At 39.9% G+C, this 288,358-nt stretch overlaps 9 protein-coding genes and 1 long non-coding RNA gene across 23 annotated transcripts; 5 read left to right on the top strand and 5 right to left on the bottom strand.

The window, feature by feature from the left end:
- Positions 1–8,562: 8,562 nt before the first annotated feature.
- sap30l (sap30-like) lies at positions 8,563–20,399 on the top strand. The gene is made up of 4 exons (XM_042008805.1): positions 8,563–9,318; positions 10,668–10,790; positions 14,978–15,076; positions 19,627–20,399. The coding sequence occupies exons 1-4, from the start codon at positions 9,133–9,135 to the stop codon at positions 19,753–19,755; spliced, it is 537 nt and encodes a 178-aa protein (XP_041864739.1). The 5' UTR covers positions 8,563–9,132; the 3' UTR covers positions 19,756–20,399.
- Positions 20,400–21,729: 1,330 nt separating this feature from the next.
- Positions 21,730–24,975, bottom strand: LOC121655019 (heart- and neural crest derivatives-expressed protein 1-like). Of its 2 annotated transcripts, XR_006013065.1 has the most exons (3): positions 23,917–24,975; positions 22,310–22,781; positions 21,730–21,920 (listed from the first exon to the last, which is right to left on the bottom strand). XR_006013065.1 is itself a non-coding variant. In XM_042009448.1 (2 exons), the coding sequence occupies exons 1-2, from the start codon at positions 24,394–24,396 to the stop codon at positions 22,686–22,688; spliced, it is 576 nt and encodes a 191-aa protein (XP_041865382.1). In that variant the 5' UTR covers positions 24,397–24,975; the 3' UTR covers positions 21,730–22,685. The 2 variants fall into 2 exon arrangements, 1 of the variants encoding a protein (XP_041865382.1); XM_042009448.1 differs by having other exon boundaries at positions 21,730–22,781.
- An 86,287-nt stretch (positions 24,976–111,262) lies between these two features.
- On the top strand, positions 111,263–134,851 carry LOC121654984 (trichohyalin-like). Of its 7 annotated transcripts, none has more exons than XR_006013056.1 (6): positions 111,263–111,390; positions 111,462–111,548; positions 111,750–111,938; positions 118,416–119,530; positions 120,096–120,213; positions 120,791–121,120. XR_006013056.1 is itself a non-coding variant. In XM_042009387.1 (6 exons), the coding sequence occupies exons 2-6, from the start codon at positions 111,527–111,529 to the stop codon at positions 134,834–134,836; spliced, it is 1,467 nt and encodes a 488-aa protein (XP_041865321.1). In that variant the 5' UTR covers positions 111,263–111,390; positions 111,462–111,526; the 3' UTR covers positions 134,837–134,851. The 7 variants fall into 7 exon arrangements, 6 of the variants coding, with proteins under 6 accessions (XP_041865321.1, XP_041865322.1, XP_041865323.1 ...); XM_042009387.1 differs by lacking the exons at positions 120,096–120,213; positions 120,791–121,120 and adding exons at positions 122,863–122,995; positions 134,829–134,851; XM_042009386.1 differs by lacking the exons at positions 120,096–120,213; positions 120,791–121,120 and adding exons at positions 122,863–122,995; positions 123,068–130,762 and having other exon boundaries at positions 111,286–111,390.
- Positions 134,852–136,590: 1,739 nt separating this feature from the next.
- LOC121654988 (CD166 antigen homolog) lies at positions 136,591–156,322 on the bottom strand. Its single transcript, XM_042009396.1, has 16 exons — positions 156,108–156,322; positions 152,527–152,633; positions 150,602–150,821; positions 150,159–150,223; positions 148,975–149,062; positions 148,439–148,609; positions 147,580–147,704; positions 146,955–147,087; positions 146,242–146,354; positions 145,986–146,109; positions 144,685–144,806; positions 143,842–143,971; positions 141,296–141,322; positions 140,837–140,933; positions 140,049–140,144; positions 136,591–137,294 (listed from the first exon to the last, which is right to left on the bottom strand). The coding sequence occupies exons 1-15, from the start codon at positions 156,163–156,165 to the stop codon at positions 140,060–140,062; spliced, it is 1,665 nt and encodes a 554-aa protein (XP_041865330.1). The 5' UTR covers positions 156,166–156,322; the 3' UTR covers positions 136,591–137,294; positions 140,049–140,059.
- A 6,833-nt stretch (positions 156,323–163,155) lies between these two features.
- Positions 163,156–187,141, bottom strand: LOC121654990 (CLOCK-interacting pacemaker-like). Its single transcript, XM_042009399.1, has 4 exons — positions 186,946–187,141; positions 179,778–179,983; positions 166,608–166,741; positions 163,156–165,920 (listed from the first exon to the last, which is right to left on the bottom strand). The coding sequence occupies exons 2-4, from the start codon at positions 179,974–179,976 to the stop codon at positions 164,715–164,717; spliced, it is 1,539 nt and encodes a 512-aa protein (XP_041865333.1). The 5' UTR covers positions 179,977–179,983; positions 186,946–187,141; the 3' UTR covers positions 163,156–164,714.
- Positions 184,678–193,228, top strand: LOC121655008. Its single transcript, XR_006013061.1, has 3 exons — positions 184,678–184,689; positions 192,716–192,720; positions 193,107–193,228. It is a non-coding gene; the product is annotated as an uncharacterized LOC121655008 (long non-coding RNA).
- Positions 193,229–199,042: 5,814 nt separating this feature from the next.
- On the bottom strand, positions 199,043–216,454 carry LOC121654991 (RAC-beta serine/threonine-protein kinase-like). Of its 6 annotated transcripts, none has more exons than XM_042009403.1 (14): positions 216,353–216,454; positions 213,206–213,363; positions 212,995–213,123; positions 212,777–212,888; positions 212,544–212,694; positions 210,618–210,749; positions 210,477–210,542; positions 206,141–206,209; positions 205,919–206,041; positions 204,093–204,221; positions 203,148–203,362; positions 202,977–203,064; positions 202,035–202,137; positions 199,043–201,963 (listed from the first exon to the last, which is right to left on the bottom strand). In XM_042009403.1, exons 2-14 carry the CDS (start codon positions 213,249–213,251, stop codon positions 201,884–201,886), a joined length of 1,443 nt encoding a protein of 480 aa, XP_041865337.1. In that variant the 5' UTR covers positions 213,252–213,363; positions 216,353–216,454; the 3' UTR covers positions 199,043–201,883. The 6 variants fall into 6 exon arrangements, with proteins under 6 accessions (XP_041865337.1, XP_041865334.1, XP_041865336.1 ...); XM_042009400.1 differs by having other exon boundaries at positions 213,206–213,366; positions 216,342–216,453; XM_042009402.1 differs by having other exon boundaries at positions 213,206–213,366; positions 216,353–216,451.
- Positions 216,455–217,659: 1,205 nt separating this feature from the next.
- Positions 217,660–227,412, bottom strand: LOC121654994 (vasodilator-stimulated phosphoprotein-like). Its single transcript, XM_042009411.1, has 13 exons — positions 227,251–227,412; positions 224,463–224,637; positions 224,083–224,257; positions 223,576–223,624; positions 221,792–222,086; positions 220,986–221,083; positions 220,847–220,895; positions 220,712–220,754; positions 220,589–220,628; positions 220,416–220,505; positions 218,919–218,985; positions 218,732–218,789; positions 217,660–218,333 (listed from the first exon to the last, which is right to left on the bottom strand). The coding sequence occupies exons 1-13, from the start codon at positions 227,253–227,255 to the stop codon at positions 218,284–218,286; spliced, it is 1,194 nt and encodes a 397-aa protein (XP_041865345.1). The 5' UTR covers positions 227,256–227,412; the 3' UTR covers positions 217,660–218,283.
- A 6,649-nt stretch (positions 227,413–234,061) lies between these two features.
- smfn (small fragment nuclease) lies at positions 234,062–249,837 on the top strand. Of its 2 annotated transcripts, XM_042009424.1 has the most exons (9): positions 234,062–234,152; positions 234,894–235,003; positions 235,040–235,192; positions 237,219–237,302; positions 237,383–237,460; positions 240,534–240,645; positions 242,638–242,746; positions 244,016–244,069; positions 249,485–249,837. In XM_042009424.1, the coding sequence occupies exons 1-9, from the start codon at positions 234,092–234,094 to the stop codon at positions 249,606–249,608; spliced, it is 885 nt and encodes a 294-aa protein (XP_041865358.1). In that variant the 5' UTR covers positions 234,062–234,091; the 3' UTR covers positions 249,609–249,837. The 2 variants fall into 2 exon arrangements, with proteins under 2 accessions (XP_041865358.1, XP_041865357.1); XM_042009423.1 differs by having other exon boundaries at positions 234,894–235,192.
- Positions 249,838–251,979: 2,142 nt separating this feature from the next.
- Positions 251,980–285,486, top strand: LOC121654996 (CXADR-like membrane protein). Its single transcript, XM_042009413.1, has 7 exons — positions 251,980–252,179; positions 268,530–268,687; positions 278,343–278,541; positions 280,619–280,786; positions 281,827–281,949; positions 282,546–282,687; positions 284,684–285,486. Exons 1-7 carry the CDS (start codon positions 252,146–252,148, stop codon positions 284,997–284,999), a joined length of 1,140 nt encoding a protein of 379 aa, XP_041865347.1. The 5' UTR covers positions 251,980–252,145; the 3' UTR covers positions 285,000–285,486.
- The last annotated feature ends 2,872 nt before the right edge of the window (positions 285,487–288,358 follow it).

Below are 288,358 nucleotides of genomic sequence, written 5' to 3'. Positions count from 1 at the left end.
GAACTTTTAAATGTAAACTGAAAAGAAAATTCTTACATTTTAAAAGTATTTGGCTTTTCTTAGAAGTTCTTATGAATGTGTTTAGTTAACTTTATATTAGTAGAGCAAAAAGCATGCATATAATAAGCACGTGTTATGCTAGCAGCCGTCCTGCAGTTGCTATTTGTTCGTGTTCCAACTTCCTTTCTCTGAATTCTAAAGCCCACATTTGACAGAAAAGACTCAAGTTTAAGGTGGATTTTTCTTCCATGTAGTGCCACTTAATGTGAGTTCATGTATTAAAGTTGTTTGGTTATTCTGATGTTACTACATAAACTAGTGTGCGAAAAAATGCATAAAACAAGCATATATCATGCTAGCAGATGTTAAGCTGCTGCTAGCTTTAATGCTATGTTAAGCTAGCTTAATATAGCTCTTTTTCTTGAACTTTTAAATGTAAACTGAAAAGAAAATTCTTACATTTTAAAAGTATTTGGCTTTTCTTAGAAGTTCTTATGAATGTGTTTAGTTAACTTGATATTAGTAGAGCAAAAACCATGAATATAATAAGCATGTGTTATGCTTGCAGCCATTCAGCAGTGCTATTTGCTTGTGTTCCAACAACCTTTCTCTGAATTCTAAAGCCCACATTTGAAGCAAAACACTTAGATTCAAGAAGGATTTCAGTGTTTCCATGTAGTGCCACTTCATGTGAGTTCATGTATTAAAGTTGTTTGGTTTTTCTGACGTTTCTACATAAACTAGTGTGCGAAGAAAATGCATAAAACAAGCATATATCATGCTAGCAGATGTTAAGCTGTTGCTAGCTTTAATGCTATGTTAAGCTAGCTTAATGTAGCTCTTTTTCTTGAACTTTTAAATGTAAACTGAAAAGAAAATTCTTACATTTTAAAAGTATTTGGCTTTTCTTAGAAGTTCTTATGAATGTGTTTAGTTAACTTGATATTAGTAGAGCAAAAAGCATGAATATAATAAGCATGTGTTATGCTTGCAGCCATTCAGCAGTGCTATTTGCTTGTGTTCCAACAACCTTTCTCTGAATTCTAAAGCCCACATTTGAAGGAAAACACTTAGATTCAAGAAGGATTTCAGTGTTTCCATGTAGTGCCACTTAATTTGAGTTCATGTATTAAAGTTGTTTGGTTATTCTGACGTTACTACATAAACTAGTGTGCGAAGAAAATGCATAAAACAAGCATATATCATGCTAGCAGATGTTAAACTGTTGCTAGCTTTAATGCTATGTTAAGCTAGCTTAATGTAGCTCTTTTTCTTGAACTTTTAAATGTAAACTGAAAAGATAATTTTTACATTTTAAAAGTATTTGGCTTTTCTTAGAAGTTCTTATGAATGTGTTTAGTTAACTTGATATTAGTAGAGCAAAAAGCATGAATATAATAAGCACGTGTTATGCTTGCAGCCATTCAGCAGTGCTATTTGCTTGTGTTCCAACATCCTTTCTCTGAATTCTAAAGCCCACATTTGAACGAAAACACTTAGATTCAAGGAGGATTTCATAGTTTCCATGTAGTGCCACTTCATGTGAGTTCATGTATTAAAGGTATTTGGTTATTCTGATATTATTACATGAACTAGTGTGGCCAGAAAATACATAAAACAAGCATATATCATGCCTGCAGATGTTAAGCTGTTGCTAGCTTTAATGCTATGTTAAGCTAGCTCAATGTAGCTCTTTTTCTTGAACTTTTAAATGTAAACTGAAAAGAAAGTTCTTACATTTTAAAAATATTTGGCTTTTCTTAGAAGTTCTTACAAATGTGTTTAATTAACTTGATATTAGTAGAGCAAAAAGCATGAATAAAATAAGCACGTGTCATGCTAACAGCCGTCCAGCAGTTGGTATTTGTTCGTGTTCCAACATCCTTTCTCTGAATTCTAAAGCCCACATTTGAAGGAAAACACTTAGATTCAAGAAGGATTTTAGTGTTTCCATGTAGTGCCACTTAATGTGAGTTCATGTATTAGAGTTGGTTGGTTATTCTGACATTACTACATATGCTAGTGTGCAAAGAAAATGCATAAAACAAGCATATATCATGCTAGCAGATGTTAAGCTGTTGCTAGCTTTAATGCTATGTTAAGCTAGCTTAATGTAGCTCTTTTTCTTGAACTTTTAAATGTAAACTGAAAAGAAAATTCTTACATTTTAAAAGTATTTGGCCTTTCTTAGAAGTTCTTATGAATGTGTTTAGTTAACTTGATATTAGTAGAGCAAAAAGCATGAATATAATAAGCACGTGTTATGCTTGCAGCCGTTCAGCACTGCTATTTGTTTGTGTTCCAACATCATTTCTCTGAATTCTAAAGCCCACATTTGAAGGAAAACACTTAGATTCAAAGAGGATTTCAGTGTTTCCATGTAGTGCCACTTATGTATTAAACTTGTTTGGTTATTCTGACGTTACTACATAAACTAGTGTGCGAAGAAAATGCATAAAACAAGCATATATAATGCCTGCAGATGTTAAGCTGTTGCTAGCTTTAATGCTATGTTAAGCTAGCTTAATGTAGCTCTTTTTCTTGAACTTTTAAATGTAAACTGAAAAGAAAATTCTTACATTTTAAAAGTATTTGGCTTTTCTTAGAAGTTCTTATGAATGTGTTCAGTTAACTTGATATTAGTAGAGCAAAAAGCATGAATATAATAAGCATGTGTTATGCTTGCAGCCATTCAGCACTGCGATTTGCTTGTGTTCCAACAACCTTTCTCTGAATTCTAAAGCCCACATTTGAAGGAAAACACTTAGATTCAAGAAGGATTTTAGTGTTTCCATGTAGTGCCACTTCATGTGAGTTCATGTATTAAAGTTGGTTGGTTATTCTGACGTTTCTACATAAACTAGTGTGCGAAGAAAATGCATAAAACAAGCATATATCATGCTAGCAGATGTTAAGCTGTTGCTAGCTTTAATGCTATGTTAAGCTAGCTTAATGTAGCTCTTTTTCTTGAACTTTTAAATGTAAACTGAAAAGAAAATTCTTACATTTTAAAAGTATTTGGCTTTTCTTAGAAGTTCTTATGAATGTGTTTAGTTAACTTTATATTAGTAGAGCAAAAAGCATGCATATAATAAGCACGTGTTATGCTAGCAGCCGTCCTGCAGTTGCTATTTGTTCGTGTTCCAACAACCTTTCTCTGAATTCTAAAGCCCACATTTGAAGGAAAACACTTAGATTCAAGGAGGATTTCAGTGTTTCCATGTAGTGCCACTTAATGTGAGTTCATGTATTAAACTTGTTTGGTTATTCTGATATTATTACATGAACTAGTGTGGGCAGAAAATACATAAAACAAGCATATATCATGCCTGCAGATGTTAAGGTGTTGCTAGCTTTTATGCTCTGTTAAGCTAGCTTAATGTAGCTCTTTTTCTTGAACTTTTAAATGTAAACTACAAGGAAAATTCTTACATTTTAAAAGTATTTAGCTTTTCTAAGAAGTTCTTATGAATGTGTTTAGTTAACTTAATATTAGTAAAGCAAAAAGCATGCATATAATGAGCATGTGTTATGCTAGCAGCCGTTTAGCAGTTGCTATTTGTTCGTGTTCCAACATCATTTCTCTGAATTCTAAAGCCTACATTTGACAGAAAAGACTCAAGTTTAAGATGGATTATTCTCCCATGTAGTGCCACTTCATGTGAGTTCATGTATTAAAGTTGTTTGGTTATTCTGACATTACTACATAAACTAGTGTGGGAAGAAAATACATAAAACAAGCATATATCATGCTAGCAGATGTTAAGCTGTTGCTAGCTTTTATGCTCTGTTAAGCTAGCTTAATGTAGCTCTTTTTCTTGAACTTTTAAATGTAAACTGAACAGAAAATTCTTACATTTTAAAAGGATTTGGCTTTTCTAAGAAGTTCTTACAAATGTGTTTAGTTAACTTGATATTAGTAAAGCAAAAAGCATGAACATAATAAGCACGTGTTATGCTAGCAGCCGTTCAGCAGTTGCTATTTGTTTGTGTTCCAACAACCTATCTCTGAATTCAAAAGCCCACATTTGACAGAGAAGACTCAAGTTTAAGAAATCCTGGATCATTTTCAGTCTGGCTTTCGCAGGGCTCACTCCACTGAAACAGCCCTGCTCAGAGTCTCCAATGACCTGCTGATGCAGAGCGATGTTTGTCATTGCTCTGTTTTATTGTTACTAGACTTGACCTCAGTTTTTGACACTAGATTATTATGTCCTTCTGGACAGGCTGAAACACGGGTTTGGGGTTCCAGGATCTGCTCTTAAATGGTTCTCCTCTTATCTCTCTGGGAGATTAGTTTCTGTGGCTGCTGCAAAGTTCAAATCCTGTTCTTCATCTCTCGATGTTGGTGTTCCACAGGGGTCTGTTCTGGGGTCTTTTTTGTTCATTTTATATTTGCTGCCTCTGCAGCACATTATAGGTTATTTTAAAGATATTTCTTATCATTGTTATGCTGATGATTTTCAGCTTTTAATTATTTTTAAACCTCAGGATGTTTAAGATTCAGATCTTGCTTGGGTGTTTGGATGCTGTCAGGAGCTGGATGAATGATAACTTTCTTCAACTTAATAATGTAAAAACTGAGGTCCTTGTTTGTGCCCCTGACAGAATTTTCCCTAAGATAGCTGAGAGTCTCGGCCCACTTGTCTCATCCAGACTAGATTACTGTAATTCCATCTTCACATGCTTAAGCAAAAAATGTCTTCACCGTCTCCAAGCTGTTCAGAACGCTACTGCAAGGCTGATAACAAAATCCTCCACATTCACTCATTTCACTCCAGCTGCACTGGCTTCCAATTTATTACAGAGTGCATTTTAAAATTGTGGTTTTAACTTCATGACCAAGCACCTGAATATATCAGAGACCTTCTACAGCCCTACGTGCCCAGCAGGTCCCTGAGATCAAGGGATGAAGGTCTGCTGGCTGTTAAGCCAACACGGCTGAAAACCAAAGATGACAGAGCCTCGCAGCAGTGCCTCCTTCCCTCTGGACCTCCCTTCCTCTCAGCCTGAGATCTGTGGACTATGTGATCTCTTTTAAAAAGCAGCTAAAAACACATCTTTTTAAACTTGCTTTTACTTATTTTTTATTTTCTCTGTGTTATTGTTATTTTGTGTTCTGTTTTATTGTTAAGCATTTTGTGATTTTTATCTTGAAAGGTGCTATATAAATAAACATTTACTTACCCACTTACTTACAAAATTTTCTTGTAGCATAGAGAAGCACCAGTACGACTGTACATCATAAAAACCAAACCTGGTTTTACCCTGTAAAGGGCGTTATAAGCCTTTTTTTTTTACCCATAAAATCCTGTTTCTTTTAAAGAAATGAAAAAATTACTAATTTTATGTAGTTTTCATCACAATTAAGTAATAGTATGTCATTTAAAGATCATGGTCCTCGGCCGGAAAAGGGTGGAGTGCGCTTTCCGGCTCTGCAATAGGGTCCAGCCCCAAGTGGAGGAGTTCACGTATCTTGGGGTCTTGTTCACGAGTGAGGAAAGGATGGAGCAGGAGATTGACAGACGGATCGGTGTGGCGTCTGCATTGATGCGGACTTTGCATCAGTCTGTCGTGGTGAAGAAGGAGCCAGAGTAGAGCCTTTGCTCTTCCACATCGACAGGAGCCAGATGAGGTGGCTCAGGCATCTGGGCGAATGCCTCCTGGACGCCCCCCTGGTGAGGTGTTCCGGGCACGTCCCACCGGAAAGTGGCCCCGAGGAAGACCCAGGACGCGCTGGACGGACTACATCTCTCGGCTGGCCTGGGAACGCCTCGGGATCCCTCCGGATGAGCTGGTGAATGTGGTCGGGGAGAGGGAAGTCTGGGTTTCCCTGCTTAAGCAGCTACCCCCGTGACCCGACTCCAGGTAAGCGGCAGATAATGGATGGATGGATGGGTGGATGGATGTTATTTAAAGCTCAAAAAAACACATCTTAGGGTGCACTACCTCTTTAATTGGTGTCTCTCTTCTTCTTTCTTAGCAGGGATCTTAGAGTTGTGCTGCTTGTTGACCCTTATTTCCTGTCCCCTCCACCTCCAACTAGTCCAAGAAGATGGTCATCCTTACAGGTTCTGGATCTGATGGAGGTTTTCCTCTTCACTGTCTCCTTGTGTTACAGCCTCAGGCTTGTCCGCCAGAAGCCGTAAGTGGGGCTGTGTCAGTGCTTCCTGGTGATTGGCTGCGGGACTGTTTCCTGGTTTCTTTGCCAGGATTGGTCGCTGACTGTTCCGGCTCTTCAGTGGCTGACCAATCAGGACGACACCTTGCCTTCGAATACCTTGGATTACCTTCATTCATGGTAGGTGTATAACTGGGACACAGTTCATCAGTTTGGGTGTGATCTCTGGACTGTTAGCTGTTTGTTACCCTGTGTGGGTTTTTAAATACAATATGTGGTTAAGATAACAGAGCGTATTTGCTCTTAGTTTGTCTGATTTGTCTGTATTGGATGTGACATCCTCCCTGAACTAAGTGAATTTAAGTTGCATTTGTTCTTGTTTGTTAACTGCTAGTGTGGGTGTGTATACCTGTTAAAAGGACACTCTTAGTTGTATTTTGTGTTTTGTTTAAAGGCTGAATAATTAGGATTTTTTTCTGTAAAAATAATTTAAAATTTTCTCATTTGTTGCAAGGGATAAAATGAAGCTTCCCTATAAACAATCTGTCTCCTACATCAACAATTTCTTTGTCAAGTTTTTCACCTTCAAAATAAGAGTTCCGTGCTGGAATAACTTGGGTGCACCGTGTTGCTCTTTCCAACTTCCTGGTTCCTTATCCAATCATATACGACTCCCCACCGTTGCCAAACAACAGCCAGCATTTTATGTTGGCAAAAGAGCAGCAGCGTGCAGGTATGGAAGCTAGTAAAAGAAGCGGACCAGAAATAGTTTCAGAAAAACCTAAAAAGCCTCGACATCCTGCTCAAAAAGCAAACGACCAAAAACGGAATAAAACGAGGATCAATATTGGAGAATCTTTTGCAAGTTGAGAAGTCTGAGCTGGCAAAGTTTCTCCTTGATAGGTACGCACCGGAATTTTGCTTAAATTAACTGAAAAGTTTATCTTGATTTACAAACATAATTTACAACGTAAATTAGCGTGTGAAATTAGCGCTAGCATTTCAAAGCATAGTAACTTATTGTGTGTGAATCATCTTCGCTCAACACCATGAAGTTTGCTGGCGCTATGTTCTCCTTCCTTCATAGACTGTATATAAAAGAACCGTCCTCTCACAAACCAGCAACCTGCGCAAAACTCTCCGTAGGGGGAAAGGGGGGAGGGAGGAAGAACTTTCTCCGTGTTTTTCTCTTTCGACTGCAGTTCTGATTTGAAACACTAGGTGTCAATACTACTTATTTTGCCTTTAAGTGAGCTTTACATTTATTAGATTTTGCTTTATTTTATTTTGGGGATATTTCAGGAATAGTTTTGGTTGACCCATTTTGTTTACATATGGCATGATTTGCTTTTATTATAAATAAACTGGGTTTTATTGTATATCCCTCTCTCCAACTAGTGTGTTACTTCCCTTTTACACCCCTAAACAAAAGGATGCGTAACACCTTGAAGGACTGAATCAAAGCAAAGATGTGATCCAATCTGTTGGTTTCCTTAGCTTGGTAATTATGTTTATAAATTTGTTTATGTAAACAGTTATTACAAATTGGATTAATGTGGATCAGATAATGTGTAAACACGCATTTAAATTTATCTAATGTAAAAACCAATTGCAACAAACTTTTAATTGGATTTTACCTGGATTAGAATAAACTTTAACTGAACTCTGTATTAGTACCTTGAGATTACTTTGTTGTGATTTGCAGCTATGTAAATAAAGCTGAATTGAACTGAGTATATCTAATATCTGCTTTTTATATTCTAAAGCCTTTTAAAACCACAGAAAGAAATAAAACTTGATATACTGTCACAGATTTGTCTGACCGTTCTACAGATTGTGGAGTTCCTGATTTCAGTTCATGTGAGAGTTTTTGCCTCCCCCCCGTGGTCATACGGGGAATTACTTTATGACGATGTCAACACATGTGTCTTCATTCAGGTTAAACCTCAACATGACTGGTTACGATGCGACTGAAAACACACAGACCAATTCAGTTTACGTCCACAAGCTCCTACATAGTGTAATGGACTTCAGGGTTGATAGCAGATCACCCTGAGGAGTTTTTACGGTAGCAGGCTTCTGTCATGAAGGCGGCCCTAACACGGCAGTTCCTAAGATTTCGTCCGTGTGGATTTCCCGGCTGTATCTTGTTAGATTGTTTATCAGGGAAATGATCAGTTTAGAAATCATATCAGTTTGTACATTATGAAGACTGTCGACTATTCAATTTCGCAAACGTACTGCACAGTTGAAAGCTCATTCGACTCTACACAATACTGCCCTTAACTCCTGTTAGTAAAAAAAAAAACACATGACGCCGAATAATACAGGAAGAACCGTTTAATGATTGTCATTTCTTACAGCCAATAGGATTGTAAGTTTTTCACCTTAAGTCCGCCGTTGAACAAAATTGACCAATCGGAATTCAGGATGGGAACTTCCACCACACAGGCGGAGCATGTTCCATTGTATGACCTGTTCTGAAAGAGTACCGCGATTGTAGAGGAACGGACTGTGGAATGCGTGATTTTATTTTTTTTAAAAAAGTTTAATTAAAACCTGCGGCCAATAGTCACCCTTTTGTACAGAATTGTTTGCGGTTGATGCAGCTCACGGTAAAGTAACTGGTGGTTACTGGGACAAAGTGCGGCGTCTCACCGAAGGAATTCCAGCATCACCGGCGCCTCATCCACCTTACTGTCCTGTTAGCACCTCAGATTACCAGCCTTATCTGCATATGATTTGTGGTGTGAATCCGACGGAGGTATTCGGGAATGTCTTTCACTCGTGTTTTTAATTAGTCGCTAGTCCCTAACAGACGGGCAGGGTTCTTAGGTCGCGAACTAGCATTTTAACCGAATTAGCTAACCACCTAGCTGACGCTAACGTTGCCGGTCGTCTTCCACAAAAGGGCAACGTGTGGACAAGAGTTTTTAGCTAATCTAACGCGTTCTCTTGAATAATTTGTAAGTGTTTGGGCTGCCGCTAAAAGATCGCTACAGTTGTACATAATGAATGGATTCAGTACAGAGGAAGACAGCCACGATGGACCGCCTGCTCCGCCGTTTTACGGACAGAGCTGCTGTCTGATCGAGGACGGAGAGCGTTGCGGCCGCTCAGCTGGAAACGCCTCCTTCAGCAAAAGGATCCAGAAGAGCATATCTCAGAAAAAACTCAAACTGGACATTGACAAGAGTGTAAGATCACGTTTTTTATGTTTGTAGCAATTGTAAGAGTTAGATGTTTGCTGAAAGTTAACTGTCGGGGAAACTGCTCCTCAGCTGTCAGCTAATGCTAGTTAGCTTGTTAGCATCAGTTGATCAGCAAAAGCTGCCGGCGTTCCCGTAGTTTGCTAGCTAGCTAAATGTCAGGCTAACTTTTTCTGTGCTAACTCGGTGTTAGCTAGGACAGCAGTGTTTCTCCACGTTAACTTTCCACTAATGGTCCATCTGCTCGTCGTGAAATTGCTGTTGTTGTTGAAGCTTTATACTTAGCTCAGAGACAGAGCCTGACACACACAAACACACACACAAAAACGAATCCATCAAGTCCACCGTGTCTGGTCAAGACCCAGCTCCCGGTCGCAGAACCGGAAATCATCATTTACAAGATTTATGGAGTTTGTTGTCCTTTATAATATACATAAAACGTAGTGTAATATAGACAGTTAGCGTTAAAGTGTCTATTATCAGATAAATCAAAACGGGGCTCTTAAATTTTAAGCTCTTTAGATACTGAAGAATAAAAACTTGTCACACATCTGTTCTGAGAGGTACAGTGTGTGTTTCAACACTGGAAGCCATGTTTGTTTAAAGCGCCTTGTTTCTTCTGTTTGAATCAAGCAGCAATCCTCAGTGTAACCCTGCTCCTCAGGTTAGCTGTTTTGTGTTTAGAAATATACTATGTTTTAATTTATAACTGAATAAATGGGAGTAGAATAGAACAATTGAATTAAAGTTTGTTTATTTATCTTAAATATTTATTTAGCAGTCATTCATGGAAACATTAAAGAAATCATTAGAGGTTGACAGATATCCGGATTAATGTGTTGTTTCATGGATTGTTTCTTAGTTTAATTTATTTTCGGGCTGTTTGTCCTGTAAACAGAGCACAGCGCAATCCATTATTGAAGCATTTAGTCATCGTTAAACTTTTATGACTATTGAATTGGTTATGGATATTGTCTGTATGTTTTTGTATTTTTTTTCCTCAAATTATTTCTCCACAAACATGGTACACCCAGGTGTACAGAATTATTAGGTACCTCAGGTTTCTCCAACCATCTCCAGGTCACACCGTTCAGGTCTCTGTATCCTGTCTACATCAGATCCAGTTTCGTTTTTAAGATCCATGCTCATTTTTCTGTTTGCCAGCGAGTAATTTTTCCTGGACCACGCTCTTCTATTCTAATCATCTACTTCCTGTTTTCACTTCAGACTCTGTCGGTTTACTTTGCTTCCTGTGTTTAGACAGTGTTGAACAAAGCTGTGGGTTATTTGATCCTCATCACGTCCTGTCACGCGTCTCCTCTCTGTTACCTGTCCAGGTGAGGCATCTCTACATCTGCGACTTCCACAAGAACTTCATCCAGAGTGTCCGCAACAAGAGGAAGAGGAAGACCAGTGACGACGGAGGAGAGTCCCCAGATCATGAGGTGGAGGTTCCTGAGGTGAGAGCAGGAAATGTGCTTAACACTTAGATTGTGCAGAAGTTCAGGCACCTAATTCCCAGGCTTCAGCTTTCACCCTTAAAACTCCAATCTATCTCCGGCGCCCCCGAGTGCTGTCACTTATATCATCAACAATTTCCCAGGAACAGTGGTGTGTTACTGGGGGGGTCAGTTGTGATGGATAGATTATCCTTTAGGTGATCTATAGAAGTTTTAAGGCATTTATATCCTGTCCAGAAGATTTACAATCCCTCCAAAACGTGCAGTGTTTACTCATAGACAATATATGGTAAATCCACAGAGTGAGCCATGAAAACACCGTTATTTATTACATTTTCATCATAAAGAAAGATCACTGTGTTGACTGCCATTTAAAAGGGCTGAGCTTTTACATACATTTTTATGTAAAGAAAAAGACAAAAAAAAAAAAAAAAAAGAAGCAGACCAAAAGTAGCAAAATATGGCTTGGAGGTTAAAGGGTTAATGGTTTTTATATTTTCTTCCTGGGGCTGAGATATTTCATTTTTTAATCCTGGTCCAGGCACAGCGAGGCTCGTTTTGAATTAATCAACACTAGTTTCCTAAACTCACAGTGGACTTTGTGGAAAACCACAGATTGCGTAACATTTACATCCACCCACTATTCTGAAACCAAAACTCAGTCTAAAGAACTCCATAGTCCTGAAAAACCTGGAAAAGTCATGGAAATATAAAATCCTATTTTTCCAATCCTGGTAAAGTCCAGTTGAATTGTTAGATTTTGGAAAAAGCTTTAGAATTTATTTTGAGGAGATTGTTTTACACACAGTCGCTAACGTTTGGATTCATGAGTTTGTGCAGAACGGAGCAGGAACTGGTGGCTCCCAGATTCCAGTGCAGTGTTAGAGCAACATCCACAACATTAGTGCTTCCCTAAAGCCTGGTACACACAGCGATTTCTTTTTTAATCTTAAGAGATTTTTTATCTGGTCGAGACCTCACACATGAAGATAAAAAATCAGTTTTGAACGTACTGTGTGTTGTGTGCTCCAAAAATGTAATCACAGAGAACACACACACATTACGATGCTGTCCCGCAACTCATCTACAATCTAGTCCTCCGAGCCGGACAAACGTCGAAACGTAGAAGAAGAACCAAAGCAACAACCGGCAATAAACAAAGAAGAAACATAGCAACAACCCGCAACAACCGGCAAAAAACGAAGAAGAAGAACCATAGCAACAACCGGCAAAAAACGAAGAAGAAGAAACATAGCAACAACCGGCAAAAAACAAAGAAGAAGAACCATAGCAACAACCGGCAAAAAACAAGAAGAACCATAGCAACAACCGGCAAAAAACGAAGAAGAAGAAACATAGCAACAACTTGCAAAAAACGAAGAAGAAGAAGAAACATAGCAACAACTTGCAAAAAACGAAGAAGAAGAAGAAACATAGCAACAACCGGCAAAAAACGAAGAAGAAGAAGAAACATGGCAACAACCGGCAAAAAACAAAGAAGAAGAACCATAGCAACAACCGGCAAAAAACGAAGAAGAAGAAACATAGCAACAACCGGCAAAAAGCCAAGAAGAAGAAACATAGCAACAACCAGAAAACACAACACAGAGCATGGAAGAGGATATAGAGGACGAGGGAATGATGGTCTTGGTACTATTGTTAACAGAAAAAGACAGAACTGAAAACAAACTAAATAAAAAAATAACAGACTGGAGACGGCGTGAACATGGACTTTATTTACTTCCTTGTTCTCCAGCCAGCTTGCTCTCTGATTGGCTACATTCTGTACCACGTCACCATCCACGCAGTCAGAATGCACAAGTCCTCAGATCGGCTCTGAAATATTGAACATGTTCAATGTTTACAGTTGTCGGCTACGACCGGTTTCGGAGCGGATTATCAGGACAAATCGGCTCGTAACACACCACAGACCAAATGATGATTGGACCAGGAAATCTCACGATGATCAAAATCGGGACTAAAACAGCCCAAAAATCGTTGTGTACCAGGTGTTAAATGTGACATATGCAGTGAGAGGAATGCTCTGGTGAAAACATGAGGAAAAAACATGAAAATGAGGCAGACATACTCTAAACACACTGAACTCAACAATAGCGCAAATACAAAGCTTTCCTTCTGAGCTCAACCAGAATGTTGAGCAAAAACTTAGGTGCACCCCAAATTCTTAGTGTCGCTCTCAGCAGCTTATTTTTTTATTATTATTATATAATTTATTATATATTTATTTATTATTTATTATTTAATGGTTGTCTTTTGATCGTTACACATAGACAATGTTGGTTATTTAAATTATTGTGAACAATAATGAGATCTAGAGAAATGTTTTGTCTTAATTTGAAGCATAAATGTTAAGTAAAAAAAAACACTAAAACAGGAAAAAGTTGCAGCTTCACTGAACTAAAAAACTAAACAATTCAAACTTTGAATGGCTCATGAGGCTGTGGTGCTTGGTAAATATCCCTCCTCTGGACTCACATTCAGTCTTTGGGTGTATAAAATGCAGGGTATAAAAACCCTCTTTGGAGGGTTTTTGTTATTCTGTTTTTCTGATTTTGTTCTTTTTATACGCAGCAGCCTCTTAAGCAAGTAGTTTTGTTGAACAAGATTATTATTTGTTTTCCGCTGATCTCCAGGTGCAGCTCAAACAAAGGGAGTGAGTTTGCTGGAGGCTGTTCTCGTTTTGTCAGCCAGTATATTCTCACTCTTAATGCTTCACTAGAAATGGATGCTACTCTTTCAGTTTTGCCTAGGGCTGTGTAGCGTTGGATTTCTCATATATAATGTTGGCTACTGTATAAGGTAGCACATTTTTATGGGGTAATTTTAAATGTTGAATCATTCTACCTTTATAAATATATTGGGTAGCACAAAACTGTGACTTGTTTGAAAAATGCATGTTATTCTGTTGTGATGGGGTAGCACAGATCGACTGATAAACCTATGAATTCAGCCTGCGGTAGAATGTTTCTGCAAGGTAGCACGTTTTGACAGAACACCCGTTTCAATTTCAGATCAACACACAGCACAATATGCACAACTGTGGATCAGAGGTGAAGACCCGCCCCTTCTTTTGGCTTCTTATAAGTGTCATTCTTTTCTCACGAAACATCTGCGTAAGGTCGGTTACAGCTGGATTGATACTGGAGCGGTGTTTATGTACAACAGATGCTGGTGAAATGTGCTCTCACACTCTAGCGTAGGATTGCGCTGTTGTGTTCCAGTTTCTCTTCAGTGGTTACGGCACAAATTCAATGAGAAGATTCAGAAATCTGGAAATACATAACAAACCGACCAATCACAAGGGAGTACTTCTGTGTATCTGTGCTCCAAGCAGGGGTGCATGTCTAGCATGGAAGAGATGCGCATCAAGCCTTTGTGGACTCTGCGTCACTGCCGTAGGCTTCGCGTAGGTCTGCGGAGGCTTGACGTGCATCTCTTAGATCTGACGTGCAGCTTTAGATGTTTCCTTCTCCAACGCAGCTTGTTGCCAGTTCTGCACAACGACCTATTAACCCGAGTCAGGTGTGTTATAGCAGGAAACGTGACACCAGCAGCTAGGCGGCCATCCAGGGCCGGATTTGAAGAGGCCTACTCCAAGCCAGCACTGTGTATATATGTACACTTAATTTAGTATGACAACAATAATCAGTATAACTAAATTCCCTGTAAAATTACATACTAACAGTATTAAACTTGAATTAGTGTGTTTAATCTTTTAAAATAACATTTTATTGAAATTCTGATAAATTTGAGAATGTATTAGAACAGTTTTATGTGAAATAATTCTTCCTTTTGAAGAAAATTGAAATGTGTATTTTCACAGTTACAAGTTTTTCACATTATTTTACATTAGATAAAATTTTTTTATTTCTGGGATCTTATTGGTATTTCCCCGTATTTAAAAAATGGAGGACAAAAAACTGCTGATGATGAAGGAACTGATGAGAATTTTTTAGAGTTTGGAATAATAGAAATACGTTTTAATTTCACCATTTTTTAGAAAAGTTTCTGCATCCTTGTTGAACTGTTGATCTGTTCTTTCTTGCATCTCAGATCGGATGTTTTCTGTGATGATCGCTGTTTTTCACCAGAAACCCGTCTGCAGCCTCCTCAGAGTGGAGGCTCTGAGCCGGCTCTCCTCACCATTGCCTCTGTTCCTGTTTCAGGTGGATCTTTTCCAGCTTCAGGTGAACACACTGAGACGCTACAAGCGGCACTACAAGCTGCAGACCCGACCTGGACTCAACAAGGCCCAGCTGGCAGAGGTAACCATTTGAACTGCTTTCTGACCAGCAGCTGGCTGGTAGACCTCCTGACAACTCCAGAGAACCACGCTGTTCTGTCGTTCTAAACATCCGTACATGTTTGACCCTGCTAACAGTGAATTCTGAATTATGTAGAGCAGCGGAAGTGTAGTGGAGCCTGAGCCAGTTATACCTGTATATGACTGGGAAATATGAACCAAATGGAATATATCAATGTTTTTTTGTTGTTTTTTTTTTTTTACCTGAATCACGAGAAATGATACATATCTTAATGTAATTTTTTTGTCAAGTAATCAGACAGTTTTAGTTTACAGCCTTGAGTGCTAAATGCACTTTTAGTCAGGATCAGCAGCACATGTGCATTAAAGCAGTTGACTGAAATTTAATTAATGTATATTAAATTAAATGCTCAAAGCAAAATGAATGAAAAATACTTTTCAAAGACCATAACAAAAATACAGATGTGCTAAATGCAAAAAGAAAATATAGTTTGAACTCAAACAAGGTATCTGGATATAAATGAATATCTCCGTATTGCCCAGCTCTACACCTGCAGCTACTGCAGGGTCATTCGGGGGTTGAGGTGTTAAAGGTGCTGCAGACACCCAGAGTGATGTGAAGGTTCAGGCTGAATCATCCTGAGCTGCAACACAAAGCAGGAGTCAGTGGTGATGAGGTGATGAAGAGGCAGCAGGGCTTCCACACATGATCTCAGCTGTTTCCTGTTTAGTTGGGATGTCGCAAACATGTTATGCAATTTACTTCGATTGAAACTATTCTTTTCAGTTTATTCATTTAGTTCAGGAGAAGTCAGGTGTCTTAGTGGAGCAGATAACTTCAGATCATTTCAAGACAATCCTTCTTTTCCAGAAACAAGCACCAAAATTCACGCATGTTGTTTGGGGATTGCTTTTTTGATAAAACCCATCAACCATCTAAAACAATTCAAGCATTCCAACTTGCAACCACACTTGATCAGCTGTTGGTAACTCTCTGCATTAGCTGGAAGCTCTGCCCAAACTGACTTGATGACAGAATCAGCCTGACTCGATGACGAACTTGTCCTCACCGTAGATTTCAGGCCAGTGCCGCTGGCCCTGCTTGGCTGTTGGCTGGTCAGCAGCAATGACTGGAACCTGACTGGGGTTCAGAAATGCCACTATCTCCATGATCTTGTCCATCACATGTTTGACCGTAGCAACCGAGTAGGCCAGATCTAGCATCAGAGGCAAAAGTGATGTAATGCTGACCTCAGATGGCTTTCCTGTCTTCTGTGGAGCATGGGGGGCTGACCAAGTCACATCCACAGACTCATCTGTCACAGTGATCTTCTCCAGCCACTCCTGGTAAAGGAGCCTGGAAGTTCTTGAACTTTGTCTACTTTGGTTAGCTGCTGGAAAACAGACGCTGCTTCCATGGAAAGAAGTGGTTGCTGTCGTTGCAGTGGGATTGTGGTCTATGTTGTCCATGGCTGATGTGGTGAACGGCCCTTTTCTCAGACCTGATGAACAGACTACTCCACCCCCCACGTATACTTGCTGATTGTTGCATCTCCCGGATGTGCAGATATCTCTAGCACCCTGTCGTATGAAATGCTGATGTCATGCTCGTGAAGCATTTCCAGGCATCTCCATGGAAACAGGGAATGGGGTCTCTCTGTCTTTGAAGTGTCTGTGAGTTGCTGCTCCTTCTTTGTCCCTTGCATAAAAATTGTACTAAAGCAGCTGAGCAATTACTAGATCTGTCTTTGATGCGCCAAACCTCAGTTAAGATTTCATGTCTGCTTGAAAAATGACCGCCATCTTGAATTTTTATATCAGAACAGCAATCCCCAAGGAGTATGTGTGCCAATTTTGGTGCTTGTTTCTGGAAATGACCGATTGTTACGGTTATCCGTGTACACTGTAAATACAATCAGAATGAAATCATTTCCAGATCTCATCAACCCATGTTTTATTCCCAATAGAACCTAAACAACACATCTGATGTTGAAACAGAGACATTTTATCATTTCATTGAAAATATGAGCGTTAATCTGATGACAGCAGCACATCTGTACAGGATCTGGTCTGAACAGGAGCAACAAAGGGCTGGAAAAGTAATTGTTACTAATAAACAACTGGAGGAGCATTTGACAACTAATTAGGTTAACTAGCAACACGTCAGTAACATGACTGAAGGAGCATTTGAGTCTCTCAGATGTAAAGATGCAGAGAGGTTCACCAACCTAAGGGAGAAACTGGGTCTAAAGATTGTGGAACCATCGCAGAAAATGTTCCTCTAGTTAAAGTTGTGAAGACTTTGAAGATCCCACTATCTACAGTGTATAATATCAAAGGATTAAGAGAATCATAAAAGAATCTCTGTGTGCATGGGACAAGGCTGAAGGTCAAACTGGATGCTGGTGATCTTGGGTTCATCAGGCAGTACTACATTAAAACCAGACATGATCCTCTACTAGAAACCACTGCATGGACTCAGGAAGACTTCCAGAAACCACTGTCTATAAACACAGTTCACCCTGAAATCCACGAATGCAGGTTAAAGCTCCATCATGCAAAGAAGAAGCCAGATGTGAACAGGATCCAGAAACAGTGCCATCTTCTCTGGATCAAAGCTCATTTGAAACGGTCTGAGGCAAAGTGGAAACCTGTTCTGTGGTCAGATATAATTCTTTCTGGAAAGCATGGACGACGTTTCCGGCAAACTAAAGGTCCATTTATGCTCCCTTACACGCATAAATAGTGACGTCCTCATACTTCAGGTGCATGTTTTGCTTTACCATAGTTGTTACCATAGTCAATTCCTCCACTAGTGGGCAGTGCTCAGTTCAGAGGTCACTCCTCTTCTTCTTCTCTGGTTTGTTTCTTTCCCTGGTCACATGTCAGATATTCTGCCCCTGTGATTTCGGGTGGTATTTCCCCGTCTTCTGCATCGAGCATAAATGGGGCTTAAAGAGGAGAGGGAGCACCCAGCTTGTTATCAGTGGACAGGTGAACAGCTGCATCTCTGATGGGATGGGGCTGCATTAGTGCCTATGGCGTGGGCAGTTTCCACATCTGTGAAGCTCCATCAATGCTGAAAGTACATGGAGGTTTTAGAGCAACATCTGCTCCCATCCAGACAACGTCTCTTTCAGGAAGGCCTTGCAGATTTCAGCAAGACAATGCTGAACCACATCCTGCATCCATCACAGCAGCATGGCTTCACAGGAGAAGAGCCCAGCTGCTGAACTGGCCTGCCTGCAGTCCAGACCTTTCACCAATACACAACATCTGGAGCATCGTGGAAGCAGAAATCCAGCAACCAAGGTCCAGGACTGTAGAGCAGCTAGAATCCTGCATCAGACCAGATGGGACAACATTCCTAAAACTCCAGATCTGGTCTCCTCACTTCCCAGATGTTTACAGACAGTTGTTAGAAGACGACGAGATGCTACACAATACCATACCATGCCATGCCATGCCAAAATATATGTAGCACTTTAAAAATATGACACATGGTTGACCAAAGTGTTGCACAATTAAAACACAGGACAGAAACAATTAATATAAACACTAAAAAACAAAGAGGAAACGCTACAATCAGAAGACAATAAAAGCTACGTCAAACTCACACTGGGTTAAAGCCAAAGAATAAAAGTGTGTTTTCAAAGAAGATTTAATAACATCAACAGAGGGAGCTCGTCTTATATGTAAAGGAAGCCCACTTCAAAGCTTTCTGGGACCACAACAGAAAAAGCTGAACATCACTCTGGAACTACTTTTTACAGACATGTTGCTGCCATCAGATTCAAAATGAGCTCATAGTTTTTAATGAAATGGTGAAGTTCATGCTCATCAGGAGGCCACAGGAAAACCTTCAGGTATAAAGGTGCAAGTTAATGTTGAGCTGGGGATGCGTTCATGTCCTGCTATTATTGTCAGGACTTCTGATACCAGCTGATCATGATGAAGTATCCATCATTTTGCCATCTGACATAACAGATCAGTGCTACTCTGAGGAGAGAAGCGATGGACCAGGAAGTCAGCCGAGACCTCTGGCACACAGCTTCGGCTTGTTTGAGATGAATTGTGGATTTTTGGTCCAGATGTGCTCTGCTTCCATGAAAATGATATTTTACTGCTGTTCAGGTCTGAGACAGACCAACTCGTTATTCACTGTAGGGCTGCAACGATTCGTCGACGTTGTCGACAATAAAAATAGTCGACGTTGAATTTACCCGTCGACTACCGTCGGCCAAAAAAAACCCACATCGTCTTCTTCCCTATCTCTGCTGAGCGTTGCGCTTTGCACGTGTGTTTTGGTGACAACTGAGGCTGTCCTGAAAACGTACCGCCTGGACGTTGGGATTAAAAGGGTTTAGCTTCAACATGCATTTTAATATAAAAATAAACAATAGTAGCAATAAATGACTTAAAGTTAATAGCAGCTGGCAACTGGTTCTATTCTGTTCAGGAGGATCAGAACTGAGCCTGGACCAGGTTTTGGTTCCTGCAGATGAAAAGGTGTCACACTGACATCTTTGTGTGTGTGTTTCTGTCTCTCAGACGGTGAGTCGTCACTTCAGGAACATCACTGTGAACGAGAAGGAGACTCTGACCTACTTCATCTACATGGTGAAGAGCAGCAAGAGCCGCTTGGACCAGAAAGGGGACGGAGGAAAACCGCTGGACTAAGTCCTCCATGGCGACAGACAGCAGCTACACCCAACCTGGACATGGCTGACAGCAGCGCCATCTCCACCCAAACCCCCGTCGGACCACAACACAGACCTTTACTGTCCTCTGAGGACAATAAACAGAACCAGAGGTGGGATGAGTCCGCTTGGACTCATTTCTCGCGGTCCAAACACCCATTTTCCTCTTCCACCATCCAGACTTGTGACGACTGCGGAGGACCCGAACTCAGACTGGAACTTTTCTGTTTATATGTACAAAAAACAGCTTCTGATTACAGCTAACCTGCCGAATGACATGTACAAAATATCTGCCTTAAGATAACAGAAAAACACATTTTAGTCACGTTGGGATATCTTCTTCTTTGCTGACTGACACGTTCAGAAGGAGGGAAGCTTGTGCCAAACAGGAAGCTGAACTGGAAGTTTTTTTGTTTGTTTTTTTCATAACTGAGTGAAAATTTGGAAGAGGGGTTCTGTCTTTACTGATATCTGTAAGATCTGGTCTCAGGTTCAAAACAGATAGTCATTAATAATGTCTGCAGCTCCTAGAAACTTTTCTCCAATGTTCTGTGTAAGTCATGTTTCTTTTAAATATATATATATATATATATATATATTTTTTTTTTTCTTTTCTTTTTTTTTCTTATTATTTTCTTTCTTTCTTAAAGCAAAAAAGTAGTTTTTTTTTCCCATCCCTAACATGGTTAAAGTGAAAGTCCCAGTCAGAAATGGGGATGAAGCCATCACAGCGTTGACATTTCCTGCAGATGTGGAGATGGTCCAGTGGAGCCATATATCTACTAACTTCCTCACTAAACAAACACAGAAGTCCAGTGAGCCACAGGTAGATTTTTAGTTGTAATGCACTGATGAGATCTCATGTCGAAGCGTCCTCCTCCACCTCTGGTGGCGTTTGCCTGGATTTAAATCACACTTTAAAAGATTTCTGTTGATTTTTTTTTTTAATTCATATTTTTGGGATTTGCTTGTAGGTTGTTAGTGTCATGTAGATAATGTCCATCTTATTAACATATAGGTCATGCCTCATTAATCTAACTGTTGTATTAAAAAAAGGAAAAAAAAGCATATTTAAGTATGACTGCGTTACTGCTATTAATATTAATAAATGTACAGACAGAAACAGTCTCAGATTTGTTTTTTAAACAGATGGAAACCTTTTAAGGTTTTTTAACACTGCTTGTAAATATTGTTTCCTCAGTAACAGACATTGTCCACTAGGGGTCAGTGTTGACCTTGTTATATGAAGACACCAGAACCAAGACAGTTTCACCCAGAAACTCAATTCTAAAAAGAAACCTACAGCTACATGAGAAATAAGACTAAGATGCCGAAAAATCTACAGAAATATTTACAGATAATTCATTTTCAAGCTATTTCATTCCTTTAATAACACGTCAATTACAGGATCAGCTAATAGAAAATTAAAGATTCAAAACTAAACTGATATATAAATTTCTAACTCTTATATTTATATGTGTGTGTGTTTGTGTATTGTTTTAAATATAATTTTAATATACTTTGTTCAAAAATATATTGCTTGCCTTAAATGTGTGTGTGTGTGTGTGTGTATGTGTGTGTGTATATATATATATATATATATATGAGAGAGAGAGATTGAAGCTACACACGTAAAGTAAAATGTAAGGTAAAATCATTAAAGTATGTATGAATACACATTTCATTTTTTCTAGAATAACGTAAAAGTACAAGAAACATTCCGGTTAAAAAAGAAATAAATTTTGTTCTGTAAAAAGTGTTTATACATATTTTTGTATTCATAAAATTATTTTAAGGTTAATTGCAGCACCATTATTTTACAAGAGTTCAATTAATAAAATAAGAGTTGTTTTATTACCTCACTTAAACACGTACAACGGAAACACACACCACCTCGTCCGGAAAATAAGAATATATACATTTGACAAATAGAGCCACAAATACGCAAACTAAGCTTCTTAAAATAATTATTTATTTACGGAACTTCACATCTAACACACATTTCCTTCAGCACTGCGCCAAATAAAGTTTTCCTTTTCCTCGTAGTGTTTTCTCCTCCCGGCGGAGCAGTGAGCAGTTCAGGTGTTGAGGTAGATTCAGGAAATTCAACTCACTTCTGCAACAGTCTGCACAGTTTGAACTCTTCTGTGTGAGGGGGGTTATAAAGAGGGAGAACAAACAGAAAAACAACCTGATGATGGGGATAAAATGGCCATTATACATATATATATATATATATATATATATATATATATATATATGCTGATCATGTTAAAGATCAGATGATGATAATTTAAAATTTTCATTGAACCTTTTTACCATTTTAAAATTACAAACGCTGACAAAAATCTTTTATGTCAGATTAATTCGTTCAGAGAAAATGGTCGTAGCCGGTTTACTGAGCGTTTATTCTGGTTTCTGACTTGACAAAAATCTGCTAGTTAACTGACTGGAAAATCAGCATCCTGTTTAAGATGTGACCAAATTCCCGTTTCGAGGAAAAATGTTAAATCCGGCCGCTGCATCCTTCTTACCTTATTCAATCAATAATCTGATCATAAAGAATCCAAAGGAAATCTAGCGCAGCAGGAACGTCCTTCAGTTTCCTTCTACACTCAGTTTTAGTTCCGTTCTTGTCAAATGTGAAAAACAACAGCAGGCAGGGCCAGGAAAACACGGTTTCTATAGAAACAGATGTTTGTGGTCTGCAGGAGAAAACGCCACAAATATCAGCGCGTCACACCGCTCGTCCTATGTTGTCCTTGAAGTCTCTCTCCGCGCGCCACGGCGCGCGCACCGCGGTGTGAACAGTCTCAGGCAGTCAGTGTTTTTTTTCCTGTGTTTCCAAAGATTTAAATCCGGAGTCCATGAGTAGATCTGCTGGGAAAACGGAGGTGGAAAAGGAGGAGGTCACTGGTTGAGCTCCAGAGCCCAGACCTGCTGTGGCCACCCGGTCCGGCCCTTCACCTTCTTCTCGGGTCCTAATGAGTCCTGTAGGCCGTCAGTCTGTGGGAAGAGGGGAACCAAATACATCATCATCATCACCATCATCATCATCATGTACCTTAGTCTCAGTTTGATCACACATGTACTGCAGCTTCCAGTCTGACATGTTGGCATATTCTGAGATTTTTCTGCTTTATGAGGCATCCAAAAAAAAAAAAAAAAAAACTTTACACAAACATTCAATTTAATCTAAAATAAATTAAAATTAAATATTAATATGTATTGATAAATTGATCACATAATAATTAGTTATTAGTAACGTAATTATTGTTTTAAAGTACATAATCAACGACACACACACACACACACACACACACACACACACACACATATATATATATATATATATATATATATATATATATATATATATATAACAATGCTTACTTTCTTATTTATGTATTTATTTATCTTTGTATTTATTTTATTTATCTTTTTTCTTTCTTTTTTTTCTTTTCAAATTCAGTACATAAAACATATGACTGAATACTTAATTAAAATAATTATAAAACTATTAATGTTTCATTTATTAATTTCACATACATACACACACACACACACACACACACACATATATATATATATATTACACTATTTTTATTTCATTTAAGTATCATATCAAATAATTACTTACTTTTATAAATGAGTCTAACATGTTATGAAGTCTAAGTAATGTGACCTCATCATTAACATCTTAATGTGGGAAGAAATGTGTTTCTGTTCTCAGTAAACAGGAGCCGCGTGACTGTTTTAATGTAACAGAAATAGTACTAAATATAATAATAAAAATAATAATAATAATAATAACAAAATAATAATAATAATAATAATAATAATAATAATAATAATAATAAAGATCCTCTGAGCAAACCTTCATTAATATCTTGTTAAATTTTAGAATCTTCAGACAGTGAAATGAATCGCACCTTTCAGGCTGTGTGTTCATGTTTTGGATTTATTGGTTATCAGTTAAATGATTTGACCTAATATTTCTTCCTTACATCTAAAAACAGATGTTTTATTGTTTATATTTCTTCTGCGGAGTCACACCGAGACATTTCCAGGCCTCGGGATATTTTCACTCCAGTGCGTTTCTGGAAAACATCTTGGTTTGGAATAATTTTCCAGGACTCACCAGCTCCCGTTTCCTTTTCAGATCCCGGTTTTCAAACTTCTTTATCTCGGCCTTGAAGCCCTCCGTCTCTCCGGAGTCTTTGGCTAGGACGTCCATCAGATAAGCAATATAACTGGTCGCGAGGCGTAAAGTTTTTATTTTAGACAGTTTTGTGTCCGCTGGGACATTTGGGATACATTCCCTCAACTCCGCGAAAGCCGTGTTTATGCTCTCCGTCCTCCGGCGCTCCTTCTTCGGCCCTGACCCTCTCCTCTTGCCCATCCCGGCTTGGAGCCCCTCCAGCCGGCCGTCGTGCGTCGCTCCGGGCGCGCCCAGCTCCGTGGCCGGGTAAGGCGCCTGGATCTGGAAGTCCGGGGGCACCTCGCCGTGGTTCACCACCCAGCTCTGGAAGTAGGGCGCATCCTGGTGACACCTCTGGACGAACGGGAAGGGCTCGTGCATCAGATGGTGGTGATGTTGATAGCCGCCGATGAGGTTCATGCTGAGCCGGATAGGAAATGTGTTGTCTTCCGTTTCCTTGGGTTTCTGGCTGCTGCTGCGGCCCCCAGACGATCTCTGCTCTGGGATCTGCAGCCGACAGGAGTCATCCACCACCTAAACTAAGATTCCTCTGAATTTAACAAGTTACACCTCCAAACTTTACATGGTCGTCTTTCTGATCGGTTTCAGATGAGCTGAAAAAGTTCGGAGGTCCAAAGAAGGAATCTGGACGCTGCGCCGGACTCCGCTGCTGTTTGGCTCATGGGATCTTTTTCCGAAGAGGCTGCACTGATTTGCTGAGGAAATTTGACCCCAGTGAAGGTGTGAGGCCCCAGGTTTATATGAGTTGGATGTGAGCGTGGAGAGGACGCAGCCAATGGAGGAGAGCGCGCAGGATGGGAGGAGAGTCTGTAGAGGTCCGCGCGCGCCGTGGTGCCGTGATATCAGGACACTGCACGAGGAGAAAATATATGATGCTGCTGGCAGTTTATGATCACAAGAGAAGGAAGTTATTCAAGTACGCCCTTTTCTCTTTTTTATTTTGGAATTGTTCCATATTTTGGTTGATTTTGAGCATCGAATCCTTATTTCTGCCCAAACCTGACAGATGCGTAAACTGCTGCTTCTGTGTTCCAGAGGGGGGAAAAACAGCTTATGAATTTTACTTTTTAATTTGGTGAAATTAAATGATAGAAACTTATAACTAATTTAGTCATTTTAAACAGCACAGATTAATTGTGAAGAAGGAAAAATCTCTGGAGAGCGGATTTGATCCAAAGTCGTATTTAAATGATCCTCTGGACCAAAATAAAACAGTTTTCAAAACACCGGCCTTTATTGGTTTATTCTTTTCAGACTAATAACGTTTTAATTTTCAATTTAGTTTAAACATTTATCAGAAGTTCAGTTTTATTCCACACTCTTTTTACTCTAACTCGATCTAACTAAATTATATTTTCCATTTAACCAAAAACGATTTCTAGGATTTTCTTCATATTTCCTGCTGCGCGTGATGCGCAGTGTGAGCTGAACAGAAACATTCTAATCAGCATGAAGTGAATTTGATCAAATTTTCTGTTTCCAATGAAAACAACAGCTCCGAGGAAACCAACAGATTGACCAATTTTTTGCCACATCGCCAGTCTCCATGCCCGACCTGCAGCCCCCCCACCCCACTCCAACCCACAGCTCCGCAAGCACCAAACACATCATCTTATCGCCATCGCCTAAAAACATTATCCCATTACATTACATGACCTTGACGCTGTTTAGAAACCATTTACGGCGGTGTCTTATCTAAATACAGCCATAAATCAGGGAGTGTCACACTGCAGCAGGGGTACACCGTTCCATAAAAGCTCTTCTGGCGCGCGCACTGTTTACAGCACGGCGGCCGTGTGCGCCATATTTCATCATCCAACATGTTCCGATAAATATTCATCCATCACGGAAAAGTTCCAAGATTTACACACAGATTCAGCGCTCAGATCGGCTCACATCCCCATGGCAGCTTCTTCTCCACCTGTTTATTGTTGTTGTTTACTGCTGATGGCAATAACAACAATAATGATATTTTTAAAAAAGAAAGAAAAAAACAAAACAACAACAAAAAAAAAAAACAAAAAAAAACAAAAGAAAAACTCTGAGCCACAGAAGGGACAAAAAAAGCGCGCATAATAATAATAATAATAAAATGAAGCTATATAAAATAAATAAAAGTAAAACTGGGTGGAAACAGCAGCAGGCTGTCTGTTTGCTGTATTTATCTTTAGTATTTTGTTTATACTTTTATCTTCATTGTGACATTTTATATTTTCTGTTTTGTTCTGTTTTTGTTTTAGGGACTGCAGATGGAAAAGAGTCATTTGGCTAAGTGTTGTACATTTACAGTCGTGTTTTTTAAATATACAAAGTCCCTACATAAATAAACCATAAAGAAGTATATCGAACTCTCAGAACTCGGAAAGGATGTACAGAATCTATTATTTTTATTTGAAATTGCTAAACCCGTCATTCAGCTCATTATTCTTTCTGAATCAACCAGAATGCATCGCGTTCCTGTTTTTTTTTCAGACGCGCAATCAATAATGACGTCACAGATAAATAATTTCAGCTTTAAAATGTTAAATTACAGGATTGAAAGAAAAAAAAGCTTTTTTTTCACATACAATATTTTATTTTTGAAGTCAAACAGTGATACTTTATATTTATTAATCTTATTTATCTTCTTGTTTTTCTTCTATCATATAATATTAATATGTCACTATTATTTATCAATATTTTATCAGTATTTATCTCATATAAACATTCTAAAAACTGTAGCTGCCTTACTTTCTTTTCTTGTTTATCACTGAGAAAACTTGGTAGTTATGTGTTTAATTATATGACATTCATTCATCAGTTGGACGTCTCACTCATGTCCACTGAAGTTCCTAACTTATAGCATCCTCACGCTCCATGTTATAGAAAACATCTTTTAAATCTGTGTCCACTGTAGAGGAAACTGTCCATGAAAGGGTTTAAATGTGCAAAACTGTCAGACTTTTATCTTCAGGTTCTCCTTTTTTATTTCAGATGAGATGGACTCTATCTCTGATCTACAGTCTTAACACAACCTTCAGTGTGTGACCCAGATGTGTATTTTGAATGAACAGAATGGAGAGTCTTCCTCATCTTCCTCCTCTGTTTGCGTGTTACCTTCACTGTCAGCATGAAAAACACCACACAGCCCCCAGAAAGAAAACCTGACACTGTTGATTAAGACGTCCACTACACAGAGTTGAAATACAACACCACCCCCATTTCTCCTCATCTCTCTGCATCACTTTCTCCTCCACTTCTTCCTCTTCATTCTTCCTTTTCGAACCTTCACTCTTTTTCGTTTATTTCTCTCTTTCTCCTTTTACTTGCTATCACAGGAGGTGCTGAAAGACCTGAACAGCAGTAATACTTTTTTCATTCTTTGCTTAAAGCCTCAGTCACTTCTTCTCTTGCTACGAAAACATCCAAAATAGGTCATAAAGAGTCATCTTGGCCCTGTTATGAATCCTCCTCATAATTGTTTGTGTCATTGTGTAGATTTTTCAATAGACACAGCTTCCCAGCTCTTGAGAGTGCTTACCCTCAACTCTACATTTCCAAACAAATATGCCTCACTGATTCAAAGCTGAACCAACTCAGCACGAAGAACCCTGCAGAGCTCGCTCAGCCCCGACTATTTATCCTGCAGTTCCTCTTGCTGTGGGCTGTATATAAAAACACACACACATATATATATATAATTGAATCGGCTAGTGAAATTAGACATGGAGGATCCTCTTCGTTCTGGGAAATGTGAGCAAACTGGCTCAAAGGTTCAGAGTTCTCTGTGCTGCTGGACCAGGACCTGGTCTCAGGTCAGATTTTAACTTAAAACAGAAAACTGTTTAAGGAAAAATAATAATTATTATTGAAATAACCAGATTTTGTTATACAAAAAAAAAAAATCTACATCTGTTCACTTCAGTCTGCTTCCTTTAATTCTAAATGAAAAGTAAAAACTCTCTAAGACAACATTTAGCTCTTCAGTGAGTTTTATGAGGTGTCAGTTTTTCAAATGATATTTCACACAGATTTACAAGAACAGAGTTTATATTTAAATAAAAAAAGGCTTTTTAACCCTTTAACTGCCTAAATAGAGAGAGAGCAAATCTTTTACTATAATTACAATCATAATAGTCTGTGTATGATGCCAAAAGAAGTGTTTGTGTTCCCATTGCTGTCTTAAATTTTGACCATTTAACTAGTGTTATTATATCACTGACTGTTATTGCAGCTATTTGTTACATAAATAAATAAATAAAAAAAACACTGATTCTTTACTGATTATTTTTGTCCAATGGAAATACACAATGTTCTTGTTTTTTCCTCAATGTGAACTTTAAATTGTAAAAAACTCTTATTTTTGCAGAAGATTTATTTAAGTCTCTTAAAACAGATTGTTTTAAAATGCACTTAAAAGTAAATTAACATATTTCAGCTTAACGCAAATACAACAACACATTAGGGACAAAATATCTCATCACAAAATCATTCTTTTCTATCTATCTATCTATCTATCTATCTATCTATCTATCTATCTATCTATCTATCTATCTATCTATCTATCTATCTATCTATCTATCTATCTATCTATCTATCTATCTATCTATCTATCTATCTATCTAATGTAAGTCAAACAGAAGATTTTACAGATCAGATGACATCCTTCCTTCCTCTCCTCTCTGAACGAGGTTTTCCTGCAGAGGTTGCCAGGAATCAGTTTAGGAAGGATATTTTTCTGAGCCATGATCTGGTGAAGTTGTTCATCGTCACATCGCAGCTCAGTAAAACATGCCTGTGATTTCTTTGTGTAACTGAATATTTGTCAGGTTGTTTTGGTTGAAATTAATCTGAAGAACTAATCCAGCTGTTTCCTCCACATCTTTGCTCATTTTGGGATCTAATTTTCCCTATCAGGCAAGGAAATTCTTCACATGTCTAAAGCTACTCTCTTGATCTCTTGTATTTTATTCCGCTGTGGCATCCATCCATTGATAAGTGATTGTCGTCTCTTGAATGTCTGTTCTCTGGTCATTTACGTCTCAAAGCTCCAGAAACTGTCCTCTAACTGGGGCAATTCTGCCCGTCCTCAGCCAATAAAGATAAGAGCAGGACGGCTGGAATGTGGAGCAGAGAGGTGATGGGGACGAGCTGAAGGGACGTAAACTGACAGCCAGTCCAACACGTTTGATCCAGTCATCTTTAAACTGCTGGGACTTTTACTAAACTCTTCATCTGGCTTGCTGTGTTTGAGCAGCAGCAGCATTTATCAACATGAATAAAATAAATATTTAACTGAAAACAGTTATATAGACGTACCACAGCGAGCAGCTACATCCGATCCATTCTGTCAATAAATCAGATCAATAGAAGTTTTTTTTTTTATTCAGTTGTTTTAGTTTAACGTCAAAAAATAAAAAGATGCAAATTCATTACTATAAAACAATAATAACAATAATAATAAAAAGGATGGTGATGATGATGATGATTATTATTATTATTGTTATTATTCAGAAAATATTAAATCATTTGTTATTTTCTCTTGTTGCAAACATCAAGTCGTGTAAATTTAAATGAAAGTCATTTTGCTAATGCTGTGTCTGAAAGATGCAGTTTGGAGGTTTTTGTGTTTCATTTAATGAAGGACTGGAATCGTTTTAAGTTAGTTCTCGCTAGTCTAAAACCTATATAATTATTTGTATTTCAGGAACTCTGACAGATTATTTCTCTGGATTATAGTCTGAATCTTCTCAGGTTAAGTGTTTTCTTTGCTGATATTAAGACTGCAGTGGGCTGTCGGACCACCGGCAGGTCGGACTCTAATGATTTCACAGCAGCAGATTTAACAGAGGGGGGCTGCTCTGTGTCAGACGACCCCGCGGGCTTTAACAAGGCCCACAGTCAAAACATCGGCAAACAGGCTTGACCCTGGCAAATCCTGGACTCAGACGGTTCAGGGACCCAAAAGTGGCCTGCAGTGCCTGATGGACTGATGCTCTTTTTACAACAGATATAAGTTTCACTTTAAACTGTTGCCTCTCATATTGAATTTGCCTGCGTCCTCATTCTGCTTATATACAGGGTTAGGGTTATATACAGATTTATGGTACCCGAACATCACTTACTCTTCCAGAAGTGGACGTGGATTCTTGCGGTGCTTGTTTGCCTCTTGTTTAAACCAAAGTTTCTGCTTACTGTGAAAATGATATAAATGATAAAAACTCATTTAAAAAGTTGGTGTTTTCTTGTTAAAGTCATGTGACAGATTTACATTTACATTGTCTCTGCTGTCTTTGTGATGTGGTCTGCAGACTGGATAGAAATCAAATTAAACACAAAAGCTAAGATGGACGTTTGGTGGATAAGTGAGGTCAGTGTTGCTTTTCCGTGTTTATCGTGAAATAACAAGCATGAATAGATGTAAGATGTGGAGCTGTGTGAATACTGATGTGGAGCTGTGTTGAGCTCATTGTTCCTGCTAACATAAGTGCCCCACAGGCTCCTAATGGCAGAGGCAGCTAGTTAAAGTCTCTGCTTGTCCATTCAGCCTCGCTCTCCTGCTCATTAAAACAGTGAATGGGCCACAGATGTGGAGTCGGCCATTAGTTTCTACCTGGAAGGAGCTTTGGTGGAGGAGAAAGCGAAGTTAAACATTGGGGTGAGAGCTTGGTTTCCCCACCGAGGCCACCCAGGCGAACTCCGTCTGAGCTGCTGTGATTAACATGTTTATCAGATGTTACATTTTTTTCTTTTTATTTGTTTAACACACTGTTAAATTCAACATACTTCACATTTAAAGATCTGCAGGATCTCCTGGTTCAGGTTTAAAGTCCCGCTTCAAGCTCAGGTGAGGAAACAAGTGTAAAAGTTTTAAGGAAAACTGGTTCAAGCACTGTGTAACTAAAGGGTTCTGAAATGGTTCCAGTCCTGGTGCTGGAGAAGCTAAGTGGGCTGCGCTGACCTCCGACCTCAGCCCAACTTAAAATCACCACCACCTCATATACAAACACACAGGGTACCTCTGGACCATCGCAGTCATGTGATGCATCACCATGGCAATGGGAAACATGTCAGCAAAGCTTTCAGTAATATTTCTCATTCTCTTTTTTATTCAGCTGTGTTTTCCCAAAGTTCACAAAATTTGATAAACTAAGCAATCTGAAATGATCCGGGATAACGGCTGCTGTGGATCCGTTTCAGTGAACTGGGACCCCAAACAAAACTGAAACTGTTAAACTCGTTCAAATTGGTCTAATGGTGAAATGAAACCAAAGCAGAATCATAAAGACCTTGTGACTTTTAAAGTCCTGTATGTCAATGCAGTTCCACAGCAGGGTGTTCTCTGCAGAAGTAGCAGGACGTACATAGTTAAAAATCTTATCTTAAAAACTTTTTCATTTCTCAACCTCATCAAGCAAAATGAGAAGACAAATAAAAACAGCACCATTAAAAGAGGGGTTTAAAGTTTCAGATGTGAGACGTGGATCTGGGATGTTAGTCTAAGACATGGATCTGGGGCCTGGATCTGGGACCTGGACCTAAGATGTGGATGTGGACCTGGGACGTGGATCTGGGATGTGGATCTCTGACACGGATCTGGGACCTGGATCTGAGACGTGGATCTGGAATGTGGATCTGCTGCCTGGCAACATGACAACACAGGGACAGCAGCTGGAAAAGTGGACATGAAACACCACGTCCAGCTCCAAGTGTATATATATATATATATATATATATATATATATATATATATATATATACTTCCCTCACTCACCCTCCCATCTCCCCCGGATAGGCTGGGTGGCTGTTCATCTCAAGCTCGGCTCCTCTACCAGAGTCCTGGGAGCTTGAGGGTCCTACTCAGTTTCCTAGCTGCTCCTACTGGACTCTCCTGGATGGAGATGTCTGATGGTTCTCCAGGTATTTGTTGGAGCCACTTCTCTAGCTGCCCCCAGTGCTCTGATGACCACTGGTTGTTACCTTCACCTTCCAGGCTTTCTCCAGGTCTTCCTTGAGTCCTTGGTATTTCTCCAGTTTTTTCTTGATTTGTCCATCGTTGGGGATGGTTACATCGATCTCTACAGCATTCCTTTGATGCTTATCAAAGATCAGAATGTGTGGTTGGTAGGCCACCACCATTTTGTTGGTCTGTATGTGGAACTCCCACACGATCTAAGCCCTGTAATTCTCCACCACCATGGGAGGTTTTTTCCATTGTGGCCTAGGGGTCTCCAGTTCATATTCTGCACAGATGTTTCTGTTCATTATGCCGGCTACTTGATTATGGGGTTCAGTGTATTATTGGTCTGCCAGTATCTTGCAAAATAATAATGGTACATTCGTGTTGGACCTTTAAATGTTCCAATCGACATTTTAATTTACAGACTACCTGCTGACCCTGAATGACGGGTTAAATGCTAACTGAAAGCAATCAAAAAAACCTCAGCTGTGTAGCGAGCACTTTGTTGGTGGTAAGTTTATCTAAAATTTTATTTCGTACGCTTTCCAATTCTATTTATAGTGGGCTGCTCTAATTTTTAATATATTTATCTAAGAAAAATTAAGGCAATGCATTACTAAAATGCAGCAAACTTTAATGTTACTGCGCTCCGGGAACACTTCACATTAGTCTGTTTTTAACAGACAAGTAATTCAGGCTAATTTTGTCTTCCCGTAGGTAGAAGTGCAACAACCCATTGTCCTCAGCTTCTGTCCCGTCCATCTTTGTGTATGTCTGCACTCCTGAGAAAAGAAGGTTAAAGGATGATCTGGAAAAGTTTTGAAAAACGCCAGCAAGCAAAAAAGAGAATAATACAAATTAAATTAAAGTTTTTTAAAATGGTCTCGTTCATTCGTTTAATTCTTAAACAAATATTCTTGTTTATTCATCAAGAAATACAAAAACGTTGTTCATGTGTAAGCAGGACAGAATAAAAAGTTCATATGTAGGTCATGTTTTATGTGAAGAAGAAAAAAAAAGACAACACAGAACTATTTCTCACAATGGAAATGCAACTACGGTGAAATGAGTTGGATATTCAACAAATTCAACCTCCACCGCAGATCACCACGGTGACGGCCATTTTCAGTGTTAATGAAAAGTTTGACATCTCATTTCCTTTGTGGTCTGAATAAATGAAACTGTCTTTAAATAGAAATGTTGTCTCACAGTAATTGTTAGTAATGTTAACTAATAAATACATCACGGGAACATCCCTTAATTTTAACATCGTCTCTGTCTCCTGTTTTCTTGCTCGGCTTTGACATGAAGAGGAAACACTTCGTTTGGGGAACTTTCCACTGCTGAAGATCTGAAACCCATCATACCATGAAATATTTCTACGCCTCTAATCTGACTTGTATGCTTTTAATTCTGCCCCTGAGAAGTGTAACTATCCATTGACTTGGTAGCTGTAAATGTCAAGGTACAGTAAATCGGGTAGCAATATCTCCGTCAGTTGGATGTTTTAGAGTTAATTCGGAATTTGGAAAATTATAAGGATATTCAGCACCAACAAATGCACATTTATTTCAAAACATCGCTGTCTGACCTGAGTTTGCTGAACTGTTTTGGAGAGTGTAAAGTCCGGTAGTGCCATCCCTGATGAGAAACAGTTAATAGTCACTATAGCAGGAGCCGGTCCCAGCTAGCTTTTTGCCACCCAACATGGCGGCGTAAATGAACAGTGTATTGTGCATTGCCACGCATCTTTACGTTTGGGATGTTTGTGTTCCCCTTCATGCTTAGAAAGAGAACATCAAGTAGGAGTTAATTTGTTAGTTGCAATCTGAAACTTTGCTCACACTGTTAAATTAAACTAAATTAAATTAAATTAAATTTTTACTTAAATGAAATGAAAGGAAATTAAATTAAATGATGAAATTATAAAACAGGATGAAAAATACTTGATTACTCCCAGAGGGAAAATATATGGTTGTAGTAGGGGTTGTTTTTCTTCCTTTTAAAATTGTGGACCCTGTACCATCAAGTGAAATGAAATATAAAAATTATTAAAAACTTTGTCCTTGTTGTTTATGTCATTAACAAAATGTTTGCACTTAAATTTGCTCTAACCTTCTGAGATAAAGGCATCATGTGAACTGTGTTATGTGAAACTGAAGAGTTACACTACTTCCTAGTGTTTTAGTCATATTTAGCTCACTTCTGTCAACAACAGCAGCTTTAAAAACCCACTCATCCTCATCCATGGAGTTACCCCTGTACCTTTACAGTTCCAGGTAGTGCCGAAATGTAGATTGTAGCAGAAATGAAGGGAGGGTGGCAGTAATTCATCCTGGTTTCTCTCAGTTGGTCTGAGCTGTGTTGAAACTCAGTCCTATCTGTAAGGAGCCTAAAATAGCCTCTGGCTCTGTGTCCCGGCTGGCCTCGGGCCTCATGATAGTGTCAGATCAGCCTGTGGAATGCAATGACAAGCTCTCACACTCAGATTGGATGCTTATCAACACAGCGTGAGCTCTGATTGGATGTTTATCAAAAGCAAAGGCTGTTGTTGGCTGATGGAATGACCTTTACAGTATCAGGCACAGGATGCCATCTCAGGGCGAGGCGGTGGTGACTGAACTTTCCCTGATTTACACTTTTAGGCTCCTTCTCCAGACCTCTGAACAATAAGAAGTATTATTAGTACATTAAAAGGTTTTGGAGCTGGACTTTAGAAGCAGAATATCTGGAAATGAATCCATCAGCCGTTGACTGACATCCAAAATGTTCCCGACTGAAAAGAAACCTGATTAACTGATTTATGCTAAATATATAAATATGTTGTGTTTACTGTGAATCTCAGCTATTCTGAGACATCAAACCTCATGTTAAGCCACTTGGACTGTGCATCTCAGGTGTAGATGATCACTAGGTAACCAGGGCAACGGGGAAGGGGATTGGTCACCCTGAGTGTGTGTGTGTGTGTGTGTGTGTGTGTAAACCCTGATCGGCTGATTGATTCATTAGTTTGACCTGTGCTGAGACCAGAGATTAACTGAGCGCACCACAAACCTCCAAATGTGTCTAAAGATGTGAAATGAAAATCCGAGTGAATGGACTGGTATAGTGGAGACAGCTGTGCAAATAATGGAGGTTACTACCATTTCCTTATGATTCCACACAACGTTGTTCTTTTGATCCGATCAGATTGGTTTTAGTTCAAACGAGGCAAGTATGGGAAAAATTAAACTTATAGTACAGTTAAAAAACTATAAAGTGTGTATACTGTTAATTAATCATAAAAAAAAAACAAATAAAAATTTCTCTAAATTTACTCTAAAATAGAAAAAATAAAAAAAAAGAAAAAACAGACTAGAACACTGTGGTCCAGTTTATGTGGATGGAGGACATCTGGTGGTTCAGCTCAGACTGGAGCATGATTCTTAAAGAGAGTGACATCATTTTGGGGAAATGTGACGCCCACCAGTATTTCCAGTGTTTCCAACTTCTGGGCTCAGACACGACTGATAAGAGATGCTCTAAGCTGACCTGGAAGTGGTGAGTAAGAGAAGGGAGAAGAAAAAAGACGAGCCATTAACAACATTTATTCCAGTTTTTCCACTTTTAACATCAGAAATATATGTCCAGTGGTAAATTAAACTGCTCCACTTGTCTTATTTAAAGGATTTTGGTTCATTCTAACTGCAGCCTTATAAGGTCGTCTTTTCAGTTTTGTCCAAAAGTCAAGCAGTAATGTTGTTTTAATGATGTAGTGGCTCTGAGGTCACATCAACCACAAATTTGTAAAACCACCGGACTGACTGGCCAACTGTAGGGAGACGGAGCAACCGTCACATCTCCAATCCTCACATTTTTCTTTGTTGAAGATTTGGTGGAACAAACATAATGTTGATGGCGTGAAGCCGCCACATTAGACGTCAGACATCAGGCTGCAGACCGATGACGGATCTGGTGATGTGGTTTTAAGGATTGTTCCTGGTCTTCTGCCAGCTGTGCGCTTAGAGGTGGATGGTGGTTGATCCCCTGCTTCCAGTCGCCCACATTACAGAGTCAAAAGGTAAAACAAAACAAGGGTCCACGTGAAGACTGGGTACAAGGTCCCAGTCCAAGTTATAGCCATCTCATTATAACCTTTACTTCAGCATGATGTGTTGGCATTGTAAGGTCTTCAGTATGATTTTATTTCAAATTTCTGTATTTGTACACCACTCTTGGACAATGTTGGAAACATTCAGAAAATCTAGTGAGAATACTTAGAAAGGTGTCACTTAACTATAGGGAGAAAGGGATCATTTTGCCATTAGAGCTTCTAACTAAAAAATAAGGGTCATACTTGTTGGTAAAATTAAATTAATATGAAAAGGCTTGGCGGAGGTCTGTGTTTTCTCACAGCTTTTAGTTTACAATGATTTTTTTAGAGGCTCAGCATGCCATGTGAGCGAGTTTGTGTTGGAATATTAATTCATCACTGTGGTGGCAGGAGTTAGTTTTTTGTTCCATAAATTCATGGTTCTGCAGTTCTACCATGTGTGACCATTTTTATTAACCTCGTTATTTCAGGTACAACCCTAGTGGAGCTAAATGGATTTGGTCCAGAACAACAACAACAACAAAAAAAACATAGCTCAAAGCGGTCTGGGATGAGGCTTTATTTCTTCATCAAAATGAAGCATCTATTCCTCTCACGATCTACGCACCAGAGTCATCAGAATGGGCGGCCATTTTCCAAGAAATCTAATTGATCAGGATGTCATTACCTGTGTCCCAATTCAGGGTCTGCACTCACGTAAGCTACAGAGTGTCCTACGTAGTCTGCACACTTTAATGTTCTTGAAATGGGACAGCCTACTTAGCCTCCAAGAATTTCCCATAGCAACAACACAGGATGTTAAATCACTTAAACCTCTAAAATTACTCATAAGACACGTCAGTGAACATTTACTGACCGGTAACACCGACAGTAAAAAAAAGGATCAAATATTACAGAATTTTAATGTCACCATTTAACAAACATGTTTTTAATGAACTTGGTTTTGTAATGTTTCTACTAAAATGTAGTAGAAAAGCATACTTTTCTTTTAAACAAAACTTTATTGAAACCTATACCGTAGTCTTCTGAGCTCGGTTGCTCATTCGCCACCGTCTTGTGAGCATTGAATTCTGGGAGAAAAGAGGCCGCGGTGAGGCCGTGAAGGATGCATCACCAGCAGCCTTTGTCTGAGGTTAAACGAAGTGTGGATTTGTAGGGTGGATTTGGAGGCTCCTTTGAATTCTCCGAGCTGAGACAATGCTTGGCGCACCATGATGACGTATGTAGCCAACGAATCCGCACTTCGAAGTGTGCAGACCCTGAATTAGGACACACCTGTTGATTTCTTATCAAACAAGGTGACGTCTAAACTAAGTCTTTATCAAGTCATATTATTATTTTAAAAATTTTTAGTTGTTTCTGAGCTCCGTGTAATATTCATTCCAAGGTGACAAATTATATCGTAAGGTAATTAAAATAAAATAAATAAGATCACAAAAGATTAAGATATAACATTAGTTCCCCCATTTTAGGTTATGAGGAACATTCAGAAATAACTGTGGCTGAAAGAACAAGGATCTACTGAACCTGTGTCCTGCAGCCTCCCACTGCAGCTACTTCTGGCTTGTCAAGTTGTTGTGGAGGGGGTGGACACTTGCAACGATGGTGTGAAAAAAACATGACTAAGAAATAACACAACAAAATAACTTTATACATTAATTTGATCGCCTCAGTGGCACATAACTGTAAACGCATACAAAATTATAATAATTCCTGTTTCGAACCTGCTGCTAAAAAGATCCAAGAAAACTGGCATTCCAGCCTCTGGAGACACTTGGGACAGTTACACACAGACTGAAAAAACAAAGAAAAATCACAATTCCACCAACACTTAATTTCAATCTTATTTTCATTAATTAAACAGCAGAACAAGTCGACACTGGTTGTGAAAGAAAAAAAATTACACAGCCCAACTTTTTTGTATGTATGTTGAGCTGGGGTATGTATGACAGTTGTAGCCAGAGCAGGTTTTAGGTAGTTTAAAAAAACAAAGCGAAAACACCTGACTCACCAGACTAAATACCCAATTACACATAAAATTAAGTTGACTGAACTCACCTTCAACCTCTGAGCAGATCAGAATGATGTGAGAACAGTTGCTTGCGTCAGCTAAAGCATCAGCTGTAGAATTGCAGGCCGACCACACTGCTGCCAACTCCTCAGTGAGAAAAGTAGTTATTGGCTAACAGTCGCTGGAAGTCGCAAAATGCCATCATTATCTAATTAGCATAACCATCCCAGTACATGTCGTTGTAATAGATGCTGCCATAGAGAGGGATGTCATGGGAAAGGCAAAAATTTATGAAAAGTCAACCTAATAATGTTTAGAAAAGCAAAAAACAATAAAATAAAATTCAAATTTTATTCTGTCAATATTTTCTTTGTTTTTAGATCAGTTTTTTAAGTATAGTTTGTTTTTTAATTAAGGCTCTGCAAAGCTTTGGAAAGCCACTAAGTAGTCACTAAGTTGTCAACAGTGGGCTGGTTGAGTTCAGAAGGCTCTGGTTGAGTTATGAAGATGTGCTGCCTCAGCACTCAGCGCTAATTTTGCACATATTAGATTTCAGCCGGGGGACATGGTTGTGAAAACATAATGGCATGAGTGGTGCAGACTGTCTTTAAAAAGAGGGTGCAGAGCATGTTGATGTCAGTTATAGCCAGATGGTTACCACAACCTGTATAAATCCCAATATAAACCAGTACAGGAAAAAGTGAAAATGTAAAATAAAAGATCATGTTCTCAATAAAAGAAAAAAAAAGTAAACAAAAAAAAAATCAATTAACAAATAAAGTTAATCAATTAATGGGGTTGATAACAAGTTTGATATTATTTGTCTTAAATAAAAAAATGTAAATTCCCTGCACCTGTGTTAGAAGTTACGAGTCTGACGTTCAGATGTTAAACTGCATATTGACATCAAAGTGGGGTAATGGTTAGACGTCAAATGAGCAGACCTGTTTTTCACGTCATATAGACGTCCAGAATTGGTCATGGACCGACGGACGCAATACAGACGTGATCTGCACGTCCATCAGACGTCTAATGTTTGGTGGGAAGAAACATAACCTGCTCCGGCACAGGTCAGCCGTTCAGTGTAAGTTACCATGGTGATTTACCCCAGTAAGAAGTTAACCAGTGTTGTAGTACAGAAAACCCCAAGTCAACCCTAAAGTTACCTCGAAAAGAAACAATCCAGCTTTGCTATTGTACAGGCCTCCAGTTTCTGTTTTACCTTAGGTGTTCAAACCTGATCCAGTTTTCACCAGAATGTGTCCAGCAGCATGACAGGCAGCCGGATATCCACCACGTTGATGTTCATCACTTCACTGGATGCTCCGTTTGCCTTCACGCTGGAAGAGAACCAACCATGACAACACAGTTTTTCTAGAGGACCATAGTTTACTTCTATGGCCTGAACGAGAGTGGGAATGAGTGTTCACACCACTCAACATGAACTATTTTATCTGTGGAAGTGGACCAGGGTTTGTTTAAAGTGAACCAAACTGAACCAGTGGGAATATACCCTTATAAACAGCTAAAAGATATATATATATATATATATATATATATATATATATATATATATATATATATATATATATATATATATACTCTAACTGGATTCTTATTTTATTTTAATCCAACTATTTAATTAAACTCTTTTTGGTTTACTTAAGCTCAGATAAGGTTTCTCTTCGTGTTAAAGGTCACTGGTTTGAGCCTCGGCTGGGGGGAGGTTGGAACAGTGACCTTTCTGTGTGGAGTTTGCTCATTCTCTCTGCAGAAATTGTATGCGTGGGTTATATCCCAGTACTCCGGCTTCCTCCTACCGTCTAAAGACATGCGTGTTAGGTTAACCTGTCACTCTAAATTCTCCCTAGGAGTGCGTGTGAGCTTGAATGGTTGTTTGTCTCTATGTGTTGGCCCTGCGATGGACTGGAGACCTGACCAGGGTGTACCTGCGTCTCGCCTGCTAATTGCTGGGATAGGCTCCAGCTTCCCAGCAACCCTTAATTGGACGAAGCGGTATAGAAAATGAATGGTTTATTTTTCAGATTTGGTAAATAGATTGAAGAAAAACAGTAGTAAAATTACATGGCATGCACTGCCAGCAGCCAGCTAATGTAGGAATCCTCCAATAAACACACAAGGCTGCTTTTCTTTGAAGAAACTGAAAACTTTCATATATTGTAAAACTGAAACAATACAGAAATTAAAATATGCATTAAATATGCAGTAAACAAGATAAACGTAAAATTACATCATAAAAATTTGCTGATCTGTAAGGCATAAAAATATCCATAATACTTCCAGACACGTCCAATGAAAAAAACAATCAGCAGGACCATGAAATCCTCTCCATCTCTGCCATGTTGCCGTGGTTATCAATAACTGACTTAATCAACTGATTCTGATATCTGAACCATATAATTATGATTTCTAAACATGTTCTTTGTAAGTTTGCACCTTCTTCTTGAATTATGGCAATGCAGTTGCTCCAGTCGTGGTCAAACCTGACCAGTTAACTGAGGAGTTTACGTTCATGTCCCAGTATACACTGATGGGAAGCGAATGGATTGAAACATGTCTGACACCTGAAGGCTGTGAACTGTATGTGAAAACACTGACGACGTTCTGCAGCTTCTAACAGTCGCTTTGGGAGATGAGACAGAATGAAACACTGAACAGATGTTTTCTTTAAGTTGTCCTGCAGACAGGAGTATGAAAAATGCTTCTTTATACTTAGTCTTATATAGACTTGTAGACTTTTAGTAATAATTTTCATTTTACAACATGAAAATATAAATGTACACATGAATTCCCTGAATTTCTTTTTCCTTTTATCTAAAGATAACAGATGATAGTGAAATAATTTTTTATTCAGTCTAATTAGAAAGTACTTATGGGAGTTTTGAATTAAGGATCAGACCTTAATTCCTTAATTTACACAAAGCTTAATTTACTTTTTTCTTTTTTTTAATTCAAACACAGTTTCCTGCAGAGTTAACTTCTACGTGATGTGTTTCTACAAAAACAGATATTACAGAAACAAGCCATGTAGGCCTGTTTTCCTCCAGATCTGTTTTATCTTCCAGGCTTTTCGTCGTCCACGTGGCGTTCAGACGGGTAACTTCTTTTATGACTCTGGAAAAATCTGCAGTGTCACTGAAATGACCACATTGTGAATTTTCTAATCATTCTTACAAACGTCTGTCAGTGGGTAAACGTGATGCTAGGAATTTTTTCCGCGTTGTTTTCTTGGTTTTGTGAATGTTGTTCGGCATAAATTGGACTCTAACATGGGAATATGATTGTAAGAGAGGTTTTGTGGTCAGAGGATGGTAGATAACGGTTCCTGTCAACCACTTTCAATTTATTCCTAATAAAATGTTTCTGTTGCTTCCAGAAACTGAGCACTTCCTGCAAACTTTGTGTTAAATCTCTTTTGGACTGATAATATTACAGATAAGATCCTGTTAGAATAGTCAGACTAAAGATAATTATGGACTTTAAATTTCACCCAGATGACCTGAAAATTGTGTGGCTGTGACATAAATCTGTTCATGACTGCTTTGTGGCTGCCCAGGTCAGTCCTCCTGTGGGAAAAAGAAGATGAGAGACTCGGGGTCAATCTAGGCTAAGCCTGGCTGGTGCCGGTGGACCTCCATTTCCCCTGAAAGACCCAGAGACAGTGCTGACATCGGACCTGGGTCAAGTACTGTCAACCTGCTCAGAGCCAAAGAACAAGGTAACAGCAGAGGGTTATCCTGCAGTGTAAACATAGATGCAATGATTTCATCTGTCGTACAAACCCAGATCTCTTTTAGATAGAATACAAAACCTCTGAAGAGGAAATGTTCTGAACATCCTCCATCTGAACCAAAATGCTTAACCGAGGGTTCAGATTAGAATTATCATCAGAGATTCTATTTCTCAAGTTTTATCTTCTCTTTATCGGCTCCATGTTAAATCCAGAAGATTATTTAAAATTATTCTCCTCACAAAAAAAGCTCTTAATGACCAAACTCCACTGGATCTTAAAGATCTCTGAGCTCCAGATTTTTAGATCAGAGCACTTCACTCTCAGACTGTAAGTTTACTGGTGGTTCCTAAATGTACTAAAAGTAGAGCGGGAGGCAGGTGTAGATGTATCAGACCCCTCTCTGTGGAACCAGTTTGGCTTCAGGAAGCAGACACCCTCTCTGCCTTCAGATCAGGCGTCAAACTTTCCTTTCTTATAAATCTTATAGTAGGTCTGACTTGGTGACCCTTATTCATCCCCTTAGTCCTGCTGCTATAGGCCGAGGCTCCTGGGGGACATCCCACGATGCACTGTGCTTCTCTCTGCTCTCTTTACTCTCCATGTAGAGATATCTGACGTTGTTCTCATTAATTCATGTTTCTTTTCTTTCTCAGTGGGTATTGCAGGCTTAGTTTTACTGCTTGTGGACCCCTCTTTCCTGTCCTCTCCACCGTCAGCTGGTCCAGGAAGATGACCATCCCTTCTGGTTCTGATGGAGGTTTTCTCCCTGCATCTGGTTCTGATGGAGGTGAATGGACTATTGTGAATCAGATAATGGATTTGTTATAATTGGATTATAACTGAACTACAATGATTTAGATTGAATTGAACTGTGACAAGGTTAAGACAAACAGTGCTGAACCAAACATGGAAGTGGGGCAAGATTGCTGAATGTGGACATTTCAACTGATGGCTCCAAGAATCAGGGGTCCAAAATGAGAAACAATCACATTAAGCAGCTCTGCAAACATACTTGTTACATTATTCATATCACATAAAACAGCTTAAACACAGACACGTGACACAAAATGATCACAAACTTAAATAGCTAGAGTGATATGTAAAATGTTGCACATATTAAACTTTACACAGACAATAGATGACTATGGCAACAAGGAGAAGCAAAATGACCAAAAATAAACACAAACAACCTCAAAGGGAAGAAAGAAATGGACAAACAAAAAAGACCAACGTGTTGTGGACGAAAGGAAAAGACGCCATAGACGTAAATATGTCACGCCGTCCAATCAGAACCCTTCCCAACCCACAGCTCTAAAGCAGAATTAAAAAAAGGCCTATTAAACAAGTTTTCCATGTAAACCTCAGTTGCTATTTTCATGTAAACACGAAGGAGAATACTTTAATTCTGAATTATTTAATTCTGAATAATTTATTCCCAATTAAAAACACTATGTAACTGTGGCCAGTATGACTTCCTCTGACGACGATTAAAATTCTGCTAAACCTGTTGCACTAACTGAGTGTTGTAGAGGGGATCTAACAGGCCATGGTCAGCCCAAACTGCTCGCAGGGTTTTGGGAGCTTGAATTGAGGTGCAATCCCGCCGCTCTCTGCACCGTTTTCCCATTCCCTGGCTTTTCCATGTCGACTTTGCTCTGTAGCTTCGTTCCTGAAGAAAAACAGACACCCCCTCTGCCGCCACCACCCCTCCTCCTCCTTCTTTTCTGCCGGCTTTCTTCTCCATCCCCCTTTGCCCCTTGGGCTTTATTTTATAGCAGGGCTTCTAACATGTGACCCCTCCATGCATTAGACTGCATGTACACAACCAAACAGCCAAATAAAGCAGGAAAAGGCCAATACAGCGCAAGTGTTTTACGCTCAAATCTTTGTGTGAGGTGAGTCCACCTCCCCAAATCCTCATCAGCAACAACAGCATTTTGATTTATCCCCTGCAAAACAGATCGCTACTATAATCCAATCAAACAGCAGCCACAGAGAGTAGGAAATCATCTTTGCCTTGTGCAGAGTTTCATTCAGCTCTTTTTTTCTTCTGGCCATGCTGCCTCGACTGCATGATGGCCTCTGCGGATCGTCTGACGGGCCTGTGTGTTATGCGGAGTGACAACCTGTAATTTGGTGTACACATTTACCTCATTTGCATGAGAAGCATTGGTGCTGCCTGCCACCAAGCTAAAAGAATTACAGCGGCTGTTATTCTCAGTCTAAATAACGGAGACTGAATTATGAACGCTGCCGGGAAAACGAGGAGTCGCTCATTAAAGCAAAGCAGCCTTTTGTTAAGCTGTGGCGTCCACCGTCTCTCTGTCCACGACTCCCAGGTGAGTGACGTCAGTGTTTAGCTTGAGCTGCCATTTTGACTCCTAAACAGTCGGATCAGGGAACCCACCAACACGACGGCTGGATGAAGAGAACATTTCTATTTCCTGAGTTGACTTTGTGACTCTTTCTTCATTGTGAGACATTTCAAACTCTCCAAAACTGGAAGTCTCTTTGTTTCACAGCTGATTTTGTTCACCTGGTTGGCTTGTCCACATTGACAGCTAATTTTTAAATAAATCTTCTCTCCCCCTTAATCTAAAGCAAGTACATGTGGCAGTCTCCGGTGATTTGTCTCAAACTTTTAATATGATCTGAATTTCTTTTCTTCCTTTCTAGGTACTCCAACTTGGAGGAACAACAGACCCGATAAACATTTGCTTCAACAATAAAACATGATCTTTAAAAGCCCGTACACTCTGCTTAGTTTTTTACATTTAAAAAACAAAAGTTATTTTACTTGTAAGCCGCTGTTTTACTTTAAGTTGCAAGCAAGCATTGACCCCATCAAGCTGTACATTGTCTCAGTGTTTTCTGTTCAGTCTTTTAATTTCAACACACATGCATTGAGAAGAATAATGAAGGTGATTGAGGAGGATGATCAGATGGATGAAGAAGACAGAGGACCAAAATATCTGCTGTTTGTGCAGCAGTTGCTTGTCAGTACCAACTCAGGGAATGTTTCCTATTAAGAGCTCCACTTCCACCTAAATTACAATTTCCCTTTAGGATTAATAAAGTATTTTTCATTTCCATTTCATTTCATTCCTGTCAGCAGCTGTTAATGATAAACATCAGGATCCAACATGTTCTAATATAAAGTTTCAGACATTATATAATAATTAACTGTGTGGAAATTGACTAAAAGTTTTATCTATTTAATTACAGGGTTTGTAATTAATTAATCTTGATTAATCCCATTTTAATCGCATAACAATATTTGCCCAAAAACCAAACTTTTTTAATTTAAACGGTTTTTATTGAACAACTTAATCAAATAATAGACACAGACATTAATATTATAAACTAAAACTGTAGTAAAAGTGCAGTTACTAGTTAATTGTCCGGAAAAATTAATTTAATTGCATTCAAAACAGTAGAAAAAGAAATAGAAAATATCTCTGATAAAACTGAACAGACCTGAAGTTAAAGTGCCATTTTAAGTACTTTAACTGTTCTCTGATTAAGAGAACATGTTACACTTTTAACTTTTAAAATGTTTTTGTCCACACTCTTCATTAACAGGCATTAACATATGTAGGGATGTTCCGAAGCCATTTTTTCTGTCCGATACCGATTCACGAACCACTAGTTTCCTCGTTTTCCTTCGCTAATAAACAAGCGCAACAAGAAGACAGAGCAGAAGAAGTGGAGGAGGAGAACGTATATTAGTGCAGACCTGCAGGAAACATATTTTTCTTTTTTTTTTTTCTTTAAATGAAAGAGTGTGAGTGTTGAACCTTCTCACTGGGAACGCGTTATTTTTGACAGCTTTAATATTTATTTATATAATTCATGTTTTATTAACACGTGAAATCCATGATGGCCACAGAACTGTTTTAATAATTGAGTAAATAAACTCGGATCACAGAATTTCTACTAAAACTATCTTGAAATTGGACGTACATCCACAAAGAACAGGGGCTGTTAATCCAGAACAATAAATTCTCAGGCGTCTGTTGTCGGTGGCTTTCTTCTGCAAATTCCACATGTTTATTAAAAGTATTTGCCACCGTTGGTATTGCTGTGGTTTGTTGCACATTTCCTTTAAGGCAACAAATTTGTGCTCTTTCACGTGATTTCAACCAAAATGCTTTATAAAGTTGCTGGTGGTAAGTCTGGCAGCATTCATGTCGCCTCTGGAAACTTCAGCCCTGCTGGATTTTCTAATGAGTAATGACGCCAAATTACAAACAAACCATTAATGCTAAATGTTAGCACAATAGTGACTCACGTGCTGCTGCTTCTCCACTTACCAACTTAAAACAACTGTCATGCAAGACTACATAACTTCCTGTGTCTGTGTGTGGTTGTGTTGGGCAGGAAACAAAAAATTATTATTTCATTTCCATGGCATCCCTAAATATATGACAGTAAACCAGGGTGGAATCAGCCAGTCAGCTTTGTGCATTTCATTTTGTGTCCTAACTTCATACAGACAGAGGTGAACATCTGCTGCTCTGACTACAGCTGTGTTCTTTTGGATGGGGAAGGGGCCTGCAGCAGCGCCAGCGGCTCATTCAGAGGACGTAAACTATATGTGCTGTCACATCAGTCTCCAAAAGTCTCCAATAAGACCAGAAAATGTTGCTAGATTTGTTGCTAGTTGATTTCTTTTAAATAGAGTTGCTAAAGGGGTCTGAAAACTTGCTAAATAATAAGTTTTTAACCAATCTCTGACATGTGCACCAGTCTAATTGGTGTACCAGGAACTCATGCACTGACAAAAGTTCTGCATTGTTTGGAACTCAAACTGCGATTAAATGCGTTAACTTTTTTAACTCGTTCATATCCACAGCAATACTACCTAATTTTATCCTACATATTTTTCTGGGGTGGGTTGTCAGGGTCCTTTGGGTTCAGGGTCATTCAGATGTTCTAGGGTTGGTGCAATGGTCCAGGGTCAGTCTGGTGGTCCAGGGTTGGTCTGATGGTTCAACGGCTGTGAAAGGGGAACAGTTTGTTTACATCTCAGCAGAAGGGCACCGAGCATCTGCCATCTCTGACATTTCTCTCCATGGTTTTCACTCGCCAGAGAATATTGTCCGTTTCAGCCTTCGTTTATAACCAGCAGCCCTGTTAGCTTCTTTAACTGCTGGAGTCAACAAAATGACTTTAAGGCATCAAGAGGGAAGTGTGGAGAACAAAGAATTAGATGCTCAGGAAGTTGTGTATGTCTACAGACTTTCTCTCATTCAGCTCACATTACTGTTTTTGTTTTCCGTCCAGCCTGAAGCATCTTAGTGCTGCGTCAGTAGATCCATGGTTCATGGGGAAAAGAAAATCTAGACACAGACAGTCACATTTGGCTTCACCTCCTGGTCTTCGTGGGCTGGTTGTTCAAAAAATTTAACATTGGATTTGATCACCCTGATCAACAATTCCCTTTTTCAGGATCACCAAATCTAAATTTTCAGCATGTAAATTAATTGACTACATTGTGGATATTTCGGGGATGTCTTAAAGGAGTCATCACCCGGAAGTTGCACTTTTTCAAGTTAAAACGTGTATTGGTGTCGGACTGAGGTGTTAACTTACCTGAAAGCCTTTCTTTTGAAGATGTTCAGGTGAAGATGGCATCAACCCTGCGGTTGGAAAGTGGGGCAATTCCAACTTTGAGCGGCTCACCATCAATGCAATCGTTAAGTGTCACTATTAATATAAAGTTATGCTTTACTGTGTCTGAGATGTGAGTTAAGCTGACACAGCTAATGCTAATGCTAACGCTAATGCTAATGCTAATGGACGAGTCTAAATAGATGTGTGGTCACAGTTGTAGCTTTGCTAGTCTCCCTACCACAACACAGCAGTTGTGATCATGGGATCATTTAATCTAACAAGGTGGCCATCATGTAGTCGGATTTTATGTCCGAACCAGAACGCAAACTTTTTATTTCTCTGACATTTTCACGTCATGAATGTAAAACAGGAGTCCTGAAAGATGTAATCTCTATGGCTATATTTGACTGGTAACTGGGTAGAAATGAGTTTGTGGTAGAGGCTAAAACTGGTGAACTGTCAGTATTACAGAGACTGTACAGTAGTGTAGTGTGAGGCGATATCTTCACGGAGTCTCAAACATAAAATGTTAAATTCTCTAAGCTGCTGCTTGGTCAGGTTTGCTCACCATCGCTAAGCTGTGGATGTTTTGGAGTCTAACCCACTGTGCATGCACTGGGCCAGCCCCCCTTCCAGCTCTGGCCTCCCTGTGGCCAATCAGCACTCACCTTATTAACATTATTTAAATTAGTCAAAAGCTTGCATGAACTCTCAGGAGACAAAGTTGTGGTATGAGCAAAGAGTCAGAACAAGCTCTATGTTTGATTTTATTTTTTCTTAATAAGTTTTAAAAAAAATATTTAAAGACACGTAGAGGAAAGTGGATACATGAAAAGACAAGGTGATGACACCTTTAAATAATAATAAAAAAAACAAAAACAAAAACAATCACAATGTCCATCTGTGTGATAATGTTAATGACGCACCTGAGCCCCGTGTGGAGGCACCGGCCCATCCTCCGGCATGCTGTCAGAATGAGGGATGGATGGGACGTGTAGTGAGGGATGCAATCATTAGACATGATTTTTGAGCGGACATGATGTAGTGATTACTGACAGGAAGACTGATTACTGTTTGTTATAGAATTTGTTTGGGGGATTATTTTGGGGACATGGTGATGTCATGTTTTATTCTAGCTTTACTATGTGGAAAGGCTTTTATAGGTAATATGTGCCTATGTTAACCACTTCATCACTGTAACAGTTAAAAAAGTCAGGTGCAAAATACTAATTTAAGCATATGCACCGAATAAAAAGCTCTGTTATTTGATCAACTGTTAGGTTGTAATCCTGCCCACTGTTGGGATCAGGATAATCCAGTTTTCCAGATTATGTTTGAACAACCAGGCCCTTATCTTGACAGCAATTGAGACATGTCATATCCCAGAATGCATTGCACAGGTGACATAATGGCAACCTAGATAGGTAAAAAAAAAATTGAACTTTGAAACTTTTCAGTTGTGTTCAGATGTGTAACAAGGAATTTTAACAGAACAGCACAAATTTTTAATTAAAAATTTTGCTCAACTAAATGGTTAAGATCATAGCTGGATGCACAGAGGAAATGATGTTCAATAATGACCCCCAGTAGAACAGAAAGGAAGACCTCTTTATATTTGTTAAATAAGTATTTGTTAGATATTTGCAGTCAATGTGTATTATCAACTTTTACAACCACATTATGGACAACTGGTTTATGTTTTACACAGTACTGATCCAGGATCACTTGCCATTAAAGAGTGATGCATAAAAACATATCAGAAGGGATTATTGAAGGGTGTTTAACTGCAGGTAAGACAATGAAATGTTGTGGAAAAGTTCAAATGTGTTTGGAAACTAAATTTATTAATCTCTTCCATATTCTCTCTTACTCTAGTAAATGAGCCTAATAAATCCACCAAAAGAGTATCTGAAATATTTTTAGATTTTTTTGTCATTTTGTTTTAATAATAATTTACCTGTAAACACATTTGACAAATGCCTGGAATGAAAACCTGTTAACTCACAGGAATGAATAAAAAGCAAATCCACATTTTTTTCACATTTTACCTCTACAGGCATGTACAGTGATGCTTTTAAATCTTATTTCACTTTTATTCATCTTGATCCATCGATTAAATGATATATAATAGATAAAATATTTATATTTAATATTTAAATAATATATATATTCCATAAAAATATAGCTGTGTCATTTTGTTGTTTATCTGTGTTACATCTGCACCAGACTCACGCCTGCCAGGCTTCACCGCAGTCAGTCTCCAGATTGATCTGCATCCAGTTCCTGACCCGGCTTCATATACCCCTGCTCCACACTCACACCTTGTCGGATTTGTATCAGCTATGCTGGACCTTCCTCTTTCCTCCTTCCCTGCGCTGACTCACCTGGCTGTTGTTTGGACTTTCAAGTTTATTCCCTCCTTTACCTCAATCGTAAGCTGCCTGTTGAGCTCCAAGCTTGTTATTAAAATCCTGACTGAACCTGATCTGTCTCTGAGACGGCCTTCATTACAATCAGGAAAAAAGTTAATACAAAATATTAATCCTTTGTATCGACCTTTTTCCAGATAAACAACAAAATGATACAGGTTATATATATATATATATATATATATATATATATATATATATATATATATATATATATATATATATATATATATATTTATATATATATGTATGTATATTCATCAGCGTGATACCATTTGCTCACCTCTGACTTATAAACATGCTGGAGAAAGCTCTGACCGACAGGTTTTTACTCCTTAAATGTATAGGGAGGCCAAAGTTTGCTGCAGGTTGTTTGCTTTAGGATTAGGGTTAAGTCCCTGTTCCTTAAACATTCTCCTGAAGACAGAACTGCGACCTGTTCAGGACTCTGCTGTGTTTTCTAGTCATGACAGATGTTGCAGAGTCCTGATCCTCCTCTGCTATATTTCCGGTCTCTTCATGGTTTCTCCTTCTGAACTAGAATGAAGCTTTTGGTTTCTCCTGTTTGCTTTTTATCCTGATTAAAGCTGATGGATGTTGAAGCAGGAAGCTGTTTATATGCTTGCAGAAGCTACTGTGTTTGCTTCACTCTTATCTGATCTCTTATCAAACAGATTCAGTCCTCTTTTTTTTAACTCTTTATGTGTGCTGACGTGAAGCCTGCTGCATGTGAAAGTGTCTCCTCCCTGCAGGCCCTCTCGTGAGAGTTGTACATTATATATCGTTTATTTGTGAGGAGGATTACATCGTTCTGGAGCTCCTAATCCATTCTCAGTTTTAAACATGCCCCCTCTTCTCCTCATATCTTCAGCCTGTCACCGAGGCCCAAACCCTGAACCTGCAAGCTCCAATCTGCACCACATCTAACCAGTAACCCTCCCCACCACATCCCTGAAACAAGCTGCTGACCCCCACCAGGCTGTGGTGGAGATGGGGTGTGTTGTTTTACAGCGTGATCTGTCTTGTATGTCTCAGGCCAAATCCTATTTTTACGGCTTGCTTATACATTCCTGCTGCAAATGGTTTACATACCGAGGCAGGGAGCCGTCCTAAATAAGCTGGCAGCTCGGAGCAGCTGGGACAAGGTGGAAACCTTGTCATCAGCCTGCTCCACCGGCGATTAATGAAGCCCAAATTAAGATAATAACATCTCAGCGTGACCTGGGCCAAAGGATTACATCACCTGCACGGAAATTCAATTTCAGCTCTTGTCGCTCACAGTCAAGGTTTGGATCAACATGACTTGCCCACCTTGTTTTTTTCTCCCAGATTTATTAAGAGAGTGGTCCTGTACCCGCTCATGAACTGATGGAGTGTGTTCCCGTCCTTCAGCACCACTGCAGCCCTCCCGACCGTAGCAGGATGGATAATGAGCAGAGGAGTTACAGGGTGAGGACTGTGCTATTCAGACCCAAACACAATCTGCACCACTGTTTCCTCTCTTAGCTCCTCTGTTTTCAACCCTTGTTTCATTCAGGTTAGCAGCTCATAAATGGCTGCCCACCGTCTCAGAAAAGCAAGCCGAGCCCTTCGGTTTTCTGCAGAGACCCTGGAGGTTTTCCTTAATCGCATTGGTTTGATAAGAGATGATATTGAAGACAGGAAGATCTTCACAGGGTGCAGGAAAAAACTAACAAGAAACAGCTGCTGCAGAAAATATAGAAAACTTGCATTTTTTACAAGATGTGATTTGTTTTTATTTATTTATAAGTGAAAACATCAGTCTTGTTAGTAAAATACAAATAAGCATCAATAAAAGCGGACCCTGCTGGCCAAGGTCCCTGGGACACATTGGGGTCAGAGGGCCCCATGCATGTCAGCGTGTGTTTGTGTGTGTTGGGGCGCATTTGTGTGTGTGTGTGTGTGTGTGTGTGAGACAGAGGCCGTTTTTAGTATTTCTTGTTGAAAAGTGAAAGAAGTCATTTATGTTAAACACTGAAACATTCTGGCCCCAGGTCTCCGAATGAAGCGAGAGATTTCTGAACATTTAGAGATGTGTGTGTCATAATGACACTTCCTGGGTCATATCTTCTAAAACAATCCAACTTCTGACAACACACCTGAGGTGGACAGACTGGTGGCAAAGCAGCTGCAAAGCCAGCAGAGGACAGATGTGGCGATGAAAGATTTTGTGGAGGAAGTTCAGGTCCCACAAATACATCCTCATGACCAAAACATGAACTACAAACATGAACTACAACAATGATAGATAGATAGATAGATAGATAGATAGATAGATAGATAGATAGATAGATAGATAGATAGATAGATAGATAGATAGATAGATAAAAATAATATATATAAAATTTATATATATAATATATAAATAAATATCTCTGAAAAGTGTAGATCCATGTTTAAAAATAGCTTTTCTAAATATTTTACTGATGCTATATCTTTTTTCTTTTCCACTTCTTTTAGTGATTTTTAGAAATATTTTAGTTTTCTACTTTTTAGTCTATTTTATTTGTTAAACCTTTTAATGTCTTTTGGAGTGATTTTCTGGCTGTGTGTGGATCTGTATTTTTGTGTATCTGTATTTGTATGTACAGCGTTTATGTTTACATATACAACATCTTGGTAGCATGTTTTTTATAAACTTGCTATAAAAATTGGATTAGATCTGTGGTTTATGATATCATGTGACATTTAGGAGGAATCTCTGTGCAGAGAGGACAAGTATGACTGGATGTTGGTGGTTAAAATAGACTGACTGCAGTAGGAATCACTTCCTGATCTCATCACTGCATCCAATAATTAAGTTAAAACAGAAACAAGATTCGTACAAGTTTCTGGTTTTCTGGACATGAGTTTGTCTCAGCTGGACGTGGCAAAGTTAAAAGTGTTCTGCATAAAGACGAAATCCTGTCATCATCTGTGAGGGTGAGGAGCTGCATCAGTACATGCAGCAGGAATATGATCTGCAGGCTTAGAGCAGCTCAGTTTGCTGTTATCTGACAGCAGCTTTGCATGTTTGTTTGTTTCCTACTACCACGACACGCTGCCTCAGGAAACTGATCCTGTTTCATTCTAACAAACTTTCCTCGACTATATTCACCCAGCTTTTATTAATGTAAAACATGTTCATTTCTTATTTTCCCATGGATTTCACAGATAAAAACAATAACAAATCATTCCACTGACAAGCAGAAAAAGTATTAGAGATGATTTTGCAGTGTTTATGATGCCGTTTCTCTGGTTTTTCACCTCCCTTTCACTCCCAGAACTCCTTTCTGCACCGGCTGCTTCAGTGACGTAAGGAAGACAAGAAGCGGGGTTTTACCTCTCAGGGTCTTTTTTATTTTTCCCTCCCTCCTCTTTTCTTTCTGCATCTTCACTTCGCCTCCAACAGAATTGCTGTTTCTTGCATGTGGGAGCCAAAAGAAATAGTTCTTAAATTCTTATGAATGAAAAGGATGTTACCTCATTAAAGAAGAGGCCATAAATCTGTCTCACTCCTCAGCAGCACCGCTGCACATCTGGCCATTCACTCTAGCCACTCATTGTTTCTCATTCTCACTGAGCTACGGGTGGGTTTTATGCTTCATTTTGCTTCTGTCACATGTTGTTTGGTCATGCTTCCCCATCAGAAATCTCATGCTACCATCTCAACTCATGTTTGGGATTTTAGCCAAACTGTAAGAGGGCTGTTTCCAGTGAATGCGCTCAGCGTGGCTTCTGTCTTGGAGCTTTCAACCTGGAGACGACCAGGAGGTAGGCTTTTCTCTTGTTCCCCTTCTTTATTAACACAAACAAACTCTTGTGCAGGAAATAAACGACAAGAGTTTACAAGAGAAGAGTTTAAACACAAACATGAACAAACCAAGAGAAGAGTTAGAACAACAGACAAACAAAAAGGCTTTAGAAGAACCAGATCAATCACTAAATAATAAAAAAGAGCTATTATAAAACAAAGAAAAACAAACTTACACATTAATATCACAGAATGGGATTTTAAAAATGATAAAAACAAAAAGAAGCAGCAGTACAAGCATTTCTTTACAGCTCTGTCTTCCAGTCTTAGTTGACATTTTTTTAGATATGAAAAATAAAGTGAAAATTCATTCTGAAATCAGACAAATCAAAAGTCCTTATTCCATATAGACGCAGTTTGCTTGTTAGAATAATAATATTAATAGTATCAGATGTATTTGCTTTTAAGTCATCCCCAAGATACATAATACCACAGCGCTTTAAAATGGAGCGTTATTTCTCTTTAGAGAAAGCCAATTCCTCACGTTGATTCAAAACGTGATGATTGTTCCGCCACACTACAGAAAATTCATCTGAAATTTAAGTCTCTGATTTTAAAATTCTGATACTGGATGAATGTCATTATTATTTTGAAATAAATTTGTCATTGGGCTCATTTTTAATTAAGTTCTGTCCCTCCAATGCAATTTCAGCCAAAACTGGTTCAAGAACTGAATGTTGAATTAAGTTTTGCTGAAAACTGTTGACAGTCCAGAATGTTTTCTTGGTCATCCAACAAGTCATTACAAAGAAAATGGTTCTCTCATGTTAACCCTGTTTTCGGACTTTCTGTTGACAGTTGTCATCGTATTGCATAATACAGTTGACGCAGAAGGTGGGCTGGAGGGATGATGGTTGTGCTTCCTGGTGTCTTCTGCAGGATGTACTTGGTTCCAGGTATGTTTCAAACTCTGGGTCAGATAGTCTAACAGAGTCTGTACCACCTAAACAGCATCAGGACCTCTAAGTTGTGTAAAACAAAAAGAAGTCATATAATATCGTGTTTGTTTAGATCAGGGGTGGCCAACGTTGGTCCTCAAGAGCCACAATCCTGCATGTTTTCCATGCATCCCTGCACCAACACACCTGACTCAAATTAAATGGATCCAACAGCCTATAAGGATCTGCACAATGACTCATTAGTTTAATTCAGGTGTGTCTGTGCAGGGATGCATCTAAAACCTGCAGGATTGTGGCTCTCGAGGACCGACGTTGGCCGACGTTTAGATCCTTATACTCGGCTCATGGTGTGGAAGCTGTTGGAAGCCTAAATAGAAAGAGATTTAAATTGTAAACCGACAGGAGGAAGGTGGTTGGTGTGGATGGACAGCTCCCCCAAACCATCTGGTTTATTCCCTGAACCTGACCTGAGCCAGACCAGCAGAAGCCCTTCCTGCTGGCTGCTTCTGTCCAACTGTCTCCAGTCATATCCTGTCCTACAGATGGACTCCAGCTCCACCATCTTGCAGGTTGTGTTTGGTATGTGCGTCCAGCTCACAGCAGACTTCTCCTGCACGTTTGATGAAAAACTGGTTAAAGTGGTAAATGAACATTATATTTTCATCGGGACTCTTTTTAAAACATCTGTAAACACAACTTAGCATGATGTTTTTGTTTTGTTGAACATTTTTGTCTCCAAACATGGATGAGCTCTGGGGGCAGACAGACATCCACTCCCTTCTCCCACGGTCTCTCACAGCCAATAGATCAGTGTAAAAGCAAAGCTGCGATGTCGGGTCATGATATACTGTGACTGGACTTTAAGTGTGTGTTCATGTTGGAATCTCTCTGTACGTGAAGACAGAAGCACTGAGGCCGTGGGCCAACACGCAGGGCCAGACGCTTCCAATTACATGTGTGTTTCTGTCAGGGGCCTCTGAGCTTTGCCCTTCATGGGAACAACAAGCGGCACCAGGGCATGGCAAGGCGCCATGTCCATGACGGTAGATCCACACTGTCTGTTCTAATGCAGCTTTTCATGTTCTTCCACACTGTGATCAGGACCCTGCCTCTTCTGTCCTCAGACAGAAATAAAAAGCAGAGGACACAAAATTCAGATTTGAATCTGATTTAAGGAAGATGATTGTTGGATCTGAACACTTCCTGGATTTAATGGTTCCTTAAGTGTGAGCATTAATAAAACCCAAATGCAGGTAAGATTCCACTCAAAATGGATTCTTAACCCCACACCTGCAGTAAAGGGGTAAATCTTGTTTTGAACTTAAAGCCACAGCAGCCTCTGAAGACAGAGGTCACGTCCTCAAAAAATGACTGAAGCCAAGTCCTAAATCACAGCGCTGCTTCTGCATCCATCTTCTTCTGCTTTACCAATGATGAACAAGGCTGGGAAACAACATTTATAAAAACACTTTATTTCATCTGAGAGAATCTGAGTCCAAGGTAACCTTTAATTTTTGCTTCACAAATCATTTTTTATTTCAGACCTGCAACACAGATAAAGACAATGCGTGTCTTACCACAGTGTGATATTTCTGCTGTGCTGTTTGTCCCATTCTTCCTACAAATGCTGTACGATGTGCAGCAGGATGCGATCAACACACAGAACCACATTCTGCTGCATGACCTCTGTCATCCTCAGCTGCACCAGGAGACAGTGGAGAGGGAAAACTCCCTTTTAACTCCTGTAAAAGAAAAAATAAATAAAAGTTCATGCTCTGACTCCTTCAGACTCCATCAGAACCAGCAAGGAAAACCTCCATCAGAACCAGAATCAGGAAGAATGGCCATCTGTCTTGACCGGTTACATCATAACATCATTATTTGCATAGAAACACATGAAGCAGCTCAGTGATTGGCTGAGAAGCGTCCAAATAAAACGGACATGTGGAGATTGGAGGTGTTTCCTGAACCTAAACACTGAGTGAAACCAGGTCATGTGACTTCCTTCCTCGCAGCAGAGCCTTGGTAAATATTATAAATGTGAGTTTTTTTCTAGTCTAATTTGTAGTTTGTATTTAGCATTGGTTTGTACATTTTGGTTTTACTCAGAGCAGATCTTCTCCTGCTGTTAGAAATCTCCTCCTACCACATATCCAGTCTCCTCTGACGAACTACATCACCTACAGGGTCAGTTCACTTAGCGCCAATAAAATAATTTTGTACTGCTTTACTGATAAGGTTCAGAGATAAATCATCCTGGTCTTAGTTCAATCAGGGGCTCTGAGACCAGCTCTGTACCAGTCCTGCTTTTATTGCCCCCTGTTAATCTGGCTGACACACATTTCTTTTGAAGGGTGAAAGAGATGTTCAGCTTGCACCAAGCTGGGTCTCACCGATCATTTTCTAAAGAACATGAACATCCAGGAGACACAAGTTTCAACTGATGAAGGAGAAAAAAATATTCTTTAAATTACACACCATGGTAACCGATTAGAGATAATTTATTTGATCACCTATTGAGATTTCCATACTTTATATTAATTTATATTTATAAAGACCTTTTACATGTGTGTACCATTTTATATTTGTAAACCTTGAAAACACTGTTTGTGTTTGTTTCTGTGCTGTTTTTGGTTTTGCACCTTCACCCCAAACTTACTTTACATTAAAGTGTCATTTCTCTTAAATTTTTTATTTTAAACGTTTTCCTGGTTGTGTCTGTGAGGCAGAACTCAAACACAGATTTAATACCCAGTTTTTTGTTCATGTTAGGTCCCTTCGACATTCATCCTGACGTGCTGGCTTTAAACACACATGGTGCAGCAATTAATTTAATCGAGCGCTTTCAGTTCTCCTCTGCAGCCAGACGCATGCTGTCGGCTCACTTTATCAGCTCATTTAGCTTTATAGTTTTACTCAGAGGCAGTAAAGCAGCTGCAGATCGTATCTTTATGACAGCAAAAAGTTGCTTCTCTCAGTGATGCATGCCAACTTGATTCCTTTTACTGAAACTACCATTTTCTTTTCAGGAGTTTGGAGCTGATTTTCATTTTCTGAAGATACGTTTTACAGAGAGACGGGAAACAGTTATAATCTCAGTGCAAGATTATAACGGCAATGATGATAATAATGTAAGATATAAATTTAAATAATAATTGTATGTGTTTGATGGGGTCAGTTGGGAGGTTACGGTGGGATGACCAGCTAACGAGATTAACTGGGGCTGCTTCTGTGGCTGTGGGTCTTTAGCCACGTTAATCCCAAACCTGACTATGAGAAGAAGTTGTTTTTTTTAAATAATTAAATAAATCATATTTTATTAATATAGATTCAGAAGAAAAATGAAGCGGGGATTCTCAGTCTTGGGTGGCTCTAAAGAGGAAACAGACTAGAATAAGTGTGGCACAAATGGAGCCCATCCGGTGGTATGAATAGTAGATATATTAACCCGTTTATTATTTATGTGTGGGAATTTATGGCTTCATTACACATGTGACTCAATTATCTTGTTCTGTAGTCACACAGTAAATATAAATATAAATATATCACCAAACGGCCTCCAAACAAAGAATTAAATGAAATCTCGATTTCAGGAAAAAAGTAACACATACGGGCGACAGCTACATTTTTCCTGTCAGTTTAACAGGTTAGTTTATGCAACTTTTTCATTAATTCAGATACTTTTTGCTCCTTGAACAAAATTCACAAATTTTTACATAAATATCTATATTACAAGGCAATATGAAATATGAATTAAACTGTTTTTTTAAAGAAATGCTTATAAAATTATAATACAATATTAAACAATAAACATAGGATTCAAATAAATAAATTTAAAATGATAAAAATTATTAACTTTTTTCATGTTTGGTCAGAAAACATGAAATACTGTATGTGGGTATATGTAAGTTTGTGTCGGGTAAAGTTGAGAGAGAAAGGAAAGAAAAAAGATATATACACATTAGAAAATATTTTAGAAGACATATAGAATTAGAAAAATTCATTCATTTTTTATCTATACCATTTTATCCATCATAGGTTGCGGGTAAACTGAAGCCCATCCCAACATTTAACAGGTGAAAAGCAGGTACACCTGGACACATCTCCAGTCCATCACAGGGCCAACACAGAGGGACAAACAGCCATTCACACACACACAGAGAACCCATGCATACACGTGGATAACATGCAAACTCCACACAGAAAGGCCACCGCCCCCGAACCTCCCCAGAGCCGAGCATCGAACCAGCAACCTTCATGCTGTGAGGTTGCGGTGCTAACCACCACACCACCCAGCCCAATAATTAGAAAAATAATGACTATAATATTAATAATAACAACAATGATGATTCTACTAAATAGAAAAAGAGACAAGGAAAAATTAAACATAAAGAAAAAAACAGATGAAATGAAAAAAATAAATAAATAAGGAAATAGACTCAACCAGTCATGACTATAAGAAGCAGGCTTAAGTAGGAAGAGTGGATGAATGCCACACTTATCTATATTTCCTGCATTAAATATGTTAAAATATTAAAGCACATTACCATCGATATCACTAGATTAGATTAGATTAGATTAGACTTTATTATCTCACAGTGGAGAAATTCACTTGTTACAGCAGCTCTTGTTATAGAATAAAGTACAGAGAGGCAAAATAAGGTGAACATGCATCACAGCAAGAAAGTGCAATAGAAATTATTTACAAGTCTAAGAAAAGCAAAAATATGTACCGTTATAATATAAAGATATATATATATATATATATATATACATATACATATACATACATATATATATATATACACATACATACATATACATACATACACACATACATACATACATACATACATACATACATACATACACACATAAATTATATATATATATATATATATATACATATATATATATATACATACACACACACACACTACATCCATACATAAAATAAAATAAAATATAACAACAACCTCACAGACTATATACATATCTACATGGTGATGGTGGGATATGAAGAATATGATGACATTGATAATGGGGGGTATTGCACAGTAAAATATAAATAAATATTACACAGTATTATGACTATACAGATAAGTTGTACAGTCTGACAGCAGTGGGAATGAAGGACCTGCGGTAGCGCTCCTTCCTACACTGAGGGTGTCTCAGTCTGCTGCTGAAGGAGCTGCTCAGCCCCCCCACAGTCTGGTGCAGCGGGTGAGAGGTGTTGTCCATGATGGATGTGAGCTTGGCCAACATCCTCCTCTCACCCACCTCTTCCACAGAGTCCAGCCCGCAGCCCAGGACAGAGCTGGCCCTCCTGACCAGCTTGTTCAGTCTCTTCCTGTCCCGGTCGGTGCTGCTCGCTCCCCAGCAGACAACGGCGTAGAGGACAGCAGAGGCTACCACAGAGTCATAAAATGTCCTTAGCAGAGGCCTGCATACTCCAAAGGACCTCAGTCTCCTCAGGAGGTGGAGGCGACTCTGGCCCTTCTTGTACAGGGCGTCTGTGTGGTGTGACCACTCCAGTTTATTGTTGAGGTGAACACCCAGGTACTTGAAACTGTCCACCCGGTCAATCTCCTTCCCCTGGATGTTCACCGGTGTGTGGGGTAGTGTCCTTCTCCGGAAGTCAATCACCATCTCCATGGTCTTACTGGTGTTTAAGCACAGGTGGTTGCGCTCACACCAGTCCACAAAGTCCCTGATGACTGACTGGTACTCCAGCTCGTTCCCCTCAGACACACAGCCCACAATGGCTGAGTCGTCAGAGAACTTCTGGAGATGACAGCTGCTGGTGTTATAGGTGAAGTCCGAGGTGTAAAGGGTGAAGAGGAACGGTGAGAGCACTGTTCCCTGAGGGGCCCCCGTGCTGCAGACTACCACCTCAGACACACAGTTCTGCAGACGCACGTACTGTGGCCGGTTGGTGAGGTAGTCGATGGTCCACGCGGCTAGCTTTCCATCCACACCAGCTCCTTCCAGCTTCCCCCGCAGCAGCACCGGCTGGATGGTGTTAAACGCACTGGAGAAGTCAAAAAACATGACTCTCACGACGCTCCCAGCGGTCTCCAGGTGAGCCAGCGCCCTGTGCAGTAGGTAGATGACAGCATCATCCACCCCGATGTTTGGCCTGTAGGCAAACTGCAGCGGGTCCATCGCGGTGCACACCACGGAGCGGAGGTGACCGAGGATGAGCCTCTCCATGGTCTTCATCAGGTGGGAGGTCAAGGCGACGGGTCTGTAATGGTTCGGTTCCTTCGCGTGTGATATCTTAGGAACCGGAACCACACAGGAGGTCTTCCACATCATAACACCACCATCATCATCATCATCTTAGGTTACCATGATCATGTGACATGGAAGACAGGTAGGAAAACACTATAGCTGGTCTTTCCACACATAATATTATTGCCTAAAACTCTCAGAAATTAAAACAAAGATCAGGTTTTGTATCTTCACTGTGGTATCTGGATATTCCAAAAAGCACCAAATCTGATATTTTGACTGGTAAATATGAAATCATTGACTCCAGAGTATCAATATGCCCAGCCCTAATACGTCATTGTTCATCATAAAGAGAAAAACATCATTTATATAAAAAAAAGCTGCTATTTTGGAGTTTTTCTAGCAGTCATTCAGTCTGGATTATCTGACTTTGACCAGAGCAGCAAATTAACTTCAGAGATCTCAGCGACACCAACCTGAACCTAGTGAGAGGTTCTGTCAGTGTTAATTTAGTGGCTGGTTATGCAGCCAGGGGACGTGACCCCACCTTCCATAAAGCTGCCCCCCAATAATAAACACAAATAATTATTTAATTAATAATATAATAATGTTCAATATAGCACAACACAGGCAGTGTAAATGAAAAACGTAAAGCAACGTGTTTTTAACTGTTGAAAGATTAAAGATTCAAAGAACGGAACGTTGCTAGTGAGATAGCCAGATGTTCAAATGTAAAAGTGTTTTTAATTTGAGTTTGAGGCCAGATGTTTATTATTTTCTGCAGGCTAGTGGTTGCTTAGATGTTCAGATTAACAGATATCTCATTTCTTTTAAAGTCAAAGATTGGTGCTTCAAAGCGCCAAGAAAGAGCCCAGTAAAATCCGTGTGTTGTGATAAAGATGTCCATAAGAAATGAATGAAATACTTATGAAAATATTTCCTAATGGTGTCATTATGTAAAGTCATGCCAGCTGAGCACAGAGAGCCAGCTGATGGATAAGTTAGCATACAGCATAAAATGATAAATGGATGGTCAAAACATTTTATTTATAGACCTACAGTAATAATTTAAATGTATGAGGGCTGTGCATTTTAAAAAATACCATATTTTGTGGCATAGTTGTAATTTCTTCTATTTTTGTTTTGTTGACACTACAATAAATGTTTATTTTTGAAGAGTAGTTTGATGTTATTGGATTATTCTAGAAGCTATTTCCTCATCTTGAGCTTCGAAATATAGTGGAAATTAGAGCAGGGTGCAACAAAATTCTGTTAGATGTGGTCATAAAGGTGTTTCATTATTATTTATTATTATTTAACATAAACCTTTATTTATACAGGCAGTCCCATTGAGACATGCCGTCTCATTAATAAGAGAGGCCTGTTAATCCAACCTAACATGCTTTTCTTTGGATGCCTTCCACATAATACATTGTTGATATCGCTGGTTGAACATAGAAAAACCTGCATACAAGAATATGGACTCCGAACCTATAACCACTGTCATATAGATTTAATAACATTATTTAACATGCTGACGGAGAGATGGAGCAATTTTTTTATGTCTCCCTAGCAACTACTCTCCATGTTACTGTTTATGGTATAAAGTTGTTTACGGTGAAGATAAACACTGCTGACTGCATCCTCATAAAGCATCATTTTGATCAGGATGACACTGACACTCAAACAGGAAAATAAATCCTGTAAAACAGAGGTCCCCAACCCTGGTCCTCAAGGCCCACTATCCTGCAGGTCTTAGATGTCTCCCTGCTGCAACACACCTGATTCAAATTAAACGGCTCTCTGACAGGCTCTGCACAAGTCTGCAACTGAGCCATTCATTTGAATCAGGTGTGTTGCAGCAGGGAGACATCTAAGACCTGCAGGATAGTGGGCCTTGAGGACCAGGGTTGGGGACCTCTGCTGTAAAACATTGAAGGATTTCCTCCTGCAGCAGGTGTCTCTCTCTGTGGACGCTGGCATGGTGTGTGAAGTCTCTTATTATTTCCTCACTTGTTTTTTTTCCAGCTTATCCAGTTGATCAGATTAGATCTGGTATTTATTGCCATTGTAAAATACAACTAAATTTAAGACATTGTTAAATATTAAAACAATAAATAATAAAAAGGTTCAGAAATCAGAATCAGAAATCAGAAAGGTTTTTTATTGCCATATGAGTGAACAGGTTCACATCATTAGGAAAATGCTGCGGTACTTGGTGCAGACATAAAAACAATATAAGTTATAAGTTTAAGCATGCAATAAATATAAAATAAAAATTTTAAAACAAAATAAAGTCTCTACACTTTAACACAAAATTACAAAATATACAGGATGGGTATGGAATTAGAGCATAATCCAGAAAGTATGCTAAAGTGACAGTAAAGTAGCTTTGGTATGTTTGTCTCTTTTTGCATGAAGCACAGGTCCTGTGACTGAGACAGAGCGTTTATGGCCTAGAGTTCTCGTTCATGAGTCCAACAGCAGAGGGGTAGAAACTCTTCTTGTGGCGAGAGGTTCTGGTCCGGATGGACCGTAGCCTCCTGCCTGAGGGGAGTGGCTCAAAAAGTCCATGACCAGGATGAGAAGGGTCGGCTGCGATCCGGCCTGCACGGCCCAGTGTCCTGGAGGCGTACAGGTTCTGGAGAGATGGGAGAGTACAGCCGATCACCTTCTCAGCAGAGCGCACGATACCCTGTAGCCTCTGTTCGTCCCTAGTGGTGGCTCCAGCGTACCACACGGTGATGGAAGAAGTGAGGATGGACTCAATGATGGCTGTGTAGAACTGCACCATTGTCTTTGTTGGCAGGTTGAATTTCTTCAACTGCCTCAGGAAGTACATCCTCTGCTGGGCCTTCTTGATGACAGAGGTGATGGTGGGCTCCCACTTGAGGTCCTGGGTGATGGTGGTACCCAGGAAGCGGAATGAGTCCACAGTGGTGATGGGGATGTCAGTCAGGATGGTGGAGGGGAGTGGGGCTGTGTGCTTCCTAAAGTTCACAATAATCTCCACTGTCTTCTGGGCGTTCAGCTCCAGGTTGTTGTAGCTGCACCAGGACACCAGACGTTCAACCTCCATCCTGTAGGCAGACTCATCCCCGTCAGAGATGAGTCCAATAACGGTGGTGTCGTCCGCAAACTTAATAAGTTTGACAGACTGGTGGCTCGAGGTGCAGCAGTTGGTGTACAGGGAGAAGAGCATAGGAGAAAGTACACAGCCTTGGGGGGTGCCAGTGCTGATGGTCCGGGAGGCCGAGATGTTCTTCCCCAGCCTCACGTGCTGCCTCCTGTCCGTCAGGAAGTCAGTGATCCACCTGCAGATGGGATCAGGCACGTTCATCTGGGTTTAAATACTAATCACACTCACACAGCCTCAAACATACACATACCCCACACACACACATTGTGACCATGAAACAAGTTTACACACTAGTTACACACAGTCACTGTGTTTGCTACCTCAGGATCTGGATGGGATAAGTTCTGTGGAAGACAGCAGGAGTAGGAAGTGTCTTTTCTGTTGTTTTTCTTTCTTGTCACACCTGGTTTGCAGTTACTGAAGACCACACCTGCTCCTCATTCGGTACCAGTCCTGCACTTTATACCTGTTTGTTTCCTCTGTTCCTGCTCGCATCATTGATTGTTGCTGTTTGGCTCCATTTCCTCAAACTTTACTGTCAATCATTGCTTGTTTCTGGATAACTTAGAGCTGCTCTTTGTCTGCTGGTCACCATTAAATTCAAATGTGAGCTCTTATTTTACAAAAATCAGCCTGTAAATAACATGATGAATAAACTCCCCTCTAACACAGCAGTTAATCAGATGTAAATAAAAAGATTTTCACTTCATCAGAAGATTAATATAATGATGGCTGTTCTTTCTTCTAACTGTTCATACTACCTGTTGAAATGCGGTGTTTTAACATTCAAGCACCGCCTAAAGGTTTTCACTAAATAAAGCCACATATAATTAGAAAATGGTGAATTGAAAAGCAAATCAAATATGAAAAACTGAAAATAACAGGAAGGGAAAAAGTAATGAAGAGGAAGTGAGAAGATAGATTTAGTTACAGGACAATGTCTCTATTTGGATGACTACATCTCATCCATCTGATCAAATGCTTTAACTTGAATTTATATCAATATTATTTATATGAATGACGATGGAAGCAGATTTATTATGAGAAGTTATTAACTATTCATTTTGTCAAACTTTTCTTTCTCCTTTTTTTGTATAGAATTAAATGATAGAAGTTCTTAGTTTTCCGTCCCCCTCCCCAATGTTTTCTTTCCTTATTTATTTCTTTATTTATTTTTTATAACTCTTGTACTAGTTTGGCTCCAGTTTAAAAAATAAAAGTAGCTCCTAAACGCTGTCAAATGTGAGACACAGGACAGGTGAAGGTTTGACTGAAAATCACAGATTTTCCCTTAATTAACGCACATTTTGTGGAGTGATTAAACCTGATGGAGCATCAGTCATGTTGCAGCAGGCTGGAAGCTGCGAGCAGACACGTCTCTGCTGGTGTGGATGTGTTAAATCAGCTGGGATGGATGTGTAATTGCATCACGCAGCGAGCAGCGCCTCAGTTCTAACAGATCCACCCTGGGATCAGCTCGGCCACATCAGCCGAGGCCTCGGCTGCTGCAGCTTCAAAGCTGCTGCTCGTCTGGCTCACGCCAAAACCAGTTACAGTGGTGGAGAGCAGACCGCCACCACACAAAGGAAGCGTTGCTTTAATGTTATCAGAGGCTGATCCACGGCTTGGTAATGATGCTGTGTTTCCCCGGCTGTCTGACGATGACCTTATGGCACTTATAAGCAGCTCTAATACAACTATACACCATTAGAGAGCCACTTTTATTATGTTTCCAGCCCTGGAGAAGCCCATTCATCTCTCCCTGATGGATAGTTCATGTTTTTCTTTTTGTGATCATCAAGATGAACGAGTATGTGTCCTCTGGCATTGTGAGGAGGAAGAGGAGGAGGACTAGCTGGTGTCTGCACGTAGCTAAGGGTCTCTGCAGGATCAGGAGCTAACAAAACTGATTCTGTTAAAAACAAACATTTTATTTATTTATATTTTTTACCTCAAGGACGCTTAAAATTTCCTCTCTGTCAGCTAAATATTGTTACATTTAGATCTTTACTGAGTAATTTACTTAAAAAACAGAAACTATAATATAAAACATGGGGGGAAAGAAAGCAGGCAGCACACACCCTGCCACAGACTACAAAACACGTGTGGAATAAAAAGTACACAACATAGAAAACATCCAGATTCAGCAGCTTAAAACTTCCATAACAACAGCTTGTTTGTTTTTATCAATTTACTTCTGAAATCTTACATAAAATCTTACAGATGAGGTCATTTCAGCACACACCCTGCCACAGACACACAAAACATGTGTGGAATAAAAAGCACAAACAAAAACACATTACGCTTTCACTTGAAGGAAAATCAGTTTATATCAATATTTATGGACTCCATAAAAATCCCAGTAACCTGCATCCGCTGCAATTTCACCTCATAACCTCGATGCAGCATGAGCAGGATTTTAACTCTTACAGCTGATGTCTTCTAACTTCTGTCATGAGTTATTTAATAATCAGCTGTTGTGGTTTTTTTCTGTTTTGTTGTTATTTTATTTGTTGTGGTTTTCTTTTCTGAAACAGAACTTTGAGCTTTAACAATGAAAATGTTGTTGTATTTGTCTAACGGCTTCTCAGAGAAACCAGAGGGAAGTTAGCTGCTATGCTAACTCTGTGCACTTTTTCTTTTACTTACTAATGTGCAATATGTCTCTTTCAAATAAAAATAAAAGAAAAATCATTAAACATATAAAAACAAGAAAAAAAAAATGCACATTTCATAAATTTTGTATTTGCCACCAGCAGACTGTAACAGAGTTATAGGAATTACTGGTTTAACACCGTCCTGCAGACCTCCATCACAACAGTTTTGGTTTCAGCTTCACACAACATTTAATCAGTCTTTTTTGTCATAGTGAAACATGTTTCTGTACAGGACAGCAGAGCATCGTCACCACATCCATCCAGTCTGCTCTGTTTTCGGTCTCTGAACATTTCAGCTGATGAACCGCCATCCTGGATCAGGTAAACCTGGACTATATTTTCCTGTACGAGCACACAATTGTCTTCATCCTCTTCTTTGTAAACAGATGGAGGTGGGACTGGAATAGTTAACGATAATAACATCAACAACAACAAATAATAATAATAGTAGTAGTAGTAGTAGTAGTAGTAAATCAGATCCGGTTCGGTTCCTGCTTTGACCAAACTTCCATTCTGACTGTGGACAGTGAATGCAGCACGTCCCACCTACAGCCTGAGCTGTGGCAGTGAAAGTGGACCCCCCCCCTCTTTATCCGGAGCAGGAACCGGCAGCTCCGTCTTCTCCCACCATAAACTCTTTATCAGGACCACAGCAGTCCGTTTGGACATTCCTCCGCTCCGTCTTTGTGTTGCTGGCTGTGTTTTGTTTATTTGAAGCGGAGCTGTAAAATATGTTCTGGACCGTCCTGGTCTAGTGGAGGGTCAGACTGCTGCTTTGATGAGACACCCCCCCCAGCCATAGACCCCCTGAATCAGCTAAAAAGACCCCTTCTGAATGGGGGGCTTTGATGGTTCCTGTTGTTTTGTTAGTATCAGAGCTTATCACTACCTGACCCCCCCTCCACTGCAACCATAAGTGGTGGGGGCATGCTCTCACTTCTTTAATTTGGTCAAATCCTGACTTTTATTCCAAACTTAAAGCTGATCTCCATCTTCTCTTCTTTTTCTTCTCCTGTCCTCAGAGCAGTCAGACTCTCCCTGATAAGGATGATGGATGGGGCAGAACTCTGGCTCCAGCCGAGCCCGCCAGCTTCCTGGGAGCTCAGAGATACTGAGGGGGAGCAGGGGGAGCGGGGGAGCGGGGGGGGGGGGGGGCTATGGGGGGGGGGGGGGGTGCTGGCCGGTGGGGGGGGGGGGTTAGCTGTGCCGCCTCGGTGCTATTATGAAGCAGGACGGACATATAATAATAAAATTATGGGTTTGGTTCAGCTTGCAGAATAAAGCTGACCAAAAATTTTGATTTCAGCTTCAAAACTCACTCTGTGTCTGACAGAATAGAGAAAATCACCTGGTCTGGGTTAAAAGTGGGTTTGAAACAGTTAACTCAGCAAAACACAACATGGAAAACATCAACACTAACCAGCTTAAAACTTCCATAACAGCTCATTTTTTTTTTATTTTATTTTTTTTTGTCAGTTTATGTCTTACATAAAATCAAACAAATGAGGTAAATTCTACCAAAATGTGCCAGTGCATGCACAAATTACATGAACTAATGCACAAACATTTGCATTAGTTCATGTCCATCAAAGTGGACATCTATTTACAGGCTGTTTTGTAATATATGCATGAGTTAGGATGCAATCTTTACAAATTAATCACATCAGAGGACATTAGTCATCCAACACACAGAGAAATAATACAAATATTCGCAATAATTAACATACAATTACCAAGTTTTCCTCAGTAATAAACAAAAAAGAAAATGGTACAGCTATATTAGTCTAAAATAAATATCTTTCAACACTATTTTATAAATATTATCTCAAATAGATGAAAATAAGAGATAAAAAGAGAGAATATTTAATAAATAAAATGCATCACTGTGCACTTTTGTAGAGGAAAATTACTGTATGTGATGTGGCAGTTTGTCATTTATTGTATGAAAGAGATTTATAGCTTTTCATTTCAACTCTCATTAATCATAAAAAAACTATCACAAGCAAAAACTATTTTTAAAAACATTCTAAATTAATTCAGCTGATTATTAAATAATAATAAACAATCATCTCAGTTTAAAGTTTGAGAATATTAACAGAAATTAAAAGAGAAAGTTTAAATAATAGAAATTTCTAAATTGTTATTGGAGATTCCTGCTAAATTTACAGTAAAACACACACACACACACACACACACACACACACACACACACACACACACACACACACACACTGTTGCAGGGATATTATTTTAAATATATAAATGATTTATAATTTAATATATTAATTAATATGGATAAACGTGTCATTAACGTTTCGTAAACACAATAGTCAACACGTTTCTTTCAATTCTAACTACTGAATAATAATTAATAATATTCCAAACAATTAAACCAATATTAAAGAAACTATTTAAATGAAGGTCATTTATTCTGTAATAATTTTACTTTTCATTAAATTATTTTTCAGGATGTGATGAAAATTTAGAATTTTCAGATTTTACTCACAGTACTAAAACTGCTGTTATAAAAAGACATCTAAAGATTTTTCTGTAGATTTTCTTTTCCAGAAGGAGGAGTGCAGCCTTTCAGGAAAACCAAAGCTTATGATAAAAAAAAAAGAAACAGCGATTCAATCATTTGAACCTCGAAACTCAACGTCTAACCGGTCATCTGACAAGATCGTAAAAACTGATAAAGATGTGACAGCTCCCTGATGATTTTATTTTGGTTATGAAAAGATCATAAACCGAACCATGTTGAAAAATATTTTTAATGGCAGGTGAAGGAGCTTTAATGCTGCATTGTGTTTACAGATCCACATTCATAAGGTTTAAGCATGCACTGTAAAATCCAATCAGTTGACTTAAGATGAACTCGTTTTCTCAAAAGAACATTTGGTTTCCTAAACTTGAGTTAACATTACCGATCTGGACAAAACTAAACCGATCTGAACCAATCTGGACTGATCTGGACCAATCTGAACCAATCTGGACCGATCTGAATTGATGTGGACTGATCTGGACCGATCCGAACCAATCTGGACTGGTCTGGACCGATCTGAATCGATGTGGACTGATCTGGACCTATCTGAACCGATCTGGACCGAGCTGAACCAGTCTGGACCGATCTGAATCGATGTGGACTGATCTGGATCGATCTGAACCGATCTGGACTTATTTGGACCGATCTGAACCAATCTGGACTGATCTGAAATGATGTAGACTGATGTGGACCGATCTGAATGGATGTGGACTGATCTGGAGCGGTCTGAATGGATTTGGACTGATCTAGACCGATCTGGACCGATCTGAATGGATGTGGACTGATCTGGAACAATCTGAATTGATGTGGACTGATCCGGACCGACCTGAATCAATATGGACTGATCTGGACTGACCTGAATCAATGTGGACTGATCTGGACTGACCTGAATCAATGTGGACTGATCTGGACTCTGTGAATCTGCTGTCATTCCATGATGTTGATGAAGAAACTTGATGTGATGAAATCTGCGTGAAGTAGAGGTGATGCATCACATGATGCATTCAGGTTCATCTGACATGAACTGATGACCTTACATACAGCAGGAAGCAGATGAAGATTTGATTTTAGCTAAAATAAAGTCAGAACACCGACCTCACTTCTAGGCTACAGCAGCCGCTTGGATAATTGGATAAACACAGGGATGAACAGTAACTGGAGAAAAGTCACATGATCACATGTTGGATCTCAGCACTTCGTTTGATACTGTAGATCACAGAATCCTGTTGAAAAGGCTGGAAAACTGGGTTGGACTTTCTGGAGTTATTTTCTTACGATCGGCAGCTATGAATCCAAGCGAGTGGCCATGACTTGTGGAGTCCCCCAGGGGACAGTCCTTGAACCTCTTACTATTATATACAAACTTGTATATGCTCCCTTTGGGTCAAATATTACAGAAGTATAGCATTAATGATCAAAGTTATGCAGATGATACACAACTTTATGTGTCTCTGTCACCAGATGACTGCAGTCCAATAGACTTACTGTGTCAGTGTCTGGAGCAAATAAACACCTGGATGAGGGAGAATTTTATACAATTAAATGAAGACAAAACTGATATTATTCTGTTTGTTAGCAAAGAGAAGAGGGTCAGCATTGGTGAACACCTAGAGACCCGGGCTCTTAAAATCAGCGACCAAGGTCGTAACCTTGGAGTGTTGATAGACTCAGACCTGACTTTCAGTAGCCACTGATTGTTTCCATCCCAGAATGGTTTAGGCCCAGAATACATCTGTGATATGTTCAGAGAATATAAACCTAGCAGAGCTCTCAGATCCAAAGACTCTGGTCAACTAGTCCAGACCAGGGTCCAGACTAAACATGGAGAAGCAGCATTTAGCTGTTATGCTGCAAACAAGTGGAACAAACTGCCAGTGGAGAATAAAATTCCACCAAATGTAGACATTTTTAAATCCAGGTCAAAAACATTTCTTCTCTCATGTGCTTATCCATGAACCCTGCATGCTAACTTTTAACTTATCTTGCTTTTAATCATTTTAATGTAATTTATGACTTTATTGTGATTCTTGCAATGTGTTGCTGCCTTTTACTCTTTCTTAATATCTGTAATGCTTTTGTTTTATGTAAAGCACTTTTAATTGTCCTTTACATGAAATGTGCTATACAAATAAACTACCTTGCCTTGCCTAACATTGATTATAAATCATTCATCATAAGTCATCATTCTAACAGCTAAACTGTATTTTTATGTCTAGAACATGCTGTCTATGCACTGAAACTATGATGAAAGGTGGATTATTTCTGATTTGATGTCAATACAAAACAGAACATATTTTCCTGAGAACTGGTTTCCTCAAAACAGGAGTTTTGGAACTGGAGATGGTAGAGGAGACATAAGATGGTGTTATGGCATGTTATTCTAGCTAAATAAGTCACTTTTGATTAACTTTCAAAACACCAAAACTTTCTATCGCTCTATATATAATATATAATGTTTACATATATATATGGTAAATATATATATATATATATATATATATATATATATTCTTTTTTTTTTTTTTTTTACATAATTTTGACATCCTATACAATAAAGTCTGTCTGTCTTTAGTTTGCAAAAGTTTTGTGTTTTTTTTTATTTTAAAACCTAAATATATAAATAAAAATTTCCTCTATTAGATATTTATCAAAAATTATATGCTATGTCTCGTAACATTTGCAGCTCTAAAGGAGTTTTATTTAGCTGGCTGAGGGAAAAATGGCTCTTTGGATTGGAAAGGCTGCAGACCCCTGCATTAAACACATAAACAGATTTGGCAGCAGGTTTCTCTTTAAACAGCAACAGTTGAAAATCAAATATTTATGAGAAATAAGGATGAAATGTTCAGGATTTACTAACTAAAAGGTAAAAGTCAGCAGGATGGATTTAAAGCTGTGAAGCTGCTTCCTTCTAAACACAGAAGGAACAATATGTGATGAATATCAGCATCAGGTGAACAGACAGAAAGCAGGATTAGAATCTCACAGCTTCTAGATGGTGAGGAGAGAGAAATATTCACAATATGCACAATAACTTCCATCCATGCAGTTTCACTGCTTCATTATCCAGATTTCTGGCCTATAAATTCTCTAACCTTTCATTCTTAGCTTGACTGTTTAGCTTCACCTGCAGCCTCTTCTACCGGGAGTTACGGGGTTAACATCCAGTTTTACTGGTTTAACGTCAGGTCTGTAGATGTAACTAAACATGTGTGGTATCCCCAGAAAGTCCAGAATCTCAGCTAACAGCTCAGTAAAACCATTTCTATGACCACCAAACACAGTTAAGACAGCAAACAATTAAAAGACCAGATACACAAAGTCTGAAAAAATATGTAAACATAAATTATGGCTCCACCCGATGGCATGAATATGGACAAATGACTCCTCTACTAGTCAACATCCAGACATAATGTTTCCAGGACAGCCTCAGCTGTCAGATTATGAGGCTAAAATTATATAAAATGAATGTATCAATAGATATAGCAGCATAAAGACAAACCAGAACAGGAAAACAGAATTTATTTCTAGCTGTATTTTGTAGAAATAAAGCACAGATTGACAGTGACCAAGCTTTTTCTCATCTGCACATCATTCTCTTTTGGCTTGGCTTTCAGGAGATAAAATATAGACAATGAAACAAACACACAACAGAAACTATTTACATATTCACACTATTTCATCCATCTTTCATCCTGTTTCTCTCCAACTCAGCTGATTTTTAGCACCACTGTGCTTGCTTTTTTTTTTACAGCCATAGAAGACTGTTATTTGTGTTCTTTTCAGACAGACATTGAAATTTCTGCTCACTGGTTGATCTTTGGCTGCTCCTGACTGGACATTACCGTCAATTTAAGCTCTCTGACTGGTGGAAAGTTTGAAACGAAGGGGTTTCATCATCATTTCCAGGTCAAAATAGAGGTCTTTTAGCAACATAGTAGTGATAGTGATCTTTTTATGATGAAATGTGATCAATAATAGTGTTATCATGGGTCACTCATTGTATATTTACCAGAGTCTCTGAATAAAGACTACATTAGGTGGCTGAATATAAACCTCCTGGATGGGATATATATGCCTGGAAAACTAAACTAAAGGGTAAGCGATCCATTAGAATTTAACCCACAGACTTACACACTACCATTCCTGAGACACTGATGATGATGTAAGTGGTAGCTCTGGATCATTTACACTGTTATTCCTCTAATCTGTTGTGTAAATAGAAGTGGATCATTATGCACTGACCACCTTCATCTGGATTAAAATGAAGTTTTATCCTCTGAATAAATTCTGTTAAAGACAATGTTAGGATTTACAGTGTAAAGATGTCACACCCGAATGCACTAAAAAAGGAAAAAGGTTCATTCTGGTCCATTTTTTCTCTCATACTAAATCATTTAGCTAAATTCCTGTCAACGCTGTGTGCTTGTTGACCCATCAGAACTGACATCATTCCCATGGTCCATACAGCAGTGTAACCTCCGGGACACACAACTCTGATTACATTAATGATTTGTTTGGGAGAAAGTGGAGCAATTATAATGTTAAATAAAAACCTTAATCCCTGTTTACATCCGCAGAAAAGACATCCCCAGAAAAGACATTTGTTTTCATTATGTATCAGAGCAGATAAAGTTTCCCACAGGGCTGCCGTTTTTGCCCAAGTTTTCCACAGCTCTATCAGTGCCGGCAGGATTAAGGATGCCGAGTCTCTGGGCTGGAAGATGAGTGGGCCCTCTGTCCTATCTTGACACAATCAGAAACAGTAATGGGGACGGCAGCCAGGGGGTGGGGGGGGTCTGCTTGGAGAAGTGTGTTGTGGGGTGAAATGAACTCTGATGCACTTGCAGATACAGCAGGGGACAGCTTTTATTTCCCAGAATATCTCCATAACCCCATAAGGTGTGCAATGGCTGCTCACCATCAAGATTTAAGGCTGTTTATCGTTGCTCACTTAAACATTTACTTTTCAGCACAAGGTGAAGCTGAGAAGAAAAATGTTTCACTGCAGGGTTCAATGTCTGGAGGATTTAACCCCCCCACCCCCCATCGCTGACGTTTACAAGGCTGGAAACTGGAGATGGGAATCATGGAGCTCGTACGAAGCTCGGGTCAGGAGTATTTTTGGAAAGTGCCTCTCGGAAGTACGCAGAGTTTTGGTTTAATTGCTGGACGAGGCGTTGGCAGCCGTCTCCATTTTTCATGGCAGCACATTGTTTTGAACCAGTTCCTCTTTTTAATGAGCCATAATCCTTTACTGTAAAACGGCTGGAAGGAGATCCAAAGTCCCCCGCCGGCTGACTTATTATCAGTTTATGTTGAGGATGGAAAGTAAATAAATGAAATTTTCTCCGTCTGTCCTGAACCTTCACCCTTTCATGTTCATCTTCTGACATTCCTCGCTCCCTTTACCTCCTTTTATTGCTTCTTTTTCTCTCTTTTTTCTTTTGTCTTGCACCTCCTCCCTCTTCTCTCACTTCTGGCTCTACTGTACCTCCTGTGTTGATAATGTGCAACACCTTGAGCTTTTTAAGGCTCAGCTTGTTTAAAAAACACTCCAGAAATGCAGTTAAATGGCAAAGTTTGGAGGAATTCTCATTTTGTGCACACGTTACAAGCTAGCAAGCAGTTGTAAACAAACCGGCAGTTTTGAACACGCACCATGGGTGATTCAGCAAAGAATTGTTAGAAAACATCGGAAGAAGAGAGGGAACAAATGAGAGACAGAGACAGAAATTAGACAAGAGTCAACATAAGACTGTTTTTTACTGTCCGGAGAGAGCTCACACCTACAGACAGGATGCAAGATGGATGCCGAGTGAACCATCAAATGAACCGGAGCACATCACTGAGGAAGAAGGCAAAGTTAAATATTTCATCTTCAAGGCTTAAAAGCAATTTTTGAAAGTAGATAATGACTTAAGAGTGCAGTTAATTTTAAATCTGATGCTGCACAAAAACTAAAAACACATCATGTCAATATTTTGGGTCATTATTGACATGCCCATGAAAGATTTAATCCCCCAGCCAACATAAATTTGTTTTGTGGAAAATATCTCTTTGTGTGTGTGTGTGTGTGTGTGTGTGTGTGTGTGTGTGTGTGTGTGTGTGTGTGTGTGTGTGTGTGTGCGTGTGTGTGTGTGTGTGTGTCAAGCTGGCATTTAAAGGGTTAAAACCTTACAATCTCTGAATGTTTGGTCGTTTTGAGCAGGGCTGAACTTATTTAAGAGATTTATACAGAGAAATATCTTAACCTGTTCAATTTTTATAGCAGTTTTTAGGAAGTGGACATTTTGTCCTTAATGACTTGAGGGAAGTAAATAAAATTGACGCCTGAGGGTTAAAACTGGAAATGGATGCATTTTCAGCTACTTTCTAAAAGTGTGTGCATTTGGGGGGAGGGGGTCCCACTAATGGGTGCTGAGCTTTAGGCATGTGGGGGAAAATGGTGGAGTAAGATAAGTTACCGCCTTAATGATCTGATGTTGCCTCCATCTCAGGAGAGGGACCCTGGATGTCTAATTTATCTTAACATGTACAACTCTTCCAGACAATTTAATTCTTTATTTAGTTAAATGAAAACAGGAAACAGCTGATTTACTGAAACGTGTTCCATCATACATATAAATCCAGCTTCTGACTCAGAACCACAGCCGGTCAAGGAGCTTTGAGGGATTATCTATTATTCTTCATCCCAGTCTGAACCCTCCTAGAGAAACTTTGTCATGTCTTTCAGTTGTCTTCAGGAATAGTTCTCCAGGATCCTTGACAGACTTTCCAAAGCTCTTTGAAAAAAAAGAAAATTTGCCAGATTGACATGTATAAGCTAACATAGGCTGATACCTGGCGTGTTTGATCATTAGTTTCTCTGGTGGTCCCCCATAAGTAATGACTGTCATGAATTATTTTATTAGATATTAACAATTGCCCTTAGACATACGATTTGTTGCTAATATCATAACTAGTTCCCACCAGTCCTCAACACAGTCCTCAGGAATAATTCTCCAGGATCCTTGAAGGACTTTCCAAAACTCTTCTTTGAATGTTTGTGCCTTTCGTTCTGTTCTCTGACCAGATGATCACACTCTGCTTCAGTCATGTTGAGATCTGGGCTCTGGGGAGGATCCATCCCTCCATCAGACCTTTTTTTTTGTTTGTTTTTATCAAAACCATTGTTTATTGTTTCTTACATTTTCTCTTGTTTTATTCTAGCTTTTTATATCTTATTAATTTTTTCTTCTTAAAGTTTGTTTTAATCTGTGCTTTTTCTGCACCCTGCTGTGATGCTTGAAGGTTTTATGTAAAGCACTTTGTATTTATTTGTACAGGAGGTGTGATGTAAAAACAAACCTTCCTTGTTTCAGTTCAGTTCTTGTGTCATGTGACATCCCTCAGCCTTTTCTCTCTGTTTCTCTTTCTCAAGAACGGCTTCTTGACAGCCACGTTTCCATGGAGACTAATTCGGATGAGGCTTCAGCCAATAGTAGATTGATCACCTGAAGGTCCAGATGCATCTCTCAGGTCCTGGTTCAGGTCTTTGCTGGATTTGTTCCTATTTCTTCAGGACATCACTTTCACATCCTGTTCATCAGTTTTTAAGTCCTGACTCTTCTTTTGTCTTTCATTTGTGCAATTTCTGCACACCATGCTGAGATGTTCATCCCTTTCATTTCAGATGTTCATCCCTTCAGTTAGGAGCCTTTTATATGCCTGAAGGATTCATATGTCAGACTTAATTTCCTCTGGAATTGGACCGGTGCCTCTGGACTGACGATGAGGGGGGAAAGCTGAAAAATGTCCAGAGAAAAACTTTGAAAGACCTTCAGAAAGCTGGAGAACAACTGATGAAGATTATAACAAAGTCAGAGATATAGACGTGAGGAGCATCATGTTTTGATACTGTTCAGTTTTTGCTGCTGGAAATAAAGTGTAAAAGCTTTACAGAGTCAGTGTTAGGATTTTTGAACCTGGACTGAAGGAAAAATATGAATCGGTCGCATCCAGACCAAGTTTGGGGTGCCAGGCTGCTGAACTTCTCTCTCCTGTCCCTCCTGTCCCTCCTGTCCCTCTCGTCCTGATGTTTATTTATTTACATGAATCACCGTCAGTGCTATATCAATCAAACAACACTTTGAATGTTGATGCAGCAAAGAATTGTGAGAAAAAATTGTTTGTTTAATGCTTGGTTCACTGTTTTATAAGGAGATAATAAAGGAGCCACTGAAGGACATAGCCTATTATATCTGTCTCTGGATCTGGGGTTAGGGTTGCACTCAGTTCACCTCCTGAAGAAAAAAATACTAAAAGTCTCTTTGAGGGTGAAACCAAACAATAAAAAAACACCTTTAGTTTTCAGAAGCTGTCAGATGAAATGAAACATAGGAATGTCAGTGGTTTATAATCCTGTACACTTTTCATTTAATATAAACTTTGGACAGGTTCAAAGTTACCATGACAACAGGTGCAACTCTGTACTGGTTCCAGTTCACCTGTTGATGCTCAGCCAACTATTCATTAGGTACCTTTAATAATCAGGATGTTGATGCGTAAAGTCTTCGGTGAGGTTAAACTGAACAGACTTCTTTCTGCTGCTGATGAAACCTGGCAACCACAAGTCAGCGTTGCAGCTCCACATGTCTGTTTTCAGATCACTATGTGAGCCGCTGCTGGTTGATCAGCTGCAGAATGATGCGCCACCTAATCAGACAGGCTGCCGTGTGAAAACAGCTGGACTCTAATCAAACTACGAGACTGGGTCCCATTCATCTCTACCTGAAGCACACAGCAGTGATGGGTACATTTCTAGAGTTGAAACCACCAGATTGCGTAACACAAAACATATTTAATAAAGTTTAAAAGTAGCTGAATGACTAATAATGGCTCAAACATCTATGGCTGTACAAGAATTACTAAAAGTAAAATAAAGTATCAGTGTTATCTGGCAAGGCTGCACCTTTCCTACAGGTCAGTCTGGTTTTAGTGCCTTTAAGCAAGGCAAGTTTATTTGTATAGCACAATTTAATGACAGGGCGATTCAAAGTGCTTTACAGAATACAAGAAGGATAATTTAACATTAAAAACAAAGGCAAAAGATAGAAATTTAGTTTTGCTCTCACAACCATTCATGGCAGGAAATAATGACCGTTGTCTCAGTATTTGAATAAAACCGCTATAAACTGCATTGTTTTTATTTCGTTAGTGACATTTCTCAGAGACGTGACTCCGGTCTTCATGCAGAAGCTGTGAACCTTTTTTACAATAAAACAATGTGAGACCTCCAGCAGCCGTCAGTATGGAGCTAATTTACAGTCAGTTCAGATACATGTGTGTACAGGTATGTTGCATTTTCATCTGAAGTGGTACATTATGATTGTGCAGCATGTTTATATGTACACTTAGTTACCTTACTCCATACACGTGAACAGATGCATGTGAAATGTTGTAGATAGAATGTATTTCAATCTGAATCATGATTGTTCTCCAACCCCTATTAAGTAGTTCAGACTTCTGACCCAAAGCACAGGATGTTTTTTCATTAAAAACAACCAGAAAGTGTTAACTTATTGTAGTGTTTACACGTAACCAAGAACACCAGCAAATGGCCTCCATCAGGGTGATGGTCACATTGTTTCAGCCCCAACCAACCATCCATTACCAGGTAATGTCTGAATCCAGATTAATATGAAATGTTTTTCATCTAATTTAATGTTATATTATTTGATTCCTGAAGAGAAATTCCAATAAAATGTTAATTTATTGTGAATTATATTTTTCTTCTTCTTGTTATTATCATTATTATTATTATTATTATTATTAAAAATTTACTAAAAGGGCTTAAGATTTATTTCCAGAATCTATTTAATAAAGGCTCAAACAAATGAACCAAACTGAATTTTAAATAAATTTCTTAACTTTTCTGGAACTGAGGTTTGTAAGGTTACACTGAACATAGCTAGAAAAATAAAACCGTTGGTTGTTGGTGTTGTAGGTGTGTTTTGGTTGAAAACTGTAGAAATAATTGTATATTGTACTCTGATCATCATGTACCTCATTGCAACTACAACATGTGAACCTGAACGAGGATACTTATAAACCAAGCAAACTGTGTTTCTCTCAAATTTGCCAAACACATTAACATAACTTCTGCTGCAAATCACATCCCAGTAACTTTATTACCATCAGGACATTTACAGTAGAAGACACATACACAGGGGCAACTTTAAACAGCTGAAAGTGATAGAAAATAAAAATAAAGACTTGTTTATTGTGTGATGTTCATGTGAGGGATCTGTAACAGAAGCAACCTCCTCTTATTGCATTTAGCTTTGTTTTGCTTCCCAGATGGAATAAACTGGAAGCTGATTAACTTTACAGCTCAGTTAATGTGGTCCCTGCTGGTTCAGACAATCAAACTATAGTCCTCTCTGAGTGCATCTCGGGGGCATTTGCAGCCATATTTTTATGATAGATCTGATTAGACTCAATCAGGAGCACAACATTGGACTGTAATTGATGAACTGATAATCCATACATTTCTGTGTGAGAGGGAGAGGACATGGCGTCTGCTGACAGCCCTGTTCTGCCTTATCTGCACCACAGGAGTCACATTAGAGAGCTGTGGGGGGATGGTGGGGGGTTAATAAAGAGGTAGAAGAGTGTGTGTTTCTCTTTTCAACACACACTCTTCATGGTGTACTTCACTTTTATTTCCCCTCTTGTGATGCCAGGCCACTGTCTGACACTGTGACCCTTCTGCAGAGTTTCTCTGCAGGAATGTTGGCTTGTAATTCATCATCAGAAGGTTAAAAGCTTGATTAAAGAAGGCGTTTCATGCTGCCAATCACCATATTCTTTTATCTAGATCAACTCATTTTAATCAATCTCAAGATGCCATTCTTTTGATTAAGTCATTTTTACCCAACAGAAAAGATTGTGTATGTTTAATCTTAAAACTCCACGAGATCTCCGGCCTCCCGAGCGTTATACTACCAGGTTCTCAGGAACGGTAGTGTGAGGGGCAAATTGCTCACCTGTGATCCACAGAAGATTTCCAGGCATTTATATCCCATCGGTAGATTGTTAAAAAAAAAAAAAAAGTTACTAATTTAAAAACTACTTCAGTTATTTTTTCACTTACACCAAAAAGTAAGGCATTACTGTTAAAAGGAACTTTTTAGTTACTTCTGTAAAACAATAAAAAAAAAATTCTGCCAATCAATATCCTTATAATTTAATTACACAAAGTTATTTTTCAACACTAATTTATTTAATTTAGGCCAGCATTATTATTAAAAATAAAAATAATATAACAGTTGCTCAAAAATTACATCTATGCTTCATTATAAGCCTCCATCTTTCTCCAACTCTATTCCTATACATATTTCATATTTCTTTAGTTATTTGTGGGCTAGTAAGGCGTTACTATTAATACATTACTGCCCAACTCTGTTTACAATCAGCCTTAATTGTAGTGTTTATTCAAAGATTATATGGTAAACACATGATAACTGACCCATCATAACATCATTATTTATCATGTTTTCATCATAAAAAATTTAATTAAATTCAGCTTTATTTGTATATCACCAATTTAAAACATCATTTCAGGGCATTTTACAGACAAATTAATTTGAGCCAGTTCATAATAAATAACAGATTGTTGACATCTTTAATCCTTCCAGCTGCAGTGAATCAGGATCAAAATCAGCTTTTTAAATCATGTCTCTTATTGAATATTAGAAATATGACGGTTACAAAGCAAGCAGAGGTTCTGCCACATTCAGTGTTTTTCTGACATGGGAGTAATGGATACTGTTAATTAATTTAATTGTTTTGGGGCTTTTCTGGACTATAAATTATATTTTAAATGTCATGTAGAAAAAAACTGCTGAAAGTTTTAAATTCAATTTGAAGAATTTTAAAAGTAAAAATAAAATGAAGACCATTTTTGACAGTTGTTGACAAGATGTATTTGTGTTCTATGAATTTATTCCCAGATTGAATATTACATTACCAGTCATTAATAGCAGGAATAAATCTAAAAACAATAGAATCAATCTTTAGAAAAGTTAAAAGAGAAATAGAAAATTTCTCTTTTACATTTTTTATCTCTAAAACCACAAATGTTTCCATTTCTCATAACTATATTATTTATATAAAGCTTTATATCATCTTGAACGATGTTTGGTGACATCATGGGTCAAGATGGTTGTCTGAATTGTTTCATCAGATCTACAGTGAGATCAGGTTATTCACACCCATACAGACCTTACTGGTGGATTCTTACTGGGACAATATCACTGCTTCCTCTGGTTGTAGGAGGAACGGCTGCTGTGATAGCGAGCAGACAGAAGAGAGGCTGGAGGGGCTGAATGGGATGACGTCAGAGAAGGTGATGTGAGACGAAGAGATGACAAGGCCTGGAGAGAGGAGGCGGAGGAGGTGCAGCAAGGAAAGGAGATGAGGTAAGAGAGTCGTGGGAAAGAAATGACAGTGATAGAGATGGAGTCAGAGTCTGCACATATTCAACCTCAGTGATGTTGTCACAATAACACACATGGACATAAAGTAAATACGTGTTTTAATGGAAAGGTCACGATTACACTCCTGAAGCAAATTCAGACAAATCTTCCACAATATACAAATCTTCCATCATCAGATTCAAAGAACAGGGAGACATCTCTGTGAAAATATTGGATGCTGGTGATCTTGGGTTCCACTGCATTAAAACCAGACATGATCCTCTACTGGAAATCACTGCATGGACTCAGGAAGACTTCCAGAAACCACTGTCTGTGAACACAGTTCACCCTGAAATCCACGAATGCAGGTTAAAGCTCCATCATGCAAAGAAGAAGCCAGATGTGAACAAGATCCATACACACTGCTCATTTAAAATGGTCTGAGGCAAAGTAGAAAACTGTTCTGTGGTCAGATGGATAAAAATGTGAAATTGTTTCTGGAAAGCATGGACACCGTGTCCTGCAGACCAAAGAGGAGACGGAGCATCCAGCTTGTTATCAGTGGACAGGTGAAAAGCTGCATCTCTGATGGTTTGGCTGCATTAGTGCCTATGGCATGTGCAGTTTCCACATCTGTGAAGCTCCACCAATGCTAAAAAGTATGTGGAGGTTTTAGAGCAACATCTGCTCACATCTAGACAACGTCTCTTTCAGGGAAGACCTTGTAGATTTCAGCAAGACAACGCTGAACCACATCCTGCATCCATCACAGCAGCATGCCGGCTACTAAACTGGCCTCTCTGCAGTCCAGACCTTTCACCAATACTAAACATCTGGAGCATCATGAAAGCAGAAATCCAGCAACCAAAGTCCAGGACTGTAGAGCAGCTAGAATCCTGCATCAGACCAGAATGATCTTTAATGGTTTTAGTCTATTTACTCCCTGTTTCTAAGTTACAACTCATTAGCTCGTTTTCCTTCATAGACTTCTGACAAAATGCCAACAGTTAATCCCACCGTCTGCAATCCACCTGGAGCAGGTGTGGCTGGAAATTACTGCTGCCAATTCATTTTAATGGAGTCATTTAATTTTTCCTCCACACAGCAGGCCGTCTTCTGCTCGTTGTCTCAGAGACTCCTGTCCTCTTCTTCATGTTTTGAATCAGTGGGTTTCTTCATGTGCAGGCTTCATTTTAATGAAGGGAGAAGTTTCATGGTACCGGATCATTTCCAGGTCAAACACAGCTTTTCTGAGAGCACTGATTGGGTCCACACATGGTCCAACCACACCTCTGACATTGTGTTTTTCAGAAATCAGATGTTAACATGCCATCGTCATCACTGTGAGGGTGTAATTATCATCAGTCATGAGGAACTCAGTGTTGGAGTAGATCTTTAGTGTCCACTGTTTGATTCATTCATGCTCAACTTGTCTGTTCAGCTTCTGAACTCTCAGTTTCTAAATATCTTATCAGCGTTGTGGAACAGATCCAGGATGATCTGAGCACTCGGTTAAAGGGAACATTTGGAAATAAAGAAGCAATAAATCTGAAAATACAGTTGTGAAAGAACAGGAAATTACAAGACAAAACAAAATGTCAATTAAAGATATTGTATGAAGAGATTTTGCTGCCTCACGAGAGAAAAACCTCCAGATTGTCCAAATCCAAGCTAATATTGTTTCTGTTAGTTTTATGTTATTAGTCTGATGGGACAAACATGAAAGAGGAGGCCGACATCTGAGACAGATCTTTGTTGGTTTTTCCTCCATTTTTCTGTCTTTCTTCTCTTTTTTTCTTCCTGCTCTGTCTCTGTAATTTGGGGGAACATGGAAGCTGTGTGACCCTGGATGATTAATCTCCACATTTCTGTTTTTTTCTCTCTCCAGTTAAAGTGAATGACTGGTATGTAGAAAGACTCTGGAGAGCCAGGAGGCTCCCCCTCCTCACAGGCTATTAGGCCTCCCTCCGTCTCCCCCTGTGGAGAGAGAAAGATAAGGGAAAATTGAAAATAAAGAGGAAAGAGAGGGAGAGAGACATCTCTGTATCCACAGGCAGACTTCTTGTTCTCCTCCACTATCTCTCCTTCTCTCCCTCCTTTGAGCTTGATTAGCCGCCAAGCTTAAGAGGCTTGTTATCAACCTTGGAGACGATGGAAGTTCATCGGCCACAGGACTTGACTGATGGAGCCGGGGATGGGGGCTTTTTCTGAGCATGTGGAGGAAGTGGCGTATATCTTTTTGACTGATGTGGAGCCTAGGTAGAATGCGGTCAGCCCATTCGTATCCGGGGCCACGGGGACTTCAATATGTCTGCTTCTCATTCAGTCACATGACTCATCTGAACCCAGCACAAAGAAAAGTTTTTCACCCTCGGGTCAACTCAGTCCTGAAATCTTCATTTAGGCTGACGACAGCTTGTCTAATGGTTAAAAGGAAAGGAGAGAAACTCCAAGCATCAAGATACAAGAGCCCACTTTCTGAATTTCCCTGTGATTTTATCTTATCTGGTCCAGAGTGGGACAACGATTTTTTCTGGACTTAGTGGTCTACCACGACCACCATAAAAACCTGAACTATCTCACTGTCTTCTCACTAAAAAAAAACCATTTAATTTTAGCTTTGGTTTGACTTAGAAACTAAAAGTCTGAGAGCTCAACACAGCTAAGTCCAGCTTTGGTTCCAGCTCAGTTTGGATGTTTAACTGGACTTCTGTCTGTCTCAGTTTATTAACATGGCAGCACAAACCATTTATTAACTGAAGTTTGTCCACCTCAACGGGGACAAGTGGACACACTGTCTCCCTTTCATCGGGTTTAACAGGACTGGTATTTGTCATGTAGAAGTCAGCTGGCCAGCAGTTTACCTGGATGAAACTTGGTACCACGTCAAGATTTGGTAAACTGGAAAACTTTACTTTTCTGTACATTTTGGATGACATATACACTTAACTTTTTAACCAAATGAGTCGGCCACCTCGCTGTTGACCTATGTAGATTTAAAATTAATTTACAGTCTGGGTTCATGAAATTCTGGAAACAGGAATCTTTATCAGTTTTAAAATGTTAAAGACTCTGTGGTATTAGACTAAAGTATTATGTTGGTTAATCAGAAGCTGAAAGATCCCAGTTTGTCTCCAGTAAATCCAGCAGTTGTTCCAGGAATCATGTGGTCACCGGGGCAAAACTCAAAAACAAGTCCCATCTGAAGATTCTGGTTTTTTCTTCTGTCCAACCATGAACACAAATTTTCCAGATGAATCTCAGACAGCAGAAGTTTGAGATATAAGGAATCTAGGAATCAAACTTCAATTCCAGATTCAAAGCTCTGCATGGGGACAGGTTTTAAGAGGCCAAGAACTGAGTTTTACTAAATCATAGACTGTTTTTAGGACGGGTCTAAAACCAGCTAAACCACCTCTCACACTGAAACATTATTAGTAAATATTCTGCGATGCAGCTTCCTAGCTCACTGTTTTCACTTCATGATTAGAATGTTTCTTCCATGGGAGCCAGAACTGCCAGAATTTGGTTTTCTACAGATTTTATTGAGAAAATTAAAATGTGGGTTTAGTAAATGCACCACAACAGATTTGGCAACATGTCAGCAGAACCAGCAGCGCATGGCAGAGGTTCATGGACTGAGAGAACTGAAGTTTCAGGAATAACTACAGTCAGAGGTTCATTTTGTGCAGAGCTGCGGTGATGGAGAGTTTAGGATCTCTGCCAACACCCGCCTCTTTATTCACCTCCTGCTGATGATATTCCTGCCATGAGAATACAGGTAAGGTGCATCTCTCAACTGGAAACTCTCACCTGGTGACTTAAAATTGATTCTGCTGTGTTTCATCTAAGCTGATGTGAAATCTGTCAGTCAGGATAACATGTGTCTGGGAGCAGAGAACTCAGATCATTTTCCTGTGATTCTGAGACAACAATTATATATTAGTTGATCGTTTGATTCAGACCTGTTCGGGCTGATGTGAAGGTACAGGGATTATTTAACTTTACTTTACTCAGACTTTATTTGATGACATTCAGCCCTGCAAACCAGGGTCATTTTGAGCTTTCAGGAGAGAAGATTCAACACCAGCTCCTCGGTTGTCTGAGTTAGAATCAAATCCTTTTTATAAATTGATGTTCATGTTGCAGACTTCACTGCAGACTAGCCATGGTGAAAAGAAACAGCTCTCCAATGAGAATAGCTCTCATGAATGAGCCAAAAGACAGATCTTTTATTTTTATTCTTCGTCAACAGATGGGATCAAAGTTTGTAGTTTAAAGTGTCATGCTGGGAGAAAGACAACTTAGCAAACTGTAGCATAACAACATCACATGATCTAACATCACATGTAAAACTTCTACCTATAAAGCATCAGAATCTTCATAAATAAAGAGGACAAAGGAACTTTTGATGGATTCAATTCAGCACTGGGACAAGGCATCTATGCCCACAATCAGCTTCTCTCGCTGAGTTAATGCCAAATTTAGAATTTTAAAATGGCATGAGGAATAACTTTGTTGTTTGTGTGTTAATGCATTTAAAAAACAAATGCATTAATTCCACAGAATAATCTCTTTGCATTAAAGTGTTAATTTAAATTTTTGTTAATTTTTTATTTTAGCTTTCCTAATAAAAAGTATTAATATTGATGATACTAGTCCTTTATTTACTTGGTATCAATACCAAAACTTGCAGTTTCCTACACTCCTACTTTACAAACTGTGTTTTAGAAGTTGAGACCTTCACCACGACCCTGTAGAAATACACAAGAAGCAGTGATCCATTCATGTGAGGAATCCCATCAGTGTTTCAGAGATGAAGCTGCTTTGTGAGCAGGAACAGACTTAAGCTCCCTGAGAGGACGTACCGGACCAGCCGTCAAGGTTCACATTGTTTTGCCAATCACAGATATTAATCCTTCTGCCCTCCTCACTCATTTGACCACTTTTATTAAGTCAAATTATTTAATCTAGTTTCATTTTGCACCCCCTGGAAACCTCTGTGGCCAAAAATGACCACACTGACAAACTGCTATAAAATCATCAAACATCAATGTTTTGAAATTATTACCAAAAAAAAAAAAAAAAAGAAAGAAAGAAAAAAAGAAAGAAAGAAGAAGAAGAAAAAAAAGAAAAAGCATAAACACAAAAACTGAATTATTTTCCACATAATAAAGATCAGAGAGATGGGTCTTTGGAGGTGATGTATCATATATCAGAGTCATGATGGTCCCATGGCTCAATGATATAACCGGCAATTATACCAGAATTTCCTGTATCTGTCTACAGCAGAAAACCAGTTGAATCTGGTGGAATCCAGTAAAAATGGCAAATATCCCAACTTTTCCTCCAAATGAAATGCTGGCATTTAAGAATTGATGGTTTTAAGCTGTAAAATTAAAATATGTAGTTTTAATGAAAGTCAAAGGAACATTTTTGGCCACAAAGGTCCACAGATGGAGAATTTGATACTACATAAAAATATAGTAATGTGATCAAATTGTGCGTTTTTTTAATGACAAATTAATAATTCCAACAATTAAACAGACATTAAAGGAGCTAAAATCCTACAAATGATTAAATGTTTGGTAGTTTTAAGCAGGTCTAAAGTTGTTTAAGTGATTTATGAGGAAAAAATTAAATATACTGACGATGATTTTAAAGCACATTTTCAAACACAAAGGTCAAGAGAGGGAGTAAATTTGAGAAAAAAATGGTTAAATATTGGATTATTTCCACAACATATTCATAATAAAGTGCAATATATTTGTTTAATTGTGTCCTCTTAATGTAGTTTTAGTGCCCACAAACGTGAACTAGGGACATTATTTTAAACAATGCATGAGTGATGATGAGGGTCGGTCTGTTTGTTGTCTCTCTTGCTAACAAACCTCTGAACTCTGAAAACAGATACAAAGCTCGTAGATTTCATAGCTGCTTTTTTATGAGAACATCCTTGTTATCTGCAGCAGTTTCAGTTCAGCTGTATATGCTGATGAGCGCTGTTTCTGGTAGCTTTCTCTCTTCTCTGTCTGGATGAGGGCCTCAGAGGGCGACAGGACCGTGTAAACATTCCCAGCCCTCCGAATCTGTCTGACTGCTGGGGGTGATGCATCTGTCCGGTCCATTTGTTTACTGGCCGAAGAATGTTAAGAATATAGGCTTCAGACTGTGTGTGTGTGTGTTTGTGTGTGAGTGTGTGTGCGTAATTGCACATCCATGTGATTGTGCACTTAAAATAGAGAGGGTGAGGAGGCCTGGGTGACACATGGGTGGGGCGGGGTCACGAGTTTTGTTTCCTTTTGTATCGTCTTAATGTTTTTAATGATCCAGCGGGATGGGGATCTGGTGAATATTGCACGCTGTTTAGTCTACCAATCACCACGGTGACAAAAAGTCTAGGTTTGGGGGTTGGAGGTGGAGGTGAGGGTGGAGGTGGGGGGGTGGAAAGTGGTGTTGAGGGTCATTAAGGACTGCTCTGCAGAACCAGACTCATATATTAAAATGCACCAGTGCAGCAGAGAGAAGTTTTCCTCCGACTTGGACGTTGTAAGTTTGCTTTTTGATTTCTTCATCCACAGGAAGTGACACATGTGAAATGAAGAGGGAACAACAACAAACCATTTCCTTAAACAGCAGTGATTGAGTTCTGTTTACAGAGGATCTGGGCTGCACATGTGCTGCACACTGAAAACATACTAGCAGCATTTCTGAATGCTGAATTTCACCTTCTGTCTGCTGAAGTTAGATGTGTTGTTATGGATGCATGTTGCATGTTTAAAATGAGCTGAAGCTACATATGTTTAAATATTACAATGAGAAGGTTTAAATTTGTTTTATATATAAAAATATGTATACATTTATTTAAAAATTTTAATGGGGGTGGAAAATTGACTCAGGTTTTTCGTTTTAACCCTTAAATCATGATTGGCTTAAAAAATTACATAGCTACTATAAATCATTATAAAACAGGACAGTAATGTTTATTTTCAACTGTTGCTAAAAGTCCTTATGTTTAGAAAACCACATTGAAAATGTATTTTAGGCCCAACTTGAATGTTTAGAAATGATTTAGTTGCTGAAGGTGACATCTATGTTAGCATGGTGTTATCCTCTGGCAGACAGGAGGTAGGTAGGTTTTTGGACTGTGACACAGCTTCACATGGATCTGAAGATTCAACCCGGCCTCTAGTCAGACAGCAGCACAGCCTCAACCTCAATCTCTGCCTTCTAAACAACTTTGGAAACAATGTCTGAAATTTATAAAAAGTCCAAACAAAAATCAAAAATTATTGCAACTGTATCTGTGTGCAAACCTACAAAAAACATTGCAGCTTCATCGGTGGAAAACTTTAAATGTTCTAACATTAAATATATTGGAAGAAGCAGAAATGTTGGTTTTGACCTGGAATTTAAAGATTTCTTCACATATCTGCTTCTAACAAGTAAGTTCACACGCTAAAGTAGACTAATGACATCTTTTACTATGTGGGTAAAATGTTTTTACAGCTGGTACTTTGGGACTGAATATATTAAAACAAATTTAAAGAAAATCTGCACCGAGCAACACAAGAAAAAAGTAAAGTCAAATAAATCAAAACAACCTGAGATTTTTTTAAAAAAAGCAAACTCTTAAAACCCTTTTTATCTTCAAAAGATTATCAATAATTTAAGTATTTGGTTGGAATAAATTTATTTAGTATGAAGTATTCAGTACTTTGTTTTAACTGTTTTTAGCACTTTGAGATTTGTTTTTTCAATTGTTAAGTGTTTTATAGATCAAATCAATTATTATTATTATTATTATTATTATTATTATTATTAAAATACATTTTAATTATTAGTTTAAATAAAATTGAATAAAAATATAAAAATAAAATTCAAGGCATTTAGGAATTAAATTAAATTAAATTTTATTTTAATTAAATCTTTTTTGCTGTTGTTTTTTTTTTTTTTTTTTTTGGGCATCCAACACAAAATGCTGTGTTGGGTTTGATTCAAAACTTTGCAGACAGATTAACACAAATCATTTCTTCCTTCAGATGAATTACCAACAGTGAAACAAAGCTGATCACACAGAGCATTTTTCCTTCATTAACAGTGACTAATCTAATGTGTAACATTGATCTGCATCCTTGTCCATCCTCTCCGTGTTATTTGATGCATAAACACCTCAATCCAACTGCAGAAAAAAATAGTCTAAATAGTTTTGTCTGTGAGGCTAATAAGCTTCTCATGTGTCTGTCTAACACCACAGAGGAGTGACAACAACAACAAAAGAGTTATAGATCTTTTTCACTGGTTCGATGAACCTTGAGATGCACTTAGAGGTTGTTTGTAGCAGCCATATATCAAAGCTAACAGAGGCGATTCTTTTCAAAGGAGATGGTACAACTACAGCTCCCACTACTGCCCACTAGTGGACAAATGAAGCACATAAAAGCCAACTGAGGCTTCAATGAGCTCCACCTTTTATACTGTCAGAACTTATTAGTTCATTAGAATTTATAGAGTCATACCTTCAAATGCTTCTTCTATTTAAAAATATTGCTGGATAAATATGGTTACATGAAAATATTTATTTATAACTAATGACAGCAGCAGTGATCAGCATGATTTCTTTAAATAAGAAACTGACTGAGCTCGGATCAAGTGTTGAAGGCCTCAACTCTCTGAAAAAGAATTCAATAATCAGACCTTCCTTCCCTCCACCGAACACCTCTCTGCTGCTTCACCTCTGAATCCTTCTCTCACGTCTAAATGTGTCTCAGATGAACACCTATACCCGGGTTCGGTACGAACAGGTTTGACAGGATATTTTCATGTGCAATATTAAGCTGTGAGGCTGAGGGTATGTTTTCACAGTACACTTCTTTTTGTTTTGACTGGCTACTAAATTTCCTCAACTTTATTATCATTAGTGCAGCAATCAGACATGTTCCATGTTTATGGATCTGTTAATAAACCATAATTTATCTTCTCAATGATGCGTAAAATAGCACATTTCCTTCCACACAGCTGGTTTTCCCATAGAGCTGTTTTCACTTTGGCATCAGTGTTTGACTCTGATCGTCCTCTTTGAGCTAAGGCTGTTTCTGTTTGTATTTTATCTCCCATTATATCCTAAAATCTTTTTTAAGGAAACTTCACAATGTTTGATGCACAACTCAAAAAAGCCCATAAGAAGTTTCTTGCATTAGACTTGTGCACCGCTGTGTAGAGCCATTATGTGAAAGTCTGACTACCAACTCACTGAAACCAGGATGGATTTTTAGAGTTTATTTAAACAAAGGTTCAAGTTAGCTGGGAATCATCATTAATGTGTCTCATGTTGCCGCATTACTCTGATTATTAACACGTATAAAAGATTGACATATTAAAATGATCTGTAACTATGTAGTTAATATAGATATAACAAAAACTGTGGTCCCTTAAAAAATAGCATAACTATGTCACAGAGGTGAGATAACCAAATAAAGTCTGAAAGAAATGTTATTAAATATCTGCAGTATCCTTTTAGGAGCCAGAGTTTTTAAGACACTGGAAATTATAAAACAAAAAAAAAAAAAAAATATAGGCCAGAGTTAATGATAGCAGTAAAATTACTCATCTAATTTTGTATTGTCGCATCACAGGTTGGCAGCCGTATTAGATTTCACTATGAATTATGACTATATATCTATATCTATATATATATATATATATATATGTATGCATATATACATATATATACACAGTATATTCCCAAAAGCATTCGCTCAACAATCCAAATATTTGAAATCAGGTGTTCCAATCACACCTGTAAAACAAGAACAGTCAAGAAATTTCCTCACTCCTAAATATTCCACAGTCAACTGTTAGTGATTTCATACCAAAGTGGAAGAGACTGGGAGCGACAGCAACTCAGCCATGAAGTGGAAGCCCCCATAAAATGACTGAGTGGGATATCCAGATGCACAAAGGTTGGCAACTTTTTGCAGAGTCGATTGCTACAGTCCTCCAAACCTTCAGATCAGCACAACAGTGCGAAGGAGCTTCATGGATTGGGTTTCCAGAGCTGTAGTGTAGAGAACACCGCCACTGGACTCTGGATCAGAGGAGACACGTTCTCTGGAGTGACGAATTGCGCTTCACCATCTGGTGATCTGATGGAAGAGTCTGGGTACGGCGGTTGCCAGGAGAACGGTACTTGTTTGGCTGGATTGTGCCGAGTGTAAAGTTTGGTGGAGGGAGAATTATGGTTTGGGGTTGTTTTTCAGGAGCTGGGCTTTGCCCCTTAGTTCCAGTGAAAGGAACTCTGAATGCTTCAACATAACAAGAGATTTTGGACAATTCCATGCTCCTAACTTTGTGGGAACAGTTTAGGAATGGCCCTTTCCTGTTCCACCATGACTAAGCAAGGTCCATAAAGGCATGAATGAGTGAGTTTGGTGTGGATGAACCTGATTGGCCTGCACAGAGTCCTGACCTCAAACCGATAGAACACCTTCGGGATGAATTAGAGCGGAGGCTGAGAGGCAGACCTTCTCGTCCAACATCAGTGTCTGACCTCACAAAGGAGCTTCTGAAGGAATGGTCAAAGATTCCTATAAACACACTCATATACTTTGTGGAAAACCTTCCCAAGGGTTTTTAAAAGGTTTTTACTCTGAATACCCTGAATACAGACCATCTGAAAATGTGTGCTAATTCAACCAATTGTTTTATTACATGCAATTAAAGTTTTACATTTAAAAAAAAAACATTGAAATGTGGATTAAATTAATATTTGTACAAGTTTGGGTAAATCATCTTTGTTTTTCTCTTGAAACATCTCCCCTCCCGTATGTGCAGATACTGTCCATTAAAATAGAAGGAGCATATCTCTATTCATGACATATTTTTATTTATTTAGGAATCTTTTCTTTTTTGCTTAAATCTCATTAAGTAGTTTTATGTTTTGCATTTGTTCCCTTTCTGTACCGAATAAGAACCAAACCATGACCTTAAAACCAAGGACGTAGTTGTTATGATGGACTCCTCGGAGACAAATAATGATTTACAAAGTTTTATCAAACAGATTTTGAATTTTGAAATGATCTTACGACTGGAAGACAAACGGTGGAGTCGACATATCATCATGGAAACATGGAGCCGGGAAAGGAATGAGGAATAGTCCAAGTGTGATGAAACAAGGCCCGACTGGGATTGAGTGTGGTGCTGGCATATATGTAGCCGGGTGAGTAGATTGAATGCAGGTGTGGACAATCAGTAATCCGGAACGGGTCTAAAGCCTGGTACACACTTAAGGATTTTCAGGCTGTTTTTGTCCCAGTTTTGCCTCTTCCCAACCATGGACGGCAAACACCTGATTATTGTGAGTCTTATAAGATTTTCCCGTCCAATTATCATTGGACATGTTCAATATTTCTGACCCGATTTCTGAGAAAAACCGACAACTCGTGAATTGTGACTGCGTGGGCGGTGATGTTGGCCGTAATGTAGCCAATCAGAGAGCGAGCTGGCTGGGGAACAAGGAAGGATATAAAGTCCGTGTTCACGCTGTCTGTTTTTTGTTTTTTTTTAGTTCTGGCTTTTCTGTTAACAAGTCCCAAGACCACCATCATTCCCTCGTCCTGTATATCTGCTTTCATGCTGTGTGTTGTGTTTTCCGGTTGTTACTATGGTTCTTCGTTTTTTGCCGGTTGTTTCTATGGTTCTTCTTCTATGTTTTTGTCAGATGATGTTTGGTCACGTGAGATGTCTGGCTTGGAGGATTAGATTGTAGGTGAGTTGCGGGACAGCAACATTATGTGTGTGTTGTTCTGTGATTAAATTATTGGAGCACACAACACACAGTACGATCAAAACTGATTTTTTATCTTCAAGTGTGAGGTCTCGACCAGATGAAAAATCTCATAAGATTAAAAAAATCCTTATGTGTATACCGGGATTGATTGAAGGGTCGTTGCCTTCTATCTGTTCTATCTATTCCCTCTGTTCCAGCAAGCTCACGTAAATTCCATAACTCAAAATAAATTAATAAGATTAAAAAAAAAAAATATATATATATATATATATATATATATATATAAAATTAATATTATTATTTTTGAGGTGTGTTATGAGTATGTCAGATTGTCAAGAGGAGCCTTATTTCCATAAAGCTCCCTTTGGCAAAGCAAAGTTGTTCAGCACAACACAGCAGCCAGACCATCATTCTGCACCCACCATGCTGAACAGGACAAATTAAAAAAAAAAAATAAGAAGAAGAAAAGATCTGGATCTCCCATCACCAAACCAGTGTGACCAGGGACCATCCTATAAATAATATCCTAGTTAAGGAAAATTACAAAGTTGATATGTTTTTTCAAAGACATGTGCATCAGTTTTTTTTTTTTTTTTTTTTTGGTTGGTTTTTTTTTGTTGCTTTTTTTGTTTGTTTGTTTGTTTATTTTCTGCTCTAATTTTATCTTCCGAAGATAAACAGGTATTTGATATTCCCCGTTTCAGAAATGGTTTTGGTGTAATTGTCAAATAAAAGAGAAGTTTAAATAAAAGGAGAAAGCAGTAGAAGCCTTAAAATGTGATATTCATTATAAAGCCTCTTATGTCTATCATTAGAAAAGTTCTTGACACCAAGTCATGTTGTGTTGTACACGTTTTTGTAATTCTTGTGAGAGGATGATGCTTCACACCCTATTTTCACCCAAATCCTAACCATTTTTTTATTTTACCAGTGAAAAAATGTGGTATATTACTAATTTTGCATCACCATGTGATCATGTTGACCTACTAGAGTCAAACAGGAGTCAGACAGATGCGAGTGCTTATCTTAACCCTTAAAACTCCAGTAGATCTCCAGCCCCCAGACTCTATGATTCAGCTTCATTCCTCAAATGATTTCATCCATGCACCACCTCGTCTTCCCTTTAATTTCCCAGTAGAAGTTGCAATAGAATATAGATCAGACTAGAAATAGATAAAAAATACTCCACAAAGATAACAAACTGGAGCCTAATTGTTATAATAACACTGTCATTTGATGAAGGCAAAGTGGTGGGAGAAGTTTAAAAACTAAAACAAGTCTGTTAACATTGAATGCATTCATTTTAGATCAAACTCAAAGATGCAAGAACACATAGATCTGTACACTGCAAGCATGCACACACACATTTTTATTTATTTTGGTTTTTATTTTATTTCTCTCCCCATCGATGTGCTGCTTCCCACCTTTTATATTTTATTATCTTTCATGGTGATATTATTTTTTAATTCATTATGGTTTTGTCTGTTATTCCTTCTGGAAATGTAGCCAGGACGGGTTTACAAATTAGCCTCATCGAAACCTGTATGCATGGCATCTACTTAGTATGATTTCATGAAGTTATGTTTTATGCATTGGTCCCTGTTAAATACACATGTAAATAACAAAAAAAAAAAAAAAAACAGATGCAAGAAGAGAATCTAAAATAGAAAAATGGATAAAATGCAGGAAATAAAATATAAAATATGACAAAATTCCAGGTAAAAACGTGAAATGAAATGTGTAAATACAACGTGACAACAATGGTAAAAGCTTACACTGTTTCCTTGTCACTGTAATTAAACACATTAAATAAATAAATTTATCAGTAACTACTACGATGTGACATTAAAAAGGTAATATTGGAAATAAGTCCACATATAAAAAAAATCAAATATATAATTAATGACATAAATATGTCAGAGGTTAATAAAAATTGGAAATAAATTCAGATGAAGTAAACATATTTTAACGTAAAATGATTTTATTTTCTCACATTAAATATATATTTAATTACTAATTACTGTATTTATTTCCTTTGTTTTCATTTGATTGTGACTCTTTTCTCCTCCATATGAATGAACTCTGATGCCTTTATTTGAACTGCAGAACATCATTATCAGAATGTGTTCTGCATTATTACTGAAAGTTAATAATTTAATTTATTGTTGAAGGTGAAAATAAAAAAATTTAGTGCAAAATTCTGCAAAAGCAAAAAACAACAAATCTCTCACACATAAACACAACACAGGTTTTAATGAACATGGAGACATTGAGATAATTCCTGGCCTGCGAGCACCTTTGGCCTCTGTTCCCTACCTCCCATCACCAACCTCTACCTATCCGTCTCTCCCTATCAGCTGCTCCCTGCTGCTGCTGATGTTTGCCGAGGTCAGAGCTGTTTGTTTTCTCAGAGGTCCATGGTCTGATAGCAAGGCGGACTACGCCTCCCCCTCCTGCCTCATCTTAACCTGAGCCGTTATCAGCCGACTCCCCAGCAACTCCAAGCTTGTCTTTTAAAAGGAACACTTCCCCAGGAAATTATGGAGAGACTGGCAGATAGACTGTGTCTCTATCTGTCATGGTGGAAACTTCAGAACAGACAGGGTGACGTTCGGCAGCCTCTGGCAGATTCCAGCTTGTCCAGGTTCAAATCCATCTTGTGACCTCTGGTGTCCATCTCAGGCTCTGTTCACACAGCATTATGAGAGGCTGTCCAACCCCACAGCCTGCACAGGTACACAGGCTCTTAAATCTCATAATCATGTTCAATTGTGACTGCAGCTCCTTATTACCAAACTTCGTCTTTATCCAAAGCTGCAGATATCTAGGGTTTGGGTCATCTTTAGTACACTGCTGTGGTGTGGCTGGATCAGAAATCCTGACAGTAATCAGAAGATCTTCATCCTGTAGCCATCAGCTGTTCTTCTGGCCAAACACTGGTACCTTGTCTTTGTGGAGCCAAAAGTGACCAAATTTGGACAAAAGGGCAGAGATAGATAGGGATATTTAGCCCTAATTAAAGTCAACACAGAGGTGATCAGTGGAAGGACTTTAATTTAGGGTCTGTGGTGGTAATGTTGATGAGCACAGTATGACTGTATTTAAAAAAGAAAGAAAAAGAAAGGTTAAGCTGCAGACTTAAGGGAACCTTCAGCAATGAACAGCAATGACGCATTTATTCATTCATCCATCCAAGCTTCCTGCTTTGCTGCCGTGCGGACGCTTCCTGCTCTGCTCTCCTTTCTGCTTGCATTTTTCTTCTTTTTTTCTTCTTTTTTCTTATCTTTACCGGCAAGAAATTTAGGAACAAGGACTCCTGGTCACTTATAAATCACTGGAACGAATATATTTTTTGATAAATTTAGTTGATTTCCATCGGAGAACTAGTGGAATGATGTCTCCTAACCCTGCAGTATCAGTGAGCTGCACTGAGTGTGAGCAACTTTCTTTGAGGATAACACAGCTGGAGAAGAGGATTGAAACACTGCAAGACATTCGTGTGAATGAAGAATTTATTGACTCTGTAGTAGCTTCTGTACATGCTACTGAGTTGTCAAATGGATTGAGTCACATCTTCATACGCGAAGGCATGTCGAATGTGGAGCCTCCCGCTACAGACCTGGCTGATACACTTCCCTGGATGTGTTCAAATGACATTGGAATAGCTGAGGAAAATCCCAAACCGGACCATCAGACTGATCTCTCCTTCTGGAACACTGTTGGTGCCAGACCAAAGTCATCAACCCCGGCCAGAACCTGGTCTGATGTTGTTCGTCGCAGAGGTAAATCCAGCAGGAAATTTAAAGCTCCAGCACTCACTCCACCACCTGAAGTCTCACTGCATAATAAATATGATGTGTTGAGTCATATTAAAATGAATGATGATGAATGTAATGCAAGGATTTATCAAAATTCAAGAAATAGCCCTAAAACTCAGCCCAGGGCTAACCAGACCAGGAGGAGAGGCCAAAATTCCACAAACAGGAGGACTAGAGAAGCTATCGGCACCTCCACACAAAAACAAATAGACACAATTCTGATTGGGGACTCTATAACACAGCATGTCAGGATGGCAAAGACGGAAAATTTAACACTTTTTGATACATCAGTCAGGGAACTGACAGAGATGTTGCCGACCATTCTGTCTTCACATCCAGATGGTTTGAAGATTATTGTCCACACAGGGTCTTTTGATATTCTGAGGAGGAAAATTGGCTCTGAGATCCTTAAAAAAGACTTTTCTCTACTGTTGGAGAGACTGTGTCAGTTGGGAGCACACCATGTTTACATTTCAGGACCCATTCCTACAGCGGGTAAAGGAATTGAACTTTTCAGTAGGCTTCTTGGCCTGAACACATGGTTATCAAACGCATGTATCACCCATGGGATAAAGTTCATTGATAACTTCAATATCTTTTGGAACTGTAAGGAGCGATTCAGACCTGATGGTGTGCATCCAAATCTAACTGAATGCAGATTACTTGGTGCACACTTGCGTCATGCTGTTGGGACGGCAAACCCAAACATGAGTGTACAGATAAGAGCGAAGGACACAGCAGAGAAGCGATCAACTGCCAGCTCTCCCCCCTCACCAGACCCTCTTCTCCACATCACCCAAGGTCTTAAAAGGATGTCTCTATCCAGGTCTGAACCCCAGCGACCACCATCTACCAAGAAATACAGGGCTCCCCCCCCTCCCCCTCCTCATCCTCCTATTAGATCATCTGTCCTGACCGAGCAGGGCATGGGAGGAGGTTCCCAGAGCAGCAGAATTCACAACAAAGATAACATGCCATGATGCGTTCAGGGTCCTTGCTGTAGTTTTGCTACTACTGACAGCTGTTCTGAGATCAAGCCTGGACCCAGTAGGATTCCTGTGTTAGTTAGTAAAATAAGGAATCGAACACGGTCAGCTTGTGGGGTGAATCGATCTAATCTGTTAACTGTACCTTGTATAACTCAGAATACAACAGAGACCAGTGTAAACTTCATAAAGCTAGCTGTACTAAATGTTAGATCTCTGTCCAACAAGTCACTGTTAGTTAATGACTTCATCATTTCTCACAGTTTAGATTTTCTTTTTCTGACAGAAACATGGTTAACAGAAGACACAAGTGCTACAGTTCTTAATGAAACAGCACCCCCTCATTTTAGTTTCATGAATAAATGTCGAAACGGGAGGAAAGGGGGAGGAGAAGCTGCCTTATTTAAAGATTCATTCCAGTGTAAAGAAATGTCATTTGGTGATTTTACTTCTTTTGAATATCTTAGTTTTATTTTAAGGGGCATTCCTAAAATCCTATTTCTAATCATCTACAGACGTCCAGGACACTGTGTAAATTTTATTGATGAATTCTCTGAATTATTGTCGGTTATCTCTACTGATTTTAACCATTTCATCTTAACTGGGGATTTTAACATTCACATAGATAACATGACGGATGGTAATGTCAAGGAATTTTGTTCCATATTGGACATGTTTGGTTTGTGGCAACATGTAAAAGAACCGACCCACATTCGAGGTCACATTCTGGACCTGGTTATTTCAAAGGGTGTTGATATTTCTTCTGTTGCGGTCACTGACTTGGCCTTGTCTGACCATTTTTGTATTTTGTTTGATTTACTGATCACTCAGAATGTTCAACCAACCTGCTTCTCCGTTAGGAAGAGGTACATTAATGAAAGAACAAGTGCTAAGTTTGTGGAGGCCATAGCTATGTTACCAACAACCAGTGCAGAGTCAGTTGATAGACTCCTGGATAATTTCAATCTGAAAATCTTGAATGTAATGGATGCTGTTGCACCGATAAGAATCAAGAGCAACTTGAGCAAACAGAAAACACCATGGAGAAACACCACTGTGGTTACCAGCCTAAAAAGAGAATGCAGAAAAACTGAGCGGAAATGGCGGAAAAATAAACTTCAAATTTACTATGAGCTGTACAAACAAAGCCTACGTAACTATAACAATGAGCTGTGCAAGGCCAGAGAGCTGCATTTATCTGCAACGATTAACAGGAATGTCAACAATTCTCGCACTCTGTTTGCTATGATTGAAAAACCTACAAATCCTCCTAAACAGATAAGCCCAGAGCTCCTTTCCACTGAGAAATGCAACCAATTTGCAAACTTTTTTAGCCAAAAAATTAAAACAATTAGGCAAAATATTAATTCCACACAGTCAAACAAGAAAATTAGTCTGTGTCTAAAACCCGGAAATAATTCTGATGTCATGTCACAATTCAAAATGGTGAATTTAAAAGTCCTACAAGAAACAGTTTGGCATTTGAAATCAACAACATGCACTCTGGACATGATACCATCCGACTTTTTAAAAACAGTTTTTACCTCAGTAGAAAGTGATCTCCTACTGATAGTTAACAGCTCGCTGGCATCAGGCATTTTTCCCAAGTCACTAAAGATAGCTGCTATTAAGCCACTCCTAAAGAAAAGGACTCTAGACGCCTCTATAATGAACAACTATAGACCTGTCTCTAACCTCTCTTTTATTTCCAAGATTATTGAAAAAGTTGTATTTCACCAGCTTCATGACTTTTTAAATGAAAGTGGAAATCTTGATAAATTTCAGTCCGGCTTCCGACCTCATCACAGCACTGAAACAGCTCTGGTCAAAGTGTTAAATGACATTAGGTTGAATACCGATTCTGGTCAAGTATCAGTCCTGGTTCTGTTGGATCTCAGTGCTGCGTTTGATACTGTAGATCACAGAATCCTGTTGCACAGGCTGGAAAACTGGGTTGGACTTTCTGGAGCGGTCCTTAACTGGTTCAGGTCCTATTTAGAAGGCCAGAGTTATTTTGTTACGATCGGCAGCTATGAATCCGAGCGAGTGGCCATGACTTGTGGAGTCCCCCAGGGGTCAGTCCTTGGACCTCTTCTGTTCAACTTGTATATGCTCCCTTTGGGTAAAATATTACAAAACTACAGCATTAGTTATCAAAGTTATGCAGATGATACACAACTTTATGTGTCTCTGTCACCAGATGACTGCAGTCCAATAGACTTAATGTGTCAGTGTCTGGAGCAAATAAACACCTGGATGAGGGAGAATTTCCTACAATTAAATGAAGACAAAACTGAGATTATTCTGTTTGGTAGCAAAGAGAAGAGGGTCAGCATTGGCAAACACCTGGAGACTCGGGCTCTTAAAATTACCAACCAAGTTCGTAACCTGGGAGTGTTGATAGACTCAGATCTGACTTTCAGCAGCCACATCAAAGCTGTCACTAAGACAGCTTTTTACCAGCTCAGAAACATCAACAGAATTAAAAGTTTAGTCTCCCAGAAAGACCAAGAGAAACTCATCCATGCATTCATCTCCAGTAGACTGGATTACTGTAATGGTCTTTTAACAGGACTTCCTAAAAAGAGCATTAAACATCTGCAGCTCATCCAGAACGCTGCTGCTAGAGTTTTAACCAGGACTAAGAGATCTGAACACATCACACCAGTTTTAAAATCTTTACACTGGCTTCCAGTCAGTCACAGAATAGATTTTAAAACCCTTCTGATCATTTACAAATCCCAGAATGGTTTAGGCCCAGAATACATCTGTGATATGTTCAGAGAATATAAACCTAGCAGAGCTCTTAGATCCAAAGACTCTGGTCAACTAGTCCAGGCCAGAGTCCAGACTAAACATGGAGAAGCAGCATTTTGCTGTTATGCTGCAAACAAATGGAACAAACTGCCAGTGGAGATTAAACTTTCCCCAAATGTAGACATTTTTAAATCCAGGTTAAAAACTTTTCTTTTCTCATGCGCCTATGCATGAAATCTGCACGGTAACTTTTTTTTAACTTATCTTGCTTTTAATCATTTTAATGTAATTTATTATTTTATTGTGATTATGTGTTGATTATGTGTTGATGCCTTTTACTATTCTAAATATCTGTAATGTCTTTGTTTTATGTAAAGCACTTTGAATTGTCCTGTACATGAAATGTGCTATACAAATAAACTGCCTTGCCTTGCCTATCCTTTTTTTTTTTTTTTTTTTTTTTTTTTTTTTGAACCTTACCTGGTGTCAGGTAACGAGACAGCTGTCTAAGAAGGGGTAGCCCAGACTTCCCTCTCCCCGGCCATGTCTTCCAGCTCATCTTGGGGGATCCCGAGGCGTTCCCAGGCAAGCCAAGGGATGTAGTCCCTCCAGGGCATCCTGGGTAATCTCTGTGGTCTCCTCCCAGTGGGGCGTGCCCTGAACACCTCACCACGGAGGCATCCAGGAGATATCCTGACCAGAAGCCGGAGCCACCTCGATGCTGAGGAGCAGCAGCTCTATTCTGATGCCCTACCGGATGACTAAGCTTCTCACCCTATCTCATTCTTTTGGTCACTACCCACAGCTCCTGACCACAGGTTACCACAACAGATCGATTTGGCATCTGCAGTGATGCAGGCGCTGGACGGATCCACCTGTTGATCTCTCTCTCTCCATCTTTTGCCTACTCGTGAACAAGATCCTGAGATATGAAATGAGTTCATTCCTGACCTGGAGAGGACACTCAACCCCTCACTCCAGCGAGAGGAGCCCAATGAAGCTAATAGAACCACATCATCTGCAAAGAGCAGAGGCCTAAGCCTGAGGCCACCAAATTGGATCCCCTAAACACCTTGGCTGCACTTAGAAATTCTGTCCATAAAAGTTATGAACAGAATCTGTGACAAAGGGTAGCTATGAAGGAGTCCAACTCTCACTGGAAACAAATCTGACTTACTGCCATCAATGTGATGGTTCAATAGAGGTGTGGAAAATAGCCCACTCAGATTTAATGCCCCCCGCCTCACCTGGGATATGGCTGAAGCGGACAGTGTGTTGAAGTGGGTAGTGCTAAGTTCAGAGTTCACTTCCACAAGCCGACGTCAGTTTCAGACGTTTGGCAGCAGTAATGCATTGCAATAAAGTTGTTTCCAACTACCCACTGAAATCATTCGCATATAGTCTTTCTTCAAATGTTTGCACAATTTCTATGGTTCTTGCACTCATCTTCATTCTTCTTTTGCTCCCTTCCTGATTCTCTTCTTCTCTGTTTTTTTTTCTTTCTCTAGTCGCTTGTCAGCTATTCTGCTCAGCACTGCCCCCACGATTTCCTGTGGTATTGCTCCGTCATTTGCGTAAAGCAATGGACAAGCAGAACAAGGGAGTCCCCAGAAGTAGTTGTATTCAACACACCATCTAAGGACTCCAAAAAGGTGTGTGTACTCTGAACTGCTGTTTAGTGATAAACACAAACAGCAGTCAGGAACTGTCCCACTTCCCAAAGGCAAAGGGAGGTTATCCTCTCATCCATCAGGGTAAACCCCAATGCACGGAGTCAAGAGGCAATGAGAATGCTCACATCTGCTCTGCAGGTGACGTTCCACGTAGCTTCTGCAGTCGAGGATTGGACCGCCAGGGTCACCACTTTTGGCCACCACCCAACCTGCACTGCACCCGACCCTTACAGCCTTTCCCGCAGGTAATGCACCTAAAGATGGGCAGGCCCATGTCAATCCTTTGGACTGAGCCTGACCGAGCCTCATGAGCAAATACCCAGCCACTATGTGCTTTATACTATAAGATTAATAATAATAACAATAATAATAATAATAATAACTATTATTATTATTATTATTATAAGTATTTCCACTGAACAGAACCAGGACAAAGAAAAAACTTTTAGAGTTAGGCTCATGTACTTTATTTTTTCATGTTAAATCTTGACAGGAATCCTGTATGAGTCAGGTCAGACTGTGGTCAACTTCGTCCGTGTGGCCACAGAAGAAGGAAGAAAAAAAACCTGTGATAAAATTACTCCCCCAACACTGGATCAAACCCAGCAGGAGGGGACCGCCAACCACCTGATTGAGCAACATGGAGGAAATGAGAGAAGGGCTCCATTTTCTCCAGCAGTATGGGGAGGAAAATCTCAGCAGAAAGAATGAGGGGTTGAAGGGGGGGTTGTAGCTGGAATAAGATGTGTATAAATGTGTGTGCTGGGGGGTGGGGGGGTGTTCAAGTAACAGATTTTAAATCAGTTCTTTGGCCTTTAACGGGCTCTACAGAAGCCCAGTATGAGAGAGCAGAACAAAGAGGGCAGCAGTGGCCTCCACCAATTAACATTCCTGCAGCCTTTATGAGCCGCCCGGACCCGCCCCTTCACTCACACCTCATAAAAGTCACAAACATCAATTCTTGCAAACCATAACTGTCATTATAATCCCATTAAAAACAACCCACTGAGCAATTTACAGTGAACACCAGAGCCAGGTTGGCCAGCAGTGGGAAGGATCGGCTTTGCTGGAACACAAAGATGACTGAAAAACTGCTCAAGTTGATTTGGATTAATTTGACTAAATGCATCACTATAGTGTCCAGAAGTTCAGGATCCTAATAACAGAGAATTTAATTAAACCTGCTCCACCTCCTATGCTAAATGTTAATGGTCTTCTGGTAACCCTGCATTGATTAGAAGGTAAATTCCTCTCTGAACACTTCAGAGGACAGAAACAAACCAACATGTCGAATGCAAGGATCAGAGACTGGACTACATATTGGGAAAAACAACATTGGCTGAGAAGGAGAATAGTCTTTTCAGGTTCTAGTTCTGATGGAGATTTTTCTCCCTGTTTCTGGTTCAGATGGTTTTTCTCGCCACTGTTCCCTTGTACAGCTCAGAATGAACGATTGAATCAGAGATTTTAATGTATTTGACTTCCATCCATCCATCCATCCATCACAAGGGCAGCATGCAGCTTAAGCAGGAAAGCGTAGCCTTTCCTATCCCCGGCCACTTTTTCCACCTCATCCAGGCGTTCCCAGGCCAGCGATGAGATGCAGTCCCTCCAGTGTGTCGTGGCTCTGCCACAGGGCCTCTTCTCAGTGGGACATGTCCAGATGCCTGATCTACCTCATCTCTGGATGTGGAGGAGCAGCAGTTCTAATCCGATTTCTTCCTGGATAACTGAGCTTTTCACATTATCTCTAAGGGAAAGTGCAGATACCCCAAGAAGAAAAATTAGACCATGAACAATATTTAATAATCAGAGACCTTAAATTGATGGTAACGTCCAATCAGGAGCAGCCAAAGATCAACAAGTGAGCAGAAAGTTCTATGTGTGTCTGAAAAGAAGAAAAATAATGTTTCTAAAATAAATCCAAGATGTTTTTGATGCACAGTGGTGCCAAAATTGGTTTTGTGAGGATAGTAGGTATATAGTAGCATAAATAACTGTAAACGGGAAAAAAACACCAGGAAGAATAAGTGGAAATATGAATTTCTCCACAGTGAGATTAATAAAGTCCAATCTATCTATCTATCTATCTATCTATCTATCTATCTATCTATCTATCTATCTATCTATCTATCTATCTATCTATCTATCTATCTATCTAGATTCTGTTCTGTGTTTGCTTCATATTTTTTCTCCAGAAAGTCAAGACGTGACATAATATTATGCAGATGAGAAAAGTCTTGGTTAAGGCTGTTGTGAAAAATAATTTCTTCATGTTGACTGGGATTAAAAAGCTTGAGCTTCTACATGGAGTATCACCCCAAAGTTGTGGAAAAGTGCGATGTTAGTAATACCTGTGTTTAAAGAAATCATTTTCAGATCGATTCTGATTTTACTAGGAACTTTTATTAGCCTTTCTTTAGCTTGTAATGGTTTAGAACTTTTTCCAGATAATAACATCTGGCTATTTGGGTGTTGAAGACTTCATTATGTTTATGAGTTAATCCATCACTTTGTCTGCTTGTTGTTGCCGGAGATATCTGAAGAAGAGTTTAAGACTTTTTATTGATTTCTGACATGAAGAACTTTAATATCAAGGTGTGTGGACTGATTTAAAGTTCAATTAAAAAACAAACAAACAAAAAAAAAAAAAAAAAAACACATAAAAAACTGTTTTAAGACTATGTTAAATTTTAATTTCCATAATTTTGTCATAGAATTATGTTTTTGTATATATTCATGCAGAATATCTGCCTTTACAGAATTTAAAGACAAAAAACATAATCTATTCTGTTACTCTGTTATTCTGTTGTATATATATATATATATATATATATATATATATACAAGAAAAATAACACAAATTATTATGCCTGTAAAATGACTTTTACTTTCTTTAGTTGTTTGCAGTGAGCTTCAGCCTCTTAATCGCTATATTTTATTTTATCTGTCCTTGTAAAGCATTTTGAGTTGCATCCAGCTGTCACTGAAGGGGATTTATTAAGTTTGCTTGGTTGGTTACAAAGAAAATTAACCAGTAGCAGATCAATCTTTCAGTATTTGTCCTGTAAATCTTAGGAGGATATTCTTGCAATAAATTGAATGTTTGTTTTTGGTTTAAGTCAAACATTTACATTTATATGTGAGAGAAGTTCAGTTATTACACAGACATTTATGTTTATGTGTAATTTATTTGTTTGTTATGCTTATATCAAGATAAATTTCTCATCTTGAATTATTCTGTTGGAGATGCTGTTAGCTGAATCTTTGTCTTTATTTGACCTTCATATTACTACAATTCATTAATACAACCGTCTTCCAGGAAATTTCAGGGAAATTATCACAATTTCCGCTAAATATTCCTACTGAGGAAGTTATAAAAGTGAAAGTTTGTTGTCATTTATAGGTGACAGAAGTAAAACTGTAAAACACTTCATGTTTGTAGAGTTCTCCCACACATCTTCCACCTGAAACCGGAGCCTGACGGGCCTCATCAGATCCTCCTTGGCTTTACCGGCTGACTGTGTGGACTGGGGCGCCCTCTGCTGGCCGAGTTGCGGTAAACACCACTGGTTCCAAATAATCAGTTTTTCTAACATACTGCCTCGTCTTTAACATCAACACTGTGGAAAACAGCTGAAAATATGTCCACAACATTTATTTAACTAAAATTTCATCAAATATTCTAAGAGCAGTTTATATGTTTTTATGGTTTATATATGTAATTAGACAGAATTTAATGTCATTTTGTACAAAACAGGTGTATACAGAACAGAATGTTGTTTGTATAGGCTTCAGTTTAGTCTACAAACAAGAAAGAGCAGGGAAATATTAAAGTGAAGGTGATGATAAGGTGTTCTGAATATTTGTATTTTACATACAAAACTACTAAAATAAATTTAAATTAAGTAACAATAATAAATAGTCAGTAAGAACGTGAAGAAAATGCAACAGGTAGAGCAGTAATGTTCAGTAATAGTGAGAGCTGTTTGTGAGTTTAAGTGTTTAACAGTCTGATGGCTTGGGAGACAAAGCTGTTGCAAAACCTGGTGGTCCTGCAGCCAGCGGGGTAAACAGTCCGTGGTGGGGGTGGGGGAAGTCACTACAGATCTTGCTAGCCCGAGACACGCAGCATTTCTGAGCACAGTCCTGGATTACAGTCTCGATGAAGCTCTCTGCTGTCCTCGCCACTCTCACATCCTTCCAGCCAGAGGCTCTGCGGCCTCCACACCACACAGTGATGCAGCTGGTAAGGATGCGCTCTATGGTGCTCCTGTAGAATGAGGATGGGAGGGGGCAGGTGGGCTCTTCTCATCCTCCACAGGAAGTACATCCGCTGCTGTGCTATCTTTAGTGTTCACAGACCAGGAGCCTCATTTATAAATCTGGTGTAGGTACTAAAACCAGTGTACGCAAAATACAGTCAACTTTTGGGATTTATAAAAACCCAACTTGGCAGGAGAATGTTCCTACCACCACGCAAACTCTGACCATGGCATAAGCACAAAATCCGGGAAAATGGGAAACTGCGACACCAGCGGTACAGAATAAAATCAAGGAAATGATAAGGTGGAGAGTCTACTGGCAACATTTACCAGTCAGTAAAAGAAGATGTGAAATGTAAGCTTTGGTCATTTATTCTGAGATCCAGCAGAGTGGGACAGACGCAACGGTTATGAAACACACAAGAAGTGGATTTCCTTTATTTATGTATTTATTCATTTATTTATTCTTACACAATCCTTTTGTAATTGTTGTCCCAATTTCCATCAAGACAGTCTCCCGCAACTCCTTGGCCACATTGTTAATAGCGGTGATGGTGTCCCTCTGCACCTGCAGGACTTCCTCTGAGGACACGGCTGCTGCGGTGCTGCAAGTCTCTCCAATCACAGCTGCAGCACTGCCGACCCAGTCTGAACACCCTGGAACTATAAAGACATATTATTTAACACAAAATAAACTGCTACCAATCTCAGATGTATCTGTACATATTTATTTTATACATTAAAATAAATTACTACATTACCGGCATCATTACTGTCATTTAGCAGACGCTTTTCTCGCTTTTCTCACTGTGGGCTGTAATGTCTCGCCTAAGGCCCCAACTGGAAGGTGTTACTGTTCACCCCTGTGGGAATCAAACTTAGATCTCCTTCATGGCAGACGGATGCTCTACTGATTGAGATATCCAGTCGCACGTTTGCGTCTTTCGTGTCTATTTGAATCAGTCTGCACAGCAGTGATGGTGGAATTAACTTCTTTTAGACATGTAATAGGCTGCTCGGTGGTTAGACTTCTCACAGCAACAAGGTTCCTGTTTGAATCTTGGAGCTTTTTTATGTGAAGTTTGTACAGTCCACTTACATGACTTCCTCCCACTGTACAAAAACATACAATGGTAAATCTAAGTCCCCCAAAAGAATGAAGCAGGTATAGAATAGGATAAATGAATAAATATGAAGTTATCTAATAGAAAGTGGGATCAGGTATGTGGCTGTTTAAGTCAGACATTTAATATTTATGTTATTGTATACTTTCACCAGCTCTGGTCGGCTGGGCTGTAACTGATGTTTTCATATGAAGCTCACCTAATTCTTTTGGTTGATGACAAAAACCTTTTTTTTAAGATTAACTGAAACCAACTTTAATGATTTTCTTTCATTTGTACAGAGTGATTGAATTAAGTTTATTCAAGTCAATTTTTTAAGTTAATTTAACCAGGTATGTACCGATCCACTTTTTTACTTCCTATGCCGATATCTGAAATTTAGTATTGGCCGATACCAATCTGATAGGACACAGGAAAACAGTTGAATTACCAAACAAATGGTGTCTCATTGTGTGGAAAGGACTGAGGTCTTTATTTTGTGCAAGGCAACATCAGACTTGACTTTAAAATTCATTTCCTAATTTTTAAAAACAAATATAAATGTACTGAATTACTTATTTATCTAAAAACTCTGCACCAGTACAGCAATCTTAAATAAACTTTAATGACCTTAAATAAGCTTCACAAGCCTGGTCAAACATTGGAAAAATATAACAAAACTTCAGTCGGTGTGCAGTATAACACCCAATGTAAAATAATAAAGCAACGAAACTGAACAAAAAACAATAGCTTGACTTAAACAACATGTAAAAATAAATAAGAACAAAACCTTTTTGAAATGTTTCAGTCAGTGCAATGAGGACTTTAAAATTCAATGTAAAATAAGTAATAAAGGCACTAAAATTAAGGGTAAAAAACAAAACAGCAATAGCTCCACTAGCATGGTTGGTATTCAAAATAAACAGAAACCAGTTCTTTACAATGGTTTAGTGCAATTGTGTAATTATTTAATTATTAATGCTTTAATGCTCAGCACTTAAACAATTTTTTCACCCATTTCAGCCACAACACACCAACCACCTGGACCCCTAGCCCCTCTTACCAAACCATCACTGTTAATGAACAGCTGGTGACCTCCATTCTACATAAGGTGAACCCGCACAAGGCCTCTGGCCCTGACAGGCTGAGAGGCAGGGTGCTCAAGCACCTTCTGGACTCTGGCTCAGTCCCTATCCAGTGGAAGAAGTCCATCATTATTCCCCCCCCCCATCACACACACACAAACAGATTTTATGGATTAGGAACTGTTTGAAGAAGAGGCCTCAACAGTTCGTTTTTAATGGTTTTAAATCTGGAACATCAGTTTTAAACACAGGACTGCTCCTGGGCTGCGTTTTGTCTCCTGTCCTCTTCTCTGCCTACACCAACAACATCACCTGCAGCAGAGAAGGAACACAACTTTTTAAGTGCGTGGATGACATGGCCCTGGTGGCCCACATGAACGACACCCAGGCTCTGTCTGAGTACCAGCAGACAGTCAGCAGTTTGGTCCAAACCTTCTCTGACATGTACCTGGACCTCAACATTGCCAAGACCAAGGAGCTGTGCTGTGGGGGCAAAGACAACTCTCCATCACCTCTGTTAACACCCATCAGCATCCATGGCCAAGAGGTGGAGCAGGTAACAGGTTTTAAATATCAATTTTAAATATCTAGGAACTGAAATTGACACCTGCCTGTCCTTCAAACAACACGCTGATACAGTCTATAAAAAAGCCCAGCAGCGTCTCCACCTGCTCAGGAAACGTAGGGCTTTCTGTGTCAGTAAAGACATTTTAACTGTAAAGCCAGGAAAGACCAGGAAATCCAACATGATCACAGAGGACCCCTCCACCCGCTTTACACCTCCTTTCAATTGTTACCTTCAGGGAGACGTTACAAAGTCCCACTGGCCCAGAAAAACATCTACGAGAAATCCTTCATTCCCGCTGCCATAACCGTTCTGAAAAATATTAAATAGGCACAACTCATCTCACCATTTTCTTTGTAAATTGAATGTTTTGTTTGTTTTAAATGTTTTAATGTTTTTTCTTAATGTTTTTATTTTAAAAGTGGACCCTTGAGCCTGTTAAAGAAGGATTTCTGACACTGGGACAGACAATAAAGTTCTATCTATCTATCTATTTATCTGCATGCCTGCCTGATGTTATTTACCTTATTTAAATGGTGGCATGTCCTTTCTGTATGAATGATTTCAGTATGATATATGAGAGGTGTTAGTACAATGTGTGAATGACTTTAATTTCATGTGTCTGTGAGACGGTAATTTTGAATAATGTCTCAAGCAGCCCCTCCGCCCTGATGTGCAAAGCATGTGCACACGCAGGTCTCCACTAATTTACCCTCCATCCAGCTGATAAAACTGAGATAGCAAAGTTTGATTGTAATTTTATTTAAAGTTTACAGCTATTCATTAACATTTCTGCTCTATCAAACATTTCTGTGGTCTAGCGTAGATTTTATCTGCATCTGGTTCTCCTAAAAAACATTTTCCAAGCTCAGCTTCTGATCGGTTGTTAATGTGTTTAATTGAGAGCAAAGCTGCATTCATCTCTCACTCTTGGTAACTCAGTGTGACAATAGTTCACATTACTGCACATCACAACTTGTTAAATAGTCTAGTCTTTTTCTTTTCTTTTCTTTTTCTTCCCCGCCACAAAAACTCTTCAAGCCAGAGATCCCACATGGTGCCTGAAATTTGGGAGCCCCCCAGGGGGCATGGAATTTTTTTTCTTTCACATTACCAGCAATAAGTTTCTAGATACCTGATCTAGAAATGTCTTCAATATCAGTACCAATAACGATACCAACATCGGATCGGTGCATCCTTTAGTTAGAATGGAAAGTCAATTGAGCGCATTCCCATTAACACAGCAGCTCCAGGTGACCAACTTTTTTGTTACAGCTATGTAAAAATTAATGAAACAGAAAAAAATAAAATAAAAGAAATAAAATATTTCGAGCAGTTTTTTTGCAAATTTGTGACAACAGGCATCAGTTTTTATTTTTACCAAAATACAAAAAAAAAAAAAAAAAAAAAAAAAATTGTTGTGTTTAGTGAGTTTTGTATATTTTTAAGAAAAGAAAAAGAAAATGAATAAATTTTAAAAGTTGTAGTCAGCAGGAAATGGAGGTTTCTGTGTTTTCATCTAAGGCTGAACATTGACTCCACCCTTATCAGCTGAGGCCAGATGATAAGGGTGGAGTGACACTGCTGCTGTGTGTGAAGCTGCTGCACACAAACACCCACAACTATCCAATCATCAGCAGACGTCCCGGGTGACGCATCTATCTGCTGGTCAACAAGCATCCGGAGGAGAAGATATGTGAGGTGTTCACCATAACACTGCCAGTTACCACCAAACACCAGCACAGATGACCGGTTACTTACTGAGGTATGGAATTCACAACTCATTTGTCATAATATCTGATTAATTAGCATATTGAGCTGTGCTTTGAATTTTAGATCATTTCTGTTCAGCTGTGAACTCTCATGGAAAGCCTCAGTTTGGGATTTGTAACCAGGAAAACATGGCAAAATCAGGAGACCATGGTGAGTTCAGAGCTTTCTTTAACTCCTAATAACATCTGCATAAGTTACCTTCTTCATGCCTTTATTTATGTTTATTAAAAAGAAAAGAATTTGCTCATTAAAAACTGAAACTTCATCCAGCTGACCGCACTAAGAAGTGATATGTAGTTATTGTCAGGTCTGCATCTCTGGCTGATCAATAATCATCACGTTCATGTGCAGCGGAGAGGTTCCTGCAGGAGATCAGAGCTCAGCTTGTCTCTGAGGGGGAACCTGCCGGAGCCATCATGGAGACCTGGATGTCTCTGACACCACAGGAACAAGTCAGGCTGCTGCTTCAGATTCTGCAGGGAAAAACATCACCTGAAGAGACACGTTCAGACCAGGACCCAGAGCCTCCAGCTGAGCGAGGTAAACTCAAGTTTCGCAGATGGTCTGCACACTAAAACGTTTCCAACATCAAGCTCCAAGTTAACACCTGAATTTGTTCACAGTTATATAAAAACTAAATATACATAGTACAAAATGAAAATAAATCAATTAAAATACAATTAAACATTAAATAAATGACTGACAATAAATAAAGACAAATAAATACATAAATAATAGTAAATAAATAAAATATATCAATAAAATAAAAAAAGGCTGGAAGCGGTTGATAAAATGATCTGTAAGCAGTTTCTGATGTCATACTGTAGGTCTGCAGGGATTTAAATAAAATGTGTCCACATCTCCACTGGCAGCTAAATGCTGCTTCTCCATGTTTAGTCTGGACTCTGGTCTAGATTCTGGTCTGGACGCTCTGACCTGAGTCATCTGATCTTTGGATCTAAGAGCCCTGCTAGGTTTCTATTCTCTGAACACATGACGGATGTATTCTGGGTTTTAAAATCTAATCTGTGATTGAAATCAGTATAAAGTGGGAACCAGTGTAAAGATTTTAGTCCTGGTTAAAACTCCAGCAGCAGCATCTGGATAAGCTACAGATGTTTAATGCTCTTTTTGTGAAGTCTTGTTAAAAGACCAGTACAGTAATCCAGTCCGCTGGAGATGAATGTATGGATGAGTTTCTCCTGACTAAACTTTTAATTCTGTTGATGTTTCTGAGGTGGTAAAAAGCTTCTTAGTGAAAGCTTTGATGTGGCTGCTGAAAATCATGGTTGTTCAAAAATAAAAGTTTGAAATAAAACGAATGAAGACAGGATGTCTCGACAGTATAAATTACCCTATAAAAGTATATTACCTTGTTAATACAGGTAAGATAATTCAACAGTTTAAATGCCCCCATCAAAATATGCTACTTTATATTGTATATTTATGCATTTAGGATCTCTCAACAGTATTAATTATGCAATCAAAGCATTCTACCTCATGCAGGTACGATGATTTCACAGTGGATAATTTAAATGACCCCATCAAAGAATGCTACCTTATAGAGCATATTATGCAGGTAGAACAATTCCACATGTAGATTAGTGAATGTAGATATTTACATAGTATGTTACAATGACTCAAAATAGTTTAAAGATATTTTTTTATTTACAACTTTTATGAACATGCATATAAATAAATAAAAATTAAGTTTATTTCAAACCATGAAAGTCTCACAACAGGCCACAGTTGTGACACCTCAACAGTATAAATTAGCCCATCAAAGTAAGCTACCTAATATATTTAAGGTAGGGTGATCTGACATAAAAATGTGCTACCTTATACTGTAGCCTATATTAGTGCAGGTGGGATGCCACGAGAGTGCATTAAATACACATATGAAATGAAAGTTATTAGTTTATTTTATGAGGTACAGCTGATGAAAGCCTCACACAACATGTACAGCTGTCAGACATGGACTTGGGGGAAGCATGGATTTAAGGGCGTGTCGTCACTCCATATTGAAATGATGCTTTTGTGTCGTGCGCATGTGCAGAAGGCATAGGTAGCATGTCTCAATTGGTAGGATGAAATGTTAGAAAACCTGTACTGTGCCAGAATTCTAGTGATGGGAGAAAGAAATGCGGGATAGACGTGTGCAAGGAGAACAAAAACAAAAAAACAAAACAAACAAAAAGAAGAACGCCAACTGTTGAATGGAGACCTCTTGCTGTCAACCACTGCCATCATTCAACCGTCATTGTTTCTCCAACGCTTTCCCTCTGTTGTTGTCAATGACACCAAAGTGTGCAGCTGCAAGCAATGAAACTAATATTGGCTCCAAATTAGTCTAGTAGTGGCATGTATGGAAAGCCTTACGGGAGCTGGTGCAGAAAATTAAAAGAAACGGATCGTTGTTTCTGCACTCTATGCTTTTGAAAACTGATAAGTTTTGTCATGGTGTAGGTTCAGTAGGTCACCTACGTAAAGCTGGCCCCAACGTTCCTGTCCAGCGACTATTAAAATAAAGGCCACTAGAGTCCACAAATCCTTCCAGCAAAATCCCCAAAAAAAGGACTTGGCCCTCTTCTCTTTTTACTATACACCTCTTTATTGGTGCAGTCATTAACTCTCATGGCTTGACTCTTTTCCTCTTTCCCCCCGGTGGTGAAAAGATCTACCAAACGCTGACCCACCCGCAGAGTTCTCGCTAACTTTTAAGAGCAAGCTAAAGACTCAGCTGTTTAAGGAGCATTTCCTCACTTATCTTAAAGGACTACTCCAATGCTTATTTGGAACTATTTAAAATGTTCTCAGTAGTCTTTAAATTGTAATTATAAAGTTTTTGGCAAAAAAGCCATTTTGATCAAATTTTTCACAAGATGTCCTCTAGTGTCAGATAAATGTCACATGGACATGTGAACAACATGAAAAACATGATTTTCACCAGAGTGGGTCTTTAACTCTTCTACTCGTCAGAATGAGTTAGAAAGATTTGTCCAGCTCTTTGGCACAACTCAGCACTGAATAAGCTACGTGCACTACTGTGTTGAAATCATGATCGTGTAATTAAACAAAGGACTATTGCAGGGAGGGGAAGGGGGAAAAAGAGCACTGCTTGTAGCACTACATGACAGCGCCTGGTCCAACTGGACTCACAGCAGGCTGACTAACACTTAATTATAACGTCCCATCTTGTTTGAATTCATGCTTGTGTTGTTCCTACTCTCAGATGTAAGTCGCTTTGGAGAAAAGCATCTGCCAAATGACTGTAGAATAGAATAGAATAGAATAGAATAGAAAAATATAAATCTGAAAATAACCCCGAAACTAAGGAAATAGTTGAGCTTCCGGGTTGACTACATCAGTCCCACGGTTCAAAATGAGATCCTGACTTTATTGAGCCACTCAACAGTGTGTGAGACTGTGTTTCCTTTTTTTGATATTTTAGTTGTTATTGTTTCTGCTTAGGTCCGAAAGAAATTCAGAACTGATCATATTATTCTGTAATGTAGTTAATCATGAGATGATTTATTGCTTTAGTTCAAAAGCAGAAACTGCCATGAGTCTTCAAAAGATGTAGTTTATATTCAGATGTTTTTTTATTTGTCTATTTATTTATTTTGACATATTTTACATTTGCATTATTTGTCTTCTTAAAGGCAGAAGGCATAGGTCAAGCCACTTTTCTTTATCTTGATTAATTCTGCAAATCTGTCCTGTCACATTTGAATAAAATGTGGATGTATTTAGTGTTGTGTCATTTCTATGTTAATTTAATTTAATATTTTAAACATTTAATAAAATGTATTGAATTTAATAAAAATTTAATAAGAACTTCTAAGAAAAAGCCAAATAGTTTTAAAATGTAAGCTTTTTCTTCGAAATCTATGTTTAGAAGTTCAAGGAAAGCTGCCACTTTGAGCTAGTTTAGCCAGAGCATAAACGTTAGCAACTGTTAAACAGCTGTTAGCATGAAACATGCTCATTTTATCCTTTATTTCCCATGCTTGTTTTTATGTTAGATTAACTAAACATGCATAATCCATTAACTCACTTGAAATGGCAGCACCTGTAAGATATCCTCCTGTTTAAATGGTTTCTTTCAAATGTACATGAACAGTTAGCTAAACAGCTGCTAGCATAAAACATGCTCATTGTATTCACACTTTTTTGCTTACTAATAGCGGGTTAAGTGAACAAACTTAATAAAAACTTCTATATAATTTTCCCATACTTGTTTATTTAGTAATGTCAGCATAATAAACAATCTAAATCTATTAACTCACGTGAAATGGCGCTACATGTAAGAAATCCAATACTAATAGCAGGTTAAGTGAACAAATTTAATAAGAACTTCTAAGAAAAAGCCAAATATATATGAGTGTGTGATGCCCGCCGGCTTATCAGCCAGCCAGGAGAGAGTTGCAGGACGTGCTGGAGACGCTGACAGTGGAGGATGCCCAGCACCCGCCTCCCCTGATCCCTGATTGGCTGCCTTACCACTCACTTCCCAAACAAGCTGTCCAATCCGGAGAAGAGGCCTCCTTTAAGACAGAGTCATCACCATCATTCGGGGCAGCTGTGGACTGTGGGACACATGCCTGCCAGTTTGAGAAAGATTGTGGATTGTGTGGTTTAAGAGACTTTTCTGTGCGAGTTAGAGAGTTGGTTTAGTGATAAATACCTTTTTGTGTTCTGAGTTTTAGTACCATCCCTGCCTGAAAGAAGGAGGTTTTTTTTGTGTTTAGTTTATTAGGAGTTTGGTTTTGTTTTGATAGAAGTCCGCCTGAGAGCGTGTGTTCATTTTGTTTGTTAATTAGTCCGCCTGTACGCGTGTAGCCCGTTTTGGGGACATTTTTGGTTTATTTGTTTGTTTTGTTACTAAGTAGAGTTAAGACTAATTGTTAAATACCCGACAGGGACACTTTGAGTTTGTTTATTTTGTATTATTTGCCGGTTAAGGGTTGTTTGTGTTTTGGAACCCATTTTTGTTAATAAACTTTATTGTATTTCATTTACCCTTGGTCCGGCCATTCCTGTGTTACAGTCCTTTTGACCCCTGGACGTAAAGGGGGACGTAACATAGTGGGGGCTCGTCCGGGAGATTTTTGTAATATTATATATTATTGTATATCACTTTATTAGATAAGTGTGTGTGTGTGTGTGTGTGGCGCGTGGTTTGAGTACCCATCGTGGTGCGAGTGGTTGCTCTTACTGCTGCGTGTTTGTGTGGCTCTTTTCAGGCACGGTAGGTGGAATTGAACTCAGTTTTGTTGGCATTGTACAGGTAAGGTTAATTGTAATTTTGTGACATGGCTATGCGGCGCACTCCGTTTGATCTGGATCGGTTCATAGTGGAACCGACTCTGGATTGTCTGGAGGCGTGTCGGAAGGATGATTTAGCCTTAGTAGCTGACCACTATGACATTCCAAGGCCGAAACAAATGCGGAAAAATGAGTTAATGTCATTAGTGGTGGCAGGCTTGGTGGAACGGCAGGTGCTTCAGGTGCCTGCAGTTGCTGGGAAATCGGAGGATTCTCCTGATGAGGCTGTTCCCTCCACCAGTGTCTCAAACCGCGCATATACGCGAGTGCACTGGAAGGTAGTGCGTAGTGCACACTAAGCACTACCTTCTGTAGTGCACACTATCATGAGTCAGTGCTGATCCAAATTGAGCACTAACGTTTTGAACTTACCGGTAGTGACGTACCAGCATTTGACGGCGATTCTTCTCCTTCTTTAATTTACAGAATGAATGTCCAACTCTTGATTTTACTTTCTTTTGTTTACTCCTCAATTAATAGCACCTGTAAACTTTGTCGCATTCAAGGCCAACCCAGGATCCTCCTCCGGCTGCACATGAATTAGAACGTATGCTTTTTTATTTTAAGGTATATGACCCTCCTACATGCTGCCTAATGGCAGCGCCAATCCATTAATATACGTTTTTTTTTTTATTTTTTTTTTTTAGGACAATCCGTCCAAGTTCTTCCAAAATCACATTCACATACGTGTTTGCATGTCATCATACTTTTATGCTATTAAATGCCTTTTAAAAGGCCTCATTAGTGAAACAAAAAACCGCGGCCTCCACTGTATTAATCTACCTCAGTTGATAATAGAAACCATCAGCACACGTTCATGTGTCTTTGCATGTCTCCCCATACCTGTTAGTATAAAGAGCAGTTTAAAACACTAATAAAACAGCTTTTAAATATGCAATGATATCGTCACTGAATTAAAGTACTTTACATTATACATCTGTTCTCAGTGGTGTTTACACTGATACAGTTAACATCTGGCAACAGGAAACAGCTTATACTAGAAATCATCATTTAAAATATGAAATGCAGCAATGAAGAGGCTAAAACACAGGGATACAGAAAACATTTTATTTAAAATTTTTCTTACAACATTTCTCTCTTGTTGGCTCCTCTTCTCCACAGCAGCGTCCTAGCCCCCAGGTTGTGCACATTCATCGCACAAGTGTGTACATTTTTGCTTGTAAGCTAATTAGAAAAAATGTTTTTAATATAGAAAAAGTCAGGAATTCAACAGGACGTTATTGTGGGAAAAAGGTTTTATGTGCTCTGTGCAATAATGTGCTGAAATTTCAGATAAATTACAGGTGCGTCCATTGAGGAACACCTTAAAAATGTTCAGCTGCAGGATTTTTAGAAGTCTGTTTTCTAATTTTTTTTTTTTTTTTTTTTACCTTACTGTTACTCCATGTGGAAAAAATGAAACCCATCAACATTCAGATGTCATGACAAGAAACAAACAGTTTTTGTCCATCTGTACTAAAAAAGGATTTTCATTCTGTTATGCTAGTTTTTCTTTCATGACACTCAGCTACAGTATTTCTTTTCTTGTCCTCAGTTCTTCATCAATATGATAATTTGACTTTACTGTGGAGTTTTACCTTTTTCCATAATCTATAATAAAAAATATAAAACAGATTCAGTTTGATAGTGATTGTTCTGTCCCTGTTGTTGTTGTTGTTTGTTCAACAGAACAGAGACAAGGGAGCAGCAGGATGCTGGAAAAAGATGGGGAAACCAAAATGGAAATAATGGAAAAACAAAGACAACTAATTAGTCAAATAATTGAAGACACTAAGAAAGTTTGGGAAGAGACACAAAGAGAAAGAAAAGAAACAAGTCACTTACTGAAGACGAAGATGGAGCTGCAGCAGGACGCCAGCAGATTGACATCTGAAGATTATGATTCTGTGAAAATCAAGCTCCAGAAATTTCACGAAAACATGGGAAAACTTTTGGATAACCTGGAAGTTAAATTAACATATATCCAATCAGAAAGAGCTCAGTTAGAAATAATGAAATTGGAAGTGAAGACAGAGAGAGAAAACATGGAGAGAGACAGGAAGCTGGTTAAAGCAGAAATGGATGCCATGACGAATATAAGGAAGAGTGCCGACCAGAAAATGAAAGAACTTGATGGCAAGTTACAAATAATAAGGACAGAGATTAGAGAGTTGGAAGTCATTAGCAGTGAAGTTGAGATAAAGAAAAAAGACCTTGTAAAAATGATAAGAAAGAGCAGGCAAAAGAAGGAAGATATTAGCAAGCTGAATGAGAAAAAGGAAGAAGTTCTGGAAGAAATGGGAGACAGAAAAACCCAAAGTGGAGTGCAGAGATCAGAGCTGGAAGCCATGGAGGATATAACAGAACTGCAGCAGCACAATAGAAGCAGAGAAATAACGTCTGAGAACAATAACATGACCTCTGACATGCAGATGGAGGATCCAGATGAAGAGGAAATCCAAGAAATTTTTCATACGAAGCAGTGCTGGAAGAACTTAGAAGAAGAAAGGAGCCAAATGAAATGGATGAATTTCCAAGTGATGAAGAAGCGACGGGAGCTCAGCCACCAGCTGGAGAAAACCACCAGAGAGAGGGATGAGTTAGAAATCATGAAGATAAAATTACTCCACCAAAAACAGGAAGTTGACAGAAGAATGGACAATATAATCCACACAGCTATGACTCTGACTGAAATAAAAGATAACATGAAAAAATGTGCTGCAGAAATGAACCTCACAAAAACAGAAATCATCAAAACCCAAAAGGAGGTGGAAGAGAGCAACAGCGAAGTCAAAAACTTTAAGGTAAGTCTGTGTAAGTTTTGTTTTTTTTAAACTGGTTTATCCACAGCAGCAGATCATCAAATCAGAAAGAAACGTACCTCTTTCACCTGATACCATACTGTGAAAGTGGATAATAAAGTCTTATCTTATCTTATCTTATCATCAACATGACAGAAATGTTCTTTAATCACACAGTACAAGAAATCCATCACTTTATTTAAAGGCGATAGCTACAACGTTTTCATCAAAACAATTCGTATTTCAAAAGTAATAACATCGAAAGAACATCTAGAGGGGTGCAGAAGAAAATTATTCATTTGAATGAAAAAATATATTACACTATATAAATAATTGTTTTATAAATTTTGATGGGTCCAAAATATATAAATATTTACATTTGGTTACAATGCCAACGTCTATTCTAAAGGATTCTAAGCCAATAGCATTAGTAGGTTGATGTCACGTGCAGCGAAGCTCCAGAATAGCCAGACCGATAGCACTGTTTATAAATGGCATCTACCCGCATAGACATAATAAAGATAAATTATGTCTATGTCTACCCGTTACATTTCTCAAATGAAAGCAGACCAAAAACGAAGCAGGACGAGGATGAACATTGGTCAAGCATTTGAGCGTTGGTGCAAACTGAAGGAAGAAACGGTGCTAAAAATTCACGCAGAGGTTGCCACTTTCTTTCTAGACAGGTAAGTAATACGTTTATTGCTAATTAATGTTTAGCCTTACTGTAACATTTGTAATGCTCATTAACGGTCAGTGGGTACTGTAAACTGGCACAGGTGTGTTGCAGCAGGTTTGTCCATGTTCATTTATGGTGAGTTTTTTCTTCTTACAGTTGTTTTCATTTCAACCTGGTGCTTAGTAAATGCGGTTAGCTTTAGCTCATCCTTTTTTTCAGCAGAAATAAGTACAAATAAGTAATATAAACAATTACTTTCTAAGATTGTTTTGTATGAGAAAAATATTATCATAGATCTAGCCTAACGTGATTCACAGATCTAACGTGGTGCTGTTGAATATGTTTAGTGATGTCAGTTGAAGTGATTTCTGTCGGCTGATTTAAGTTTTTATGTTGATGTTTAAACAACAGAAGTTCCTGCAGTATTAAAATGGAAGCTGTTTGAGGTAAAAATGTAGCATAGCCACGGAAAAATTCTGCAGAGTTACTCTTTATGTATGATGAAGTGTTAACTTTCTGTTTGCATGCATTCTCATTGATCCTGTGAACTATTCATCAACTCTGTTTTCTTATTTTTCTGCCAGTGTGTTGTCTACAGGTCCTGCACTCCCAGCATCTGACTGACTCTCCACTGAAGCCCTTGGTCACCATGGAGGTCTACAGCATGTAGCAGCTAACGAAGACTTTTGGATCTGCTCTCATTGTTTTTCTTGTTGACAAATTTGCACATAGTTTGTACTGATTTTAGCACAATTGCACATTATATTCAGTGTTGAAACTGACGTGCAAAGATGTGAAATTCTCATTATATTACTTGAAGATTTTATGCCACAACTTCAGTGATTTTCTTATATCACGTGCATATTCTGTATTTTCTTTTAATGAAATTTATGTTTACTGTTGTGCTGCTACTGTTTATTCTGACTGAGAATTTCAATAAAAACTACTTATATGAAAAAGATAAAAACTGTTGAGCTTCTCATCCGGTTAACAATCATGTTTTCTATTCACTGTTTATCTCCACAAGATTTTTTTTATGTAATTAAAATTTTATGTAATTTTCATTATCAAAACTGACACTGGTTATTTATATGCTTAAGAGAGGCAACGAAGAGTCCAAAAAGACTTCAAAAATGCCATTGACATAGGGCTGGGCGATATGAACCAAATCTTATATCTCAATATTTTTTACCTGAATCCCGATATACAATATGTATCTCGATATATATATATATTTTTTTTTGTCAAATAACCAAAGAGACAGCTCTAATTTACAGCCTTTAGTGCTAAAAACACTTTTATTAAGGATCAGCAGCACATGTGCATTAAACCAGCTGACTGAAATTAAAGTACCTTTATATTAAATTAAATTCTCCTAAAACAAAATAAATTAAAAATCCTTTTCAATGACCATAATAAAAATACAGTTGTGCAAAATGCAAAAGAAAAGATGCTTTTAACTCAAAACAAGCTATCTCGATATAAACGATATTCCTTCCTTCTATACTGCGTCTGATTAAGTCTCGATATATTTAAAAATCTCGATATATTGCCCAGCCCTACATTGACACACATTATTCATGTTTGAACCATGTACAAAAACAAAAAATCTTGCACATTTTTGCTGCACACATGGTATGAAAAAAAGCTTCCAACTGTCTGACTGTACACACACATCGTCATATGTCTTATCCTGTTATCAGCTGATCACCATCTCTCCAAAAAAGTATATTCATTAACATAACTTGCATAATAAAAACAACAGCAACAACAAACAAGACAAAAAAAAAAAACCTCTCCTACTTGCCTTTATGAAAATGCTGAGAGCAAACATGAATGAAGGGAGATGGTGGTGAAAGTGATGTCCTTACCTCACTGCTGTGATCCAGGCCATCCGACGCCTCAGCTACATCCTCAACCTGCTGTTCAAAGCTTCTTTCAAAAGTGGGAAACCGAAAAACATCTAACATTGCAGCCTATTTTTCAACCTTTGTTGTGGCTTAGTGTGGCAGTCTTTCACACAACACGAGACTCCCATTTTATTAAAGATTATAATGCAGGCAAAGACGATGCACAGTTGTTTATAACAAGGATGCAACCAACATGGTGATCAACCCACAATGCACTGCAGTTATCACCTGACAAAGACCATATGCACACGGAAAGGATTTTATTAAATACTGCGAAAGACTCACTTGACATCTCTCCTCTATGTCCACATATGGATCTTTGGCGTACCTGGCAACTAGTAGAATCTAAGGTTGGAGCGAGAGCGAACGAGTGTGAGTGCGACACCTACTGGTGGGGAGGGGTTAAAATTGTAGCTATCACCTTTAATCAACTTGAATCTTTGAAGGATAATATGCCCAATAAAATTTATAATTATAAACACTTCTATGGTAAGTTATAACATCAGAGAACATCATAATCCTCATAGTTGTAATAATTAAAATAAAAAAAAAAGATATGTGTTCATTTTAACTTATTGCACTTGTTTAGAATTCGTGGTGTTAGAGAAAAAGTTCATTTTAACATCATTATTATTATCAGGTAATTTTATTGATTGCTAAAGCCTGGTTTCCTACAGTAAGTGGCATCATAAGTACTACAACGTTATTTTTTATGGTAACAGATTATAATTCTCTGTTTTGTGAAGGACAAGCTGAGATCCATAAAGGATTTAGTCAGCAGATGGATGACACAGTCGACTAGCAACAAAACTTTGTCAGCGAATCCATGGAATGAGAATCCCTGCAAGTCCCAGAAAGATGAAACATCGGGAATTCCAGGTAACAAACATGAAGCAGAAAATCAAATTGCAGAAGAAGCTGTGTCTCTAAAACACGGCATGATATCTGAAGATCATGAAGACGAGCAGCAAGATGACGAGGTCATCAGGGAAGAGTGGAGCTGTGTCTTGGAGACTCAGACAGATACCCAGGAAAAAACACTGATCGTCGATCAAGAAACAACCTTACTGGTAAATGTAAGGGAGAAGATTGAAATAGAAAAGCAAATATCTAAACTAAAGGAGCAGGAGGGAGAAATGAAGGTGAAAATACAGCATGATACAGAAAATATAATGGAACAAGGTAAAGAGATGAGAAGGCTGATGACAGAAATAGATGAGCTGCAGAGTCAGAGGCCAAACACCGAAACTCAAATCAGGGAAAAGCAAAATGAGGAGGGAGCCATGTTCAAAGAAATACAGCACAAATATGTTTTAATTTCAAGTACAAATGTTCTCAAACAAAAAATAATGCAGTTAGAAATGCAAGATGAGGCTAAACGAGAGCCCGACTGCATAAAACAAGAGTCAAAACAAGACGTGCAGACACAAACTGAGGGTACAGAGAGAGTTAACCATGAAAAGAAGCTGGAAAGCTCTGACTTATACAGACTTTGGTTAGAGATCTGCAGAACTCAAGACACCATAAGGATGGTAAAACTAGAATCTGGTTACCAAACTAAAATAAGTAAGTCAGATATGGAGAGTGAATATGGAGAAATTGAAAGAGTTCTTCAAGAAATGAAGGAGTTGCAGGAGCTTTTGAAAATGGTAAAAACTGCAATGGAGCAAAAAAAACTGAATGTCAGGGAAGAAATAAGAAGCATGAAAGCTGGGGTGAACAGAAAGAGACGAGAACTGGATCAAAGGTTAGAGAAAACTTTAAGAGAGAGGGATGAATTAGACATTTTGAAAATAAAAATACAGAGGCAATCTGAAGAGACTCAGCAGAAGATGGAGAAAATAGAAAAATACCGAAGCTCCATAAAGAAAATGGCTGCCAAGATCAGAGAGAAAAATGAAGAAATGGACTTTAATATAAGGGATATGGAAATAAAACTGAGGATGGTTCAAGACCTGAACAGTACGGTTGAGGCTACAAAACAACAAATGGAACATATTTATCTTTTAATATCAAAAGAGTGGGCTGAGCTGGGAAAATTCAGGTCTGATGTCAGAAAGCAAAAGGAAAGGGAATATGTGGTTGTGAGGGAAAAGACACAAACAGAACCAGAAAATAGTGACACTGAGCTGCCAAAAGATGGAATAAGTGAGGAAGAACAGGTTCAAAAACAAGAAAAGGAAACAGAGAGGGTGGATGCAAGAATATCACAGCATCAAACTGCAGCCGAGGCACAAAACATGGACATTTTAACAGAAAATTCTAAACGACAGCAAGAAGAGCTGCACCTGATTAAAAGAGAAATGAGGGAAATTGAGGTGCTGAAGTCAGAGCTGCAAATAAAGACACGAGAAAATCAACAAGTTCTTAGAAAAACCACAAGACAAAAGAAGGAAAATGAAATGATATTGAATGAAATCAAAGAGAAGACAATGTCTCTGAGGAGAGAGACCAAAAAGAGAAGAAGAGAATTAGACCGAAGGCTAGAGAAAACTTTGAGAGAAAGGGATGCACTGGAAGTGTTGCGATTAAAGATGAAGCAACCAAATGTTGAGCTGGTTGTGAAAAAGGTCAGTGTACATGAAAAGACTTCTGTCATTAAAGTACACAGCGAAATTGACTCTGAACATTTGGAAAGGACGGACATAGCCAGTCTCAGGGAGGAAAGTGAAGTCATAGACACCAGCTCAAAGCTTGCAGATTCTATCAATGATGTTCACAACATAAAACAACAGATCTGTGTTCATTTGGAAACAATCAGGAGAGAAATTAAAATTTTGGAGGAAGTAAATGTTCATTTAGGAAAACAAAGACAAGAACTTCAAACACTAAAAGCTCATAACATGAACATGAGGGAAAACATGAGCAGATTAAACTCTCAAATAAAGAGGACCATGCATGCAGAAACACGTGTAAATGAAATGGTCCAGATTAACTCTGAAATCCAAAGACAAAAAGAGGGACTTGATATCAGTCTGGAAAAGCTGAAAAGAGAGAGAAATGAAATGGAGGTGTTAATGACTGAGTTGGAGATTAAGAAAAGAGAAAATCAACAGATTGTTAGAAAAAACATTCGAAAAGAGCAAGAAGTTCAACGAGTGTGGGACGAGATCCAAGCAGAAAAAGATGCCCTCAAGAGAGAAAGTCAGCGGAAAAAGAAGGATCTGGACCAGAGACTGGAGAGGATCATAAGAGAGAGGGATGCAGTAGAGATCATGAAGCTAAAGTTCAAAAAAGAAGCAGAAGAATTCAGAATGATGGAAAAGAAGACATCAGCAAAAACACAGTTTCCCAAACAAACTGAAAAGCATGATGTACTGATTCAAATATGTATTGACAGACATGAGAGAATCAAGACACAGACTGATGTTATAACTGCGGTGATGGAGAGCTTAAAACAACAAATCCAGATTCAGGCAGAAATCATTACAACCTCAAGGAAAGACTCGGAGAGTATCAGAAGTGAAATGAAGGGAATAAAGACCATCATTGTGTCTGCGTTAAGGATTATTAAAGCCAAGAAAATGGTTTTAGAAGAAGCAGAAAAGCGTGAAAAGGAAGAAGATCAGACAATCACAAACAAATCCAGTGTTTTAGACGAGAAAGAGACCGAACTGGAAACAGAGGCAAAAACATTTAAACCTAAAATGATGATGCTAAAAACTGAAAAACACAGAGCAGATGACAAGGAACGACAACACCATGAAACTGATGAAAATGACAAATTAAAGACTAAAGGGAGAAATGAAAGCAACCTGACAGATTATGAAGACCAAATAATAAAACAAAAAACATACAGCGAGAAAGAGAAGGGTGAAAAGAAGGAATTGGAAGAGGAGAAAGCAGTAAAATTTGGTAAAACAAAAATGAAAACACACACCAAAAAGAAAGTAGATGATGTGATTAGAAAGACATGTATTAAGGAAACAGAAAAACTGGACTTGAAAGAAATTGAATCTGGAATCCAGAATCAATATGACATGTTAGAACAAGCAAGACAAGCATTGAAAGACGAAAGAGAACAAATGGAAATCATCAAGACTGAACTAGAAAAGAAGAGAGAAGAAGCAAACAGTCTGTTTGAAGATATAATTGGAGAGAAAAGAAAACTCAATGACCTCAACCTTCATGTCAAGACTCAAAGACAACAACTTGAGGATGCCATGGAAACAATGGTCTTGAAAGAAAAAGAAAGACAAATCCAACATGAAGAATTCACAAGACAAACACAAGAACTGGAAACCAAAATGAAGAAAGTTGAGGCAGACAGACAAGAGTTGGACGCTCTTGTGGAAAGTACCAACACAATGAAAGAACAGGTTGAAACTGACATGATTAACATCCAGGAAGAAAAAGAACAGGTCAGTCAAATAAAGATGGACATCGACAAAGACAGAGATATGCTTCTATCTGAGAAAGAAAGACTAGAGGAAGAATGGTCCCAGCTGAAAATGAGAGAAGAACAACTTTTGAAGGACATGGCATCAACAGAAACTCTCAAAATGAAACTTCAACAACTCAAAGAAAGAAAGACCGACAACTTCAGACAGAGAATGGTCCAATTACAACAGAATAATGAAGGTGTTCAGAAGTTGTACAATGTATTGGAAGAAAAGCTTGTAGACTTTGATCAACAGAAAGAAAACATGGTTTCTTACACTGAGACATTGGAAAAACAAATGTTGGCCCTGAGAAGTCTTCTGTTGGACGCAATCACACAGAGAGAAGCCATGGATAACCAACGGACGCAAATGATTGAGTTTGATCAACCACGTGCTGATGAGCTAAAAGAAAGGATTAAACAAGACAGAGAGGATCTGGATAGAGAGACTGACATGATGCAGAAAGAGAAACTGGATTTGGAGAAAATGAAGGCTGAAATCCAGAATCAATATGACATGTTAGAACAAGCAAGACAAGCATTGAAAGACGAAAGAGAACAAATGGAAATCAACAAGACTGAACTAGAAAAGAAGAGAGAAGAAGCAAACAGTCTGTTTGAAGAGATAATTGGAGAGAAAAGCAAACTCAATGACCTCAACCTTCATGTCAAGACTCAAAGACAACAACTTGAGGATGCCATGGAAACAATTGTCTTGAAAGAAAAAGAAAGACAAATCCAACATGAAGAATTCACAAGACAAACACAAGAACTGGAAACCAAAATGAAGAAAGTTGAGGCAGACAGACAAGAGTTGGACGCTCTTGTGGAAAGTACCAACACAATGAAAGAACAGGTTGAAACTGACATGATTAACATCCAGGGAGAAAAAGAACAGGTCAGTCAAATAAAGATGGACGTTGACAAAGACAGAGATATGCTTCTATCTGAGAAAGAAAGACTAGAGGAAGAATGGTCCCAGCTGAAAATGAGAGAAGAACAACTTTTGAAGGACATGGCATCAACAGAAACTCTCAAAATGAAACTTCAACAACTCAAAGAAAGAATGACCGACAACTTCAGACAGAGAATGGTCCAATTACAACAGAATAATGAAGGTGTTCAGAAGTTGTACAATGTATTGGAAGAAAAGCTTGTAGACTTTGATCAACAGAAAGAAAACATGGTTTCTTACACTGAGACATTGGAAAAACAAATGTCGGCCCTGAGAAGTCTTCTTTTGGACGCAATCACACAGAGAGAAGCCATGGATAACCAACGGACGCAAATGATTGAGTTTGATCAACCACGTGCTGATGAGCTAAAAGAAAGGATTAAACAAGACAGAGAGGATCTGGATAGAGAGACTGACATGATGCAGAAAGAGAAACTGGATTTGGAGAAAATGAAGGCTGAAATCCAGAATCAATATGACATGTTAGAACAAGCAAGACAAGCATTGAAAGACGAAAGAGAACAAATGGAAGTCAACAAGACTGAACTAGAAAAGAAGAGAGAAGAAGCAAACAGTCTGTTTGAAGAGATAATTGGAGAGAAAAGCAAACTCAATGACCTCAACCTTCATGTCAAGACTCAAAGACAACAACTTGAGGATGCCATGGAAACAATTGTCTTGAAAGAAAAAGAAAGACAAATCCAAGACGAAGAATTCACAAGACAAACACAAGAACTGGAAACCAAGATGAAGAAAGTTGAGGCAGACAGACAAGAGTTGGACGCTCTTGTGGAAAGTACCAACACAATGAAAGAACAGGTTGAAACTGACATGATTAACATCCAGGGAGAAAAAGAACAGGTCAGTCAAATAAAGATGGACGTTGACAAAGACAGAGATATGCTTCTATCTGAGAAAGAAAGACTAGAGGAAGAATGGTCCCAGCTGAAAACGAGAGAAGAACAACTTTTGAAGGACATGGCATCAACAGAAACTCTCAAAATGAAACTTCAACAACTCAAAGAAAGAATGACCGACAACTTCAGACAGAGAATGGTCCAATTACAACAGAATAATGAAGGTGTTCAGAAGTTGTACAATGTATTGGAAGAAAAGCTTGTAGAATTTCAACATGATATCAAGAGATTTCAGCATAAAATTCATTCTATATTCATTTCCACATTTGAACAGATGTCAGAAACTGAGAGCTATGACATGAGCAGTTCTAAGTTGATGCAACAAGAGAAAGACAATTTATTGATAACACATTGTGACAAGGCTTCACAAACTGAATTGTTGTATCATGACGATGCAGAGAAAAATGACTGGAATAGCTATGACGAATTAGAGCTTGAGAGGTACATTTCAAGGTGTCATGAGTCTGATCATACATTTGAGGAGAAGCAGAAATCTACTGAAGATAAAGTTAATCTGATTGTAGACACCAGTTTAAAGAAACATGAGAGGGAAGGTCCTCCATCAGATCAAAAGGAACCGACAAATGTATGGAATGAGAGGCCTTCAGCCACAATCAAGATGTTCAAGCAAGAAGATGCATTCACCAGTGAGGAAAAAAGAGACTGCTTGCGAAAGATATGGAAAGACACCCGGATAGAACGACAGGAGATCAGTCAAATGAAACACAGGGGCCAGGAGATCAAAAACAATTTGGAGAAAAGACTTAAAGTCGTCAATAGGTTTGTTAAGAGAACATTGTTTCACAAAGAGAAGACATCAATGGAGAAGCAAGCACCAACTGAGGACATATTGACTAAAAGTGACTGGGACAAAGACAGAAAATCACTCATCAAAAAATATGCTGAGCTTCATCAACTTAAAGTCCACATGCTTAGTGAAATGGAAAACCTCTATGTCACAGAAAAGGTTTCTAAGACAGTGACAACCACTGAAAAAGCTAACCAGACATCTCAGGAGGATCTGACCCCATGTAGTGCAGTCAGAGAAGAAGAAATGAGAGTCGAGGTAACTGAGGCAGCTCCAGAAGCATCAAGTGGACTTTTCCGTCAACTCCAGCATTATTGCTGTCGCTGCTGTTGCCGCTGTTGTTCCTGCCAAAAACATGCATGCTCTGCTGAAAAATGAAAGGCACTGTCATCCTCCCCTGGTTTATTTCCTGTCTTTTTAGACAACAAGTGATTCTGTTTATACCGGATACCTGAACGTTATCAGTCTGCTGTTACATTTAATTATTTCAACAATCCACAAAATATTTACACTTTTTAAATTTAGTCCTCTGACTCCAAATATCAAGTATATCAATATAAAGTTTTTATTGTGTTCATGTTTCATGCTTTAAAACATATAGAATTAGAGCAATGCATTTGTTTGCTGATATAAAGGTCAAGGTGTCCCTGATAAGAAAAGGAGAGAGTTGTGTACTCAGCTAGTTTAAAAGAGAATGCTTACTTTTGACTTTGCAGTATGAAATATAATTAAATTTAATTTTAAGTTTATAAGAAATGAGATGGTGAGATTATTGTTGATGTAACTTGATGATTTTCTCCTTTCTTTCTTTCTTTCTTTCTTTCTTTCTTTCTTTCTTTCAAAAACAATTAAATGATTATCTAAACTAACTACAACCCTGAAAGATTTGCATGTAATAAAATTACGTTTAAATAAAAATATGTTGACAATCAGTCTTAAAAAGAGTATATGTTGAATAAAGTACTTCTTTGAATAGAACTGCAAAGTATCCATTCCTTTTAATTATTTAAATTTGTCCGCATTACCTAGTTATAGTGTAATCTGCTTTGGTCTTGTGCTCAAAACACCAAAACAGAATTTCAAGAGTTTGTTAGAAGAGTAAGAAATCATGGTCTATGAAAGTTAAAGTGTAAATATTATATAATAATTTTATTTAAACTTTTTCTTTTATATTTCTTAGCTTTAAAAATTTGGCATATGTTTGGATTTAATCAGGAAGAAATGTTTCTCAGGACTGCCCTGAACTCTATTTCCATAACCTTCTTGTTTGCTAAGGTATATGAATATTCTAATTAAACATGATCATAAATAAACTCCAGAAGAAAATCCACAAATGTGTTGTATAATCTCTTATTTTACTATCCACAAATATCTGTTGTGTGAACAAAAACGCAGAATAATGTACAACTTAAAGGGACATTCTGTAACTTTTTCTGTTTCTGTTGTTTACTGGCCAAAATCAACATCTTGCATGTATGTGTCATCATTGGTGTATTATGACCCCCGCTAATGATCTGACACATTCTTGTGAGCAAAGAATTTTACACTTGTTCATACCAAGTGGCAAACTCCAGCGGTGAAATGTGAAGTCTATGTGGAAGTGCAAAAAATTGCAGTTCATCCCTCATCCACTAGGGGCTGGTTCCAAAATTGAGTCAATCCCATAGACTCCCATGTTAAAAAGACCAACTTCACAGCAGAAATAAACATGTTTAAAGCCTGGTACAAAAATCCATTTTTGATTAATAGGTCAAGTTTACCTTCATGACAATTGTGAGGGGGGTGAATTTTTTTCTAACTAATCCATTTGGATGTTATTTAATCTTGGAATTAATAATTAGGGGCGTGTCCTTTTGACTGACAGGTATCCAGCATCCGCAGAGAGAAGGAAGAGTGTAGCACAAAGGCGGTTTGTAGCCAGCTAACAGTGCACCTTAACTTTAGGAGTTTGATAGACGGCAATCATCCACCCCCATGCTCACAGCCCCCTCTCAGCACCGACAAATAGCACCAACCACACGTTTTCCCTGCGAGCCAGCGGGAGAAGATACACAAGAGCAGTTTCATAGAAATAAATAAAATAATAAATTAATAAAAACAAGATGGAAATTAATATTTTACTTGATCCCTTCAGATACATTATTATGGTGACTCACTGACACATGAATTTATATTTCCTCCAGATTAACCCGTCTAATTGCTGCTCCAGGATCTGATAAGATGGTATTTCTCTCATTTTTACACCTGAAGTGGGAGAAAGTAAAACCTTCTGCTGCCAGAGGTGTAAATGCCAACAAACTGATCCTTCTGTTTATGTAAATACTGAGCGGCAGTTTCCCTGGTTGGTTCTGTGGTGAGATGCAGGCTGCAAGTCCCCTAATTTCCTGAAAAAGTGTGTGTGATTTGCACTAAAACTGTACATGTGTCTTTGGGTCCTGATTATTTTAATTTTGTTCATAACTGGTTTGAGTTAAGGTTTTTGATAACCCTGGTACAATATTCAAATTTATAGTGAACAAGAACAGAATCTTTTAAGGGTACAAACTGAAGGCCTGATTTATATTTTAGTCAAGCAAACCAAAGATCTGAAATCTGTCTGAAAAGAGATGAATCAATAAATAAATTGCTTAGAGGGAAAATTCCTAAACCTTGAAAAATGCTGATGAATAAATGGATATTAAATTAAATTAAAGGAGCTCCTCTTTTACCAGTAAGCAAATGTGACTATATGGAAAATTAGTTTAAAGAGAGAAAACATTAAACACTGAAACAACAAACGTACGTTGATATGGATAAAATTATTTTTAGGTAATTGTTATCTCTGTAACAACACAGGAAAAGTGCACTAAAAACTAATACAGAAAGGTACCGGAAGAGAATTAAACCTATTTCACATCCATGGATATTTTAATCTGATTCTCTTATAAAAGAGAAGAGAAGGATTTGTAAAGTCTAACAGAGGAAAAAGCTGCTCGAGCAAATTTGGTTGATGATGGACACATTAATAAATAAATAAATAAAAAATCAAATTGGTTTTATGTCATCTTGGATTTCAAAGCATTGAAATCTCTAAAACAAATGATTTGGCCTTTCTGTGCAGGACGTGTGACATGACTGACAAAGTTCTCTGACCTGAACGAACAGACCGACGTGTCTTTGACCTTCTCCTCCCAGCAGGTTTTTCTCCAGGCTGCTGCTCTAACTGCTTTCAGAAAAGGTTGATTGCTGTGTTTCGTAATACAGTAAACTCCAGGGTTCGGTTGTACAAGAATTTGAATGTTTTATGTATAATTTTACTCTTATCTGGGATTATGTAAAATATTAAAATAAAATGGAAAATATATCAGTTTGTTGGTAAATTAAGTTTTCCACTATGCATCCTATGGTTACAGGTGTAAAATAATTACAAAAAAGGCAAAAGAAGCATGGGTTGTTAATAAAATTAGTCTCATTTAGTCATTAATTAACTAATTATCATAGAAGTGTCCTTATTGCTCAAATACTCTGACATAGAAGTGTTTTTCTTAGGAACCAGTTATTCTTATAACAGAGGTGTTCTTTACTTATTAATTAATCTTTTATCATAAAGGTGCAAACTTATTTAAAATTGTTTTGTGTACCTGTTAAAAGTTAATGTTTAAAAGAAACAGGTACTGTTACGACCCATATCAGGGGTATGACTGGGCACAACACAAAAGTAAGTCAGGACAGATGTAAAAGTTGTTTTCACAGAAGTGTATGTTTACGTGGTTTCAGTCGCTTTCATTGTCATGGTTTACGCCGGCTTTCAGTTGCGGTAAAGCCAGCCTAAAAGCTGGTGGAAAGGCTTTATAAGCTGGCTTATAAAGTGTTTGAGAAAGTGAAAAGCTAGAATGCACTATACATTAGAATGCCATACACGATTCCAACGTTAGACAGCAGTAATTCTTACACAATGTTCCTTTCTAATAATTGTTACTTCATTTGAACATGCACCTAACCCTTACAGTCTTTCTGAATTTTGCCAACCCAAATCAAATCTGGCCTTGTCACACATTTTTCTTCTTTCCTCAGAGAGTATAATGATGACCTGAGGTGAGGCCAAGATTGTCTCCAGTTGATCATGGCCCAGAAGGAAATCTGCACCTTTATCTTGTTGCGTTTATTTATTAATGTGAAGAAGTGCTTTTTGTAACACAGCGACGAGTTCTTTGGTCTCCAAGTCGGAACTGACCTAGTTATGTTGTTCTAATTTAAATTTATTTTGGTTTCACTTCTGAAGAAAGATAAAAAGTATTTTCTCAACTCTGTTCACAACATTGATAACTTTCAAAATTAAAAAAACAACAACAAAAAAAAAAAAAACGGTAGAACTGCAAAGGTAAAAATAAAAAATTTGAACACCTCTGAAATTTTTTCTTCATCACTTGGGACACTTGGATGGTATTCAGAGAAGCCGCCACATTCGGTTTTAGTCCTCACACCGCGAATGTATTCATACAACAAAAAATGAAGAGAGTTTGCTCAGACATTAACTCAAAAACCAGACATAATAACTACCAATGCTTCAAGATAAAGATGTGCCTTATACAGAATATAAATGGACAAATAATATTGTGGTGTACCAGCCTGTATGCTAGATGGCAGTAATAGACAGTACGGTGGAGAAGAGAGGACCGGAAGTGTAGGTTAGAGTTACAGACACAGAACGTCATGTTGATGTAAAATGTTCCAGACTCAGTTAACATCCTGAATAAAGCGAGTATTTCGACTCTATAACTGAGTGGTCCCTGACGACACCACAAATATCCAGACCTGATGGGAAAACTCTTCAAATTGAAAACTCAAGCCAGAGACTGTGTTAAAGGATTAGTAAAAACGTCACAAGAGGAAACCACTCCAAACTACTTTACATTACTTAAATTCTGGTTTTAACCCCCGTTAAATTCAGTTTTTAGGACTTTATTAATCTATTTTTTACAACTTACAAACTTTTAATAAGACAAAGAGATTGTTTAGTAATTAAAGTCAGAAAGGTGTTTGTAACAACTTAAATGTCAGGAGAGTTAAACCAGTCCAGACTCCTGCAGCTCATTTTTGCAGATGTTAACATAAGCACTGAATCAGCTGCAGCACCTGATCTCTGTCACATGGAAAGTTTCATGGTGATGTGTTGATGAGCTGGGGATAGAACCACCATCCTTCCAACTGGTTAACTCATATAGCTGTGCCTTTTTTATGAATAAATATATACTTTAATAATATAGGGTTATGTGTGATGTGACTGTGTGATAGTGAGTGCTTATGGGTACAGCGCAGGGGAGGGTGTGAGTGTGGGGTTATATGGGTTGAAAGGCTGGAGTAGGTGGAGGGTGGGGGAGGGGGTTGATATAGTTATAAGTTATAAGTCTCCCATACCAAGTACTCCACACTACAGGGGTGGTGTCATTGGAAGCACAACTTACAGCAAGCAGCAGAGTAGTGACACACACAGCGAATATAACAATGACAACCAGATCTTTGAGGCCATACTCCTCCTTCAGCACTGTATGGACCCCATTGTTACTCCCCATCATGACCGAGGCATTATCAGTCCATATCCCCAGGAGTTTCTCTTTTTTTGAGACAATTGTGTGTTTGGTGTCACTAAAGTACCTTATCACAATCCCCAGGTACTTAGAAACGTTTACATCTGTGGACTCATCGAGGAGGAGGCTGAAACGCTGGTCACCCACATCTGCAACCAACCTTTCCAGAAAGTATGGTGCTAGAACACCATTGATCATTTCCGTGCACTTTGTCCTGTGCATTCTGAAGTGAGTAGCAGCAGTGGAGTCTGAGAAAGCAGCTTTACATGCTTCCCCTATGTGGTCACATGCCAGCATGGAACAGTGTTCAGCAATAGCTAATGCCATAGTGGCTTCAGCTTTTTTTGCAGTCAAACTTTTTATTTATTAATGGTAGCTTGCTTTGGGTGGAACTGTTGTAAGGCTTTGCCTTTTGAGTATGTTTTTGAGTTGTCATGTGTTTTTTTTATGTATCACAGAGTTTGGCATAGAAATCAGCCTTACAATACAGGCAGTATGCCCTTGTATCGTCTCCAATAAACGGCTTCAACCAGCCTTTGAATTCAGGGTTTGATTCCCACTCCTTTCTATACTTTTGAGTGTACAGTTTAGACTGAGACATGATGAGCTAGCTAGCTAGCTAGATGTTTAGCTTAAGTACAGAAAAGCGCACACACAGTGGACAAGGTGAGTAAGTGACTGTGGCTGTGACTCAAATGCAATTATTTATTTTAGTGTGACAGCGAAAAAAACATTTACATTTACATCCCGCTCTGTAAGCCAGGGCGGGATCAGCGGCACCTTTGCACATGCGCAATTCATTTTCAGTGTGTAAGCGGAGCGGTGTGTGTGGGTCTTCTCTCTGCTGCTCTGACTGCAGCCGCTGCCCGAGCTACTGTGAGACTGACCGCCTGTGTGAGTGCTTTGGGACGGGGTGGGTTTCCCGCAGCACACGCTGCTCGTTCACGACAGTGACTGCAGAACAATTTGTGCTTTGAAGTCAGAGTCTCCAAAACACCAGAAAAGTCTCCAATAACCACAATGAAAGTCGCTAGTTTTGTTGCTAGTAGCTTTTGACAAAAAAAGTCGCCAAGAGGGTTTGGAAAGTCGTCAGATTTAGCGAGAAAGTCGCTAAGTTGTCAGCACTGATGACTGCCCTGGTCTGCCTATAGCCTGTGTAGAGGCATGGTTGCATTTGCATGATCTCACTCACCACTCCTCATCACTGATTACTCCTTATTCCTCATTCTCTGCATGCTGACACAGTCACTGAGCTTTCCAGTGGGTTTATAATCTAAGAGATAATCTTTCTTTTTTTTCTGTGAGTTTGTATCTGGTTGGTGTTGTGATACGTTTGTGATCTGCTTTTATTTAAGAATTCTTAATCACTGCCAGCTCTGTTTTTCAGTAAAAGCTGTAGGAAATTTTCTGGTGTGTTTATGTACAAATGTAGTAGTTTGTTGTCTGGTGATAGTGTGGATTGAAGGGTCGTTGCCTTTTAACTGTGGTGTTTTTGTCTCCTCTTTCTTCTTTCCCTTCTGCATCTTTATGCTGTCCTCCCACTTTTTCTGTCCCCTCTGGTCAGGTCCAGCAAGATTACATAGATTCCATAATTCAAAGTAAATAAATAAATTAATGAATCAGATTATCAAGAGAAGCCTTATACCCATAAGCCTCCCCTTGGCAAAGCAAATTTGTTTGGCACAATACAGCAACCAGGTTATCATTTTGGTTGCTATGATGCTGGACAGGGCAGGTTAAAAAAAAAAAAAAAAAAAAAAAAGATCAACAGTGTTAAAATGTAGAAATCTGACTGCTGGGTTCATTTGGAATCTGAAAAAAACCTCACCTCACTTTAAATATGCAAATATAGGGACTTTTATTATCACAGTTTACGCAGTCATCGTGATATGTATATTATGCAGGATGTCACAATGAAGAACAATTTTTTGTAGTATGTCCCTGACAGTTTGTTAGGGAAAGTAAGTCAAAAGTAAGAAATTCACTTTATTTACAATCTAGCCATCACTTTTTACACAGTTATTAAGGAATTACTTATGCATAAATAACCTCATAACCCTACTGAAGCCACAGTTACTGTGTTTTCTGGCAAAACAATAAGCAACATGTTATCATCCTATTAACAGTCCATCAGTTTATTTCCAGTGTTTATACTCAGACATCAGGTACAATAATCATCAGTGTGAAGTCATAAAGCACAGTGTCTTTTTAATCTGAGCAAAATAACAGATTCTCCTTTCAAATTATCCAAAAAAGTAAAGAATGTTTAAAGAACACTAAATACATTAGCATGCCCAGCCTGAGAACATTTGAATTATTTATATAGTTTTTAATATAAAAACAGCCTTAAAAAACAAACTTAATCTAAATAAATATTGCAAATACACAACCTCACAGGAACAAAACATAGCAGGACATTCACACAGAAAATAAATTAAAAAGAACTACAAAAGGCACAGTAAAAGAGTACAGCCTTAGTGCACATTCAGGATGTCTGACATGAAGCTGGCTGGGAGTCTTTTCTGATGCTGTTTGACTGATCCTTCATCTCTACAACACACAGAGAAACCATCGTTAAAACCATTTCCATCACAAAATAATCTGACACAGAAAACACACTGATAACAGGATCGCATCATTCTTATTTAAAGTTTTAAAGTTATTTAAAATTTATCCCAAATGTGATTAATAGATGCCGTTTCTATAACTGTGAAAAAGAATCTATTTAGTGTATATCTGTTAAACGTTTTCATTAAACTTCATTCTGGTTCCAGCTACAGAGAAACTTGACCAGAATTCTGGGTAAAACTGTTTCCTTCTGAAAAAGATCAGCAGTGTTCAGGTTGACTGCTAGAAGAAAAGTCAAGACAAAATATTATTCCTCGAATTTAACAATTTATCTGTATCATGTGAAATATTCCCGGCCAAGGCTCAGACGAGTGTATGTTTGCCACATACACAGCAGAAGTTACAAAATCTTTTTATACACTGAATTTTCTCTCTCTGTATGCTCCTTTCATGTTATCTGGCTCCAAAACCGGCTCCCGCATGCAGCTGACCGTGGCATAATAAGTTTCGGTAGAACTTAGTGAAGGAACTGATTACACAATAATGACTCACAGAGTGGAAACGTACTGACACACAGCTACAGACTGTATTAATCATCAAAGGTGCATTATGAACAAATGATAAATGCATTGTAGAAATATGAGGTTCAACTCTTCAATTTACAATTTTATTTATTTGTTTATTCATTGGGAACAATGCAAAGAAACATAGAAGACAGTACAACTGATGTTTTGCATTTGAGTAAATAGCATTAAGCTAATCTGTCCTTCATACCCAATATCGTTCTTATTAGTTTGATCAATATACTAAATAATTTCATATACACAAAATATGGCTGGAAAACTGACCCTCCTTTTATATTTACAAGATTACAGACGTAAAGGTGTACACATCACCAGTAATCAAAACATTAATAATGAGATATATATATATATATATATATATATATATATATAGCTTTTTTAATGTTTGTATTTGTACAACTTTGATGTTTCTAATGTGTGATATGTGACATTCTTGTGTTTGTATAAGATTTTATTTTTTTAACTTTGAAAAAGATGTCAATAAAGTTATAGAGAAAAAAGAACTAATTAAAAAACCACATTCATATAACTAGGCTCAAGCTGTGTCCCTATTCAGGGTCTGCACACTTCGAAGTGTGAATTTGTCGGCTGCATACGTCATCATGGTGCACCGAGCACTGTCCCATTTCAAAGCTGCCTCCGGATCCACTCTATAAAGCCACATTTTGTTTGGCCTGAAACAAAGGCTGCTGGCGATGCATCCTTCACGGCCTCTTTTCTCCCAGAATTCATTGCGTACAAGATAGTGGCAAATCAGCAACCAAGCTCAGAAGTACATTTTTTTGTTTGTTTGTTTGTTTGTTTTTAACCACACTTTAGTAGAAACATGACAAAACCAAGTACATTAAAACGTGGGCGGTATTAAAATTCTGTAATATTTGATATTTGTGGATTTTAAGGGGTTAAAGAAGTGGTTTGTATTAGCTGGAAAACAACAGAGCCTCAGACATTTATTTATTTATTTTTTTACATTATTACTCCGGTGGTGTTAACGTTCACTAAAGTGATATAAAACAGTAATTTCAGAGATTTAAGTGATTCGACATCCTACGTTGTTGTTATGGGAAATTGTTGTTGGCTAGGTAGCCTGTACCATTTCACAAAAGTTAAGTGGACTTCGAAGTGTGCAAATTACATAGGACACTCTGTAGTTTGTAGACCGTGAATTGGGACACAGCTTCAGTTGAATGACATCACTAGACTCACTTTGATGACATCACTAGACAGAGTTTGGTTACATCACTGAAAGAAAATCCAAGTCAAGTTTTTATTTTTGGGAATTTATTATTAAAAATAAATTATCCAATATTATTAATCTAATAGTTTAAAACTGCCAGTTATGGAGATGGCCATTGTTGTGTACTATCTGGGAAAACCCTGAGTAGAAAAGCAAGATGGCACTCTTTTTGTTTTACTGTGTGTGTGCATAATATACTGAGCTGTACTGTGTGTATGCAGTGGTCAAAATCCCCAGTCAGAGAGCCCCACTTGGTAAAAATCCCCTAGTAGGAGAGTCCTCTCCTCTTCAGAAAGGACAGAGTCAGGTCATCCTTCGGTCATCCACTTGTGTGTGTGATGCTGAACTGTACTGCATGAAACCCTAAAGGATATGTAACCTGATAAAAAACTGTAGCATGATCATGCAGGCTAGAAGAGCGTAAAACTTTTGACTTCTCAACCGATAGTTGAACTCAACTGGGAGGTGACCAAGGGCTAGTCCAACCCTGGACACCGTTCAGGAGGTAGTAACCTTTTACAAAATGCTGATTAAGATTGTAAGATATGATCAGATTGGAAGTTCTGATGAATGATGGTGTAATGTAATAAGGAGCGGGATACATTAAATACTTTGCCCATAAGTAATTCCCAACATACTGATAATAAATGACATGAGAGTAAAACCAGTCCAGACTCCTGCAGCCTGTTTTTGCACCTGATATGATGTACATCTACAGCATTACTATGGCTCCTGTCTTATCATCTTTGGACATCAGAATATGTGAATGTATTTGATGTTTTTCTGTTTTATTCAACAGACTGAATGTCAAAGCTGAAGAAACACCAACGATAACATCTTGACTCAAGTTACTGATCAGAATGAAACATTTTTCTTTAGCCTGTATTTGTTTATGTTTGTGGAATTTTCTCCTACCTGAGCAGCTTTTAAGGTTTTTCATTGTTCTCCGCCAGCTTCATGGTCTCCTCTAACTTGACCGGATTTGTAGTTTCAGTCTTGAAGCTTCCACGTCTGCAGTGAAAACAGAATTCACAGTTAATCATTAAATTAGGAGAAACATGAGAACAGTCTGGACAGGAAGTGAACTAGATGAACTTCCTGAGAGGGTCTAGAACAGGGTATTCAACTAAAATTTAAAAAGGTCCAGTTAGAGAAAAACTTCTCAGGGGAAGATCCAGGAGATCATAATATATATATATATATATGTATATATATATATATATATATATATATATATATATATATCTTAAGACTCCCAGATTGGGAAATGCTGATCTAGAACATGGTAGTATTGATGTAGAACATCATATAGAAACACATGACATGCTGTTTACACTAAATATTTGTGAGATTGTCGATTTGTTGTATGCCACCTGGGGGGAAGTCAGACAGTCTGACTGAAGGGGTGATGGGTTATGTCAGTATAACTGAAAACTTTTTATCTCAAAAAATTTTTTCTATCACAAAATAAATATTCTAATTTAATAATAGTAAACAAATTATCCTCTTTTTAAGTTGTAGTTACCCACAGCCCTTTCTTAGACAGATGGGATGGATTTAGTACAGGAAAGTTTGTTTTATCCAGTATCTAAAGTAATGTGACATCTGGCTTCCTGTCTGCTGATTTTCATCCCTGCTAGTTACAGATCTTGTCCTGGATCTGTTGGGAACACTCTGAGATAAGTGTTCAAGCATTTCCATACCTGCTGTTCCTCCTGTAGAGCCAAATGCTGATTCCAATGACAAGCGCAAGCAACAGGATGACCCCCACCGCCACCAGCACTGAGAACACCTGATCATCTGCACACACAGAAACACTCAGGATGAACACACCAACTAGAGCGTCTAAAAACATGCTGTTAGATTCTACATTATTTTAAGACCACTTTAGTTTAACATCACACTAAGTTTAACATCTTACCAGATTTCACCTCAAATCTCTTTATAATGAAGCCAAAACTTTAGTGTCTTATTTTCATTCACACACTGAATGAACAGCAGCGCATCAATTCTGATTAATATTGATCTGTTAATGATCTGTTATGATGATCACAGTCACCTGTCAAGTCTGAAGATACGAAGTAGCTGACATCATATCTTTAACTACTGCATAACCATAAGACGACTGGCAGAAGTTTAGAGAGGAAAAGAAAATATTTTACCTTTTTCATTACTTCTCATCTGAATATCTGAAATCAAACAGAAACAAATTCAAATTCATATAAAAAGAAAAAGAAAATACAATGAACATTAAGTTTGTCTAAAACTTTAAATGCTTGTACAGGGGGCAGTATGAAATACGGCATTACAGAAGAGATTTGTACACACTAGGAAGCAGCAATCCTAACATGTAGCATACTGCAATGATGGGGATAAACTCAGCTTAAAGCTCTACCAAGCATGGGCATTCAAACCAAACACAGCTCAAACCCAAAGCAGTTATATGCGGGCCCTCAATGTGGGCGTGGCTCCGGCTCAGCTGTGGGAAGGAGAGCAGAGGCTGTGGTTCAGGGAGCGGCAGGTAAGGCAGACTGGTTTTTTCCCAGATATGAAAATATGCAAATTAAGTGTCATTGATAGCCTTTTCAACTAATTAAGATTTTTTTAAATTATGTTGAAAAAGACAAGAAGAAAAAAATGTTTTATGACCGGTGTGATAATAATTGTTTCCTGTTTTATTTTGCAGTTTTCCCCTTGTGTATTCTGTTTTGCTTTCTGCTTCCTGTTCCTACACCTGGTTTAATTTGCTAATTTGCTCCATCTGCTTCCTACTAGTTCCTCATCTTCAATTCCTGTAAAATAAACTTGAGTTTTGCACCTGTCTGCCTACTACGTCTTCGTAAGCCTGCATTTTTGTCCACAACTCATCCGCTACTCACAACCCTGACAGTAGGTCCTTTATCCTAATCCGGTATTTTACAATGTGCATTAGTGTGAGTGTGTGGGTGTGTACATGTGTGCATGTTCGTGGATGTGGAGGCGTTTTTATGTTTGTTATAGTTACTTATGATTGTATTTATGTTCTATGTGTTTTATGGCACTGTGGGAGAAATGCCCCCCCAATTTCGTTGTGAGAGGTGTCGCAATGACAATAAAGATATTCTGTTCTATTCTAGCTACCTTTCTATTTCCTATTGAAATTCTTAGAGCATTCAGTGTCCAACTATGCTTTGCATATCTCACGGGCATAGGTGGTGTGTTTATCACACAGCTCAGGAACTGATTCCGGGTTCATAGTAGGGCTGGGTTAAAAAAATCGATTTGAACTGATTTAAATTAAATAAATTTAAGTCAACTCTCGCGTGACTTACTGAGGCTCAGTGAGATCTTAGCATAAATATATATATATATATATATATATTTATATATATATATACACACACACAACTGGATTTCTGTGTTGCCTCCGTCATAAATAAACTTCTCGTGATGTCAAATTCCGATGTTTTCATACATCAGTGTAGAATACATTGACCTGTAAAGTATTTTGCAGTATATTACTGCTTACATTAGCAGCTAACACTAAAACCACGGATGCTGCCACGTTCCACAACATGAAGTGATGTCACCATGCACGTATGTACTTTGAAATAAATCTGACATGATCATTTAAAGTTACATTTCCTCTAAAGCAGGTTTACACTTCCTTTAATCAGAAAGTAAACTGTGTGGTGCTATTAATCTGGCTTACATGACGGCATGTGATAGCTGTGCCTGCTCTCCGTGTGTAACGTTTCAGTGTTGTGCCGACAGTCTCACAGTCGTCATGGGAATGCACACAGCTGAGGAAGCTGCATCTAACCCATTGTAGGAATTTCTGAGTCATATTACGGCTTAAAAAAGCAACACTATTGCCACAGCAATAGCAGGAAGTAATGCAGGCAGACAACTGCCGACTGTGTAACGCGTACATTTATGAGATTATACAATACTAATTAATGGGACAATATAAACGGACTGAACTCTGATCACTCAATTTCATTTTATTACATCATAGACGTTTCAGGCAGAGCTTCCTCAGTTCCTTCCTTTCCTTTATATTTTCTGTTCAGTTCTTTTGAGGCTCAGCATCTAGCTTTGTTGTACAGGCCTCTGGCCTTCCTTCCACATCGTGTCATAGTGAAAACTTCTCAAACTAGAACCAGGTCGATGTGGTTGCTGTGCCAGGGGAACCCTTCATGTAACAACACTGCTAAACTCCACTTCAAACAAACCACACAAACAAGGTGTCATAAGAAAAGAGAGGCTCTGCTGAATACAAGCAGGTCTGTCTCATCACTGTGGGACAGAAGTCTGGGAGCTAGCAGCCATAATCAGAAATCTAACTTACTTTTGCTCTTTTGTAGTTAAGTTTTATTACAGCACTTAAAAACTCACTAGTGTGGGTTTTATTGTGAAATATTCACCTTATACTATTTTGGCTTTACTTCACACTGGATCCTTGTGGTGAAAGTAATTTAGCTGGTTTTTCAAGTAAAGAAAAAGACGTGAGCTGCTGATCAACATGCAGGAAGTCATTATGAAAGGCAGTGTGGGTTGTGTCTGTTAGATACTAGTTTTCTTCTTAAAAAAATACTGAAGTGTAACTGCTGAGAGTTGGAAGGATTAATTGTCCCAGACAGACGGTGACTTGTGTTTCGCTCTGAATAAACTGCCATGAGGTCTCCATTCATTCTGAAACAGAAGTATTAAATAAAACTGGACTTACCAGGATGAATATTTATTATTTTGACGTCTTCTCCCAGTTTGTTGCTGACATTGCATACGATGGTGAGGTTTTTCTGGAGGATAACAGTGATGTTGTGGACTGCTTTGCCATTAATGTATGAGCTTTTCTCCTAAAGGAAGGCAAAAGTACACTTGATTATAGCAGCACACACACAAACAAGAGGATATAGCTCAGTTGTAATGCTGCTACACCACCATTCCTAGACAACAGATGATACTTCAAACCCATCATCCAGACTGACAAAGAAACAACTTCTGACCCAGGGGGTTTAATATTAACAATCAGGCCCATGTGTAACAGTTAGATAAAGATGCTACAACAAGGACGAACCATAAGGTAAGGGGGGTGCATCATCATCCCCACTCCAGCATCCAAGAATGGGTACCATTCTTAGAGCCTGAATGACCCATTCCCAAAACTATAAATTAAATAAATTACTTTCCACTGATCAGTGGAGAGAATCATCATTTCCTGTTTGACTCAGCATAGAAACTAGACCAGTATAACTGATGTGCAAGCAGCCAAAGGAACAAAGAAACAAAAAATCCTGCACTGTACTTAATGACTGCACACACCACCACAGCACTGCCTGTTTAATGCACATCATCATGATCTCCTCCACCGATGCCCTTTGTGTTATTGTCTGAAACGGATGTTTGAACTTTGAGGTGAACTCAGATCTCTGTCTGGACTGCACTGTTGTCTGGTGGATGTACTGGCCAACTACCATGACAACATAAGGGAAGCATGGAAGTATGAGAGCAGTGACATTTGAAATAGACATAGTAATGAGTGCATAAATAGGACATAACAAAGACTCACGCTGGTGTAGTTGACACTCCACTTGAACTTGGGTTCTGGGAATCCCTCAGCTTCACAGACCAGCACTTGGTGCTTGGAGTCATTAGCCTTGTGTTTCGTGAGGCTGGTGATCACAGGACTTCCTGAAGGATGAACATTACCACCTCAGTAAAACAGTTCAACGTCCTTTTATAACATAGAGAACCAATATTTAATTTGTTGGAGTTTATTTTCAGACTTCCACCTGATGTAGTAAAACTGGATTTTCTGGTTAGTTATGATGCTGTAATGAGTTTATTTGCTGAATATGCTTTATTTATGACAGAAAGCACTAGATGTAGACAACCTATTCTACTTTTAGTCAGATAAAGGGAGTTCTTCAAGATGAATTATTTGATATGTGATGAAGAACACAAACTGTAATGTCATCCTGGTGCTCTTTCTTTCTAAGCACATTAGTCTCAAGTCCCCAAAGGGTCTTACAGCAAGCCAACAACCAGCTGTTGGGCATGTTTAGAGCATCTGTGAAAGTCTGTCAGTTTTTGGTGTGTGCGCCCCTTCACCATTGTCAGTTTGTTGGTGTTTTATATGTGTAGAACAAGCTAATCCTGATCAGCTAGTGAATCTTTGTCCAGGTAGTTAGACAGCAGTAGTAACAAAAAGCTAATAGCTAACTTAAAATATTGAACACCCTATATCTTCTCCATTATCCTCTTCCCTTCTTCACTTTCATAACTATGTACTCAAATAGTCCAAAAAGACCAGTTTTGTTTGATATTACTAAAAACACAAAGCAAAGACCACAAAGAGACACTAATCATGGAGGACAGTATCCACGGAGATGTCAGGGAGATAAAGACACTAATCTCTTAAAATGGATTGTGTTAACAGAAAAAAGTTCAGTGGTAAATCTTAAGACACAAAGATGAACATAGTTAAGATGATATAAATGCAGTTACTTCATCTACTGCGGCACCATTTTTTTTAAATGGAAAATTTTCACAGCATGGTCATTTCCACACCATTTTCTAGAATTCAAGACTAAAACTTAAAAATTCTTCCATCACACGCATTTTATTCAATCTAAAGCTCTTACTCTCTATAGACACCCCCCCCTCTTTCACATCCAGTATATCTAGAGCAAAAATTCTCATATCTTCTCATATTCTATTATCTGTTCACAGTAGACAAATATAGATGACCATAAGATCTGCATGCTACTACTACATACTCATCACACTGCACCAGTTTTGATTCAGGGATTGTTGTTTATCTTTTTTATTATGTGTGTTTTAACATAAATCATAACAACACACACTCACCTTCTACAACCAGTTCAAAGTTCTGATTTCGTGTCAGGTGTCCCATGGAAGCCTTACACATGTACACGCCTGCATCTCTGTAGGTCAGCCTGGTAAACTCTGGCTCCTTCACCATTTTTCCATCCTGAAAATAAGAATAACATTCAGTCTGTCTTTCTTTAAAATAAAATGAGTCTGGAACTCACATCTGAATGCAGTAATTACACATAAATTCCTTCTTTATCATTTGCAAATGACTCTGTCTCATCATCCTTACCTTTGTCCATGACACTGAAGCATCACCTGTGGCATTCTTCTCCACCTTCACAGACAAGGAGTCTCCCACCATCTTCACAATCTTCCCAGAAGGACTGAGAGTCAGGTCCAGATCTGAGAAAACACCACAAATGATGGTTTTGGAACATATTCATGTGGATCACATGTTGAATATGTGTGCTTCACATGTGGAACATGTGGGCTGCATGTGGTTCCATATATAAATCTCATGTGCTCTACATGTAAAGCACATGTGGAAACATGGAATTTTTTTAAGGGTAACCTGTTGTTTTGCTTCTCTTAAGACATCAAAACAAACTTCATTAAAAGCTGAGACCTATCACGGGAACCTTCCTCAGATACCACCATGTCTGGTCAGCTGTAGCTGCATCATTTTACGTCTTATTGGTCAAAGCGGCCACTAAAAGAAGAAGTTACCTAATCCAAACCCATCCAAAGATTTGAGAAAAAGAAATGTCAGAAAAAGAGAAACTGACTTTTACACCTCCCTGTCTGACAGGGCTGCCAAGGTTTAACTGAGATTACAGTAACTCTGATTTCATTTAAAGAGAATCAAAGAGCCTTGTTCTATGAAGTGTCTCAGTCCGGGTTTGGTTGAATAAGGACGGATCTGGGGAACAGTTCAAATCAAAGTCTGGACAACTTTTTGTTAATGGTGGAGAAGTTACACCTCTGCTCAGCAGGAGTACTCACAGTTAACAAGGACGTGCTGGGAGGCTTGAATTTCCTCATTATCATGAAGGGAACATTTGTATTCACCAGAAGCATCTCTGCTGATGGAGGGAAAGGTGTAGGTGTCTGAATTTTTTACCTCAATCTTCTTCGTCTGATGGAGAAAGAAAAAAAAATGTTCATGATGCTAGTTATGGGATAAAAATACTCTTATCCAAAGTTAGACCTGATGGACTTTTATATTAAAAACATAACAACAAGAAGCAGAAAGGAAGGAAGGGAAGGTCTACTTTCGACAGACACCTCACACCCATGAATTCATTCAGGAATAGACTCACTCCACCGGGCACCACAGGGAATCAAACTCTGTAACTCCACCCTTTGTGATTATTATTTGATAAGTTTACCTGCAAATGTATATTGTATGTAATGAATTTTATATGAGCAAACATTTTTACTACTTTAAATTCCTATTATCTCCAATAGTGTGTTGTTACAAAAGATTTATCCCTTGGGGATGAATCATTTATTCTGAATCTAATCTGAATTTAACATCAGTACATCTAGTAAACAGTGTAATTTTTAATGATGAACTTTCTCTTCTGAAAGTTGTAACAGGCTGCAACAGTGAATAAAAAATAAATACCTGGAAGATGAAGAAGAAGGAGTTGGGTGGAGGGTTGCCATCGGCCGAACACTTCAGCGTCAGATTGTCTCCTTCCACAATGGGCTGCTTGGACAGAATTTCAAGGCTAGCCTTCTCTGATGGATCTGAGAGGTTTAGAGGACAATAATGGGACAAAGAAAAAGGAAATATTAATGTTTACTTTGTAAAATGTTTCACTAAAACATAACTTAGTTCACAGATGAAGATACATGTAAGCATGTAACAAAACAGGTGACATATTAGTCTGTCAACACATAGTAAAGATTTACTGATTCATAAAATCCTAAAACAACTTTCAGCAATCTGCTAGTTCCAATTTCACATCCAAACTCGTCAAACCTCAACACACAAAACAAGTTATTTTAGACAGTCAATTGTTCTGTCAACATGCAGTGTGTCCATTTCCAGTAGAGGAATACAACTCATAGAAACAGCAAACAGATTCTGGTTTACACCTCAAACTATAGGGAAGCCAATAAGGGTATATTTATATTTCATGGTTTGACATTCTATTGGTCAGAGATAATCATCACCTATGGGCAAAAACAACATTTGTGCAGCACTCTAAACACTGACGGAAAGTTAGTTAAGTATTAAAGTATGCAATAAATCTACCATATTTGTGTGAGCGTTTGATTTTAATAAACACAACACAGCTTCTTCTCTGACTTAAACTTTCAGCCACAGTCCTCTGCTGCAGGGGTCAGTCGACATACTGCTGTTTAACTTTCAATACTAATACCACACATTACTCACACTTCTAACTTTGACTACCCATGACTTTGTAGAAGACGTAACTAATTTATAGAGCCTGATAGGGAGACTACATTCCACTCACAGTAGATGGGAAAAGGTCCAAGGGGGGTCTCTTGATTAGACCCCTCGTAGGTGGATACACAGGTGAAGACTGAATCTTTGTCTTTTTTGGTAGCTGAATATTGCAGGGTGGAGGAAGTGGTGGACAGTCCTGTGGCGGGATCTAGCTTCAAACTGGAGGTTATTACAACACCTAGACGGACAGACAAGCACACACACATAAACACAGAGTGAGTGTGAAGGTGTAGCATTCAGTATTCAACTAGTCCTGTCTGATCCAGCAGCTGGACAACATCAGACACCAAAGATCAAAATATAGTGTTACAGGAAACCTAATGAACCATTTCTAAATCATCTAAATATCTTATTTATATCTAATTTTAATTTAGGTGTATGTTAAAATGACATGTTTCCATTTATTATTATTCATTCAGTGAACACAATCACAAATCCCATTTCAGTTTCCTCACAGTGTTAAACACTAGCTGTCCATCAGGAGGATCTCTGTTAACAGCAGCTTGGGATCTGCTAATAATTTAAGTTCATAACATGAGTTACCTTTTCCATCAGCTTCCAACTGTTTTTCACCCTTTTTCCACGTGATGGTGGCTGCAGGGTTTGCATCTGAAACAACGCATGTTCCTACCTGAAAACAAGCAAAAACAAATTAAAGCTAACAAAAGGTTAGACGAAGCTAAGCACCCATAGAAGCATCATTCATAATATCATCAGTATGATTTCTAAGGGCCGGCTGTTCAAACTTCGGTTATCAGATAGGATCAAATCTTGAAAAATCTTTTGTTCAAAAGGAAAATCCGGATTATGAAATCGGCTTGGATCACGTAATCCAGTCCTGGATGTTATCTGGATAAAACCCTCAGTTTGAGTTGTTCAAAACTGTAGAATCCGGATAACTTTGATCCAAAAAAACAGGATTATCCTGATCCCAACAGTGGGTAGGATTACAAGGCGGATTTCAGGAAGAACATGCAGCACAACCTAACAGTTGATCAAATAATAGAACTTTTTATTCGATGCATATGCTTATATTTGTATTTTGCACCTGACTTCTTTAATCGTTATAGGGATAAGGTGATTAAAATAGACATAAGCCTTTCAGCATAATAAAGCAAAGATTAAAAACATGACATTATCATGTCCCCATGAAATAAACCCCCAAACAAATTCTACAACAAACACACATATAATAATCGATTTTCCTGCATAATCAGAAAATAACCGGTCAAAAAAAGACATTTCTAATGATTTCATCCCTCACTACACATCCTGCCCATCCCTTATTCTGACAGAATGCCAACAGAATGAATGTTGGGCCGGTACCTCCACATGGGGCTCAGGTGTGTCATTAACATTGTCACAGAGAGGGAGATTCTACCTGGTCGCAATGTTATGCAGGACAATACATGCACGTATTATGTTACATGCTCCCGGTGGTTCCACTCGCAAGCAGTTAAGGCATGCAGACCGTCTCTTCTACCTGTTGTCTTCACATAGCCGGAAGCTCACATTGATATACATGCTGGAAATCTGGATTTCGGATCATAAACTTTATTTCCATTTTGTTTACTTTTTTTCTAGGTTGCTGGGACACAAAATGATCCAACATCTTCGCATGTGTTCTGGGACATGTATTCAGTCTGACAGCGATTATTATGACAGTGTGATCCAATCTTTGTCCTCTCTACAGACCCTTTTACTATGACGTCTGTGCTGGTTCTTACTGGTGTTAGGTTGTCCTTTATCAGTGCTTTGGCCTCGCCCATAATCTCAACTGATGAAGGTTTCTCTGCAAAAACAAAAGAGCATGATCAGTTTTTTGGACTCATACAAGTCTCACTTCGTAGTTCTCTTTGTGGCTCAGTTCAAATTTCAAATTTACTGGTTGACACACAGGCAGTTTGGGGAAGAGAAACTAGGATTTGGAAGAACTCGCTCTAAGCTGGGTGGATGTAACAGCTTATGTTTGGTCAGAAAGTGCTCCTGATGTTTTACATCAACCTCTGCTAGTAAAGTTGTTTTTTTATTTATTTTTTTAACAGAAACAATGTGCAAAAAGAGACTTTTATATAATATTTGTGAGAAAAAATCAGTGTGCATATAATAATAATTATAGTAATAATAATAACAGTAATAAACTTTGAATAAACTTTGTTTTGAAGCTTACTGTTAACAAAAACTTGAACAGAATACTCCTTGAGGTTGGTCTCTGAAGCCACCATACAGGTGAAGGTTTGCTGGTCCCTGAGCGAGGCCTGGGTGATGTGCAGGCTGTAGTTTTCATCGATGCTGATCCGCTGGGCGTAGCTGCCTGTGGCCTGAATCGTAGCCTGGATGCTTCCGGGTTGTTTCACTAACAAGTCGTCGTCAGGACCGTCAGATCTTTTCTAATGAGCAAGACCACAATAAAATGACACAGAAAAGTCTTTTTAGAAAATTTCTATGTCACAGTTTCTGATACCTTAACCTGAACTATGATTTACTTAATCCCTTAAAATCCTGCTTTTTATGTCTAAAAGACGCATTATGAACCATCTTTTTTACTGGTGTACAGTATGGCTTTGAAGATAGATTGCATTGGCAACTGGTCAGAAATAAGTGTTACAGTTATGATTAAGGATGCATGAAATATCAGCATTAATATCGGTATCAGCTGCTGTTAACCATTTTTTAACATATCTGTATCCATCCGATGAGCAAATATTAACAGCCGATATTTATTTTCGTCTAATTACTGTTTGTGTAAGTGTGTTGGAAGGAGGAAGGAGGTTTGTGCCAGGCGGCCATGTTAGGACATGTCACAGCGATGCAGCACTGCATTGTGGGATGTAAATGAAGCTAGAAGCAATGTCAGCTGTGTGATCATTTTTCACGGTGTCAAAAGAAGATGCTAGAAAAGCAGTATGCAGTATTTGCAAAGTCAAAATGACGCGAGGAGGATGCCGTGTCAAATCATCCAACACCACAAATTTGATGTCATCTGAAAAACCGCCATTCAGAAGCTCACAAACTATGGCGGGAAGCTAACGCCCCTTAATGTTTCCATAATTTTTACTTTGTACAGAATTTGATAATCTTAAACTTTTAGAAACAAAATATATATATTGACATCGGTAAATATCGGTTATCAGCCAAAATGTTCATATTGGTCCATCCCTAGTTATGATTGTAGCCTGGAATAGTATCATTCACATGTCAGGAATCTTAGCGTTCCAGTGATGTAGGAAGGTACTTGGAAGGCAAAATACACATTTATGTGTCATGTCCTGCCTGTGATACGGCTGCTACCAACAGGTTAAAGTCACCCAAGGTTTACACAGTAAGTTAGCTTTAAAAGATAGATTTAGATGACTTTTCATTTATTTGACATGGTTCACTCTTCATATAATACAGTACATTCCAGCAGACCTATTGTGTTTTTTTTTCTTCAATAATCACAACTGAATATTAAAGGAACTATAGAAAAATAATGCAACCACAACTATTCATAAGTCAAATACAAGTAAAAAGCTATTCAGACACAAATAATTGATTAAAACCAATAAAAAACCTTCATTAACCATTTAAAGACTGGGACAGACTGAACCCTATTAATTACCTGAACCTATATAGTCAATAATGTCTTTTAAAGTCTGAGTAAACACTCATAATGGTGGTTTCTGAGGTGGATGTTTTCTACGCATGCTTGGTGTTTAGGTGACGTGAGTTTAAGAAAAGACTTGAAAAATGGTGCCAGCAACAAAGAGCTGGCATGTGGCGGATACAATGATTTAGTTGAAAGCTTTAAGAGATTGTTCAACACTAAATTCATCCAAAGGTAGGTAACACCAGTCCTCTTCCACTGGGTAAGGGGCGCTGTGAGATTCTGCTGCAACTTCGATGATCACTAGAAGCTACAATCTACAGAAAAAATAGACTTTCTGCAGCCTCCTTCTCAACAGCCACATGTTTCTTGTTTTCTTAGCCTGAAACATCTGAGTGTTTAAAGGATGTACTGTACCTGCTGTAAATGCTACCACTGAATGTCCGGGGATATCATAAACTCACTAAACATTCAACTATTTCTAGAAAGTCTACTCATTTGCTACTTACAGTCTTCCACTTGACGAACATCATGTCAACTGGTGGAGGATTCCCACCTTGGCATGGAACAACGATGGTGTCTCCGTACCAGGCGCTGACGTTTCGTGTTCCCATCACTGCAACGCAAAAGACAACAGACTGTTACCATTCACACAACTATGAGGAGGCATCAGCAGAGACTTTCTGGTCTGCTGAAGTCAGGAACAGGTTTAATACCACAGTCCTGAGCTGCAGTGGTGTAGCCTAGTTTATTCTAGGGGGTATACTCTAATCCCCCCCTCCCCTCCCTCATACATCATGTCCTGGTGTCACATCTGTCCCCACAGCGGCGTCAAGCCAGATGTTTATTCCTTTTATTATTTTTGATAATAATGATTTGACTTTTTCTTTTCATGTTTTTTCTCTGCATTCCCTCTCCATTAGCTACTCGTACCGCCCAAAAAATCTTCTTCCTCTTCTTTTTCTGCTGCTGCTGCATCTTCACAAGTTTCTGGCACAGCTGGCTCTGAACAGAAAACTTAAAGAAAAAAACTTCCGATTCATCTGTTGCTAAGTTTCGAGAGTCAGTGGATAATATTCCCTCTGGTTTTCTCCTGAAACCGTAACAATGACATCGCTGATGAGAAGAAACCCACATTCCTCTGACTAACTTCCTGATAAGCGTTGGAGTGGCCCCTCCCAACCCCATATGTACCGCTGAACACAGGAATGCAGTTACCAGCTTATTCTGGTTTATTCAGCCTCTGCTGCTTCAGCAGGCATCTCAGGCTCCAGCAAGTCTGCAGAACATCATGTTTATCATTCGAAGTGGACACAAACATAAGATCCTCTTGTTGTAGAAGAAAAAAAAACAGTGCCTTTCATTACTGAGGAGCCATGTAATTTGACATAACATAACGAACACAGCAAGTATTTGTTTTCTGAGCTCAGGAGACAGTATGTGAGGAAAGTACAGCAATTAAGAGGAAAAGTAGTTTGGACCCTCAGCAGCTGCCACTTGTTGTCAATTAGCCGGCAGAGTTCCATCAACAGAAGCACACAGTCAGCGCTCCACGTATATGGCATGTCAGGCGATGCAGAAACCTCAGTAGCTACATGTTCTCCAAAGCAGCCTGAAACGGAGCTGTGAACTGAGCTTTATAACCGCTGGTCCTGACTATCTGACCCCTGATATAAACATCTCAGGACCTTCATACACCAGTCTGTTCCATTCTTGGTGCTTCACTCTGGAACTTTCTGTGTGGCGTTTACATGTCCTCCCTGTGTTTGCATGGCTTTTCTCTGGATTCCTCCCACAGTCCAAAGACATGATGTTAGGTTAACTGGTCACTCTGAATTCTCCCTAGGAGTGAATGGTTCTTTGTGCCTCTGTGTTGGACCTGAGATGGACTGGTGACCTGCCCATACCCTGCCTCTCGCCTGGTAACTGCTGGGATAGACTCCAGCCCCCCGTGACCCTACGTTGGACTAAGCGGTATAGAAAATGGATGGATAAATGGTCATTTTGGTGACACATAGGTGGATTGGAGGTTATAATCTGGTTTTTGTACCGTTGAATCTTCTGATAGCGGTTTCTGGGTCAGTGGTGAACTGATGCAGAACCACCTTCTGACTTAAAAAATTTAATACTTGCTAGCATCCTGCTAGCTTGTCTGTTTTCAGGGCTTTGCTGTTCTGTATAAGGTAGACTCAACTTTTTTGTGGTTCTTTCCTGTCTTTGACAGTCCTTTAAGTCAGTCTGAATAAGTTTTTCAGTGTAGTCTGGATTTCACCAAAGCTCTCCTACTATGTGTCCTACTCCACCAAATATTATGAAGCAGAACTCCAGATTTATTATTCTTTTTGCTTCTGTAAAGATTTGCTTGGACAGTGGATGAAAGCTGAGTTTCTGACAGGAAATGAAGAGATGAAACGAAGAAGAGGATTACTCTTCATCCGAACAGTCACCACACAAGCAAAACATAACATCTATAACATTTCCGTTTCCTCAACAGAGCAATATCACCAATGTTCTCAGCAGGATGGGATTTCTTGTGCTTAGCTAGGGAAGTGGGACTCAGCCAGGGGTACTCCTGGAATCAGAAAACAACTCCATTACTTTCCTTGTCCTCCGGTTTTCTCTCTTCAGTTATCTCAGCCATTATCACCCCTCATTCCCTTCACCGTAGTCCTGTCGTCAACTCCTCCAACAAACAGAGAAATTTAAAAATGAACAGGCGCTGTAGAAAAACGATTTGGTTCAGTAAGGATTAATATGGATGTAACTGAGATGCTTAAGGTCTTATTATCAGTGTTTACAGGATTTGAGCTACAGATTAACTCAAGAATAAACTGGAAACTTTTAAATCAGAGGTGTGAAACTCCTTTTAAATCACACTGTAATCTCCAGTGAGTCAGACTGTAACCTATGATGACTTATAAACGCCTATTAATGAAACTCAGAACTCAGAGAGACTTTGTTATTTGTTATTCTTCCATCTCATGGATCACTTGACCAGAAAAACAGCCTTGTCCTTCCTGTGTGGCGGGACGGTCTCACAGCGAGGAATGAGCTCTATTTAGAGGTTTGTTTGGAGCGCACGAGAGGAGTCAACTGCTGACCTCGTTGGCTTTCCTTATTGTTGTGAAACATGTTCCCATGATGTGAAATAATGTGATGAGACATCTGACAGAAACACCACGCAGCCAGCACAGTGTTTACAGCACAAGCATATCAGGTGCCTTCAACACCACATAGTGGCTCATCTGCAATGCAGAGCAAGTGAAGGCAACACAGGGCAGAGTTGTCGATCACTGGAGTATTAACTATTGTCTTATCTGTAAGAATAAACTAGACACTACGCAGGTCCACTTCACCCTTTCATTTTGGTAATATGTTCAATCATTGAGTAGAGCTCTGGGTTTTCCACAAAAATCCCCCCACCCATTTGAAAACGAGGAAGTGAAAGTAAAACCACGCTGATCAGGTCTGAACCGCCACACACACACGAAAAAAACCAAAGTGGCTCAGTGTGACGTTATGAATCGTGTCATCCTGTAGGGAATACCAGGTTATTTTTCTGATGTCATATTTTAATCATGTGACACATACAGGGAAGAGTTCGGTCTGGTTTTGCCCAAATGTCAGCAGATATGTTCTTATTTTTGTTTTACGACCAGCTGACAGTTTCCAAAACTCGACTGATTCTCAGAAAATGACGAGTCCAAACCCGCAGTTAAAGACTAATCATGTGGATAAAAAGAAAAAGGTTCCAGCCATCTTTATACCCAAACATCATCATCATCATCCTCATCATCATTATCATCATCATCCTCATCGCCTCGGGAATGTAAAATTATTATAACTTCTTAATAACAAATAAAATCACTGTAAGAAAGATCCAAAATGTGAATTTCTATTAAGTTCTACTCAGTTTTCTTTTTCTATTCGGGTGAAAAAGGCAGAGTTTTTTAATCTCAGAGGAAACTTTTACTTATGTGTCTGTTCTGATTCTGATCTTTATTTTCTCCAGCTGGAAATCAGGATAAATTAAATTCAAACAGAGAACTCGTTCCCTGTTTGTCTCAGTATCGTCAGAGACCAGACTTACCTGTTAAAAACGTCCCGGATGTCCATAGAACCAGCACCAGCACCGCAGCTGGGTTCATCCTTCCGATCCGGTTTTCAGGCTTTGAGGTCGGCGGTGATGAAGAACTGAGGACTTAAGGTGGGAGAGCTGGTAAAAATCTCCGGCTGGTGGATCGCTACTGGTCTCTGTGTGGCCAAGAAGTCCGGTACACTCCCAGGTCTGCTTTTTTACAGAGCAGCGAGCGAAGGTAATATAAGGACAAAAAGCACACAGGGGGGCGGAGCTGTCCAGCTCTGAAATCTGATTGGACACCTCAGGTGATTGACAGATCACTGTAGGACAGAAGAATAGAATAGAATAGAATAGAATAGAATAGAATAGAATAGAATAGAATAGAATAGAATAGAATAGAATGGAATAAAATCTCTTTATTGTTATTAAATGTATAAAGTTCAATGAGATAAAAACACAACATAACTCTGTGGTAAAGTGTAAAAGACAAGAATATATATTTTGAAAAATGGAAGTAACAAGCAAAAATAAACTGACAAGTACAATAGAGAGAAACATGAATAAACTGGTTGGTGTAGATAAACTGGCAAGTATAAAAAGGAAGTCATTGTATATTTGTGTATGTATACATACATACACTACCGTTCAAAAGTTTGGGGTCACTTCCCTATTGAATCCCATGGCAAAGTGACCCCAAACTTTTGAACGGTAGTGTATATTTATATATATATATATATATATATATATATATATATATATATATATATATATATTAACTTGCAAAAATTTAAAAATATTAACATTTGGCTGCACTTTTCTAGAAGAAATTTTGATGCTGTGCAAGTACGACTACTTATGTTTTGTGCTGACTAAGCTCGAGCTTCATGATCCAGTTTAATTTAAACAGGAGGCCAGCTAGGCTGTGATGGGTGCCAGTGCTGTAAGCACAACGTATGCATATTAATATCGCTTTGTCATGACATTCTGTGTCCAACTCCACCCGCAGCTTTGACTCTGCCCCCCACAAAAGTTATATCAGAACTGTCTTGATCAGCAGTAGTGTGTTATGCCTAAGTTTAACGTGTTTACGTAATTCACAAAAAGCTGTGAAGGTGTGAAGCTTTCATCCTATAGGATTGAATGGGTTTTGGCAGAAATGTGTCATACAGGTCAGCTATACTTTCACCTAGAAACATCATTCAAAGTTTAAGCTGGTCATGAAAAACCAAATCTTGACTTACTGAAAGGACACCTGTTTATCTTTGATGGTTTTGATACAATCACAGGTTAAGTTTTAGGAACAATCGGAAAATTGCCCAAAATCCCTCCACAGTCTAAATCTGGTCCAAAAAATTATTCTGAAAATTTCTCAAACAAGTGTCTCTCACGCTCAGAGTTGTACGTACACGAATGATATACTTTAAAATGGAGGAACTGAAGTCGGCTTCAAACGAACCTCGGGTGTAAAAGAGCTGGTACATTTACATTTTGAGCTACGTTGCTCCAAGCATCAGAAAGTCTATTTTCCTCCCATTAACCCCACCCCATCTGTCACAATAGTGACCATCAAAGATATTTTTTATAGGGCTCTAAAAATGTAAGTTATTTTTCAATTAATTTTCAGGAAATATTGAAAGAACATCATGTTTGGATGAAATGCTGTATCACATTTCTAGAGTAAATGGTCACATGTTTACTTTCTGGTTGCACCTTGAAGTGAGGATAGTAGACTCAAACCTTAAAAAAGATGTTAGTAAAGTATGTAAAAAAAAATTATATATATATATCTCTGTGTGTGTGTGTGTGTGTGTGTGTGTGTGTGTGTGTGTGTGTGTGTGTGTGTGTGTGTGTGTGTGTGTGTGTGTGTGTGTGTGTGTGTGTGTGTGTATAGGACAAAGATTTTTGATACACTTGATACACCTCAAAAGGCTGTTGAACACAATTTGATACTTGTCTTCTGTCCGCTGATAGATACCCAGAAGCAGAAAGCCACATTATAATATTTTTAAATATTACATAGTAATAAATGGTAGATATCCCCCCAGAAAATGTACATTTTTTTGTTACATTTTGTTAATGGGCCAAATAAAGACCTCATATTCAAAAAATGACTTTTCCTACCATTTTTTCATGGGTCAGGCCTTAAAAGGTTAAGGTGTCTAGTGATGATATGTTTTTACATTTTCTCAAACTGGTTCAGTGCATTTGCAGAATGAGTAAACATGTTGACGGTCACAATAGACTGGTGAGATAGCACATTGTATCAAGGTGCACATATACTTCTATATTACAAAACTGTTGCCTTTCTCATCTCTCTACTTTTTTTTCTTTCTTTTAGATTCACTGTGAATGAGGTTCTTAATATATTAGAGATGGGTGACAGCCCAGAAAAGGCATGCAATGCAGGTATCCTCAAGATGAGCTAGATGACATACTTAGTGAATGTGATGGTGATTGAAACTGAAAACTGAAACCCTCAGTTTATTTAAATCCAGGTTAAAAACCACTTGTTCTCTGCTGCATTTCAGTTTATTTAAATCCAGGTTAAAAACCACTTGTTCTCTGCTGCATTTCAGTTTATTTAAATCCTGGTTAAAAACCACTTGTTCTCTGCTGCATTTCAGTTTATTTAAATCCAGGTTAAAAACCACTTGTTCTCTGCTGCATTTCAGCAGTTTTTATGTAGAAGTCAAAATCTACATCTGGTTCTTTTAAGCTGGAATCATGTTTTAATATTGTTTTTCCCCAGACTGGAATTTTATTTCTTGCATTTATCTATTTTATTTTAGCATCTTTGTTCTGTTTTTATTTCATTAATTGCATTTCTTTTAATCTTTGTTTTTTTAATGCACTTGTATTGCTTTCTGCACCCTGCTGAAATGTTTTATGTAAAGCACTTTGAATTGTCTTTTACATGAAATGTGCTAAACAAATAAATTTGCCTTACCTTGATGGGTGAGGCATGGAGTACAGGCCATTTGCCATCCCGAATGCTGAATGTATATGATGAATCTACACATTTATAAATGACAAACCAATCTGTTTTAGGTATAAGATCTAGAGCGTTGCTTCATCCAGTGAGTATATACATCATATGGTGCCATATGCACTACACTATACACCATACATTTTTTTGGCCCAAATATGCATTTTTGCTTGGCCCAAATTTGGCCTTGACTTATGGTATGACAAAATATAAGTGTCCAAACCCCCACCAACCGCCCCTCCACCTTCCTTACATTTCTAAATCTCCTCTTCTATGACATTTTTAGAACATTATCCACGTTTGAGCTACTCCAAACAAAAAATAGAAAACAAAAACAAAGAGCAAATACCCACATACATGCATACTTATATCCACATATGACATACACACATACATATATACATATGCAGATTTCATATACATACACGTAGATATGACATGATACATTCATTATACCTGCACATACATATGGAAAAACATAGTTTTATTATTTTATTTTAAGGTGGGATGTAATTTTGTATTTTGTATGGTAGTGGTTAGAGTTCATTTGTATTGAATGTTTTTAAGGGGCACAGTTGTCAAAGTATTCTGTGGCTATATATACATGGTGAGAAAACATGGTATGACCCACCTGCAACTGCACTTGACAGCTCTTTCGTAAGCTCCAACAAAGCCGTCAAAGTTGATTTACTGTCTCTGAAACATATTGATAATCAATTAATAGTTTGTGTTTTTCAATAAAGAAGTCAAGTCTGGCAACAAAAAGTTATCTTTGAAAACTGAGGTAAAAGTGAAACTGGTCTATAATTTCTCTATAATTGTCTGTCTCCAGTCTTGAACAGTCTCCAGTCTCTTATGATTTACAGTTTGTGTTCCTTGGTTTACTGTTATATTGTTTCATGTTATTGGTTTTTGTTATGTTCATGGTTTATGTTCTTGGTTTTTTGTATTTATAGTCATGTTTAGTCCTGTGTTGCTTTCTGTTTCCTGTTCATTAGTTTACCTGGGTTAATAATTCATTTACATCACCTGTGCCTTGTTAGTCCTTCTGTGTGTTTAAAATGATAAAATGGCTCTCCAGGCCGAGGATCGAACTAATGATAATAATAAAAAGAAGTTTATTACAAAAGTTCAGACATCAAAACAGATTTCTGCAGCAAAATCTGGAGGTCCCAAAGCCAGAACGAAGACCTAAAGACCTGATGTGTCATTCTGTCTTATATAGGGTTTAAACAAAGAAAATTCCTCAGTCCTGTGTCCTCCAATCATAGAGTTTGCCCATAGGATGCATTCTCATTTGCATGGAATGCATGTTCTTGTGTCAATCCAGTCTGTGGGACAGAGAACCTTATATGGTAAAGACTTAAGTGTGTACCATACAAATGCTATGCTTAGATACCTCACTAGCAACCCTCAGGCTACAAGAAGACCACTCTACCCACTGAGCCATTCCACCCCCATACCCCAAACCAACCGTGGCCCATTGGTTTCAGTTCCTTCTTGCTGTTCCATTGTTGCTTCTGTTTCTTGTTTACTGTTAGATGTTAATGTTTCATGCCAAGTTTTGTCCCACAGTCTTGCCTAATAGTCTTGTTTTTGTAAGTTTAATTTTGTGCATTTAAACCTTGTTCTTGCATCAGTGTAATTCCTGCCTCATCAAGCCTGCACTTTTGTCCTCACGTCCATGGCACCACGACAGAAAAGACTGGCCACAAACGGACTCAGCCGTAACATCACCTTGGCAGAGCTGGTGAGCTGGCCGGAGTGGCGTGTCTTGTTGACGGACAATGCTCCCCAGAGGTCATCATTCTGAGGCTCCGCAATGGAGATCTGGACACTTCCTGAAAGACCCACGACTCATGGGTCCGCATGGACCGCGGTGGTGGCCAGAAGGAGGCGAGGCTTCATACAACCTCACCTCGCATATTTTCATCACTAAAGAAGGAGGCAGTCTTCAGTCTGCCAGAATCTGTCCTCTGTGTCTATATGATATCCTAACATTACTTGTTTTATTTATAGATGACTCAGACAATTTATACTTATGACACTAAATATGAGGAAGTTTGGTATACAAAAGTTCAACAAGGGACGCACATTCTGGCAGGCAGCATTTCTTAATCTGCCTGAATCCATATCCCCTGCCTTTATAGCTTATATTGTATCCTGCCATCGTGTGTTTTGATAGATACCCTATATCAAAGATAGTCACTGCAGTAAATATGAGGTAGTTTGGCATTCATTTATAAAAGTTTAACCAGGGGCACAGATTCTGGCAGGCAGTGTTCCTCAGTCTGCCAGAATCTGTTTCCCCTGCTGCTTAGTGGTTTGAAAGTTCACAACAACTTCAAAGTTCACAAGTACAAAAGCGTAGAGCTGTCACCTAAAAAAAGAAGAATAGGACCACATCACGTTAAAAAGTGATACTTTATTGTAATAGTGTGAAACGACGTGATACGTTTTGTGGTGAAAATGTGAACTATAAACCATCCTCGTCTTGGCATGGGGAAACTGTGCATGCTTTGATCAGAGAAATGTCTTTTTTTTACCAAATGTGATTAAGTTGTACTTCATTGGTGAGATTTGGTGAATCATGGAGGACACTTTGATGTCAAACTTTGATGCACCGTCTGATCGCGTGCAGGCAGGTGACGTAGCGTGTTGTTCATAAAAAATAAATTAAGAGTAGAACAATTAATTCTTGACAAAAAGAACTTAAATATTTCTGCGTGATGAGGAGATTATCCTTAAACTCTCAAATGTAAGTCGCTTTGGATAAAAGCATCTGCTAAATGACTGTAGAATAGAATAGAATAGAATTTATTTTGCTTCAACATCAGCATACAGTAGCTACTTTGATTTCTTACATTAAAGTCTATCACATTTTAATGTGATAAGGATCCAGTTTTTTTAAATCTGGGTGACAGCGCCACACTTCTGTACTCAAGCAACACTTGAACACAACACTTCTATACTGCAGCCAATATTTTCAGAGTAAACAAGACAGACAGAGAGCACACAGTCCTGAAGTACAAAGCAGCAAAACATACATCATCTTACATGCAAAAGTCACATTTACACAAACCTTTGACTGGTACTGTACATAAATACAGTACATAAACAGACTGTTTCATTTATACAAAGACAACTACTTATTCATCTATTCATTTGTGGTTTTCTAACTTTATTTACACATTAATTTTTAAATTATAAACACTACCGTTCAAAAGTTTGGGGTCACTTTGCCATGGGATTCAATAGGGAAGTGACCCCAAACTTTTGAACGGTAGTGTATGTTATCATTTATTATTCAGTTGTTTAACATGCTTATTTTTATTTCACTTTGTTTTACAGAAACCTGGCATCAAAATGATTAACATGTCCCATTAAATGACTCAGCACATCCCTACACATATCAGCTTTCATATGGGTCATATTACAGGCAAAGGGTGTGGACTAGCAGCTAATTCTACTGCTTCAGTGAATACGAAAGTAAAAGTACTACAAGTCACTGTCAAGTCTGACGCTCAGTCACACTCAGTCCACACTGAAAGACATAAAGACTAATGTTCTAACGTTTCATCCCAGGTATCTGGAACTGAAAAATCCAGTATTTTACTGATCAGAATAACTTTTCCAGATTTAGAAGTCATTAAAAATGTTCATACATGTACATTTCCACATGTGTGTAGTACTTCTGACCACCTGAACTAACTTACCTCATAATACAAACTGAAGTCAAATCTATTAGGTCAGAAAGATAGAAAAGATCGAACAAGTTATTATATTTAAAAAGAAAAAATTAAACCTCACATGCACAATTTAGTAATTACAGTTACTATTAATAAAATATTATTTTTAATATCTTCTATGTTATTTTCATATTTACCAAATTCATCCTGTAAACCAGATTGGACCATCTGGATAGATGGTTTTGGTCCCTGGCTGTACATTTGACACCCTTAATAAGACGTTTAAAAAATTTACAGTGCTGCCACCTGCTGGGTGGAGATCTTAGCTGCTGCTGAAGGACCTTACACCATGTTTCTGGATTACTTCAATGAACAACAGAACTTCTGTGTGCCAAATCACCTTTATTCTTTGAGAGTACATGAAAAAAGTTTGTCTTCCCCTACACATTTGATTACAACAGGACCATTATCATGACCAGTGCGCCACATTCACAATCTAGCATGGTAGAGTTTATTAAATGTCCAGTGCAAATACAGTCATACCATCTGCAGACAAACTGTCATGCACACTCCAGAGTTAAACATAGAAGGAAATAAAAATGTGTATAAGTCCATTGGCAATCCCTGTGCTCCAACACATTTACACATCTACAAGGAACAGCTGAAAGACAAATGTCCCACACACTATGAACACACCATGCAGCTGATTTTTCTCTCTCAAATCAGATTGTTTCTATCCTGTCTCAGGGCACAGAGCTGCTGTCCTGGCCCACCATGTGCTGTGGCTTCAAATTTCACTAAATCAATCATACATCTTAATCTCAGCATCACTACAAAACATTTAATTATGGTTGATTTTAACCCCAAACATTCATCATCTAATCCTGAATCAGACAGCTCGGGTCACTCTGAGAGGAAATGCTGCTGACGTCACAACAAAAGAAGAACATCATGAAGCTGTCTGGATTCAAACTCAGGTATTTACATATGGATGTCCACTCAGATGCATCCAGTAAGAGGAGCTTAAAGTGTCAGCATCGTTCCAGCTGCAGAGAAATGATGAAACACCTTTTTTCTACTACTGTGGTATCTCTGCATGGTGGAGATGAGACACTCCAAGTCCATTTTCTGTCCACTCAGCCAGAAAGAGGGAGCCCAATTAGCAAGAATAGTTTTCTTTGTTTACTTCAACCTGTTATGATTTTATATGGAAGCATCTTGTCTTTACTATATGGCTTGCCATTGTGATTTTTAATTTCTGTGCCATTTTGGCTGTGTTGAACCTTCCCAAAGGATTTTCTTTTTTAGATCATTGTTGAATTTTAATGTCAGTTCCTTGAATTAGTTTAAAATGGCTAAGTTGCACAAAAGCTGGCACATTATATCCGAAAGACTAAAAAAATGCCCCATTGAAAACTATTATGAACAGCCTTTTTGAAGCCACATTTATTTTGACATAAACAAATGCATTCCTTTGTGTTAAGATTTCATTTTGTACTATTAGCCTTCTATTTTTATTTCCATATTTGTCCATCAGATTGTGCCACTTTTTTATTTTCAAAGCATGCAAAGCATTTTATGGAAATTATTTCTTTTTTTTTTTTTTTTTTTCGTAACAACTACGATCAATAATAATTATTTATATGTATATTTCAGGCCTAAAGTTTTAAAAGACTGACTCATTTGAAGTGGAAAAAATGTTAATATATAATATTTTTAATATTGTTTGTCCTTAGGATCAAATGTGTGAGGGCCTTTCAAGGATTAAAAAGACTGAGAGCTGAGATGATTCAGCAGAGGAACCAAAGAAAGCATCAGCCTTGCAGCCGACCTGAGTGGAGCTAGATGACCAGCAGCTATAGTCCCGAATGAAAATCAGTTTAATGTTTCAGTTTTTTCAGCTTTAAATAATCATAATCTAATAACCAACTCCTCCTGGAGCTACAGAGGATAGGAGTTTGTTGAGCTCTCTGGAAACCCCATTGGAGAGCTTCCCCTCTCATCTCTGACTGTCAGCCTGTGTTCCTGGATGGAGTCTGAAAAAGAGACAGAGGTGGATACAGGTTCAGGTGAAGGGGCGAACAGTGGGGAAGGAGGTGAGGTCCAGTTGTCCATGTTGTACAGGGACACTGACATCTTCCTTGTGGTTCTCGTCTGGTTCTCCCTTTCAGTGTCTTCCTCAGCTCTAGTCTGGTTGCTGCTGAGTGCTCTCAGGGCATCAAGGTCCAGGTTGGGGTAGGAACCTGATTCATCCATGTCCTGGAAGAGTTTGTTGAGGTTGTCAGCACCGCAGCTGAGGCCCGTCTGGCCGGCCTGGGCGATGTTGCACAGTACGTTTGTGTGCTGGCGCAGCTGGATGAGCTCCCTTTCGGTGGCGGCGCTCTGCTTTAGCAGCTCTTTGGTCCGCAGCGTGATAGCCAGCAGCCCCGATTGGTTGAGGATCTCCGCCGTGTTGTGGAAGCGCCGCTGGCGGGTAGAGGTGCTGTCCGGCGCCGGGTGATACGGGCTGTGAGCTGATGAAGAGGAGGGAGATGAGGAGGGAGGAGAGGAGGACGAGGAAGAGCTGGAGCAAGAGGGCGGCGACGGTGTCTGGGAGCTGGAGATGGAGGGCGAGCCCACGCTGTCAGGGGCTGAGTTCTTCCGGCAGGACTGGGATTTATGCTGGGAGGTGGAGGAGGAGGTGCGGCTGCTGGGGAAGGAGCCATGGCCCCCCCTGGCCTCCCTCTGCTGCAGCTGCTGGGGCCTCAAAATGGGGCCCATGACAGACCCCGTCTCCCTCTTCTCTTCCTCAGTGCACACTCTCTTTCTCTGGCTCTGGCCCTCGTTCTCTTTAACCCCCCCTCCCCACACAGAGCCCTTCACCTCATTGCTCTCCTTCCGGGGGTGGGGGGCAATGCGAGGGTAGGAGTTCAGGATGGGGAGGTAGGAGCTCTTATTGTTGTGGAAGCTGCTGCTACAACTTCCTGCTTTTTTCCCTGGGGCCTGCCGTGGAGCTAGACAGGATGGGGGGGGTAGGTTGGAGGAAGAAGGAGCCGGCATCACTGGTTGCTGGATCAGTATGACCTGTGTGGGGGCTTTTCCTCCACCGAGGCTTTGCCATCCTCCGGCCCATGAAAGGGGGCCATGCAGAAGCTGTTCTGGTCCAGACTGTGTCACCAGGAGGTTGTGAGCAGGATTTATATGAGCAACAAGTAAAAGACAGAGGATAGAAAAAGAAGACAAGAAGGAGAAGAGGTTAAAGTACCAAAGAGATGTTCAGCAGGTCACAGCATCACAGCAAGCAGATGTCCACACAGATGACTAAAGTCATGTTTTATAAGAAAAACTCATACCAAACAAACTTCAACAGTTTTCCTTTCCTTAACTTCTCTTCCCTTAACTTCCTTTCCTGCCTTTCCCTTTACGTCCCTTCACTTAACTTCCCTATCCTTAACTTTCCGTATCTTAACTTCTTTTTCCTTAACTTCCTGTCCTTAATCTATTCCCTGCTGGGGGCATCAGTCGGTCTGATTGATTGTTCAACATGTTTAAACCTGTAAGTACTTATGTGCTGCCAACAATGCAAAAATGCATCGTCATTCACTATTATAGTACTTAAAGGGTTAATGTGATGACAGAAAGCTAACAGCTAACCTAGCATGTCACTGTCTCTTCTGTCTTTTCATTTCCCTCCAGAACCAGCAGAACTGCTGTGTTTAACTGATGTGTGAGTTTCAGGATCAAACATGCTCAGCAGGATCAGCTTTCACCAGCTTTCAGGTAAACCTGCTCAGGTTTACCTGAAAGCTGTTCAGATACCTCCTCAGTGTTGGTGTGTTGATGTGTGTATCTCACCGGTTTGACCAGCAGGTTTTTGAAGACGTAGATGGGAGTGATGTCCTCATAAGGAGCCATGCTGTTGTTGGAGGGTTTGCTGTTTCCTCTGTGAGGTTCACTCTTACAGCTGCGCTGGTCGTCAGAGCCGGCCTCTGAGGGACAAATACAGCACTTTGTTTCTTTTACCACTCTCTGTGACAGGAAAATTATGGATTGTCACTAAACTGGACACATTATGAAGATGAAGCCTAAGGAGAAAGAAGGAAGCAGCTTCTGAGGAGAACATGAAACTCCTCATTAGTTAGGACTTAGATACAGGTGTTACCAGGTCACTTAGGTTGGACATGGGTACAAGTGTTCATGAGGTCCACCTGCTGACGCACATCGGTCTGTATGTGTGTCAAAACACTATATATATATATATATATATATATATATATATATATATATATATGATACTATACGATACTATACTTATCACATTAGGTGGTTTTTCTTGAAGCAGTCAGGCTCTTGGGAGATACATGGTACTAAACATGTAATTGCACCTTACTACACTTGATAAGGACAAGTCGGACGGAGTTTAATCCAGCTGCAGACGATGCTCCAGAGGAAGAGGAGAAGATGGGACACATGCACCTGTGGTCTTGCTAGGTCTTGTCATGTTGCTGGAATCATCCAAACTGCTTGATTCTTGCTGGTGACACCTGACACATGTTCCTTTCTTCTCGTTATCATAGGATTGCTTTCTTATGTCCATTGTCCAAAAGTATCAGTCTGCTACTACTTAAGTGAAGCTAGTTAATTACTTCAGAATCAGAAATACTTTATTAATCCCTTTGGAATTCCTCAGGGAAATTTGTGAAATTCACGCCAAATGCAGTGATACGTGATAACTTAAAGAATGCATTATGTTCTTTAAGTTATTGCTTGATTTGGTGATTACAAGCACATATAGATTAAATATACAAACAAACACACACACACAACTTGCAAATATCTCAAGAGATAAGTCTTCATAATGCAAAAAAGCACATACGGGAACTGATTATAGTTTTGATAATTTAGTACCACTATAAAAATAACTTAAATAATTATAAATAGATATGATGCAATGCAGTTAAAAAAACTGTTGAGTGATATTGTTGATGAGGATTTCAGGCCTGATGAAGACAGGTTCAGATTTCACTTTTCTTCAGCTTTGGCGACACTAGTGAAGAAAATGTCATCCTTAATGAGAAGTGGTGTGAGACAAGGACAGCACCATTGACTTCTTCAAAGAACATGTAGGTTGGTGACAACCAGTTCCAGGAGTTGACAACTAAGAAAACAGAGAACCTTCAGGCCTGTAATCGCTCCCAGACACCTTCGATTTCCAGCAGACTTGAAGAAATGCAAGAGTGTCCACGTTTCCAGGACTATGCTGAGAAAGCTGTCCAGAAGGAGCAGGCCCATCAGCAAACTCCTGGTAATTCTGTGTATCCCCGTTCACAGAACATCAGGAGTAAAAATCCCAGTTATCTGCCGACATCCCACAGAGAGAATGCAGGTTCCCAAATCCTGCAAATAATTCTCAAAGACCACTATCACAATTCCACCAAAGAGAACTGGACTATCTGAGAAATCAGGTGGAGGATCTCAGAGCAGGGCTGCAAAAGAAGAACCGGTTTCTCACTTTGGAGAAAGAAAAGAGGATGAAAGCAGAACAAGAATCTCAATTAAACTGAAACCAACTTTACTACCTGACCAATTAGGTGGAGGATCTGAGTGCAAGACTACAGAAGAAGAAAAAACTTCTCACTTTGGAGAAAGACAAGAGGGTAATAACAGAAAAAGAACCTGAAAGCTCCTGGAAAATGTTAGCAGAGTCAGACCAGCTAAGGAAAAAGAAATGCAGTTTCAGAAGACATTATGAACAGGAGCTGAAGGACATGCAAGAACATTGTTGAGGAACTAGGTCATTCATCCAAAACATGAAACCCAGAAGGTCAGAGTGAACTCAGACAGGTAGAAACCCTGGTGGGGAACCTCGGCGAGCTGGAAAATTTAAAGAAATGGTTAGAAACGGAGATCAAATCCAACCAAGACCTGAAATCCAAACTAAGGTCTTAGGAGGAGACAATACAAGATCTGGAGTGAAAGGTGTCAGAAATTACTGTCCAATTCAAGATGGCAAATGGCATCAATGAAACTCAGATCCTTGACCAGGTCTCTGAACCAGGCTATCTCTTAGCAGATTCCAAACCAGAACAGCTCTCAGAACCATCAGTGGATTCTCAAGTCCCAGAACCACAAGCAGACTCAAAACCACAGAGGATCTCAGAACAAGTGGACCTCCATCCACAGGAAGTCTCAGAATCGAGAATCTATTTATCCCTCCTATATCAACAGTTATATAACAGAAGACTTTTAGGTTTAACTCTTCTTTTAATAAATTGTACATATCACACAGTAAACATTGTTGAAGATGTTAGGGAGTGGTAAGAGCTACTTTAGTTATTAATACCTAAAGTGTTTTTTAAATTCATCTATCCATCCATCCATCCATCCATTTTCTGCCGCTTATCCGGGGTCGGGTTACGGGGGTAGCTGCCTAAGCAGGAAAACCCAGACTTCCCTCTCCCTGGCCACATTCACCAGCTCATCCGGAGGGATCCCGAGGCGTTCCCAGGCCAGCCGAGAGATGTAGTCCGTCCAGCATGTCCTGGGTCTTCCTCGGGGCCTGTTTCCGGTGGGACGTGCCCGGAACACTTCACCAGTGAGGTGTCCAGGAGGCATCCTAACCAGATGCCCGAGCCACCTCATCTGGCTCCTCTCTATATGGAGGAGCAGCGGCTCTACTCTGTGCCCTTCCCGGGTCACCGAGCTTCTCACCCTATCTCGAAGGGAGAGCCCGGCCACCCTGCGGAGAAAACTCATTTCAGCTGCTTGTATTCGCAGTCTTTTTCTGTCGGTCACTACCCACAGCTCGTGACCATAGGTGAGGGTAGGAACATAGATCGACCGGTAAATCGAGAGCTTTGCCTTTTGGCACAGCTCCTTCTTCACCACGACAGACCGATGCAGAGTCCGCATCACTGCAGACTCCGCACCGATCCGCCTGTTGATCTCCCGCTCCATCCTTCCCTCACTCGTGAACAAGACCCCGAGATACGTGAACTCCTCCACTTGGGGCAGGACACTATTGCAGACACGGAGAGGGCACTCCACCCTTTTCGGCTGAGGACCATGGTCTGGGACTTGGAGGTGCCGATTCTCATCCCAGCCGCTTCACACTCGGCTGCGAATCGCTCCAATGAGAGCTGAAGATCACAGCCTGATGAAGCCAACAGAACCACAACATCCGCAAAGAGCAGAGACCCAATCCTAAGGCCACCGAACTGGATCCCCTCAACACCTCGGCTGCGCCTAGAAACCTTTCCGGGAAGGCTGAGGAGTGTGATCCCCCTGTAGTTGGAGCACACCCTTCGGCCCCCCTTTTTGCAGAGGGGGACCACCACCCCAGTCTGCCAGTCCAGGGTAACTGTCCACGATGTCCACGCGATGCTGCAGAGGCGTATCAGCCAAGACAGCCCTACAGCATCTAGAGCCCTAAGGAACTTTGGGTGGGCCTCATCCACCCCCGGGGCCTTGCCACCAAGGAGCTTTTTAACCACCTCAGCAACCTCAGCCCCAGAGATGGGAGAGCCAGCACCAGCTACCCCAGACTCTGCTTCCTCATTGGAAAATGTGTTGGTGGGATTGAGAAGGTCTTCGAAGTATTCCCTCCACCGCCTCACAACGTCCCGAGTCGAGGTCAGCAGGCCCCCATCCCCACTATACAAAGTGTTGATGGAGCACTGCTTTCCCCTCCTGAGCCCCCGGATGGTGGACAAGAATCTCCTCGAAGCCATCTGGAACTCATTCTCCATGGCCTCTCCAAACTCTTCCCATGCCTGAGTTTTTGCCTTAGCAACCGCCGAAGCTGCTCTCCGCTTAGCCCGCTGATACCCATCAGCTGCCTCTGGAGTCCCACAGGCCAAAAAGGCCTGATAGGACTCCTTCTTCAGCTTGACGGCATCCCTTACATCCCTTTTTGTCCACCAACGAGTTTGGTGGTTACCCCAACGACAGGCACCGACGACCTTGTGGCCACAGCTGCGGCTGGCTGCCTTGACAATAGAGGCACGGAACACAGCCCATTCGGACGCAATGTCCCCCCCTCACCCGGGACATGGTTGAAGCTCTGCCGGAGATGGGAGTTGAAACTCTTTCTGACAGGGGACTGTGCCAGACATTCCCAGCAGACCCTCACAACAAGCTTGGGTCTGCCAGGCCTGACCGGCATCCTCCCCCACCATCTGAGCCAACTCACCACCAGGTGGTGATCAGTTGACAGCTCTGCCCCTCTCTTCACCCGAGTGTCCAGATCATGCGGCCGCAAGTCCGATGACACGACAACAAAGTCGATAATTGAAAGTGTCCTGGTGCCAAGTGCACATGTGGGCACTTTTATGTCTGAACAAGGTGTTCATTATGGACAGTCCATGACGAGCACAGAAGTCCAACAACAAAAAACCACTCGGATTTAGATTGGGGGGCCGTTCCTCCCAATCACGCCCCTCCAGGTCTCGCTGTCATTGCCCCTTGTGAGCATTGAAGTCCCCCAGCAGAACGAGGGAGTCCCCAGAAGGAGTGCTCTCCAACACCCCCTCCAAGGACTCCAAAAAGGGTGGGTACTCTGAAGTGCTATTTGGTGCATAAGCACAAACAACAGTCAGGACCTGTCCCCCCATCTGAAGGCGGAGGGAGGCTACCCTTTCATCCACCGGAGTAAACCCCAACGTACAGGCGCCAAGTCGGGGGGCAATGAGCATGCCCACACCTGCTCGGCGCCTCTCACCGGAAGCAACTCCAGAATGGAAGAGGGTCCAGCTCCTCTCCAGGACAGTGGTTCCAGAGCCCAAGTCGTGCGTCGAGGTGAGTCCAACTATATCAAGCCGGAACCGTTCAACCTCACGCATCAGCTCAGGCTCTCTCCCCATCAGAGAGGTGACATTCCACGTCCCTAAAGCTAGCTTTTGCAGCCGAGGATTGCCAGGGTCCCCGCCTCTGGCAGCAGCCCAGCTCACACTGCACCCAACCCCTATGGCCCCTCCTGCAGGTGGTGAGCCCACGGGAGGGGAGGCCCATGTCACCCTTCCAGGCTGAGCCCGACCTGGCCCCATGGGCAAAGGCCCGGCCACCAAGCGCTCGCCTCCGTGCCCCACCTCCGGGCCTTGCTCCAGAGGGGGGCCCCGTTGACCCACGTCCGGGCAAGGGAAACCTTGGTCCTTGCTTTCTCCTCATCATAGGGGTGATTTGAGCCGCACTTCGTCTGGTCCCTCCCCTAGACACCTGTTTGCCATGGGTGACCCTACCAGGGGCATGAGCCCCCGACAACATAGCCACTAGGATCATCAGGATGCACAAACTCCTCCATCACGATAAGGTGGCTTTTTAAATTATAGTAAATATTCAATAAAACTATTAATGAAAGACATTAATTTTAGGGCACCACAAACAAATCCAAAAAACTATTAAATAAATGTTTAGTCTCAAAAGTCTGTTGGTCTGTACATGTACAATCTCAGATGTATCTGTACATGTTTATTTTGTACATTAAAACAAAATACTACGTTACTGGAATCATAAATGTCATTTAACAGACGCTTTTCTCCAAAACGATTTACTGTGGGCTGTAATGTCTTGCCTAAGTGGAAGGTGTTGCTGTTCACCCCTGTGGGATTCAAACTTCGATCTCCCGCATGGGAGAGGGATGCTCTACCAACTGAGATATTCAGCCGCAATGTCTGATGCCTCTGGCGTGTCGCGCCTTCTGACACGGCAATGACAGCATCTTCCTCCTGCTAACACTATTCTGCCTTTCTGACACCAGTAATGCCCACGTCATGCCCATCCAATTAAATATTTTTACATTTTTCAACATGGTCCATCAGGATCTCTACCTCACACCCCGAAAAATTCCACTTCTTCCTTCTTTTTCCCTCCTGAGCTATCATGATGTGATGGATATTTATTATAGGTGTTCACCTGACCATTTATAACCACCATGTGGGCGTGGGAAGGCGTTCCCTCACGTGCGCCCGCTTTAGAGTTGATTCTGATTTAAAAACAGGCAGGCATGCTTTTATAAATCTGAATGTAGAAGTATGCTGCATTTTCTTTTTGGGCTGCAGATGCCACCTGTAGTTTGCTTTGCTATGCACAGTTTTATGCTTAGCAAATGCGAAGTTAATGGTTCGTTATTTCTAGTGCTGATGCTAATGCTAATGTCCAGTGTGTCTTTGTCCTTGGAACATGGTTTGGCTTCATTATACATATTACTCTGGGATTTCAATGTGTTTTTATGGGGTTTTTTTATATATAAACTGTAAGTGGAGTTATTGATGTAATGATACAGACATACAGTGGAACAAGACTAAAGGTAATCTCAGTGTTATAGAAAAAACTAAGAAACTGTGCAACTTCCTCCACTATGTGCATTAAGGCCAAGTGGGAGAAGGAACTTAACACGGAAATTACAACAGAAGAATAGCTCAAAATGTGTGAAACACAACACACCACAACAAATTCAACGAAGTGGAGGGAGTTCGGATGGAAAAATTTATCTCAACACTTTATTACACCTAAAATAAAGAGTAGACAAACCGGTTCACAACAATCATGCTGGCGGATATGTGGAAGCAGGGAAGTAAACCACTCACACACATTTTTTGGCAAAGTGATAAAATACATACATTTTGGGAAAATGTACATGATATATTCAAAGACATTTTAGGATATTCGATACCACACAAATGTAAAGTTATGTATCTTGAAAATATAAACCATTGTGTCATTGGTGATGACAGATATTTAACTAAGATATTATAGATTACAACTAAAAAGGCAATAACAAGAAACTGGTACAAGACTGAATCCCTACCATAGAACAATAGCTAGAAATTATAAAAGAAATATATACTGTGGAAAAAATGACCTACTAACTTAGAATGAGAGAAAATATTTTTATTTTTTTATTTTATATATCATAAACAGAAGAAATTGATCATTTATGACAGTGGAAAGGACTGTGGTCTAAGTGATATATACATTTATAGATAATGGATTGCTTAATTTAAAAAAAGAATATTTGTAACCATGTCTATGTTTATATAGTTTTGTATTCATTATTTGGACTATTTTTGCCTGTTTCTATGCTTTTGGATGTAAGGAAAATTCTAATTCAATGTATAGAATATGTCTATATTAATATTATGTATATAAAAAAATAAAGATTACAGTTAAAAATGTGTTTTATGTATTAAAAAACCGTAAGAATAACAGGAATAAAGTTGCACTTTTCCACCTCATAAATAAAGGCTTTCATGCTAGTGTTGTGCAACACAACCACATGATCGCTTTCCACCACACCACTTTTTCATCATATACTAGGAAAATGATTGATGTTGGTTTTTATGTTGGTTGTCTCTTACCAGGTGTTTGTAGGCTGCCACTGTCTTGTGCATTTGTAGAGCAGCATTTCTCCCACTTGGTAGCATGCCTCTGTTTGAGGTGTTGAAATAATTATGTTTCATGTTGTGCACATGCACAGAAGGCATAGTTAACACATTTCAATGGACAGGAACATCGGTTCATTCTTTGAGTTAGGTGCTGCTTTTAGGCTTAGGGGCTCGTTTGTGCACCATTCAGGTACGTAAATAAACTAGGAACATCCGTTTAAAACGTCAAACACCACTGCCCATATACTCCCATGCTCCCTCGTTTACATTGGAATGGCTGTTAGGCAGTACATACTATGAGGGGCCATTTGAGACATTATTCAGAATTACCCTCTCACAGACACACGTGAAATTTAAGTCTATACTATACTGAAATTTCCTCTCATATACTATACTGAAATACTCTCATATACTATAGTGAAATGCTCTTATACACTATACTGAAATCATTCACACACTATAGTGAAATTTCTGAAATCATATTTCACTAGTATGTATGAAAGGAATTCTACTAGTGTGTGTGTGTGAGAGCGGATTTCACTTGAAAAGGAAGTCATTTCAGTTGAAACGGAAGTCACGTAGTAGAAAAAAAACAGGAGCGCATTTTCAAAACAAACGGAAGAAGAAGTTGGAGAACACCGTGACAGATGTTTTGCAAAGAATGAGTGTACACATGGTTATTTTTTCCTGATCTAATTAGGAAAAGGTTTAAACCACCCCCTCTGATTAGATTGAAAATTCTTTCTGATTGAGGCTGATCAGATCAAGTGACATGTTTACTTGACACATTTTCATTCTGATTGGGCATTCAATTGGATTAAAAGTTCTCCATGTAAACATAACTAGTGTCTGACCTCACAAAAGCTCTTGAACTAACTGACACATTACCGCTACTAAGTGGTGGGAAACTGCATTGCACCTGAGGTTGGATGGCACTGATATCGCTTGTGACCTCATTTGATAAGTTATGCCCTCCAGAGGCCCACAGGTGCTAAAGTAAAAGTTTTTTGCAGCCCTTTAGGTGGTGCTTGAGGCCCAAGCATGGGCCACGATCCCATGGTTAAGAAACACTAGTTTAGAGAATTATTTTTCTTTCATTCTGTTTCATTCTGTGAAATTCACAGTGTTTCTTCCAAATTAAAAAATTCACTGAACTAAACAGAGATGTTTGTTTAGCTTCAAACTCAGCATACATTCCTTCTTTTTTCCTCTCCATCACTCTGCGGAGGAGCACAATCAGTTTCCAGGTGATTTCTTGACAGGTGTGCTGTTAACATATATGGTCAACAGGTATGTTTCCATTACCCCTAGAAACGCGCAAAACCTAAATATTGCAATAAAAAAGCTGGTAATGGAAACACTTAAATTAAAAAAAAAAAAAACATAAAAATATTTCCAAGAAGTTTTTATGTTCTGATCAGGTGGTTTTTTGTATCGCAGTGGGCCTGTTCAAAATTTTAATCCGGATAAAAGTTATCCGGATTTGGGAATCCCATTTTTCGGGACGGTGGATCACGTAATCCAGCTTAATTTTACCCTGGCTGTTCAAAGCAAAATAGGATTGGATCGCCATGATTCAGAATTCCATTTTTCAGATCACCAAATCCATATTTCCAGCATGTAAATAAATGTGGGCTTCCGGGGATGTGAAGAACAACAGGTAGAAGAGACGGTATGGGGTCACTTTAAGTGATTTTTATTGTGAGACAACAAACAGAAACCATAAACATCCATTTCTACTTACGATTGTATGACACCTCTCTGGACCCACAACACATATAAAACAAGTACATTGTGTATAGTGTGAAAACGTCTGAAAGAAAAAAAGGCTCCATGTCCACATGTTACTAAAGACTGTTAAGGGTTCCTCATCTGAAGAGGGAAGGCGCAGCATCAACATCCAACTTGTGGGAGACGCTGACCTCACCATCACAAACTGCGCTGTGAAATGGCTGGGGTCTGTTCATGATGCTCGTATCCTAAGGGAGAGTGCCTTATACAGAGAGCTCCAAACCAACCGACCGGATGGCATCATATCAGGAGACAGCGCCTATCCACTCCTACCATGGCTGATGATGCCCTTTCTTGCCGCGGCTAAACCAGCCCTGGTGCGATTCAACGCTGCTCATTACAGAACGAGATGTGCAATCGAGCGTTTAAATGGTGTTCTGAAGAGACGGTTTGCATGCCTTAACTACTTGCTGGTGGAACCACAGGGAGCTTGTAACCTAATACTTGCATGTATTGTCCTGCATAACATTGCTACCAGGCACAATGTCGTACCCGAGCGACATCAAGATTTTACAAGAATAACGACTAATGAACCATTCAATGGAAACACCTGGAAATCACAATTGCCCTTTGTCAAAATTTTTAAAATATTGATTTTGTTTTGCGAAAAACTGTAAAGAAAACGCAGCTAATGAGAGCGTTTCTGGATGTAAATGACCAGGAATGTTCAGGAACATGTTGGATTTATCACCAGATCAGAACAACTGATGTGTGAACGACTGACCTGTCAGGGCTGCCAACTCTCACGCTTTTGCCATGAGACTCACGCATTTGAGTGACTTCACACACTCCCACGCCACACCTCCGATTTCTAACTCTGAAATACACATCAAGAGCAGTGCCGGAGTGGAATCGGGAGATTCGGGAGGATTCACTACTCTTGGGCCGGTGTCCCGGTGAAACAAATAAATCAAAGTCAAAGTCAAAGTCAACTTTATTGTTTCTGCAATTCTGCAATATGTACAAGACATACAGAGGATCGAAACTGCATTTCACTCAAACCCAAGGTGCAGACAATAAACATTTAACATACATCTTCAAGTAAAAAAGGTCTCTACTATGCTATAATATATAAAAGACTATACTATACTATACTATATAAAAAACTACACTATGCTATGTAAAAGAGATAAAAAACAAGAAATATAAATAATGAAAAAGGCACAAGTAGCAGCAGCATTGGGTAAAGAAAAAACAGATGCAAAATGAATACAGTGGTGCAAATGGCATGGCAGTTGTGCAGGTTTAACTTATATACTGGTAAAGTTAAGTGTTCATGAACAGTTCAGAGTTGGTGGGAGGGGGGTTCAGAGTCTGGAGGTTTTGTGGGCAGGGGGCAGCGAGGGGAGGGGGGGCAGGGCAGGGAGAGAGTTCAGCATCCTGACAGCCTGGTGGAAGAAGCTGTCCTTCAGTCTGCTGGTCCTGACGCTGAGACTCTGCAGTCTCCTCCCTGATGGCAGCAGACTGAAGAGGCTGTGTGACGGGTGGGTGGGGTCACCAGCGATGCCGAGAGTTTTGCGGGTGAGGTGGGTGCAGTAGATGTCGTGGAGGGAGGGGCACCGATGATCTTCTCAGCTGTTCTCACGATGCGCTGAAGGGTCTTGCGGCAGGATGTGATGCAGGAGCCGTACCACACTGTGATAGATCTGGACAGGATGCTCTCCACAGTACCTCTGTAGAAAGTCTGCATGATGGGGGCCGGAGCTCTAGCTCTTCTCAGCTTGCGGAGGAAGTAGAGGCGTTGATGGGCTTTCTTGGTCAGTGCTGTTGTGTTGTTGGTCCAGTAGAGGTCCTCTGAGATGTGTACACCCAGGAACTTGGTGCTGCTCACCCTCTCCACAGCAGCACCGTTGATGGTCAGAGGAGCATGTTGGGAGTGGACTCTCCTGAAGTCCACAACAATCTCCTTTGTCTTCTCAACGTTCAGAGAGAGATTGTTGTGTGTGCACCACAAGGCCAAGCAGTTCACCTTGCTCCGGTAGTTTGTCTTCATCCCCGTTACTGATGAGACCCACAACAGCCGTGTCGTCCGCAAACTTGATGAAGAGGTTTGAGCTGTGCAGTGGGGTGCATTCGTGGGTCAGCAGGGTGAAGAGGAGGGGGCTCAGCACACATCCTTGAGGGGCCCCCGTGTTCAGAATGATGGTCCTGGATGTGTTGCTGCCGACCCGTACTGCCTGTGGTCTCCCCGTCAGGAAGTCCAACAGCCAGTTGCACAGCGAGGTGTTCAGCCCCAGCCTGTCCAGTTTGGGAACAAGCTGTTGGGGGATGATTGCGTTGAATGCTGAGCTAAAGTCAATAAACAGCATTCTGGCGTATGAGTTTTTTAAATCCAGGTGAGTGAGGGTAGAATGCAGGGCAGTGGAGATGGCATCATCGGTCGAGCGGTTGGGCCGATATGCAAACTGGAAGGGGTCCAAGGAGGGGGGAGGACAGATTCGATATGTTCCATGACTAGTCGCTCGAAGCAGTTCATGAGGATGGGGGTGAGTGCAACTGGGCGGTAGTCATTAAAACAGGAGGGTGAGGACTTCTTCAGGACAGGGATGATGGTGGTGGCTTTGAGGCACGTAGGAACAGCAGCATGACTCAACGAGGTGTTAAAGATGTCTGTGAAGACATCTGTGAGTTCTGCTGCACAGTCCCTCAGCAAGCGGCCAGGTATGTTGTCTAAACAAATAAGTGAGTAAGTAAGAACGGCCTACGATTTGATTCAAGTAATTATCTGAGAAGGATAAATAGTAGTGATGTGTGGATCAATACTGAAATATCTATCCCTCCTATATCAACAGTAATATAACTAAACTTTCAGGAAAAATAGGAGCTACTTCTTCTGCCTGCCACAGGCATATGCGAAAAAGACGCAGCAGCGCGTCGCAGCACAGCGGTTCATTCACTGCTTAGTGATTAGTCTGACATGCAGTGATGAGTGGACATATTTCAGCTCCACAAACAGCAACGATGCGCAGTTTCATATGTGTGTGTGAGGACCAAAAGCCTCCTTAAACGTCTGAGAATCCGTCATAACACAGAAGCAGATGTGATGAGGCTGTAATGAGGTGAACTAAAGAGGAGAGGAGGAGGACAGGTGCTGCTAGGCAGGAGACAGATGTTGGTAGACATAAGGCGCTACAGGGGCCCAGCCCCATTAATCAGATCACATTTTTTATTATAAACACCTGCTATGTTTATTAAATGAGCAGCATTATGTTCCATCTGCTTCCCTTTGTGAACCCGACTGTTACTGCTGCTTCCAAACCACTGTTTACAGGATAATAAAAGTCTCATATTCAGACTTTACCAATATTTATTTATATTTGCAGAAATAGAGGTGTCTGTTTCCACGTGTTACATTCACTTTCATACTTTCTCACCACCTCAATTGGCTGTTAATTAAGGCCTCAGAAAAGGCCAAAAGTCAGCCCAACAAGGCACACAGATCTTGAGAAATTATTATTATTGTGAAATTCTTTGTGTCTTCTGTAAGTGTCACTTCCTTTTCTGTACATGAGTTGTTTCCTGTTTATTTTGAAGTTTATGTTGGTACTTTTAGACTATTTGTAAACCTTTTTTTTTTATACTCCTGAGTGCTATATTTTATGATTAAACCTGCACAAAATGAGACAAAATGGTTCTTATGTCTTGCTGCTGTGTATGCAGCAAAATTTTGGCTGGTTCCACCAAATCTCACTCCAAGGATTATTGAAAAGTTGTTGGCCCTGAGTACATGGTGGATTAATACAGATTTATTGTATTCTTACAGACATTTTACATTTTTATTTACAGTTAGACAAGTTTCTTTAAAAGGTCGATAAATGAGCGAAGTGGAGTTCAGCATCACCTTCAGACCCACCTGAGTAACCCGAGTCCTTCTCAGAGTCCTTCTCCAAGTCACAATTTAGCAGGCGCTTGCTGACTTCGCCCCCTGCAGACTTCTCCCTGTGGGCGCCACCCTGACATGCCCTCAGGGTGGCGCTGTTACTCTTTTCTTTGGCATTCTTGGAGGTGCTCTGGGCAGCAACCTCCCCAGGATAAGCCTGTTCCTTCGGCATTCCACACCTGAAAAAATGAGATGATTTACAGCATTTTTTAAGACATTATGTTCAGAAACAATGAAGAAGCTGCTGACATCACACAACTACAATCTTCATGTCTATCCCAACCATGGAAATAGAGGAGCTGGAGTCGGACATATAGTGGCCTCGCAGGTGGTTTTTAACCTGGAATGAGGACTTTACTGTTTTCCACATCAAGATCTCTGGATCATCAGCAGGTGATACGATATGTGAACATGCTCTGTACAGGTCATGTGATGAGGTTGCATCAGAACATCATATACAAGAGAGATGAAAGGCTAATCTAAGCATGGTCCAGGATTACATCTCACCAGGACAGAGAGTCCTGATCCAGAGCCCGGATCTAGAGTCTCGATACCGAGCTCTGATCCAGATTCTCGAACCATTCCTGATCCAAGGTCCTCATGTCTTTTTCTCTGACTTTGTTGTCATTTTTTAAAGTGGTCTTGATTCACTAGTTCTGTTTTTCAGACTGTATAAGACTTATTTGTGCAGCATTCTAATACTGAACAGCTCAATTGAAGAGTTGCTGTGGTGCCTCGGGGCAGCTGTAGGTCGAGGTAATTCTTGATCATTCTTGGTAGTGATGGCCAACCACAACCAAGAATTGACCAATAAGAGGACTTCACTCATTCTTAGCTAACAGAGTTGGACTTGGAGCAAAAAAAACCATAGTTTTTTTTTTCCACATCATCGCTCAATTTTATATTGACTTTTACGAGATACGTACGTTTAACTCAATGTTTTGTGCACATTTATACACTTTTTATATCAATTGTTAGGGTGACTGTCTGACAATAGCTATTTCAATATATCCTAGCTAGTAATAACGAGGTTACTACCTGGCCCAACCCCCGACTCAGGTTATTTTAGGGCTGTTTTCGTACTTTAATCAACTGTCTACCGTGCTTGTTGTGGCTAAGTGGTAAAATTAATTTTCTGCAGGGAAATTTTGCTAGCTTAATTAATCAATGAAAGAAGTGTTACAAATGGACGAGTGTACATTTTTTGGATGGACACGGTCACTGTCACTACTGTAACTTAGTGAGCTTATCTTAGCTGTTATTTTTGCAAATGACTTAAACTAATATATTACCCTTATTTTGTAGATTCATTCCTTCATTCATTCATTCATTCATTCATTCATTCCCTTGACATTTTCCCTTGACAGGGCAAATATATGAAGATAGTTCAGCACTTATTTGTATTTATTTAAGGTTAGTATCTAACTCTTTTAACAACTTGCCCTCCTAACAAGTTAGCTGTGGTAGAAATAACACTTTAATTGGAATTAATTTAAACTTCTTTATGTGATGTAAGAAGTCATTTACCTAAAGAAAATGTCAGAACACTTTGCATTGCTTAGTATGAATTGCTCTCATCAATGGTTCCTTTTTCTTTTTTTCTTAAGATTTGGTAGGCCCTGATGACAATTAAGGGTAGGAAGCTGTGCCCATCACGTCATCAAATTAGCCTGAGTAAGGGACGATTCCGGGCTACAAAGAAGATTGTGGCTCCAGGTGTGGAGAGCATCAGAAGGTGAGTTAAAATAGGAAAACACAATGTTGGGGTAATGCAAAAAGGCAAATATATTATAAGTTACACATCACTAATATTTTTATTTATTTTTTTATTTTGTACATATAATTTTTAACTACAGGTGTTTCATTGGAGCTCACAGTCCTGCACAGTAACTCGACTGCAACAGAGTGACTGAGGCTATATTTGTAAAGCTCTTTGCCACTGATACGCTTTAGTGGTACATGCTTACAAAAACAAATGCCAGGCTGATGAGTGAGACCACAATCCAGCTACCCAGTGTAAACACTGCAACAGCTGCACAGTGGTGAGTAGGATTTATATAAATGTGCATGTTTTACATGAAGCTAATTATGTTAACCACTAATTATGAGATTTTTTTATGAGACGTATTTACATATTCCAGTCTGGGGCTTTAGGAAAATATATTTTTAATGTAAATCACATCAAAAGAAAGATTGCATCTTTTGTGCAATTTTACTATGTGGAAACTTTTGTTTTTATAGAAATTATTTTGTGTTTTCATAGGTACTGCAGACAGTGCAAGGCACAGGAACAAGATATTCTGAAGCAGAGTATTCCAGCTCTACATGCACCAATGGCAGCCCTGGCTAAACTTCCAGCTGCCCTGCAGAAAGGACAAACTTTTACACTTGGCATTTTGGCTCAGTCTTACCTTTTTGTTCTGCCACCAAACACTGCTGGGCAGGCCCAGCTGAAAAGTAGGCCTTAACCTCAGGCACCTCCATAAAAATTTGTCTTTATTCAACCTGTTCCGCACTGCCCCTCTTGCCCATTACGGTACCCAGGCTTCCAACAATGCCTAAACTCTCAAATATTACAGCCACACCCTCCCTGCAAACACACCACCTTTATATCCATCAACTCTCATACAGTCAACTCCTCAAGTTGTTCCCTACACCACTCAGCAGTACAGACACAGAAAAATGGAGGCAGAGCAGACAGGCATTTTAAAGATAAAATACACAACAAACAAACAAGTTTGAGAAAGTGCCTGGAGAAGGGCAGCGATTATCGCCTCATCAAGCAAGTTCCATAGGAAATACATGGAGAAGGAGCGATGTTGCCTCCCGTGTGTCGCAGATGTATGTGTGGAGATTCTGGTCAATTTACCAGGTTCTGGTCATGTTCTAATCATGTTACCAGGTTTTGGTCTCATTCCCAAGTTCTTGTCAGGTTCTGGTAATGTTGTTATGTTTTGGTCAAGTTCTAGTCATGTTACCAGGTTCTGGTCACGTTCTAGTCATGTTACCAGGTTCTGGTCACGTTCCCAAGCTCTTGTCAGGTTCTGGTTATGTTGCCAGGTTCTGGTAATGTTGCCATGTTCTGGTAATGTTGCCATGCTCTGGTTAGGTTCTAGTCATGTTATGTTTTGGTTACATTGTCAGGTTCTGGTAATGTTGGTATGTTTTGGTCAAGTTCTAGTCATGTTACCACGTTCTGGTCATGTTCTAGTCATGTTACCAGGTTCTGGTCACGTTCCCAAGCTCTTGTCAGGTTCTGGTTATGTTGCCAGGTTCTGGTAATGTTGCCATGTTCTGGTAATGTTGCCATGTTCTGGTCAAGTTCTAGTCATGTTACCAGGTTCTGGTCACGTTCCCAAGCTCTTGTCAGGTTCTGGTCATGTTGCAAGGTTCTGGTAATGTTGCCATGTTCTGGTCAAGTTCTAGTCATGTTACCAGGTTCTGGTCACGTTCCCAAGCTCTTGTCAGGTTCTGGTTATGTTGCCAGGTTCTGGTAATGTTGCCATGTTCTGGTCAAGTTCTAGTCATGTTACCAGGTTCTGGTCACGTTCCCAAGCTCTTGTCAGGTTCTGGTCATGTTGCAAGGTTCTGGTAATGTTGCCATGTTCTGGTAATGTTGCCATGTTCTGGTCAAGTTCTAGTCATGTTACCAGGTTCTGGTCACGTTCCCAAGCTCTTGTCAGGTTCTGGTCATGTTGCCATGTTCTGGTTAGGCTCTAGTCATGTTATGTTTTGGTTACGTTGTCAGGTTCTGGTAATGTTGTTATGTTTTGGTCAAGTTCTAGTCATGTTACCAGGTTCTGGTCACGTTCCCAAGCTCTTGTCAGGTTCTGGTCATGTTGCCATGTTCTGGTTAGGTTCTAGTCATGTTATGTTTTGGTTACGTTGTCAGGTTCTGGTAATGTTGTTATGTTTTGGTCAAGTTCTAGTCATGTTACCAGGTTCTGGTCACGTTCCCAAGCTCTTGTCAGGTTCTGGTCATGTTGCCATGTTCTGGTTAGGTTCTAGTCATGTTATGTTTTGGTTACGTTGTCAGGTTCTGGTAATGTTGTTATGTTTTGGTCAAGTTCTAGTCATGTTACCAGGTTCTGGTCACGTTCTAGTCATGTTACCAGGTTCTGGTCACGTTCCCAAGCTCTTGTCAGGTTCTGGTTATGTTGCCAGGTTCTGGTAATCTTGCCATGTTCTGGTAATGTTGCCATGTTCTGGTCAAGTTCTAGTCATGTTACCAGGTTCTGGTCACGTTCCCAAGCTCTTGTCAGGTTCTGGTCATGTTGCCAGGTTCTAGGCATGGTGTAGGTTCTCATGAAGTTGCCAGGTTCTGGTGAGGTTCTGGTCATGTTCTGGGGAGACAGAGCTCTCATTGAGGAATGGAAGACATGTGACGGGGGACTCTGTGTTGTCATCAATGATGTCTGGTGTTGTGACGCTGCTGTGGTCTGCAAATACTGCTCGCTTTCAGTGGAGCTCATGGTCATTAAATGCCAACCATTCTACCTTCCGCGGGAGTTTACAGCTATACTGTTCATTGCTGTTTACTTTCCTTTGTGAGCCAGTGAAAACAACAGGAGTGAGGCATTGAATGAACTGTATCAACACATCAGTGAGCAGCAGACAGCCAACCCTGATGTTTTTCTCATTTTGGATTTCAACCACATAGACCCAAAGAGTGTGTTTCCAAGACTACACAAACACATATCCTTTCTAACACGTAGAAACAACACGCTGGACCAGGTTTACACCACCCAGAGAGGAGCTTACAAGGAGCTTACAAGCCCCCCCCCCCCTTGCTTTTTTTGAACATACACTCTTAGGAGTATTATTATTGAATGTGCCTCTTTATTAATTTTTTCAAATAGCTTTAATATAAAACGTGGTGTGAAAGGTAATAGTGGATTGGGCACAAATGTCTCACATTTCACATCATTTCCTTGATTTTATTCAGTACTGTTGGTGTTGCAGTTTCCCGTTTATCCAGATTTTGTGCTCATGGAAGGGTCAGAGTTGCCATGGAGGTAGGAACATTCTCCCGCCAAGTTTGGTTTTTCTAAATCCCAAAAGTTGACTATAATTGGCATACGCTGATTTTTGTACCTACGCCAGCTTTATAAATGAGGCCCCTAGTCATGCTCCCAGGCTCTGAGGCCTTATTTAACTCCTTGTCCACCTTGGTAATAGCGGTGATTGTGTCCCTCTGCACCGCCCACCCAGCTGAAGCACCCAGCAACTAGAAAGAAATATTATTTATCACTAAATAAACTGCCGCCAATCTCAGATGTAACTGTACATATCTACCGACTGAGATATCCAGCAGCATGTTCCAATTCCTCTGGCATGTCTTGTGTTCTTGTGCCGCCTGCTGCCACTATTCTGCCTTTCTGACACAAGTAATGCCCTCGCTATGCTCACCAATGAAACATTTTTATGTTTCTCGATGTGGTCCATTAGGATCTCACTCTCACACCCCGAAAAATTCCACTTTTCCCCTCTTTTTCCCTCCCGAGCCGTCATGGAAATGATGTGATGAATATGCATTACAGGCGTCCACCTGCCCATTTATAGCCACCATGTGGCCGTGGGAAGGCGTTCCCTCACGTGCGCCCACTATAGAGTTGATTGTGATTAATGAACGGAAACAGGTGTGGGACGTGCGTGTGCAGGCTTTTTTTGCTTTTTGAGCAGCAGACGCCACCTGTAGTTTGCTTTGCTATGCACAGTTTTATAAATGAGGCCCCTGGTCACTTCTCAGGTCCAGGTCACCTTGCCAGGTTCTGGTCATGTTGGAAGTTTCTAGTCCTGTTGCCAGGTTCTGGTCACATTGTCAAGTTCTAGTCATATTAGGTTTTGGTCATGTTATTGGGTTCTGGTCAGGTTGCCATGTTCTGGTCATGATGTTTCCAGGTTCTTTTCCCGTTGCCAGGTTTCAGTCATGTTGCCCATTTACGATGTGTGTCATAATCGTGTGTTCCAGATGTCCTCGGACCTTGAAATTCTGAGGAACTTGCACTGGAAATGACGAAGTCATCTCCTTTTTTCTGAATGGCGAACCCGTAAATTTCAGAAGACCCCGACATTCCAGATTTAAAGATGGCTGTGCCCAGTACCTCTTGTTGTACATTTTTGTCTTTATTAAAACTCTCTATGATATATTTTGTGTCTATTAAATTTCTAGTGTAAACAGCAGTGAGCTGTTATCAGTAATTACGTTGTTACGGCGGGCTTGTTCGTGAAAAAATTGATTTATTAATCACTGTCACCAAAATTGGCTGCTATTATCATGGTGCGCATTTTTATCGATGTAAATGGAATTGTACTTATTTAGCAATGAGTTTGTGATTTTTTATTTTGTATTATTTTATTTATTTTTGCTTTAATCAACAGTTATAGATGCTCACAATTTGGCTATTTTGCGAGGCACTATTTTTCCAAGTTATTGCAACTGGAAACCCAAACACCTGGTAGTTACCTACTCTCAACAGGCTCACCTGGAATAGATTGCAGAGTTTCCTGGTTTAAAATGCATGCATTATTGTTGTTGATGAAAATGGGGCCCTGCATGTATGTCAAATGTAAACAAATTCATTAACATACATGGAACATAAACAGAATCTTGATGTTCTGGTCAGACTGCAGTCTGGATCTGGACCTGAGCTGACACTGATTTCAGATGTACAACCTGTTCTTTAAAAAGAATAAATTAATTGTGGTACACCAGTTCCTGCCAGTGAAACTGAAGAACTGTCAGAGTCTGGTTTTCTTAGAACTGATGAAGCTGTTCTGTAGATGTACTAACAGGAACCAGCTGAGCCGAGTTTTCCCTGAAACTACAGAGTGACACTGGTCTGATGCAGGACGAGAACACCAGGCTCTCACCTTGTTGTGTTTATGCACGTGTGCAGCAGCAGTAGCAGGAACCTGATAAGAAGGCAGTGAACCGCCCACCATCGGTTCCGTTATGTAACAGCCTGCTGCTACTGCTGAAAGTCCTCTTCCACTCACAGAAAAAAATAAAATGAAAATAATCTTCATCCTAACATGAACACAGAGTCTGGAACAGCTGATCTGGCTTACATGAAGCTGAAGATGAAAAGGCTCGCGCACAAAAAGTTTTCTCAGCTGTAAAAGTAAAGAAGTTTCCCACCTGTCAGTGTGTCCTCACGGTGTCCATGTTTCAGTCTTCATCTTCTTCTCTTTATCACATGATGGATTGACACTCAGCAGGTCGGGAATAAAAACAGTTCAGATGATGATGAAGGAGCGGTGCCCCCGCAGATACCGCACATCCACGTCTGAGCGTGGTCTCCGGGCTCAGAGCGTCCATCATCCTGTCCACCGAAGCCACGCCCACTATGTGAATGATAGTGAACACGTCACCGAGCCGACTGCTCTGTGGTGACGTAACCATAGCGTTTTGGCCAATCCCGTGTGGAGACACGTGTTTACATGTTGACGTCGGACAGGCCATGTGAGGTGTGCGTTTAAAGACTGTAGGAAATGTGAAATCAAAGAGTAGGCTATCAATCTTCAGTGTTTCAGTGAATCAAAAGACGAAAAGAGATGCAAAACAGTTTTACACTAATCTTCAAAGATGAAACAAGAGTTTAAATGACATTAAAACCAAACAAACTTATCCATCTGTATTTTGGAGTCAGACATGTTCACTTAATCTCTGACTGAAAGAAATATGACTCTTCACTGTTTGGAATAAGTTGGGTATAAATGAATTATTTAATTTAGAGGGTATATTTATACAGATCCTCCTAACATGAAACAGCAGTTGACCAAACCCTGAGTGTCAAAAGTGGAAAAATTCAGAGGATCAACAGGATGCCGGAACGTGAAGATAAAATATATTTATATATATATATATATATATTTTTTTTTTTAACAAAAAGGTGATAATGTTGGTGCAGATGACGAGAGAAAAGTCTAAATCACACCAAACAAGTTCAACTTTGTACCTTAAGCAAAGTACTGAAGCTCCCACTGTTCCCTGCTGAGTGATGCTGTGTACTGAATGTATGATGCTAAGTTCTGAGTAAATGAGAAAACATGTAAAAATAAATAAATAAATAATCATGTTCATTGTACAGCTGATTACATAGCTAATTACAGTCTCCATGGCAACCTGCAATTTGTTTATCTGCAGAGCTCAGTTTTTCTGTCAGGACCGAGTTCTGGTCCAAAAGGCTGGTTCAGGTTCAGAGATGAAGGAGAAATGTAACTTTATTATGATTACAGGTGGAGATTAAAATTTAATGTAGTTTCAGTCTGATGTTGCCGACCAGGTTACTCTGTGTTCAGCATCCGTTACCATGGTGACCCTGCAGGTTAAATCCCAGGAACACACCTTGGTAATCCAGTACCCGTCCTTCGGAACCTCCTAGGGCAGAGGTGCCCAAAGTCGGTCCTCGGGGGCCGCTGTCCTGCAAATTTTCCAATGTTTGCTGCTTCAACACACCTGACTCAAATGAAATGGATCCAACAACCTATTAAGTTTTGCACAATGATGCATCAGTTTGAGTCAGGTGGTTTTGGGGGACACGTCAAAAACTTGCAGGATTGTGGCCCTTGAGGACCGGAGCTGGGCACCCCTGTCCTAGGGACTTTCTGTTAGTTAGCTGATCTAAAGAATTCCCACAGGACCTGAAGGCAGCACAGCAGACACTGAATGTGTGCGGCAACACGTGAGGTGGCGCGTGGGGGTGTGGCCGCTCGGCGGCAGCACACGGTCACGGCGGAGACAGAAGGCTGCCACGCGTGTCTCGCCGCTTACGTAACAGCGTGAGAAGCGCGCGCGGACATTTTACTGCTCTGGCATTCAGACTGGTTTTGACTGTGGATTTTCTGTCCTCAGATTTTTTACAAGAACGTGTTTCAGTATGAGCAGGAAGAACAAAAATCGGTTTAACCATCATGTCTCATCCTCCAGCTGCTGCTGGCCACGTGCAGCCAGAAAGTCCACAGTCATCATAAAGTGACTGCAGACATCAGCTGACGGGACGCCGCTGCTGGTTGGACTGGATCAGGTGTCTCAGCTGAGGATTTTCTCAGATGTGAAGCAGATCATCTTTTTCTAATTTCCACCCACATGTCCTGTCTTCACAGCAGCAGTGTGACAACTCAAAATTTGATCAATATGGATCCTTGATTGATCCGAGAAAAATCTGTCAGTCGTTATTCAAGAAGAACATGTGGAATCGTGTCCAAAATGTTTAGAAATAACAAGTCTGAATTTCAAATATCTAACATTTTATTCAGTAAAGTTATGTGTGTCTGAAATAAACTACATTTTTGATACTTTATCTTCACTCTTAGTTTTTCAGCATTTGAAATTTCAAAATTCCAAGTTTACCTAATTAAAATAAAACTAATTCAAACTGCTCAGATTCAACAGAATTCACTGCCAGAAACTTGTGGTTAACATTCAGAACACATGGATAATCAATAGGTTCTGGATGGCATCAGACCAGCATTTAACAGAGCATAATATGACTAATAAGCACAAAAAGCATATTATACTCCATTGGAGCATAACATGACTGGCGACTGGAACGCTGCTGGCATCCTCATGTCTTGGGAAGGTTTTAAATGAATAATAACATTATATTTGATGGCAGCTGACTATACAGAGTACGGTTATGGCTGAATTAGACCAGCCCTCTGCTATTCACACTGTTGATCACAGTTTTTGGCTTGTTCAAACAAGAGATTTTTCAGTGTGTTAGTCAGTGCTTATCATATCAGTGTTATCCTAACTCAGTGGTTCCCAAACTGGGGGGTGGACACCATAGGAGGGACCAAGAATTATGCCAGGGGGGGCGCAGCTAGGCTACATGAAACTTTGTTTTTCCACTGCCAGCAAAATATGGACACATTTGTGAAAGTATTAATGGGCAAATGGTGATGAATCAACAGACATTTCAACTACCAAATAAAGACAAGGAAATATGATGAGGCATATCTTGCCCCAGGCTTGACCAGGTAATGGTCAAGTAATGGTAATGATCTATGGTGGGTAATAAAGAGAGACCACAGTATGTTGAATGTCTCAAAATATCAGCATCTGACAGTATGAAGCCAAGCAAGTTCCAACCTCACTTTGGAACTTCTCATCCTGAATACAAAGAAAAACCTGTTGATAACTTTAGAAACAAATGCCTTAACTGTTGTAAATAGCAGAGTTGTTTTACGAAAGCAGCATCTGTCTCGTCAAATGCTCAACTTACCTGAAGTAGTTTGCTACTTCACGTAAAGTCGTAGTTGACAGTTGACATTATTTTTGTTGATGAAAATGGGCTCCTGCAGAAAAAGTTGTGGAACCATTGTCCTAACTCATTTCAGACATAAACTCTGCCCCAGGACTTCAGTATGAAGTGTTGTTTGGTGTTGGGGTTAAATAAACAGAACTGATCATGTCAGAGTTAGTTTAACTCCTTACAGACATAATTATGCTCCGCCCACACCCAAGTCCTGCTTTAGGGTCTGACAGAACAGCACTATGTCAGGGAACAGCATGCTAGCTAGTTATAAATGAGCTTTTAGCTGTTAGCTTCTGGAGCAGGCTGAAATTTAAAAACAAGAGCATATGGGCAGGCACAAACATCTGGGAACTTCCTTGAATTTCGTCGCATCCAGTTCCATTGTCGGTGAAAACAAAGGGTTGATAAAACATACACAAAGAAAAACCAGTTGATAACTTTAGAATCAAATGCCTTAACTATTGTAAATAGCAGAGTTTTTCGATCCTTGTTGATTTGTCTTTGATTATCAAAGAGATTCTAGTAAATATTCCAAAAAATTGTGTTGTGGTTGGCTGCCATAAACGTAATTATTCTACAGATAAAAAGAAATCATTCTTTGAGCTGCTAAAGAGACACAAAAGGCCAGAAAAATGTGATAACTGACTAGCGGCTATCCAGTGTGTTAATGTTGATGGTACACCTTGGAGTCCCTCAAAACCTTTGACAATTTCTTCAGATCATTTTGTGACTGGTGAGTGAAATATTCATGATGATATTATTGCTTAGATCTTGTAGTTGTTTATGTACTGATGCCAAAAATATCATGAAATTAGTGGAACAGTTGAACTACAAGATAAGGCAAGATAATTTGTATAGCACATTTCATGTACAAGACAATTCAGAGTGCACATAAAACAAAAGCATTACAGATGGTGCAGGAAAGCTTAAAAGGCAGCAATAAATAGCAAAAACCCCAATAAAATAATAAATTAAAAATGACTAAAAGCAAGATAGGATAAAAGTTACAATGCAGAATTCATGCATTAGCCCATGAGAAAAGAAATGTTTTTAAACTGGATTTAAAAATGTCTACATTTGATGAAAGTTTAATCTCTACTGGCAGTTTGTTCCACTTGTTTGCAGCATAACAGCTAAATGCTGCTTCTCCATGTTTAGTCTGGACTAGTTGACCTAAGATCTAAGAGCTCTGCTAGGTTTATATTCTCTGAACATATAACAGATGTATTCTAGGACTAAACTAGTGTTCTTTGTCTTCCTCAGGACAACCAGGTAAAGATGAGCTTCACCGAGGCTAGATCTATCCCCCTCATCCGCCAGCAAGTAAGGATTGCATCATGTTCAAGGGATTAAAAAAAATGCAATAAATAAATAAATAAATAAATACACACATAAAAAAAAATAAATAAATAAATTTAAAAATTTAAAAATAATACACTATTACTTTCCATGACCGCTTTATGTATTCATGTTTTATATTCAGATTAAAAAAATAAACTGATATAAAAGCCTCCTTTGAAAATTATTGACTGCATTCAGTCACATTGTATTTATTAATATGAAGCAATTTAAGAAGGTAGCACAACATATAGCATAAGTTGTAAATTAGGAATCTAAAAAGAACATACACTGTTATTAAGAAATGCAAATAAGAAAATAGAAATTTCTTTTTAACCAAAAATCTAGCATACCATGATTATAGAAAAAGACATGACAACATATCTGATGGGGTTAATTTTATTTTTTGAAGTTGATAGTGAAAGTCACATTTTCTTTTTGCATTCTTTACAGTACCATGTGTTTTAGGGTCCATTGTTTCTTTTTGGTCTTACACACAATAATAATAATAGTACATTTTCAACAGCATCACTTTGTAGTGGGCATATAAGCCACCTTAGCATGTTTATATATCCATGATTCTATTCTATTCTATTCTATTCTATTCTATTCTATTCTATTCTATTCTATTCTACAGTCATTTAGCAGACACTTTTATCCAAAGCGACTTACATTTGACAGTAAGAACAATACAAGCAAGAATTCAAACATGATGGGAAGTCATAATTAAGTAATTAATGCTGTGAGTCCAGTTGGACCCAAGTGCTGTCATGTAGTGCTAGAGGCAGTGCATATAATTTTTTTTTTTTTTTTTAGTTTTTTGTAGTTCTGCAAGTCATTTTGTTTAAATACAAGATCACAAATTCATCACACAATATCGTCTTGGGCATAAGTGCACGCAGCTTATTCAGTACTTGGTTGAGCCAAAGAGCTGGACAAATCTTTCTAACTCATTCTGTTGAGTAGAAGAGTTAAACTAAGTGCAGAAATACTCCTTAAACAACTGAGTCTTTAGCTTGCTTTTAAAAGCGGATAAGGACTCTGCGGATCGGACGGAGTTTGGTAGATTGTTCCACCACCAGGGGACAACAACACAGGAGAAGAGTCTAGCTACTAATTTTGAGCCACGTTGTCGTGGGAGCACTAGGCGTATCTCACTGGCAGAGCGTAACTGTGGAGAGGGAGTGTAGCTCTAGATTAAGGAGTGGAGGTAACTGAGCATGCAGGCAGGCCAGCCAGTAAGGAGTTGCAGTAGTCAATGCGTGAAATGACCAGAGCCTGAACCAGGAGCTGTGCTGTGTGTTCAGTCAGGTAGGGTCTGATCCTCCTGATGTTGTAGAGAGCAAATCTGCAAGATCGAGCAACCGAGGCAACATGGTCCTTTAAGGTCAGCTTGTTGTCTATCATGACACCAAGATTCCTGGTAGAAGATTGTTGTGGAATTTTATTATCAAAGATCACACACTAAGTGAGAATCAAACAAAGTATTTTTATTAAGAGCTGATCAGCAATGGGAATCACACAGTCAAACAGCTTTGGCTGAGCGAATCCGCAGAAACACACATGGGCTTGGTTAATATAGACTCGCATGACGTGATGGCATCAAGGTCGTTGGTGCAAATCCTCAGTACATTGTCTGCAAACCCTGCACAGCCTGGTACAATGTTTTCTAAAGACTGTTATCAACATCTGTGATGGGGAGGAGAGCTCACTAAATATTATCTGGGTACAAGTTGTTCTCCTCCCCAGTGAAACATAAGTCAAGGTTTTTAATAATACAAAAGGTAAATTATAGAGTATAAGGGCTATGTGTATAAATTTTCCATTACAATACGCAGGCACAAGCGTGATAGAGTCAAGCTGCACGCTTATCTGTGGCGCTGAGGAAGGATTGGCTGGAAAGACAATGAGCTTGGTCTTGGACAGATTTAGCTGAAGGTGGCGGTCCTTCATCCATGCGGAGATATCAGCAAGGCATGCTGGTATTCGCATTGAGATGGTTGTGTCGTCAGGTGGGAAAGAAAGGAAAAGCTGAGTGTCATCTGCATAGCAGTGGTAAGAGAAACCATGAGAGTAAATGATTGCACCGAGTGAGGAGGTGTATAATGTGGAGAGAAGAGGGCCAAGCACCGAGCCCTGAGGCACCCCTGTTGTCAGCCCAGTATATGATGGTTGACTGTGTCAAAGGCAGCAGACAGGTCGAGCAGTATAAGGATTGACCAGTGGATCTGGCAAGCTGTTTAAGTAGAGTGGCCTTGCCTATAGCCAGATTGATATGGATCAAACAGGTTGTTGTCTTGGAGGAACTGTGAGACCTGACTGAAGATGGCACGCTCTAGTAGTTTAGACATGAATGGAAGCAATGAGACCGGCCGGTAGTTTTCAACCTGGGCTGGGTTGAGTGTGGGTTTCTTCAGCAGCGGGGTAACCCGAGCTTGCTTGAAGGCACAGGGAAAGACACCGGATTTAAGAGAGGAGTTGATAATATGGGTTACTGCAGTTTTGATTATAGGTAAAATGCTCTGCAGGATGTTAGAGGGAACAGGATCAAGAGGACAGGTCATAGGTTTTGAGTTGACTAGAAGTTTAGAGACTTCATCCTCATTTAGAGAGCGGAAAGAGCAGAATGAGGCACCAGTAGCTGGTTTGGTAAGGCTGAGTTGGTCAGGCTCAGTGAATTGGTTACTGATGTAGGAAGCAAACATTTCTGCAGTCAGCACAGAGGGAGGCTGAGCAGGTGGTGGAGATAGATAAGAGATAAACGCCATGAACAGTTGTCGTGAGTTGGGAGCATTGCAGATCTTGTTCTGTTAAAAGGTTAGCTTAGCCGCCTTTAGGCTAAATGTTCATGTCTCCCATGACAATTAGTGGTGTGCCATCATCAGGAATGTCAGAGAGGATCATGTCCATTTCAGAGACAACTCATCTATATTGCTACCCGGAGGGCGATAAATGACCAGAATGTATGCAGTGATGGGTGTAGAGACCTTTACTGTGTGATACTCAAGCGATGAGCAGTTAGCCATAGGACGGAGAGAGGTAAAGTTCCACATTTTAGAAGTAAGAATGCCCGTTCTACCTCCTCATCCAGCTGAGTGAGGCGTTTGGGTAAATTCTGCATTGACAGAAAGCAACTGGCGTAGCTGTGTTTTCTGGACGGATCCAGATTTCAGTCAGGGCTAGGACCTGAATGTCTGAGAGATTTATAAATGAACTGATGAAATCTGTTTTGTTCACTGCAGACTGACAGTTCCAGAGACAGAATGTGACAGAGGATGTGGCTGACACGCATGCCATTGGAAAGGACAGGTTTTGCAGATTGCAGTGTCTATGGGTGACATGTCTTGGTCTGTACCCATGTCTGACAGGGATGGGTTTGAAGCACATTGTGCATTAATTTAGTAGTGACGAGGTTTAAGCTTGTGCCCTTGCTCGGTGGACTCGCAGGTCTTTACCCTTTGTGGTCTTTACCCGACGTGGGCTGACACAATGGCTGACGCCTCGCTGACGCTTCAGCGCATCACGTGTGGTAAAGTACCTGGAGCTGACACAGCTGAGCTCACTTTGCTTGATTGCAACCGGCTGAAACTGCCTCTATCTGCTTAGCTTACCATAAGCATCACTTGTGCATGATAATTTTTTATGGATATAAATTCAATGTTCCTATATTTGATAAAGTGAAATACAGAAACAATTTAATCAAAAGGAATGGATGTTATTCAAATTAAGTTTGTCATTTCATGATCTTTTTAATATTACAAATTACTACCGTAATACCTACACATGTAATTATTGTTGTACACATTATTACATATTATTATTTGCTAATTTGAACACTTACCAAGCCATGCAAGTACAATGACCAGCAAGAACTTCTCCATCCTTAATGGAAGCTAAACCCAGGGTTGACGGCTGGGATCATTTCCCCTTTACGATGGTCGTACCTCAGCTGGAAATACCACTGAACCATTGTTAGTAAAGTGATGTGGAACTACACTTACAAAACCGGCTGTAAAGTGCTGATGTGCTTCCAGCGGTAAATTTTCATGGCATGATTAGTGTAGACAAAGAAATAACGACTTTTTAATAATTTAATTACAAATAGCATTCGTTTTGTAATAGATCATTGCAAATTTGAGCCTATCTGCTCATGAAACCAAATACATCACAAGATTGGGACACTGAATATCGCCCAGTGTTTTGGTTTGTCTAACCAGATATGGGCGGGTAGACGATAAAGGCATTCTTTCAGTCCTACTGCCACTAGCTTTGTCTCATATCTTTTTCTAGCCTTGACACTTAAGCTATCAACATACGGCCAACATGGACGCTGGTCTGATGCTGGGGTTGTTAGTGCAATTTTTCTCACAGCCTAAGTTGCTAATTGTAGCGGTCAGTGGAACAGCATGTGGGGGAGGGGTGGAGAGGGTAACGGCCGTTTGCTCCTACTTCCCCCCCCTGGTCTAGGTCTGAAAAAGTGTAAATAATCAATTTCCTTGGTGAAATCAATGAGAATCCCTGCTGTGTAGACTCGTGTCTAATCCGGCGTGTATAAAGGGGGCAGGGGTGTGTGTCAATTTTCTTCAGCCGACTTAATTTGCCTTATCCATCCTGGACCTTCTAGCACAGGGGGGAATACAACAGATAACTGTGCTAGAAACAGATAACTGTGCTGAAACAAAACAGTCATGCACCTGCCAGCATCAGATGTCAGTAACCATGACTTTTACAAAAGACTTTTTAAACTGTTGCCCAACCCTGACTTATGAGCATTTCTTGCATATCCCAGTTAAAATGCTGGTCCAGGTCAAGTACAACCATCAGCAGAAATATGTGAAGCTGGATTTTACTGAGGGGCGGTATAACTTCAGTTTCATGAAAAACATATTTAAAAAAAAATAATTTAAATTTGATTAACACTGCTTTTGTTTATTTAAATATGCTGTGGTTCACGTCTGTGTACCATATAATGTGATATGTTTAATCCACTCAGTGGCTATAACTTGATAAGCAAATTAGATTTTTTTTCTATTCCAGTAATTGAGAAATTTTTCCACCAGAAGCAAATGTTACATACAGGAGGAAACGTGGTGCAGGCTGCTTTCCCAAATAATGGTAAGTTCTATTGTTTTTAAAAGGATATAGTTTGAGACATTGACTTTTTCTTCTATTTGGCGATGAGACATCATCCAGGCTGCTTCAGAAATGGGACATGTTCTTCACTTCATCACCAGAGATGAATCAGCTGTTGCAGTCAGCAGAAAGACCCATAGGAAGGGACCTTGATGAGACAGCTGGTGAGTTGTAAATGACAAGCATTTGATTTTATTTGTACAGCCACTGTAATCACAATCTGTTAACAAACATCACATATAAGTGGAGCGTTTTTCACAGTAACTTGTTACTCGGTGCCAGTTCATGTTGTGCATAATAGGTATCAATAGTTCTGATGAATGTTGAGAACTAGATGATCACTTTAACTGCTGTTTTTCCTCAGGATATGACCAAGAAATGGCATCCCTTTTGTTGCTGATACATCTCCTTCAACCACCACCTGGAGGACAGAAGTCTCCAAAGATCAGTGCCTGTGATGCAGCTGAAAGACTTGTAATCTTCCATTAGGTAGTGGCATTGTGATACAACAAAGTTTCATTCGTGTTTGCTTTATCATTTGATCACTTGAATAACTGCTTATCAGAGTGCTTAATCCTTGTCTAGCATTCACTGTTCACGTCTTAACCCTAGTCATGTTGTAGTTTGGAGGAGCATCTCAGGAAACACCAGGGACACCGTCCGTACCTCCTTGCTGTTGGACGTGCTCCCTTGGTGCACTTGATGAACTTTTTAAGGCACATGTTGTGTTTGTCTTATGATGGTGCACTTGTAAACTTCGACACATTCCTGCAAACAAAAGTGTACTACATTGATGTGGGGAAAATGAAAGCGTCACCAAGAGTAAGAGACCTGAGAGCCAGACTGCTGAACCTGAAGATTCCCACTGCCCCAGTCATCTGTCGTTGTGTCCTTGGGCAAGACACTTCACCCTCCTTACCTCCATTGCTGGTGTATGAATGTGGATATAAATGTTCGTTGATGGTCGAAGAGGCCATAGGCGTGGATTGGCTGGCACGTTTCCGTCAGTCTGCCCCAGGGCAGCTGTGGCTACACATGTAGCAACCATCACCAGGTAAGAGTGAGGAGTCAATGAATAATGGATACACAATGTAAAGCGCCTTGAAAAGCGCTATATAAATCTAATCTATTAATATTATTATTAATGCTGAATATTGCAACTATCCTGGCTGTAACGGTTGTAGGCATCAGTTCCTAACATGTGCAGGTTTTAGAAAACACCTTAATAATATTCATAGCAATGTTCACCAATCTGCTTGTTCTGTTAGTTCATTGGAGAACAATGATTCAGAGTTTACTAAAGATCAGTGGCCTCTTGACCCAGTATGAACCTACCAGAACCCTCAGGTCATCTGGATCCAGTTCCCAGAGTCAGAACTAGACATTGAGAAGCTGCATTCAGCTTCTATGCTCTGCATGTCTGGAACAAACTCCTGGAAAGCCTGAGATCAGCTAAAATATAATTTATTTAAATCCTAGTTAAAGACCCACCTGTTCTCTACTGCGTTTCAATAGTTTGTATTTAAAAAAGTACAACTCTGAATGTTTCTTTTAAGCTTTAATTTTTAAACTTGATCATGTTTTAATACTGTTTTTAACCAATGTTTTCATTTTTAATGGTAAATTATGCTTCTTGTATTCTGTAAAGCACTTTGAATCATCCTGTCGTTGAACTGTGCTTTACAGATAAACCTGCCTTAAACCAGTCATGTTACTAACCTCTTGCCAGTTAACCTAATAAGTTGTTAAATTCTCCTCCAGTTGTTTTTGATTTGTACCAGTTGCTTTTCCAGCCCTTTATTGCCCCTGTTCCAACTTCTTACAGATGTGTTGCTACCAATCAGACACAAAATGAGCTCATACTTTACATAAAATGTTGGTTTCAACATCTGATATGTTGTTTATGTTTTATTGGAAATAAAGTATGGGTTGTTGAGATTAGGAAATCATTTAATGCTCTTTCTTTTCTTTAAATATATATTATTTCAAACTTCAGTCATTACTTCAGATTAAATACAAATTATCCTTTTCATCCCTTCACTTTGTGTTTTTTAACCATTGAAGTCCTTTAATGATAATGTAGAGGACATTTTGGTTTTGCAGATGAACCTCGAAATTATAGCCGTCTTATAGTTTAGATTTAATTTACTTTTTTTTTCTTCATATTACATGAATTTTTAATGCTTAGTATTTTTCTGTTTTTAGTGTTTTTACTGTGCTCACACACCTGATCTTTGTTTGCAGATGGCTGCTCAACTGAAAAAGCCACATCTGTCACAGAGGATCTGCAGAGAAGATGGTTCCTCCTCTCAGACTCGAGCTGCTTCAGCATGCAACCAGAACCTTACTTTAAACACCTCAGTTTAAAATCTGAGCTTTGGTAAAAATGAATGTCTGCAGCGACAGCGACGGCCTGTTGATGAGAAACAGCTCTGAGGGTCCTATCAGCTCTCATCTGCAGAGGAACATCAGGGTGGTAAGAATGAAAACACAAAGACATTTACACATGGTTACAAAAATGTATTGCATCACTGTCATTCAGAATTACATTCACTGACATGAGCAGAAATCAACAAGGGTCTGAACCATGAAGAGGGTTCAACTTAGCAGGTTATCTTCTGGTTGCCTGCTTTAACTAACCCTAACACTGGAGATCTCACCAAGCTGGTCGTCAACCGGGTGTTATGATTTTGGAAATGCCGCAATTGTATGTTCCTGAAAATATGACATTTCTGAAGAAATTTTCATGTTATCAATGCAGTTACTGCTCACAGTTATATGCACACTGGCTGTAAAACATGCATCATGGAGGCAGCCATGTTTCAGAGCACCTGTGTAACCATGACGATAGAAACATTCACTGCCAGATGAGTCACTCCAACACAAAGTCTCAGCTTTCGGTTCATTTGTGCCTTGGCGCACCCTTCGAACAAACAGCTGCTCTTCACGGACAAAAAGTAGCATAAAAATTTCTCGAACCATGAGCGGCAGCAGGGTCAAACACACAGATGTGATTTTTATTAAATTGTCTATTTAGTTTTTCCTGACAAGATAAAAACACCCCTTGAGTTGAGAAAATCAGAAAAAACCTTAACAAAAGTGAATAGGATGGAGTGGGGCACCCTGTGCTCTGAGGCTCTGTGAAGCCTATCGCTATGATAGTCACACTGGATGAAAGCTTTAGAAAACGCCTATGTTCTGATATATCATTTGTGTAAAGCAGAAACAAACGACTGAAGAAACTGAAGGATTTTACAGAATGAACACAAACTAATTGTAACACGTGTAATAAATAATCTGATAAATACTGCCATGTCATTAAAGCAGGAGGATTTCTAACAGTTTAACCGTTTTGTTAAATGAGTGTTTCAGGAAGATGAGAAACATTTACAGGGAAAAATATTTATTCTTCTCAATCTGATCAGAGACTCCAGTTGACAAGTTTACATGGATAATAGATAAAGTGATCCGATCAGTTGTGTGTCTACATGATGAAAAATTGAATACAATCACAAAGCTTTTGACATGTGCAATGTGGACTAATTCAGAAGAATTTTAAATTTAGATCCTTTCATCTGTCAAGATAAACAATAATCCTCAACTATAGAGACAACATCTACCACAGAACCCATCAGGATGAGTGTAGATATGGTTCTTTTGTCCTGATGATCTGGTAACCTAAGGATTGGATAGAAAATACATTCTAATTGAGGCCAATCAGATAAGGGCGTTTATATATGCATTTTTATTCTGACTGGACCTTTGATTGAATCAAAAATGTTCCATGAAAATGCAGCTTTCATCTGCCTTTGTCTCAGAACTGAGCCTCCATAGTAGGTGGGGTTGCTAGCAACAGTTGCCATGGTGATACAAACAAATAAGAGAATCAGCTTTATAATAATGAAAATCCTGAGCTGAATCTGAAGAAACCTTGATCAGACCGATCCTGTGTTGTGCCATAAATTGACTGCCAGAAACTGATCAGACAGCCGCGCAGCTTGTTAACGCTGCGTCGCTCAGTTTCTCTCTGGTCTGCGGCGGTTCCTCTCGGTATAAAACAGACATAACAAGGATGAATTACAGCTGCAGAGGTGCTGTAATCAGAAACTATATTCAGGGATGTTGCTTCACTGTTTAGGCTTCATGTGTTTCCTTATTCTTGTTCATTTTTAGTGTGTAAAGTCCAAATAGTTTATGATGATATAATAGTTTAATTTCCACTGATCATGACCTTTTTTAAAAATTGATTAGCTATAGTACATTTGTCAATAAAATGTAGACTCTACATGAACGTGTTCTGCTTTCATACCATACACATTACTGACCAACTAGTATCGTACTAGTTGGTCTACTACCTAGTATACCTACCTACTATAAGGTACTAGTACCTTATGATCAGTTTCTGGCAGACCATCACTTGTTGTGCCATAAAGTGATCGTCTGTCAGAAACTGATTATACGGTAGGCCTACTAGTACAGCACCTCTGCAGCTGTAATTAATCTGTTAAAGCTTGCAAAAGCAGACTTTCTTTGTTAGTATGGACATACCGTCACTTGCATTTGCGTGTTATGTCGGTTTTATACCGAGAGGAACAGCTGCAGACCACAGAGAGAAACTGAGCGACACAGCGTTAACAAGCTGCAAGGCCATCAAAGTTTCTGGCAGACAATCAATTTATGGCACAACATCGGCCTTGGGGCCCCTGGTTAATCAGAGTAATGTCAAACATAAGACACACATCACTTTTAACCTTTATGAATGATTTAAATCTGAAACTGGGCTCCAGGAAGAACAAGAAGACGTAATGAAGCAGAGGAAATGAGGTAAACAATAAGAAAATAATGGAAACCATTTCTAAACAGCATGTACAGTATGAAGGGATCAGTTGAGCTCCATGTACAGAAAAATAGTATCACAAATCTGCGCTAACTTCTTACTGAGCTTCTTCTGATGACTCAGCAAAACCAAGCCAGAGCTGAAAATGACACGTTGACCATGAAGATAACTCCATCACTGCACCCAACAGTCAGGAAGAAGCTCATGTCTAAACCTTTGGTTTCCAGTGTGAAGCAGCTGCTAGCTGACCCGACTGTGATGACTCCCAGGACCAGAGAGGCCAGGACCACAGAGACCAGGACCAGAGAGTCCAGGACCACAGAGGCAAGTACCACCGAGACCAGGACCAGAAGGCCAGGACCACAGTGGAGCAAAACCCACCAATGATAAAGATTTTCCTTATTTCATGTCTGTAAAGGATGTGGCCAAGGTGTGTGTGTGTGTGTGTGTGTGTGTATTTATGTGTGTGTAGGTGTGCATGTGAGCAAGTGTGTGTGGGAGAGACGTCGTCACTCTCTTATGCTAGCAGAATAGGAGAACTGGGGGAAATGCGCTTCCTGTCCGGGATCGTCACAGTCCAGACTGTTATCTGAAAGAGAAGTCAGCACAGGTCAGAGGTCAGGCGTTAGCATGCTGCAAGCTCAGTTAAAGGTTACCTACACTTATCAGGAGGGGTGAGTGTGATGGTCTGCGCTGTGAACTCCTCATCAAAGTACCGTGTGTCCGTCTCTGATGTCACCTGTGGTCTGAAGGGCGGAGTCAACTTGGAGAAGAGGAGGAAGAAGAAGTGGTCATTGAACACAGCTAAGATAAAATTCATTTAACACTGAGACCACTACAAGTAACAGATTCTACTGCTTTCTACTGGAAAGTATGTTTTTGCGATACAGAAAATATATTCCCCTCCTGGAGATACTGAAACATATTCCATAGTTTCTGAGAGGAGCTGATATCACTAATCCTTAAAAAAGTCAAGTTTAAAGTCAAGGTTAAAAGGCTACAGGACGTGTCCAACAATGGAGGTTTTCATTCTTGTTAAAACTCTTAGAAACAGCTGTTGAAGTGGGCGGGTGCAGCATCATATGATCTTAAGCCACATTTTTCATGATTTTTGGTTCTGAATAAATAATATTTCAACTAGACACTGAATCTCTTCTGTGGTTGTTTTTCTGCTGTGAAACACCAGATACCAAGAACTCTGTTTATTAGAGCTCAGATTAAAATTAATGATCAAAGAGAGACAGTCAGCCAGTCAGAGTCAGTAACAGGGAGGGCATCTTTCCTGTCCAGCCGCGGAGATCGGTGGAACCCGGTGGAAATTGGGGGTCAGAGACAACAATGTTCATCTGTCAAACACCAACATCTTCCAGGTTTATGTGAAAGTTAACATCACATGAGGCTGAAAACCAGCAAGATTTTAGTCTTTATCTACTCAGAGCAGGTGCTTTTCATCTCTCACTGATAAATATCAAGAATAATGACTCAAGCAGATTAATTTAGTCTTCTTGTTTCATTAACCTGGTTTTACTTAAGCATCTGTAAACATGTAAACATTTTATCCAGTTTTCTGAAATGATCCACATGGTGGACTAGCGGTCTTACCTTTCTCTGTTCCACATCCTGCCAGTTGATGGAAATGAAAAATTTGTGGCTCGTTACTTCTTTGGCATCATTGGGACCTCCACCTAACCTGTCAGTCCAAAGAAAATCTTTTAAGAAAGAGGTTTGTACAGTAAAAATCGCAGCAGCCAGTGGAGCCTTCAGACCACCTACCTCTGTTTAGGATCTTTCTTCAGCAGACCCGCCAGCAGGGACTTGGCCTCGGGCGACAGGTTTCTGGGGAAGCGGATCTCCTCCATGAGAATGAGTTCAAACAAGCGCTCGTGGTCCTGGTTGTAGAAAGGCAGGCGGCCACACATCATCTCATACATGACTACACCCAGACCCCACCAGTCCACGGCCCGGCCATAGTCATTATCCTCTAGGACCTACAGAGAGGAGACATTTCAGGATTTATCACAAAGTGGGATGATACTGGTGACAGTCCGTGTGTGTTTACAGTTGTTTAACATTTTCATTATCACATGAGACGAGACAGAAAGTTTTCATGTTTTTTCAGTCACCTGCTCTTCATCCTCCTTTAACTTCTTTACTTTACTTTCAAAGAAAAAATATCAGCTGTCAGTTCCCTCCAATGTCAGCTGAACTATGAACCTTTGTACCCTTTCCTCTCCTCAATCCCCTCGCTGAGCTCCATCACCATTATTCTTTCTGATGGTTACTTCCTCTTACTTCCATTAGAGCCACATGCCATGTTTCAACCCTCTGCTGCCACCCAGTGGCAGAGATCTGGAGAAGAGTCTGATCTGATCCTGGTAGTGTGGGAGAATTAGCTTAGAATCAAGGCTGGCGAGAAAAGTGGACCAAAATCTGATAACATCATCCATAAAACCATTACTTCAGTTGCTGCTGCTGGAGGAGCTTCTACACGCTGCAGGATGATGAAGAGGAAGCAGTTTCTTAACTGATTCTGACTTTTAGTTTTTTAATCCGTCATGTTGTTCATCTGATCTGAATTTTAACACCTGAAGAGGATCAGAAGGTTTTACTCCGAACTGATTCATCTGTCTATGCTGTTGACAACAAACTGAAACTGAGAGGAGATTTTCTACATAACATGGGTGTGATTAAGCGTGCAGGAAGGTGTATGTGCCTTACCTCAGGCGCTAAATATTCAGGAGTCCCACAGAAGGTTTTCATGGTAGCATCTGGAGTTATGCCCTCCTTACACAGACCAAAGTCAGTAATCTTGATGTGTCCATCTTTGTCCAACATCAGATTTTCTAGCTGTGAAACAGAGAAACAGGTTTGTAACTTGCAGCTCTGGGTTTATCTGTTCAGACCAGCTAAAAGACAAAGGAAGGTTTCCTGACCACTGTCTAGACATTTTACAGTAACCATCAGATTTAGTATCTATAAATTCTGGTTGACATGCCCCCAGAAAAGCAACGTATTCCTCCTCCTTCTACATCACCAACAAAAGTCACCACAACTGAGAGTTTAAGGAAACTCCAGATTAGTTCCAAGAACAGAACAAGAACTTCTGGATCAGTTTGTTCAGTCTCTTTAAGTCTCTGGATCTGGTTCTGCTGCCCCAACAGATGCTGCAAAGCAGACTGAACTCTCCACAGTAGACTGATATAAGATGCAACATCTTGGTGCAGACATTGAGGGATCTTAGCTTCCTCCAGAAGTAGAGTCTGCTCTGTCATTTCTTCTAGATGCATCTGTGATGCATTTCCAGTCCAGTCTGTTGTCCAGCTGAACTCCAGGGTATTGGTATTCCTCCACCACCTCCACCTCTTCTCCCAGGATGTAAACAGTTTTCTTTGCTCCTGTTCCTCCTGAAGTCGACAATTATCTCTTTTGTTTGTGTTTAAGATGAGGTGATTGTTTCTGCACCATCTCACAAACTGACTGACCACTTCTGTGTACTCAGGAAACTCCAATAAGACGGTATGGGATTCTCTGTAAGTGCTTCCATTTGTAAACACTTTCTCATCAAACCAACTCTGACAATGATACAGTTAAAACTGGATCTCAGAGTCTTTCTTGGAAATAAAAGTGTTTCAATAGATTAATTTCTCAGTTACTCAGAGGGAAGAAAAGTCTGAATGTTTTAGCTTGAGTGTCACCACCGATGACTGTCTACCTCCTCCACATCAGTCTCTTATACAGACTGATTAAGGCTGATCCATCAGTATTAACTGACTGGTAACACCACATATTTACCGACAATTATAGGTGAGAGAAAAAGTTGATTAGATGCAGCGCGATGCGAACATGGAGGATTCAGACTTGATGTACAAATATTAACGAACACAGAAGGCAGGACTAGACGTTTCAGAAGTTCACATCCCAAACCATCTGTGCCGTGTCATAAGAGAAATGACGGCTGAGTGAGAAATCCAACCGGCACCCTCTGCATTAACAGCTGGCATGTGGAAGAACTTCCGCTTTATTTGCTCAGAAAGTCTGGTTGAGGTGTGAATGAACAAACTCCGGTGCACCTACAAACGTAGGTCTCGGTTTGCTTCAAGTGAACCAAATACAGGAAGTGGACTACAACGCAGGTCACTTTAGGTTAACACAACTAAAGCATACGGATGTAGGACGACAGATGACTCTGGCCGGGAGAAATGCCTCTTGGTCAGATATGGAAGAACTCAGTAAGTTCTGACAGAAACATGATCAACCCAAAACAGTTAGCATCTGATGGAGTTCCATGTTTTACTCTGATGGAAACAGACGTACTACATTAACCAGTAGATGAGCTAGTTTCCTTCTCCACTGGTTTTTATAACAAACAGCTGAAAATTCCCACTAACTCATACATGTTTTCAGACTGTTGTGGAACCATCAGCTTCCTTTAGAGTCCACATTCACATTCAGAGATCAACAAAGAAATAACTGATATCACCTATAAATCTGTTCCTAAACAATCAGTGGACAAACACTGGATCAGAAAATGTGTGCGTTCAGACCTTCAGATCACGGTAGACCACGTCACTAGAGTGCAGGTACTCCAGCGCTGACACAATCTCTGCTCCATAGAAACGTGCACGCTCCTCCGTGAACACTCGCTCCCGGGACAGGTGGAAGAAAAGCTGAGAGAGAGAGAGAGAGAGAGAGAGAGAGAGAGAGAAAACATGGAGTCAAACAGTGTTACAGAGGGTCTGGGTGGACGTGATTGGTTCAGGTCTCACCTCGCCACCATTGGCGTATTCCATCACAAAACAGAGCCGATCGTGGGTTTGAAAGGCGTACTTCAGGGTCTGAAGGAAAAAAAAAAAAACAACCCAATGAAAAACCTGCACAGATCAGCTTTAAAACAGCAAAAACCAGGAGTCACAAGTTCAAACTTGGTAATGCACAGCTGTGAAGTTGAACACACGAATACACTCAAATAGCCTTTCTTCAAAAGCTCTCGCTATCTCTACAATCTTTGCCCTCTTCTTCTTCTGCTTCTTCTTCTTCTTCTGCCCCTGCAGCTTCTGGTGGTACTGCCTTGTTTGCTGCATCAAGTGGCGGCTCTGCCAGGGCTCAGAAAACGCACCTAATTACGCATGTAAAAGAACTCAAGCACCCGTTCGTCTGTGTATCCGTCATCGGCGTTGAGCATAAATGGGCCTTTATCTGATACATTTAAAATACAACCACAATTCCAACAAGGTTGGGTGTCTACAGAAAATTTAAGTAAAATCAGAACGCAATGATGTCCTAATCTCCACAACCCGTATTTTATTCCCAATAAACATCAAGAGCATACCTGAGACTGAGACATTTTACTTTTTCACGGAATATATTAGCTAATTTTGAAACTGATGGCAAACAAAAGGCTAAAAAGGTAATTGGTGCAAATAAAAAACTACTGGAGGAGCATTTAAAACTAATTACCAACAGGTCAGTAACATGACAGTGTGTAAAAGGAGTATTTCAGAGATGCAGCCTCTAAGATGGCAAGATGGACAGAGGCTCATCAATCTGAGACAAACTGGGTCAATAAATTGTGGAAAAATATTCCTTAACTTAAAATTGTGAAGATTTTATAGATCCTGCCATCGACGGTGTGCAAAAAGATTAAGAGAATCAAAAAGGAATCTCTGTGTGCATAGGACAAGGGGTGAAGGTCAAACTGGATGCTGGTGATCTTGGGTTCCTCAAGCAGCACTGCATTAAAACCAGACATGATTCTCTACTGGAACCCATTGCATGGACTCAGGAACACTTTCAGAAATCACTATCTGTAAACACAGTTCACCCTGAAATCCACTGAATGAAGGTGAAGGCCGGCGTGCACCGGCACAGGTGGGATCCCGGGCTCCTCCGGGGCACCAGGGCGCACCACCGGCCTGTTTCGCCCGCACTGCCGGGGAGGTGGAGCATGAGCACGTGCGACAGGACCCGAAAGATGGTGAACTATGCCTGGGTAGGACGAAGCCAGAGGAAACTCTGGTGGAGGCCTGCAGCGGTCCTGATGTGCAAACCGGTCGTCCAACCTTGGTATAGGGGCGAAAGACTAATCGAACCATCTAGTAACTGGTTCCCTCCGAAGTTTCCCTCAGGACAGCAGGAGCTCAGAGTCTCACAGTTTTTTCTGGTAAAGCGAGTCTTGGGGCCGAAGCAATCTCAACCTATTTTCAAACTTTAAATGTAAAGAAGCAGCTTAATGTGAACAAGATCTAGAAACACAGCCATCTTTTCTGGACCAAAGCTTATTTAAAACGGTCTGAGGCAAAGTGGAAATCTGTTCTGTGGTCAGATGACATTGTTTCTGGGAAGCATGGACGCCGTGTCCTGCAGACTAAAGAGGAGACGGAGCATCCAGCTTGTTATCAGTGGATAAAGTGAAAAGCTGCATCTCTGATGGTTTGGGGCTGCATTAGTGTCTATGGTGTGGGCAGCTTCCACATCTGTGAAGCTCCATCAATGCTGAAAAGTACATGGAGGTTTTAGAGCAGGACTGGACAATAAATCAATTTTAATATATATCACAATATACAATACTTTAATTCAATAACGGTGATATGACTTTTGAACACATTTCCGATATTTCGATATACATACAGTATATGATTACAGCGTTTCACTGACTGGCGTTCAAGCCGGTCAGTGATTCAAGCCGAACAGAAAGAGCTGTAACACATTGGCTACGTAAGTGATGACGTCCACCACAGACGCAGAGCCTGACCAAGCCCAGCAGCAGCTGGCTGTGCTCAGAGCGAGGTAGAAGGCTAGGCTAAGCTCCAACGCTGCTAGTTTTAGCTAAAAAAGGAGTGCTCATGTCCGCAATGCAAACGCGACTGAACAAGCTTCCACAAGGGAAGAGAAAGCAGACGAAATAGTTAAGAGAGGAGAGACTAACTTGGTGGCACGGAAGTGGTTTGGCTCAGTGTCGCCAACTTAGTGACTTTGTCCTGTTCGTTTTCACTCCCCTCTAGCAACTTTTTGTTTTTTTTAAGTGACTAGCGACAGACCTAGCGACTTTTTCTGGTATTATTGGAGACTTTGAGACTGACGTAAATGAACGTAGTTTACTTTTCTCAATGAGGAGTTGGTGCTGCGCAGACCCCTCCCCCACCCAAAAGCACTCAGAAGAGGCTGGTCCTCCCGCAGCAGAGCAGGAGATGATCGCCTCTGTTTCATGACCAGGCTGAAAGTGAAACGTACATAACTGCTGCTGGCTGGTCCCGCGCTGGCTTACCGGCAGATAGTAATGTCTATGTCAAAAATATGTAAAAAGTTAAAAGTGCTGTGACATGTTCCATGTGACATGTTAAAAAACAAATTACACTTATTAAAATTAAACTTAAAAAAAACCAAAGTAAATATTAGCTGAAGAATTTAACTTTATTATGTTTTGTTGATCAGAAGATGTCATTTAGTGACTTGTAGGACTTTCAGGACAGCCAATAGCTACTTTTCTTATTGAGTTGGCAACAGTGCTTCTGAAGCATTTCTACTCATAGAATATGCTGAGTCAGAAGATGAGGCATCAATTGTTGCTCACTCTTTTTTTCAGTTTATGAGCACTTTGATTTTTAAGCCTAGATGAAGCACCTTTGTTAAAATCTTTAAGAACAACATGAGCCTATGTTGTAGTTTAAAGTTAAAGATATTAATATTGAGAAAGCCAAAAGTTTTATTTGACCTTTGATGGTGATTTCAAATTTCTTTGTTTGAAGGCTAATTTAGCTTTACTAAATACAAATAAAAGGTGAACATTAATTTATTGAACAATTTTTATTTCTAAACTGTTATACTGGAGGAGGTTCATAGACTTGGCAAAATAATTTTTAATTTTACAGCATCTGTTGTGGCCATTTTTTGGCAGTTTTTCTGAGGCTTTTATATTGTTTATATCGATATCGGAATTATATCGTATCGACCGAGATTAAGAAATATATCGTGATACAGGTTTTGGCCATATCGTCCAGTCCTATTTTAGAGCAACATCTGCTCCCATCCAGACAACGTCTCTTTCAGGGAAGACCTTGCAGATTTCAGGAAGACGATGCTGAACCACATCCTGCATCCATCACAGCAGCATGGCTTCACAGGAGAAGAGTCCGGCTGCTGAACTGGCCTGCCTGCAGTCCAGACCTTTCACCAATACACAACATCTGGACCAACATGGAAGCAAAAATCCAGCAACCAAAGTCCAGGACTGTAGAGCAGCTAGAATCCTGCATCAGACAAGAATGGGACAAAATTCCTCTCCTAAAACTCCAGAACTGGTCTCCTCACTTCCCAGATGTTTATAGACAGATGTTAGAAGAAGAGGAGATGCTACACGATGCTAAACATCACCCTGGAACTACTTTTTACAGACATGTTGCTGCCATCAGATTCAAAATCAGTTCATATTTTTAATGAAATGGTGAAATGTCTCAGTTTTAATATCAGATATGTTGTTTATGTTCCACTGGGAATAAAATATGTGTTGATGAAATTTGGAAATCACTGAATTCTGGCTTTATTTACATTTTACAGCCCTTTTTATGAATTGGGTTATAACATCAAACATTTACAAAATGTGCTTGGGTTAGTTATCAAAAAGAAAAAGACTGATTTTCTGGACATCTTTATAAAGACAAAATTTTCTTCATCTCCATATGCTCTCTATCTCATTTATTAGGTTCAAATACATAGTTTTGTTTAAACTTTTGATTCATTCCAACTTTCCCTCATCAAATACATGAAAAATTACTTCTCTCTGTCAGCTGTCAGGTTCTTTTTTATCTTTTTTTTTCCTGAAAAGCTTCTACACCGTTACTAAAAAAAGTTGCAGTGAAGGAAAGATGAAAGTATTTAAGGTAAAGTAAGTTTAAACCAACCGCAAAACAAAACAAGACTACAGTTGGTCTAAAACCTAATGTCAGCATGCTAACAGCTTTACACTGTTCAGATGATGATGATGGTGTCATCCTCACAGAGCATGCTGACATTGTTTAACTGAAGGAAGACTGAAAGTCCGGCTGATGACTCCCATCATTCAGGTAAGAAGATGTAAGAGTGTTAGCAGCTTCCTGCGTTTCTCACCGTGAGGAAAGGATGTCTGGTGTTCTGCAGAACTCTGCTCTCTGTGACGGTGTGGGCCACCTCATCCTGCAAACAAACACACCAACATCACACACCAAACACACCCACAATCCAGGTATCCACACACACACCTGTACTTACCTTAGCTATTATGACCATTTTTCGTAGTATCTTCATGGCATAATGAACTCCAGTAGACTTCTCTTTGACCAGAATCACCTTCCCAAAGGTTCCCTTTCCAAGCAGCTTTAGATACTCAAAATCACTCATCGTCTGTAAAATAAAACACACACAAATGTGCTGAACGTGGTTTTTAACTGAAAGAAAAACAATAGAAACATCAGTCTGTAGGAAGGCCACCCCAAAAAAAACTAGTGGAGCTTTAATATTCAGTCTCTCATGATATCTCAGATATTGGTATGATGACATCATCGCCTTCATAAACAATTCAGTTTCAATTCAGCTTTATTTGTATAGCGCCACTTCACAACAATGTCCTCTCCGGACACTTTACAGACAACAATCGGACTGAACAGTCTGGAAGAAAAAATACTTACTGTGATGTTTCTGACAAACACGGCGATTTAATCTTAAATTCCAGCTTCTACTCAGTGCTCGAGCAGAATTCTGTTTCTGACATGAGGAGGAGGCTTAGCCTGAGATGACATCCTAATATGAGCTGTTCTATATTCTAACAAGGATGTTTTTATTAACGTCGGCACGACATCTGAGGTGTGGCAATTTAGAGCGACGCCACTCAGTAAAGCCGTCGTTACTTCATCATTTCACAAGTCGGACTGTTTTCTGTCCTCCGTGTTTTCTCAGTGATTCAGTCACTTATAGAAAATTAATCGCTCTGCTTTGTGATGTGATAACTGCAATGTTTTAAATCGCATTTCCACAGGCACCACCAGGAACATGGCTGGGAGTCCACAAAAGACAGAAGACCAGGAGAGAACCCCTCCAAACCCTCTAATATCCTGGAGAGGGTAAAAGTTTTCTACAAATGGGGCATGAACCACATTCCTGATCCTGAATCTGAGACTGGACATTTCTCTCCAGCTCCTTGGTGCAGACTTTTCCAGTGAAGCTGAGTCTCATCCAGCCCCTTCTTAAAGAGAGGACCACCAACCCAGTCTGCCAGTCCAGAGGTTCTGTTTAAGACCTCCAATGCTACACAGACATGTCAAGTTAGATCATCCAACAAAATCCAGGACATAAAGGAACTCTGGGTGGTCCAAAGAATGTTTCTGAACCGAGTCAACTTCCATAGATGCGCTCTGGTAAAGTCTAATCTAGACTTTCTATTCTTGAGGCTGAGTAATGGTCTGCAGCTCGTAATAAACCCTCTATATTTCCCTCATGAAGTCTTCTCTTCACGGTACATGTAGATACTGATACACCTGCTTTCTGGACAGAGGGTTCTGCTCTTTGGTGGATGTTAAGGGGTTTTTCATCACTATGGAAAAAACCCTGCAAACATCCACTTCTGTTCTCTTCCACGGATATCCAGACCTTTTTGAGTTCCCAAGCTCACCAGTGCACGCTCTCAGAAAATATTTAAAACAGTGTTAATTTTAGTCACTCACACATTTCTACTATCTCTCTTTTCCAGCCTAAGGATGGTCTGTTTCACATCCACTGAGAGCCTCTTTGACTGCAAGTTGTAGAATCACAACAGCTGACTACAAGTGGGAACATCAACTCCAGATGTTTACCTGATTATGGAGTAACAAGACAGTAACCCACAAAGTCCGTGAAACAGCTTTAAAGTTAACTGTCCAATTTACTTTTGTCCAGCTTTATCTTGAAGAGCTGTAATTCCTAAACCTTTCCTCCAATGTGGATGTGACACCCTCAAGGTAAAGCTGAGAGTCTGCACTTTAAGCTCATAGTGATGAGATAACTGTATTCTGAAAATGTTCAGGCAAACAGCTAAAATAATTCTATCAGTGTCCAAATATATATCGACCCGACCGTATTTCTACCCACAGACACACCAGAACAGACAGGCTGGTCCAGCAGCAGTTTGCTGGTCCTGGTTTTAGTAGAAACGGATCCTCTCACCACTTTGTTGCGGCTCTTGGACATGGCCACCTCCATCTCCTCCAGGCTGCTCTCACACGGTGATCCAAACACATCCATGGGTTCCTCCTCGTCCTGTTCCCGCATCTTCAGGCCGTTTGTCACAGACTGGATGGCACGCATCCACTCTTCTCTGAGAAGGACAAGGACCAGGACTGGTCAGATACCATGCCACCCAGCAGCCGGTCTCCAGTCCAGTTTCCCTCACTTCTTACCTTTCTGCACTAGTTTCCACATGGAAGGTACGTTCAATGACCGTGGTCCACTGTAGGCAACGGATGACAAATGTGTTGGGTCGGGGTCTTTCAGTCTTCATCAGCTGGCATTCTGCAAAAAAAATAATAAAATAAAAATCTCTCAGTTAGAGTTTACAGGTTTTATCTCTGAGTTAGATCAGAATCAACTGCTGGGGGTCAACATGTAAACATCTGACCTGCCACTGAGAAATTGTTGAGCGGTGGGGAAATCTGGTCATTCAGGTCGGGTTTTTCTTTGTAGCCGATGAAGGAACCGTCACTCTTTAGGATAAAATACCGAGGTCTCCATGTTTTGATGTATTCACCTGGCATGAGGACAGATGAGGAACTTTCAGTGGGACTTAAAGATGAACACCTGGTTTTATCGGGTCAGAACATCCCGGTTACCTCGTTTGTGAAGCCATCCCTCTCTGATGATACTGACTTCATTCATGACTGGAGATGTGCTTCAGAGAGGGTGAGGAACAGGAAGTCAGGGAGGGTAACAGCAGCGTCTCCCGTAATCCGTTCAGGTCTCAGTCTTGTTTATTAAACCTGAACAGAACCTGCTGAGTTCATCAATGAAAACAACACATTAGAACCAGAATAACAAGTCCGAGAAATTCATCATGTGGATCAGAAAAGGAACCAGAAGTGTTGGTTTTGTGTTTCACATCAACAAGAGTGTTTGCAGCTGGTCTCCGCCAACGATGAACTTAAAGGTGATGTGGATCTCACAGAGACCAGGACTACTTTACTCATTCCTAGAGGAGCTGGGCTGCTCTCTGGTTTTCACTGAAAGTAATGTGGTTTACTTTTAGAAGATATCCATTTACATTTACTACTGTGTTTCCAGGTGAATTTACTCTGACGCAGTAACACATCTCTTGATTCTGACACTTCTATATTAATCTCACGCGTCTCAGCTTTCTGCAGAGACCAAGATTATACACACAGCCCTTGTTGTTGTAAAGATATATTTTATTTAGGAAGAAAAACATGCCCTTGTCAAGAATAAGTTAATGAGTGTCTTTTTTTAGTCCAGTTTCTGATTAAAGAAAGAAGAAAATCTGGGAATGAGAGCTGCTTTACTGGGAATTCTGCTGGATTAATACACCGGTTTTACAGAAAGATGGAAATTTGAAACTTGTGCAACATGTCGAGGTCTGTTTGAGTCAAGATGCCTGTAAACATGCAGGAGTCATTCCACCTCCAGCCACATTACCTACGTGTGGTGGAGGTTCTTTGATTGGAATAACAAGGTTTAGCTAGTCTGAGGAAAGCGTGCAGAATGTTTTTCCTCATGGACGCCCAGACATCAAACCCCCTCCACAGAAAAATGTCACAGCTCACTTTACTTCTGCTACTTGAATCAAATGTTCACACATTGTTCCAGAAAACCCAGAGAAGAGACTAAACTATATCAAACCAGCCGGCTGTAGTCTGCAGCTGTGTGTACAGTAACTCTGCTGTCAAAATTATCCATTGATAAGGAGAAAAATCTTTGAAAATAACACCTTAATTTTTAACAAATCAACTCATAAAAATCAAAGTTAGTAGATGTGCCACATTAAAAACCTGAATTCGACGTCATGTCCTCGACAGAGGCTGATTTTGGAACGTAGGCGTCTCGTCACGGCGGTAAATCACCAAAAACCACTTTATCCTCCTTATTTATGATGATTCTCAGTTTTCCAGCCTTACATTTAGAGGATGCTGCAAGACGACCTGTTTGATGCGTGATAACATAAAATATGCATTCTGGTTTTTTTTACATTTTAAATGTGTCACAACTTTTCTGGAATTAAAGGCCTAATAATTATGTAAGATAATTCAGTACTTGGTAAAATCCTGTCAGTTTTCACAGCTGTTTCTTTTATAATCTCACTCACTTCAAATATTCTTCCTCTTAACAAATTTGAACCCTTTGCCTTCACAAAACAACTGCTGTAAAAACCAGGTTCATCTTGACGACTTGCCCCATAAAAGGTTCCACAGAAGCCTTCTAATAACGTGATGGCAGATATAACCAGCATTTACTGTAAATAAATACTGGAAGATAAACATGTCTGATAAGCTCAGTCCAGTAGAAACATGACGACTCTGTTCATTGAACCCAGCAGGTTTTATAAAGTCCAATCAGAATTATCTCTGATAAATAATATAATGCAATGATACCTGTACAGACCTGAGGGCTCAAACCACGCAGACAGTTTCCACTCAGTTATTATTTACAGAACGTTATTCACCACCGACCCACCGACTGAACTTTGTCACCATCACCAGACAACTAGACGGGTTTCTCCGATCCTCTGACTCAAAATCAAACCATCAATCAACGCTTTTTATTTATCGTTTTTTCCGAGAGGCTGACCTTTTCTTTTTCCTCATCTCAGAACCAAACTTAAATGGGGTGATTCATTTTACATGAATGTTTAATCAAAACAGGAAATAAATCTAATCTTAAAATCAGTCTCAACAGGTTTTACGGTTTGTTTTGGCTTCACTGCTCAGAGCAGAAATACAGGATTTCTGAAGTTTTCAGATTCATTAAAATCAAGAACCTGAAATGAGACAGCAGGAGCCAAAATAACAGATGTTAACAGCTGCTGGGCTTCAAGTAGAAAACTAAAATCTGCGCTTCTATTCGACGATTAAGAATATTTTAAAGTTAATTAAAAAATCTATTTAATATCATCAGCCCAAACTGTTTATTAATAAACAAATATAATAAAAACCTTCCTGACAGTAAAGTTTTCATTAATTAACATGAAATCTGATTTTAATTTAAACTGAAAAACATATTTTGAAAAACTTGTCTTTAAAATCTGTTAATGTGATGCTTTAAACTGGATTTAAATGAAATCTGTTGTAATTTTTGAAAAACAAACCAGAGCAGTTCCACTTTATTCTCTGTTCAATCATCATTATTGACCTTTGATCGGGTCAGAGGATTTCTGATCTGACTGGTCCGCAGATGATCAGACTCAGACCAGAACCGGAGGATCTTCATCTGGAGGACAAATGTTGGTTTGATTGTTCGGTACAGCACGTGATGGTCTGAGATGAGTGACACCGCTGGTAATCATCAACAACATATCAGACCAGGACCGGTCCAGACTCCCGCTCAGAACCGCGTTAGCCTTGAAAGTTACCGGACCGAGTCTCGGTTCTATATTTAGACTCTCCGGTTCCCGACTCTCAAGATACTTCACGCCTTCCGGAAAACAACAACTTACGTTGTCTGTTTGCTTTGATTGTTTCAGACCACAAACAGACTTCGTGTTTCACTTCAAACATAAACACAGACCCAGAACTCGAGTCTCTCGCACGCGCCTCCGCCGTGCCCGTCCCTCGTGCAGCGGTTCTGTTCTCACGTGTGTGACCCAGAAAAGTTTCTGGTTAGTAAACAGCGTCTCCTTCACAGATCATGTGTGATCTGAGGAGAACAAACAGCTCGGGTTAGAACCGCAGCATGTCCTAAACGGACCTGCGGAGCACGCGGGTCCGACACATATCTACACAAACACGCACTTTCACGCACATTTCACCCACTTTCTCCCACGGAGCCGTCGTCTCAACTTCCGACAGGCTCGGTCCAGAGTAGGCCATCCACCCTGAACTTCTTCTTCTTCTTCTACTGCTTTTGATTTTTGGATCCATGATCACAGAAGTCACAGCGCCACCTGACGGACACATTGCGCCACCTGATGGACACATTGCGCCATCTGATGGACACTGCGCCATCTAAAGGACACTGCGCCATCTAAAGGACACTGCGCCATCTGCTAGCCTGTCCGTCCCATGATAAATCAGAAGATTTAGTTCAGGAAAACATAGAAGTGGTAACTTGAAGGTTTTAACCAGTATGAGAGCTCATTATTAACTATTTAATAAATGTAAAGAGACAAAACAACGTGGCAGCAGTTGTTTTAGTGACGTGTTCTCATCAGAACTTTATAAACATTTTGTTCTCCACTAACTTTTTTTTTTATAGATATTTCAGATTTACTGGGTTTAATGGGTCTTTAAACCTCAGTGTTGTGCAGGGGCAGAACCTGGGGGTCTGAAATCTGATTGGATTCTCCAGGTGCCACACTGTGGCATGAAATATGGAATATTTTTGCCTTTTTTTTTCAATAATTCTGTTGAAAAAATTTATGTTTATTTAAAAATTTTTAAAATTTAGGTTCATGTAATTACTTTGTATTATAAATAATTAAAACAGATTTGAATTTTAATTATGTTCATCTTTATTCACAATTGAGATGTACTACAGGAAGAAGATTTTTAAGATTACAAAAATGAAATGTGATCTGTTGTACATCTTGTCAAACAGTTTTGTTTTCCTAGAGCTTTTATTGTCCAGGTTACAGGTAGTTATATTTGTCCATATCAAAGTGTTTCTCTGCTGCAGTGGGCAGTAAACCAGTTCCTGTCCAGCTGAAGGCCCCAACACTTATGTTTTACCTTGTACCTCCAGAGTATGCTTCTTTTACAGAATGGTGTCTAGCCCTTTTTCTCAAAGAATATTCAGCAGCTCAAGCAGAGAGACAAAGACTTCCCTCTGCTCAGACATTTCTTCCAGCTCATTCGGGGAATCTTGTGGCACAACTGGCGACACTGTTTTGATTCAACTTTTTGTGGTCTTTTCCCTCTGAACTCGGACAGAACTGGGTTCATGAATTAAATGAACAGAGGATGTGATGCTGATGCCCACATTGGTTTGTTTAGACAACAGATTATAATCCAGCATGTTCTGAGTCTGTCCTGTGTCTGCACAGACCCTGAATTCAAATTCAGGGGAGCATTTCTTCTCCAAATTAAAGGATCAGACTTTATCTGTTAACTACAAGTTAAAAAAACAATACACAACGAGTTTCACGAGTTTAACGCAGTTTTATTATCAACATGATGATTCAGCCGACACTTTGTCAGAATTACAGTCAGTTTACTGTATCTGGGGTCGATTTTTGTGGAGGATCAGATTTGGTATTAATTAGCAGATTCTACAATTAATGACACCATCCTTTAAAGTCCATCATCTTCTTCTTCTTTCCTTTAGTCATTGCTTACCTTCTCCAGCAGAGTTTTTAGCCATTTTTAGCCAAACATAACAATAGAGTTTCTATCCCAGCATAACATAACGTTTCGCCATATTCTCTGTTGGACTGAATTATTCTGAATTTAACTGAAGCTGAACTGTGTTAAAGTACCACAGTAGAAAGGTGCTTGGTTGAAATATGAATGGAATTCTGTTTGTTCATGTTTTTGTCCTTGCAGACAAATGAAGATGGAGGCAACTTTAGTTCAAATCCAAAAATCGTCATATGAAAAAGGCACATTGAGAACCACATATTTTGTATATTTAGAGCTTGTAAAAATTACTTCATGTCTATCAAGTAAAAATAAAAAAATAAAAATAACAGTCTGCCTGAGTTTTGAACGGTACAGCAGTCAGATTTATCATTTCAATTCTCCGTCTTTCAGCAGTTTTCATCCTGAGTCTTTCCGGCTTGCAGCTCCTGAATCAGAGCTAGAAGAAACAAACAAGAGTAAATATCTGCTGTGTGAGAGGTGGAGGCAGTGGTGAAGTTAGACGTTTTTACATGGGTGGCCAGAGGGTGACTAGACTTTATCAGGGGCGTCAAAGAGTAATAAATGAAATGATTGTGTTCCTCTCTAACACACACTCACATCCACTACTGTGATAACTGTGGTCACATTAGAGAGAAATGAGAAATAAAACATCTTTAAATTAATAATCTGGATCACCAAGTGGAAATCTTTGCAGTGACACTCTGGCCACCCCTCTTGCTCCGCCCGAGCGTGTGTGTGTATATATATATATATATGTGTGTGTGTGTGTGTGTATGCAGCATGTAGCTTGGTAGTCTGATATTATTATTACATTCAGGTCCATGTTAAACTCACCTGAAATAATTTCATCCTTCATTTTATGGAGTTCCTTTCTCACTTCTTCAATGATTTCCTTCAAACAAACACCAGAACCATGAGGCCTCGTTAGTTTCTGTTTAACTTTAATTTACTCACCAAATAAGTCATCTGATTCCCTGACAAGTTTGTTGTTGCAGCTTTAAACAGAAATTAAGAATCTAACCTGTTTGATTTGCTCCATATCGGTATTCCCATCTGCACTATCTGAACTCTTCTTCATCATCTTCAGCCTGCAGGAGAAAGTATTATTCACCAAGAATAAAGAATAAAAGCTCTTTTCAAAGAGAAAGCTGTCCAGAAGAAGTAGCTGCAAAAGCAGTTTACATGTTATCTAAAAGAGGGAAACAGACTGATGGCAAACAGAAAGCAGAAATGTTTTCTATCATCCACTAACACAGCTACTTCCTCAAGCTCACTTCCTGCTTCTGGGATCATTTAACTGCCTCCAAAATGTCTCCTTCTGCCTCGACACATATGCATTACAGGATCCATCCTCAACATATGCTCATCTTCTTTGTAAGGCTAGATCAGGTGACTGTTACCTGCCTTTATTCATTTACCATATCCTTTCAAGGTTCTTGAATATTAAAAAAACTTTATAAAACTCAATACTTGCACAAACAGAAGATCATATCTAGTTTTCAATCCGGCTTCCATGCAAGTGATGGTTGTGTTACTGTTTTAAAAGTAATACATTTTATTGCATCTGCATTACACAAACAGCACTGTTCAGAAATTTAAATTAACCATGTAAAAGTCTTTCAGTTCGTGGATCGTTCAAGTTTTCTTTTCTTTTTTTTAATAAATATTAGACTGTACTAGAATCTGTGGTCAGTCATTGGCAAAGATCTCAGATTAGCTCTCCAACAGGCAGTAAGTAAAGGTAGGTCTCCATCTTTCTTCCATCAGGTGTCCCTCAGGGCTCAATTCTTGGTCCAACAATCTTTTCTATGTTTATTTCTATTTTTAATCTATTGATGAATCTTTTATTAACCTATATGCTGATGACACAATCCTATACACTACCGGTCCTTCTCCAGATTATATCTGTATGTTTCTTAAATATAGTTTTTTACTAAATACAGCAGGTCTTTACCAACCATAATTTGTTTTTTATGCTAAAAAGGCAGGGTTATCTCATCCACCGTGGACGTCACTACAACAGATGAAGACAACTGTCCTCTTCATCTGCAGCATCAAATCACTGGAACTTGTTACAAAAACTCTAGAACTGGATGTTTTGATTTCTCTCTGTTTCTAAAGGACACATAAAAGCACTTTTTAATGAAACCTGTAAATGTTTTTCCACAATCTATTACCACTTATTATTTCTAATCGTTCTGAAATTTATCTTTTATTGTTTAATGCTTTTTTCTTTTCTTCTGTTTTTTCTGCCTCACAAGTGTTTTTCTCCAACATTGTAAATAAGAATTTGTTTTTAATATTTTGCTTGGTAAAACAAAGATTTAATGAAAAAAATAAATCGAATCATGAACATTAGTCATCATTAAGCAGAAGGTCAGAGATCAGCTGAGGAACTAGTTGAATTCATCACTGAAACAAATGAAAGCAGAGTTGAGGACAGCAGCAGAGATTTGAGACAAGAGCCTGGGTCAGACTGCAGGACAGAAGGAGGAAGAGGCCTGAGCGGTACTAGTACCTGGAAACAGGAGCATTGGCAGTGGACGGAGATGTACTAGAGCTGGGACTCGGACTTGAGTCCCTCCAGTTACTGGTTATGGATTTGGCTCTAGTGCACAAACATGTAGCTGGTGAGTTTTTATAAATGATGCTGTCATCAGAGTTTAATTAAACACACGAGTGGTCTCTCACCTCGGCACAGCTGCAGATGTTTCTTTAGGCTGGCTTATATCTGGTGAAATATTTTCCATTATTTTTGTGCATTGTCACTGAAAACCATAAGTGTTTCTCAGCCCCATGGAAGAGTCCACTCACCTCCTGATCCTGAAGGTTTTGAACTTGAGGAGTCACATTCCTCCTGTTATGATGAATAGATAAATCATACACAATCTTACTGGTTACTCTTTAATTAACACACAAATATGAGTCAAGTATTCTGAAGAGACTCACACTGCTAGGTTCTTCCTTTTTTTCAGCAGGTTTATCAGCAGCTTTCCTCCTGTTTGAGTGTTAAATCCAGTTCAGTCATTAGGAAGGACAGCAAAACATTATGATCTCTGACATTTAGGTGCCATCAATATCAACTTGCCTCCTTGCCAGGATTGCACTCATTTCTCCCATCAGGTTACCTCCTCCACCAGATGAGGAGGCTGGTTTGGGTGCTGGGGCTTCTCCCCCCTCATCCTTCTAACAACAAAATAGAACCAATGTTATTTCATCCGTGCCTCATGAGAGCATAGATCCTCTTACACAGTTACAGGAATGTGAATTTAGTTCACTGTGAGGAAATAAATCGAACTGATGAACTGATTCAAAAGGTCCAGATTTAGTTTGGGATCCAGTTTGTGTGGCTGGATATTTTTAATATGTGTATACACATATCTGGTCTCAGTCTGTTGGTTGGTCACATCAACAACAGTGGTGGTTATACCACAACAGAAAATGTCAATGTTTCACTAAGTTTTCATGTATTAGGTAGGCGGAGCTAGAGAAATATGTCATATCTGACTGGACAGGTGCCACCACAGATGAATAACAGGTCACTGGAGGAGGAGGACAGAAAAATCTTTCCCGACATGTATGGCTCACTAGTAATACTATACCAGTTTGAAGTAAATTTTACAGCAATTTCCTAATTATTCATCCTTTAAAATTATTGACATTTGGCTTCAGATTTGTAGAAGAGATTTTGTCCCTGAGCAAGTACAACTACTAATGTTATATAAGGCTTTTAACCTGATGTTAGCATGAGGCTATGTAGCAGTATATATATATATATATATATATATATATATATAGATAGATAGATAGATAGATAGATAGATAGATAGATAGATAGATAGATAGATAGATAGATAGATAGATAGATAGATAGATAGAGGGCATGAGCTTTACCTTCTCTGTTTTGCGCAGTTTGGCTCCTGCAAGAGCTGCAGCAAGGCCTGCATTGCCTCCACCTCCTCCACCACCTCCTCCACCTCCTCCCATAGGTGGTGGGGGTGGTGGAGGTGGGACCATACCACCAGAAGGAGGGGGAGGAGGTGCAGGTGGGCATGGCCCAGAGGAAGTTGGGGGCGGACCTGGAGGTGGTGGAGGTGCAGGTGGAGCAGGTGGTGCAGGTGGTGCAGGTGGAGCGGCGGGTGGAGCAGCAGGTGGAGTAGCAGGTGGGGCAGCCTGGGGCGGCTCTGGTCTGAACAGAAACGGATGTTACATGAGCTGCTGTCCTGTTTCTGCTGAATATCTGATTATTTACTTCCTGTTTCCTGGCTTCCTGTTTACCTTAAATTTCCTGTTCCTGTATTACTATACCTACTTCCTGTTTATCATCTTCTTCAGTCTCAGGGTTTTCCTTTGTTCAGGCTCAGATCCTCAACCTTAGTCAATCAACCAGTCAGTCAGTTTGTTAAATCAGTCAGTGTGTCAGTCAGTCAGTCAGATAGTCCATCATTCCGCTGGATGGTCAGGCTGAGAGTCAGTCTGTTTATCTGTTATTCAGTCAGTCAGTCAGTCAATCAGTCTGTTAGACTGTCTTTTAGTCAGTCTATTTAAACAGTCCACTAATCAGTCAGTCTGTTGGTCAGTCTGTTAATCATTCTGCTGGATGGTCAGGCTGATAGCCAGTTAATCTGTTAGTTAGTTAGTCTGTTAGTTACGTTGTTACTCAGTCTGTTAATCAGCCTGTCAATTAGTCTGTTAAGTTAGTCTGTTAGTCCATCAGTTAGTCAATCCCTCTGTTAGTCTGTCTGATAGTCTGTTAAAAGTCTGTCAATCAGTAGTTAGTCTGTAAGTCGTCGTGTTAAGCTGTTAGTATGTTACTCAGTCTGTAAATCTGTCTGTTAGTCTATTAGTCCATCAGTTAGTCTGTTAGTAAGTTTGTCAATCAGCCTGTCAGTCAGTCTTTCAATCAGTCAGTCAGTTTGTTAATCAACCAATTTGTTAAGGCCTATTTATGCTATGTTTATGTACGTAAGTAGGTACATTCCAATTTAAATTGTCATTGCTCTAGCTCTTATTCTTTCATGCACCCCTTATGTTAGCATGGTTAGCATGAATATCTACCAGAGAGCACGGCAAAGCTCAGAGATCTCCTTTGAGTTCTGATGTCAGTTTCAGACAATAGCAAACACGACATCTCCGGAGGAGATCATGATAATTAACATTCTCAAAAGAAGACGTAATTAGACAGCAGTAGTTTGTGCAGGCATTAAATACATTGCAACAGCTTCTTTTTCTTTGCTCCTTTTGTGGGTCACACATCAGCTACACTGCTTCTGTGGTTTCCAGTTGTACTATTCCATTTTTCCATTTTCTCCATCAGAGCACAGATCTGCTAGGGCCTCGAAAACGGACCAAATTATACATGTAAATGATGCAGAAGACAGACGAAATGCTCCGTGTCCATCTATAATTGGACATTAAGTTTATTTGTCAGTCTAATAGTTAATCTGCTGCTCAGTCTTTTAATCAGCCTGTAAATCAGTCTGTGAGTCAGTCAGTTTTTTGGCAGGGTCTTTCTGTTTGTTATAATGAAACGTTTTGCTCCTCTTCCTCAGACTGTAACTGTTTTCATCTGGTAGTAAAAATCATTTATTCATTTATTTTTGTGTGTGTCTTTTTAGAAGTTTGAACCAAAGCAGATTCATATCACTGGTGTGAATATCTCTGTGATGAAGAAACACCTTCTTTGTTGTTCCAGCTGTTGTGCCGATGGTCCATTCTGAGGTGGACCTGTAGAAACAGGATGGTGTATTATTAACAAGTATGATCCCCTCCATGTGTGTGTGATCTGACTCTAGAATTGAATGTGTTGGTCTCTGTGTTAGTCCTGTGATGGACAGGTGATTTGTCCAGGTATACCTGTCTGTCTTGGTCTGTACAGATGAATAATTTTGGACAGTGTTCTTCACTTGGTCAGATATGATAAAATAGGTTTTCTTTACATAAAAATGATCTTACAATCATGCAGCTGAGTCAGCACTCTACACCAGGATCCTTGAAAATGGACTTAAAATTATGTGAAAGACTGTAATTCATGTATCCTCCCTCCATTCCTGTATCTTTCCTCCAGTTTAAACTCAGATTCTAACAGAATGTGCTACGAAACAGTACATTCACTATAAAACTGCACCTTAAATATGTTTAAAATAAAACCTGGTAACCTGCTCCTGATGGTGTAGTGTGGTTACCTGGTGGCGAGTTCAGGGTCTGTAATGCCTGCATCATGCAATTTGCAAAAGAAGCAGCATCTTCTTTACTCCCAAAGTTCAAGCCCCACACCTGCTTGGGATCCCTCCACTGATGGAAGGTGGGTGTGGCGTCATTATACTTTATTCCTTTTATGATAGGACAGTTTATCACCACCTGACACAGCAACCATGCAGGAGAAAAGGAGAAGTTAGTGGACGGTGAATCCAGTCCATCATCTTTGGTTAAAGCTGCAACTTCATGAGATTATATCTAACATGTTATTCACACATTCAGCCTGGATCAGAGTCCTTAGATAACACCATGCGGATGCTGAGCATTGCAGGGAGTCATGAAGGTAAATGTCTGGCTAGTCTTGTACCTGCTGGTCGGCCTGCATTTTGCGTCCCACAACTCTGAAGGTGCTGGCTGCAGGGTTGTGGTAGATGTGGACACGGCTGAAGGAAGGGCTGGGGTCAGATCCTGCAGCAACCCAGCGCTTGTTGCTGTCGTCATAAAACATGACCGTTGCTCTCACCTGACAAAGACTGGACTCACTAAGGAGCGAACACAAACAGAAAAACAGCTGTAAAGAATCATCTCTGATCTACAGTCTGCTGTTCTGGACTCTGCAGATATTCCTGCTCACATCAGATCATTTGAGAGCTGCACATTCAGAAAAACTCCCCAGTTAGTCATATATAGTCTTACTTACTTACTTACTACCAACAACACAACAGCACTGACCAAGAAAGCCCATCAACGCCTCTACTTCCTCCGCAAGCTGAGAAGAGCTAGAGCTCGGGCCCCCATCATGCAGACTTTCTACAGAGGCCCTGTGGAGAGCATCCTGTCCAGATCTATCACAGTGTGGTACGGCTTCTGCACCGCGTCCTGCCGCAAGTCCCTCCAGCGCATTGTGAGTACAGCCGAGAAGATCATCGGTGCCCCTCTACCCTCCCTCTACGACATCTACTGCACCCGCCTCACCCGCAACACTCTCGGCATCCCTGGTGACCCCACCTACCCGCCACACAGCCTCTTCAGTCTGCTGCCTTCAGGGAGGAGAATGCGGAGTCTCAGCGTCAGGACCAGCAGACTGAAGGACAGCTTCTTCCACCAGGCTGTCAGGATGCTGAACTCTCTCCCTGACCTGCCCCCCCTCCCCTCGTTGCCCCCTGCACACAAAACCTCCAGACTCTGAACCCCCCTCCCACCAACTCTGAACTGTTCATGGACACTTAACTTTACCAGTATATAAGCTAAACTGCTATGCCATTTGCACCACTGTATTCATTTTGCACTATCTGCTTTTTCTTTACCCAGTGTTGCTGCTACTTGTGCCTTTTTTATTATTTATATTTCTTGTTTTTATTCCTTTTATATAGCACAATATAGTTTTTTATATAGTATAGCAAAGCAGAGACCTTTTTTTTTTACTTAAAGATGTATGTTTAATGTTTATTGTCTGCACCTTGGGTCGGAGTGAAACACAATTTCGATCTTCTGTATGTCTTGTACATATTGCAGAAGTGACAAATAAAGTGACTTTGGCTTTGACTTTGACTTTTCTTACTTAAAACAGGTACGATGTATGTATATTAGTCACAATGGTTTTAAATGTTCAAAGTCTCTGGGACCGTCTGTGCTCTTTAGGAGACCCCCTGGGGTGTCCCGGACCCCAGGTTGGGAACCACTGGTTTAAGAGTTTAAATCTGGCTGATGATGATGGAGATTGAAGGAAAAGCAGGGACAACATGTTATATCACTGAACCAGCTAAAACTGGGGACAAATTATGAAAAAAATCTAATTATTATTTAAATGTTCAACTGATAAAATTTTATTTTATATTTTAAACATAGTATATTGTTATTTAATTTAATTTTTTTTTTAATTCATTTATTGTATTCATAAACATATTTTAACTGAACGGCCAGTTTTGGACTCCGGACCATATCTTTGACACCCCTGCTGAAAATCCTTGTATATTGAAAAAAGTGAATAGAAGTTGGAACTTTGTGAGACCTACCCCTTTTTACTATTTTTATGTTTGTATATTAAAAGAAGTGTTATTATGAATAAATATTTAATGTATGGCACAAAAGTATATCAATATAAACTAAATATATTAATAAATAGTACCTGCACCCATACGGTGAGAAGTGTTCATGTTCCTCAACAGTATAAATAGGAGTCTATACATTATGTTTCCATTTATAAATAGTCTTTTAGATCTGATTTAATTGTATTGTTTATTGCTCAAGTTATTCCATAATTTTACAGGGAAACTTTTTGTTTGTTCTTATAATCTTAATATACATAATCCCTCACCTGACACCACACCTGGATGCTATGGCACTTTTTGATGAATTACTTTGTGCTGTTTTGAGGCAAACCCGACCTTTGAAATTAAGAGCTTCTCAGGGAAGCAGAAAAAGTTGAACTTCCTCCTGAAATCGACCCCACAGCTTGTTTTTCCTCACACTAACCTGCAGTAGATCAGTGTCCAATTTTCGTTTGTTTTGTTTATTTAGTCTTAATTAAGTAATTTTAAATCCTAACTCTGACCAGCTGATGCTAATATCTAAATAAGAAAAGACAAAAGTTGAAATGAAGCACTTCTTTGCTGCTGACTGAACAAAAACAACCTTAAACTGAAAAACAGTCGATGCATCTAGGTGTCAAACTCACATCTCATGACTGAAAGTGCTGCGTTTAAAATTTGCCTTCGGCAGCCCTGAAGTCTTTGAGAAATCTTTACTTCCTGTTAGAAAGGTTTTCATATTCTGACCACTTCCTTTGCTCATCGCTATGTTTCCTAATAAGGGCTGCAGCTTCTCACCTGTCTGAAGAGTCCTGCATTTGTAAAACTGTTAGTCATGAAGATGTTTTCAGGTTGAATAACATGATTTGTTCTCATGGAAAGCGAACATGTTGCTGGGACATCACAGTGGTTTTCTGCAGATGCTGCAGATCAGAGCAGGAAATGTATCGCAGCTGAAGAAATGTTGGCTTTCTGTATCTGTGAAGTGCTCTGAATCAACCTCGCTCTGAATTAATGAACAGAGTCGGTTGGTTCAGTGTTGACAGGAAGCAGCAGCAGCACCTGACAGAATGAAAACCCACTGAAATGGAGAAACATCAGCATTGTTTTTAGAAAATAACTCACCCCATGTTCCAGATAAAGTTAAAGTCCAACGTTTCTTTGATTTCTCACACTCAGAATCTACCGAGTCCTCGTCTTTCACATCAGTCTCCTGTTGAACCGAAGTCAGTCAGTCGTGCCTGAGCACCTCCATCGCTCTCATCACTGTAACACCAACCACATGCACTTCTGCCTTTCTATCTCATTTCCTAGACCGTTTTTTTCTCTCTTCCTGTTCTCGTCTCCTTCACTCGCTCTTCTAAATTCTCATTTTCACACCTCCTCTGTTTTGTCTGTGGCATGCTCTGATTTCTGTCCATTTTCACCTGTTTGACACATTTAGGGAGGTTTAGTATGAATGCTGCCTGATGAAGGACAGGACGATGCTTTCACACTGTGCAAATATTTAACAATATTATAGAGGAGTTTGAAGGATGTGGGGCATTTTAAAAGAAAAACATTATTATTCTCTCCACTTAAAGCAGGTACGTTAAACATACAGCCAGAGGGCAAAAATGAATGACAATTTTTGTTTATCCACCTCCAAAAAGTCCTTGTTTGTGTCCCTGACAGAGATTGTGGAGAGTCTTGGCCCATTTGCCTCATTATTAAGCCCTCTGTTAGGAACCTTGGGGTAATTGGGTAACTCTTGACCCTGCACTATCTTTGGAAGCTCATTTAAAATCGCTGGTTCGTTCTTGTTTTTAACATTTGAAAAATATTGCCAAACTAGACCACTTGTGTCTTTTGGGATGGAAATGATCATCCTTCATTCATTGCATCTTGACATTCTATCTTTACATGTTCAAGTAAATAATTAAATAAAAATCTACTGACTATTTTCTAAAAGGATAGTTCATCAAATGTAAAAATCTTGATAATTGTACTTTTTTGTACTAAAATAAAGGGGCAAATATGGAGTTTTCATTATTGATGGGTTAATATGGTTTTATTTTACTGGTCCAGCCCACTGGAGATCAGATTTGGTTGAATGTGAACTAAAATGCATATGACCCTCCTGACTTACAGCATCCATCACCGCAGAGGTAGAAAAGTTCTGCAGCTGCAGAGATAAAATGAGTTTTATTGTTTCACATGTTGGTTTTGCAACATGCTGATGAGGGTGGTGAAGGAGAACTGACAGCAGGTGGAAACCACATAAAAAACCTTTGAGTCATGACAGAATAAGGAACCTGACAACTAATAAACAGTTCAATAGGTAACATGATTGTTGCACTGAATGGAGCAAAAGCAGTAAATTAAGAGTATTTTAGTATGTTTGTTGGGACAAAAATTTCTTTAATGATGACAATGAAGGCACAAACATCAGTTTGTTACATTATTTCTATGACTCCAAACAAGATTTTTTGCAGAATTCAAAGGTTTACTAGATAATCAAACATCTTCCAGGAAAATGTTTTAAATATGTCTCTCTGGTTTGCCAAGTAGGTACCACGGAGATTTACCCACTAAGGCTGATATGTTTGCAAGAAAGGTTTTTATATGTTTGTAACTTGATAGCAAATTTAATTCAGATGTAGAATTTGATCGCCCCCAGTCTAAAACAGGAAGCTTTTACTTGCAGTAAAGCGAAGTATTTATAGATATGTTTCAGAGCACGTCCAGAAATAACTGTTGATGTGTCAACTATGTACTTGTGCATATGTGGTGTATATTTAGTGTGTGTGTGTGTGCTCTGTGTAACCTCTGCTGGTCGTCTATGTTTGTGTTGGTGCCTGAATGTGAAACTGATAAACAGCTTGTGTGTAACCTGCTTGTCTCTGGCCACATTTAAGAGTTTCCTCTAACGTCTCACCATCTCCTCCTGTTCCTCTTTCTCCAAATGTCTGACAGTCTGCAGCACAAGGTGTCAACAACATTATGTCCAATTAAACTAAGCTTCCTGTTTGCTCCACAATGCGATATTCAATGTAAAACAGCAATCAAAGAAGGAGCTTTTAGGTTTCAGGGTCCTTCTGAGAAAGTTGTTTGAGGGTTTCTCTGAGCCACTGAAGAAACATAAAGAAAGTCGAAGTCACTTGACTGACTCATCATAAACTTTAAAGAATTTAAAAATTGTATTTATGCATGAAATCTGCACGGTAACTTTTTTTTAACTTATCTTGCTTTTAATCATTTTAATGTAATTTATTATTTTATTGTGATTATGTGTTGATTATGTGTTGATGCCTTTTACTATTCTAATATCTGTAATGTCTTTGTTTTATGTAAAGCACTTTGAATTGTCCTGTACATGAAATGTGCTATACAAATAAACTGCCTTGCCTTGCCTTGCCTTTATACAGCACATTTCACAGCTAAGCCATCATGCTGCACATGGTCATACAGAAACATTCAGGCAGGAGAATAGAGGTTTGGAGTGGACTTCAGGCTCAACATGATTCATGATTAAGTGCATGAGAAAAGAAATGTTTTTAACCTGGATTTAAAAGTGTCTACATTTGGTGAACGTTTAATCTCCACTGGCAGTTTGTTCCACTTGTTTGCAGCATAACAGCTAAATGCTGCTTCTCCATGTTTAGTCTGGACTCTGGTCTGGACTAGTTGAGTCTTTGGATCTAAGAGCGCCGCTAGGTTTATATTCTCTGAACATATCACAGATGGATTCTGGGCCTAAACCATTCTGGGATTTGTAAACAATCAGAAGGGTTTAAAAATCTATTCTGTGACTGACTGGAAGCCGGTGTAAAGATTTTAAAAAACTGGTGTGATGTGTTCAGATCTCTTAGTCCTGGTTAAAACTCTAGCAGCAGCGTTTTGGATGAGCTGCAGATGTTTAATGCTCTTTTTAGGAAGTCCTGTTAAAAGACCATTACAGTAATCCAGCCTACTGGAGATGAATGCATGGATGAGTTTCTCTTGGTCTTTCTGGGAGACTAAACTTTTAATTCTGTTGATGTTTCTGAGCTGGTAAAAAGCTCCTTAGTGCAGCTTTGATGTGGCTGCTGAAAGTCAGGTCTGAGTCTATCAACACTCCAAGGTTATGAACTTGGTCGGTGATTTTAAGAGCCCGAGTCTCCAGGTGTTTACCAGTGCTGACCCTCTTCTCTTTGCTACCAAACAGAATAATCTCAGTTTTGCCTTCATTTAATTGTAGGAAATTCTCCCTCATCCAGGTGTTTATTTGCTCCAGACACTGACACAATACGTCTATTGGACTGCAGTCATCTGGTGACAGAGACACATAAAGTTGTGTATCATCTGCATAACTTTGATAATTAATGCTATACTTCTGTAATATTTGACCCAAAGGGAGCATATTCAAGTTGAACAGAAGAGGTCCAAGGACTGACTCCTGGGGGACTCCACAAGACATGGCCATTCGCTTGGCCATTCATAGCTGCCGATCGTAACAAAATAACTCTGGCCTTCTAAAAAGGACCTGAACCAGCTAAGGACTGCTCCAGAAAGTCCAACCCGGTTTTCCAGCCTGTGGAACAGGATTCTGTGATCTACAGAAGTCAGGTATGGAGCTCACAAAGGCATGGATGGACTTCTCTGGGTCACTGCGGCTGAGGAAAAGCTTTACTTTGGACAATAGAAGAAGTTAAAAGAAACTTGTTTTCACAGCAGCATCATCCAGGTATTTTGGATCAAGTGATGTGGGGAAAAAATGGCTTTCAGGCAAAAATGTCTCTGGACACCAGCTTTATGAATAAGCAAAAGATTTATTACAAAAAGTCAGGCATCAAAAACAGATTTCTGCAGAAAAATCTAGAGGTCTCAGGGTCAATTTGAACACCTAACTGATCACGTGTCAGTGCTTAACTAGCTTTCCAGAAACAAAGCCCCTTCCTCAAGTCCTGATTGACCAATCATATGCAGACACATTTATAAACAAATATGATGTGTGCTGAAGTACAGCCTTCTTAAGACACAGAACCTTATATGGTAAAAACCTGAGTGTGCCTCATAGTATGCTATGCTCAGATACTACAGTCCAATTTCAAACGACAGTCTAGTTTCACTTCCAGATTTTTAACTACCTGATTGAAGTGGTGGGTGGAAAGAACTGGGAACAGTGGTATCTGGCTTATTTGAGGCATCAATTAAAATCCATTTTGTTTGTCATTTCCGCATACAGATTAAAAAACATGTATTTTGGACTTCCATAAAAGATTTATCAGCCAGGGTTTTACAAGGCTGCCTTTAATTTTCTTAGAGAAACAGGAGTAGGAAAGAAGACAGTACATTTAGTTAGTAGCTTTACTTCAAACACAACTCCAGTATTGAGCTCATGACAAATTAAATTAATGAAGTTCTGTCATAATAAGTGTGACAACAAAAACTTTCAGGATTTTTCTCTTGCAAAGAAAGTTTCCCAAAACTAGTAAGAAGAAATCAAGGCTTTAAAAGAGATTAAATTATTAAAATACAAACTAATTGTATTCTTTAAAATTATTAACAAAATCCAATTAACGATTAATGAATTTTTGAGGACTAAATTAAACTTAAACACAAAAAATTGTGTATTTTGTTGGACAGTATTTCATTTGAAACCTTAACAGAAGGCCCACAGCCCACCCAGTTACCAACCCCATGCCAACACTATATCCTTCAAGCTAATATCACTCCATCAATAGAATAAAATCCTTGACCCTGGAAACATACCCTTACACACCACGATGAAGCAAATGGCTGTAATAATCATTATAGCGATAAAGGAGTCAAACTGATGTTACCGTAATTTTTTTGCTAATAATTATGGGCATTATCTGTTGAGTTAGAAGCTGTATTGACAAAATGATCACTATCTCCTCATAGTAAAGAATCTTTTTAAAAATTCCTGTATCCAGATGGTGATCCGAATCACCCCCCAAAAGTAATCACTTGTTCCATTCCCGAGATTTCCTGAAAATTGTTTAAAAATCTGTTTATAAACGAGATATGTTGCTAACAGACAGACATACCAACGCTGCTGAAAACATAACCTCCACATTGGCGGAGGGGATAAAAAGAACCAGCAAACTTCAGAAGAAGTTTGGATGGGTGCCATCACGGCTACTGCTAGCTCGGATATACATGATCTGGTCTTTCTCAATGTCCAGCATTATGAAGGCAACCATGTCACAACGAAGTACATCGACCTTGTGATTTTCTTTTTTTTTCCATGGTCGGGTTTTGAATTTCTGGGAGATATTCTGTGCCTGCTGACTCACGCTGAATGAAAAAGAGACTCACAGATGAGTGAGAGCTCAAAGAACCTCTTGAACAACCAAACGCTATTCGCAAAGGAGCTGTGAGCACCAAAAGGGTTGTACAAAGGTATGGATGTAATTAATTTTATCCTAATGTGAACACAATTAAAACAATAGCAAGTTTAAAGGCAATGCAATGGAAATTTATTTGTATAGCACATTTCATCTACAGAAATTCAAAGTGCTTTACATAAAACATTAAAAGTATGACAGTGGGGTGCAGGAAGCAATAAAAACAAATTTTAAAAGAAATAAAAGAATTTAAATAAAAGCAGCAACAAACAAGCTAAAACAAAATAGATTAAATGCAAGAAATAAAGTTCCAGTGTGGGGAATTTAACAGGTTTGATAAAAGGCAGCAAATAGAAATGTTTTAACCCTGAATTAAAACTGCTGAGAGTTTCAGCAGACCTGCAGTTTTCTGGGAGTTTGTTCCACATGTGAGGAACATACAAGCTGAACGCTGCCTCCCCACGTTGACTCTGGGAACAGAAAGTAGACCTGACCCTGATGGCCTGAGGGATCTGGTTGGTTCATAACGAACCAGAAGATCCTGCATGTATTTTGGTGAAGTAAATTCTTTGACAGACAGGAAGCGAGTGTAAAGATCTGAGGACTGGAGTTCTATGATCTACTCTCTAGGTCTTAGTGAGGACTTGAGCAGCAGCATTCTGGACTAATTGCAACTGTCTGTTTGCAAATGCAACTTTTTAGGGAGACGTGTGAGGGCAGCATTACAGTAGTCCAGTCTAATAAAGATAAATGCATGAATAAGTTTTTCTAAATCCTGCTAAATCATCAGTCCTTTAATCCTCGATATGTTCTTTAAGTGATAATAGGCTGACTTCACAACTGTCTTAATATAACTGCTAAAATTCAGGTCTGAGACCGTGACAACTTCCAGTATCTGGCTTGGTTGTTGGTTTAGAACTTAGCTGATTGAAGCTGAGAACTGACTTTTAATCTTTTTTACTTGGCTCCAAAAACTGTTATTTTAGTTTTGTTTTCATTTAACTGAAGGAAGTTCTGTCCCTGAGCAAGAAACTGAGCACTAAATTGCTCCTGATGGGTTGTGGTTGAACACCTTGCATGGCAGCTTTCACCATCAATGTGTGAATGAATGGGTGAATGTGATGTATACTGTAAGACGCTTTGGATAAAAGCGCTATATATTTACAGACCATTTATCCCAGGATCGAGCCTTGGGGAACTCCACAGGTTATTTTGGTTTGCTCAGATTTATAGTTACCTATAAACACAAAGTAGTCCTTGTGTTTTAAATAAGACTTAAACCAATTAATTGCTGTACCAGAAAGTCCAGCTTAGTTTTTCAGCCAATCTAGTAAGAAGTTATGGTCAACCGTGTCAAATGCAGCACTGAGATCTAGTAGTACCAGGACTGAAATGTTTCCGCTATTTGTGCTCAGGCGGATGTCATTAAAGACCTTAACTAGAGCATCTCAGTACTGTGGTGTGGCTGAAAACCCGTCTGGTAGATATCAAAACAGTTATTTAATGTCGGGAAGTTATGTAGCTGTTGAAAGAAAGTTTTTTCTATAACTCTACTAAGAAAGGGGAAGTTTGATATCAGCCTGTAGCTGCTCATGGGTGACGAGTCTAGGTTTTTCTTTTTCAGTAATGGCTTGATGACAGCTGTTTTTAGGGTCTGTGGGAAGACATCTGAAAGCAGAGACATGTTTGCAATCGGTAAGATATCCAAGGCCATGCATCCTAAAACATTCTCAACACATGAAAATTGTGTTATGGTTTTAGAATCCATTTTTTTAATGTTATTTATTTATTATCTTTTTTTTTTTTTTTTTTTTTTTTTTTGAATGGGTGTTAATGAAAGGAAAAGTTGACTTTATGACGCTTGGAGCAACATAGCATCTGAGGTTTATTTGAAGCTGACTTAAATTCCTCTGTTTTGATATATAATTTGTGTATGCACAGGGAAAACTGTAAAATGTAAACTGCAATTGTGTCAAAACCATAAACAATTTAAAGCTGTCCTTTCAGTAAGTTAACATTTTATCTTTTGTCACCAGTTTAAACTTTGAATGATGTTTTTAGGTGAAAGTTGGCCTGAGCTGTAAGTTTCCAAAGTAGTTCCAAAGAGGTTTTGGCTCATTTTGGCCAAATCATGGGATGAAAAGCTGCAGTTTTCTGCAAATTATCTAAACACCTTAAGATTCTTCTACAGTCATAGTACTTTTCCAAATCGACACATACGTTTAGATATAAATTTTGTGGGGTTGGGTGGAACCTGCAGAGTTAAACACTGTTAGTCATGACAATGCAATAGTAATATGTGCCTCAATGTTTTTAGCATATAAAAAGTTAGTTTTACTTTTCCTGGTGTACTGAAACCCTGATGTTAGAAATGTCGGTACAGCAGGTGACGCTATAACACAGACGTTGGTTCACCGATCTGCTGTTTTTTTCCAGAGAAGAAGAAGAAGAGGACCGGAAATCCGCCTAGCATGACCGGCTGTATGAGGAGTTCAACTTGGGCTGTTGCTGTTGTCAGGTTGCAGTCCAGGAGGAAACCGTGCTGCTTTCCGGTCTCTCTGAGACTGTATCACTCAGTCTGTCGTAGAGTTCGGCAGCAACACGGGTTTGGTTTATATCCCTACTTTTCCACACCAAAAACACTCAGCTTTCCCTCCAGGTTCGTGGTCGAGACCAGAGGAATCAGTATGTCGTCCACACGTATGTCCCAGAGGATGGTGTGGGTGGACCTGGAGGTAGGACACACTGCTGAAGTCCACATGTAGTCTGTTACTGTGAGATATGAGCTGTGTGCTAACAGGATGCTGTTTCTGGATGTTAAAGTTAGCATGTAGCACACCAAACTAACCAGATGTAACGACCATAGATATCTACAATAAAGGCTAGACGTCTCAACCGCGCTGCTGACCAGTGGAGTCGAACGTCCGCATTGGCGGCCATCTTGCCACAGTCAGCTCGATCACGCATAACATTGTTTTAATGGTGCATGCACTTTATAAATAACCATAACTTGCTCAGTTTTATAGAGATTTCTTTTGGGGTTTGGTTTGTTATAAACGCCAGAGATGTAGCTATGATAGTGCATACTTATGAATAATACGTATGAATAATGATAATGAATAATTATAGTCAAAGATGCTACAGCAGCGCTTTAACCATGGACTTTTATATGGAAAAAAAGAGATAGGTGCAATGAATATACACACGCACAAGGTATTTATGTTAAATCAATATTTAGGCTGCTAAAAATGACAACATAATATAAATATATATATATATATATATGTGTGTGTGTGTGTGTGTATGTATATTTGTAAGTCATTTTGTTTAAATACAAGATCACGAATTCATAAAACAATATCAACTTGGGCATAAGTGCATGATTTTATCAAATAATATCTTGGATATAAAAGTGAGATTTATTTGCAATACAAAATAGGTACAAGATTTACAAATTTACATGAAGGAATGCAGCTTGTTGAAATCCCCACCCTTCACAGCAAACTAGACTGTTGTGGAGATATAGACATGAAAGACAGAAATAACACAGATAGATGTGTGAGTAAAACAGTGGAATTGAATTTAACACTGAAAAGGCCTCTGAATTACAATGATATACAATTAAACGACCCAACTTAAGATTTCACTAGAAAACATACAGGGCAGAGCAGAGTGAGAGAGAGCTTCAAATCAACACAAACTACACCTCAGTAATCAAAGTACAAGCCCTTGTAAAACAAAATTGAAAATAAAATAAATATAAAAAACAGCCCAAAAACATGGCTCGCTAAAAACCTTTGAACAGGACTGTTTTGTTTAGTTTCTGGTGCATGTTGTTTATCTGTAAGCTAAATGTAGTCATTCTGGCAATGTGGTGCAGCCTTAGCTTAAAAAACAGGGACATAACTAATGTCAGCAGCATATGGTGGTAACTGTCTATGCCATACTGTGTGCAGCCGATGTGCAAAAATACATCTTCCTACCCGATCCTCTTCCTTACAATGTTCAGGATCTCAAGCAGTCTGATGGGCTGTGATTGTCTGGAACTTGCTGATGCCTGGCGAATGAGCCGCAGTGCTGCTCTGATGACCCTTACTGTGCCTTCTGATTGAGAACACAACTATGCTACACGTTTAAGTCATTTTTCAAAGACAAAAGCTGCAGTTTTAACATGTTCAAGTATCCAGAATTATAGCCATGTTAATAACTTTAGTAGGAAAACAAACCGTTTGTAAATCTGTCAAGATTTTAGCAAAATATGAGTATTTGCGTTTGTGCAGATATCTCACTTTCCCTCAGATACAACAGATCCCATGAGAGCACAAACCTGTGGCAAGATGGCCGCCGGGTGAGGATGTTTGAAGCTTCACCATAAAGCGTCTAGTATTATTGTAGATGTCAATGGTAACAACGCTGAAGTTAGTTTCTGATTTGTTGAATGTGCAAAGGGTGATTGCTCTGCGTTTGCAGCAGTCTAGACCACAATAGACAGCTCTTGATCAAAAAAACAGCAGCGCCCAGGCTCATTTTGTCATGTTTTTGGTATCTGGACCACATTAGACCAGGTTTGTTATATGTTGACACAAACAGTGGTTTATCCTGCGAGTTAGGAGCCTTTTTTTCTGCATGAAGGATTCAGATGTTAGAGTTAGAGCTGGAACCAGGGACCAAACAATAGATAGACTTTGTTGGACCTTCAGAAAGCTGTAGAACTGTTAATACTAAATATCTCTGTCTGGTTGTATTTAATTTCTTTCCCAGATGACTGGTCTGGACATTGAGAAAGACCAGATCATTGAAATGGCGTGCATCATCACCGATTCAGATCTAAACGTCTTGGCTGAGGTAGTATAAACATAAGCAGTGCTTCTCTGTGTCATCTCTTCCGTCTTCCTGATAAATGAAAGTCCTCTGCTGGTTGACAGGGACCAAACCTGATCATTAAACAGCCGGACGAGCTGCTGGATGGGATGTCGGACTGGTGTAAGGAGCATCATGGAAAGGTGAGCTGCTTTGTGTGACTTAGGAAAAAAAAACAAAACAAAAAACAAACAAATTATCAACAAGATCTGGGACTGGTCAATCATCCACCCCCACCTTCCCAGCCCCCCCTCTCAGATCCACCTCTTTCCCCATTTTTGTATTTTCCGGGTCTAACAACACGCTTGATGCTACCAAGATGGCGAAGGTTGGGAACCACCCAACGAGCTTCACTTTTGCTCTTCAAACCTACGGGTGACGTCACAGCGGCTCCGTCCATCTTTTATAGATCTCCAGCGCCCCGAGCGCTATCACTTATGATCTGCAGTTTCTCAGGAACAGTAGTGTGTAACTGTGGGGTGAATTATGATGGAGCTTACCATTTAGGTGATCTGCAGAAGTTTTCCAGGCATCTATATCCTGTCCAGGAGGTTTACAGTCCAGCCACAAAATGTAGTGTTTAAACAGAGACTATATGATAGATACACAATGAGTGGTCCATGATAACACCATTATTTATCACATTTTCATCATAAAAAGGATCACTATCACTTCTATGTTGCTGAAGCTAGGTACACACAGAAAGATTATCGGGCTGTTTTTGTCCCGATTTTGCCCCTTCCTGACCAAGGACGGGAACACCTGATTATCACTAGTCTTATAAGATTTTTCTATAAAATTATCATTTGGTCTGAGCTGTGTTAAGAGTGAATTCGTCCTGACAATCGGCTCTGAAACGCGTTGTGGTCGACAATCAGAAGTCTTGAACATGTTCAATATTTAGGACCAAAATTCTTCACATGTGTGGAAAGCCGACGACTCCTGAGTTGTGACGTGGAACGTGGTGTTTTCCAGTTGTTGCCATGGTTCTTCGTTTTTCCAGTTGTTGCTATGTTTCTTCTTCGTTCTCGTTCGATCACGTTTAGTCACGTGAGATTTCTTGCTCGGAGGGCTACAGGGTGCACAGAATTATTAGGCAAGTTGTATTTTTTAGGGATTAATTTTATTATTGAACAACAACTATGTTCGCAATGAACACAAAAGACTCATAAATATCAAAGCTGAATATTTTTGGAAGTTGGAGTGGGCTTTTTTAGTTTTAGTATCTTAGGAGGATATCTGTGTGTGCAGGTGACTATTACTGTGCATAATTATTAGGCAACTTAACAAAAACCAAATATATACCCATTTCACTTATTTATTTTCACCAGGGAAACCAATATAACAACTCAAAATTTACAAATATACATTTCTGGCATTCAAAAACAAAAACAAAAACAAATCAGTGACCAATATAACCACCTTTCTTTGTGAGGACACTCAAAAGCCTGCCATCCATAGTGTCTTGATCTGTTCACGATCAACATTGCGTGCAGCAGCAACCACAGCCTCCCAGACCCTGTTCAGAGAGGTGTACTGTTTTCCCTCCCTGTAGATCTCACATTTGATGAGGGACCACAGGTTCTGTATGGGGTTAAGATCAGGTGAACAAGGAGGCCATGTCATTATTTTTTCTTCTTTTAGACCTTTTCTGGCCAGCCACGCAGTGGAGTACTTGGATGTGTGTGATGGAGCATTGTCCTGCATGAAAATCATATTTTTCTTGAACGATGCTGACTTCTTCCTGTACCACTGCTTGAAGAAGGTGTCTTCCAGAAACTGGCAGTAGGACTGGGAGTTGAGCTTGACTCCATCCTCAACCCGAAAAGGTCCCACAAGCTCATCTTTGATGATACCAGCCCATACCAGTATCCCACCTCCACCTTGCTGACATCTGAGTCGGAGTGGAGCTCTCTGCCCTGTACTGATCCAGCCACGGGCCCATCCATCTGGCCCATCAGGACTCACTCTCATTTCATCAGTCCATAAAACCTTAGAAAAATTAGTCTTATGATATTTCTTGGCCCAGTCTTGATGTTTTATCTTGTGTGTCTTGTTCAGTGGTGGTCGTTTTTCAGCCTTCCTTACTTTGGCCATGTCCCTGAGTATTGCGCTTCATTTGGACACGCCCCCTTTACTCAAATCAGGCTTTAGGGCTTTTGTGTCAGACGTAACATCACTAGTTAGTGCCTTGCACGGCAGCTTCTGCCATCAGTGTGTGAATGTGTGTGTGAATGTGATGTATAATGTAAAGTGCTTTGGGTATCGTTTCAGGTATATAAATACAGACCACTTACCATTTACCCACCGGCATCATGAAAGATTCCTGTACTCTTACTGACTAATCTGACATTTTAAATTGCAAACTCAATACAGCAAAGTGAACAGGGGGTTCACCAATCAACCCAGATCAACTTTACCGTTCCCTTATTTAGTTTTACTCCTTCGGATATGATGGATGTTCATAGAGCTTTAAAGCTTATAGAACCATTCAAATCAGCAGGTCCAGACATGCTTGATTCTTATTTTATTAAGCTTGCAGCAGACCTTAAAGCAGAACCAGTAAGGCACATTTTTATTCTTACACCTTCTCATAATATCATTTATACTGTTTGGAAGTCTCTTTGTTCTTTGTTGAAAGGAGGGGACCTCTCACTTCATAATAACTATAGGCCTATTTCTAAATGGTATATTTTAGCAAAAGTTCTTGAGAAGCAACTCAGTTTTCAGACACTAACAGTATTCTGTCTCCACATCAATCTGGTATTAGAAGGCAGCAAAACTACAGCTGCTATTAAGGTTTTGAATGACATTATTGAAGCACTTGACTGCAGAAAATATTGTGCAGCACTTTTTATTGATTTATCTAAAGTATTACACAGTACACCATATCATATCAGTAGACCATATCATTTTGACATAAAGACTGATACTATGTCCACACGGCACTGAAGCCATTTCAGGTGTGAAAACGGTGGTGAAAAGTAGGCGAAAGGCTTCAACACCCCCACGAAACCACTGTAGTACATAATAAATAGTAATAAATAAACAGGCTGATTTAAAAGTAGTAAAAAACAAACAAAAAAAAAGGTCAAGGAGTTTTAAGGGTTAAACTGCTGTCTTTAGTAGTCCACTGTTCCCATAGACTTATTGTGTTTATTAATGGATTAAACTCTGGTGCTGGTGTTTGATTGGATTCTGTCTCGTTTGTCTCAGTCAGGACTGACCCAGGCTGTACGAGACAGTAAAATCAGCCTGGAACAAGCAGAGTACGAGTTCCTGTCCTTCATCAGGCAGCACACTCCTCCTGGACAGTGTCCCCTCGCTGGTGAGTTGATTTTCAGTTTTACATTACCACAGTCTTTATTTTTTATTATGAATGACTTTGATTCATCAATCTGTAGGACATTTGTTTGATTTTACCCAAGTTATCAGATTTTCTGTGTGAAGGTCTAAAAGCAGAACTGTTTCCCTAATAAGGATATGATGCACATATACATGTACATGTATGTACATGATTGCTGTAGGGAATCTTTTCTAGTAGTCATTTAATTTTAATAAATAAAATTATTCAATTTTCTGACAATAATCTTGATATGAGTGTCTTATTTTACCAACACCTGGTAGTAATGGGCATCATTTTACCAGCTGAAAACTAACAGAAAGCTCTGGTTCAAAGTGCTGCTGAGAGATTAGATGTTTATGGAGTACATACACCAGAAACATCCAGAACCAAAGACAACTAAACTTTCTGTGTGGAACCACTTCAAGAAAATAAAAAAAGAGGTCCAGTTCTAGCAATCATCTGTATCATCCACCAGGAGGTCCATCCACCAATCAGCTGCCGGCAGATGAACTTAGTTTGATGGTGGACATGAAGAACAAGCAGACGTCATTTTAAAAAAGGGCATTTAATGACCGGCTTCATGAGTTTGGTTGAATGTTTTCCAAGTCTGATAGAATTAGTTGATCCTGTGTTTACAGATTCCCATCAGGATTCTTAATTAATTCATACAGTATGTGTTTTATTAGGACTGTCAAAGTTAAGGCGTTAAAGCAAATTCCTTTTACTGGCATTATCATTTTAATGTACGCACGTATAGTTTCAGGAAACGATGCAGAAGTAAGGCTGTTGTTCTGAAGCAGGAACAGACACCAAGTGTGTTTTTTACACAGACCTTTTAGCTTTAAAACTCTGCAAGATGCAGGCAGTTTTCTCCTGTTTATAGTACATTTGTTCCTAGACGAAGGTGAGACTGTCAGATATGGTATGAGAGAGAGAGAGGGCCGGGTTGTGGGTGTGTGTGAGAAGTGTGTAACTAAATAGCTTTATTCTATAACTACAAGTACATAACTATACACATCAGGAGTATCAAAAACATAAATATCCTGTTATGGTACATTTAGAAACTGAAAAAAAATGCAATTACTCATGAGTTAACTCAAGACACTCGGGATTAATTACAATTAAATATATTGAATGAATCACTGGTTTCCATATGTTAACAACTCTCTTGTTGCCATAGTAATGGAAAGTAGGAGCTTCCCAACCAGCATAAAAATCTATTTTGGAAAAACCAGATTTCGAGATGGACACGGAGACCAGACCTGCTCTGAATCGCCGCCGTACGTTCTGCAAGTCTGGATGTTGTCTTTTATTTGGAACAGTCATGTCGCAGTATTAAATCTTCTGCATCGGCTTGTCGTGGTGAAGAAGGAGCTGAGCGGAAGGATGAGATGTTGGTATACAGGTTAATGTACGTTCCTACCCTCACCTATGCACACAAGCAGTTTGAGATGAATAGTAGAGGATGGATGGATGAGATCGTCCCTCCCTGAGCTGGAAGTGGAGGATCAGTGTGACAGAAACTCTGTCCGGTGCTTGTTATAGTAAGTTTTTTAACATGATCAGGGTGTGTTTAAAATATGTTTAATTTCAGTGTAATCCAGTGTCTTCCTGATCATGTGTTGACCTGTGTCTTTTCAAATTCAAATGTTTGTTGTAAAGAAAAAAGATCTGTGGCGAGTAAATATTCCTGCTAGGATGTGAGGGAAACATGAAGGTTTAAAACCGGGTGAGGTTTAAATGTACGAATCAAATCTTGATGCCAACGCCCCTCTGTTTATCTTCCTTTGTTTGCAGGCTTCTAGTTTCCTTCATTGAATAATGTGCAGATTTTATTCTTCACTGCAGAGCTACAGGTGTAGGTGATGTGACCAAGTTCTTGTTCTCGGTCAGGACTCAGCTGAGGAGAGGAACCGCAGTCTGGTTCCTGCTGGCAGCAGCTTATGTCCCTCCTCTTTATCATTTGCCCTCCAGGAAACTCGGTGCATGCAGACAAGAGGTTCCTGGACAAGTACATGCCTCAGTTCATGTACCACCTTCACTACAGAATTGTCGATGTCAGCACCATCAAGGAGCTCAGCAGGTTGGTGACTACAGAGCGCCCACGAGGACATTCCATGTGGAAAATGTTGTTGGCTTGTTTTGTTTTTTTAGGGAAACTGGGGTAATTGTTTCATAGGATCATAAAAAGATGGACTCTGAAACGCTGGTTTTGTGTGGACAAAACATCCAAACGATAAACAACTCCAGCAAATTAATCTAATCTTGTCTTTGTCCTTGATCCAAGTGCTGAGAGCTGAACAGAATCAGACCCACTGATTCTTTTCCTGATTTTCCTGGACTGATACACCAGGCTGAAACATGGAAATGCTTATGTAGGTTCAGCTTGTGGTTAAACCGAACATGGTTGTTTTTTGTAGAATAAACATCAGATTGTAAAATAATAAAATCAATAATTCATGTGATCCGTGTCCTGGACTCCGACTGGATCAAACTGTTGGTATTTTAGTCACGTTGGTTCCGTGACTGCAGCGTTTCCGTTATCTCAACCTTTGTTGTTGTTGCTTACTTCCTTGACTTGTGTTGAATCAGCTGATTGGTGTATTTAGTCCTGAGAGTATGAGATGATGCTCAGACGGTCCATGTTTTGGGTGATCACATGATCCCTCTGCTCTGGTGTCATGTGACCATCTGGTTATTTCTGTGATGGTGATTCTCCCGACCACAGCCCGCTGGCTCACAGAGACGATGTTTGCCCACCTCGGTGTGTGTTAACGCACATCAGGTCAGCATCACTGAGCTCATTAATCTGACCAATGAGATGTTGTCGTTTCTCAGCTGGTCCTAAGATACAACTCTCATCCTCCTGTTTAATGACGACCTCTTCTTTTCATCAATAAGGTGAACTGATGCTTAAAAAGTCCTGAAATTATATCAGACCCTCCTGGTTTCTGACTTTACCCTCTGAGTTTTAATGCTGGGTGGGAAAACGCTGAAGCCAGCTGGGAATGTTGGGAATAATGGACGGATTACAGGCTGTTTATTGTGAGCTGATGAGGTTTTTCTTCACTGGTTCAGAATGGAATAAAAGTAGGTGATAGACCTGAGCACCTGTAAACATGCACAGATTTAAATCTGCTTGTGATCAGCTCAGCTGAGAGTTTCCCTTCTGGAATATGAATTGTAACCATTCCCAGTTCTCTGTGTGGATCTTCTGTTTACAGCAGAACCAGCGTCTTCTTGTTTGTACTTTGCTCTGTGAAAATGTGGAACAGAAGCCATGATTTTCTCTTCTGACTCAACATGAGCTGAATGTTGGCTAAAGTTGGTTTGTTGATGTGGATGTTTTCAGACGGTGGTACCCTGAAGAACACAAACTGGTTCCTCAGAAGAAAGCAAGCCACAGGTACATCGCAACAACCCAAACACACAAAAAGAAATTATAGTTCATCACATTCACATCAGCATACAGAAAGCTGACCAGCAAAGGTAATGTGTTGAAACCAGTTACTGGTGCTGACCAGTGATGGGTCAGAAACCATCTTTGGTTTGGCTTTCTGGAAAAATGTAATAAACCTCCAGACTGGGAGGATGTTCATTCACATTTATCTAAAATTAAGCAAAACTGTTTAAACAGATAAATGTTTTGGTACTAATTAGTTAAATATAATTATTACTTTATTACTTACAGTTAGATCAGGTGAATAATCACATTAATAGATTAATAAATGAATCATTTGATCATGAAAGGTATTCTTTATACCATTCAATTAATTTAACTTCAGCTTTATTTATACAGCATCAATTCATAACAAATCATCTCGAGGCACTTTTAGAAAGTCCAATTCAATCCAATTCAGTAAAGTCCTGTTTTTATCCAGTTAAAATAAACCCATCATACGATCCAAATTAGTCCACTTAAAAAAAACTGGGCCGGTTGTTGAAAAAATTTAATCTGGATAAAAGCTATCTGGATTTTTCGGGACGGTAGATCACGTAATCCAGCTTACTTTTACCCCGGCTCTTCAAAGCAAAATAGGATTGGATCACCCTGATCCAGAATTCCGTTTTCAGGATCACCAAATCCGGATTTTCAGCATGTAAATTGATGTGGGGTTCCGGATATGTGGAGAATGCGACCAGATGGACTCTCCCTCTCTGTGATAATGTTGATGATGCTCCTGAGTAGGGCTGCAGTGATTAGTCGATGTCGACATAAGAATAGTCAACAATGAATTTACCCGTTGACTATAATGTGCAAGAAAAGAAAAAAAATCTACAGAGTGAGACATCGTCTTCTTCTCCATCTCTGCTGAGAGTTGCGCATACGCACTAAAGTCCACCAGGGGAAAAATATGGCGACCAACCATGGAACAAAACGGTGGCAGAGGACGTCAAAAGTCTGAAATAACTTCACGTTAAACTTATAAAATAAATTAAATACATGTGAGATTTGTAAAGCGGACCTTGCGTACCACGTCTGCAATGCTGGAACATTTAAAGAGGAGGCACGTCGGACTTACAGAACAACCTCATGCAAGATTTAAAAGCTGAAGCTGAAATAAGAGCCATTTAATAATTATAAGATACATAATTCGATTGGTCGACTAGTCGTTTTAATGGTAGGTGACTAATCGACTATCAGAATAGTCATTAGTTGCAGCCCTACTCCTGAGCCCCGTGTGGAGGTGTGGCCCAACCTCCGGCATTCTGTCAGAATGAGGGACGGGCGGGACGTGTAGTAGGGGATGAAATCGTTAGAAATTTCTTTTTTTGACAGGTTCTTTTCTGATTATGCATTAATGAGTAACAGGAAAATCTGTTATATGTGTGTTTGTTATAGAATTAGTTTGGGGTTTATTTCATGGGGACATGATAATGTCATGTTAACTCTTGCTTTACTATGCTGACAGGTTTAATAGGTAGCCTATGCCTATTTTAACCACTTTATCACTAGCAGTTAAGCAAGTCAGGTGCAAAAATACAAATATAACATATGCACCAAATAAAAAGTTCTATTATTTGTTCAGCTGCATGTTTTTCCTGAAATCCGCCTTGTAATCCTGTCCTCTGTTGGGATCAGGATAATCCTGTTTTTTTGGATCAAAGTTATCCGGATTCTACAGTTTTGAGAATCTGGATTTGAATCTGGTTGTTACCTGGGTTTTATCCAGATAAGGATTGGATTATGTGATCTAAGCCGATTTCAGAATCTGGATTTCCCTTTTGAACAACCCATTTTCAAGATTTGATCCTGTCCAATAACCAAAATCTGAGGATTTTCTTGAACAACTGGTCCACTGTTCTTATAAACCAATTTATAAAATTATGACTTGGCTATGGAAACCAACAGATCAGGTCAAATATTCTCTTTTAATTCAAACTTCCTTCCTGAGCTGATTAAGGAGACGATGGAAAGGATAACCTCTATCAGAACCAGGAAGGACAGTCTTCTTCCTGGACCGGTTGGCGGTGGAGAGGACAGGAAAAAGGGGTCAACAAGCAGCGTAACTCTAAGCCAAGGATACCTGCTGAGAAAGAATGGATACACAAATTAATGAAAACAGCAATTTCAGATATTTCTACATGGAAAGTAAAGAGAGCAGAGAGGAGCCCAGTGCATAATGGGAAGTCCACCAGCAGCCTTGGCCTATAGAACTAAAGAGATGGAAAAGGGTCACCAAGTCAGACCTGCTATAAAATTTATCAGAAAGGAAAGTTTGAAGCCTGATCTGAAGGTAGAGAGGGTGTCTGCTTCCTGAAGCCAAACTGGGAGCTGAATCCACAGAGAGGTCTGATAACTGAAGGTTCTGCCTCCCATTGTACTTCTAGAACCTCTAGAAACCACCAGTAAACCTGCAGTCTGAGAGTGAAGTGGTCTGTTGGGAAAATGTGAAACTCTGAGATCTTTAAAGCCCCGGTGTGTAAGAATTACTCCCATCTAGAGGTGTGCTGATGTAATACAAGCAACCGAGTAGTGCTCTACTGGAACCTCGCTGTTTAAGAGCGTTATTACAACTACGGAGGCCCAGAGAGTCATAAATGTGAAAATATCAACGTTTACCAGAAGTTCGAGTGTCCCGATAAGTTACAAGCATGCCCTCCGTGTATTTAGTACCAAGCTAATGCTAATAGCTCATGTTATCGTGTGAAATGATTTGTCGTGACTTGCAGACTCAGAGATCATCTGATGAAGGGAGAGGAAGAGGAAGCAGGGCAGCGGACCTGTCTTTGCTGCAAGAGGAAGATCCTCTGCTGTAACATTACTGTGTTTAATAACATGTATTTCACCTGATTTATCAAGGGGGGTGGGCGACGTATTGATTCAAAATAATTATTTAAGAAATATTTTGCGTTAGAATGCTTGTGGTTCTAATGATTAAATCACAGCGTTAAAACTGGTATTACTTTGGTCTATTATGTCTGACTAGAAGGAGGACAACTACCCCCACCCTCATTGACTAATCAGCTGAAATAAATGATGAAACACGAGGGAAAGCTCTCGGAAAATATGTCTGAATGAAGAGCATGGTGGCCTACTTGTATGACTTCGGTGAAGAGAAACAACTGAAAACTGTTGTAATGAAGCTTTTCTACTGTAAGCTAACTAACAAACTAGCCGTTTCTGCTGTTTTATATAGCAAGTTACAGTAAACGATGCGACTTAAACGGGAGATAAAGTGGTTGCTGGACTACCTGCTCTGTTTCTAACACAACGCCAAAATAAACTTCACTGTTAGACTGAATTAATCAACCCATCCAGCAGAAAGCCTGCAACCTCGTGTCAGTTTTAAAGTCCCTCACCTTTATCAATTGCCTCCGTCTGGTAAATGCTCCACCAATGTACACGCTCGTTTGCTCCCCGTTATTATTTCTTTTTCTTTTCTTGGCTATTTTTTCCTCCATCTCACGGGGAAAAGAGTATAAATGGTCCTCCATTTCAATGTAAACTGGCAAGCTGAGTGGTCGTCATGGCTTGTTTACACCACCCTTTCAGCCCTTTCACCCTTTTTCATTTGGATACGATTGTGATTAGACTTTGGTAAAATATGTATTTATGAAAGCAATCCTTGATTTTTGCTAATAAAAAGCCAAATAAGCTACACACTGTACCTGTAAGATCCAAAGAAACTTGGTCACTAAGAGCTTTATATGTGCGGAGAAGAATTTTAAATGATCTGATGATGATAAATGATGATGATAAAGTGAAGAAATATCTCTTCAGACCAGTGTAACCTCAGCCTCATTTATCAACCGTGCAAAAAAATGTTTCAAAATTCTTGCAAAGGACTAAAATTGTGAATGTGTACAAAAACCCTTATTTATCAAAAGTACATACACACACCGGTAAGTATTCTCTGTTGATAAAGTACACCTATTCTAAATAACCATGCTCCTGCACACTGAGGCCCATTTGCATTCAGAAAGGCCTCTAATTGACCATGTATGGTAGCAGCAATGCGTAAATGGACTTTTTTCTCTCCGAAATCATGGCAAAGAGGGCAAAGAAGTGGAATTTTTCTGACACTGAAACTTAGGTACTTGTAGTAAAAATAGAAAGAGCCAGAAAATAATGTTTGGAACACTTGATGTGACCAACAAAAGAAAAAATACGACTTGGGAGAAGGAAACGGCTGCAGTTAACTCTGGTGGATCAGAGGAAAGAGCCGTCTCTGAATTAAAGAAGAAATCATTTGACAAAGCTACAATAATCCATATGAAGCATAGAAATAAATCTTGATATGCTGTTACACTCCCCAGTCAGCCAGCCATCCTCCTGCTTGGAGGACCCACAGAGCTGCAGAATAAATGAGTCACACGTTCCTCCAGGTCACCAGGAAACAACGTTTAACAGAGACATATGTCAATCGCAGATTAGTTGGACATTAACTGAATGAAAAACTTTCCTGTTTACGTAACTGAATTCATTGTTTGGTGCTTTTATTGAGATGTGGGTGCAATCTATGGCTCCAATTGTTTGGGAATCCTGTGATGACGTGAAATCCTTGTTGAATTTCAGCTTCTTGGTGAGGTTTTTAGGGGAGCCGGGTGTAAGAAATGATTGTATTCAACACTGCCAGCATAATTCTGCTTAGCGTTGCCGCTTATGACTCCAGTCTCCTGTTGAAATGTTCTGGAGGCCAAGAATCCCAGAGTTGGCAGGAGCAGGATGTGCGCTGGGATGGCTTTGGTGTGTTTTGTCTCGCTTTCCAACATGGGTTACAAATCACGGCATAAATTCAACTGGATATTTTGGGGAAGTGGTACCTGCTGAGAAGCCACTCGCTGAACAGATCAGCACACACACACACACAAGCCATGACACGAGTTTTCTTTTCAGGTTGTCCTGCCACAGCTGTCTTTAACCTGGCACACCCATTAATCAAATTCTACACTATGTCACTAGTTGAGAACTTTAATTAGGTAACATGAGGTTAGAGACTGCTGAGCACTGTGACTGTTTCACTGTTCTACTACCAGGTTTTTTGCCTCCGCAGGTAAGAATTGTGCTTAAATTTACATTTTCCTAGGCACAAGTGCAAGTTGATAAACCTTTTACTTTGTATTTACACACTTCTGTGCATACGCACGGTTGATAACTGAGGCCCCTGGTTTTTCTGGTAGTGATGGTTAACATTTGGTAGAATTGGGAGCATCTGATGTGGTGAAGGTGATTTTTATTATGATGATTCCATCTTTTTTTCTCTGGGTGTAACGCTGACATCTTGGAACATTTCTGTGTCCTTCCTGCAGTATAAACCTGACAGAAAACATTTTCCTTATTAACAGAGTTTGTCTTTTTTTACTTTTAAACCTGTAGAGCCTTGGACGACATCCTGGAGAGTATTAAAGAGCTGCAGTACTACAGAGAGCACATCTTCAAAGAATCGACAGACGAGAAGAAACGGAAGATTGTAGAAAATGGAGGGAGTAATAAGAGTTAATGTACTTAGACTGAGAACATCCATCCTGCTGTCTTCTCCTGACGCTTGATCCTCGCTGTGAATGTCTTATTGATTTTAGTTTGGGTTCATATTCAGCTTCATTCTGAAAAGACGTGTTTAATCAGTTGCTGGTTTGCAGATTTTTATTTAGTTCAAACTGAGATGTTTTTGTTCTCATCTTTTGTTTTTTAAATGAAAACAAATAAACTCGTCTTTGAGGAAACAGTCATCCTTCGTCTTTCATCGTTATTTGTACAGTCAGAGAGGAAAACCCACATTAAAAACATGTAAACATGGGCAGAGTTTTGTCATCTGAATGTGGTGTTGTTGCTGAACATCCTCCCTTTCTGTTCTGGTCACTTCCAGCAAGCTTGAAATGGGAGTTCTGGGTCATGTGGCGGGTTTGATGATGATACTTCTTCATTCCTAGAAGAAAACAGCTAAGAAAGAAGAAAGTCGTTGGATGTTCTTGCATGAGTTAAATTACTTGGATAAAAGCTGTTTAACTGTCTTAAAATACAAGCAGAGGTTTTTAATCATGAACCCAGTTCCAACATCAGAACTCTGTAAAATGTGAATTAAAAACAGAACTCATTGATTTCCAAATCTCATCAACTCACATTTTATTCCCAAACGAACATACACAACACAGATGTTGAAACTGACATTTTACCATTTCATGGAATCTGATGGCAGCAACACGTCTGTAAAAAGTAGTTCCAGTTTGATGTTTAACATTGTGAAACATCCCCTCTAATCGTAATTGGAAACATCTGGGAAGTGAGGAGACCAGATCTGGAGTTTTAGGAGAGGAATGTTGTCCCATTCTGGTCTGATGCAGGATTCTAGCTGCTCTACAGTCCTGGACTTTGGTTGCTGGAGTTTTGCTTCCACGATGCTCCAGATGTTGTGTATTGGTGAAAGGTCTGGACTGCAGGCAGGCCAGTTCAGCAGCCGGACTCTTCTCCTATGAAGCCATGTTGTTGTGATAGATGCAGGATGTGGTTCAGCCTCTTGCTGAAATCTACAAGGTCTTCCCTGAAAGAGACGTCGTCTGGATGGGAGCAGATGTTGCTCTAAAACCTCCATGAACTTTTCAGCATTGATGGAGCTTCACAGATGTGGAAGCTGCCCTTGCACAGCTGGGGTAACATTCAGCATTACCATCAGAGATGAAAGGCTTTCCAACTGTCCACTGATAAGTTGGATGTTCCCTCTCCTCTTTAGTCTACAGGACACAGCATCCATGCTTTCCAGAGGGAATTTCACATTTTACAGGAATGAAAATAAGATTGTCTTTTACAGGCAGGACAGATCTCAACACAGGTAGGCTGCAAGATGGATGCTGTACTGACCACAGAACAGTTTTCCACTTTGCCTCAGGCCATTTTTAAATGAGCTTTGAAGATCCAGAGAAGATGTCAGTGTTTCTGGATCCTGTTCACATCTGCTTCTTCTTTACATGATGGAGCTTAAACCTGCATTCATGGATTTCAGGGTGAACTGTGTTTATAGACAGTGGTTTCTGGAAGTCTTCCTGAGTCCATGCAGTGGTTTCCAGTAGAGGATCATGTCTGGTTTTAATGTAGTACTGCCTGAGGTCCTCAAAATCACCAGCATGCAGTTTGACTTTCAGCCTTGTCCCATGCACACAGAGATTCGTCCTGATTATCTGAATCTTTTGATATTACACACAGTAGATGTGAGATCTTCAAAGTCTCTGCAATTTTACATTTAGGAACCTTTTTCTGAAACTGTTCCTCAATTTTTAGACCCAGTTTGTCAGAAATGCTGGTTTATATCCAGTCATGTTACTGACCTGTTGCCTATCAACCTAATTAGTTGTCAAATATTCCTCCAGTTGTTTTGACCAATTACCTTTCCAACTTTTTACAGACGTATTGCTGCCATCAGATTAAAAATGAGCTAATATTTTCCATGAAATGGTAAAATGTCTCAATTTCAACATCTGATATGTTGTTTCTGTTCTGTTGGGATTAAATTATAGGTTGATGGAAATCACTGAATTCTGGTTTAATTTACATTTAACACAACGTCTTGACTTTTTAAGAAATGAGGTTGTATGATAGTTTTATAAGATTTGGACAAATACAGAGATTAGGACCTGTTTGTGAAACATGGAATTCAGGGATAAATAAAGTTAAATTTACACGTAAAATAGTGAAAAATGATCATGTTGTGCTGAACGTCACAGGCTGCCTTGTTCTGACCCAGATGACCTGCAGAGGTCCTCCTCTCACTGACACGCGCGTGATTTGTCGCACCTCCTCCGATCTAGACTCAGAGCGCGAGGCAGCCGAAACTGTCACAGCGAAGCTGCTTGTGAACACCACAACAACACCCTGTGCAAGAGCCGAGTGTCAGCTGGACGAGGTTCTGCTGGTGTTCGGTGTGGTCCGGTGGCACAGGATGCTGACTCTGTGAGCCGCGCGGTGCGCTGGCGCACACGCGTCTGTCCGCTTCTCCAGCAGGTCCAACACAGTTCGTATCCAGTGGGTTCGGTCCGGTTTGCTGGGATGTCTGCCTCCCCTGTCATCTGTCTGTCTGCCGGTAAGTGTAATGAGTTTAAATGTGATGCTGCAGCAGCGCGCGCCTCATCTGATTGTGTAAGTCATGAAACTCCACATCTCATCCTGGATGTGAAGCTTCTTTCTGAACTTTAACCAGACTGGTCTGTTGGTTCTGAAGTTGCAAATCCTCTTTCAGACCTGATAAGTCCTTCAGGCTGCACCCAGCGTCTCCATGTGAAAAGAAACAATGATCTTTGTAATTTTAAATGCTCAGTGTCAGAACATTATTGAACCTACAGTGTGTCATTGTCTGTTGGTTCTGGTTCTGTTGGTTTAATTTAAAGCGATTTCTGTGCATTATTTTCTCTCTTCTCTGGTTTTCACTTGAGGTCGTCTGTAAAGGTCCAGTGTGTGAGAATTACTGACATCTAGTGGTAAAGATGGGCATAACAATGACTCATACTAGGCACAGTTATGAATGAACAGTGGCCTTCAGTGGCCAAAATTCTTCCAGATATAACCATATTTTTATCTGTGAGTGATCGAGTGACCTCAGGTGCAGCAATGAGTGCACTACAGCTAACTACTTCAACATTCCTCTATGGTCTTTTTAAGGCAGGGGAGTCATACTCTGGTCCTTGCGTGACGTTATCCTGCACATTTCTTTTGTTTCCCTGCTCCAAAACACAGTTGTTTCAAATCAAATGGATCCAACAGCTTGTTGTCAACGTCTTTACAATGACCCATTAATTTTAGTCAGGTGTGTTGGAGCAGGGAAAAAATAAAAACCTGTAGGATAGCAGCCCTCAAGGACCGGAGTTTTGACGCGTTATTTATTCCAAACTGTGCTGTTTGTTGTTTGTTCATTCAGAAGCCATATAAGTTCAATTTTCACGAAGGGTCCTGCTCAGTATGGGAAGGTTTAGTACAGTTTGGGGTGGTTTGGTTTGGTGTTCCTTGATCTCTATTGATAAATGCATAAACCACTGCTCCATAAAATTATTCTAAGTAAATGCCATGCAGCTTTCTTTCAGCCAGTTTATAACCCCGTCTATACTTGGACTTGAATAAAATATTATTGCCATTAGAAACAATAAAATGTAAGATGTCAAAAGCAGATAGCAACACAATAGATGGAGAATAAAAAGAAAATTAAAGTTTGAGGAGCTTTCTAACATTAAAACTCTGCATTTGATAGCACAGTGACATCTGTTATCTGGACCCGTTGCTGCCCTGCAGCGTACCTAAGCCGAGAAACCACTTCAGAACCTTTTCATCTGGAATTAGCATTATGCAATGTGTCACACGCTAACAAACAATATAAACACACCGGCTGTTTGAACGCGTACCATGGCAAGAAACGCAAGAAGACATTATTGGAGGAAGAGAGGGAAAGAAAGAGAAAGAGACAGGGCAAGCGATAAGATAGGAATCAAGATGAGAATGTCTTTTACTGGCTGGACGGATCTCACAATACAGGCTGCAAGACAGATGCTGGAATAGCCGCGGCTGAGGAGAAAATCTGCAAAGTTATGTACTGCTTCTTTAAATATCAGTTTTAAATGAAAAATCATTGAAACAGTCGAAACTCGTTATATTATACTTCCTCAGGATGAAGCCATGATGCCATCTTACAGATTTTTCATCTAGTATTTTTGATGCCATTTAACAATCTTACTATCTGCTTAGCTGCTGCTTTGTGAGATGTGTATGGTTTTATTAAACAGAAACAATTTACGTTTGTTTGACAGTTTTACGAAATCTCATAAATTGTAGGTTGGGAATCTCAAATCACCTAAAAATTTTAACTTGTTGACATCTTATCTCACACTTTCTGTTTATAGTAGTCTTAGTTCCTACATCTGAATACCTCCCACCTCTATCCAGAGGAGTTCATGGTCCACTCAGTGACTGCAAGGTGTCCAGGTCCTGTAGCTGCAGAACAAGCCCAGCTCATCAACCCTCCACCACTGTGTTTAACAGTTGGTATGAGGCGTTTGTGCTGAAAAGCTGTGTTTGGTTCTTCGTTAATTCTGACCAAACATGCCCACTTTGGTCTGGTTTGTCCAAAAGACATTGTTCCAGAGGTCTTGTGTTTTGTTCAGATGCAGCTTTGTCAACCTAAGCTGTGCTGCCATGTTCTTTTTAGAGAAAAGAGACTTTCTCCTGCAACCCCTCCAAACAAAACATACTGCTTCAGTCTTTTTCTAACTGGACTGTCATGAACTTTAACATTTAACATGCTAACTGACTGTTGGAAAGATTTTCATGGTCTGATCATGGAACTTGCTGGGATGTCCCCTCCTGGGAAGATTGGCAGCTGTCTTGAATGTTCTCCACTTCTACAGATACACAGTGACAGCTTGGCTGACACTGAGTGAGAGGACTAGCACACACAATATACAATCCAGTTGATTGCATTTTAACATAAAATGCAATCAACTTGATTGTATACAGTATACAACATGTAAGCTGTTGCAACAGCATTATGTGCCCTTCAACAAAGCATGGTGAAATAAAATGGCAACATACTCTTTCTCTCACACACACACACTTACAGTATATAGAGACTACAAGGCTTGTAAGTACAAAACTGGCTTTAACTGTTATGACATCAACTATCTGCATTGGACTGGCGACATGTCCAGGTGTGCCCTGCCTCTCGTCTGCTAACTGCTGGGATAGACTCCAGCTTCCCTGCAACCCTTAATTGGACAAAGCGATATAGTAAATGGATGGATGGATGGGTGGGTGGATGGGTGGGTGGATGGTTGGATGGATGGATGGATGGATGTTGGATGGATGGATGGATGAATGGATGGATGGATGGATGGATGGATGGATGGATGTTGGATGGATGGATGGATGGATGGATGGATGGATGGATGGTTGGATGGATGGATGGATGGATGGATGGATGTTGGATAGATGGATGGTGTTGTGTAATGGAATGTTAGTGAGAAACTATGTGTTGTACCACGGACCTGTTTGGGGGGTTACACAGGAAGTGAGCCGGAAAAAGGCTAGAGAATAAACAGTTAACAGTAAGTCGGATCTCTGTCTTTCTTTGAGGTATCAGAACCCACAGAAGAACATATAACACAACATGGTGTCAGAAGAGTGGTAGTACGCAAGTGTACCGAAACGAGAGGACGACGGAACGTTGTGAGGACAACGAAAGGCGAAAAATGAGTGAAGAAAACCCACAAGCCCAACCGACGCCACCGTTAGCTCAGCCACAGCTAGCCACCGCGCTACAGCTACCTCAGTACCTCCCGCCGAGTAAGTTCGACTTTTCAAATCCGAAGGGATGGCCGATGTGGATTAAGCGATTTGATCGCTATAGGATTGCATCAGGGCTTGACAGACAGTCCCAGGAATTTCAAGTGAATGCTTTTATGTACTCGGCGGGGGAGGAGGCTGAAGATGTTTTAAATGTGCTGCCGTTGACTGAAGCTCAGAAGAAATCATACGACGCTGTCACGGCGGCATTCGAAAAACACTTCGTCAGCAAAAGGAATGTGATTTATGAAAGAGCCTGCTTCAACCGTCGGAACCAGCAACCGGGTGAGAGTGTGGAGTCTTTTATCACTGCCGTGCACACGCTAGCTGAACATTGCCACTTCGGGGCCCTGAGAGATGAATTAATAAGGGACAGAATTGTAGTGGGAATCCTAGATGCCAGGCTGTCGGAACGTTTACAGCTGGATGCGGAACTCACCCTCGAAAAAGCCATGACTCAAGTGAAGCAAAGTGCAGCAGTAAAGAAACAACAGCCGGTGCTGCGGGCGGCCGAGCAGACAGCAGGACAGATAGAAACCATAATGAAAAAACAGAAAGGGCGTAAAGTGGGGTACGAGAAAACAGACAGTCAGACACTACAGTGTGGCAGGTGCGGGAACGCTAAAAAACATCCATGGAAAGAATGCCCAGCTCGGGATGCCGAGTGTCGAAAGTGCCACAAAAAGGGACATTACGCTAAAACGTGCAGGTCAGCCAAAGGGGTGCACGACATCACACAACAGCACAAGAGATGTGAGGAGGAGGATTTCGCTTTCTTGGGAGAAGTGAGGTCGGGAGGAGAAGATGAATGGATTGGTGAGTTGCTGTTGAACGGACAGGAGACTGCATTCAAACTGGACACAGGGGCTGCAGTCACTGCAATTCCCAGCAGCACATACTCCAGAAGAGTTCATGGTGCACTGCAGCAGCCAAAGAAAGTGCTGTACGGCCCAGGACACCACAGGCTTAAGGTTGAGGGGTGTTTTAAAGGGAGTCTGACGTTGAAGGGCAAAACCACTAGACAGGAGGTGTATGTGGTCAATGAATTGTCCAAGCCTCTGTTAGGCCTCCCAGCGATCAGGGCCCTCAATCTGGTGCAGCGCATCCACGCAGTGGAAGCTCAACAAAAGGACTGCAAGGCGCTGTTCCCATCTGTATTCACGGGGCTAGGGAAATTAAAGGAGCCCTACACCATCGTTCTGGATCAAGATGCCGTCCCATATGCGCTGTCTTCTCCACGACGCGTGCCTCTTCCCCTCCGTGACAAGGTAAAAACGGAACTAGATCACATGGTCAGCATAGGTGTCATCTCCAGGGTGACACAGCCCACGCCGTGGTGTGCCGGGTTGGTCGTGGTTCCAAAGCCCAATTACAGGATACGGCTGTGTGTGGACTTGACACACCTCAACAGGTGGGTTCAGAGGGAACGACACATCCTCCCAGCCGTTGACCACACCCTGGGCATGCTGGCGGACGGGAAAGTGTTTACCAAGCTGGACGCCACTTCTGGCTTCTGGCAAATCCCGCTGGCAGAGGAAAGTAAACTGCTGACCACCTTCATCACCCCATTCGGGCGATATGCCTTTAACCGCTTGCCGTTCGGGATTTCCTCTGCACCCGAACACTTTCAGCGACGCATGTTGCAGATGCTGGAGGGTTGTGCAGGCACAGTGTGTCACGCCGATGACATCTTGGTGTATGGGGACAGCAAGGCCCAGCACGACGAGAGACTCTGTCAGGTCCTAAGGAAACTTCAGGAAGAGGGACTGACGTTGAACGGGGAGAAATGTGAGTTCAGCAAGGACAGCATTACGTTCCTGGGCCACCGCATTTCCGCGGACGGCGTGACACCTGACCCTGACAAAATCAAAGCCATACAAGACATGCCTGCACCAACTGACGTCGAGGGGGTGAAAAGACTGATGGGCATGGCGAACTACCTCAGCAAGTTTCTGCCACACCTCGCGTCATACACTCGCCCAATTAAAGATTTGCTGTGTGGAAAGAACGAATGGTGCTGGGGAGCACCACAGAAAGAGGCTTTTCAGAGACTTAAGTCAGAACTCAGCTCCACACAGGTGCTGGGGGCCTATTCACCAGCTGCAGAGACGTGCGTGTCAGCAGACGCCTCATCCTTTGGCCTGGGGGGCGTCCTCACCCAGCAGCAGCCAGATGGAGCGTGGAAGCCAATCATCTTTATATCTCGAGGCATGTCAGACACGGAAAGACACTACGCTCAGATTGAGAAGGAAGCTCTGGCAGCTACGTGGGCATGCGAGCGTCTGTCCTCCTACCTGCTGGGTCTGAAATTCAGGTTGGAGACTGACCACAAGCCCCTAGTGCCATTGCTAAGCACCAAGGCTCTTGACGAACTCCCACCAAGAGTGCTGCGCTTCAGACTGAGATTGCTGAGATTCTCATTTGACATCGTGCACGTGCCAGGGAAGAGCCTGATAACAGCAGACACTTTATCCAGGGCCCCAATCCAACACACCTTTACGGCGGAGGAAAAGGAGAAAGAGGCCGAGGTTAAAGTGTTCCTGGACGCCGTCACTCAGAGCCTCCCTGCCACAGAACAGCGGCTGAGAGAGATAGCAGCAAAGCAGAAAAGCGATCTAATCTGTGCACAGCTGATCCGATACTGCGAGTCACAGTGGCCAGAGAGACATGCACTACCCCTCGAGCTGGCTCCATTCTGGTCTGAAAGAGATAGCCTCACCTTGAATGGACAGCTGCTCCTTCGAGGCCAACGCATCGTCATCCCGGGTGAGTTGAGGGGGGAGATATTGCAGCAGCTGCACAGTGGGCACCAAGGGATCGTTAAATGCCGAGCTAGGGCCCGCCAGTCAGTCTGGTGGCCAGGACTGTCGGTCCACATCAAACAGATGGTGGAGAACTGCAACATCTGCTCACAGCATCGTGCAGAACAGAGAGAGCCGCTGCTGACGACAGCAGTGCAAGATAGACCCTGGCAACGCGTCGGCACCGACCTGTTCTGTTGGGAAAACAGCACTTACCTGCTGGTCGTGGACTATTTTTCACGTTACATAGAAGTAGCACACCTCAGAGTGGCCACGGCTGAGACAGTAGTGGCTGCTTTAAAGGAAGCCTTCGCTCGCCATGGGACACCAGAGACTGTCATGTCCGACAATGGACCGCAGTACAGTGGTTCAGTGTTCCACTCCTTTGCCAAAGCATATGGATTTGCTCACGTCACCAGCAGCCCCAGATATCCACAGGCCAACGGCGAGGCAGAGCGGGCTGTTGCCACAGTCAAAGGGCTATGGAAAGGGAAAGGCGACAAGGCAGCGGCGCTGCAAACGTACCGAGCCACACCCCTGGAGAGTGGTTACTCTCCAGCGCAGCTCCTCATGGGGAGGCAGATTCGAAAAAACGAGAAAAAAAATGAGGAAGAAATGTGGCGATGTGTTCTATTAGTTGATGTATGCAATAATCAGAGTAAGATAACACTCAGGTTCCAGGTGTTAGAGGATTGATATGTTTATACATTTAAGAGTTTATCACAGAGAGAAAATGGGAAGATCTTACTTAAGGGGGAGGTGTTGTGTAATGGAATGTTAGTGAGAAACTATGTGTTGTACCACGGACCTGTTTGGGGGGTTACACAGGAAGTGAGCCGGAAAAAGGCTAGAGAATAAACAGTTAACAGTAAGTCGGATCTCCGTCTTTCTTTGAGGTATCAGAACCCACAGAAGAACATATAACACAACAGATGGATGGTTGGATGGATGGATGGATGGATGGATGGCTGGCTGGATGGATGACGGATGGATGGATGGTTGGATGGATGAATGGATGAATGGATGGATGGATGGATGGATGGATGGATGGATGGATGGATGGTTGGATGGATGGATGGTTGGATGGATGGATGGATGGATGGCTGGATGGATGGATGACGGATGGATGGATGGATGGATGGTTGGATGGATGACGGATGGATGGATGGTTGGATGGATGAATGGATGGATGGATGGATGGATGGATGGATGATGGATGGTTGGATGGATGGATGGTTGGATGGATGGATGGATGGATGGATGGATGGATGGATGGATGGATGGATGGATGACGGATGGATGGATGGATGGATGGTTGGATGGATGGATGGATGGTTGGATGGATGGATGGATGGATGGCTGGATGGATGGATGACGGATGGATGGATGGATGGATGGATGAATGGATGAATGGATGGATGGATGGATGGATGAATGGATGAATGGATGGATGAATGGATGGATGGATGGATGGATGGATGGATGGATGGACATCAGCTGTTTAATAAATGACCACTGCTTTGCAGCACATTAATCCAAACTTCATAACTCCAGTAAAATTATTGGACATTAAGAGAAAGAACATGTAGAAATTATTAAAGACGTGTTTGTAAGAGACATGAATGGGAATGGTCCACCTTATGTAAGGAGAAGCTCAGCATGAGGATTTTTCTGGGATGTAGGCTGTTTTTTTCTACATTACTTTACCGAATCATCTCTCTAACTCTGCCGATGTTATCGGGGCTCTGATTGTATTTCTGTTTATTTCAGCATTCCAGAGGAAGTGTTCAGCAGATTATTCTCTTTCAACATCCTCAACAGTGTCACTGCATATGTTAATCCTATAAATTAAATTAAATTAAATTAAAAATACTTTATTAATCCAAGAGGAAATTTGCAAAACAGATGAGAAAGTAAATCTGTCAGAGGTTTCCAGAGTTCAGTCAGAGTAAATAACTAATAATAGTTATTATGTTATTAGTTATTAACATAATGACTGATGATGTGATGGTTGTTTATCAGGATGATATGTTTATAATAAATGCTATTACTATTGTTGGTTTTATGCTTCCTGTTAGCTTGTTAAAAATGATTCATCACACATGAGCAGATCCCGGCTTCATGTCAGCCGCTGCAGCGCTCTGCTATCAGAACCGTTCCAGCTGCCCACGGGCTGATGAGAGAGCTCATCAACTGAATCATGGCGCTTCAACGGGCCGTGGCACAAACAGCATGTAGCATTTCCTCCTCTGCTTCTTAGCTGAAAATGTGTCCTTCATCACAAATCACATGCAGCTTAATATATTAGATGGTTTGAATGGAGAGTTGGAAAAAAGAAAGTAGTTGCACTAAGTTTTGGATATTTTTTTTATCTAACTCATAACATTTTTGATGGTCTGCATTCTGCCAGTGCTGAATTTGTGCTACTTCACTGTTTTACGTGCCCATGCATTTCCATGTTGATCCAGTTGAAACTCTGCAATCAGCAGACTTTATGTGAGCTCTATGGCAACTGTTTTGATGCAGAATACTGATGAGATCACCAGTTGGATCTAGATGTTGGAGAAGTCCCAGATGAAACCCCTTCATCCCCCTCTCCACCTCTGCAGTGTCTCTTAGAAATGGACAGACTTTAAAAGTCCTTTGATGACCATGTTTGTATCAGTCCAGGTCGGCTTTGGGCCTGTCCACATGTCAGGTGTCTGGCATCTAATAATCTAATAATAATAATATATATATATGTATATGCTGAAAGAAGGTGAGGAATATTTGCTCGAATTATCTCGTATTCTATTGGCTGGAGGAGATTTAACAGACAGCTCTTTCAGCAACCCAAGAGAGAGGAAGAAATATCCAGAGCAGAGAAAGTGTCTGAGTGTGAGGGAAAGAGACCAAGTCTGAGCACAGGAGGAGGAACAATATATTTGAAAGCGAGAGGGACTTTCTGAGTGTGAAATCAGAGTTTTGAGAGAGAGCAAGATGATATTTGAGCGTGTAAACCACAAATCTTGCTCTCAAAGCAAACAATTATGCCTTAAGTAAAACAGCTTTGTTATATGATAGTTGTCATTTATTTCTAAAGTAATCAACAAGCTTTACTTTGTGTTCAGGTTGAGAAGTCCCCAAGTGGCGTTGTAACTTGTTTAGCTTCATATTGTCAGATGCTAAATGGACTCTATTTTTAAAGCGCTTTTCTAGTCACATGTTAACCACTTCAAGCACGTTTACAACATGTCACATTCACCCATTCACACACACACACACACACACACACACACACACACACACACACACACAGCACTTCTACTGTTTTATAGTAAGTGCCTACTACAAGCACACATTCAATCCCCTGATACACACATCAGGAGGCAACCTGGGGTTCAGTTTCTTACCCAAAGACACTTCGGCATGGAGTGAGGGGAAGCCGGGAATCGATCCACCAACTTTTCAGTTGGTAGACGGCTGCCTCAGTGACTGCTACAGCCTGAGCTACGGCCACCCTGCTAATGTTTTGAGACATCGCTCTTCATTAAACAGCATTGACCATTAGCATTACTTTGCCATTTCCTAGTCAAGACTAGAGTAAGATATTCCTCATCCTATTTCCTTTCTGTTTTCAGTAGTTAAAATCTCTGTTGTTGATTCATTATCGTTTGCCCTTTGGTACTTTCACTAATTTGTCCATGTTTTGCTAGCAGAACAAAAACTATAAATTGGCCTACACTCCCAGTTAGGGAACCACTGTTTTTTCCAGATGTGGATGGGCTTGATTCATTAGTTGGAGAATAACATTCTGAAATGAAAACTAATGAAAACATGTTGATGTATTTGAATGCCAACTATATGTTTTTAAATTGTGATTTCTGGTGGACCAGGAATGTTTTATTTTGGAGTTTTTGTGTTAACAGAGCTGCAGCTTTGTCATGAGATGGAGAAGTGTGTTGTGTGTGTGTGTTGCAGAGCTGTTATAACAACACTCATCAACAGAATTTCTGGCTAAAAATCAGCTGCTGGTAAGGAAATATGAAGCCGTTAATCTGCCAACAGTGAGGAGACGCTCTGAATGTGTGCAGCTGCACCACCACCACCAATCCGCTCAGGCAGCATCAGATTATATCTGTAGAATTTCATAAATGATTTGAAAAAGCAGCTGTATAAATGAAAAGGATGGTTTACCACCCAGCAGGTCCCCAGCCTTCTTCAGCTGTACATGCTGAAACCTTTCAGCATCCTGAAGAGTTTTCTACAGATCAGTGGCTTCCATCTTCTCCTCTGTCCACGCTGTTATGCCAGCTGGGTATGTGACGATAGCCAGGATATACAAGTACAAAAGGTTGTTCACTCATTTGCAGTAATTAATAATTGTCATTCTGTGTCTAGTCTTCCTGTTTTTAGCCTGCAGAGCTTCTTATTATCACTGATGGTTACTTTTTAATGGCAGTAATCCTAAAATATAATAACTTACTTAGTACCCAGCACTGTTCTCCGCCCAGGTGCCTATTTAACTCTTTAACACTGAATATCATGTCTTATAAATCCAGTTTATTTATCATTTTATTGTAAATTTTTTGCTCCAAACGCAGATGTTTACACTCTGATACGTGTCTTCGGCCCCCTGGTGGACACCTTCTCCACTACAATAACTCAGACATATCACACAGTTATAACCACTAAATATATGAACATTATTTATTATTTTATTTATTTATTACATTTTGTTAAAGGACCAAAATGAAGACATGAGATTTATAAAAATAACAAATTTCTGCCTATTATTTTTGGGTTAGGCTTTAAAGGGCTAAAACCAACAGATTAGAGGAAATTCCTTCAATAAAACTTGGTTCTTTTAGTTCAACAGACTAATGATAACATGAAGTACCCAGTAAATTATTTATTTGTTTGATTAATAATTCACACAGAAATGCAAAAAGGTCTGTAAAAATGAAAAATAAACTCTAACATCATGTCCATTTCCCAGATATAACGACTAAAATGTTTCTCTTGTTTACTTCATTTTTCTTCTTGTTTCTCGCTGTTATATTTTAATGAGTAAAACTGAGTTATTTAGGAAGAATAAAACGTCTAAGCATCATCTCATGTGTCCTCAGTGATCTTTAGCTCCAAATCTGGTGTGAGGAAACCACTTCTCAGGAAAACGTGTTCTGGTCTCCATATTGACCTCATATCAGCATTAATCCACCTTTCACCAGTTTCAGTGTATACACAACATGTTCTAGACATAAAAATACAGTTTATCTGTTATAATGATGATGAAGATGAAAGATTTATATTAGTGTTAATGGTACCATGTTACTGCTCATCCCTGTGTTTAAAACCAACCAACCTGCTGCAACGTAACAGAGAAGTTGATGTTCTGACATTATTTTAGCTAAAACCACGTCTACACCAACTTCCTACTGCAATTAGAGTCATCGGTTTATCACAGTGAGATGAACCTAAACACATCATGTGAGGCATCACCTATAATTTACACCAGATCTGGGTATGCCATGGTCTTTTTGAATGGCTGCCAGTTTAGTCTGGGAGTTGTTGTCTGTCATAGTGATCGTAGCATACTGCAGTACTGATCCTTAAACCTGGCTTAGTATCAACATGTCTTTTATTGAATGTCAGAACTCCTCTGGTTGTGGGTAAAGCTGACTGGACGGAGGACAAGAAGCAGCGCAGCATCTCCACCTCATGCTTCTGGCTTTCATGACACTCCGCTTTTATGTAGTAGGGGCCAAATGTTGTTGATCATTTCTGAGCTATAACGTCGATTTTCAAATATTTATCCTGTTAAATGAGCAGAACTGAACTCACAGCTGCTTTACTGTACAAAAGCATGTTGGTGTTTTCTGCTAAGGGCTGCAGTGGGTTCTGATGTTGCTCATGGAGTTTAGCTGCCAATGAGAAGTTGTGAGAAGTAAATTCTCGTGACAGGCAGAACTCATGCTGGTGGCTGCTGGGAATTCACTTTCCTGCTCCTTAATGCTCATCTAGATGACTGTAAACCCTCTGGCAATATCTGAGGAGTTCTGATGAGTGTTTTGTCAGTTATTTTCTCAAGCTGAGATGCTGCAGCACAATGTGGTGGTCAGTCCAGTAACATGTTGTTAGACTAACACAAGTGTCAGGGATGGACCTCACGGAGACAGAAGAATGGTTAAAAGAACTTTATTTAGACCAGAAACAAAAGAACCATCTTATTGCGACAGGCAGCGGGAGGGCTGACTGGACATCCTTATACCAGGAGCTGGAGAGGTAGAGAAGGCAGGTCCATGCTGGGGTATATATTGTAGGGTGAGTGAATGGGAATCAGGTGTGGCTGGTTATGGGCTGTTCTCAGCCACACTGAGCACAGAAACCATTCACACACATTTTCCTGCAAAAAAAGTTGTAATTGTAATAAAAGAAGACGTGTTGCATATTCTCACATCATGCTGTCTTTAAACCATTCATAGATGCACGTTTTATAGCAGTATAATGATATGAGGTGGAAATAAATAACACAGGAAAATATTTATATATAAAACAAAACATACCGTTTCACAGAGCTGCATCAGTCTGATGGTCATTTCTTCCAGGTTTAGTTTTTCCTCATTGTTTTTATCATATGTTCTCATTCAAATATAGGAGTTATAAACACCAGCAGCTGCGTGTCAGTTCTGTGGTGGCAGTGAAAGACATTGTTTAAATATCATCTGGATTTTTTGGCACCAGATTATCTGCATGCTTGCAAAGACAGTTTCACATAACAGCAGCCATGATGTTTCCTGGTGATCTCCATGCCAGATTGTACGGGCTTGCTGCTGCTGCTGCTGGTCCAGATGCTCTGATCCTGTCTTTATGTGAGCTGATAAAAGGCAAACAACATTTTATCTGCAAATTATTAATCAGAAGAGTTTCTGCTTCCATTCACTGCCAAAAATAGGAGTGGAAACCAGGTTTGTACACGTAGTTTCAGAATGAAACAGAATAATTTTTTAGTAAAGAATGAATGTGCACACATCTGTCTGTGTGTGAACATAGTTTCATTTTTCAAACAAACAGTTTGATGCATCTGGACCCTGGAGAGGAGGAGAAGGAAGAGTTTCTTTTGCTGGAGATGTGACAGTCTGTCAGCATCAATAATGTTAAACCGCAGTGAACACGCATGTGCTCAGGGAGTCATTTGACATTGGAGCAGTGGATGCTGTGTTCATGAGCAGTGTGACATGAAGGGGAACAAATAGGAAGAGATGGCTCTTGTCTCCAAGCATCTTATAAAGATCTTTCTCTGCCTTCTGTCTCTCATCACCCACCGGGTGGCCCTCTTCATTATATTTATCACCTTCGGTTATAACCTATAACACCTTTGGAGCAAAAATGAGCCAAAATGTAATCAACACCAAAAAAGTTTCCACTCATCACTGATGACAGATGACACATTTATAACTTCAAAAATCTCTGGTTGGCCTAAAATAATATGAAAAAATATTTTATTAATCCAAAAAAAGTTCCTGCTGTACATTGTCTGCTGCAGGTTTCTGTGTTCCAGCAGACCTGAAGAAGCCTCTGACTGAACACACTTTGTTGTTTCCTCTCTGTGTTGTGTAGATCAGTGATACCCAACCCTGGTGCTCAAGGCCCACTATCCTGCAGGTCTTAGATGTCTAAGACCTGCAGGATAGTAGGCCTTGAGGACCAGGGTTGGGTATCACTGGTGTGGAGGATGTGAAGAATTGTCCATCATGCAGCATTCTTCTCTGGACAATCAGCTCAGGGAGCTCCAGATCTATCCCCAGAACAGAACCAGAACTTCTGGACCAGTTTGTTCTGTTGCCCCAACAGATGCTGCAAAGCAGACTGAATTCTCCACCACAGACTGATAGAAGATATTAAAGATCTTGGCGCAAACATCACAGGATCTCAGCTTCCTCCAGAAATAGTCAGCTCCGTGCTTTCTTCTAAATGACTAACTTGTATATTAACAACTAGCTGGACAACAGACTAGTCTGGAAATGCAACACAGAAGTATCTAGAACAGGGATCCTTAGTCTTGGTCCTTGAGGGCCGGTGTCCTACAGGTTTTTGAAGTTTTCCCTGGTGCAACACACCTGATTCAGACTTGTGCAGAACATGATGTTAAGCTCAAGGAAAACTTCTAGATGCTCCTGTGTTGCACTTCCAGTCCAGTTTGTTGTCCAGCTGAATTCCAAAGTACTTGAATTTCTCCCCCACCTCCACCTCTTCTCTCAGGATGTAAACAGTACTTTGTTTACTACTGTCCCTCCTGAAGTCAACAATAATGCTATTTGTTTAATTTGTTTTTAAGATGAGGTGATTGTTTCTTCTCCATCTCACCAACTGACTGACCATTTCTCTATACTTCTTGTCCATCACTGATACACCCTACAACTGCAGTGTAATCTGAGAATTTCTGCAGCTGACTGGACAGTTCATGGAAAGTCTAAGGTGTGCAGTGTGAAGAGAAATGGTGAGAGTACAGTCCCTTGAGGTGCTCCAGTGCTGACAACCTTTCAGTCTCATTAACTGTGGTCTGTTTGTTAGGTAGACATACATCCAGGTGGTGGTGGAGGTATCCACCTGGAATTTAAGGAACTTCTCACATAACAGAGCAGCTGAATTGTGTTAAAACCACTTGAGAAATCAAAGAACATGATTATCAATGTGCTCTCGGATTTGTCCAGATGACAGTGGGCTTTCTGAGGCAGGTAGATGGTGGCGTCTTCAACCCCAAGAACATTATAGTCAGCAAACTGTACTGGGTCCTGAAAGGTGTACCCTTGCTTACTGAGGTGAGATGTTAGGACAGCTGGTCTATAATTATTTGGTTCATATGTCTGAGTTTTTTGGGTACTGCAACAAAGTAGGATGTTGACAACACAGGAACTCTTTTCTGACCCCAGCGGCTGTTGACAAGGTTCTGTAGAATCTGACATAGTTGGTCTGAGCAGGTTTTCAGAACCCTGGGGATGGACCTGCAGCCTTGTTCCGGTTCAGGCTCTCCAGCTGTTTCTTCACCTGGCTGCAGGAGACAGACAAGCTAGAAATGGAGGCAGAGGACATCTCAGAATGTTCAGGTGTGGAGGGACATGAGGCTGTGTTAAGGTCCATGACTGAGCTGCAGGGTGACAGATTGGAGGTGGGACAGGAAAGGCATGGGCTCATGGAGGGGGTGTGGTCTGTTGGCAGGGGGTGAACTGAATCTAATGAGGAACATGTTCAGCTCATTAGCTCTGTCCAGAATTATAATTATTTTACAGACATCTGTTGTTTTTTAAACTTAAAAAAAAACTGAAGCAGTGTGTAGCTGGTGAGAAATAAAGATGAAAAATTCTTCATTATTTATTCACCTGAGGCTCGCTCATTGATCCAGAAACAATAATTGGTATAAAAGTGTGTTTTTGCTTGAACTTTCTTACACCAGTCATTTAAGACTGTAAAGTCTGGATATTGTTGTATTTTTCAAGGACCAAAGTTAGTGGGAAGGTTTTATCTCTGGAAGTATCTACTGTGGGTGCAGCATGTTCCACTTTAAGGGGAAGCAAAAATGTATGCTTGTTGTGTTTTATTGATGAAACTGACCTGTTCTGGCTTTAGAAGTCTAAATCTGTCCTTTCATATTGGACATGATAACCACAGTTCAAGGTGTGTTAACGTCGCTGGAGCCAGAGCTGACATGAAAAGACAACATTAAAAACAAGACTGAGTCATTCATGCTGAAAACACAGAAATCTGGTTATTTTTTGCCCTGTTCTCCAGCTCCCTGCAGTGAATCATTGTCAGTTTCCCTCTACTTTTATCTGCAGATCCTTGTCATTGTAAGCCTGGTAACAAATAAATATTTACAAATGAGTTATTCTATGACCTGCGTATGTAGCTGAAGCTTTTCCAACTTGAGACAGAAGCTGTTGACTGTACACACATTTACTGTTTACTGAATTATTTTCAGATAAACACAACTTCATTTGCCTTTAAATTCAGCTGTTTTTAGTCAGAACATGTACTTGCCTGCATGCGGGAAACACAGCAGATTTTTTGGAGAAACCAGCATGAAGCTGTGCTGTTAGACCAAAGCTGGTATCTAAGTTCTCACCAGTTCCTCTGCAGTCCATCCTCGGGATTTTTAAAATGACTGATGATGTTTGTGAATTTGTTATGTTAAATTTATGAGGGACTTCTAAACATGAAGGTTGTATATTTGAAAAGGTAAAAAACTGCCTGATCTGAACCTACAAGGTAGATGAAAAGCAGTCACCCTCCGTGATGTCTGACCAGTAAACTGTTCTGTTTCTCTGCAGTGCTGCTGGGGGGGCTGCTGACATGGGCCCAAACAGAGATGAAGAGGGTTGTTGGAGACAACACCACGCTGCCCTGCCACCATCGGTTGTGGGTGGGGGATGACCCCACTCTGGATATTGAATGGCTGCTGCTGAAGCCAACCAGCAGAAAGAGAGTAGTGAGTGTCTTCATGTTCCACGAGTTAATGTCAGCATGGATTAACCTGATATTACTAATGTTTTACAGCCCTGGGTAAAAATGGCCAACATCAGCACTGCTGAGGGAGAGATGGACATTCAGCCATTTCATTTAAATAAGAACATGAATCACAGATTTGACACAAAATTATTTAACACTGGCTTTGGAAACAACAACAACAATTTTTTTTCTATCAAAATGAGGAAAATAATAGTGGAATCAACTGTAACAGGTGTAAATATGGAAATAAGTCCTGCAGAGTTTAATGACTGACAGGAAATAATGGAAAAGCTATAAAACTGACGCTGGTTGTTGGAGCAAGAACAAACAACATGGGAAGGTTGTAAAAGGGAAACATACAGGTGGACCGAGGACGACAACAAAGTATCAGGACAAAAAAATAGAAAATAATGATGAAAAGAAATGACAACCGAACAGACAGAAACCGGAGGTACACAACAGGAAGAAAGCAGCATCCTCATAGATTCTTTATTTCATCTAAATTGTAATGAATCACTTAATAATCTTTTACAAAGAAAAATAAATGGACATGTAGACTGATGAGATCTGATCATCATTGATCTGAACTCTGAGCTGTGAGGTCGTCCTCAGACAGCTGATCGATCAATGACATCACAGAGTGACTTCTGATCAGATTCCATTTCCCAAAAGAGATCCTGTTAGATTTCTGCTATGATATGGATGTGTGGTGCAAAATTACATGAACCACTATTCCAGTAAAAATCCTAGTGGGGTTTTGGTCATGTACTTGAGATAGGAGACAGGTCAGATATTCCCTGACTATTACTGAGCTCTGACCAAAATCCATTTATTTCTCTCGGACAATTCAACACAAAACTGAAATCAGACAGGAATGCTGCAGTGATGCTGGGAATAATGCTGCAGTGATGCTGGGAATGTGAGTTACGTCAAATAGGGTCATCTTCATACAGAACATTTCAAACCAACTTTTTAACTTCAACCAGCAGGTCAGCTAAGTGGTTAAAAGCGTTTTCTTTCATTTGAGGCTGCTCGGCAAGATAAAGCCCTACCTGCCTAAGCAAGACCTAGAAAAAGTCACCTGCTCATCATGTCCCGGTTAGATTACTGTAACTCCCTGTATTATGGCCTTGATCAGTCGTTTGCACCAATGCAGCTCGCTGAAAACGCAGCTGCTGGGTTGCTTACAGGGAGGAGGCGACGTGATCACATCACCCCTGTGCTTGCTACTTTGCACTGGCTTCTTGTTGGTTTTAGGACCCAGTACAAAATTTTATGACTTCTTTATAAAGTCCTAAATGGTTTTGCTCCCTTGTATTTGTCAGATCTGCTTCACCAGCAGGCTCCACCCAGGGCTCTGGGGTCTTCTAAACAGCTCCTTCTGAAGGCCTTTCTCCTAGGCTCAAATCCAGGGATGACAGAGCTTTTTTGCTGTTCTAAAGTTGTGGAACAGTTTTCACATTAGAGCTGCCCAGTCGATTGATGAACGAGGAACCAGGTTCCAGTGAAGCTGAAGAGAAGACTGTGTATGATAGGATAGAAGTGATAATTAGTGATGAATAACCAATCTGACTGGACAAGCAGATGACGCTGGAACTTTGTTTCTGGCCCAGTGAAACACAGAAAGAAGAGTGTGTGTGAAGAAAGCAGAAGATTTCCCTGGTCCGGGTTGATGTTAAAGGACCAGGACCTCTACAGGAGATGTTCATGGGGAATCTGACATGTAGGGACACTTTTCTCCATCCATCAATCAGAAGGAGGTTTGGTGATGCTGAGCTTAACTCAATGACATAGACAAACAACAGTGCACATCTCAATCTGAGACTAAAGTAAAACAGTTTACACGATAACAATGGGATTTCTTCATGAGTCCATTTTTTTTCCTATTGAGCTGAAAAAAAGCAAAAGATTTTTGTTAAATAAACTACACTGCTAAAAAAAACCTGTCCATCTCACTGCCCCGTCCCCTTGCCTTGTTATCACAGGGAGCAGGGATTTTAGCTGCTCTGCTCCCAAACTCTGGAATTCCCTTTTTCCTATCTCCGTAATGTTGACTCCCTTCCTCTCTTGCCTTGACCTTTAACCCTTCTTCAGTTCATCTCTCTGACTGCTGTATTTCTACTGCTTTTTAACTGTTTTATTTTGTATTGCACTCAAATTGCTTTATTTTACTTTTGTATATACTTGGATTTGTTGATATGGAGAACATCTGTCGTCTAATCAGGAGCATGCCCAGTTGTAGGGAGTTCATACAGGCACATGGAGGTCACAACTTCTACTCAACCTCATTTTAAATTATCTAGAGGGATTTCCACAGAAGTTAAGTCAGCCTGTGATCTGATTTTTCCACTTTTATTTTGAGTATGATCTTAAACAACCTTTAAACAACACAGATCTTATTCCTCAAAATTGATGATGCGTTTCAAAGGTAGGGTAGGCGATGTTTTCCAGGATCATTTTTTACTGTATTGCTTAAAATCTCTCCTTCACACCCCGATTGCAGCCAGTTAATTTAATGCTGTAACATAAAGATTTAAAAAAAATGTCACCTGTAGAACGCACAGAACTGAAAAAACAGCATCCAATTATTTTAACTGGCCTGTTTTGAAAGATTGGTTAGTGATATCTCTATCAAACTCCCCCTCTTCATGCACGAATTGTGCCCTTTTAGAGGCTTGGAGCACTTAGAGGCAATGACCGCCAGGCTAGCTTACTACATCAAATACGGTATACGCTTAAGTATGAGGGACATTATGGCAGAAAAGGTTCCTATATCGAGTCAGAAAAGAAAATCTGCTTTTGGGAAGGCCACTTCCAAGAAAAAAGCTGAAGGGGAGCGGAGCAAGAGCAGAGTGTTTGTGCACTGATGCTGCGTAGCGCTCGTGAACCCTCAGGAACAAGCATTGTGCATTTCTTTTTAATTGTGTTTTTTCAAAATGTAGCTTGCTCGAACCGCTTTTCCAGGATAAATTATCATTTAAGAATAAAAACTTTTTAAAGACTTTCTAAATTCTCCAGAGACTCAACACAGGAATCCTCAATCAAATGAAACAACAACAACAACAAAAACATATCTGAGTTTTTTTTACATAAATAATAATGAGGAAGTACTATATTTATTTCAGATGCTTCCAATTGAGATAAATGAAAAAAACTTTAATGAGGAGGATTAAAAGGTTAAAATTAGGTAAAGGGGTGTGACAGTCCTAGGCTTGTCAGCTTGGGGCCTGGTATGTAAATAGGACTGTGCCAGTGCTTGCAGGTGATTCGCTGCTGGTCCTGTGCCTTTGGATCCACCCTCCTTCTCCAGGATTTGATGCTGTCTACTTCGACTTCCCTGTGGCCAGCCAATCAGGAAGACCCCTCCGCTTTATATGCTCCTGATCACCTTCAATCCGGGCAGCTGTGTCAGACTGGTGCACAGTTTACCATTGTGGACAATTGTTTGAGCATGATTACAGCTCTGTTTCCAAAAGAGGATTGGTTTTTGCTGTCTTGGAGCTTGTGCATTGTTGAAGTGTAGATCCTTGTCTTTGTAAGCGTTTATTTGCTCATTTGCTGGTGATCTACTGATCTGTGTTTCTTTTATTTGTTATTGATAACTGCCATTGTGGGCTTTATACTCCTGTCACAGGACACCTTATGTTCAGTATTATTTTTGTTTGTGTTTAGTTTAATTAGCAGCGGATATTTTGCCTTTTGTTCTGAAAATTATTCATTATTGCACACATTTGTAAAATTGGGTTTTATTTTACATATCCAACTCTGCATCGTTGCAGGCAAAATATAGAGTTGCCACCCCTTTTTCCCCTAGACTTCACAGGGTTGTAACAAGGGGTCGTCACACTCTCATGCTTAAATGGTCTGTATTTATATAGCTTTACTGTACCTGGAATGATACCCAAAGCACTTTACATTATACATCACATTCACACACTGATGGTGGAAGCTGCCATATAAGGCGCTAACCACGACTCATCGGGAGCGATTTGGGGTTCGGTGTCTTGCTCAGGGACACATCGACACAAGCTCGACAGGCCAACGATCGAACCGGCAACCCTCAGGCTACAAGACGACCGCTCTACCCACTGAGCCACACCGCCCCTCTATAAAGGACTAATATAGAGCAGCTCAAGCAAGAATCCTTTATTGCTGGTGTAAATCCAGCAATAAAGCCAAGTGGAAAGACACTGAGTTGATTAAAGGCTTAATGGAAATTGGCAATAAATGGATTAATCTACTTCTTAAAATTTGGTCAAATATTGGTACAAAAGGAGAGCAACTTATAGATAAAAAGATCTTTCGATGGTGATCACACAACGCTGATTTCATCTCAAACAGGATGGATGCAAGCTTTAAGAACTGGGCTAAAAAGAGTCTTTCTGCCAACTGCACTTTTTATGATGAAGGGATAAAAAATAAATAAACTGCTTAGGCCATAACTTTTTTTTTTTTAATTCTTGCAGGTGCATAATTATATACAGTATTTGGCATTGTCAAAGAAGGTTGGTTGAACTTGATAAACTGCTGGATGTTTTTATCACTGCCTTTCAGGGGGATTCCGGGTCCAAAATAATTTCAAGATTATACAAATAAAATAGTAAATTAATTTCATATAAGGCAGAAATGGGAGCCAAAATATAACAGCTATTTTTCAAATGAATTGTGGATAAAGTATTGTGAATCCCAGTGGAAAATTACCAATTCAAACTCCTGGAGAGCATTTGGCTGGAAGAAGACCTGTAGGTTCTTCACTACTCCAATTCAAAAATCATATATTTCAGTTCCTCCAGCTGGTAGAGAAATTGCGGCTCATGGGAAGCAAATCATTTTCATGTATTTTGGACCTGTCCAAAATACAATCTTTTTGGTCACTTGTTTATGCAGAATTATCTAATAAATTGCTGTTAAAATGGGAGCTGGGAGGACCAGCATTTCTACACTCAGCCTCTGCAAGTAATAAAGACAGAAATTTGCTTAGGATGTTGAACATCGCATCAAGGAAAGCAGTTATGAAGAAATGGCTAAAACCAGAAGCCCCATGTTACGAAGGACCTCACGGAGACAGGACTGGATTAACAGGTTTTATTACTCACAGGGTAATTTGCTTCAGAATGAGTCTTACGATCTCCGAGTTCATACAAAGTCCAAGTTGTCAGCTTGGCCAGTCGGGACTGGGACGGGGAAGAGGAAGAATTCTGCATGCATGACCGAGGAACGACGGAGACTGGCAGGAGAACTGGAGCTTATAAGTCCTGGAGCCGGGATTACTTGCAGGTGTGTTTCATTAGTATTCTGGAGAGGGAGAGCGGCGGTGATTGACAGGAGCAGGTGTGTTAGTAGCAGAGTCTGGTGCAACGGTGACAGTACCCCCCACCTCCCCAGAGCCCAGATGCGCTCACTGTGCTTAAACCACTCGTCCACTGTAGGCACATTAGAAGATTCTCCATTCCAAGGGAAGAGAGGTGGCTGTCGACAGAGAGGTGGCTGTCGACCTAAGACACACTCGAACGGTGTGAGTCCTGTAGCCGCCTGACGGAGCGAGTTTTGGGTGTATTCGGCCCAGGGCAGAAACTCGCTCCAGGGGGTGGGATGTGAGTGACAAAATGTCCAGAAGAACCTACTCACTTCCTGTATCTTCCTTTCTGTTTGGCCGTTGGTCTGAGGGTGGTATCCCAATGAGAGGCTGATAGAGACCCCCAGTAAACGAAGGAAGGCATGCCAGAAACGAGAGATGAATTGGAGGCCCCGATCGGAGACGATGTCCTCTGGTAGTCCGAAGTTCTGGAATACCTGTTCGAACATAGCTCTGGCGGTGTCTGCTGCGGTAGGGATACTAGCAAAGGGTATGAGTTTACAGGCTTTAGAAAATCTGTCCACCATTACAAGTATACAGGTATTACCTCAGGAAGCAGGAAGATCTGTTATGAAATCCACACCCAAATGGGACCAGGGTCGTTGTGGAACAGGCAGCGGCTGTAGTTTGCCCACTGGCAGATGTCGAGGACTTTTGGTTTGCACGCAGGTGGCGCATGCAGCCACGAATTGCCGTATTTGTGAGGACATGCCAGGCCACCAGTAACGAGGTTGTAGTAGTCCCAGAGTGGCTTGGAGCCCCGGATGACCCGTGCCTGGAGAAGCATGTGCAGTATCCACAAGTTGTTGCCGAAATTCGTGTGGAACGTATATATGACCTGCTGGAGTCTCTGGAGGTGCAGGTCTCTCCTCCAGTGTGTCCTGGATGCGTTTGTCCAGGGCCCATTGAATGGCCCCAACCATCACCTGTGTGGGCAGTATGGGCGGAGGCTCCTCAGACATCTCCTCCTTATCATGGACCTGGGACAGGGCATCTGCCCGACAGTTCTTGGACCCTGGAATATAGTTAATAGTGAAATTAAATCTAGTGAAAAAGAGGGCCCACCTGGCTTGACGAGGATTTAGCCGTCGGGCTTCCCGGATGTAGCGCAGGTTCTTATGATCGGTGAGGACCACAAACAGCTCCCTCCAGCCAATGTCTCCATTCTTCCAAGGTGAGTTTGATGGCGAGTAACTCTCGATTCCCGATGTCGTAATTCTGTTCTGCAGGGCTAAGCCGTTTGGAAAATAACGCGCAGGGATGAAGGCGGGGCGGATGTCCAACCCGTTGTGACAGCACGGCTCCGACCCCAGTTGTGGATGCGTCCACCTCGACAACAAAGGGCTGAGAGGGATCTGGATGGCGTAATACTGGAGTGTTGTTGAAAGCATTTTGTAGTTTGTGCCAGGCTGTCTCTGCTTCAGACGTCCAGTTGAGGCTCCGAGGTTTATTCTTCAGCAAGGCTGTAAGCAGAGCAGTGAGTGAGGTTAAGTTCCGTATGAACGTCTGTAGAAGTTGGCGAACCCCAGGAAACGTTGGAGAGCTTTTACTGTGGTGGGTGTTGGCCACTCCAGGATGGATTGCACTCTCTTTTGATTTATTTGGACTCCCTGTGGTCCCACCAAGTAACCAAGGAATTCCACCTCTGATTGGTGGAAAGCACATTTTTCTGCTTTTAAGAACAGGCGGTGTGTGCGGAGGCTGTCCAAAACCTGACGCACATAGCAAACATGGGACTGAAGATCTGGGGAGTAGATCAGAATGTCATCAAGGTATACTATCAGAAATCGATCGATCATGTCATGGAAAATATCATTCATAAACCCCTGGAATACTGACGGAGGTATTCATAATGTCCGGTTGGTGTAACAAACGCAGTCTTCCACTCATCTCCTCCTCCTTCTCCATGGCTGTGGTTTCTGGGATGGATAGAGGGTAGATTTTACCTGCAGGGAGTTTTCCCTCAGGCAGGAGATCTATGGTGCAGTCAGAGGGCCGATGTGGTGGCAACTGGGCAGCTTTAGAGGGACAGAACACATCTTGGAAAGAGGAATATTCAGAGGGAATATTATCAGTGGAGCCTATGTCAGGACTTTCTATTGAGGTTGATCCGAGATGAACTTTTAAGTCAGGATTGGGACGTGGTATACAGGGAAAACGTGTTGGGTAACAGGCTGAGCCCCAAAGTAATACATCTCCTGTTTTCCATGAAATTAACGGGTCATGTTGTTCCAGCCAAGGTTGCCCCAGTATGACGTCAACAGTGGCTCCGTCTAGTACCAGGAATGACATGTGTTCACGGTGTAATCCACCTACTTGAACTGCAAGGGATGGAGTCTGAAGAAGAATGCTGTGTGGGGTGAGTCTCTTCCCGATTATGGACTGGATATTATATGGCTTAGGACAGCGGTGACATTGTACCTGTAGCCGGTGTTTTAGTGACCCGGAAATGAAGTTGCCTTTGGAGCCTGAGTCAAGGAGAGCTGTGACTGTCAAAGATTCCATAGGAGAAGTTATAATTACAGGTATAGTGAGTGATTTGGTGGGAATTGAGGCCCTGCATGCCAAACTCACCCGGGATCTTGGAGGTTTGATCAGACATGTATCCAAACGGTGGCCCGCCTGACCGCAGTAAAGGCAAAGTCCGTTGGTGAGACGCCGTCTGTGCTCTGTAGGGGTCAGATGGACCGTGTACATCTGGATGGGTTCTGCTTTGTGCACCTCGGCTGCGATGGCTGAGGGTTGCTTGTCTTGTAGACAGCAGTCACGTCGATGTGCTACACCACATATGTCAAACTGGTCCAGCAAAGGGCCGTGTGGCTGCAGGTTTTTGTTCCAACCAAGCAGCAGCACACCAGATTTGACTGATTCAATCAACTGATCTCAGTCTTCAGACAGCTGATTGGTCAAACTGTGTGCTCTTGGCTGGCTGGAACAAAAACCTGCAGCCACACGGCCCTTTGCTGGACCAGTTTGACATGCCTGTGCTACACGGATGGCCAGCTGGATAAACTTTTTTAGACCCAGATTGTCATCAAAGGCTGAAAGTTGAAGGCGGAGTGCTGGTTCCAGACTCATCCTGAAATGGGTTATCAGGGCTGCCTCGTTCCATCCACTGGCTGCCACTAGAGTGCGAAAGCTGAGTGTGTGTTCGGTGATGGAATTACTTCCCTGTCTCAGCCAGAACAGCCTGGATGGTGGAATCGCCGGGGGGGATGCCAAATACCTCCTTGAAGTGGCGTTTGAACTGGGGATAGGATTGTGTCACGGCACTGTCCTGTTGCCAAAGCGCATCCACCCACTGGAGAGCCGGTCCTGTAAGTAAGGAAATAATATAAGAGATCTTCGAGCGGTCTGTGGGATACTTGCTCGGATTCATTTCGAGGTGAAGAGAACACTGAAGAAGGAAGCCACTGCAGAGTATTCTGGAGAGGGAGAGTGGCGGTGATTGACAGGAGCAGGTGTGTTCGTAGCAGAGTCTGGTGCAATGGTGACACCCCAACTATAGAAGAGTGGTTTAAGATAGTGGTTTTGTGATGGAAAGAATAACCTTTTCTTCACTGCTGCAAGAAGCAAAATTCAAAAGACTTTGGGAGAATTTGTAAATGTATATAAAACCAAGATATCCTTCCCATATTTAAAAATAATTAGTAAATGTTACTTTGTACATATATTATTTTTTTCTTTTTGTATTTGCTTTGGGTGTTTTTTGTGGTCCTTTGTGTTACTTGGATTGATTTATAGGTATATAAGGTATATAAAGATGGCATTTGCTATATATGAATAAAAGCAGAATCTCCCTGTTGGAAATAACGAGACTGAAGCTGTTGTATAAATCAGTAATGTGATTCTCAATAAAGAAAATAAAACTTAAAGCTTCACACTCAACAGCAGGAAACTGGAATTATACATTTAATCATTTAACTTTCCATCAAAAAGATGATGGAATAATGATAAACAACAATAAATTAATGTATATCTTATCCTCTAAAGCAGGGTTACTCAATTCGGTCCTACGAGGGCCGCAATCCAGCAGGTTTTCCATGTATCCCCGCACTGACACACCTGAGTCAAATTAATGAGTCATTGTGTAGAACCTGATTGGCTGTTAGAGCCACCTAATTTGACTCAGGTGTGTTGGTGCAGGGATACATGGAAAACCTGCTGGATTGCGGCCCTCGTAGGACCGAATTGAGTAGCCCTGCTCTAAAGGCTAGCTGCTTCTTGTCGCCCCCGTGTCACCAGTCTGCCCACCCACCACTCTAACTTCTGCCACCAGGTGATAACCTACTTTGCTGGCCGGGTTTTTGACCCCAGTGAAGCCGACCGTGGGCGAGTAGCTTTCGCCGGAGAGTTCTTAAAAGGCGACGCCTCCCTGTTGATCAAAGACTTGTCACTGACTGATGCAGGAGAGTACAGCTGCAAAGTCAAGACGGGTTCTCAGTACCACTGGAGCACCATCAGTCTCATAGTTCTGGGTGAGTGGCCGAGAAAACCTCATTCGCTTTAATATGTTAACACCACCTTTAAAACAGGCTTCTTTTTTTTTTATTTTTTAAAGCAGCTAGTTTAATCCTGTCTCATCCTCACAGATCTTATCCTACAGGACTAAGGTGCCAGCTCTTGAGCTCTTGATTAGTCTCTTCTGGTTTTTTCCACAAGTGGTTGCTAACAGCATCACAGCCTCCACTTCAGAAATTATGGTCAGTTTCTGTAATGAGAAAAATAAAAGGTATCTATTCCGTTCTCATGACTTTGTGTCTGAGCAAGTCTTGACAGATAGCTAACAAAACTCCAGCAAGCCAAGTTCTAGGGGAGATTTGGCTTAACTGATAGTCGATTTTGTAAAACTGAAAATATACAGTACAATACCAAGGACATCAACATTTTGTATAAATGGGCATAGATTTCTTTTACTCAACAAACAATGAAATATGTAAATATTTATGCACTCAACATAAAATCAAACACATTTTACACGGCCAGGTTTCTACTTTGTACATGAATTCACATGTATTGAACACAACTGAGGCTCAATATTACAAATAATTATTGTAAGCAATATATGATTTACACCTCAATGTGCACAAAAAGAGCTTTAATAAATGAATGGTTTGTGCAGTACTTACTACGATGTTACGACCCCTTTTAGAACCAGGGGTGATAGGGTCGTCAACAAAACAAATAGGACAAAATATAAGATATTAACAATTATTTATTTACAAAACAAAAACGGGTTCAACATAAATCAGGGCATCTAAGGCCATCAACTACAACAAAAGAAACTTAATTAACTCAGGGTGTCCTCAATCGAGGTAAACAATAAGTCAAACAATAAACACTAACTCAAGAAGTTCCCTATAAACCAAAATATCGCTCTTACAACTATTCAAAATGGAGCTATGTACTTAAACCAAATCTAACATACAGTTTACTCAACAAAAGATGTCTGCTAAACCAAAATACACAAACTAAAGAGAGAACGAGCGCAGAATCACAATTAAACCAACCACTCAGGTGTCTTCAACTAAAGGGAAGAATAATGCTCTTACAAACCGCTATGGGTAAATCAACCAGCCACTACAAATGCAAGTCCCAAACTGGCGAGCTGTGGGCCTGAGGAACACAGCTGCCCTGATCACCGTCACCGCCTCCCTTTTAAGGACCGGTACTCCCGTTGGTTGGTCGCCGAGGAGGAAGCAGTGTGGTGGAGTTGTCCTGTAAGGTGGATGGGGTGGGTCTCCCCTGAGCAGGTGGAACCGAAGGCAGCCAATCACCGTACAGGAGGGAAAGGAGGAGGTCTTGCAGGCCGGGAGAAGGGTTGCAGGATATGTAGCAGTCATTCTCATACACGTCCAGGCCAGAGGCCAGGGGACGTGACATACGATCAGAAGTAAAATAACAATTTACTTTCACAAAACAGACCATTTCTCAAACATTTGAACAATATTTTCATGTCTGCTTACGGAGGAATGAATGCCAAGTAAAGCCAGATGTCAGCAGGTGTTAATGGATTCTTCACTGCTGTTCTTGACAGGTCAAGGGCTCATGAGTGTACTGGAAGTGTTTGTTACGCCTGATTGACTGCACTCACTCTGCCTTGTGTTAAGACTGAGGAAGTTACAGAAAGATCAAACCATTCTCATCAGTACTTCTGTATTGCTTCATGTCAGAGAAGCACAAAGTGTTGTTAGACATTGATGCAAGTGGCTGTTTTGTTGACAAAAAATGTTGACAAAAGCATCATTCTGGCATGTTTCCCTGTAAATAAATCAACAAGTCCTAATCAGGAAAATGTGTTTGCAGAATATAACAGGGCCGAGATTTACCTTCTGAGTTAGAAACTTGTTTTAGAAGCTTGTGGTTTTTCCCCACTCTCTCTTTGATTCCAGTTTTAGCTGCAGTTTGGCTAGGTTTAGGCATCAGAGCTACATCTTTAGGTTTAAGAAAGGATCATAATTTGGTTTAAAATGTACAGCAGTAAAGTATGGTATTATTATAGTTAGAATGGGATAAAAACTGAAAATAATATGTGCGTTGGTTCCCTGTCCACAGTAAAGCCATCCAGACCACGTTGCTGGATGGAGGGAAACCTCTCAGAGGGTGGTGATGTTAAGATGAGCTGCAAGTCCGCTGATGGGTCTGAACCCATCCTCTACAGATGGGAGAGGGTAGTGGAAAATGGCAGGTATGCTAGCAGGCTACCTCTACTGGCTCATATAGGTAAGTATGCTGTTGTACTGGGTGTTTATCAGGGGGTAGATGCCCTCCTGTCCACATTGTGAACTGTTACTTGGTAAGACACTGACGCTATACAAGCACCAGCAATATGTGGGAGTTAAAGCTCTCAGTTTGAAATCACAGGTAGATCTGAAAATCACCGATAGAGATATATATTCTACACTCGTCAGATGATTGGTTGTTGCAATTATCTCTCAAGGTTTCCAAGAACTTAGATTGCTAGTCCCCTCCATGTTCATCTCATCACAGTGTATTGGAGGGATATATGTCCCACCTGCTTAACACATCATTATTACCTACGAAGTTATGTTTAAACACCATAGCCTGCACTGATTGAACAGTTAAGCACTCTGTTGTCAGACCATGATCTTACTGAAGATAACTGCTGACAAGCTAAAAACAAACAATGAATGATGGAGAATCTGCTTTATATCACTATGTTTAACCAGATTATCAGGCCAGGCTGACCAGAAGCTTTTACTGAACTCAGAGTGTTTATGTCTAATAGGTAAGCCCAAGAGGAAACATCAAAAGGAGGAGCAGGGTAAGGTCAGGACCAATCAGAGCCCAGCAATCTTTCTCTGAAGATTGTTACTCATCAAAGTGGCCTCAAACTTTGTCTACTGCTGCAACTGTTACATGGACACATTTATTAATTTCAGTATTTATTTATTTTGAATGAATTGGCATCCCACACCTTTCAAAGAGAGATTATACTTCAAAATTAAAGCTAAACAAAGATCATACAGATGAGGCTCCAGCACATCAGCTGAAGATGCAAAGGTAGTCTTGATGAACCAATAGTTCATGATGCCATCATAGCTACCACAAGCTCCCATTTCCATTACAGTCAAATGCTTGATCTTTATTTCTTTTAAATGCTTTTTATTTAGCCATGAAGGCCCCATTTAGATTTAAGATCTGAGTCCTGGTCAAGACAGCAGCTCAAACAGTTTCACATTATAAATCTGGTCAGTCTAGAATCACAGCAAGCACCTGTTTCCTATCTCTTTATACCTCAGACTGGAAAAAACCAGAAACTGTGACCCTGAGGAATCTGACCAAAGACAACAGTGGAGTGTACAGATGTACAACCAGCAATGATGTTGGAGAAGAGACCTGCACCCTGGATGTTAAGATACGCTGTGAGTGGACCATAACTGGACCATAAGTTTGCTCATCTGAAACTTCTAATTCAGAAGAAAATGCTGTTTTCTCAAACAACACTTTAAACTCTACACACACATATTACCAATAATTCTTCATTTAAATAAATCAGAATGATTGTGTGTCATTTACCCTGCATGTTTTCCAATGTCAGCTGGGACACCATCCAGGATACAGCTGGTAAAGATAATGTATGGATGGATGTATGTATGTATGTATGGATGTATGGATGTATGTATGGATGTATGGATGTATGTATGGATGTATGGATGTATGTATGGATGTATGGATGTATGTATGGATGTATGGATGTATGTATGGATGTATGGATGTATGGATGTATGTATGTATGTATGGATGGATGGATGGATGGATGGATGGATTGATGGATTGATGGATTGATGGATGGATTGAGCTGCATGTTTGCATCAGTACAGATGATGAGGTAGCTCCACACCACCACACTTCATGTTGGATTTACTGGTACAGAAGATATAAACTGGTCTCCAGACTTCTGAGTTCAAATAACCCTTTCTCATGCTGCTGCTGTGACTTCTATGTTTTTGGTGTGTAGATGTGAGGGGAATGAGTGTGGTAGCTGGTGCAGTTGTCGCTGTGTCCTCCGGTGTCCTTCTCATCATCCTCACTATCTGGATGGTCATCCGCAAAAAGGAGATAGAGAAATATGAAGAAGAAGAAACTCCAAACGAAATCAGGTAGATAAGAAAAGCTGCTACAAGCACTTCCCATCTGAACTCTTCAAATCTCAGAAACATTGGTTCTTATTAGTCGGAGTTTAGTTTCTGAGCTTTGCATCATTTCGTCAAATTATGTGTTTGTTTTAAGCTACGGGACTCAAGTTGCATTTGCACAAGTTATGATGCTCTAAAAATATGAAGAAAAGCAGAATATTGTAAATCTGATGGCAGCAACATGTCTGTATAAAGTAGTTCCAGGGGGATGTTTAGCTTTGTGTAGCATCCCCTCTCCTGTCTGTAAACATCTGGGAAGTGAGGAGACCAGTTGCTGGAGTTTTAGGAGAGGAATGTTGTCCCTTTCTGGTCTGATGCAGGATTCTAGCTGCTCTACAGTCCTGGACTTTGGTTGCTGGATTTTTGCTTTCATGATGCTACAGATGTTGTGTATTGGTGAAAGGTCTGGACTGCAGGCAGGCCAGTTCAGCAGCTGGACTCTTCTCCTGTGAAGCCATGCTGCTGTGATGGATGCAGGATGTGGTTCAGCATTGTCTTGCTGAAATCTACAAGACCTTCCCTGAAAGAGACGTTGTCTGGATGGGAGCAGATGTTGCTCTAAAACCTCCATGTAGTTTTCAGTATTGATGGAGCTTCTCAGATGTGGAAGCTGCCCACACCATAGACACTAATGCAGCCCCAAACCATCAGAGATGCAGCTGTTCACCTGTCCACTGATAACAAGCTGGATGCTCCGTCTCCTCTTTAGTCTGCAGGACACGGCGTCCATGCTTTCCAGAAACAATTTCACATTTTTATCCATCTGACCACAGAATAGTTTTCCACTTTGCCTCAGAGCATTTTAAACGAGCTTCGGTCCGGAGAAGACAGTGAGGATTCTGGATCTTGTTCACATGTGGTTTCTTATTTGCGTGATAGAGCTTTAACCTGCATTTGTGGATTTTAGGGTGAACTGTGTTCACAGACCTGTTGCCAATAAACCTAATTAGTTGTCAAATGCTCCTCCAACTGTCTTGGAACACTTTATCCCGTCTTTGTTTCAGATGATCTTCATCTGTCTCTTAGAAAGATGAAGATCAGTGAAAGAGATACATCTCAGTCATTCTTTAACTTTGAGAGACTCACCACCACAGCTTTGTATTTTTATTCTGATCGAAGTGATTGGTTGGTTGCCTTTCATGTGTTGTTGAAACAAGCCTTCTCTGGAGTAGACTGCAGTCACAGCATCAGTTGCCATGGTGATACTCGGCGGTAAGAAATGAACCAGCGTAGTGACACCTTCAGGTAGCTGCAGGTTCAGTGTTGAACCTCAGTGAGACTCTGGTTCTGCCCAGGCCCTGCTCCTCTTGGTCAGACAGGTTTTCCATTTTTCCTATTTCTGGAATTTCATCCTCCAACAGATCAGGAGTTCCACTGCGGAGCCTTTAGATTTATAACATTATTTGTGGATAACTGGAGCACCTTCCTACTCTGCAGCAGAATGAAGTTCAGTATTGTTTAACTGAAATAAGCGTTAACTTCCATGAAAAAGACGTCGTTTAGAAGGCAGCACATTGAATCTGAGGATAAATGATGCCTTCACTGTCATCCTCACAGATTCAGATTTTTAAGCTGTGATGTTCCATCTCCTTTGATCCACAGAGGACACCCGACCGCAGGACAGAAATGTCTGAAACCTCCTTTTCTAAACATTTCACTGGGAAGAAAGAAAATCATAATTTTTAATATTTGGTACATGGTTCTTTACAATTTTCTAATAACCAAATGGTTCACAATTTATTGCATTTTGTTTAAATTTAAGTCTTATGTAATTTCCTAACTTGGCTAAATGTTCCTAAATTCCTAAATGTGTGTGAAGTTATTTGTTGATTTTTTTGAAAGCATTGACTTCAGACAACCTGTTCTGCTCTGACTCTTTGTTTTGTGTAACTTTATCGTTTCTGTGAGTCAAGTCAGCTGTAATTTCACGGCTTCACCTCATGAAAACATCTTATTTCAGGGAGGATGCAGAAGCGCCCAAAGCCAAACTGATGAAGCCCAGTTCCTCATCCTCATCCCGTTCTGGAAGCTCCCGCTCAGGTTCCTCCTCCACCCGGTCCATGGTGAACAACATCAGAACGTTCAGCCAGCAGTCCTGTGTTTCGGCTGTCATGGAAGACTGCCCTGGTTCCACATTTCCTCAGCCTGGATGCAATCCGGCGGTTGTGTCCAGTTCTACAGCAGCTTCCTCGTTTGCCTCTAACTCCAAACCCAGCCCCCCTCCTGAGTTAAGCCATGGGAATGTCACCCACTCAGGAGCCCAAACCTGTCAGTGATCCAGATACTGTATCATACCTGAAATGTAGGGAGTGTTTTTTCTCCAGTGTTGTTTATTTAATGGAGGGATTTCTGAGGAAACAGAAGGAAAGGACATACACCAATGCTGTGAACTGAAGCTGGATAAGATGACGAGGCGGTGCATGCAAACTTCACTCTCTTTGGTGTAATTAAATTGTTTTATAAAAGGAGAGGACTGCTTGTGTCTGCTGCAGTGTGTTTTAATGTCTTTAAATTGTTTCCAGTGAGGGTTGGACTCTGCCAAGGCCGCCCTTTGTCACAGATTCTGTGTTTGAGTTGGATCTGATTTTTACAGATTTCTGCATTTATTTTAACCTTTTGTCCCCTGAGCACGGCCTGGCCAACATGGCAGCATGAACACAGACAAGAGGAGGTTACACATTAAACAATATCTAACAATATACAAAAAACACACTTTAAAACATTAAATCAATATTAATGACACCTGTTTGTTTGCAGCAAACCACTTCTTTTATTTCTTTTTATTTAATTGAATGATCTTATTTAGTTGCTTTATTCTACCATTTATTTTTATATTATTTATCTATGTATTCATTGTTAATAATTTATTTAATATTTAATTGTATTTTTTTACACTCCCATCTGCTTCACGGTTGGACGTGTTGTGTGTTCGGAGATGCTGTTCTGCAGATCTTGGTTGGAACCAGTATTTATGAAAAATGAATAAAAATGTATCATATTTTTTAAAGAAAATAATTGTATGAATAATAAAAAATACACATACACACTGCCTGGCCCAAAAAAGTTGCAACAGGCTTCTGCAATGGCACAGCATTTATTTCCATCCAGTGCTGCATTAATTATTCACCAAGATCTTGTATTGATGATGGCGGAGTTGGACCACTTCTCAAAGTTTTGTCCAGCCCACCCAAAGATTCTCCACAGGGTTCAGGTGTGGACTCTGTGGCGGCTAATCCATGTGTAATAATTATGTCTCATGCTCCCTGAACCTCTCTTTCACAATCTGAGCCCCATGAATCCAGGCATTGATTCAAATAATATACGATTATTAAATAATGGACGATTCTTTGCATCCTTTACACACCACAGTAAGAAACAATGTGGTCAGTGTGAGGCTTCATCAAGTCCTGCTGAAAGATAATCACTCACGCAGTATTTATCTAATAGAAGAGTCTATTCTCTTTGCTTAGTTAAATACAAGTGGTAACTTTTTAATTTTATATATATAATTTTTTTAATAAAGTGAACTATGTGGCCCCTGAACTAAAATGAGTTGGACACCCATGTGTTAGTCGGTGTTCCACATCTCAGCATAGTCTCAGGTAGGAAAAGTGCAACCCATTTTGAAAACATATCACTAATGACCAGAAACAGGATGTTTCTTACACTATGTCTGAACCTGAAAGCACCATTATGCACCAGGACTTGTTTATGTGCTGTCATCCTACCCTTTGTGATAATTTAGAATGAATACATAAAAGGGCCACCAGGTTTTTATCAGGACCATATCACACTCCATCTCTAATATAACAGATTTTGTTTTGTTTTGTTTTGACGACATTCTGCTGATGTTGCTCTTGCCTGCACAAGGCAAACATCAGCACCGAGGTCATGAGTGTGTGGTGTCTGCTATTGCAAAACAGCAGCAGTCAGTGTTTTAGAGGCCGAATCATCTCTGGCTGCACACTTTGCAGCTGCATCAGCTTCTGAACTCCCAGTGGAAACAAGGTCAGCCTTGTGGCTGTGCCTCAACCTTTATCACGGAGGGGGATAAAACAGCTTTCAGTAGTCCAGTCAGCTTTAACATCGAAGGGACTTCCACAATGTGCTAAAATCACACACTTCTCTAAAAACATAACAAGATCGTCTTACAGGATTACCTGTTTAAACTGGCTTACTCCTTATAAATCATGTAACTGTCTGTCTTATGTCACTTTTATATCAATGTCTTTTAATCTGTTTTTAATTCTTATGTAATTTATTTATTTTTTTGTTTGTTTTTTTTTTCTTGGTGTACGGTGACCTTGGTGTAGAAAGGCGCCAAGAAATAAAATTTCTTCTTCTTATTATTATTATTATTATTATCTTGTTTATGCTTATCTTATCATGCCTGAGTTTCTGCTGCTTGAACAGAAAAGTTTAAGTCATGAAACTGAACCATATTATGTGATCTGATCATGTCCTTCTCCACAGTGACAAAAGCACATAGGCAGGACGTTCAGATGCAACTGCATCAAGTTCACATGAAGAAACCGTGACTGGTCTTTAGTTTCAGCCTTGTTTCTGCAGCATATATACGACCTGCTGTATAAAGCTGTGCTCACATGTGACAACCCTGATGTGGGAGAGAAAACTTCAAGCCATCAAAAACTTTGTCTGAGTCAGTGATCCAAGTGAGGAGTGACTCAGAACTGCACAGCCAGACCATTGTCATGACTCAGGACACTCCCTTTCTGTATGATCAGGTCTGCACTGCTAACACCTTCTAGAAACTCATTCAGTCGTTTTAGCTTGCAGTGTCACAACCACTAACCCTAGCAAATAACCTGGCAAAACCTAAAAAAGAATATCTGTCTACACCTGTTTACAAAATCAACTGGGTTCGTAGGTGGTTCTGAATCAACCCAGTTATCCCTGAAATCTGTAAAGTTTTAGATTAGTTCAGATTAAAGCTCATGTTTACCTGAGTTGCTTCTCTAACAGCTAAAACCAACCACAAGACTTTCTTCCCAGTCTACATCCAGCTCTGCTGACAGGTTTTTATATACCAAATCCTGAATGCTCATGGGGTTCACCAGGGACCCAGCAGCGCTCCTGAAGTCCAAACTCATCCAAACTGGCTGTAGCACTCCTTTCACTCCTGCACAAAGAACACAGCTACAACCAGTTTGCTTTTCATCCTTGTTCTTTAATTGTGTGTTTTTATGTTTATTTGTCTTTTTACTTTTTTGTGTGGTACTTTGATCAGCTGTTATGTTGTTTTTAAAGTGATTTTGAAATAAAATGGTATGGTAACTCACCAGACTACCATAACTTCACAAGTCATCCTCTTATGACTCGGCATACAATGCTTTGCTTCTTCATCCACCCTGAGCCGCAAACTGATCCAAACAACCTTCAGGAAGCGAAATCTTTCTTGCTCAAATGTAAAATATAAATAATACAAATACACAAAACAAACCTAAACACTTAGATCCTGCTACTTCCTAGCTGACACAGCCAGGTACATCGTTTCTTAATTCTGACATAAACTCAAACAAGACAAGTTTACTGTCAAAGCAAACAAATAAACAAATCAAAGAAAACTGCCAAGAGTGGTTCTACAGCACCTTTATGCACACACCACCAGGTACCA

Source organism: Melanotaenia boesemani, chromosome 15 (genome assembly GCF_017639745.1).
Source record: "Melanotaenia boesemani isolate fMelBoe1 chromosome 15, fMelBoe1.pri, whole genome shotgun sequence".
Taxonomy (NCBI): domain Eukaryota; kingdom Metazoa; phylum Chordata; class Actinopteri; order Atheriniformes; family Melanotaeniidae; genus Melanotaenia; species Melanotaenia boesemani.
This window is presented reverse-complemented; position numbering and strand designations above follow the sequence as displayed.

Bases quoted from the DNA above. Each gene is read 5' to 3' on its own strand.
- sap30l (XM_042008805.1), top strand. From the start codon at position 9,133: ATGAATGGATTCAGTACAGAGGAAGACAGCCACGATGGACCGCCTGCT. The intron at 9,319-10,667 runs GTAAGATCACGT...TTACCTGTCCAG, and splicing joins AACTGGACATTGACAAGAGT to GTGAGGCATCTCTACATCTG. The intron at 10,791-14,977 runs GTGAGAGCAGGA...TTCCTGTTTCAG, and splicing joins ATGAGGTGGAGGTTCCTGAG to GTGGATCTTTTCCAGCTTCA.
- LOC121654990 (XM_042009399.1), bottom strand. From the start codon at position 179,976: ATGCCGAAGGAACAGGCTTATCCTGGGGAGGTTGCTGCCCAGAGCACC. The intron at 166,742-179,777 runs GTGGGTCTGAAG...TTTGTCCCTCAG, and splicing joins GAAGGACTCGGGTTACTCAG to AGGCCGGCTCTGACGACCAG. The intron at 165,921-166,607 runs GTGAGATACACA...CTGGTGACACAG, and splicing joins AAAACCTGCTGGTCAAACCG to TCTGGACCAGAACAGCTTCT.
- LOC121654996 (XM_042009413.1), top strand. From the start codon at position 252,146: ATGTCTGCCTCCCCTGTCATCTGTCTGTCTGCCG. The intron at 268,688-278,342 runs GTGAGTGTCTTC...TTCTGCCACCAG, and splicing joins CAACCAGCAGAAAGAGAGTA to GTGATAACCTACTTTGCTGG. The intron at 280,787-281,826 runs GTAAGTATGCTG...TTTATACCTCAG, and splicing joins ACCTCTACTGGCTCATATAG to ACTGGAAAAAACCAGAAACT.
- LOC121655019 (XM_042009448.1), bottom strand. From the start codon at position 24,396: ATGAACCTCATCGGCGGCTATCAACATCACCACCATCTGATGCACGAG. The intron at 22,782-23,916 runs GTGAGTCCTGGA...CTCTTCCCACAG, and splicing joins TGAAAAGGAAACGGGAGCTG to ACTGACGGCCTACAGGACTC.
- LOC121654988 (XM_042009396.1), bottom strand. From the start codon at position 156,165: ATGAACCCAGCTGCGGTGCTGGTGCTGGTTCTATGGACATCCGGGACG. The intron at 152,634-156,107 runs GTAAGTCTGGTC...TTTGCGTTGCAG, and splicing joins ATCCGGGACGTTTTTAACAG to TGATGGGAACACGAAACGTC. The intron at 140,145-140,836 runs GTATGGAAATGC...TTTTCACTGCAG, and splicing joins CTCTACAGGAGGAACAGCAG to ACGTGGAAGCTTCAAGACTG.
- smfn (XM_042009423.1), top strand. From the start codon at position 234,092: ATGACAGCTGTTTTTAGGGTCTGTGGGAAGACATCTGAAAGCAGAGAC. The intron at 234,153-234,893 runs GTAAGATATCCA...GTTTTTTTCCAG, and splicing joins CAGAGACATGTTTGCAATCG to AGAAGAAGAAGAAGAGGACC. The intron at 244,070-249,484 runs GTACATCGCAAC...TTAAACCTGTAG, and splicing joins CAGAAGAAAGCAAGCCACAG to AGCCTTGGACGACATCCTGG.
- LOC121654984 (XM_042009384.1), top strand. From the start codon at position 111,527: ATGGCAAAATCAGGAGACCATG. The intron at 111,549-111,749 runs GTGAGTTCAGAG...GTTCATGTGCAG, and splicing joins GGCAAAATCAGGAGACCATG to CGGAGAGGTTCCTGCAGGAG. The intron at 119,531-122,862 runs GTAAGTCTGTGT...TGTTTTGTGAAG, and splicing joins GCGAAGTCAAAAACTTTAAG to GACAAGCTGAGATCCATAAA.
- LOC121654994 (XM_042009411.1), bottom strand. The intron at 223,625-224,082 runs GTAACCACACTA...CTGTTTCTACAG, and splicing joins GACCCTGAACTCGCCACCAG to GTCCACCTCAGAATGGACCA. The intron at 220,506-220,588 runs GTGAGAGACCAC...TTTGTGCACTAG, and splicing joins ACATCTGCAGCTGTGCCGAG to AGCCAAATCCATAACCAGTA.
- LOC121654991 (XM_042009403.1), bottom strand. From the start codon at position 213,251: ATGAATGAAGTCAGTATCATCAGAGAGGGATGGCTTCACAAACGAG. The intron at 206,210-210,476 runs GTGAGAAACGCA...TTTTTCCTTCAG, and splicing joins CCAGACATCCTTTCCTCACG to ACCCTGAAGTACGCCTTTCA. The intron at 203,065-203,147 runs GTAGGTGGTCTG...TTGGACTGACAG, and splicing joins AAGAAAGATCCTAAACAGAG to GTTAGGTGGAGGTCCCAATG.